General features: G+C 46.4%; 18 protein-coding genes and 5 long non-coding RNA genes across 46 annotated transcripts; 13 read left to right on the forward strand and 10 right to left on the reverse strand.

Annotated features, from left to right (window-relative positions):
- The first annotated feature begins 2,227 nt into the window (after positions 1-2,227).
- blk (BLK proto-oncogene, Src family tyrosine kinase) lies at positions 2,228-7,410 on the forward strand. Its single transcript, XM_029141752.3, has 14 exons — positions 2,228-2,321; positions 3,053-3,115; positions 3,215-3,311; positions 3,405-3,435; positions 3,832-3,925; positions 4,011-4,109; positions 4,185-4,288; positions 4,378-4,524; positions 4,842-4,994; positions 5,080-5,259; positions 5,429-5,505; positions 6,235-6,385; positions 6,495-6,626; positions 6,715-7,410. Exons 3-14 carry the CDS (start codon positions 3,216-3,218, stop codon positions 6,915-6,917), a joined length of 1,467 nt encoding a protein of 488 aa, XP_028997585.1. The 5' UTR covers positions 2,228-2,321; positions 3,053-3,115; position 3,215; the 3' UTR covers positions 6,918-7,410.
- Positions 7,411-12,665: 5,255 nt separating this feature from the next.
- fndc4a (fibronectin type III domain containing 4a) lies at positions 12,666-23,838 on the forward strand. The gene is made up of 6 exons (XM_029140672.3): positions 12,666-13,285; positions 17,006-17,121; positions 17,680-17,884; positions 20,883-20,972; positions 22,093-22,226; positions 22,955-23,838. The coding sequence occupies exons 1-6, from the start codon at positions 13,210-13,212 to the stop codon at positions 22,994-22,996; spliced, it is 663 nt and encodes a 220-aa protein (XP_028996505.1). The 5' UTR covers positions 12,666-13,209; the 3' UTR covers positions 22,997-23,838.
- Positions 23,839-26,290: 2,452 nt separating this feature from the next.
- si:dkey-71h2.2 (low density lipoprotein receptor adapter protein 1) lies at positions 26,291-59,092 on the reverse strand. 3 transcript variants are annotated; one of them, XM_029140670.3, is made up of 10 exons: positions 58,563-59,092; positions 36,151-36,293; positions 34,787-34,899; positions 31,397-31,511; positions 31,130-31,202; positions 30,967-31,050; positions 30,420-30,547; positions 29,836-29,870; positions 28,868-28,896; positions 26,291-28,690 (listed from the first exon to the last, which is right to left on the reverse strand). In XM_029140670.3, exons 1-10 carry the CDS (start codon positions 58,645-58,647, stop codon positions 28,644-28,646), a joined length of 852 nt encoding a protein of 283 aa, XP_028996503.1. In that variant the 5' UTR covers positions 58,648-59,092; the 3' UTR covers positions 26,291-28,643. The 3 variants fall into 3 exon arrangements, with proteins under 3 accessions (XP_028996503.1, XP_028996502.1, XP_040925395.1); XM_029140669.3 differs by lacking the exon at positions 28,868-28,896; XM_041069461.2 differs by lacking the exons at positions 28,868-28,896; positions 58,563-59,092 and adding an exon at positions 36,460-36,603.
- LOC121202005 (uncharacterized) lies at positions 30,439-32,469 on the forward strand. Its single transcript, XR_008693940.1, has 2 exons — positions 30,439-30,579; positions 31,416-32,469. It is a non-coding gene; the product is annotated as an uncharacterized LOC121202005 (long non-coding RNA).
- On the forward strand, positions 48,020-50,852 carry LOC114849344 (uncharacterized). 3 transcript variants are annotated; one of them, XR_003784608.3, is made up of 5 exons: positions 48,020-48,572; positions 48,984-49,045; positions 49,285-49,403; positions 49,906-50,097; positions 50,201-50,852. It is a non-coding gene; the product is annotated as an uncharacterized LOC114849344 (long non-coding RNA). The 3 variants fall into 3 exon arrangements; XR_003784607.3 differs by lacking the exon at positions 48,984-49,045 and having other exon boundaries at positions 48,021-48,572; XR_008693939.1 differs by lacking the exon at positions 48,020-48,572 and having other exon boundaries at positions 48,589-49,403.
- Positions 59,093-59,374: 282 nt separating the features above from the next.
- Positions 59,375-68,108, reverse strand: si:ch211-278j3.3 (E3 ubiquitin-protein ligase RNF19A). 3 transcript variants are annotated; one of them, XM_055506625.1, is made up of 11 exons: positions 67,974-68,042; positions 66,991-67,086; positions 64,851-65,556; positions 64,020-64,519; positions 62,604-62,809; positions 62,374-62,521; positions 62,088-62,250; positions 61,895-62,009; positions 61,118-61,249; positions 60,745-61,006; positions 59,375-60,660 (listed from the first exon to the last, which is right to left on the reverse strand). In XM_055506625.1, the coding sequence occupies exons 3-11, from the start codon at positions 65,001-65,003 to the stop codon at positions 60,408-60,410; spliced, it is 1,932 nt and encodes a 643-aa protein (XP_055362600.1). In that variant the 5' UTR covers positions 65,004-65,556; positions 66,991-67,086; positions 67,974-68,042; the 3' UTR covers positions 59,375-60,407. The 3 variants fall into 3 exon arrangements, with proteins under 3 accessions (XP_055362600.1, XP_028997421.1, XP_028997420.1); XM_029141588.3 differs by lacking the exon at positions 66,991-67,086 and having other exon boundaries at positions 60,745-60,985; positions 67,974-68,108; XM_029141587.3 differs by lacking the exon at positions 66,991-67,086 and having other exon boundaries at positions 67,974-68,108.
- A 1,304-nt stretch (positions 68,109-69,412) lies between these two features.
- znf513a (zinc finger protein 513a) lies at positions 69,413-76,508 on the forward strand. Of its 3 annotated transcripts, none has more exons than XM_029140856.3 (5): positions 69,413-69,559; positions 70,446-70,582; positions 71,446-71,580; positions 73,218-73,988; positions 74,144-76,508. In XM_029140856.3, the coding sequence occupies exons 2-5, from the start codon at positions 70,543-70,545 to the stop codon at positions 75,094-75,096; spliced, it is 1,899 nt and encodes a 632-aa protein (XP_028996689.1). In that variant the 5' UTR covers positions 69,413-69,559; positions 70,446-70,542; the 3' UTR covers positions 75,097-76,508. The 3 variants fall into 3 exon arrangements, with proteins under 3 accessions (XP_028996689.1, XP_028996688.1, XP_028996690.1); XM_029140855.3 differs by having other exon boundaries at positions 69,428-69,637; XM_029140857.3 differs by lacking the exons at positions 69,413-69,559; positions 70,446-70,582 and adding an exon at positions 72,719-72,807 and having other exon boundaries at positions 71,465-71,580.
- Positions 76,509-76,901: 393 nt separating this feature from the next.
- snx17 (sorting nexin 17) lies at positions 76,902-93,204 on the reverse strand. Its single transcript, XM_029140858.3, has 15 exons — positions 92,402-93,204; positions 89,333-89,407; positions 87,939-88,056; positions 86,640-86,704; positions 85,496-85,606; positions 84,389-84,479; positions 83,509-83,596; positions 82,180-82,249; positions 81,533-81,625; positions 81,092-81,295; positions 79,526-79,654; positions 79,338-79,415; positions 79,178-79,252; positions 79,052-79,090; positions 76,902-78,900 (listed from the first exon to the last, which is right to left on the reverse strand). Exons 1-15 carry the CDS (start codon positions 92,459-92,461, stop codon positions 78,781-78,783), a joined length of 1,416 nt encoding a protein of 471 aa, XP_028996691.1. The 5' UTR covers positions 92,462-93,204; the 3' UTR covers positions 76,902-78,780.
- Positions 93,205-93,835: 631 nt separating this feature from the next.
- On the forward strand, positions 93,836-95,862 carry atraid (all-trans retinoic acid-induced differentiation factor). Its single transcript, XM_029141519.3, has 7 exons — positions 93,836-93,991; positions 94,190-94,323; positions 94,449-94,517; positions 94,722-94,793; positions 94,890-95,011; positions 95,109-95,209; positions 95,333-95,862. Exons 1-7 carry the CDS (start codon positions 93,899-93,901, stop codon positions 95,435-95,437), a joined length of 696 nt encoding a protein of 231 aa, XP_028997352.1. The 5' UTR covers positions 93,836-93,898; the 3' UTR covers positions 95,438-95,862.
- Positions 95,863-96,572: 710 nt separating this feature from the next.
- On the reverse strand, positions 96,573-100,948 carry eif2b4 (eukaryotic translation initiation factor 2B, subunit 4 delta). 3 transcript variants are annotated; one of them, XM_055506626.1, is made up of 14 exons: positions 100,841-100,948; positions 100,398-100,435; positions 100,187-100,292; positions 99,805-100,020; positions 99,632-99,714; positions 99,271-99,303; positions 98,739-98,830; positions 98,406-98,520; positions 98,233-98,309; positions 97,998-98,100; positions 97,761-97,888; positions 97,348-97,525; positions 97,081-97,261; positions 96,573-96,921 (listed from the first exon to the last, which is right to left on the reverse strand). In XM_055506626.1, exons 1-14 carry the CDS (start codon positions 100,920-100,922, stop codon positions 96,722-96,724), a joined length of 1,632 nt encoding a protein of 543 aa, XP_055362601.1. In that variant the 5' UTR covers positions 100,923-100,948; the 3' UTR covers positions 96,573-96,721. The 3 variants fall into 3 exon arrangements, with proteins under 3 accessions (XP_055362601.1, XP_028997350.2, XP_028997351.2); XM_029141517.3 differs by having other exon boundaries at positions 100,112-100,292; XM_029141518.3 differs by lacking the exon at positions 99,271-99,303 and having other exon boundaries at positions 100,112-100,292; positions 100,841-100,947.
- Positions 100,949-101,884: 936 nt separating this feature from the next.
- LOC129603736 (uncharacterized) lies at positions 101,885-104,344 on the reverse strand. The gene is made up of 2 exons (XR_008693942.1): positions 103,043-104,344; positions 101,885-102,225 (listed from the first exon to the last, which is right to left on the reverse strand). It is a non-coding gene; the product is annotated as an uncharacterized LOC129603736 (long non-coding RNA).
- Positions 104,345-107,442: 3,098 nt separating this feature from the next.
- On the forward strand, positions 107,443-109,451 carry nme6 (NME/NM23 nucleoside diphosphate kinase 6). Of its 2 annotated transcripts, none has more exons than XM_055506369.1 (6): positions 107,443-107,714; positions 107,955-108,050; positions 108,208-108,310; positions 108,567-108,606; positions 108,801-108,961; positions 109,084-109,451. In XM_055506369.1, the coding sequence occupies exons 1-6, from the start codon at positions 107,640-107,642 to the stop codon at positions 109,233-109,235; spliced, it is 627 nt and encodes a 208-aa protein (XP_055362344.1). In that variant the 5' UTR covers positions 107,443-107,639; the 3' UTR covers positions 109,236-109,451. The 2 variants fall into 2 exon arrangements, with proteins under 2 accessions (XP_055362344.1, XP_028997595.1); XM_029141762.3 differs by having other exon boundaries at positions 107,443-107,710.
- A 143-nt stretch (positions 109,452-109,594) lies between these two features.
- baalcb (BAALC binder of MAP3K1 and KLF4 b) lies at positions 109,595-146,688 on the reverse strand. 2 transcript variants are annotated; one of them, XM_041069503.2, is made up of 5 exons: positions 146,552-146,688; positions 111,504-111,673; positions 111,117-111,340; positions 110,303-110,502; positions 109,595-110,225 (listed from the first exon to the last, which is right to left on the reverse strand). In XM_041069503.2, the coding sequence occupies exons 3-5, from the start codon at positions 111,295-111,297 to the stop codon at positions 110,061-110,063; spliced, it is 546 nt and encodes a 181-aa protein (XP_040925437.1). In that variant the 5' UTR covers positions 111,298-111,340; positions 111,504-111,673; positions 146,552-146,688; the 3' UTR covers positions 109,595-110,060. The 2 variants fall into 2 exon arrangements, with proteins under 2 accessions (XP_040925437.1, XP_028997596.1); XM_029141763.3 differs by lacking the exon at positions 146,552-146,688 and adding an exon at positions 112,015-112,266.
- Positions 146,571-147,772, forward strand: si:ch211-142k18.1 (uncharacterized). The gene is made up of 3 exons (XM_029141151.3): positions 146,571-147,100; positions 147,521-147,683; positions 147,731-147,772. Exons 1-2 carry the CDS (start codon positions 146,571-146,573, stop codon positions 147,657-147,659), a joined length of 669 nt encoding a protein of 222 aa, XP_028996984.1. The 3' UTR covers positions 147,660-147,683; positions 147,731-147,772.
- Positions 147,773-148,575: 803 nt separating this feature from the next.
- Positions 148,576-154,035, forward strand: chrna2b (cholinergic receptor, nicotinic, alpha 2b (neuronal)). 2 transcript variants are annotated; one of them, XM_029141149.3, is made up of 6 exons: positions 148,576-149,123; positions 150,649-150,800; positions 151,162-151,206; positions 151,302-151,411; positions 152,409-153,555; positions 153,663-154,035. In XM_029141149.3, the coding sequence occupies exons 1-6, from the start codon at positions 149,057-149,059 to the stop codon at positions 153,786-153,788; spliced, it is 1,647 nt and encodes a 548-aa protein (XP_028996982.1). In that variant the 5' UTR covers positions 148,576-149,056; the 3' UTR covers positions 153,789-154,035. The 2 variants fall into 2 exon arrangements, with proteins under 2 accessions (XP_028996982.1, XP_028996983.1); XM_029141150.3 differs by lacking the exons at positions 148,576-149,123; positions 150,649-150,800; positions 151,162-151,206 and having other exon boundaries at positions 151,332-151,411; positions 152,409-152,464; positions 152,545-153,555.
- Positions 154,036-154,498: 463 nt separating this feature from the next.
- On the reverse strand, positions 154,499-163,032 carry ptk2bb (protein tyrosine kinase 2 beta, b). Of its 2 annotated transcripts, none has more exons than XM_029141148.3 (31): positions 162,836-163,032; positions 160,659-160,879; positions 160,406-160,584; positions 160,250-160,337; positions 160,090-160,169; positions 159,952-160,014; positions 159,800-159,854; positions 159,578-159,718; positions 159,432-159,506; positions 159,235-159,336; positions 159,046-159,163; positions 158,928-158,967; positions 158,808-158,839; positions 158,681-158,725; positions 158,510-158,607; positions 158,354-158,435; positions 158,178-158,278; positions 157,977-158,092; positions 157,603-157,703; positions 157,416-157,505; positions 157,117-157,321; positions 156,930-157,038; positions 156,798-156,860; positions 156,598-156,720; positions 156,285-156,437; positions 156,168-156,203; positions 156,054-156,078; positions 155,934-155,968; positions 155,605-155,739; positions 155,417-155,497; positions 154,499-155,301 (listed from the first exon to the last, which is right to left on the reverse strand). In XM_029141148.3, the coding sequence occupies exons 2-31, from the start codon at positions 160,848-160,850 to the stop codon at positions 155,086-155,088; spliced, it is 2,979 nt and encodes a 992-aa protein (XP_028996981.1). In that variant the 5' UTR covers positions 160,851-160,879; positions 162,836-163,032; the 3' UTR covers positions 154,499-155,085. The 2 variants fall into 2 exon arrangements, with proteins under 2 accessions (XP_028996981.1, XP_028996980.1); XM_029141147.3 differs by having other exon boundaries at positions 162,825-163,030.
- A 12,469-nt stretch (positions 163,033-175,501) lies between these two features.
- Positions 175,502-177,955, reverse strand: LOC114849744 (uncharacterized). 3 transcript variants are annotated; one of them, XR_008693883.1, is made up of 4 exons: positions 177,500-177,955; positions 176,654-176,817; positions 175,994-176,094; positions 175,502-175,661 (listed from the first exon to the last, which is right to left on the reverse strand). It is a non-coding gene; the product is annotated as an uncharacterized LOC114849744 (long non-coding RNA). The 3 variants fall into 3 exon arrangements; XR_008693882.1 differs by having other exon boundaries at positions 177,479-177,955; XR_008693884.1 differs by having other exon boundaries at positions 175,994-176,255; positions 177,479-177,955.
- Positions 177,653-186,704, forward strand: LOC114849743 (bcl-2-modifying factor). 3 transcript variants are annotated; one of them, XM_029141460.3, is made up of 4 exons: positions 177,653-177,784; positions 180,469-180,705; positions 181,466-181,683; positions 183,326-186,704. In XM_029141460.3, exons 1-4 carry the CDS (start codon positions 177,697-177,699, stop codon positions 183,440-183,442), a joined length of 660 nt encoding a protein of 219 aa, XP_028997293.2. In that variant the 5' UTR covers positions 177,653-177,696; the 3' UTR covers positions 183,443-186,704. The 3 variants fall into 3 exon arrangements, with proteins under 3 accessions (XP_028997293.2, XP_028997291.1, XP_028997292.1); XM_029141458.3 differs by lacking the exon at positions 177,653-177,784 and adding an exon at positions 178,081-178,232; XM_029141459.3 differs by lacking the exon at positions 177,653-177,784 and adding an exon at positions 178,692-179,927.
- Positions 181,397-182,370, reverse strand: LOC129603712 (uncharacterized). The gene is made up of 2 exons (XR_008693881.1): positions 182,145-182,370; positions 181,397-181,786 (listed from the first exon to the last, which is right to left on the reverse strand). It is a non-coding gene; the product is annotated as an uncharacterized LOC129603712 (long non-coding RNA).
- A 16,765-nt stretch (positions 186,705-203,469) lies between the features above and the next one.
- Positions 203,470-207,742, forward strand: zc3h14 (zinc finger CCCH-type containing 14). Of its 2 annotated transcripts, none has more exons than XM_029141023.3 (17): positions 203,470-203,627; positions 204,000-204,042; positions 204,150-204,264; positions 204,427-204,467; positions 204,564-204,735; positions 204,826-205,138; positions 205,250-205,413; positions 205,556-205,656; positions 205,740-205,874; positions 206,015-206,095; positions 206,181-206,343; positions 206,453-206,658; positions 206,739-206,877; positions 206,966-207,105; positions 207,200-207,282; positions 207,369-207,475; positions 207,563-207,742. In XM_029141023.3, the coding sequence occupies exons 1-17, from the start codon at positions 203,592-203,594 to the stop codon at positions 207,564-207,566; spliced, it is 2,043 nt and encodes a 680-aa protein (XP_028996856.1). In that variant the 5' UTR covers positions 203,470-203,591; the 3' UTR covers positions 207,567-207,742. The 2 variants fall into 2 exon arrangements, with proteins under 2 accessions (XP_028996856.1, XP_028996857.1); XM_029141024.3 differs by having other exon boundaries at positions 205,253-205,413.
- A 2,766-nt stretch (positions 207,743-210,508) lies between these two features.
- batf (basic leucine zipper transcription factor, ATF-like) lies at positions 210,509-213,839 on the forward strand. The gene is made up of 3 exons (XM_029141029.3): positions 210,509-210,847; positions 211,570-211,674; positions 212,987-213,839. Exons 1-3 carry the CDS (start codon positions 210,785-210,787, stop codon positions 213,185-213,187), a joined length of 369 nt encoding a protein of 122 aa, XP_028996862.1. The 5' UTR covers positions 210,509-210,784; the 3' UTR covers positions 213,188-213,839.
- A 333-nt stretch (positions 213,840-214,172) lies between these two features.
- flvcr2b (FLVCR heme transporter 2b) lies at positions 214,173-223,395 on the forward strand. Of its 3 annotated transcripts, none has more exons than XM_029141027.3 (11): positions 214,173-215,173; positions 217,012-217,153; positions 218,551-218,691; positions 219,166-219,233; positions 219,615-219,718; positions 220,041-220,151; positions 220,408-220,513; positions 220,588-220,699; positions 221,384-221,439; positions 222,255-222,405; positions 222,868-223,395. In XM_029141027.3, exons 1-10 carry the CDS (start codon positions 214,610-214,612, stop codon positions 222,381-222,383), a joined length of 1,533 nt encoding a protein of 510 aa, XP_028996860.1. In that variant the 5' UTR covers positions 214,173-214,609; the 3' UTR covers positions 222,384-222,405; positions 222,868-223,395. The 3 variants fall into 3 exon arrangements, with proteins under 3 accessions (XP_028996860.1, XP_028996858.1, XP_028996861.1); XM_029141025.3 differs by lacking the exon at positions 214,173-215,173 and adding an exon at positions 215,180-216,933; XM_029141028.3 differs by lacking the exons at positions 214,173-215,173; positions 222,255-222,405 and adding an exon at positions 215,180-216,933.
- An 18,405-nt stretch (positions 223,396-241,800) lies between these two features.
- Positions 241,801-249,712, reverse strand: LOC114849930 (transforming growth factor beta-3 proprotein-like). Of its 3 annotated transcripts, none has more exons than XM_055506532.1 (8): positions 248,953-249,712; positions 245,889-246,052; positions 245,239-245,368; positions 244,974-245,081; positions 244,715-244,880; positions 244,460-244,613; positions 243,999-244,175; positions 241,801-243,525 (listed from the first exon to the last, which is right to left on the reverse strand). In XM_055506532.1, exons 1-7 carry the CDS (start codon positions 249,296-249,298, stop codon positions 244,017-244,019), a joined length of 1,227 nt encoding a protein of 408 aa, XP_055362507.1. In that variant the 5' UTR covers positions 249,299-249,712; the 3' UTR covers positions 241,801-243,525; positions 243,999-244,016. The 3 variants fall into 3 exon arrangements, with proteins under 3 accessions (XP_055362507.1, XP_028997581.1, XP_028997580.1); XM_029141748.3 differs by having other exon boundaries at positions 243,976-244,175; XM_029141747.3 differs by having other exon boundaries at positions 241,801-244,175.
- Between the last annotated feature and the right edge of the window lie 7,029 nt (positions 249,713-256,741).

Consider the following 256,741-nt stretch of genomic DNA (forward strand, 5'->3'; position numbering starts at 1 on the left):
AAATAAGAATGATTAGGTTAAGACACCTTTAAGTAGGAGCCAGAGTTTTGATGAGCCTTTAAATCATTTTTAAACTCTTGTCATAATGAGTGTGTTTGATGCAAATGACGGAAAAGTGAGCAGGTGAAGCTCTGCTAAAAGTCTGGAACATCCCAGAGGAGCAGCTGAGGTGCCTGTAAAACGCATCCTGGGGAGCGCAATTGTTCCCGGTTCATTGAAAAGCCACAAACGCATGAGGGAGGGACGTTCTCTCGCTGTGCGTGACGTGCGACAGAGGATAGAAGCGGTTCCCACACAGGCAGGAAGTCAAAGAGGGGCCTCGCGTGATGTTCGGGGGGGACCAGTGGCGTGTCTAAGCTTTAATTAACGATAGCGTCTGGACGATATCCGACGACTGATCTGAGCGTTTGATGCATCTCAGCCTTGCCACGCGTCCACGAGGCGCGCGCGCGTGCGCGTGCGCAGAGACGCGGTTCGCTCTTGGCACCGAGGCGGTCGGAGCCGCGGCTGCGCCGCGGCCGCTCGTTCCCACCGTTGTTCAGGTTATCCTGTGGGGCCACTTACGGGCCTTCTGCAGGCAGGATGCGGCGTCTGGGGACCCCGACGGAGCCGCGCACGAGCATCCGCCAAGGCCTGGGAAGAAAACAAGGGGGTGACGGAAAAGCAGAAGACGGGAGCAGAAAGAGAAACAGCAGCTAGTAACCAGGACGCACTCAATAACACTCCGCCGCGCACCTGCAGCCCGCGCGTGTGTGTGTGTGTGTGTGTGCGCGCGTGTGCGTGCGTGCGTGTGTGTGTGTGTGCAGCGACGTGGGCTTGTTGCTTCAGAGAACTACAGCAAAGCCCAGTCCCCACACACAGCACAGGTGGTCCAAACAAAAACCTGTGAAGTGTTGCCCAGAGAGTAATATCCCCACGCTGCGTGTTGTATAAAGCCCCCCATAGGAAACACACACTTCCGGTGCTGCAAGATTTATTGTTCCCCGCACTTATAGGGCACAACACAATCTAAACGATACCTTCCTCGCCGAGACCTTTGATTCCTTTTTAATAACGTTTAATAGTAACGTAGCATGCAAACCACCGCCAGATAACTCAAGGACATATTGTTTTGTGTTTATTGACATGGGGGTGAATTCCCTCTTCTGTGCATTGTGCGGTGAGAATAGGAAAGACCTGGTTAACTGTGTTGTATGGTGTGAAAAACCGACGCATTGTTACACTTTGATAGATTGACCGCGCATCAGCGACCCCCCCTCAATGTGACACGCTTTACATCTGCATTCACATCCGCACGCCGGCTACGTGTACACACAATAAAAATCCCCAGAGGGCAACGCTCTCTGCTGGAGGTCAACGCTGGTGTCTATTAATAGAAACGGATGAAAGCTCGTGCGTTGGTTCAAGAGGACCTGATGTAGGAGAATTCAGATTTAAAACGTGACCGTGCGCGCCCTCTAGTGTCGAAACAGGGGAACGTCAACCATAAACTCATCTGACATTCTTAAAGCTTATTAACATTTTTTGACTCAAAAGAATATTTAAATATATATATATATATAAATCTAATCGCAAGCTTTTTCACTGTATAAACTATGACCTACAAAAACAGTAAACACTGCCGGTCTCCCTTCATGATCAGTCCTCGAGTCCATCTTGTGGTTGCACTGTGCACTGTACCAGTCTACTGAGAGCTGAGCAGGCACCGCGGTGCTGCGCTGCAGAGACAGTAGCTCCAACCACCAGAGGAACTGAGAAATATGTCACAGAAACCGACCCGCTTCTCCACCAATGCACGCGTGCGTTACAGCACAGGGCGTTTTCCACCGCACAGCGCAACCAGATGTCGACAAAAATCATCCAAAACATTTCCAGCTTAAAACTTTGCATATTATTTGGTTAAAATCCATCCATTCCATGAACTTGACCTTGTTTGTTAGACATGTGTTTGTGTGAACTTGTTGCCGCTCTAATCACATTGTGAAAGTGCGGGTGGTCTTCGATTTTAATCTGCATAACTGTCCGTGTTGGGTGGGTGGGGGTTTGTGGGTCCCACTAAACATCATTTGATTAAGCGCTGTCAATTTACTGTAAACGCTGTCTAGTGTCACACGGGAGGGTCTGGTCTAGACCGTGTGAGAGAGAGAGAGAGAGAGAGAGAGAGAGAGAGAGAGACGCACAAGGAACTGAGAGAGAGAGAGAGAGAGAGAGACTTTTGAAACTAAAATGAGCGAGTGAGAGTGACAGTCACAGGCTCTTTCGTTGTAATAAGGAAACTGAAGGCAACTGGAGTGTTGTTGAGGTCTGGGGGCATGTTGAAGGTATGTACTGTCTCGGCTTAATTTAAAAGAAGCTCATGTTATAAAATTAATAATATTACGCAATAGTATGATTCTTGTTTCTTCAGTATTAGTATTTTAATAATCTTAATAGGACAAAATGACACTGACCAGTCTGAAGAGCAGCCATGACAGAACATCTGTGCATGTCCTGACTGTTTTAACCTTAAACCGTCGACATAATGCTGCTTTTAAAGCTAATAAAGTCTAATTAAAACTTCATTTTTCAGTATCCACAGTACAGTGCTGATATGTGACGTCATTTATTATAGCAAAATGGGAAATAACGAGGGATCTTAGGTTCGGTTTGTGCTGTTGCTCGGTTTAATGTGATCAACAGCAAAACACTTGGAGCTGACAAACATTCATATATTGTTAATGCTGAAATTTGCCGCCTAAGCACTTCCCGGGCAAAGCCATTTTAACGTAGGATTTTTAAAGCCTCATGGTGCTTTCTCACCCAGTAACACCAATAAAACCTAATCTATCTCTTGTCAGCGCTTCATTTTCCCCCTACTCTTAACTCTGACCTGCTAATTAGGCTGCTTCTAAAACTGTACATGCAAATCATATCTATAAAGCTTTAAAGCATTTTCCACTTCCTCTTATGAGGCGCATAGTGTGACCTGTTCCTTTATCACCAAGCGAACCAAACATGCAAACACCTCCGTCGATGATTTAGTCGCTTTGCTAAAGTTTGATTGACTCCTCAGCGGCGGGCATGAACTCTGGGAGCGGCTCCTGCAGGAGTGGAGACTGAAAGCAGCGTGAATCAGGTGAGAAGCGCACACGCGTGGCTTCACGAACGTGACCCATCCCTTTGTGTTTAAAAAAAGGTGTGTTGCTAGTCCTGTTCCATTGCGTGCTCTCTTCAGGATGGGCTGCACTTGCAGTGGTGAGAAACAAGAAAAGGGGGGAAACTTCTACAAAACCAAACACAACGTTCAAACCTCCAACCCCTCAAATCACATAGTAAGCATTTGCTGGCTTCTTAAACGCATCTAGATTCACTACTTTGCGATTTAAAAGTTAAAAACAGGCACTTTTTTCTCTTCTTCTCTTCAGGCACGAAGTGGAGTCAGCCAGTCAAGTAATGGTAATGATTAATCCTCGCATGTGCCGTTTGATACGCGCCCTCTGGTTGTAGCAGAGCTGCTTCACATATTCGAGCTTGGCCGCGTAGACAGACATTAGCAGCAGTAGAAGGCGGCTACGCTTGGCGATTAAGATCTCAGCTGAATTTCCTCTGTTCTCTTCAGGGACAAAGATAAGATTCTTCACAAAATAAGACGGACGGTTTAATAAGAATCGTCCGGCGTCCCAGAGAAGCTGTAATGCAGTATTAGTGCACACATAGACCCACAGCCCGGTTGGAACTCCACTAGCATGTTGAGAGATGAATACAGCCTAGCATAAAATATAAACAGACCACTTTAAAGTGCAAAATGCCTCTTGAACCCGGGCGTTGAAATATCTTTTTGCTCCACTCGAGATGATGACGTGTTCGTGGCACAGCATGACTTTAAGGCGACCAACGACCGTGATCTGCCGTTCAAAAAGGGAGACAAGCTAAAGGTTCTGCAGCAGTAAGTCTCGACCCAGCGGCGACGCTCAGCGCCAACGTGGACGCGCCTGGATGACGCCTGTGCTGTTTGTGGCTGTGTTTCGTAGGAGCGGGGAATGGTGGCTCGCGACATCGGTCCTGACCGGACAGGAGGGCTTCATCCCCAGTAACTATGTCGTGAGGGCGGATACGCTGGAGGTGGAAAGGTAAGCGGCGCTCTGACCAACCACTGTAAAGTTGATGGTCCAGTTAAAGGTGAGACGTGCGTTTTCTTCATGCAGATGGTTCTTCAAGGATGTCGGCAGGAGAGAGACGGAGCGACTGCTGTTGGCCCCTGGAAATAAACCCGGTGCCTTTCTGGTGCGAGAGAGCGAGACGAGTAAAGGTGACTACCATCATACATCTCACAATAATCATCGCTCAGCTCAAGGAAGGCTCAGGCGAGAGCGACCAAATGCCTTTTTTCCCTCCCAGGTTCCTTCTCACTGTCCGTCAGGGACTTCGCACCTGAGGGAGATGTGGTCAAACACTACAAGATCCGCTGTCTGGACAAAGGTGGCTACTACATCTCCCCCTCCAGCACGTTCCCCTCCCTCCAGGAGCTGGTGGGGTACTACAGCCGTAAGTAACGGCGGTACTCTCCAGGGACTAAATCATGTATGAAGGTGTGAACGCCGCTCCTAATCAGAAGTAAAGGAAGAGTGTGAATGTGCTTGGTGTGACGTGGAAGACAGCGACTCTTGTGATGCACTCTGCATTTCCTGTGTAGTCGCTCCACTCCTGTGACGAAACCACAACATAAGAAGGTCAAATCTCTATAATGGCTGCTGCGCTCAAGCACAGAGAAGAGCTCTATCAAACTGTTTGAGGAAGCACGAGTTGATGAGACCTGTAATGCCTCCGTCACCAAATAAAGCCTGTGTTATTTTTGGGTGCAGGTATAGCGGACGGGCTGTGCCAGCGGCTGCACGCTCCGTGTAAGGCCCAGGCGCCCCAGCAGCCGTGGGCCCACGACGAGTGGGAGATCCCCAGGGAGACGCTGAAGATGGCCAAGAAGCTGGGAGCCGGCCAGTTCGGAGAAGTGTGGATGGGTGAGCGAAACCGCCGATGCCGCCCCAAACGGGGAGGTCCTAAGGAACCCGAGGGTGAAAAGGTGTGTTTGTGTCGCCCCCGCAGGCTACTATAAGAGCACCCAGAAGGTGGCTATCAAGACGCTGAAGGAGGGGACCATGGAGCCCGCCGCCTTCCTCCAGGAGGCCAACCTCATGAAGCAGCTGCAGCATCCGCGGCTGGTGCGGCTCCATGCTGTGGTCACCAAGGAGCCCATTCTCATCGTCACCGAGTTCATGGTCAACGGTAAAGGCGCAGCTGGCGCACGCTAACGTTAGCGGTATTGGCTAATTCTGTGTATGTGCTCGTGACGCGCTAGGCCGGTTGCTTCCACTAAGAGATGAGACAGTACCGCGAATTGCCCTTCCTGAGTAGCCAGAAGCAGAAGTAAGGCCTTTCTCCCTTCCCTCTGCAGGGTGCCTTCTGGACTTTTTGAAGACGGACGAGGGGAAGAAGCTGAAGCTCATCAAGCTCATAGACATGTCTGCACAGGTGGGAGAGTTTCCTCATTGCGCTGCGTTTTCTTTTTTTTTTGTTTGTTTTTTATTCTGTAAAACGTCAGATGTGACATTTTAATCACTTCTCTAATCAACAGCTCTGTTCGCGGCTACTCTTTATCAGACGAACGAGGCGCTTCTTTCCATTTCACACATGAACAAGCGTTTCACTTGTCTTTTCCAAGATGACATTATAGAGCTTACCTCACAGATTTGCTGTCAAAAACAAACACGCTAGCCTTACGGCTGACCTCAAAGTCTATTTATACGCGCTGACTGTTCTACAGTAGCTGCTTTGACACAGCCCTCGTGAACACACGTGGAAACTGTCACCAGTCCCTGTGTGGTTTCTGCGGCGGCGCTCTTGCTCGTCTGGCTTAAAAGCCTCGCCCTACGTCAATTATTAACATCCGGACAGGAAGTGGTGCTATTTTCCATCCACACTGAGCTCCTCCAGATCTCTTGCCCCTCCAAAAAAAGCACTTTGACTTCCTGAAAGTTGGCACATCCTGTTAAACCTAATCGACTTTTATTCTTATGTACCAAGTGCTCATGTAGAAACGGCAGCATGTGCTCACAAAATGTCCCTGTTTAGTGATTATAATTAGTTGTAAATGTAGTCATTTAGCTCCTTGGCACCAAATAATGAATTCGTCTGTTATGACCTTGCATTTGACCTATTGACTCCTGCTATAAGACGCTCCCCACCGTCCTGTTGTGACAGATCGCTGAAGGCATGGCGTACATCGAGAAGAAGAACTACATCCACCGAGATCTGCGCGCAGCCAACATCCTGGTCAACGAGACGCTGCACTGCAAGATAGCAGACTTCGGCCTGGCCCGGATCATCGAGTCAGAGTACACGGCTCACGAAGGTGCAGTACAACGGAACAGCCGGTGGAGCTTTACTGTGTTGGATTTTATAGGCTTAAGCTCGTCAGGTTTTTATAGTGACATCATTTGCATCGTGTTTTCTTTAACTAGGTGCTAAATTTCCCATCAAATGGACGGCTCCAGAGGCCATCAACTACGGCACATTCAGCATCAAGTCAGACGTCTGGTCCTTTGGGATCCTCCTGACAGAAGTGGTCACCTATGGCAGGATACCGTACCCAGGTACAGTGTTGTGACGCTGTGTATTGTCCTGAAATTGCGTTTTTAGAATGTATTAGAATCTCAGAGTGGCTCCGTCTCTTCCAATCAGGGATGACCAATCCGGAGGTGATCAGGAACCTGGAGAGGTCGTACAGGATGCCGAGGCCGGAGGGCTGCCCGCAGGAACTCTATGACATTATGATGATGTGCTGGAAGCAGAAGTCTGAGGACCGGCCGACTTTTGAGTTTCTGCAGAACATGCTCAACGACTTTTTTATTGCCACGGAGGGACAATACGAGATGCAGCCGTGATTACAGAACGAAAAAAAAAAAAAACATTTCCAGCGAAAGAAAGTTCAGCAGAGGGAAATTGAATGGATGGAGGCCTACGCAAACACCTTCTTTGTGATCGATACGGTTCTTTCTTTTTTTTACACCTACCAGAGTGAATGTAAAAGCTATTTATGGCATTTTTTCTGCTTTTAGCAGAAGGACTGTACTTATTAAATTCAGAAAAGGAACTTCAGCTCACTCAACCTTGATCACAGAGGAGACTTATAAGCACTGGATAAATAAATGGAAATCCAAATATTGCAGATGATGTAAAAAAGGTCGTTGGAGCCAGAGAAGTCAATGCAGGTAAAGTCCTAGTCTGCATGATACAGATGTTACATGCAGTATTTTGCACATTTACAAAAATATATTTAGATATTCATGATGCAGCATTCTAAAAAAATGGGCTTTTTAAAAATTATTATATATTTGTAAAAATGTTTCTGTAAATAAAAATGCCATTTAATAAGCACTTGTATTTCATTCCAGTCATTTGAATTACAGTGTCAATCGACCGTAACCTTAAACTGGCTGCAAAACAACATCAAATCAACACCAACAAACTGAACTTGAACAACAAAGAAAGAACAGACCACTTTAATGAAGCGTTTGTGCACTGTGACATTTAGCTCAACAAAAATATCACGAGCGCAGGATGTGTCGTGCAAATTATCGCACCTATTTACATTCGTGCTGCGCGAACCGTATAAATGTCTCCGACTAACTTCAGTTTGAAGTCTTTGCACGCAAACTGTACGTAGACGAAATACGTTACAAGTAGTACAAGAGTGCAGGAAGCCTTTAAAGGTGCCTAATCTCACTAAATGACAGTGGCTCTGATCCTCTAACCACAGTAGACCCTCCCTGGGGGGGGTGACAGCATCTTGAAGATAAGGGGTTAAACCCCGCCATTTCCTGAATGGCCAGGAAACGGGAAGCGTGAGTCAGCATTCCTCAAATGCCACACAATTATTTTAATGCCTGATAGAAGCTGATTATTTGACTAATTGCTGTATGTAGCATTATGTTCAACAAACACCAATACTTATTAGTTAAATGTACACGCAAACGCTGAAGCTGTACAAAGTTCAGTGGGTTCAGAAAATGGCTAAACTGGAAGGAAACAGAGACTTTATTTAATTGTGCTGTTTAAGTCCTGTGGTGTTCAGCACAGCAGGGTGAGGTTTGTCTTGCTGGGCAGTGCAGAAAAAATAAAAAGTCACGACATATGACTGAAATAAAAACCGCTCTTATCTCCAGTCTAGTCTAATTGTCCTGCAGAGGTCAGTGTTGTAAAGTTTCATATTCTGAGCCGCCGGCAAAAACTAAACTACAAATGACAGGTTTAAAGTGTAGCACATTGTCTGATTGTGGCTTTAATCTTTATTTCTGTCACATCTCGTTCTATGTGCTGAAGAAGCTCAGTTAGACTGAGCTCTGTGTAATCTGACATTTGCTGATTCCGCGTGGGGATCGACACGACTGTGGGTTCAGACGACTGCGCTAAGAGCTTTAGTAACACTAAACAATCATTACTGTATAAAATATTCCTCCTTAGAACAATTGAACTGCTTTAGTTAATTAATAATTATGCTGAGTATCCACTTTATCAGCCTCATGCTTGAATATTATTGATAAGCAAATCATCTTGAGAGGAGCCTTGACGTTAACACGCGATGACAGGAAACGTGGGGTGAAGGCTGAGAGGCCTAATCACCCTCCACCCCCCCCGTTCATCACCGTTGCCTTAAAGGAATAACGACAGGAAACAGGGGCCCGTACACCGATTGATGCCTGATTCCTGCACAAGCACGAGCCCGTTGCCGTAAGGGATGAAAAGAGATGCGCTTTCATATTGCAATAACAGTCGCCGTCATTCTCATCGTGAGCATGTTTTCTCTCCGGGGCTTTGATGTCATTAAACTAACAGAGCCCATAAATCAAAAGAGCCGGGTCTAATAGATGTGAGGCCTCGTGACACGATGACAGAAGATGTCTACGTTAGATTTTGCTAAATAGACCCTGGAAGGTAGATCTGTTTTTAGGGAAAATCAGGTTACACTCATGTACATGATTCACAGATTCTGTTGACAAATCTTTACTGGTACATCAGGTGACTCACCTACAAATGAAGGCAATAGCCCAGTCTCAGTTCTTAACACTAAACACATCGCTCCATGTTGCTTGTCTTTATAGTTTGTTGTGTCTTTGTCTGTCTGCTCTGGTTTCTTCTGGGCCTCTGACTTCCTCACGCAGTCCACAGGAACGCAGTCGGGTTAATTGGTGTCTAGAAAGTGCACAAAGGTGTGAATGTGGGTGCGAATGGGTGTTTGTACAAGCGTGTCACCTCATGCCCCCTGCCCAGCGACTGGGCCCGGCTCCGATGGATGGATGGATGGATGGATGGATGGATGGATGGATGGATGGATGGATGGATGGATGGATGGATGGATGGATGGATGGATGGATGGATGGATGGATGGATGGACGGACGGACGGATGGCAGTTCTAATGTTTTAGCAGATAGCTTGTTTTAAAATTCTCACAAAGCCATTTGTTGATTGACCTGCAGCATCCAGACATGTGTAATGACTGACCACCGTGCTGTTGCCTGATGATAAGTCAAGGACACCGGCAACTGGGAGGAAATGTGATCATATGGGCCCCCGCCCTGGCAGCACAGTCTAGACATGGATGTGACCGTCCACTGAGTGTCCTCTTAGACTGTCTCCACTGTTCAACAATGAAGTCCACAATGATCTGATTAGATTGATAAGATGTGTCACTAATAAAGAACCAGACTACTTTCCAGAGTTTGGTAGAAGTGGGGAGCTCTATATATCAGATCAATGACCACATAAAGCTTTCACTGGACAGTAAAACACTCAGCTTCATTCCAGCTGCTGCAGACATAACACCTGACGTCTTTTGTTAGCTCGCCAGCCAGACAGCTCATCATCCCTGCTCCGTATGCAGCCCCGTGCACGTTTTAGGGTCCACGCTGTCACAGGCCGCTCCTCCTGGTGGAGGCTGCAACAAATGTTCATACAGCATGTGTGACTTTGGCTTTTGATGGCTGTTGCTTTTTTTCTGCTTTTGCTTCAAATGAACAATATTAATACAATAAACTATACAGTAATAATGTGTATTAATGGAGACTAATGGTTTCATTTTGTACTCAGGCCAGAATTTGGAACAGATCATTAAAAATAATGTTTCCAATCTTCCACAGTAAGTACTGGGAGCTGTCAGGACGTAGCACTCATCATCTTTATTAAATCCGTTCCCCGTCCTGTTATGGGCACTGAAGCCCAAGCAATTAACATTCGGAGTCTTGGTTAATGTCAGATGAAGCTATTTTTGGCATTTTTAACCCTGTGATTTCTGGATCTCATTTAAAACTTTTTGCACGCAGTTATAAAGAAGGAAACAGTAAAGTGAAGGGAACAGGAGTCATTTACTGTAATGTGCTGTGTTAAAGCTGCCACCGTGAAACTGCTGACAACCTGTGTCTGAAAAGACTTGTTCCCTCAGCACTTTCGTAATTCCAATCAACCTGTTGGCCTCATGTCTCCTATTAGTGTCATTCATCTGGGAATTTAATGGCTATAAGCTCTTCAAGAATTCACCAAGAGCAGCAACCAAACCTTAAGCTCTAAATAAACTGAACAAATCTACAACACATCTATGTTGTTGTTTTTAAGAGACTGTTTAAGAAAGGAAATCAGATCGTAGAAAAATCAGATCATCTGCTCTGGATTTCCACCTGAGACCTTATTTCAAACGTATAGATGGGCTCTTCATAATTTTTTTTTATATTAAAACAAAATAATAATAATTCTAGCAAAGCTGACTTTAATCCCTGCACAGCTGGGTGACAGTGCAGAGTCATTGCCACTCAGCCATAGAGGTCAGGGTTTAGTGCATTTTAATCAAAAAAAGAAGCTTCAACAACAACCGATGATGAAGTGATGAAGATGACACAAACTGGTGTTTCTTCTGTCCACACTGATAGAACCTCCTTCACATCTGACTTTCATAAAGCCAGCTAGCTTTTGTGTTTGATACGTTGGTAGTGAGTCTTTTTATTACAGTGACATAATGGAACCATTTGCATCTACGTACGTAAACCAGCTACTCGTCAGATGTCTGTGAATGGAAAGAAGTTGCTTCCTTTGGTGCGATAGTAATTTCAGATCATTTACTCATTCTCTTTTCATGCCATTATACAGCGTTTTAATCTCATTTTAATCGCTGATGAAATACTTTCTGATGTATAGTGTGGAAAAACTACCACAACACTTCTGATCACTTCAATAAAAGTGTGTGTTTATCGTGGATGCTCTGAAATGTCTGTCTCTACTTATAGACACATGAACCCTATTCTGGGCTGCACCTAAACATCTCCTAAACCTAACATGGTTATCTCTATAGACTAAACTGCTGACATTTGCAAATGTGTTCAGCTATGCATTCGTTGAGAAGACAAGAACCCAACCGTCATATTTAAAGTACAAAGGTCACATGGCTCCTCACCCCAGACGACACATGTTCAAGTGTGGAGGTGAACAGGAAACCTGAGCAGCACTGTCGCTCTGTCAAATGCAGAAAGCTGAAGGCTGGTGTGTTCCATCCATTGCTCAACCATAGGTTTGCACAAAAATGAATCATCGCAAATAAAGCTGAGTATATGAAAAAATTAATCCAAATGTAGAATATATAACATTTCCATTGCAATAGCTATATGAAGTGCATATTGATTAGTGATCATTATTATTAGAGAAATATTTTTAAGATACATTGACACAAAGGGACTAAGTCTTGTTACCTTGGTATAATTTTCATACATAGAGGAAACACGGACCTACATGAAAGAACACAGGGGAACAACACAGCAAAGCTGAACAGCTGATAGTGATCCCAACACCACAGGAATGTCAGCCGCTAACACACAGCTGTCATGGAAACACTAATATCTAATATCTGCCTTAATATCTGTCTTAAACTGCGTTTGTTCACCGCCGATTGGCGAGCACATGGAAACCATGGCAACACCCTTGGAGAGGTAAAAATCAATCCCGGCCACTGAAGGGCTTCGAGTACATAACGCAGTTAATAAAAGTTTTCCCTCAGTTATAAGCCCTTAATTGTGTGACGTCATCCACCACACGCGCACACGCCGGCTGGTTTCTTTGTAACTGCAGTGGGCTGCATACGCTCATAGGCGTCTCAGGTTCAGACACGCAATCGGACGTGAGGCGTTTACTGCCCGCGAGGCAGCGGCGCTCTCCGCTTATCGGCCGCATCCCTCTGCGGCCGATAACACGCCGCATCCTGTGGCTCCGCGCAGCGCGCGACGGGCGAGATGCACGTCGACCCGAGCTCGTCGTGTGCAGCCTGTGAGAATGAGACCCTCCCCATGAATTCGTATCGTGCACTTTATCTAAACACCAGTCTGGCTCCACTGCAGCGCCCGTTCCACGGGCGCGTCTCAATCTAAAAGACATTCCCTCCCTGTTGCTTCATATCTGACCATCCCCAGCAACAACACTCCTGATATTGCGGTAAATATATACTCAATAATAATGATGATAATATAACAGGTAAGGGGTGTGTTTATATGACTGAGGTTGGAGCCCAGGTAGGCGTATGCTGCGCGCGCCTCACGGCACGTGGACGATTATTCACGCACGAACCTGAGGGTCTTGCGGGCCAGCGGGGAGCCAGCCGGGAGCGGGAACGGACTGCGGGGAAAGACCACCCCCCCCCCTCGTGCGGGTCGCGGCCGCGTCAGACGAGCTGCGGAGCCGCGGCGCAGCGGGCGCGAACTTGAGGCGCTCTGTCCGTGGCGGCGGATCGCGTTCCCACCATCTGCGAGGAGGAGGAGGGGGGGGCGAGGAGGGGGGAGGTTGAACGGCGAGACCGACCCCCCGCGAGCGTCACCGCTGCGACCCGTTCATACCTGAGCTCGTTGATCCACGGTAGCGCGGACGATGTGACGGCTCGGGTTCAAACGCGCGTCTCTCGGGCTGAATGCGACCATGGGTCAAGGACTTGTGGATTTAAACGCTAAAGGAAGAACCGGAGGCATCGTCCGTTGCATACTTTAAGCCGTCATCTGTTCACTGACTGACCAGCTCCAGCCCCGTTCAGCCAGTACGCCGTGTATTCGGCCACCACGGGAAAATGAACTGCCACCGTTTATTTGCCCTTCAAGTATAGAAGAGCTGCGCTTTATTATTCTAAGAAGAGCAACGACATCCGCCGAGACATGGCTCGCCTGCTTGTTCTGGTCAACTCCGCGGTCCTGTTGCTTTTTGGCAGCGACATGTTCCTGGTGGGAGCGAGTAAGTATAAGTCCGAGCGGTGAATGCGTGCGTGCCACGAGCACAGGTCGTCAAATGCATGTGTTTTAATCTGCAGCTGCTTTATGTTTATTCTGATCATAACATGCACCACAGCTTCGTGTAATCATCATTACGGATGCCGCTCTTTACACTTTGCAAAAACAAAATAAGGTGTCGATTGTGTGTTTTAGGGCTCGTGCACGTAATAAAACATAGTTGCGGTGGGTTAATGGCAGGAAAACATCACATTAATACAGACACAATCACGACAATCACGTACTGGACAGGCTTCACCCGTTTGCAGGTGAGGGATTTTCAAACTAAAAGGTTGTGATTTGCGTTTTTAAGTTGTAATATTTCAAAATAATGTGCATCCACCTGAGGTCACATCATCTGTGGGTAAACTGGGGTAATTAAACCTTATGCGGCCTAAATATTGATAACAGTGGCATTTCTTCCAGTTGCAGACTGATGTATTTAAATCTTTCCCAATTGTGTAGGAGCTCTTTCTTCTCTTTCTGCCTCTCCTGCCACAGTGACTCTTTGTCTACCTGTCTCCCTCTATCTCCCCCCACTCAAGGGAACAGACTCCGACATGTGATAGCGCCCTGAGAGAATCAGATTGGCACTTCTCTGCGTCTGTGGCTGTGTGCAGTCAGTGTCTGTCAGGGTCTGAAAAAAGACGCAACTGTGACACTCAGAAATGTGAATATCATTTTTAGCTTTAGCTTTTAAATGTTAAATGGATTGCTGAGCGCTTCATGCTATGAGGCGGCTGTCTTCATCAGTAACCAGAGGACCCAAGAAAAGGTGAATTAATGGTAACCAGGAGGGAGTGAAAGCCTCTGTTATGCAATGCAATTAGTGTTTTTTTGGTAAATTATTCAAAAACATCATCAGTTATATAATGAAGGTTCTCTCAGTTAATCCTGAAATTCATTTTTATTTCATCAGGTAAAATAACAAAGGTCCCAGAATTCACCAGACTAAACCAAAGACGGTGTTTTGTTGCCATTAAACCCTCAATGGATTCATTTGGACGGTGGGGCTCATCGTTCCTCCAAATTGGCAATCTGCTGTTTGATAAACCCAGTGACACATTCTTGAGTAATAGATATGGTGCATTAGCAGAATCCATCAGAGCCCAGCGAGGCTTTGCTCAGCTTGTCATCATTGTATTTGCTCCCATGTAGCAAACAGACTAGTGTGAGGGGAAAGCGGGGTTTTATTCAGGCTTTTTCTTTCTATTAGCAGATTAAATGCAGAGACACTCAGGCTTCTTGCTACCGCTGTAGCTCGTGTAAGTTGATTTGGATAAAAGCATCTGGCAAGTGTAAATATCGCACTCGTTACTGTCTCGTCTAGACGTCCGTGAGTCCAAAGTAATGCTACAGAACGCCTCTATGAGTCCGATCCTGGTGGTCCTGACTGGGTCGGATGATGGAGTAATGTCAGCCTGCAGCTGAAACCCCTTAAGGTCTGGACGTTGATTTCATTAACCTTAGACTGGTACCTGCTCCGATCCAGTCAGTGAGAGGAGACAGAGTGTACAGTACAGTACCCAAAGGGGGGAGGGGGAGGGGGGGGGTGCTCTGCCAGTCGAGGACCTTGTCTCGCACGGCGAGTGGCAGCGAGTGCGGATGAGCTGTTTCAACTCTCTCCAGTTGAAACACGCTCAGACGAAGCGGTTTGAAGAATAACTGGGCAGCGCATAAACAGCCGAGGCCTCTGTTCTGAGCTCATGAGACGCTCACACAACAGGACGCCGCTCAAACTGTCACTGCTTTGGAGATCAAACTTAAATATCTGCCTTTTCCCATTTGAAGGTGCGTGGATCACATACAGTAGCGTTGCATGACTGACTGCTTTATTAATGAATGAAATGGAAAAAGCGAGCCAGCCATTCAAATTATAAAAGAATCAGGCAGAAGCAGCTTTTGTAAAACAAAGAAACAAAGGAAACGGCCGTTTATCACATTCAAACCTGTAAATGAGTCTCTCAGCTTTCAGAATATAATTACTTACTTAATTAGTGTACATTACTAACACCAACGTAGATTTACTACTTACACTCTAATATGCTCACGAATGCTGCTGTCAAAGAAAAGGAAAGAAAGAAAGAAGAAGAAATTAAAAAAAACAGCAGGTGCAGCAATAACACTAAACGCTAAATGCTATATTACAATTTGCAGGAGTGAAGATAACACCGTCAGATGAATTCATTAATTCATTGCAAACCCCTGTGTGATTCACCGTGGAGCGGTCCTTGTTCAGAGGACGCGACTGAGGCACAAAGACTATCAGTCAGGCCTAAATGCTGCAGCAGGAGACCGGACGGCCGCAGTTTGCGCCAGTTTGATATTTGCACTATAGTGAATCATCGAACGCCGCCTGTCAACCGCCACCCGAGAAGAATCGAGCTAATAGTCAACACCAGATCTGCTCCACTTGGCTTCATCTCATGTCTAAAGTCACCTTTCATGTTGCCCGACCTATACATTACAGTAGTGATGACTCACGGCCCGCATCAGCTCGACCGTCGCTTGCTCGATCACCACTTAATGACCCGCGGACCGTGCGTCACAGTGGCAGCGTCGGCCGCAACCCCCATCAGGCGAAGGACAACAAGCGCCGCCTTCAGGACCAACGCTAATCCTGAAGTTTAAGGTGGTGACAGCATACGAGAATGCAACTTATGGCATCGTTATCACAATCGTTAATTATTCATGATATGAAATTAGCCGTCACTGAGAGCCACAAGGACACAGGAGCCATTACTGTATAAATAATATATGTAAAAACCGACGCTTTCACCACATACTATACTACGTGTAGTAAGTTAACAAGGCAGCTACAGTGTATATGTGACTTAAAGCGCCTGCTTCTATAAAGGTGAGTTGAGTTTCTCATTAAATTGAAGAAATGAGCTACGCCACCAGCTGACCGAGGCCACCTTCGCCCCCGCGGACTCTACAGTCAGCATAAAGTCCAGTTATTCGCTTACCTGTACAAACCGACCCCCCCCTGTGAGTGGTTGACCTTGACCTAGCGTGGGTTCCAGCCACACACGTGCTGAAACAGGCGGACTCACCCCAAGGTCCTGGGAGCCACTTCAGTGTCACCTTCTGTGGGAACCGCTATTGATTGTCCCGGAGATAAAGCGGAAAGAAAGTGCAAACGGGAAAAAAAAAAGACGGGGAGCAAGAGAGATGGAGGCAGATAAAAGGGTCGACACAGGGAGATAAGAGCAAAGGGATGCGCGGGGGGCCCAAGCTGCAAGAGTGCAAATCATCTGAAATGGCTCCCAGTTTCATCATCTCGCCTTTCATCTCTCTGTTTTATGGGCTTTCTTTGGATGAAGCATTGCCCTCGTGCAGCGCGTAGCTGTCATCTCATGACAACTGTGTTAAGGATGATTTGCAGTATTCTGGGCCGGTGGTCTGTGCAGGGTGCACCCCCCCCCCCTCCTCTCGGACCCTGATGAGGTTAACGGATGTCCCCATTGGTTGCTTGTGATTTTTATGTGGATGTTCTGGGGTCGGAGCTCAGGTTGTGCATCGTGGCTAAGCTAAAACTCAATCTGTGTCTGGTGCTCGAAGCCGCTGACTGCAGACAGTCTCATTCAAACCTGTGGTAAGGACTCGGGATGCTCCAGGTGCAGCATTTTTCAGCGTCTACCGAGCGGATTAACGGACTGTGTTTGTCCTTTCCTTCCTTCAGACCGGCCACCGGCTCCCGTCAACGTCTCCGTCACCCACCTGCGCGCCGACTCGGCAAACGTATCCTGGGAGGTTCCGGAGGGAGACATAATAATTGGCTTCTCTATCTCACAACAGGTAGCTTCTAAGCTTTCTAAGCCCTTGATGTAATTTGAAGAGGCAGTGGATGAGTCAAACCCAAAAATAATGTACGTTACTGTGGATGATGTGTGCTTTTACTAACAAATGCCTAGCATGCTAATTATGCAGCCGCACGGGATTCTGGGTAAATACAGGTGCTGCAGGAGGAACACGTCTCACAGCTTTTGGGTCCTGATTGCTCCTTCTCTGAAAGGTCAAAGACAAACTCCCAAAGTTTGCGCGTCAAGCTGCTCGCAGCCTCACTTAATCAGAATATGGACTCCAGAACTTTTCAATTTCTCCCCAAGACACCAGATGGCGAAGACAAGGTGCCAACTGCTTATAATAAAGTGCCCAGCGTGTATATTGTCCGGTTGGTCACCTCTAGCTCACTGATGCAAAAGCCTCCTGTAAAGGATCGTTTCATAGAGTACGGCACTAACACAGCTTACATCGACTGCCCGGTGACCTCTGTGACCCCGTTCTCCATTGTAGGACTGATTATGGTGCCTACAATAGATCAATGTCGCTCCATTTCTCTCGTTCGCTCCCCAGCGACAGGACGGTCACATGCAGCGATTCATCCGGGAAGTCAACACCACCAGCCGCTCCTGCGTTCTCTGGGACCTTGAGGAGGAGACCGATTACATCATCCAGGTCCAGTCCATCGGCCTGTACGGGGAGAGCCAGGCCAGCAAGAAGGTCCACTTTCGCACGCTCAAGAAGTCCGACCGGATCTCGTCCAACAGCTCCAACCAAGGTAAGCTGCAAAAAAGGCGTCAGTGAGGTGTCACGGCTTCCTGAGCGCGTTCCCTCTCACTGTTACATAACACGACGCTCGGCTTTTAATCCCACGTGCTCCTCCACAGGCTCAGACCAAAGCAGCTCATTACGAGCGCTTCTCCTTCCTGTGGCGCTGAAGTCTCGCCTGGCTGTGAAATGCTCCTGAGCACCGTGAAAATGAGACCGACGCGAGCGCGGAGGAACCCGAAAGCCTCCCGTCGCGGCACCTCTCCGGGGTCTCGATGAACCGCTCCGAGGCTTATTTCCTCCGGGGAACCAATTCATTATTGGCAGCCGGCTGGAGCACATCTGCAGCCGAGCTCGTCTGAATTTATGCAACTCCCATATCACTGTGGGCGCCTCATCACGATTCTGACACACACTCGGAGACACTTCAGATTCGCAGTCTGGGCTTGGCTCATGGGCTGAGGAAATAGGAAGACCGTGACAGGCAGAGAGGAGCATTTCTTACAGAGAAATGAGAAGCAAAAGGCTGTTTGCTTTTATAATGAGCAGCTGGGAGGAAACTCCACAGCTAATCTCTTCTTCTTTATTATGCATATTAATTATAAAATGGACCAAATACACAAACACTCAGTATAATGGTGTAGTCAGGTTTGTGGATATACTGTAGGAGGTTAATCATAAAGGTCCTCCTTAAGCTGACTCAGGTCTAGTGTCGTTAATTAAGTTGGCAAGATGAGCTGAAGTAAAAGAGAAACAACAGCATCAGGCTTCTTCCCGGCGCCTTCATGTAAGATACTGGGGGTATTCCATCAATATTTGAACAAAGGCTTGAAAAGAAATGTGGCTTGTGCCTCCTCTCAGTATAATTTAAACTAATCAGGATTTGTCCAAGTGGGTCAGAGAAACCGGCCATTCCATGGACTCAGCATCATTTGTGAGTTTGTTTTTGTGTAGAGGCGATCAGTGTCAGCTTTCCATGAACCTAATCCAAGCACTGCCGACTCCCCGTGCCCCAGTTTCATCCAGTTAAGTCGAATCACGTCAGCTTTTTCTCTGTAACTTCGATGGCGTTTGTTTTCTCAGCTTCACTTTGTATATTGGGTTCTGGGCCCTGATAGGTTTTGACCCCAATGCAGTTCTGTTGGCAGATTTAGTGTGGTACAGTAGTCCTCCCTTAGGGCCACACATCCACCAGAAAAACTAATATATACTAGAGCTGTTGTGTCTGAAACTCATTTAGGAGCAAACAAAAAGAAGCTTCAAACTCTGTGAAACCTCAGCAATGCTTAGAACAAAACACGTTACTAAATATTTAAAGTAAAGATGAGTAAAGCTGCAGAAGACGTCTCAATAAAACACATGAAGCAGCATTAGGCTGCATTCACAGCACTCACTGAACAGGTGGGGAGTTTTGCTCAAGGACACTTGACAAACTGCTTCACAAATCGAACCGCAGCTGCCGAACTTATTTTCTAATAGCTCCGATTTAAACACTGAAGGCCTTGATTCAAAACTAAATGTTGATGCATAACATGTATTTACAGTACATCCCGTTCCTTCAGCGTCAGAGTATTTCTACTGGCTCTTAAGCAAAACAATCAGTTCCCATAAAGTGTCGACAGAATGTTTATGATGCTTTCTTCTAAAATTAAAACATTTGTTTTCAAAAACCTTAACGATCTTAATTCAAATTGATACTCTGGCTGCCGGCCACTGTTACTTAAAACCTGTTTAATCTACAGTAGCCGTCTATGAGAATACTATGTGCAATATGCCAATCACTCCTAAGAGGAACAGCTGTAATAACCTTAAATCAATAATTTGCCTAAGTGCTATTCTCTTTGTCCACTGAATGTACAGCTCACGCTGCCCGAGTCACAGTTCACTTAGGTTCTATATAAAACATTTCCAGGCAACCTACAGTGTAGAACACGTGCCGCGAGGTCATTTGAATTTAAATGGGATTTTTTTTTTCCTCTCAGGATCAATATTTCTTCCCAAGGTCCATTTAAATGTCGCAGGTTCAGTGGAGAGCATGTAATCAGAATATATGAATCTAAGTGCTTTAAACGAGGTACAGTATGTTTTTTGGTGGGTTCTGATCAGAAAATAAATAGTTTATTGGTATTGAAGAAGAGGAATTAGCAGCTCTAGTTATGTATATAGTTAATGCGATGTTAACACAGCCACAAACAACATCCTGGGATTTTAAGGTCAGCTAATTATCTCAACAGCGAGTCTTTGGTGAAACGGCAGCGCTCTCATTCTCCTTCGGCGCACATCACACAGCATACGGTATGTGAGCGCGGCGCAAGCATGAAATATGGATGAAACAACAGCGTGTGATTCAGGTCGTCTGCCAGTTGCGTTTCCTGGCGCCTTCGGTCGGCGGTTTTCCTGCGAATTCAAAGCAGAAGCAGTCGATGAATAGTTGATTGTGGAGTGGGTTGAGCTGAGATGGAGCAGACGTGGGAGCAATAAACTGGGAGGCACCTGACCTGGCATTTACGTGTAATGTCCAGGGTGGGATCCACTCTGCAGAGCTGCTCAGGAGAAGATGTGGGCCAGAGGAATCCGAGCTGTGCTGGGTTTATGAAATCAAAAATCAGCAGATATCACCTGATTTCTGATTCCTTCAGGCTCACGGGCCTAAATAACGCAGCGGGCCCGACTCTGTAATTGGCATCACGTGAAGAGAGCTGACAGCCCGGCGTTCGGGCCCAGTTTCCTGACAACCTGATTCACTAAAAGAGGCAATTGGGAAGAGTGCTCCTCTGGAAGAGTTCCATTCATGCGGAACGGGAGATAGTTGGGAGAGTGGAAGTATCAATCCACTTAAAGGAGGATGAATGCTGCGGGAGTGATACGTGATAATGCCCACCTCTGACTATTTTCAGTTTTGGGGAGATGAATGGAGTGACAACGCTTCTGCCATTTCTTAATGGCGCGGGGTGAGTTTCCGCCTTCAGGAAAATAGGCCACTGATGTTTTTGAATGGCTCTGTGCAGATGACCCCACCGTGCAGGGCCTGGACAAGTCCCGGCATCTACAGACGGGCGAGATGATCATAATCGTGGTGGTCCTGGTCATGTGGGCAGGTAGGTGGAAACGATGCAGAGTCATAAAGCAGGAAAGCTCATATTGTGCCTTTTATTGTTTAATGGAACCTGAGTGTCACATTAAAACATTCCTATTAGTCAAAGCGGGAAATGGAAACGTGACACATGAACAAACAAATGAGGGACATCAATACTTGACGCGTTAATCAGCAACAGATAAGATCAGCGTGGTTCCTTCGCGCAGGAAGCTGAAGCTAAAGAACCAGGATGACGAACTGTAACACTGAGCAAATGTGACAAATCCGAGCATCTTCTCTTTCCGGGGGCCTCTCGCAGCAGCGATGCCAACAGCAGCATCACACTTCGGAGCCTGAGCGCGAGCCCTTTGAAGCGTCGCGCTGATTAATGAAGTGTTGAGGGCCGACGCGACGCGATGCGGCGCGGATGACAGGCAGGCTGCCACGAGCGGGGCTCCCGCCCCCGGGCGCCCGAGTGAGATGTTAAATAATACTAATGAGAGGAGTGACACGGAGGCTGTGGAGTGGGAGAGAAAAATACGGCGTCCGCGACGGGCTGCTCCTTTGCAGCGGCTTTAAAGGCAGATTCAGCCTTTTTTCCCCTGCAAATCATAGTCTGTTTATTTGTATATATTTCTATTTATCGATCGTCCAACATGGCTGCTCTGCTCCAGACACTTACTGTAACAGATCTGAGCTGAGCACTCAAGGTGCACGCGTCATAATTTGGTCACAAAGTGAAATCTGACTCTCAGTCTCACTCTGCTTCTCATTAGCTGATCTCGCGGATCCTCCTCTGAATGGCTAATGACAGCCTTCACATAGAAAGTCAGGACCTTGGCGAAGCGAGGACGTTAATTGCGAGCGCGAGGTGCTTATCTAAACCGGAGGCACCTGGAAGGCTGCGGGACGCGACAAAGCAGCTCTCTGGGGCGAATCGGCGTCGTCCCGGCGCTCAGGCGCCGGCGCCGCCGTCACGCTCTCCAGGGAGCGGGATTCCATTATCCACACGGCCTTTCAGGGAGAGGAAGCGGGGACGCGTCTGTGACTGACAGCTGTCGCCTCACGACTGTGTGTGTGTGTGTGTGTGTGTGTGTGTGTGTGTGTGTGTGTGTGTGTGTGTGTGTGTGTGCCCCTCGCAGCTGTTATTGCCCTGTTCTGCCGGCAGTATGACATCATCAAGGACAACGACTCCAGCAACAATAAGGAGAAGGCCAAGCCGTCGTCGGAGAGGAGCACGCCGGAGCACCACAGTGGAGGGCTGCTGAGGAGCAAGGTGAGGCCCCAGTACGCTCCCAGTACTCCCAGTATCGGCTCTGTGTAGTTTTTCTGTCCTTGATACTAGTGCAAAATTAGTGATTTACATGCACCATCTTTCCTATAGATGTAGAGATGAAACACAGAAGGTGACTGCTGCATGGTCCATTATAAGCTTTTGCGTTTGCATTATGGCTCCTTGTGTGTATGGACGTGCGCTGATGCTCTGTAATGAGGCCCCAACCAGTCGATAAGCAAGGTCATTTGCATTGAGTGCTGAACCCAAGCAGCCGAGGGCCCTCTCGTTAAGGCTCCTGTCAGCGGGGCCGTAATGGGGGAGTTTAGACGTCTCTCCGTTTTTATTATCATCACAGCGCCGCGTGGTTATTTGAGCAGCTTTTATCAAGGTAAACAGGCTGGATGGTGGAGCGTAATGGTTCTTAACGTCCCACCTGCTCCACTTTCGCTGCCTGCACGCGCGCACAACGCGCTCGAGCGCATTTCAGCATCTTCAAACGGTGGGAGCGCTGGAATGTATAATTGGCCATTAAAGGCGCCGTCTGTCCCGATCGGCCTCACAACGTTCTCTCTATATCAACACACGAAGCCGCGAAGCACCAGAAGTCATGATAAAGATTTCATATTTTAGATAAGAACTGTGAGACACAATACGCCTAATGCCAAACTACTGCTTTAATGTTGTTTCAAAACGTCAAAAAAGCCTTTTGTCCTTCGTGTCTTTTACAGTTTCATCCTTCGGTGCCGTCCATCAACATCATTGAAGTGTGAGAGAAGCGAGGCCGCGTTCTTCTTCCATTAATGCATTTTTCGACCCTTCTCGCTGATGAAGACGTTAGAGCGGACGGTTGCGTAACAGAATCTGAGGTTTCCCGTGGGTCTCAATCAGCATGAAAGTCTAAGTCTGGCCAAGGCTGTCTTGCAAAACACACGTGCATGCATGCACACAGCATTCGTAGGGAGAGACTAAACCACACACACACACACACACACACACACACACACACACACACACACACACACACACACACACACACACACACTAGTAACTCACTCCTGCAGGTTATTCGTAGATAAACTGATGTTAACCCATGGTACAGTTAACATTGATGTCTTTGCCAGGTGCTTGATATGTTATCGCAATACAATCCCTAAATACAACCTATCATCTCTGGGAGGCGTCGTCGTGACTTTAAATACGCGGTGTATTTTTGATATTGGCTTGTGCGGTCACACCACTTCATCATCACACAACCTGTTTTCTCATTGCCCATTGTGTTATTAAACCACCTCAGCGGCTTCTTCATAACGACTCAAAGCAAAAATACTCAGCAGAAATAATCAATTTAAGCGGCATTTTTAGGATAAAGCTGTATTTTCACACATATGTGTAGATGTACCTCGTCGGGAAGCTGCATGCAGGTCATTTGCCTGTAGACTAGCCTTTGCTGTGCATCCAGAGTTAGAGAAATATGACGATTCTTCTATTCCACCCGCTTTCAGTCCAGGACCTCATCTTTTATCAGCCTGTGTTTCATTTTAGATCTTGTACATTTCCTGACAATTGTATTACCCGAAGTGTAAAATAAAGCTTCTTCCCACTACTAATGTAATTAACTGTCTCCCGCTGAATCACTTTCATCACCAAAAAAAAAATGCACATTTGCTCATGAAGTACTCGTCAGCCGGAGGCCAAGACTCAGTGGGAAAGTGCACGTCGTGCATAAAATGTTTGCCAAGTTGCATCACACATTAACTTAGAAATGATAGTAGTTAAAGTAAAAGGTACTTACTTCCATTTCAGGTACAAAATGCAGACAGTGCATAAAAGCTGTAATTTAAATCAAGCCATGTGTTTGGATTTTGCAGTTCTCAAACATGGTGCAGATATATACTGTAATATGTATATTATTCAGCTAATTGAAAAAACTGCTTTCATTGTGGAATGGTAGAGCCATTATCAACACAGTGTTAAACTATTAGGGCTGTGTGGGTCGTCTTATCAGTAGCTAATTAGCCATTTCAAAACTGTATCAAACAGACAATCAGGAGATAATTACATAATTTGTAACACAAAACAAGACCCCAGAATATGATCGACTTACGAGATATGATAGTAAAGAAGGTAAACCAGCCCTGAAGCCCAGAGAGGGGTGAGATATTGGCTCAGGAAGCCGAACACGGACAGGGCTGCATTTAACAGCTGAGTGTTTATAGCTGCCAAAGTAAAAAATGAGCGGCACCTCCTTCCTTGTTACACTTCTGGTGTTTATTTGGCTGCTGCAGGCTCCACTCGCACGACATGCAGTCATGGAAGCAAGAATCTATTTCATGTCACACTATGTGTGATGCAGCTTGGCAGACATTGTGCGCATAACATGCAGTCTTGGCCACTGGCCTTGTGAGTAAATGCTATGAATATACTAGACCATGACATTTTTTCCATCACACGCTATACAGGACTACAGTATGACCATTTTTTGACAACATACTAAACTATGACCCTTTTTTACATCATCAAGAAAGGAAAGAATCACAGAATGTTATGGAATGTATAACGTCTGAGCCACAGAAACAGTTACAAATCAGTCATAGTCAACATTGTCATTAAAGTGTCAGAGTACTGTATGGTATAAAATCTGAAAAAACACAAGGAATGGTGGCACCACATACTCTAAAAACAATCCAAGCTGGGATTCAAACCCAGGGCTCTAAAAGCTGAGAGTAACTGCCCAGTCACTGACCCTGAGGAACACCTACTGTACATTAGGCACTAGCTTTTATCCACTGCCGTGACTATTGTGGTGAAATCTAAGATTTAAAATTATGTATATTATGTAAAGAAAAAAGTGTCATATTATAGTATGACATGAAAAAAATGGTCATAGTAAAGCATGTCATCAAAAAGGGTTATAGTATCGTACAGTAAGATGTCAAAAAGGGTCATACAGTAGCAGCGAAGAGAGCATCTGTACTGTAGTTTAGCAGAGAAAAGCCGACATACACTGTACAGTACTTGTCATTGACTCAGCATCTTGAGTTAACCTTTCAGAAGCAGCATTACCTGTAGGGTAATGTGGTGTGGGGTGAACCTTTCTCTCCTTTGTGCCACCGCATAGCTTGATTATTTGACAGCCCACAGTTACAGTAGCGCAGACTCAAAAGCAACAAGTCAGCATGATCTTTAATCTTCAGCGTGACCTTTGGTGCTGCGAATGTATCCGACTCCAGAGAGTGATTTCTACAGCTGCTTTCAAAAACTACAACCTTTTAAACGCATTCCTTTTCACCGCCCGGTGTTATTCATGCTCACAGTCTGACAGCCAGACTGGATGCACCCTGCCATGATGCACAATCCACAGCTCCTGTTTGCACATTGCACCTCTGTCAACAGTGATCAGAGTGAATAAAGCCGGCTGATATTATGATTCTACTTCACAGAGCACATAAAAACAGAATGTGACTTATCAGCTTTTTATTTATGCTTTAAATCATGGTCCTATTAATTATTATTCTGAGAATGTTAATGTAATTTTCTAAAAAACATATCTAATATTTTAAATGTGTTAAAAATACTTTTGACTTGCATCAGAGTAAAGCAAGAAGACATGGTTCTGTACTGTACACCTGGTCTGCATCATCTAAGTTTTCAATCAGGGAGCTGAATGGACATATTGACGCGGCCATGTCAGTGTGACAGACAGACAAAGGAGAATGCCCTCGGCTTTGATTGATCGCAGCGAGCTGAAAAATGTTCAGTATGGATCCAATTTCAACTTTGAACCGAAACGCTCTGCAAAATTCTGCACAAAGAGAAAGATCACTGACATAAACTCACCAATTTAACGCCTAGTTTCGCCTGCTGTGTCAGTGCACCGGCCTGTGGTTGTTTATTTAACGATTTACTAAAAGTCGGTATTGATCGAGTTAGAGGTCAATTTTGGAATTAAATTCAGTCACAACTAAATGATACATCATAATTACATAGTCTGGCCCTGTTAAAGACCACATTGTAGCTGGATGGAAAATGCTGTTTTGATGTAAACAAACAGGTGAAAACAAGAATTCTGTGCAATATTTGTACAATGCTTTTATTATCAAGCATAAATATGTAACAAACCATAACAGTTTCCAAATTCTGTACAAATCTTTACACAGTTTAGGACAACTGCTTGTCGTTTATTCACAAATCGCTATCATCATAAAATCACAACACTGCTGGAATCCCACCAATTGCATAGATAGAAAATAAGCACCTTCTTTGAAGAGTAAAGTCATACTGTAAACGTAAAAAAATCCTGTTTTGCTGTTTCTAATTGCTCTTGGTGTGTTCCGTTCTCACGCGCTCGCCGGCTCATCTGTATTCAGTGCACCGCCGGCTCAAATTGGCAGCCGAACCCTCCCAGCGCGGGTCAGTTACCGCTCCTGCATGGAAAATTCCCATCTACCCGGCGTCGGCTGGGGATCTGTCCGTTACTGCTGCGTGGAATCCAACTCGCGGAGGCCTGGCTTTAATTTATACACAGCGTTTGTGCAGTTCTCAGTAAGAAAAAATCCAAAAGGGGCTGGGTACAAATCAATCGCATGCAAAAGCAAACACTGGTCAACATCTACATGTATAGCTACTATTGTTTATTTTGTCCTGTTGAGCAATTCCTCTTCACGTGTCCCCAACAAAGTCAATTAAATAATAAATTAAACTGGCTTCAAGACTCAAAAGTCTGTTGTTTGTTACGAGTATTGGGTCTGAAAAGCTCCTTGACAACGACTCATCACCAAATGTCATCCAACGGCATCCTGAATCAACTGGTCGCTCCACGATGGAGAGGAGGAGGTGGGGGAATATTTCACGCTCCCAAGGAATGATGCTTGAGAGGATAATAAAAAGGGACAACGCTGCGTTTTGACAGCGCGACCTTGAGTCCCGGGGGGGAAGCCGGAATGCAAACACGGCTCAATATTTAATCCTCAGACGGCGGTTGCTGTCTGCGATATCCAAACAACGGGGGGCTTTCTCGCACCGATGCAATGGAGTTCGTCCCTCAGCCACTCAGGAACAAAACATTGCAATTAAGCTTCATGGCGTAACCTGATAAGCCATCCAATTATTCTGCAGCGGGTGTCATGACAACAACTCGCCTCCCACCTCCTGCCATCACAATTATCCTCAGTCATGACGCCATGAATACAGAGAGAGAGAGAGAGAGAGGGTCCACTTCAGCCAGACCCAGGCACAATATAACAGCCTCTTGATTGTGGCCGGCATCTGAGCGGTGGGTAAAAATAATCTGCAAACAGAGCGCGAGCACAGCAACTATTTGTGTGTAATGAGATTTGGGATATAAAGTGTTTCGCTGCAGAGATTACAGGCGCGACAGGACGATATGAGGAGCGTCTCCCGGCGGAGCGGAGGATTGCTTTTTGTTACGTAACAGCCCTGAACCCGCACGTGAGTCGCCGGCGGCTGCTCTGCAGAAATGAAGCGACTCCTGCAGTGATCGAAGCGCGGTACTTTTAGACTTGGATCTGTACAAAGTGGGCTAAGCTAACGCAAAACATACAGGCATTAAACACCAACCTATTTATAATTATTGTGACACAGCTTTAATATTAAAAATACAGCAGTCTGGCCTCGCACTGTACGGCTGCTGTTCTGTACCAGTACCATCATCTTTATCTACAGCGAAGACGTGGCCCAGTGTAAATCAGCCATTTGGTTCAAATGGGGCGGCAGGAAATGCATAAACCACAAACAACATCAAGCTATTAATAAGAGTTTCGTTGTCGTGTGCTTGATGAATGTTCTTCACCCATATTCAAGATTTAAGAACTGTTATATAATAGTTATATGCTGCTTAATGTCTCATGTGTAGAAATACACTAAAATCTGAGTGGGATGTGTTTAACTTTTTATTGTGTGTAGGTCGGCTAATAACCCCCATCACACGCTCCACTTGCTTTCAGTCACATCTGATGGCCTTACTCACCAGCTCCTAGTGGAAGCGGTCCAGCTATGGATTCCAGTCCTCTCTGTCACCCATTGAGGACGTGCCACCGCCCTCTGTACAGCTACTACTTTGAATGGGAATGCTAATTTGTCGCTTGTGTGATGGCGTTTCCGCTGGCAGCTTGTGAACGTTGATTGGCAGCAATGGCTGTTTACACTGAGGGGCGTGTTTGCCGACAGGTAGGTACTGGCAGAGATTGCACTTTATGCATCAGAGCGTTGGCTTCTCTACATATCACACGCAGCCGCTCTGATTCCGGCTGCACAGCAGGGGGCGTGATGCGCGTTTCTGTCTGTTTGTGAATGATTTCTCTCTTCCTTTTTGTCCTGTCGCCGTTTGTCGGGGGAGCGTTATTCAGGCCCCTCGTTGGAGGCAGACAACAGACCCCCGCTGGAACCCCCCGCGGGGACTCAGAGCTGCATCGCCAGAGACGGGTTCGGAGCAGGACTCGGCCAGTCTGAAAGGGAAAAAGAGGAAAATAATTGAGCACCAGGGGCCTCAGATACGTATTCATCCAGTTTCCAGGAAACACAAATGTTAGGAATGTGTGATGCATGGATGATGAGCATGTGGGAGGGGAAATATCCAGAGAGGTGAACAACTCAACCGGCTGTTTGACACATTTATCACTTACCCGTGTCCATCTCCTCGACTTCCATGTTGCTGCATGTCAGGTAGTAAAGGAATCATAACAACGTGACTCAGAGGTTAGAATAGCACAACAAACGTGTAGTCGCACAGGGAGGTTCAATTACAGACAGATGAATCCTGTCACGTTCAGATGAGGTTTATGTTTTTGATCAAGCTAATGGTTTGTCATCAAAGTGTCCTCACTGGACCTTTCAAATTAAAGGAATTCACCACTCATTAATTCCATGGCAACCCCCCCGTCGCCCCCCGCTGACCTCCAGGGCGTCACATTTAAGCGCCCCTCGCTCTCGCTCGCCCGCCCCTCGTTCACCCGTTCGCTTTAACCCAGCGTCTCAAACACATCTATTGGCTGCAGGCCGCGGGCCTAACGAGCTGCAGTGGCTTTAATATGCGAGGCGCCGTCCCTCAGCTGGGCTTCGCTCTGCTTTTAGAGGCCAGCACAGCGCTACAGGGCACAAACACTCACACAGGAGGAAATAAAGAGCCACGCTGCGGGTTCAGACGCAGAGGGGGTCCCTCTGTTTGCACAAACACACATTCAAGGATTCATTGTCACACTACTTCAGTGATGAAGGGCCGATGCACAGTGGAGCAGCGCTGTCAGCAAAGGTGGACGCCGTGTTCGCATTCACAGGTCTGTTGTGGGTCAGTTGTGGCACAGTAGTTCAGACTTGTAATTATAATTTGTCTTACAGCATAACTCTGGATTCGCAGAAAGTACTTTATTACTTCACCCACAAATTAGAGCTGTGTCAGCACTTTCGTGCAGTTCCTCCTCCTCAGTTTCATAAGCTTTAGCCTGTGGCCTAACGAGACACCGGAGACTTTACAGCCCCACAGTAATTGCAGGCATTTGCTGGGTTAACGTGAAGGAAGTTCTGTCTATTCTGTCTACATTTATTAATATATCCTCTATGACATAAAACATTAGTGGTCACATGCAAAAATTACCTTGAAAAGACGTCATCCAGTCCATCATCCACCTCCTGTAGACACAGAACATCAATAAGAACACAGCCTGCAGCTGCTACACAGCTAAATATGTTATTCAAACAACACAAATAAGAAACTGCGACAATCCAGTCAAATAGAACACAATTTCAACATCCATAGACAAATTCACTTCATGCAAATCATAAGAAGACAATTAGACACTATGTCATGAACATCATTTAGTTAAAAAGAGATGACGTTTAAATCTCATAGCATCTTTTCAATTAAAAAACAGGTTAAGTTAAAACAGATTTCCCAACATGTAGAAAATCAGATAATGTATCAAGTGAATTTCACTGTGTGACATCAGCTCAATATTGTAAAGGAAACATTTCCACCTAGTGTTCAACATCTGCAAGTGAACAAATTTGTTGCAACAAGAATGAATCACACTGTCACAATGATTTCATTAGAAGAGATTCATCGGCAACACTGTATTGAACACTGCAATTCTTTACATCTCTTTTGATTTAGGATCAGATTGTGAGACTATATTTTGGCTATAAGCTTTTTTTTAAGCCCATTCAGAGACAGTGACTTACCCAAGAGTCGTGTTTGATGGGTCGCCTTCGAGTGGGGTTACTGCGGGGCGAGGGCGAGCTGAGCGAGGCGGAGAAGAACGGCCTCCGCAGCTTCTCCTCCATCTCCGCAGACTTCTGTGTGCCTGGATCTGAGGACGACATCAGACTGACTCATGAGAACGTGAGAATTGTTGAGAGACGCTGGAAAAGAAAATTATTGCGTCTGAAACTGACTTTTGACCTTCACAAGTCATGGAAAAATAACTGAATTCACATACAGTTGTCTGTGACTTGGGGGCAGAAGATCTAGTTAATTACTCAATCATGTTTAGTGGTCGGGGCCTGGTTTCTGGATGCAGGCGCCCACTTTGAGTCTCGTATAGCGGAGGAAATATAATAGAGTTTAAGCTCAAGCGCTTTATAATCACCAGCGGGACGTCCTGCTCTGTCCAGGTCTGCGGCCGGCCCTGTCGCTAATACAATCCAGGCTGCAGTCTCGAGACTCAATAGACCCAATAAGAGCCGCGGATTCAATGAAGCTCCGCGCAGCCGCGGACTGTGAACGCACCTGCTGGAATCCGCGGCGCGTCCGCCTCCGCCGGCCGGCCGTCGCCCGCGCAGGAGCAGCAGCTCCGGGCCTTCCTGCTTTTATCTGCGCGCACAGCAACCGGCGTCAGGGGCGATCCGTTCAAAGCGGGTTCCGCAGTGATGGACTGAGGGGGGGGACTCACCTTCCTGAGCGATCTCCCAGAGGTCCAGAGCCACTTTAAAGGCCTGGGCCACCGTCAGCGTCACAGCCTGAGCCTGGAGGGGAAATGAAACACAGCACATTTAATTCAATCAGGTTCGTGGAATGGATTTAGTCGAGTGGTCGATTTAAACGGGATTGCCACTAGATGGAGCCACACGCCGCCTGCAGCGATGCTGAGGCCACGCACCCGCTTCAATGGCGACGTGTGCAGGCAGTTGCAGTGAAATCACACGAGTTGCAAACTTACTATTTTCTTCTTTTGGCAGAGAAACGCGTGGCACTCCAGGGTCTCGTTGAACTGCCTCTGGGAGACGTACGCAAAGACCTTATCCTGAGTTTTATCTGCTGTGCAATAGGAGATTCTGGAAGAAAAGAAAAAGCATGTCATCATCATCATCATCATCATCATATAGAAATAAAATGACATTGATGAATTTATAACGATAAATAAGCTTGAACCTGAGACACAGCCCTTCTCTACTTTGACATGTTCAGCCAATACGTGTCTTGCAGAAGCCGCCTGCGTTTTGCATTATTCTGCAACACCCCGGTGGTTACGGAACATTCTGCAGCCTCTTTCACCAAGCACAGAAAAATTCCCCCCGCGTTGAAGGTACATTCTGAAATGTCAGAATTCCCGCTGTCAGAGGCAAAGCGGAAGGTTTCGCATTCTGAATCGATGGCCTCTGCGCGTGAGCACCTGAGACCTGGTTCCTGTCAGTCACGCCCAATCTCTCCTGGATCTTGTTTCCGGCGTTGTGTAAATCCAGTGGCCCTCGAGGGTCATCTGGAACCCATCGAGGCTGAGCCCACGCTGCCATTTTGTTATTTTGTGCTATAGATCTAAAGCCCCCGTGTGGGTTTGAGTGCACACAGCCTTTAAGTGCAGGCAGAACAAGGAAGGGACTGATTTTCTGCTCGCCATCGAGGTTTTCCTGATAATTTAACCTGAACCGAGCCGTACTTGGCCCCCTTTCACATCCTGGAGATTCCGATGCCCTCAGACAACGTCATCCGTCATCATTAGAAACACAACACAAAAAAAGGAGTTATTTATTTAATCCAATAGCAGGCGTGAAATCGGCAGGCCTCGCGTCTACCCGTCAGATTGTTTGCTGGCTTCCACCACAGATACATGACCCACATAGCAAAGCCCAGGACGCCCCGTCCCCCCTACACTCTGACTTATATTTGGGCCCTAATTGCAGAAATGATGAAAGGGTTGACCTATATACAGTTTGGAAAACAAGCGTGATGTATTTAAAGTACTTTAAAGTAGTACTATACTGTAACTTTATAAATAAAGGACTCAGATATTTGCTTCTTTCTTATTTCTTATATTATTAATCCATCATAACCCGCAGAACAGCCTGTTATATTATTGGCACCCATGTGAGAATAAAAGGGCGACACCTCGTTGGAGTTGACACAGATTTAAGAAGAAAGAAACACGTTTAATCATCATTTTCCCGCATTCGCTGCGGGAGCGCGCAGAAACGTTAAGCAGGCAGATTTGATTCAACGCCATCGCGATAAGTGGCACAAAGAAGAATGCTTTAATTACTGCAAACTGTGCGACAACGGCACCCGCTCACAGCGCGAGCCTTCAGCCTGAGACAAGAGAAATAAACAAATAAATAAATAAATAAATAAAAGACCTGACAGCATCAGAGAGTCTTCACTAAGCTCGAACAACAGACGCTGAGCTGTCAGTCGGCATCATATCTCCAAAGGGGCTCTGTGGACTGCAAGCCTTTGATCCCCTCCCCGAGTAGAGCACAGGAAGACGGGGAATATCAATGGATATATTTAAATATTTACAGTGCGACGCCTGAATAGGAGTTCACACATCAAAGCGCCGCGCGCGCCGCATACGCCCAATAAATCAAGGATGCTGTTCACTAACCTGCAACAATGGGCCACCTCTGCTCAACATGCAGCCGGATGTAAATGACTACAGCGAATTAGACAGGAAACGGCCTCGACGACGACTGTTTACAGGTGCTCGAACCCGGCGGCGCAGCGAGATTGATGTGTTGACAGAATATGACTCCGAATCAGCAGCTCGGATGGAAACCGATGCTCTGCTCGTGGGGGGATGTTGAATAAGGAAGGATTCAGACAGCCTGACTATTAGTATTCAATAGCTGGACCTGGACCAGGTTTCTACACATGAAGCCGTTCTAGCGCTGCCAGCGCTGGAAATCACTCAATAGAAAAACCCCAACTGCGCAGATCCTAGTTTAAATATTCATCTGTAGCATATTATATAAAAACTATTAACTGCTGCCAGGGGTCATGACTTGGAGGATCCCATTTCCACTGACATCCACAGCGCTTTGCTCCTTGTTCTACACCCCCTACTAAGCTTGCCCTGAGGGAAGCAGCCCGGCCTCCGCTGAATGTGCACACGCAATTAACTTTACACTGTGAGGTGCATTCTTAAGCGCTCACGTGTCCATCCATCCACGTGGACCACACATCACTAACTCTCCCCCTAATTATTCGTAATACACAATAAACACAGATTCGACTTTTATTCACCCTTCGCTTGCTTTCCTGGCCAGTAAATGGATTATGTGCGGTAAAAATAAGACTAGAAAGGAGGAGCATGAGAGGAATGGGTCATAGAGAGCTGAGCTTCAGAATGACTTTAAAAATCAATCCCCAGTCAATCTGAGCTCTGTATGTGGTCTGGTTTCTCCTGGATCATTACGTGGGCCTATTGGCAGAGACTGGCGAGAGGGAGTTTCAAAGTGGGCAATTAGTCCGGCGTTCAAAGTGCGGTTTAGATTAATGTGAGCAGAGAGGAGCGAGGGGCTCCTTTGTACGCGGGAGGAGACGGGGAAGGAGGGAAGGGAAGATAAAGAGGAGCAGATCAAAGACGGGGTTGATTCCCCTGCCCTGTGGTCTGTTGCTGTAGATAAGGTGGATCACACACACACACACACACACACACACACACACACACACACACACACACACACACACACACACACACACACACACACACACACACACACACACACACACACACACACACACACACACACACACACATCTGCTGTCTTTATCACGGCTGATTCTGTAATCGCAGTCCAGCTATATGATACTTAGAATGTAATCCTCAGTGACTCGACGTCCAATCTATGTTGTAGGATGCTCCAGAGAGGGAGGCGACCGGCCAAACATATCACAGTCCACACACACACACACACACACACACACACACACACACACACACACACACACACACACACACACACACACACACACACACACACACACACTCCTCACTGATTAGGTCCAATCAATCCTGGCGCGGTGCTGAACCCGCTAGCTTTCACGGCCGCGGTCCCTGCCGCCCTCCCATTATCTGCTCCCAAATGAATTGATTAAATATGAGACTCACAACAGCTTTGAGCGCCACACTGCTCGGTTTAATCCTGCAAAAGCAGCCTGAGCACTGGACAGAAGGGAACGTGACCCAGATAGATTACATCAATTTCTCTGGACCCAGATGACACTTTAATGAACCAACCAGCAACAAGGATTATAGTCATAAATAAAAGTCACGAGTTTGCTTATGAACCACCTGTTAATTTCTGCATAGAGAAGAAGACTGTCAATCACCTACCTGTATATGGAGACATTCTCTATGAGGTCCGTTGTCTCTGTGTCTGTGATGATGATGCCTTTCGGTGACACTGTCAATGTTACTTTACGAAATTTCTTGGCGCTGGCTCTGGCCTGTTTATTAAATGTAAGAGAGTAAAAGAACACACACACACAAACATAAACACAGACGAACACACACACACATACACAAACATAAAAGTAAGTACCTCGCCTCAGGTATAAACACATCTGCTCAGTCATTCGCATTTTTCTAAAATGGCTCAAACCTCCGATTAAACACGATGTTCTGAATGTGACAACTGGTGCTGGGCTGCAAGAACGGCCCCAAATTTGTGGAGATTTTTATGGAAAGTGACAGAACGAGGGGAGGAAAGCCGTCGTGCGCGGCCGCCGGTTCCCCCCGACCCCCCGCTCCCACCGCCTCCATCTGGAAGCGCAGCCACAGCACCCAGCTTGCAATCAAGGAGTAGACGAGCGTGATATCAGGTTAAGAACTAGCAGAGCAGAGGCGAAGGCGGTGATGTCGTCATTGACCTCATCATTTATACAGCACATCGACCGTCCAAGTTAAAATAAAAGACTGTGGCAGCTTCTCAAGGACAACGCCAACAGTGCCACAGCTTTCTGTAACAGCCTAAAGGTCCTGGAGATACAGCAGCAACACAACACATTCAGCTTCAACCTACAGCACTAAAACGAGAGGAAAGTGACATTAGGGAGAGGATTGTGTGTCTGACTCTGGCAGCTCATCCATGTATTGAGGCCTAACGAACCGGTGCCTAGCCGTCATGTCACCAGTCCCGTGCCACAAGGCAAAAACCTGTCAGCTCGAGATACGCCAAGTTAAGCCTTCCTCTATGTGTCGTCTCGTCTTATCGGGCCTGACGAAATGAAAGAAGCCACAAAGGGAGTGCCGTAATCCCATTCAGGCTGATTGGTTTCCACGGGAACCGACGGATGCGAGCGCATTTATTTTTCCGCCAAGGCGTAATTCAATTGAATCTTGATCCCGCCATTAGGCTCGGTGAAGTCTCTAATTGGTAAGTGGGGGGTTGAAAACCTACAGACTGAACACACATTTGAATATACGGTTCCGCTGTGTCTTAATTGGCAGGTTCCATATACAGTACATGTATATATGACCTCACTACATGCCAAGAAACTTCCCCTTTCCACACAATGGGCCTTAAGGTCTCCAGCTGCAATATCACAAATCCACTTGAGAGTTTCCAGAAAAAGCTTCACTGTAATTGAATCCTTGCCAATGTCACTCGCTCATCAAGGGTATGATGGTGTCTTTTGCTATAGTGATTCAAGTCACGGACGAAATATCAGGTCGTGCATCTGCGAGTCAAGACTCACCGTGGTGACGATCCTGCGAATGGCAGCCGAGGCCATGTCCTCTCCTTTGGGCTGTCCCACCAGAGTCATGCCCAGGTACTTCACGTTAAACACCATCCCCTCCAGGAGCGTCTCCTTGGTGTCTGTCCAGTTCTCTGGCAGCTCTTGTGAAACAAGTCGAAGGATAGGAAATGTCAGCATACACAGATGAGTGTCTAACATATTAATCCAATATTTAACCAAAGCTCCAAAGGTCTGTGTTTTTGTTCAAGGAAGTGCAGTACACAGAGTCAAACAGTGATGAAGTGAACCTTTTCATCGTTACTCTACCTCCACAGAGAATAAACAGAAAACCTCGTACAGGAAGCCCAAACCCACTAAGAGCCGGATTTGGGGGCTATTGTTCTGTTCTGGCTCTGATCTCCATCAGGTTAGCGCCGAGCTTTCCCTTCAACCGGCCTCTGCAGGTGCAGCACGGGGAGCAGGGCTGCCCCCATGCAGAGAGCTTCAAACCCCCCCCCCCCCCCCCCGCCGAGAGTGGATCCCCCGCAGAGGCATCAGGAGCACGCGAGGCATGGCCTTCGAGGGAGTGCGACGAACGGCTGGAAATGGAAGCCGCCACCGGGCTCCGCCGGGACACGCTGGCACCGGGCCGTCGGCACGGGCCGAGCCATCTGTCGCCGGCCGGCCCCATGCAGCTGTGAAGGCGAGCGGCAGAGAACGGCGTCCCCGCTGCGCCACTTCCAGCAACTCTGAATTATTAACGAGGCCTCACTCGCACCACGGGGCCGGCTTCAAAGCCAGAGAGAGCATGTGATGCCGGCAGATACGGTTGCTCAGGTTTACACCATTCACGCAAGCATGAAATGAACTAGAGCGGCTGAGAGGCAACACATCGCTGTAAGAGGGTTTTGGCAGCATCCAACAGGGAGACTGGAGGTCAGAGGTCAGGCTCACCTACAGTACAGATCCACTGTATTTCTTAGTCCACAACATCTGGAAGCGACAAACCGGTAAACCTGCTCCCACGGGCAACACAACGCTGTAGTTACTGCATTATGAATCAAAAATCACGGAGAGCTCAATTGGAACCAATCAAAACACACTTGCCCCTGCTCAGCTTTAATGTTGAACGCCGGCTCTGCCTCGAAGGATTTACTGCACGGCTGCGTCCCTTTAAATGTCACCGCGCCGCGGAGCTGGAGCGCCACAGTCCATGTTGTGCGCCCACCAGGCAACACGCATGAATTATTGAGCAGCCTCGTGTTGATGCTGCAGGGTTTCCAGTATTTTAGCCCCTAAACGAGGACGTCTTCCATTTTTAATGGTGACGGAGAGACAGGGCGAGAGTGACAGCAGGAAGTGGAGGGGAGGAAAAAAAAAGGGGGGGGGGGTCTTTATTAAAGCAACGCCTGGACAGACTTTCACACACAAAAGACACACACAAATGATCATGTTGGGCCTCGAGCGCTCAAATAAAAGTCGCCGCCGCCCCCGAGACGTGGGGTGTTGTACAATACTTAATGCTCCGTCGAAAGGACAAGTGACAACGGCGATGCTTCCCAGCGGCTGTGAACAGGAAGCCGCCATCCTCGGGTTTCGGGCCTCCATCCTCAGCATCCGCCTTCGTTTAACCGCTTTGTCTCACTGTTTCACTCGCCCGATGGAACTTTGAATCTAGGACACCACCTTGACAGGGAAAATAGGCTGAGCATTGAGGGAAGATGTGGGCTGGGATGGTGCCTGCGTGGGAGGGGGGTGGATCGGCTTCCTTTTATTATTTCTTTTTGCCTTGAGGGGCAACCCAGTAGAGCCTGTCTCTTAAGCTCGCGCTCGTCTGCTGTCTTTATAATTCCAAACCCGGGAATAAATAATTGAGGGAATAAAATACAATAAAGCTTATTATCCAGGCGTGCGATGGTACAGAGCTACTGGAGCTATAGCTCACGCCTAACTTCACTATAACGTTAACAGTAACAAAGACACGGTCACTGAATCAAACAGCCTATGTTGCTAGGCAACCACAGGCTCCTCGGCTAACAACCCGAGAGTGGCAGGAGGGTGGTATCAACAAATTACATTACTGGATCCACACGAAACGACTCTGCCCCCTTTAATTGCTACACTATACCAGCATATCTGCTGCTAATGATGATGTGAGTTGTGCTGCAGAAGGAATAAGGCAAACGGCAACACAAGCAAAGGAAAAGGTCCACTTCAAAGCGAACACTGGCCCGTAGCGTGAAAAGATGTGTAAAGGTGACTCCGGGCTTCGTTAATTAATAATTAGATGGATTAAACTGATGTTCTCACGCACTGTACAGAAGCTCGGCTTATCTGCTCTGCTCTAACCGGCGCCTTTTTGTCCTCAGAGGTGTCTGGAGAATTAAAGGCGATTAGAGCTGGGGTCGTTCCGTGAGCATCCATTTTTACAGGCGGCCCCCGTGTTTGGGTTTTTACCTCCTAACGACGTCCCCTGCTCTATTTATAGCAGCGGAAAGTGTGTTAATATTTATTCTGGGTGGAGGTGTGTCGGATGCGGTCCACACTGTGTGGTGGCATTGACTGGAATATAATGGGCAGCGATGGAAGCAGCTGGTGGCTGGTAAAATGTTCCATACAGATCTCGATCCACTTTCAATCCAGTGACCTGAATGCACATCGAGCCTATGTTCATTTTAGCGATGTACTGTAACGACGTGAATGTTAAAGCGTCATATCGTTAAGGATGAGGATTTAATGAGGCAGAGAAAAGTTCACTTGGGGGAAAAAAAAACCCAATCATCCCGAGATAACCCAACTGAGTTAACAATGCACACTCCTCCACAGTGAAGGCAATTTCTCCTCACAGCTATTTATTCATAAAGTATAATTGCTCAGCACCGAGGAAAGATTGTTTTCATTAGCATTGCAAACAGGGCGTGATTTTCCTCATTGCTAATACAGGGCTTCTCCCCCTGGAGTCTGCTGGCTCCCATCTCAACATCTTCATTAACTATAAATAGCCCCTTCAAAAGAAATCTCTTCATTAAATAATGGTTTTTAATGTTGATTTTGTTTGTTTTTCAAGGCGGAAGCGGTGACTCATGGGAGAAAAACAGAATCTCCAGGTTTCCCAGGTCGACGGCATCCTGCCCGAGCGTTCATTAGCGTCCACATCCATTATGGAAACAAGGGGCCTCTGAGAGCCGCTGGTCTCATTTAAGACAGTGCATGTCTGCGAGCCGTCGACAGGCGAGGGCTTCCCACAGGAATCTCCTTTAATGCAGTCGAGCACTTTAGGCGGCTACAGCTGAGTGATGGAGGCTACTTTGACACCGGAGGCTTCTCAGCTCTGGTGTCAGGATATTGAGGATGCACTAATCAGTGTGAGTGCCCAAGTTATACCAGTTATACCCCATAGTTCTGTAACCTATTTACACTGATTAGGCAACTGGGTTCAGGCATTTGTTCTATATTTTCAGGGTTGTCACTCATGTCTTGATAATTAACATTAAGACAATAAGAGGAATGAGTTCAATCCACTCTACAGCTGTTATTTTACAGTATATGACAAAACTTGAGTTTTCATACAGCACAGAGTTCTATATGTTTTTCCATTTTCACGTTTTCTGTGTAAGTTATTTTTAGAACCATGTTCCTTGGCTCTCGGTGCTGAGCTCAGACGTGTCAGAAATGGTGCGGGGAGTTTGGATTTTTTTTTTAAATAACAGAGATGGGATTTATTTCTCGAGTGGGGGAGCGGGTTCAAAATGACACGAAAGAAAATATATCAAGAAAAGATTCTTATATCAAAGCGAGCGTGGATCCCATTTCACAGAACAGTGTGTGTGTGTGTGTGTGTGTGTGTGTGTGTGTGTGTGTGTGTGTGTGTGTGTGTGTGTGTGTGTGTGTGTGTGTGTGTGTGTGGGTAGCAGCAGGAGAGTGAACAGGCTTCTCTCCCAAGATACGGTCTCTCACTCTCCTTGTGTTGCATAATTTACTTCACTCCAGGTCAGGGAAGCTCTAAAAACACTCCAGGGGAGAACCGCACAGGAAAGAGACTATATATAAACCACTAAACGTGGTTTGATTGCTTGTGTGAGTGTTTACAGAGGTGAAACGGTGCGTGAGGCTCATATTTAGCCACTGTGTTACAGGTGGAGCTACAACACATTCAGCTCAGGCTCCAAATACTGCAGGTGATGAGAAAATCTTCAACCGCCACCCAACTCTCCTGGGTCTCATACAAAATCAATGCAGAATATGATGTGGAGCAGTTTTTCAATAACAAGAGGGGGAGCTCTTAAAAAAATCGATACTAGTGGAATGGTTAAAATGCAACAAGCGCGTGAGCCAGTGTTTCTTTAGTTGAAGCTTCCTTAAACCGACGTGAATCTCCTGTGCACGGTTGGTATTTTAAGACAGGAGCGATAGTGGAGGAAGACGGGACAGACGGGCTCGCGCTAAGACCTATGACAGGGAAAGAATGGGATATTAGGAAATTCCAAAATACCCGTCGCAGGCGCGGGATTAACGCGCGCGAGACGACAAGTGTGACGAGAGGAGCCGCGAGCGCAGCGCGAGGCTGAATAGCGGCGTTCACACCTGCTCCGCCCCGGAGCGCGTGACGCCGTCCTAAATCCACTTAAACCGCCGCAAAGCTCCTCTCGACTGAGAGAAAAACAACGCGAAAAGTCACCCGAGCTGGATTCAGATGAGGATTATGAGAAACAGGCGTGAGTCGAGCCATTAGTTAGTTGAGATATACTTGCGGGCCCACGCGGCATCCTGACACGAAAGGCGCCACAAAAAGAGGAAAGAAACGTGCGGAAGAGGACTGATAAAACAAGTGACGTCACTTCGGGTGCTAATTCGGCTAATCGGGCTCGTCATGTACTGTCAGGTCAGGACTCGCTCAGCAGCTTTAGCTTAAAAATAAACAAGTCTTCAATATTATTTCCCCGAAGAGAAACAGACATCTGCAAAAAAACTTACTAAGCTGAAACCTCAGTTTGATAATATTTTGAGCCTTGTAAGTAATATAATAAAAAGAACCATGGCAGTTTCAAATAACGTCCGTCTCATCGCTATCGATACCTCCCAACTTTGACAAACTGCTGATCTAAATAAGAAAACCATGGAACGGCTCGGCTTCCTCCACGCGGGCCCCGTGAAAACTCATTAGCCCATGTTTTATCGTCTGGTCTCGTCTCGCCCCGCGACCGGCGAGACTGATGAGCTGGTGCTAACGGCGGGAAGTCAGCGCGGTTAAAGCATCGTCTGTTTACCCGAACGCTGGGCTCGCAGCGCGTATCGGCTTTCTGGTTTTATAAATGACTCCGTTTATACACTGATCCAGTCAGAGCAATGGGCAACGTGTGCGTCTGAGCAAAGCTATGCTGGAATTATGATGATTCATTTATAAGCGGGGCGCCGCGTTCTCTATGCAAAGTTGACCTTTCCTGCAGACGTCATGTTAAATAAACTGGGAAACTGAAGCAAACCGGTTCTGGTTCCACATTACACAAACTCCGCGTCTAATTCATCACGCAGAGCAAGCACAGGGAACCCCTGGATTTTCCTGCACACACACGAATCCCAGCTCCCATCCCTCAGTTTGACGCCTCCCCCCCCCCGTTCCCAGTTTCCCGCCCTCCGTTCTGCTCGTCCTCCTCCCGCCCGGTTCCGCGCGACGCTCACGTTTGCCGAGACCTAATGAGCCGCCGAGAAATAATTGCCCCTCGAGGGGACCGGCGCTGACTGACACCACCGCCGCGTCCTCCGCGTCGCTCAGCGGAGGCCCGTCTTTTTTTCAGGTTCAACGGAACCCCGTGCTGCGTTCACTGTCACGGTTTCCAACCGGTGAAAACAAACGACTGTGGAGTTTTAAACCGAACGCTTTTCAGGACTGCTGAGCTCAGCAACGCAGCCAGGGAGATAAACAGAGCCCTATAAGACTAACACACACACACACACACACACACACACACACATAAAATGCGTCCACAGAGGACACATCCACCGCCGCCCGTCCCAAAGCTGCAGTGCACGGCCTTAAACCGAGGCAGACGTTACAGCAGAGGACGTCCTTGGTGCCAAGGGCGACTTTGACTTCTGCGCTACGGAAAGGTCCCTTCTGCTTCTGTGTGACGTGATCCGAACAGAAGCCTCGGATTCCGGGCACACGCCGGGCCCTTCGCCCATCCTGCCGGCGGCTCTGACCTCGGCAGATGATGGGGGAGGGGGGGGGTCTCTGCTGGCTGGAGACGTGAAGCACATGTCCAGGAATAGAGCGTTTCATGCGGGGCGTCGGGCTTCAGCCGCGTCCGCGGCGCATAAAATGACTCGTCGCTTCCTTCGTCGCACCTAATTTGTGCGAAGGCGCCGAGCAGCTGCGCCGGGGCCTCATTTGCATTCCGACAGGCCGCTTTGACGCACCGCCACACGCTGGCGCGCGCGCACGCACGCCGTCCTCTCTCTCCAAATCGCCCGCTAAGTAGCTGTAGACATCAGCAGCCGCCCCGTCTGTCTCTCCGCCTGCCTGAACGCTGAAATCCATCTCTATTCGGCTCCGCCTGTATCATTCTGAGTTTTTTTTTTCTCATTTTTGACGCCAATAACAATAAGGGAAGAAAACGCACAATGCTGAGGCTCCTGAGAACAATGTGACACACACAATGCCTTGCCTGATGACATGTTGGTTGTTGGCTCGTCAGCTTTTGTCGCCGTGGAGACACCATGGGAATGATGGAGGATTGGGGGGGGGGATAATAACGCCTTCCTGTCAGCGCTGGGACAAGTACTGTAAAACTAAGTTTACAGAAAGCAGACATCACGAGAAAAAACGCAAAGCGGCTTGGACGAGCTGTCAGTTAACATTGTCATCTACTGTACTGTTGAATCCATCCCATAGACTCATCCATATTTTAATATCTGCAATTAATCACTGAACATTTCAAAGTCAGCGTGACAGGAAAAAAACAGCACGTGCTCCTGGGTGGGAGATGAGTCAGTCCTGTTTGGTTACCAAGGAAGCAGCGTGGCAGCGGGAGGCTCCACGAGCCGTGGAGCTGCGGGGAGGCTGCGTCGGCGACCGCGCCGCACGCGCCGCTGAGCGCCCCTCGCCTCCCACCCGCTCCCGGACGGCGCCTATGGCAAGCCAAGAGGGTCAAAAGAACGGCGTTTTTAAAACGCGTTTTGTCAGATTGTGACGCGTCTCGTAACGCGTTTTGTCATGTTGTGACGCGTCATGTCAGGTTGTGACGCGTCACGAGACGCGTCTTGGTTGTTTACGAGACGCGTCACAAGACGCGTCTTGTTGGGTCAATACGCGTCACGAGACGCGTCTCGTTTGGTCTATGCAAATTTTTCCCCGCCCATGTTTTCCCACCACCAATACATTCAAAGTGACTTGAGCCAATCACTGATGACTTGGAACAGTCAAAAGTAGTAGATGACTGATACTCACTGACAATGTGTAAACAGTAAAATAGAACTGAAAATAGCCCCTTCCTTGGCTATGTAAGAACATATTCACCAAGTGCTGTAGATAATAAAACAAGATAATAAAATAAAGCTAAAAGTTTTAAGCACATGCTTACAATATGAATTTATAATTTTTATTTTTATTTTAGAGCATTCTGTGATTAAAAATAACATTAAAATATAAAAATTTTGAAATTAAACGCAAAGATTAGTCTCTAATGTCAACAAAAAGAGCCTCATCAAAAAATTGTTCATCATTAGGGAAGAAGGAGTGACCATTAGGGAGTGACTCCTATTCTTCTGTTTTGTGTGGTACACCGCGAGTTAGGGGATTGTGTGTGGGAATGACCATCAATGAGCAGTGCTTTGTGGGGTGTGTGAAGAGTAAGTTGTGGTTGGTTTCTACAAAAGAAGTGCACCAAGAGGTGCTGTTATTTTGTGTGTCTTTACCTGCACAGTGTAATCTGAGCAGCAGACACATGAATGATATTGCCTGGATTTAATTGGGCATTCAGTTAATTGGACTTGCTTGCAAAAAGGACTCCTAAAATAATTTAATGTATGTTGTTATAAACTATAAAGTCTTCACCTTAGCCAAATGTGCATAGTTCATTAAAGAATGAAAATGCATTGGCTATCCTGTACGGTGTGGTCTGCTGGAGCAGCAGCATCACAGTGAGGGACAGGAAGAGACTGGAAAGGATCATCAACAAGTCCAGCTCTGTCCTGGGCTGCAGTCTGGACACGGTGCAGGAGGTGGGTGAGAGAAGGGTCCTGGCTAAACTGACATCCATCATGGACCAGGACTCTGACCCACTGGAAGACTCACTGTCTGCTCTGGAGAGCAGCTTCAGTAGCAGACTGATCCACCCTCGCTGTGTGAAGGAGAGATATCGTAGATCCTTCCTACCTGCTGCTGTCAGACTGTACAATTAGTACTGTATCAGTGGTTTATGTAGCAACCTGCTCTGCACAACATTTGTGTAAATCTGTAAACGATCATGTATATTGTTACCGGTACAAATCTTATACCCATTACTGTGCAATAACCCTGCAATGACCTCATTCTCACTCCAACTGTACTGCTTTGTACTGTGCCAACACAAACTGTTCTGTAGCTGTACTCTCGCTTATCTGTACTGCTGTTATGAGAAGTAATTTCCCAACTGCAGGACTATTAAAGGTTTTCTTATTCTTATTAAACTTTCGCCCCGGTGAAGTTACCTGCAAGTTCCCTCGTGGTAACTGGGCCAGATGTCAACCGTTCTGGACAGCAGCAGGTGACAGCAAAGGGCACAGGGACTTGAGTGGACCTACCTGAATCCATGGCTTGAACTTTCTTCACCGTTTTCATAAGTATCACTATGAATCTCTTAGTTTGTATCACATGCATGTCATAGCGCGCAAATAAAGTGACAATGACAGTATCATAAATTAGCTGTATGCTTTGATAATATAGAAAATGACAAGCGATTGCTTCGGAGCAGTAGATTGTGTCTTTTTTGCAACCATCAACCTCTCCTGAATTTTCAGACATGTAGCTTTTAACATAATAAATACACTGCACTAGAACAGTTGTGTGGCTTTACTAACAGGACCAAAATATTTCCTGGTGAACCATGTGTAATTCAAACCCACCAGATGTGCAAACCATCAAGAAGAAAAGCTTTAAAGTGAACTAAACTCTCTCATTAGTATTGACCTTAATGTCTGACCAAAAGTTGAATGATTTATCCACACACTCTTTGGTCCCTTACAGTAATAGGTCAACAAAATTACGACAAATGTTCTCAAAAGCAAATCTACAGGAAGGATCACAGTAGGAGCACAAAGCTGCAGTTGTAGCTGTTTAATGGAAGGGGCCGCAATCAGAACAAGACTCCTGTTGAATAGTCATCTGCCATGGCCAGTTGTGGTGAGTGGAGAGGTGGGGGGTTGGAAGAGGAGAACAGGTTGGAAACGTCCCGGTCCAGGAATTGAGTCATCTGCAGACAGGCAGAATTTAGGAAAAAAAAAATGCACAAGAGAAATCACAAAGTCATGACCCGAACAGCATCTATGTAATTGTGGTGGAAATTTCCCATAAAGAAGCAGATGAGAGAGTTGTCCTTTTGTGCGATTTATGGAAATAATAAAGAAAATAAAAATAATAGGGAAAGCAAACAAAAAGCATGGATGTTGATCGTGCACATCAACAAACCAAAAACCAGCTGGGGAGATCAGTGCACACACCACGAAGGTGTGATGCAAAGAGCCCACGATCCGCAAGTTGCTTCTGCCTTTTAACCCCTTTCTCTGGCTCTGGTGGAATGTCTCTCTGCAGCAATGGAATTGTTCGTGCCACTTTATCTCGCTGTGAGTGAGAATATTTGCTTTCTCACTTCTGCACCATCATGTCTTGTTATCCAAATGAAGGAACACCGAGCTTCCAAGACAAGATGCATTCGTTTTAACAGCCTTGGGTCTGGTGGGGAGTCAGATAGGATGGAGCCAGAGTCCGGGTGTAAAAGACAAACATATATCATTAATTATTAGTCAGTCAAATGGAACATCAGATGTTTAGACTTGATGTACGACAGGGCGCAAGAGATTAGTTGTTTGTTGTGTTTCAGTTCAGTATTGCACCTTACCAGCACAGGACGACTGTGTTGGATAAGAAATAGCACAAAGGCCAAAATTTTCCAGTACAGTAATATAAACATGTAGGGGAAGGTTTCACATGTGTGACATAAATCTGTTTTATTTCATTGCCCTTAATAAACAAACAAAAGAAGTTTATATACCAAAAACATACGATTTTCAAAAGGTTTTAAATTTTTAAACGGGTCAATTTGAGTGGTAACATAACAGTATGGTTAAGCAAAGCTCTGTGTATCAAGGTGTCCATTAAACCTATAGCAGCATACATAAGACAATGTTCAAAGCGATCTGTATTGCAGGAGATCTCACTATCCTTGCCACAGCTTGTTTAGTCTGCTACCATCAGGAAGGAGAATTAGGAATCCACTACAGACTATAACCGGCAGTCCAGCATCACATACATGCATACTTACCTATTCTTTGACGTTTTGACAATGCAGCAGCATCACTGAGAGGCTGGACAGGCTCATCATGAAGTCCAGCAGGGTCCTGGTTTATGCTCCGGATACTATGCATGCGGTGGGAGAGAGAAGGGTCCTCTTGCTGAAACAGACAACAAATGACAGTCACACGGTTAGAAAACAGGTTATGGGAGAAGATGAGCCATGAAAGAACAAGCAAATCCCTGTCATGAAATGTGCTGGACTTATTATATATTATATATATATATATATATATAAAATTGACTAAAGTGCTTTATATATGAGTAGTTAACAATGCAGTGAGAACCATATCTGCAACCATGTACTAATTAAAATATAGAGAGTAAACACAAAGAGTAAACACATTGTAAAATACAGAGTAATAGTGCAAAAGCAAATAAATCTTTGTCTGCTTAAAAGCCAGTGAAATAAAAATATCAACTGGTATGAGTGTAAAACCTCTAAAGACAAAACATACAGAAGATAAGCGCATAATTCATAATGCTATGGTTTATATAGGAGCATGGTTTACATGTTGCAAGTTAGCAATTACAATAATACAGCATAAATAGGAACCTCCTGCATGCCTCATGTATCCCTACCATTCACTATTATTTATTGCTGTTACGATCAACAGTATCAACATCCTTGTCACCGTTTTCCCTGTTATAGTGGCATTGTTTTGTGCATAATAATCATTACTACTATGACCGTCTAAAGTTTTGGATACTTTGCTGATATTGTGTTTCTAGGCTAAGAATTAACATCTCTACGTGTGTCAACCTAATGCATTTCGAAAAGGGCTGTTTTTAAAAAAAGCAACGCTGACGTGTTTGTTCTGGACCACACTGTTAATTAGCACAGGTGTGCTCACAGCAAGAGCCTGTGCAGCTAGACAGAAAGCAAACTAATAACACGAGGCTCCACGCAAGAGCCGCTTTTCGTACATTTATGTTGCATTCTCGTGTTTGTGTTCTGTGACTGAAACAAGCGCAACCACGAATAAATTAGCAAACAACACCGAACCAAGCTAAGCCCAACGAGTTAGCATAAACGCAGCTAACAGCATACACATACATGTCACACACAGGTAACAGTTCTGATATCGTTCCTGTTCGTAAACGTGTTCCTACCTACAAAGTCGAAAATTATCCAAAGCACAAACGTTCAGCGCACTTCCAGCACACACACGGAGCTTCTCCGAACTAATGTCGCAGCGAAAAAAGCAAACTTTACCGGGCCAAACATGCGGCAAAGATCCCTTATTAGACAAAAATGAGAGCGAGCGCTCACACTGACACGCAATCGCGCTTACAGTACAGAAAGCCCACTCCGACAAACTTTTGGAGCTTTAATTTAATTTTTACTATTATTACTTACCTCCATCGCATCATGTTAATATCCAGTGCGCATGTGTCGTTGTTTGAACTTTTATTGGTCCTCCTAAAGACTGTGGAGGACATTCGTCTTCTTTTTCTTCTTCTTTAACTCTGGTGTTTCTTCTTCTTCTTATCTTTGGAGCGTCGAGCACCCTTAAACTTCATTTACCGCCCTCTACCTTCTTCTACTCTCCTTCGATCCACTTAATATACTCAAATTCACGGAAGTGCTGTTAGTTTAGGATTTAGATTTTCGCTTTGTATTTTCTCTGATTAACACAAATAGTTAAATTATGAAGGTGTTTATCAACAGTCAATTGGATTTAATAATAGGAAAAAAAAAAGAATTAGTACAAGCAGAAGCAGCGAAGATTTGCATACATCAACAAGTAAATTTACCACATTTTGGTACGGGACAGAAGGTGGCGATGGTGCGCAATTTGTCTAACGCAAACTGCCCATAAAGAAAAGCAAAAAAGAAGAAGAAAGTTTTCGACAACGCTTCCAGGACAACAAAGGGCAAGTTCGTCTCAAGGTCTGTTGCGTTTTCCTTCTTAAAACACTGAATTAGGGCGTCATAGTCTGCACTTTACCCTGTGTATTACTCGCCATTGATGTGAGTCCCCTGTGTAACTTTGCTGCATTGTAAATAGTTTAATATCTAAAACTGAACTCGATACGAAGACTGCAATGCGGTGGCATTAAATAAATGCGTGCTTTATAGTTATTCCATAGTGCCGGTTAAAATGAAAGTCAGAACAGTAGTCAACAGTCTACAGCCGCAACAATCACTTGCCAGTTGGAATGTTTCAATGAAACTTAAGGTCCAGCCTGGTAACAAATGTAGTGTCTAAACATTGTCGGTTTCAACGAAAAGATGCGCAGTTAGAAAGAATTAAGTTGAGTTAGCTTGAATTTAACCAAGTACCATAATATGTCTTTACAGATTTCTTACACTGTGTTTAGACTGAAATGGGACCATGTCAGATTCTGAACACTGGGCACACAGTGAGCGCTTTTGTTCTTAAATTACATATGTGAAGTGATTCGAATACCTCCATTAATTTGTAATGAAATAAGTAGTAGTAGTAGTCAGTTACTGAGATTTTGTTTCTCCTCCTAAATAGAATTCTTTGTTTTTACAAAGATAAAGAGCGGGCAGTACTATTTATAGCTGACTAAATGTCTGGATTATTATATTTACTTGATATATATGTATGTGCTTCACTGTTTCTTAAATTATTAAGGTGGAACCCACAGATGAGGGAGGGTGAGAGAAATTGTGTGCCACAGATGTCTATTCAACCTGTTGATGGTGCTGAGGCTGTGTACCATGCATAACCCAACTGATGCTCCCACACACAAAGTACGTATTAGTAATTGTGTTGTCTTTTTTTGCTGTTTTTTTCATATTTTCTAGCTGTGTCCTTATAGGCAGCCCTCACTAGGAAGCAGAAGAAGTGGAGCGGTCAGGTAATTGTTATATAGACATATGTAGTGCTTACAAGCGCTCCAGGTTGGTAGACTGAGCATCTGAAACTTGTCCTTTCAACTGATCAAGGATTTCACCAAGCCTGTATACAGGTCTGTACACAGGTGTGTGACTGCTTTTCAGAAAAAAAATCTATGACAGAAATGTCAGGTTAGGTTGTAGTTGAGGTTAGTGGAGATTACAAATATTCTGTAGGTGCGGTAGTGAGTGGTTCTCTGTCTGGTCTAGGGTAAACCACTCTTTTTGCCACCTCCAGCATATCTGTGACTGGAATGTGAAGAAGTATTGGTAGATGAGTGAGTGAAGTTTTCAGTGATAAGTCTAACAACTCAACTTTTAACCTCCTCCCTTGTGTCACTCTTGTTTGTCGTTTTAGGAATAGGAGCAGTTAAGGATACCAAAATGTCCTGAAGCTGGCCTAGTCCCTCTTTAGAAATTACAAACCTGCAGAGGCTTCAGTACAAGAGTGTACACAAGCAGTTGCACTGTGTTCAGTCATCCCTCAGATTGCATTGCTATTAGAAAGGCAATGCTGAGCAGCCTTGAGACAGAGACCTGTGTCCCATTGGTGAGTACTGAAAAAAATAACACGTTTTGTTTACTGCACTGCAAGTCTTGTTTTAATGTAAGCTGAAGCGCCCAATAACAGTCTGTGTTTCTGTGTCTTGCAGTTTTCTCTCACAGGCAAGTGAAGAGTGCTCGAGTAGGGAAGTGGGCTGATATAATTTTTGGCTTTGAGGATCTGCTAACAGGGTCTGCCCCCTTTGCCACGTTTCCAGTGTCATCAACCAACTGTTTTCTTCCTTGACCAGCTACACCACTGGGTATTACAGTCCACCACTCCACTGCCGCACACCCATCTCCTCTTCCAGGACTGTGTGTATGCTCAGCACCACAACTTGTAGCAACATGAAGACAACTGTAGCTGCTGCTGCTGCGGGGGCTTTCCAGGAACAAACTTGGTCAGCAGCCGACACTATACAGCTGGATTAAGCATGGCCAGCCAAACACAATCGAGAATGGCTATACATGCATAGCCAGTAAGCCATCCTGTGATGATGTTAGTTAAACAAAGCCAAGGCAACCACAAGCAAATTAATGGACTGTATTATATTAAGTGGTATTTAATTACATTATAGTGTATGTCGTTTAATTTTTTGTATTGTGTTTTACTAGTCCTATGTCTAAAGCATTATACACATATGTGCCTTTGCTACTCAATATTTAGGCAATTAATGAAGTCTACTTTGTGATTTATTAACTGGTTTTATTAATCCTGTGAACTGTTTTTAAATAAATCATTTTTTTGGGCAATGAAAAAAATCTTAAGCAAAGTGTTTGTGTTTTAGAACATACAAGGGACTATCAATGGCACAACAAAAGTTTCTAAAACACATTTTTGTATGAGTATTAATGGTTTAAAGATATGAGGAGAATTATATGAAGAGATCTACTATAAAACTGAAAGTATGCAAAAGAAAATAATTTATCATTCTAGTTGTTATAACAGCTAAAATAAAAAATAAATAATAGCAAATATCAGTTGTTCTCTCTCACTAATTCACAGGGGTTGGGAGCATGCATGATCTTATATACGCTGACAATTAGATTAAAGGTTGGGAACACCCAGATTGCCAGTTTATCATAGTGTTACATATAGACAACAACTCACACCTATAGACAATTTTTACTCCCCAAGGGTAGTGTCTGGAAACACAGGAAGTATTTACAAACTCCACGGAGCAACTGTGAAACCCAAGACCTTCTCACTGTGGGGTAGCAGTAATAAACACCAACACAAATGTTAGGATTGCATCCCTGTGATGAGCAGATGTCCATAAATTTGCCACTAAAACGGATTTCAAAAGCAGATGGAGCTCAACACGCTCAAGACTGTGGAGATGACAGTGGACTTCAGGAAGAACCGCCTGCCCCCCTCCCCATCACAAATCCACAAAAACACACTGCCTACCGTGGACTCATTCAGGTTCCTAGGGTCCACATTCTCACAGGACCTGAATTGGGCCCCCTTACACTGTCCACAAAAAGGCCCAGCAGAGGTTGTACTTCTTGAGACAGCTCAGGAAGTTCAAACTGCCCCAGGAGCTGTTCTATACTTCTATACTGCCATCATCCAGCCTGTCCTCTGCTTTTCCATCACTGTGTGGTTTTGGTTCAGCCACCAAACAGGAAAGACACCGACTGCAGCGGGTGGTCTGGTCAGACTGAACTCCCTTCCATTGAGCATCTGTACCAGGCCAGAGTCAGAAAACGGGCAGCAAGCATCACTGCTGACCCCACACACCCCACACACAAACTGTTCAACTGTTCAACACACAAACTCCCTTCCTCTGGCAGGATTCACAGAGCTATACTCACCAGAACCACCAGACACAGAGTCAGTAATTTTTTATCTATCCTATTTTATTTTACTATTTCTATGCTAATAACTTATGTAAATAGGTGTTAACAATTAATGTTCGGTTTAAAAAGATGGAGTCAGACCGGAGGCATTTCCATGTTTTTCTTGTGCAGACCTGGAGAATAAAACCGATTCAGATTCTGATTCTAAAAGTCCAAACTGGGGATATTTTGTGTGTTAACATTTTTAGTGGGAGACGGTGCAGCTCAGTGTGTGCTGGGATGGAAGACCACCAGCTGAGTGGTTATTGTTTGCCTATCTAATGTACTCTGTTAAAGCAGGTGCCATGTCAGTGCCTTCTTTATGTGGTCGGCAAGTGACTTAGCAGAGCCTTTCATGTGGTACATATCTCCTTACACGGAGGTCTGGAGCTCCTGAGCTGATGCCATTCAGAGCCTTACCTAACCCCCTGAATTTTGTGAGCCTTTTCCATAATGAAGAATAGGCCGGTCAGCTGCTGTCCTCTCAGCACACAGAGAGGCAAAGTGTCATACTCCTCCAAAGGCACGTGGCTGTGGTTCTTTGTAGGTGCAATGTGATGCACTTCCAAACTCAAAGGAAGTGCTAACATGGCATAATAATAATAATAATAATAATAATAATAATAATAATAATAATAATAATAATAATAATAATAATAATAATAATAATAATTTTTACAGTAAATCAAAAGCACCTTATGACTTCTCAGGTCACAGGTAACATATATGACATATCAAATTAGTTATAAAAGCAAGGAGGTGAGCTATTAGGAACAGCCTTGCTAAAAAGAACTCCACTAAATGGCAATGCACAATATAACACAGCTTGTTGATTTATGTTAAACTGTATGGTTCACTATTCTTATACATGGGTGAATATTGCAAATATCACATGATAATCTACAGTGAAAGCCTATTTAGATTTAAGACTGAAAAAAATTAGTTATTTTGTTTAGGGAATTATGAAGTTACTGCCACAAGAGTGCAAAAACAAAGCAAACAACATCTGTATTATTGTATACAATAACAAAGGCTAATGTAAACTGGTTATCATACAGACCAAACACCAAAGCCTTCTATTGAATAAAGAAGAGATTTAAGTAAGTTTTAACAAACATGTATGCAGGCATTTATAGTAAATTTCATATTTAATTTGTGCAGCCAGAACGCCAGTGGCTGCACAAATTAAATATGAATCGAAAAAGAAGAATATTAAAAATAATACATGACTTTATCGTTATGTTTGTGTACTTCACAATCCATTGAACGTTGAAGTTGTTTACATGTTTTGGTGGATCGGGAAGTTAAAAAAGAAGAAGACGAATGTCCTCCGCAGTCCGTAGGAGGACCAATAAAAGTTCAAATAACGACACATGCGCACTGGATATAAACATGATGCGATGGAGGTAAGTAATAATAGTAAAAATTAAATTAAAGCTCCAAAGGTTTGTCGGAGTGGGCTTTCTGTACTGTAAGCGCGATTGCGTGTCAGTGTGAGCGCTCGCTCTCATCTTTGTCTAATAAGGGATCTTTGCCGCATGTTTGGCCCGGTAAAGTTTGCTTTTTTCGCTGCGACATTAGTTCGGAGAAGCTCCGTGTGTGTGCTGGAAGTGCGCTGAACGTTTGTGCTTTGGATAATTTTCGACTTTGTAGGTAGGAACACGTTTACGAACAGGAACGATATCAGAACTGTTACCTGTGTGTGACATGTATGTGTATGCTGTTAGCTGCGTTTATGCTAACTCGTTGGGCTTAGCTTGGTTCGGTGTTGTTTGCTAATTTATTCGTGGTTGCGCTTGTTTCAGTCACAGAACACAAACACGAGAATGCAACATAAATGTACGAAAAGCGGCTCTTGCGTGGAGCCTCGTGTTATTAGTTTGCTTTCTGTCTAGCTGCACAGGCTCTTGCTGTGAGCACACCTGTGCTAATTAACAGTGTGGTCCAGAACAAACACGTCAGCGTTGCTTTTTTTAAAAACAGCCCTTTTCGAAATGCATTAGGTTGACACACGTAGAGATGTTAATTCTTAGCCTAGAAACACAATATCAGCAAAGTATCCAAAACTTTAGACGGTCATAGTAGTAATGATTATTATGCACAAAACAATGCCACTATAACAGGGAAAACGGTGACAAGGATGTTGATACTGTTGATCGTAACAGCAATAAATAATAGTGAATGGTAGGGATACATGAGGCATGCAGGAGGTTCCTATTTATGCTGTATTATTGTAATTGCTAACTTGCAACATGTAAACCATGCTCCTATATAAACCATAGCATTATGAATTATGCGCTTATCTTCTGTATGTTTTGTCTTTAGAGGTTTTACACTCATACCAGTTGATATTTTTATTTCACTGGCTTTTAAGCAGACAAAGATTTATTTGCTTTTGCACTATTACTCTGTATTTTACAATGTGTTTACTCTTTGTGTTTACTCTCTATATTTTAATTAGTACATGGTTGCAGATATGGTTCTCACTGCATTGTTAACTACTCATATATAAAGCACTTTAGTCAATTTTATATATATATATATATATAATATATAATAAGTCCAGCACATTTCATGACAGGGATTTGCTTGTTCTTTCATGGCTCATCTTCTCCCATAACCTGTTTTCTAACCGTGTGACTGTCATTTGTTGTCTGTTTCAGCAAGAGGACCCTTCTCTCTCCCACCGCATGCATAGTATCCGGAGCATAAACCAGGACCCTGCTGGACTTCATGATGAGCCTGTCCAGCCTCTCAGTGATGCTGCTGCATTGTCAAAACGTCAAAGAATAGGTAAGTATGCATGTATGTGATGCTGGACTGCCGGTTATAGTCTGTAGTGGATTCCTAATTCTCCTTCCTGATGGTAGCAGACTAAACAAGCTGTGGCAAGGATAGTGAGATCTCCTGCAATACAGATCGCTTTGAACATTGTCTTATGTATGCTGCTATAGGTTTAATGGACACCTTGATACACAGAGCTTTGCTTAACCATACTGTTATGTTACCACTCAAATTGACCCGTTTAAAAATTTAAAACCTTTTGAAAATCGTATGTTTTTGGTATATAAACTTCTTTTGTTTGTTTATTAAGGGCAATGAAATAAAACAGATTTATGTCACACATGTGAAACCTTCCCCTACATGTTTATATTACTGTACTGGAAAATTTTGGCCTTTGTGCTATTTCTTATCCAACACAGTCGTCCTGTGCTGGTAAGGTGCAATACTGAACTGAAACACAACAAACAACTAATCTCTTGCGCCCTGTCGTACATCAAGTCTAAACATCTGATGTTCCATTTGACTGACTAATAATTAATGATATATGTTTGTCTTTTACACCCGGACTCTGGCTCCATCCTATCTGACTCCCCACCAGACCCAAGGCTGTTAAAACGAATGCATCTTGTCTTGGAAGCTCGGTGTTCCTTCATTTGGATAACAAGACATGATGGTGCAGAAGTGAGAAAGCAAATATTCTCACTCACAGCGAGATAAAGTGGCACGAACAATTCCATTGCTGCAGAGAGACATTCCACCAGAGCCAGAGAAAGGGGTTAAAAGGCAGAAGCAACTTGCGGATCGTGGGCTCTTTGCATCACACCTTCGTGGTGTGTGCACTGATCTCCCCAGCTGGTTTTTGGTTTGTTGATGTGCACGATCAACATCCATGCTTTTTGTTTGCTTTCCCTATTATTTTTATTTTCTTTATTATTTCCATAAATCGCACAAAAGGACAACTCTCTCATCTGCTTCTTTATGGGAAATTTCCACCACAATTACATAGATGCTGTTCGGGTCATGACTTTGTGATTTCTCTTGTGCATTTTTTTTTTCCTAAATTCTGCCTGTCTGCAGATGACTCAATTCCTGGACCGGGACGTTTCCAACCTGTTCTCCTCTTCCAACCCCCCACCTCTCCACTCACCACAACTGGCCATGGCAGATGACTATTCAACAGGAGTCTTGTTCTGATTGCGGCCCCTTCCATTAAACAGCTACAACTGCAGCTTTGTGCTCCTACTGTGATCCTTCCTGTAGATTTGCTTTTGAGAACATTTGTCGTAATTTTGTTGACCTATTACTGTAAGGGACCAAAGAGTGTGTGGATAAATCATTCAACTTTTGGTCAGACATTAAGGTCAATACTAATGAGAGAGTTTAGTTCACTTTAAAGCTTTTCTTCTTGATGGTTTGCACATCTGGTGGGTTTGAATTACACATGGTTCACCAGGAAATATTTTGGTCCTGTTAGTAAAGCCACACAACTGTTCTAGTGCAGTGTATTTATTATGTTAAAAGCTACATGTCTGAAAATTCAGGAGAGGTTGATGGTTGCAAAAAAGACACAATCTACTGCTCCGAAGCAATCGCTTGTCATTTTCTATATTATCAAAGCATACAGCTAATTTATGATACTGTCATTGTCACTTTATTTGCGCGCTATGACATGCATGTGATACAAACTAAGAGATTCATAGTGATACTTATGAAAACGGTGAAGAAAGTTCAAGCCATGGATTCAGGTAGGTCCACTCAAGTCCCTGTGCCCTTTGCTGTCACCTGCTGCTGTCCAGAACGGTTGACATCTGGCCCAGTTACCACGAGGGAACTTGCAGGTAACTTCACCGGGGCGAAAGTTTAATAAGAATAAGAAAACCTTTAATAGTCCTGCAGTTGGGAAATTACTTCTCATAACAGCAGTACAGATAAGCGAGAGTACAGCTACAGAACAGTTTGTGTTGGCACAGTACAAAGCAGTACAGTTGGAGTGAGAATGAGGTCATTGCAGGGTTATTGCACAGTAATGGGTATAAGATTTGTACCGGTAACAATATACATGATCGTTTACAGATTTACACAAATGTTGTGCAGAGCAGGTTGCTACATAAACCACTGATACAGTACTAATTGTACAGTCTGACAGCAGCAGGTAGGAAGGATCTACGATATCTCTCCTTCACACAGCGAGGGTGGATCAGTCTGCTACTGAAGCTGCTCTCCAGAGCAGACAGTGAGTCTTCCAGTGGGTCAGAGTCCTGGTCCATGATGGATGTCAGTTTAGCCAGGACCCTTCTCTCACCCACCTCCTGCACCGTGTCCAGACTGCAGCCCAGGACAGAGCTGGACTTGTTGATGATCCTTTCCAGTCTCTTCCTGTCCCTCACTGTGATGCTGCTGCTCCAGCAGACCACACCGTACAGGATAGCCAATGCATTTTCATTCTTTAATGAACTATGCACATTTGGCTAAGGTGAAGACTTTATAGTTTATAACAACATACATTAAATTATTTTAGGAGTCCTTTTTGCAAGCAAGTCCAATTAACTGAATGCCCAATTAAATCCAGGCAATATCATTCATGTGTCTGCTGCTCAGATTACACTGTGCAGGTAAAGACACACAAAATAACAGCACCTCTTGGTGCACTTCTTTTGTAGAAACCAACCACAACTTACTCTTCACACACCCCACAAAGCACTGCTCATTGATGGTCATTCCCACACACAATCCCCTAACTCGCGGTGTACCACACAAAACAGAAGAATAGGAGTGACCCCTAATGATGAACAATTTTTTGATGAGGCTCTTCTTGTTGACATTAGAGACTAATCTTTGCGTTTAATTACAAAATTTTTATATTTTAATGTTATTTTTAATCACCGAATGTTCTAAAATAAAAATAAAAATTATAAACTCATATTTTAAGCATGCATGTGCTTAATATAAGCATGTGCTTAAAACTTTTAGCTTTATTTTATTATCTTGTTTTATTATCTACAGCACTTGGTGAATATGTTCTTACATAGCCAAGGAAGGGGCTATTTTCAGTTCTATTTTACTGTTTACACATTGTCAGTGAGTATCAGTCATCTACTACTTTTGACTGTTCCAAGTCATCAGTGATTGGCTCAAGTCACTTTGAATGTATTGGTGGTGGGAAAACATGGGCGGGGAAAAATTTGCATAGACCAAACGAGACGCGTCTCGTGACGCGTCTCGACCCAACAAGACGCGTCTCGTGACGCGTCTCGAAAACAACCAAGACGCGTCTCGTGACGCGTCACAACCTGACATGACGCGTCACAACCTGACAAAACGCGTTTTAAAAACGCCGTTCTAGTGACCCTTGGGGCCCGCCATAGGCGCCTCGCTCTGCGGAAGCCACCGCCGCGCCGCTTAGCATCTCCATCAGACACAGGACGTGCCGTCAAAATCATCCCTGAACACTCACTGGGGCCAAAATGGATGGAGGGCATGCTGGGAAATCTCCCATTGGCAACTTAACATGTGAGAGCACGTAGTTGCGAGTTCTCATTATCGTGAGAATAAACAAGCAAACAAGGAGAATCTGCAAATTAAATTATAACTGTATAATAACAGAAACTACTTGTCACACATGGGGATCTGGAAGCAGGAAATAAGTCAAGCAATTATAACTGTAGAACACATCTGTGCGATCCGCGGCTCAGTCATTCAGCCACATCTGGCAACAAGGCCAACAAAAGCTGCCCAGCACTAAAACACAGCCCAGTCCCCCCCCCCCCCCCCCCCCCTCTCTGACAGATAACACCGTGGATAACAACCTTCGCTACGGCACCGGCCCGAACGCGTCGGCTCACTCACTTTCGTGCTTGGAAGTTCCCCATGTGTGTCGCGGGACTCCGGGGCTCTTGATGATCGCTCTGCCGGCGGATTTCAGGGCGTCCATCCCGACGTGCGTCCGCTCTCCGGGCAGGTGGACGGCGCCAGGCTGCGGAAGGCAGGCAGCGGGTCGGGTCGGCTCGGCTCGAGCGGCGGAGGCGCCGGAGGCAAAGCGGCCCGCGGTGAGATGATCCACGAAGGCAGGTCCCCGCTGCGACGCGCTCGCGCCGGTGACGGTGTGCGCAGCGGAGGGGACGCTCCCACTGCACCGGCTCCAAAGTTGAGGGCGTGTCCTTCTAACCTTCAGCAGCTGCGTGAAGCCACTTCCCAAAAGTGCTCGGGACGCGAATGCAGCGCGATTGTACGGATGTGTCCGCCAGGGTTTACCGCGGTCTACTGACCTGTGATCAGTTACACTGCTTCCAGCTTCTGTTTTAATATAAACCGCTATTCGCCTTATGGCGATTTTCTTTGTCCTGCACCAGAAGCAACACAGACGGGTTGTTTTCCACACACACAGACGCTGCAACGCCTAAGTAAATTAAAATATTTATATAAATGTGCTAAGAATCCAGGAAATATTTTACGTGAAGCTGGAGATTTCTTGTACGTTGGCGCCCTCTATTGCTTGAAGCTCATCATTGCACCAATTTGACTTTTTTTTGCTAAATACATACATTAAATAATTATTTCTACTTTAATGGTCATGACACACAACACATAAAAACTAAATAGCAAGAATAAAACACGCGTTTTCAAATTCATTCGCCACATTTGAAAAGAAAACACATCTGTGTGTTCGTCCTTCATGGTGAAATCTTTATTAAACTTCTCATCCGAGTCCATCTCCCACAAGTATTTCACACTCATGAATTTAGCAGTGAATGTACAGTCGCGTTTCACTTAATCAACTAGAACAGGTTATTAGAGTTTAGCCTGAGGTGGCATGCTGCTGCTGCTGCTGCTGCTGCTGATGTCGCCGCTTTGGTGCTCTGTGATCGTTTGAGAGGGTCTTCAGTTTCTACTTAATGCTTTCAGCGGTGCACGCTACTGCAGCCGCCTGCTGTGCATATGGCTGTGTGCATACGGCACGTGTGTGATCCTGGACACACACAGCGAAAGGAGTACAAAGAGTCATGCGGCTAGTTTCAAAAGGTGACAGGCTGCAGTGATGCCAATGTGAGCACAGCTCTGTCACGCTGCGGTGGAGTGTGTCTGCTTCCACGGAAGACTGAGAATCGGTGACTGATAGTTACGACTCGTGGTGTTCATGAGCCCTCGAGTCAGTTCCAACAACCGCCGCCACGGCGTCGCAGAGCATCCACGGCCGACAACAGCATCCAGGTGTTGCTTCATTTTACAATCGGGCTTCTTTGAAATAAAAAAAAAAATCACCCTGCGTCTTGCAGCGCGGATATTTAGCCCCTCATAAACCCAATCATGCTCGTGGGACTTTATTTGCCGAGGAGGAGTGAGGAAGTAAGGTCAGTAAATGTGGAAGTGGAGAAGAGCAGCCAGGCAATAGAGAGAGAGAGAGAGAGGGGGGGGGGCTTCATGGAAGAGGGGGAGTAGAACAGACTACAAAAGACTGAACTAGTCGCTAACATGCTCACAGTCACTTCTGGTTTCCATACGCTTACGGAGGCGCTCCGGCCGACTCCACTACATTCTCTCCACGGAGGCTGCAGCTAGAAGGCACGTGGTGCGAGGGCCCGCGTCCGAGGGGCTGCCCGGTCCGTCCGCTGACCCGTCAGCCCGTGGACTAGTTCGTTTCCATGGGATCTGACCGAATCGCCGTGCCGAGCACAAAGGCTGCGTTCAGTGACCTCAGACACTGTTGACGTGGAGGGCTGTTCCTGCTGCTGATGCCGCTCCTTCCCCTGGTTGCTCTCCCCCCTCCCGCTCCCCTCGCTCGCCCCCTCCCTCCCGCTCTGAGGCACACGGGTGGTCTTGGGGCTGCGGCTGTCCCAGCGACTCCGCCGACGGGCTTCGGTTGGACCGGATGCTACTGAGGCTGGACTGGCGGCCGCCTCTGGGGTGGGTCTCGATCTCCACGCGAACCTCGATGTTGGTTCCTTCCCTGCGGTGCCAAACATGAAGCTGAAGACGACCGAAGCCGGATGGGTTTTAAACACTTACAGTCTCTGTTGTATGTCACATTTACCTCACAGGAAGGGCCTGCGTGTCGTCAGTCTTGCTGTCAGGCACAATAACCCCCTCACAGTCGGATTGGCTGTCGGGGGCGTATCCATGGCGTTTTGCATCCAGTCCCTCGTAGCTATCGAGCTCTGGGGGCGTGGTGCTCGTGCTTGGGAGGACGCCCACCTCCTGCACACTGACTCTGACCTCCTGCACGCTGGTGTCGCTGAGCGCCGGGTTGTTCTGACCCGTCCAGTGGTCGCTGACTACATGAGAGAATAGAAGATCTATAAGAGAAGTTGAAACTCCATCAGATCGGGCTGCGCTTCGGAGGAGACAGTCACAACTCAGCGTGATTCCACCCGGAGGGGGGGCGATGGTGAAAGCGCTGCACTCACAGCTGGCCAGGTCCTCCAGTTGGATCTTGTGGGTTTCGGGGGGCTCGCTCTGCGGCCGGCACCAACCGTTCCTGCAGAGCGACATGGGGACGACTCCGTAGACATACGTCAGCATTAGTGGAACACCCACACCTGCAGCAAAAAGCAGATTAGAACGTATAGAGGCACTGCACCCAACAGTACATATTAGTTTTGCAGCCTGTTGTTGCAGTGACCAACCATCACCACCAGGGGGAGCATGACCAGCCTCACTGTGGACCATGGACTAAAGCGTGAATTCCAGTTACAGCTCCACACAGCTCCATAAGGTTTTTACTGGTTAGCAGAAGGAGCTAAGTGACATTTAAGTCTGTGATATGAATTTTAGCCTCCCTCCCCTTCATCCACAGTACTTTCAACAGATCCCTAGAGTTGACGAGCAGCAGCCTCCCTGCGCTGTGTGATTACGCAAGCTGCGACGGAGATAGGAATTTGCGAACACAAAGCAGAGTTTAGGCCAAACAAAGGGACATCGTGAACACGGGGGCACCATCGACCTGGCACGGGTGGGTGAAATGGGGGCACGAGGAAGAGCCTGCCAGCCAAGAGAGAGAGAGAGAGAGAGAGAGAGAGAGAGAGAGAGAGAGCGAGGAGCAGCACTGTGTGGACGTCTGCTTGAGTTGAAACGAGACACACAACGAGGCCGAATCAGAAGAAACTAGATAGCAAATGTGAAAAATAATATAAAATCGAAAACTAATTCAAGCAATTGGCATTATTAACAATTGTTGCACTTACCCACAGTGACGGCGGCTATGACCGGTGACACAAACACTGACATCATCACCCCGCTGGCCACGGTCAGGTAGTGCTTGCTTCCTGAGATATTGTTTTTCTTACACCGTCCATGAACCTGTGTGGCAACGGACACGTCAGCGTCTCGCCTGTTCGCTCCCCCCATTCACTCCTTCCACCCAGCGGGGAGCCGTACCTTGCGGCCCATGTAGATGGGGATGCCCACGATGATGACTGGGATGGCGATGCCCGCTATGAGGGAGATGACCACCGGCGCGCCGAGCAACATGCCCACCTGCCACAGGACCTTGCGGGTTTGCGACCATGGCTTTTTGCCCCAGAACGTGCATCCTGAGGGACTGAGGCAGAGGAGCAACGTTCATCCCGTTGCCACGGCAACGACAGCTTGGTCCCAACGGAGGCGCAGTTAGCCTGTAGGAGAGGCAGTGGGGATGTACGGACACAAATAGCGGGCCGGGTACCTGAGGTAGTGCACGTCGGTGATCTCCTGCATGCACAGCCAGCAGAACTGGCAGGCGCACACGGTGCAGTTCATGCGGTTGCAGCTGCCGTCGTTGGTCTTCATGATGTAGGCGCCGCAGCGGGGGCACGCCTTGATCTCCTCCGCGTCTGCACGGGAGCAAACGTGCGACAGAGTGAGAGGCGCGGCCGAGTGCCCCAGGCCGAGCGGCGGCGCCGGCGCCGGCCTCACCTCCCCCGGGCTCCTCGTTGAAGACGTACATGGTGGAGGCGTCGGCGCCGCCCGACGTGTGGCGGGCCCGCTGGCGCCGCGCCTGGTCGCACGTCTGGTTGGGGTGCCACAGCTGGCGGCAGTGGTAGCAGAACTCGGTGCCGCAGCCCTCGCGGCCGCAGCTCAGCTTGGGGCACTCGGCGCAGCCGTAGGCGATGACGGCGTAGCTGGGGAGAGACGAGGCCTCAGACGGAGGCGGTTCCATTTGGAGGCTGATGCTGAAGCTCAGTTCAGCCCCTCAGAGGGAGAACTGGGTTAACATGAATGTTTTATGTGCGTAATAATATATATATATATATATATATATATATATATATATATATATACAGAATTCCTACAAATCCTCTCCACTGCTCAGGTCAGTTCAAAGGCTACTTTATGTGGGAGCTTGTAGCCGTTTAAGCGTTTTAATACCACAAACCTTACACTCCTATTTCAGTGGATCTGTCGTAGCTGCAGATCTCTTGTTTCTCGGCGTTATATTTAATTCACCACAGCGTCAGACAGATTGGCGTATTGATTTTTGCCCCACTCATTCATCACGGCAGAGCTGTGAGCAGTTTTGGGAGACGGACCGGTCTGACACGGACGCCTGCGTCCTGGTGCATCTGTGCCTCTGACTGCGAATACGCACCCAACGCGTGTGCACACACACACACACAGAAACACACATACACACACACACACACACACACACAGAAACACATATACACACACACACACATAAAAACACACACACACACACACACAGAAACACACATACACACACACACACACACACACACAGAAACACATATACACACACACACACACACATAAAAACACACACACACACACACACACAAACACACACACACACACACACACACACACACACACACACACACACACACACACACACACACAAACACACACACACACACACACACACACAGAAACACACACACACACACAAACACACACACACTGATTTCCCAGCAGCCGTCCTATCTGGTTACCATGAGCATTAGGGTGATGCAGCGATGCATCAGTGCTCGTGCAGGTTGTTAACAACAGCAGGAGGACTTATGGTCAGCTCAGAACACACTTTGCGGTTGCAATGCATTGTGGTTATCTAGAGAATCTGCTCCACTTTCTGCCTGTATGATTTATGATAAGGTCTTGGATCGATCACAAATGAAATCATGTTCTAGCTTTGGAAAAAAAGAATCTCTACATAATGTGATACAACCATGCAAGAGAAAGAGCCTCAATAAAACCCGGTTCTTCTCTACCAAGTAACGTGATTAAAGAACGTGGACCTCATGTCATGGATGTCATCAAGCGGGACCGTTATTGCAGCTGGTTCTGCATTAACGCCCCCCTCGTGGTGGGTACCTGCAGTCGGGGGCGGGGCACCAGCGCGTGTCCGGGTCCGCCGCCAGGTAGCGCCTCAGCTGGTACTCCTCGAAGCGCTCCAGCAGCGCCCGGTCGTCCAGGATGGAGCGCACGTCCAGCGGCGCCAGGGCCTCGGAGCACTGCGGGCAGGCGATGCCCACCCGGCTCTCCGAGATCTCGATGCGCAGGTACTGGCGCAGGCAGTCGGAGCAGGCCCGGTGGGCGCAGGAGCTGAGGCGCGGGAAGTGGCAGCGCGGCTGGCTCAGCAGGCACAGCGGGCACTCCTCCAGGTGCCCGTCCAGCAGCTGCTCCTGGCTGGAGGCCGAGAGCGACAGGAGGCCGGTGGAGCCGCCGGTGGAGGCGCCGCCGACCCCGCCCGGGCCGGCGGCGCCCGTGGAGCCGGCTCCGCCCCCGTCGCCTGCTCTTCCTTCGGCCGCCGTGAGGCCGAGGTCCTGTTCAGAGTCACAGAGATGTCGGTTTTCCAGCGCCCGAGCGTCCTGCTGCAAATCAGAAATGTTTTCTGTTGAAAGACATTTGGACTGGAGTGCGTGTGGGTGGAGCTCTAGGCTCTTTGTCCACTCGGTTTCTTGGCAACATACGTAACGAGCGACCAATTAGTTAGATAAACACCTTAATGGGTTTGAGCTGTGACAGGAAGAAGGAGACAGCAGGCAGAGTTAATGATTAGCACAGGTTCATAAAGTGCCTCAAAACCTTTCATTAATCTTACTTTAGCCTCATTTTCTGACTTAATTGTAGATATTGAGGAATAATAGCATTATCTATTTAACATAGAGCGGGACCGACTGAGTGCAGTGGGAGAACGCTCACCGGCTCCGGGCGCTCGCTTGGAGTCAGGGTGATGGACACCTCCTCTCTGGGCCAGGCGTCCACCGGCCTCTCGGGCTTCGGCTCCGCTTTGGGCTTCCTGCTGAAGAAGTTGAGGAAGCTCAGAGGCCCCGTCTGCTGCTTGGGCCGCTTCATGGTCGACGACTGGAGCAGGGACGGCAGCTGAGGAGGGCGGGCCAACGAGCATCGGCAGAATGCAAGCTCGAGTGTGTGCGTGTGTGTGTGGGAGAGAGAGAGAGGGGTGTGTGTGTGTGTGTGTGTGTGTGTGTGTGTGTGTGTGTGTGTGTGTGTGTGTGTGTGTGTGTGGGAGGGTGTGTGTGTGTGTGTGTGTGTGTGGGAGGGTGTGTGTGTGTGTGTGTGTGTGTGTGTGGGAGGGTGTGTGTGTGTGTGTGTGTGTGGGAGGGTGTGTGTGTGTGTGTGTGTGTGTGTGTGTGTGGGAGGGTGAGGGAGTTTTCACAGTTCAGAGTCCTGGAGCTGCTCCGTCGTTCCGCTGCAGGAGGGAGGAGGAGTGGGTGAGATGGACAGGGGGACAACGGGGAGAGGGGGGAGGTGGTCCCACACCGAGGGGGACATCGCTGATTTGGAAACCATCCAAGGCCTGGTCATGAGGTTTACTTTTGTCTTCGCCTCAGCTAGTCCCGAACTGTCCGACTGCCCTCCGTCATCCTCTCCGCAGCAGCACCTTAACCTGAAATCAAACATTCAGGCTATTTAAAAGCACAGCATCAGTAAACAGGACTTTAACAGAAATACCGTGATGCTCCATTTGTTACTGTTTATCTCCATCGTCACTGGGAACTTATTGATAATGGATCAGTTCCACACAAAGCGCAGGACCCATTTCGCTTTAAAGAGCCTTGTGGTGTCGTCTCAGCAGCCGTGAGACGCTGCATGAGAGCGCTGTGGCTCGGACAGAAAGGATCTGGCGGCGGCTGAGGCCGAGCACAGGCCGCTCATTCTGTCCCCATTAGGCGGCCGGGGGCTTTCATAATCGGGCCCGGAGCGTAAAGGGAGCATGAGGGGATTCAGAGCAATTAAACAAGCTGCCTCCTCGTCGGCACCACGTCAGGTCAGAGCGGGAAGTACTGTTTATTTACACAGCTTGAACATTTCAATATGAACTGTGGTGAAGAGTTCACTTTTAAATAAAACTACCTCATCTCAACCCTAGGTTAGAGTTCTGTCAGCAGGTCCATTAAGGTGATTTGTTCATCTGTCCCCTACTGGATTTGAACAGCAGCTCCACGAGTCCTGCTACAGATCACCATCATTAGGTTAAAACCCACCACCGACTAATGCACACGGCCTCTGGATGCTAAGACACGCTGGCAGGAGGAAGAGGAGGAGGAGGAAGAGTCCAGGGCTGGTTAATGTCCAGCGGGCGGCGCGAGGAGACGTAATTAAGGACCTGAGGGACGGACGCAGATGCCGCTCGGCCTGAGAGCGAGCACGTCCCCACTTTGCAGCCTAATGGCCGCTTCCTGAATGCGTGAGAGCATGTGTCTGTGTACAGTGAGCTGTGACGTGCCCCGAGGCCTGAGACTGACTTCTGACCAGTTCTCGGCCGCGGAGAGCGAACAGGACGCTGAAACGGTGCAGGAATTCAAATTCTTGAGGCGTCTCGAGGGATTACAGGGATTTAAAGCGAAAAACTAAATCTTTCCTAGAACTTTTGACTTTATTCACATCACAGCAGATTTATGATGTAAAAGTTATTTGCAGGAGCCTCATTTTTACTTTTTTTTCCGGGAATATTATGGGATCAAACAACATTATAACGGCAAGTTGTATAAAAGTTGTCAAAGAACTCTGATGATGTCATTTTGGTCGTCTCACCCTGACTTTTAACTCAAAGCCTGTGTGAAACATGGACATTAACCAGGCAGGAAGGAGGATCGAAGGTAATCAGGCGATGCCGGTCGGATAATGGGAAACGCGGGGCCCAGCGTTCCTGCATGTTGACTCAGGAGCTGCAGGCTCCGCCGCTCTAATGTTGAGGGGGTGAAAATCGACCGTGACATTTAACCCGCACAGATGTTCGGTGTGAAGAGAACGCGAGATTAACGCTGACCCCTTTACGCCAGACACATGAACGATGGAAACGAGCTGCTGTGACACTCACGTTATTAAATCAGACTCTTGCGAATCACGACCCGTCTCTTAATCACATGTAGAAGTTGAAGCGGTGGCCGGATGGAGCCTATGCTATGGCTCACTCCTGGTGACAGATAAGATATCAATGACAGATGGGATTGTTACACAACCACAATCTGCCCCACAGCTGTCTAAAAAAGACAAACGGGGGAAAAAAGCACTTTGATTTATTTATTTATGTCCTGTGAGTGACGTGTAGCATCGCGGCTGTGCTACCTCCTCAGTCTGGTCACTTTTCCAGGGTCACATGTGTTAACAGGCTGTTGCTAAGCAATCACCGGGTAAAAAAACACAACCAGCTACCAGTGCGATGCCGTCTCCTCTTCTACGGGGGGAAACCTGATGATACGACCTTATTAAAATATCCGTCCGCTGGACACAAGCCCACAGCAGCAATGCGGGTCTGCAGAGTGTGACCTCAGCCTGACACACAGCATTCAGCATCACTCCATCCCTGACCGAAATACTCAGTTTGTGCATCAACACTGAGTTTAGCACCCTACTTTTGAATTAGAAATGATAATATAAAGGATGATATCAAATTATCTGTGCACTACTCGTCTTCTTAGTTTATTAACTCCTAATCCATGGAGAGTTATTCCACAGATTACCCCAGTACATAGGCCTTTTTATATATCAATATGCAGGAATAATTCAAGGTGCTGCAAAAGCTGTCAAATGAAAGCCGGGCGTCCCGTAATAATTCAAAAATACTTCCACATTCACACACACGTCCATTTTCATCATATCAGCATAGGTCTGCTCGGGGCATCAGTGTTGTTGCAGGGAGTGGCATGGTTAACGGGCTACGTATTCGCATTCACCTTCACCTCCGTGTATCCTCCACGAACACGACTCACGCCGACGCGGAAGGCGAGCGGGCGTTGCGCAAATGCGCCCGGGCTGCAGATACAACGCATAACAGCATCTATTACGTAAACGGCATCTTACCTCTCTGTGCGCCTTCTCCTTGCAGCGTGGAATCAACAACTGGCTCCTCCCCTCCCAGGATCAAGCAGTAGCACAGAAACACCCCCCCCCCCACCCCCTTCCTCGCTCCCCGCGACGCCGTCTCCTCCTCTTCACTGCTGCACAGAGAGCGCGTGTGAGCGACAAAAAGCTGCATAGAGGGTGGGTATCATGATGAGGTCCGGTGCGGGAGCGAGGCCAGGAGAGGAGATCCGCGTAGAGGAGAGTCCCCCCCCCCACCCCACCCGCGTTGAGCAGCGGACTGGCGGCCTGAGGGAAGGCACACTGCGGAGACGGGAACCAATGAGATGACGCAAAATCCCAGGATCTCCTATTCATAAATGCCCGAGTCCGTGGAAACACAGCGGGTCGCTGTCTTTCGGTGCCAAAAACACACAGATGGTGTAGAGTTCACAGTTTCTCATATAGATACTATACTCAATGGTATTTAAGACAACTATAGTACTATAACCAGATGAATGAATAAGACAATATATAACAAATTATTTTTGATTTAGAATGAAGAAAAGTACACAAAATAGAGGGAGCTTGGTATTAGCAGTAAAATAAATTTATTTAATGAGGTTTATTTCAGGGTTCTTGGGAAAAAATATAATAATGTTGTTGAAAGTTGTAAAAGCGCAAGATAACCTATAATTTAGATGAACAATTTAAAAGAGCAGTACGCATGTGTTTTTACGGTTTTAGTCTGTGTGTTGTTGAACAGTCAGCGCTGATTTAATCTTAAAGCCAAGCACAAGTCGACAGTCGACAGTTTGGGAACTACAACTACCATCATTCAGTAAGGGCCAGTAACCGGAAATTATTTTCGGAAACGGAAACACAACGGAGTCAATTGAATTAAGATGCATCTCATCGGCAACCACAAAACGTCCGGTAAACTTACCAGCCCTTCATAATAAAAGCATATACATTTACAGGCAACTATACAGATGATTGTGATGTGTTGTTTGTAACGTTTTAACGTTTTCACTTATTATTATTTTAGTATGTAAGCAGTTTATTGTAGGATATCAGACATAAAATACACTGGCAGAGGCAGATACTGTTAGTGCATTTACTACATATGACCTTCATACTGAATGCTGCTCTATTCTCTATATATCGTGCTCAGATGTTATCATTGTACAATATATAAATTAATACATATTCTTGCTTTTCCTTCTATTTATCAACTTGGCTTGCAGTTGTTTTCTTTATATTTAATCGTAATCGGCTCCTGTATTACTGACCAATATTACTCTTTTGCCAACTAATTTTGAAGTTACTTAATTCGTGTTGTTCCTGTTAAACTCATACAATAATACAATGGACTAAACTTTACGGTTTGTTTAGTTTTGTCTTAAATTCAGGTTTGAAAACATTATTAGTGTAGAGGTCTATGTTATTGTGAAGGAGCTTGGCCGGAAGTCTTCTTATTGTTGCTGGTGCTGGCTCACAGGCGAATCCAAAAATCAATTAAGTTATGAAAAATACCATTAATTGCCTTTCTTTGTCGCCGCAGCTCATGAAGAAATGGCGGATCTCCAGAGGTTGTTTGTTTGAAGGCAAGCGCTTCGGTCCTAATGGCGTGTATAGACAGGATAAAGCCCATCGCAGCCGACGGGAATATTTACGTTTAGTAGGTAAGTTAGCATGAAGGCTAACTGGTGAAGTTCACATTAGCTTCTCGGGCTAAACATGTTTAGCCACGGTTAACATGTCCTGAGCGGTGCGGTTGTATGAAGTAGTAACTACTTGCTGATGAAAGCCGCGCGTTCGGTTGCCCGTCGCCCCTTTGTGCACATTTTGCAGACTTACCCTGTTGTGCAGTGACAACATTAGCTGGACGCTATGTGGGAACATGTTCTTGCTAGCTGGCTTTATTACTCTCCGGCGTTCACCAGCGCTAATGTGTTAGCCATTATGCTAACGCCTATTAATATCGAGATACTACGTAGTGTGTTTTCGGGCTAAATACAGCAGATCATACATTCAGATCACACACGTGTCGTCTAATGTTAGAGCCTTTCAAAAGAAGTGATTTATGTCGGTGTTATGATCCACTATCAGCATGGAGGCTGTTATTTATACCAACAACTACCAGCTGGTTTCATTAGGACACAGTGAAGCCAACTGGTTGGTTGATGCCATTTATAGTCGAATGCAAATAGTAAGAGACGTGAAGCAGCTAGGAAATCGATCTTACAATAAAATAACGGCAGCTGTGTAATTTCATATAGTACTTAAGTTGTGAATGTTCCTGGATTTGTTCCAGATATGAAATTTTGTTGTCCACTGTCAGAAGCAACTTGATGAAAAACACACTTAAATTGCTCAGATATTTTGTGTTTCATGGTTGATTTAATTAAAAATTGAATTAGCATCTTTTTCTTTGAAATTAGTGGTGTGTTAATAATTAATGACGGTATGCCTTCGGTCCTGTCTCCATAGAGATACTGAAGACTGATGTCCAAAGGCGCAAGAATGAGCTGATGGTTGTGGAAGTCTGCAAGAAGACATTACAAAAAAGAGAGAGGCTGACTGGAAGATGCCCAGAAAAAAACAACAGAATCCACAGCCAGTCAAGTGTAAGTATTCACAGGTCTTGTCGTGGTGACAGAACAAAGCTTAGTTCATGTCTGCACCCCATCGATTGCATTGGATACTAAAAGTGCCTCATCTAATTCCTACTGACCTGCTGGGTTACCTGTTAATGTTGATGACTGGGCACCAACGCTTAAGCGGTTGCAGAAACAGTTCCACAGATACAAATATCTATTGTTTGTAAAATTCTGAAGCTTCTCACTAACCCAACATATTCAGGTCTCTAATGAGATGTGATCATAATAATAATGATAATGACTCAGGTTCACCGTGCTGTCAATGATATAGTTTGTTTAAAAATGGAAGTATTTTCATTATAGCACCCAAAAACGACAGAAGTGATGAAAATGAACACCATCTATTCTAAACTGTGTTGCAGCGCCTATCAAAAATATTCTTTTCCCCAATGATGCATCTTTATGTCGACAACTGAAATGGCCAGTAGATGGTAGCAAAAGTCTTGTAATCAGCCCAAATAAGGCTGCTGGCATGATGTCCTTGAAACAGCCTCAAAGTAGTTTTGCGAAGGGTGACAGCTGTGCGATGGCTGTTTAGATTCCATCAAGCTTGACAGACCAAGTTAGTATTTTGGGCTTCATTAGCTGTAACTGCAGTATAAGGACTCCATCTGTCAACTGTTGGCAGGGTTGTTTGTACTGTCTAAAGTTGTAAATTAAATTCTAATGGTTCTCATTTATCTGAACAGTCAACAAAAACATCCTTAACTTCATTTTAATTATGAATGTGCATATGTCATACAATTACTGGATATAGTTATTCCCAGATAGTATTTCCATCAAGTTGACAGCAGTTTTAGTTGTTGATTGGTTCTTTTCTATGACTTCAGTGGATTCTGAAGATGGTGTAGCTATTGAAGCTCCAGGAAACCTCAACTTAGACACAGACTTCCTTCTGGGACAAGACCTTGAGTTTGATGATCCAGATCATGACGACAGGATTCTAGGCTTGGAAAAGTTCTCAGGTTTGTAACATATTAACGTTATATTCAGATTTTCGAAATTGCACCTCTTAAGCATTCAGCACATGTTGATGTGGCATCATCTATTGTCACCACGGTAACAGCATGTGTAGTTCCAATCCTCGCAATGTACAACCAAGGTCAGTACTGATTTTGTGATACAATATGCTACATTGTGAACTGTGTGACTCACAGTAAAAAAAAACATCTGTGCTGTTCACATGAAGTGGCAGCAGTAGAATCTGGCATTATCAAGGATACAGACTCTGAAAGTCCCAGAGCAAATGGATGTGTAGGCTGGAAATCTGAAGCCAGCTTGGTAATCGTGGACCCCCCACTTACATCTTTACTGTAGGCTACATTGGCTTGGTCGGAGAGCAGAGTAGCATTGTTTTATTGAATACAAACTGTTGTCACTTCTTAATTACTGTGAAAATATGAAATGAAAAAGATACAGTAAGTTATTATAATGGCTTAACCTTTAAATAAATGTGGCAGTGCCTTATTTTGCTATACAGAGGACCTGTAGTTTTTTACTGTTTATTTCTCTTTGATGAAGTGCAGCCCCTCTGTGCAACAGTGGGACAAATTGAACTACCAGCTCCTATTTTCCAGTGTGGCTCTTTGTCAGAGAGATTGATTTAAAAAATGGAAAAGTAGAGAAAGGAGCTGAGACACCATTATTATATAAGGGTCATAAAAATAGGACCATTACCATCAAGGACACCATTATAAGAAGGCATTTATTCATCATCATCATCATCATCATCATCATCATCATCATCATCATCATCATCATCATCATCTGCTGCTGCTGCCTCTGCTCCCACTACCCCACTGCCATTATAGTTTCCTCCTCGCTGCCATCATCATCATCATCATCATCATCATCATCATCATCATCATCATCATCTAACCTCATCATCATTATCATCATCATCAGCTGCAGCCTCACCATTATAGTCATCATCATTATCATTAGGTTTGGTAATCATCCAGAAGGTTTCTACAGTCAGGATAAAAGGGCAGCTTTGGCTCTCTCCTTCCTCACATTCTGTCTCAGCACCTCTGAGGAAAGGTGGCTTTCTCTTGGCTTGTTCGCTTTCTGAAGCACTGAACTAGTGAATTCTGTGTCTTGAAGCTTTTCTTTCTGCCTTTTTGGATTTTTCCTTTGCCTGAAAACTCAAATGACGCAGCAGCAACTGAAATGCAGTTAACCTTGCTTCTAGTGTAAGTATCCGTTCACTTTATTCCTCTTTCTTGAAAAAGACAGATTCTCAGAGTGAAGTGACTCGATGTGATACATTCAGGGAATATTTTCTGAAGTGCTGGGTGTTGTTTTCCCTACAGCGAGCTTCTTCTTGAAACACTCAGTTGAGTGTCTGATTTTTTTATTTACTATCAAGACCATAGATGCACAACTGATTGTGTTTTGTTAGTTTTTGCTGAGTCATTCAATCATGTTACATTTCAGCACAGTAACATTCTCATCACCTCTCAGCAGCCGCTTTTAACTGCTTTTAGGTTTAGCTACTAAATTATATTCAAGTAGTAGCACTAATAAGTCCATTTGTTCTTAACAACAAAATATAATAGTAACATTATAGAATCACATTTTATCGTTTTTTGTCCCTGAACAGAGGTGGCTGCTGAGATTGGCTTCTCTGTGTATTCTCTGGGTGATGAGGAAAGTCCTACCTACAGCCAGCTCAGTATGGAAAGTGAAACTGACAACTCTCGCAGCACGACTGACAACGGGAGGGACGACGAGGGACGCGCAGCCCAGTCCGAGCCCAGCTTTCCTCCATACCTGTCCTGCAGGAGCTGCAGCCAGCTCCGTGACGAGCCGCTGGGGTCTGGCATAGACCTCGTCAGCCCATACTGCCTAAGGTGCTGCAAAGCCTCCAGGGAAGCCAAAAGCACAGACTTCTGTTCGTCTTTTGGAGGCATCAGTGGGATTCGCTCGGGCGCCCATTCACAGCTTGACGGGGAAGCGGTGGCCAACGGCATGGGCGACAAAGCGCTGACGGCTGAGGACAAGTCGCCGAAACTGCACTCTTGTCATCTCTGTGGCTTCTCCTCGCGCTACGCCAACCACGTGAAGCGTCACATGAAGACGCACAACGGGGAGAAGCCCTTTAACTGCCCCCTGTGCACTTACGCCTCGGCGCAGCTGGTGAACCTGCAGAGACACCTGCGTATTCACACTGGGGAAAAACCATACAAATGCGACAGCTGCACTTTTGCCTGCAGTTCCCTTGGTAACCTCAAGAGGCACCAGCGCATGCATGTGCCCTCCTCAGGGGCAGGACAGGATGTTCCACCAGGAGCTGCCAATGGCCAGAACAGTCTGAAGAGGCATATGACTGGGCAAAGAGCTGCTGGGGAGGAACCTGGTGCTTCTACCAAGGGTGTGTGAGCCTTTAGAAACTATTTAATTCTCCATAACTAGAATTTCAAATGATTTTATTTATATAATCAATCATCTACCATAGGGGATGATGTTGGAGTGGGGGGATGGAGATAGTACAAAGTAACACAGTACTTTTTTCCTTTTCCTTTTCAGAGCTTTCAAGGCCAACGTCAAACCTGAGTTTGGGAGTCCAGAACAATGACTACCTGTCGGCCTTTGATGGTTTAAAGGGGGCATCGCCGCCACCCATCCCACCTTCTAACCCAGCCTCTGGTCAGCATCCCCCACCTCTGCTGGAGACCACAGACAGTGGCAGCAGCAGGGCAACCAGGGGCAACATAGCAGAGAGTGCCGCCCTCCCTCCCCCCCTTTTCCCTTATACTTGTCGATTGTGTGGCATTGTGCTGGAGGATGAGGACGGCTCCTCAGCCCAGATCTGTGCCAAGTGTACCCTTGATATGTTGACCAAGGACTCCTCCTCGTCTCCTAACAGCCCCGGTGAACGCAGCGACAAGGTGTACACATGTGCCGCCTGCCCCTTCCTCACACACTACCCCAACCACTTGGCACGTCACATGAAAACTCACAGCGGAGAGAAACCCTACAAGTGCCCCCAGTGCGATTACGCCTCGGCGCACTTCGACAACCTCAAGCGCCATCACAGAGTACACACGGGCGAAAAACCGTACAAGTGCCATTTGTGCGACTACGCTTGCGGGAACCTGGCCAATCTGAAGCGCCACCAGCGGGTGCACTCGGGTGCCAAACCGTTCCAGTGCGCCGTGTGCAGCTACAGCTGCAACCAGAGCATGAACCTGAAGAGGCACATGCTTCGGCACACCGGAGAGAAGCCGTATAAGTGTCAGGAGTGCGGCTACACTACCGGCCACTGGGACAATTACAAGAGGCACCAGAAGAAACACGGCTTGGCCACGGACGGCTGGGTGAAAGTTCCAATGACTGGAAACGGTGAAGAGGAAGAAGTAAGGAAAGAGATGGGAGTTGGTGTTCAAACACACAGGAAAGAAACAGGCGTTGATATGCAGTATATGCCTCGGGAGGGAAATCAGACAATACACCCGTGCTACAAACTAGAGATTGTATAAAGTTTAACTCAGCAGAACTAAGCTACCAGCAACTTTTGTTTTTTTTTAATCTTCACAGAGCCTTTATATTATTTTTGTGTGTTGGTCTTTACTGTTTTGTCAGACGTCTTCAGAGGCTGCTAATTGTTCAATTATAGAATCTCGCACAATTAAAAAAAAAAGTTGTTAATGTTTTGATGCCTTTTGGATCGAGTGTCTGTTCAGTTTGACTTCTACTGTGTCAATGAATGGACTGTCTATACTGAAGTCAGTGTCTTATGTGTTATACCACACTAGTACTGTATGTTAACGTTTATTATAAAAACCGTTCCTGCTCTCATAGCAATGCATATTTAAATACCACATATCACAAAATACTAGGAAATTCCCCCAAGTGCATGGAACCCATGCTAATGGAGCTGATGTCCTAGTCTGGGTCTAACGTTAAATTTTGTGTTACAGGAATAATGTCCGTAATAGTAAACAGGGCAGCTTTATGTGAGTGTGGTTTCCTCTAAGGGACCCAGAATCACTGTCTTTGCACTGGAGCGCAAGCTCTGGTAATGACAAGCCTTCAGTGATGTATGTACTACTAGCAAAATGCTAGTTATTAGTACTTTGTTTATTGCTCTATATATATTTACATGTAGCTTAAAAACCTAAGTATCAGCGTCTTTACCCATACTGTAATTTCAACTAAACCCAGGTTTGTAAAACAACATTTCTAATAAATAAAACCACTGAATTTTAACACTAAAATCGCATGCACACATATCTTGGAAGCTGCCGTCAGTTTTGATTTGGTTGTATGGTTCAAGAAAAAGCACAATCGTACACACACACACACACACACAGTTGCATTTGGAAGGTTTATTCGACAGCGTCATTCGATGTTCGGTAGGGCGGGTTGATATTTTATGTGACCATTAAATGCAAACGAGCATGCTGAACAAAAGCAAACGTGACTATGATGCCTGCTATACATCACTAATGTCTGCCGTCAACGGGCCAACTGAGAAGCGCCTGAGGCAGAATGAACCATCTTCATTTTGATTACTGTGAAATTAGCCCATTCTTGCTTTCTACTTGAGAAAAAAAAGATTAGTAAGCATGTGAGTGTTGTTTGAGTTTCTAATGTGGCTGTAAGACACTGCTAGAAATGCATAATTTAATATATAGATGCGTTTATTATTTTAAATGTGTCATCTAGTTACCATGGGAAGAATAGGGACTGAAATTGCATCTTTTTGTTAATGATTATTATATGCAAGTGACATATTTTTCAGGTTGCCAGTTTGCTAGGACACAGTGGATTATTGAATCCATTGATTAGTACCGACATCGCCCAAGTGTCCGTTTTTTTCCTTATGCAGTGTCTCATAAATGCCTTAAAATGAGGATTTTGAAATAAACATGGAACTCATTACATTGAATATCAAACAAGGGTGGTTCTCATTCTTTACATCGTGTCAAATTCTAGTATTTTCTTTTATGATAAATAGACAATTTAAATTGCGCAGCACCATCCCATTTTGAGTCTAGAACAAAGAACTGAACTACATGAGCTAAAGTGGCTAAAGCAATCAGTAAACCAAAGTTGCTGAAAAAGCAGACACGTACACAGACATAGTGACATGGCCCTGTGGCCTGTGCTGAAGCAAACATGACTAAGGTGGTGTCACAGCTTCAATTAACTTTGAACAGTGGAAAAAGGGTTGAAGAGGAGGATGAGAGGCGCTCGATTTTTGTTGCAGATGGTTAAAGCTGTGCCTGTAAAGAAATGGTAGTAGGACAGTAGTAGAATTAACTGGCAACAAAACAGGGTCAACTGTTTCCATATTTATTTTTGCATGGTGAAAATAGACCAGAGGTCATCACTGACCTGAACACAAATCAATATGAAAAATTGTGGAATGAATTAATAGTCTTTAAGAAATAGACATTTTGTGTGAAAGTGACGCTGGAAAACATGCACTTTAGTTTGGCACCTACATATTTATTAACACCCAGGTGCTGCTGCTGGACAATGTTAGTTCATAGTGTCTGTAACTCTACTGAAAATGAGAGCAAAGACAGCGCAGAAGTACTGCAGTGAAAGAACAGGACACAGAGTGAAGACATTCTCTTTACAGTTGTCACCACCAGTAAGTAAAGAAGTTGCCCAGTTGGCACAGATGTTCATGAACAGGCTTCAGAAACTAGCAGTGGGATACGTTCATTTGTTGCATGCTCACCGTGAACTTTATTCGCTCCAGCAACCGGGGTCCCCAAAACGAAGCACCCTCTTCCACTCAACCCTCGGAGATGATTGGCACAAATGTACAAACAAATCAGGATGACATGTAGCCCACAGACCGGTCATAAGCCCAAAGAAGCAAACAATCAGATACAAAACCTGTAAACACATCGAACTAAAAGTCTCCTACATAATGTAAACATGATAAATGTTAGTCCGTCTACGTCTTTTGTTCTTTACATCTTAGATTACATTTGATCCATTCGATTAGAATAAGCAATGATGATAAAGGTATTAGGAAAAGTTCTGAATACTTAAATGCATGTACATAATATAAAAAAGTGACATTGTCATAATTTCTATGTTTATTTTGTGCAAAATGCTTAAGTAAACTATAATTTGGCATTTATGAGAAACCTTAAAAATTGGCTGAAGCAATCAGATGGATTTACAAGAGCCCCTTAGGAAAAACAAAAATTCCACACAATGTTTAAAGTCCCGTTCATGCATTCACTCGCACATTCATCTCCACCTGTAATACTGTGCAAAATGATGGGTTCAGCAAGTGCAAGCAGCTCAGCCGAATGACCCATCTGTCGAGTTCTGCAAGAGTCGGGGGCAACGCTGGCTCGCGCCAACTTCCGTGCGGAGCTTGAGCCAGTGTTGTGTGGCGCGGCAAGAAGTAACCCAGAAGGTGAGATGCAAAGCGAAGGCCTCAGACTGCAGAGTTTCTGACGGCCGCACGAAAACACACCTGGAGATCGAGGACCTCGATGACTTGGCACATGTACAGTATAGCGCGGCACGATGCTATGACAGTTTGGTTTAATAGCTGAGCCGCACGCCGGCCGCCTGTATGAGTGAGCGGTTGATCAACAGTCTACAGGTACGACACATTCACTGGTGAGTCTATCCATGGCCAGTCCTGCTGCTTTGTCACTAGTGCCTGGTTTAAACATTTGGCTCTGGGGCTGGAGAGACAAGCAGCCACTGGAGGACAAATTCAGGACCTACTGCCTCTTCTTCATGTCATTTATAGTGTGTGTGTGTGTGTGTGTGTGTGTGTGTGTGTGTGTATTTGTACCTTTAAGGATTTAACTGCATTATAGAACCCCGCATATACTGGTAATGAATCAGTATTTTATATGAATGAACAATGTCTGACAGTGAGACATAACGTACGTCCTTGTCCGAGTATCTGCAGCTTCACATGCTATTTAAGGTATGTCGCCACAAGTTAATAACACAGAGACAAAGGTTCCGTTCAATATGATCATGTTAATGCAAATTAAGTCGATAAGGAAGGACGCGATCTAAGATTAAACAAGAGCTTAAGGCAGCGATTTCTCACAGAAGCAGCTACAACCTTGCAGAGTCTGACGCGTATGTGATCCGCTCGTCTGGGTTCAGCTCGTCACTTTTGTTGTCCCAGTTGTTGATGTTGGAATGAAGAACAGAGGACCGGAGGATTACAAGTCATCGTCCCCGATTCCCTCGAAGGCATAGTTGCCATGGAAATCGTTGCCACTGATGTCGTTTGCCGAGTTGGAGGCGCTGATCCCTCTGAGGGAAACCGAGCTCAACTTGGTCTAGAAGCAACAATCAAAGGCTTAATTACACCGAACGGACTGTGGTTTGTTATAATATGGCAGACGTCCTGGAAACACATTATCCATCTACAATGGTTTTGTAAGCACTGACTACATCACAAGAATGGGATCTAAATAGAGCGGTACTCACGGAGAGCTTGACGACTTCACGGTTTGGGTCGGGGGAGTCCTGCAGCCAAACGCACGCATCAAGTTAAATCAACTTGTACCTGATAGAAGTGCAGACAAACCTACAGCACAGGCTTCATGTCCTCACCAGTAGAGGGGGAGATTTCACAGCTTGCTGACTGTCTGAGCGGTGGATGGAGCCGTTGTGTCGTTTCCGCAGCATCTGGAGCACACAAATTACCGTAGCGGCTTGTTTTTACATTTGCAAACACAAAGACGTCGGCACTTGGACTTTTCCAAACACAAACCTTTTTTATGCTTCCTCCTGACTTCTTCACCATTAATTCGTCCACCATAGACTGAAGGCAGATACTCATCATAATGGCCTATAATAAGAGTTGAAAGTGAGAAGAATTGAGAGATGAATTATTGTACATGGACTTCATCAAATGCGGCGTCCAAAATCAACACACTGCCGTGGGCTGCAGCCTCTCACCTGTTGACTCGTGATGGTGACCCACTGCAGACGGTCCTTGCTCATCAGATACTCGAAGGCCAGCTCCAGCTTCACCTCACACTTGGCTGAGCTGCAGGGATTGCTCGTACCGTTGGGTACAGGGACTTGCTGCATTGTCAGACAGAACAGTTAGAAGATTATAATTTGCTGCTTCACTACTACAACAACACTTCACATCTGTTGAACTAATTATAGTTGACCTGTTATGGTTTAGATTTAAGCTAGTCTGGGCTTTTTTCCCTTCTCTCTTTTTAAAGTTACATTTGTCTTCTGTTTAAATTGCAGTTTGCAAGTTTGTTATTCTAGTCCATGACTAAAGGCTGCGTAAGCTACTAAATCAATTTCTTTCCCTGCATCTCTTCTTTAAACCCTAAAGAAGACACATGCTAAAAGATTAACACCCGAGCAAAAGAAAAAACTAAATCTGTGTAAATCCAGAATATCAAATGCCTTTTGAAATGTGTGAAGCCAAGCGGCACTCGCACACAGAGCTCCCAGGAGATGAGCCCTCATTCCTCACTTACCAAGTCTATTTCCTGCGCAACCAAAACTTACTGAACCTCCCATGCTAATCACACACACACACACACACACACACACACACACACACACACACACACACACACACACACACACACACACACACACACACACACACACACACACACACACACACACACACACACACACACACACACACACACACACACACACACACACACACACACACACACACACACACACACACACACACACACACACACACACACACACACACACACACACACACACACACACACACACATCACATCACATCAATGGGCTGACACATACACAAACAAACTAAGTGCACGCTCTCCTCAGAGCCAAATCCCAAATTGCCTCCGGAGGAGCATTACGGCGCTGCAACAAATGAGATGTTTTGAAATTATTGTTTAAAAAGGAAACATCTCATTAAAATGACTTTGACCTCTGAGGCTGAGGAATTCTTCATCCTGCTGGACAGTGTGGGGGCTCAGCCTCTAATCAGATCAGAGCCGAGACCCATTTTAAACGTTGACGCCTTGCCATGTGTCCTATTATAGTACACAGGCCCTACATAAATACAGCCTTGCAATAGTTAATTATTTTATTGCGTCTCTGGACTTCATGCCATTATTCTCCCCTCGCACAAAGCTTTTAGCATTTCAAATAAAGACGTTGCTCTATACATGAGCCCAGGGAACAAATAGGCCTTGGGCTTTGTGTGGGCTGAGTTTGGGTAATTTGACTGCTGACATCCACACCATCTGTCTTCATCAGTCCGAGTAAAAACTAACGCTCGGCAGGAGTAAAATCACTTGCTTCTTGTGCAGTGGTGAGAGGACATCTATAAACAAGCAGCTCTGGAAGCAGAGGAGCTGCTGGTTTAAAGCAGACAACCGCTCTTTTCTAAGCTTACAGCATCAGAACAACAAGGATCGGCTTTTCTCAAAAGCTGAAACATACAGACACGTATCACCGTGAGCGCCATCCTCACATTGTGCGACACGCAAACCCACTTACCGAAGACGTAACCCGCCAACACCTCATGCGTGTGACCTTGAAGCTCCCCTCCTTCATCTGTTCGTTGGGCAACTTGACGTGGAAGTTGAGCTCATTGTTGCCGGCGCTGACGATGACTTGACAGCCTTTCTCAGGGAAGTCAGTGACGCACGGGTCAAACTTGATGTAGCCATAGTATTTGAGTGTTTGACCTAGATGAATAAACTGGAAAGACAACAAGAATGTTATTTTTTGCTTACTTATGTATATGTGTCTGTCTGGAGAAACCAGGTCTAAAATCTCAACTGGATTTATGTAGGCCAAGTGTATAAGAGAATGCACTGGAGGCTGTTTGATCTGGTCTACAGGTTTACCTTTCGACAAAGATGTCTCTTAACGTTAGTTGCATTCGAGTCACGTTTTGATGAAGGAGACTAATCTCAAAGCGATGCCCGGACTCACCTCTTTCTTGGAGCCTTTTTCCTGCAGGGATTTGAGCTGCCTGTGCTGGTCTTTGTTGACAAGAATCCAGCCTCGCTCGATGTCGGACACCGTCTGGTGGAGCAAAAACATGAAGTTCATCTCGTGCACAACACAGAGCAGGTATTTGTGTTTCAGTGCATCTGGGAGGAATTACACCCTAAGGGGCTTTTGTGTAAACAGTGCACATCAGCAAATAATAACAGAAACAGGCACACTAGTACATGCTTGCAAACACTATGTTTCCTTGACTTGCTTTTATTTTTTTGTTTTTTAAACTTCCTTTGTGGTGCACGCAAAGAGGCAACACTCAGCAGATTCTAATCAAACTAGCTGCTTCAAAACTGCTTAATACAACAGATCACAGTCGTTGCAGTGAGGGAAATCCGCTGTAATAGGATGAAAGAGGAACAAAATTCAAGGTGCTGCAGAGTCAAGCGAGGCTGAGGCTGCTATCAGATTATAGATGAACCCAGGGGGATACAGGAGAGAAACTCAACAATCAAACAGGGCTCATTTCATGCTGGCTTCAAAACAACAGAAGCCCACAAACAAAACCAATCATGTCTGATTTACATTTTCCGTACTGAAAACTAATGTTGGATGACTTCATAAATGATGGCTCTTACCTGGGCATATAGCAAATTTAGGCCAACCCGGTTTTCCATCACGTCACTATCGTAAGCCATGTCCCAGTAACTGCAGGAAAAGAAATGCAAAGTTTGTCATTTGAATGAAAATGTATAAAGAATAAATCAGGTGCAAGTTTTAGCATTAAAGAAAAATGTGTTAAACATTTGCATTCAAGTCTTTGGATGAGTGTAACATCTGGTGTTGTTCGTCTGCTCTGTGTGTAGAACACTCTAAGAGCCCGTTGGATTATTTTGACCCGATCTTCCTCTGGATCTCGTACACTGGGGGTCTGTTTTGTCTCCACACAGCGAAACTAGGTCAGGAGAACCTTTCTTCAGGCAGTTGGAAAGGAAACATCCTGTGTACCTCAGTCAGCAGAAGGCAGGGTGACAAACAGATCCATGAGGAAGTTAGCACTTAAGGCCCAAAAAGAAAAGAAGCATTAGTGTTGTTTTGTGTGGAATTTGTTTGTGTGGCCCTGGCAAGAAGTTTTATTTGTCTGGCATAACTCTGCTCCACTCCACAAAAGAAAAACTAACCATAAATCACAGACACTAGAACAAAAGGCAAAAATACTGTAGCTTTGAAAGTGGAACTTAGGTGGTTCATTCAATTCTGGCAATAAAACGAGAGACACTTCGATGAAAGCCTCATACAAAATCTGTTGCAGGTGCAAGGATGAAAGGAATGCGAGGCTAAAATCAAGACCCTGATCACTCACAGCATAAAGGCAGCTTATCATTACAAGAAAGTGAACCAAAGGTTTAAACTAAGTAAAACAAAAAAGACAGAAAACAACACAAACACTACTTAACACATTATACATCTCACTAAGTGACAGTATTGTGAAAGATGTGGTTGTTTTTAATGAAGCCTGTCTTAAGGAGGGGTCAATTCACTTCTGCTTTTGATCCTTTTTTTGCAATCACGATGGCGCCTACTGAAGTTACATGACTTAAGGCAACGTTATCAGGGTTTGTGTCCATTTCTCTTTACTAAACTTTTCCACATACATACTAGACTGATGCAGTTCCCAGTTCAAACAGTGAGCTAGAGTGCTGGTTTCTCTGCCCTGCTCCAACATTTGTTTGAAATTAGAACTTGTACTTGAGCCCAATCTTTGAGTATTTTGTAGTTATTGCAGCATTAATCTTATTTGTACGCTTCACAAAGATTTATGTATCTATAGCTTAACTAACCTATACAGTATATCAGACCCCTTTTCATAATATAAATAAAGATGCATGAATACAGAGATAAACACAATGGATGTTGAGCAAGACTGTAACAAACCCAAAAGCAGGATGTGAGCAGGTGCTTGGTACCTTTTTCGTAGAAGTATGTGATATTCAGAGTTCCGCAAGCTGTTAATGGACACATAAGGCAGTTCAAAGTCCTGCAGCTTCCGCACCACTGAGAGAAAGAGAGAGGAAATGAATAAAAAGGTAGATTGTAGATGTGCAGCTAAAGTCTCAGATATTGACAAGATCACGGCTGACAACGAGAATGTCTGTGTCTAGGCCTCATGATTAACACACAGACCACCTGTCAGTGATCCAATTCCTCTAATCATGTCAATACTCCCACTTTCAGAGCCTGCTACACCAGAGTCATTGTAGTAGTTAAAGGTTGAGTCATACACATGGCTGCTCTCTTTCATACCAATCAGACACTCAGATTTATTCGGTGCCAGAAATATACAACATTCCAGCAATATTTACAGATTCTTCCATGGTCACTTGGAACCATTTTCAGCCTGAAATGGATTTGGCATGAGTAACTGGGGGAGTGTTTGGCAGGTGAAAGACATGAGGATGGAGCCTCTGGGACTACAGGGCTGTGATGGAAGAAAGGGAATGGAAAACTGACACATTTTGGGCTGGGAAGCGATTTTACGTCTGATACTGTGGTTTCTTTTATAAACAAAAAGGGGAGTGAAAATATTTTTCCACTTTTATTCATTCACACAAACAGCTTTATGAGCACTAATACATTATTTATTGACTTGACAGTGATTCCTAATGGGGAAAAGATCCTTGAGTAGCTACTAACACAGCTGTTTGCCACGTTCTCTATATAACCTTTAAAATAACCATTAATTAACAGTTTGCTTAGCGATTAAACATAACTGTGTAAAACAAGAGATCAGATACTTTGTCAATCTTTGCATTCACTTGCTGGGAGGAAATTAATGTTGAAACTCACATGTCAAACCTCCGTCTGCACCCTCACGGACAAGGAAGAGACTAAAATAACCAACGAGGTCATCGGGAAGGTCAAGCTTTGTTGCAACGGCCTATAGAAAGATAAGGAGAGAGAGGGAGAGAGTTCATTTTCTCAAAAAGAAACAGTTCATTTATTCTTTAATGCGTGTTTCAAAAAGATAAGAGATCAAAAGATAAGAGTGGGGAGAAAGACATGACTGAAAACAGAAATCGGCATAAGATCAATAAAACTAAGCTTACACCACAGTCCTATTCCATATCTATCTGAAGACTTTTTACATTTTACAACAACAGTGACTTTTTTTGGCTTCTAATCACCATCTTCCCCAGCATGACTTCATCTGTGGCAAATGATATAAAAATCTATTTATGGTGTGAACATAGTGTGCTTTTCAACTTTGGCTTGGATTTCACATTGTTACGTTCTTCAACCAGAACTCGCTGCAACGACTGAAACACACACACACACACACACACACCCTCTCACTGACTTGTGGTTAAAAATTAATGAGAGCATTTTAAGTCTGATTCACAGCCAACGGTGACAAAGGACATCATGATGACACACCAGTGAAAGAATAGTTTTTTTTATGGCTAATAATGGTCAGAGGTAAATTATCTACCTATTAAAGCTAAACATGTCCTTTAGATTTTGGATGTTTTTATTACCTATACTGTCTACTGACTCCGACAAGCACTGCCTTTGGCCGACTGTACAAATATTCACATGATTTATGAGGCGTACGGTCTGCTGAGCTTACAGGAGACCCTGCCGCAACAGCGCGTGTCTGAAGGAAATCCCAGGTGTCACTGTTAAACAACAAATGCCTCTGGTTAAACAAGCAGAGGGAGTTGATAACATACAGTACTGAGATGATGTCAGTCTGATCCAGACCTCTGTCCTTTAGAGGAACTAATCAGCACTAAACCACTTAATTATCTGTAAAATAAAGATAAACACATGCTGTCCTACATGAACATTAAATAATAATAACACTATCTTTATATATTTCTTTATCAGACTGAGTTACAAGCCCACAAACACTGTGTGTTTATGCTGTTTGACACAGAACACTCCACCACTTACATCAAGGACATCCTCCGTCTGATCCGAGGTCAGAATGTTCACCGTAACCTTCTGACCGTTGGACAGGCAGATGTCTAGAACGACTTCTTCTATGGGAATCTGCTGTGTCTCCTGTGGGAAGGCAACAAAACAAACAATTATTTTCAGTGTCACTGATCAACAACAAAAGCAAGGGCCGGTCAAAGTCAAGGGGAAAATTCCACTGGAGATAAAAACAGCACAGCAAAGTATACAACTCAATTTATTTTGAATTCCATCGGGCAAGTGCAAACGTCGAATATAAACTTACTATAAAATTATAAAATAGAATAATACTACACTATCATGAACTTGTTTCAAAGCTCCTTCCAATATCATCTGAACTGATAAGGAACAGGAAATCTCAGAGCAATCTTTTGCCACCTCCCGCTTACTCACTGCTGTCTCAGCAGTGTCCCATGTCCCTCCCTGAACTACCGGTGCAGATGAAATGACTCCGCCGAGAGGCATTTCATCTTCCACTCTACAGCTGCCGTCTCTGCAGTACATAAAGCGACGGGGAAACGGGAAAGAGCCAAACACAGGCGCAAATCAATGAGAAAGACCGAGGTGGTGAAGCAGGACTGGTGGCGTGACTACAGGCCGATGAATCTATCCATAAAGCCTCCTGGCGACGCAAGTCACAGCTTGAATGATGACGAATCAACCCTGCCACTTGGTCAGAATAAGTCATAGCCACACTGTTATTACAGCATTGTCCACATCACTTAAGAACACACTTGCTTTTTAGTGCAGCAGGAAGAGCACAAATTATATACATCATTCACAAGTGGGTCAAGTTTCCTAGTTATAATAGAATTTTTTCACGGACCCAATTGCTTTGTTGTTGTCTGAGGCACAATCTCCTCCCTGTAAGTTTCTTTCTTACAGAATATATATTCACACATATTTTCCATGTAAACCCAGCACTAAAGGTGACACAGCCCAAGGTAAATGTATGCTCAGTCCCACAGAACTCACTTACTCTACCTCAACGGCAAAAGTAATTACTAGGCAGCCGGGTTCACTGAGCAGTCTGCCCACTCACAGGCCGGTTGGCTAACAGGAAACAGTCACACACACACACACACACACGCAGGTAGGAAAAAACACCACCACCACCAACCTGCTGAGATTTCCTTAAGAAACTGTTGAACAGCTCGCTGCCTCCAAGCAACGGATCCTGACGGACTGTGAAACAAGAACAGAGGAGAAAAAAAAAATTAAACCTGCAACAGAATTAGATTAGTTATTTCACAGTGGAGCAGCAGAAGACGAGACAAGATATGTTTGGGTTTGAATTGATAACTTAGCATCAGTTAAGGATCTTTAATAGAGGTTAAGTAAACATTTTCTCTTATCTTACACTTTGATTTTGTTCTAGGAAATGGGTTTGACCTTCCAAACAAGTGTCACAGTAGCTGAGTCAGTAAGATATCCAACTTGTGAGCCAACATACAACTACCGGTAAATTATTACAAACCCGTGTTAACATAATGGATTCCTGTAAAGATCAACTAAAATCTAATGATTAGCTCATGAACAAACCAACTATTTTTGTGTCATTTATGAAGTTTAAAAACATCTAATGTTAAGACATAAAATCAAACTATGATCACCTGATTTAATAAAAGGGGTTAATAATTTACACTAATTGTCTTTTACTTCCTCTTGGCCCCTGTGCAATGCACTGATTTAATTATCTACAAGTGAGAGCTGCTACACCAACATCCTCTTTATATATTGGTCAAAACCCTTTGATAAAATGTAAAAGAGCTACAAGCCATCTGCGTCACAGCAGATGTGTTTGTGGTAGTTCAGTTTCCATAACCATGTAAAAAGCCATGATGTAACCGAGTGAACTTGTAGCCAAGAACACCGTGTGTGTGTGTGTGCGCGTGGGTGCGTGCGTGCTCCCAGACTATGAGCAAATACACACTGAAACAACGCTTCCTTGTTCTGCTCAAACTGCCAGTGCTTGAGAGGATTAAAACAAACCCTCTGCATTACTGCTGTTTCCACTTATTCATTTTCATCTGCAGTAAGTCCACCTCCAACCTGCTCACAAAATATGGGCAATGTGCCCACATGTGTTTTGTCTGCAACAACAACAAGTGTCCCTCCTGAAGAACATCTTCATCAGAATCTAAACCCATAAACATTTAAAAAGCCAGTGGGGTCTAGAATCCTTAGTAGTGATTTTTTCCATCAGGTGTGTCAGCATTAGTACTGAGGCTTTGGCTGAGTGGCCCAGCTCAAATCATCAGCTCTGGCCATCAGTGGAAGGTCTACACTTGTGTGTCATGAAGGGAACAAGTGCCTATTCTGGAGCCACCCGACAGAGAAGCTGGAGTTTAAATTCACAAATGAAGTGAAACGCAGCACAGGCCATCTGTAAAAAGTCCATTCGGTATGAATAACTTACCAGCCTGCATGTACTTCTCCAGCTGTTCCCGTCTCTGTTCGACCTCCGCAGGAGTCAGAGTGAAGATTTTCTTTGGAGGGAACGCAGGCACCACATTGCTGCCATATTCCTTCTTTATCTGTTGGTGCAAAGCACATTTTGAGAGACTGTCCATAAAAAGATGCAGCTTTAGCCAGATGGCTACAACATGTGTGCGAACATACATACAAAACATATGAATATAGGGTCAAGTGGTGCGGGTTCATTTTTCTGAGTGGTACTGTACATTCACAATTCAAAATGAATGAAAGTTTATTTTAAACCGTGTTTCAGTACTAGCTGGTAGAGTTTCCATGCATAACAGAGAGAGAGAGAGAGAGTGAAAGAAAAAAGGAGAGAGACACACACACACACACACATCTGGAACCGCTGTCTTCCAGCTTCTTGACTCATTTCTTCCATTTATCATTAGAAAGCCTGTAGCTTCGAACCTTGAACATCTAAAACTTAAGCCATCTTAAATCTACACTTATGTATCAATTCTGACTCGTTCCGAACAAATCCGTAGATCACAGGCACATATTAATATAGGCAACATGTCAAAAGGTGATTTTCCACATGGTGCACATTTCTATCTTAAGTACATTAAGACGTACAATCAGCAATGAGACCAACACTGAGCACAGGACAGATACACTTTCTATTTCTCAAATATACCTTAGCTCATACAGTACAAACACAAGTGGTTGCTACCATAAACTCTTTGTAGTCGCAGAGTAAAGAGTGTGCAACCACCTGTGTTTTGGGGTCATGCCTACACTGCAGGAAGCTCCTCAGGTTGATGCTCGAAGATCTGAGCGCATCTTTGCCACAGGCTGTTGCCAGGCAACAGCAACTGTCAGACTGGATAACACAGGCTCAAGGATGGCAAAGTTTGCCTGTTGTTTGCTTATTTATTAACCTGTGAAAACAGAACTGGGCACATGTGCATAACTGTGGGGTATGTTTTTATAGCACAAGAGCTCACAGGTAATCACCAGATATCTAACAACTGAAACAACAAGCAATTTAAATCTATTTCCAACCACTGCACTAGAGGAAAACAAGAAGATGCAAACACAGGGATTGCCTAAAAATAAATATCTGAGGGACTTAAAACGGTTTCAACATTTCCTTTTCAGATAAAGTTCCTTTTCCCAGCAGGTGAAGCAAAAGAAAGGCCAACAGCATTCTTTCCACAGCACCCACCCCCGCCGACATACTTCACAATTCTGCCTCATGGTTGTGATTCAACATTGTGGGAGGCTGGCATATTAGCCATACAGCACAAAGGCAAAGGAAAGGTCATTCCAGATGGACGTGGTGGCAGTTAAAATGGGACAGTGCGCCGCACATGCAGGTGGTTGAGGCCTTACCTGCTCATGGAGGCTTAGAAGTTGGCTGTAGCGTACCCGACAGTGTAGCACCCCATTGACATGGATGTTGTAGGCCTGCAGGCAGAAAAGAGCAGATTCAGAAGTTAGGAAAGAAATGACAACACGCGTAAAATAGCATCACATGCATTGTGTGAAGAAATATCGCTATAATCAATAAAAGACAAGGAGGTAATAACTTTTCCTGCCTTGATCAAACCTTTCCCTGGGTTTTAGCTCAGAGTCTGTGTGTAATATAAAATCAAACCCCACTGTCTTCCAAAGACAAAAACAGACGCTGCTGGACGTTGTCCAGTCAGAACAGCAGCTTCTTGCATTATGCAGCAGAAAGCAAAATAAACACATGCATAAGTCACGGAGGGCATTGCTAATTCTTCCTCTGAGAGACCACTTGTTTGTTTTGACAGGAGTTATCAGTGGGCAGTCCTCTGTGAAACCACCATTTGGAACCAGCAAACCAAATATCAGCTTGCAGCCACGTCTGGAGCCAGACTGAAAAGTAAATCTAGTTGTAATGTCAGACGTCTGGCTACATTCTGGGAAGCAAAATAAACCATGTGAATAACAGAAATTCTTTAGTTCGCATTGATGAGGAGAACTGTGAATGGTTTAAGTTGACCTGAACACAGTTCAGGTTCGCCATTTAGTAGGTGGTACTAAGTCAACAATTTCAGTTATACGTCACCAACCAATCAGAACACAGTGAAAAGCGAAACATCTAGAGGGAAGTTTCCCAGCAGGAAGGAAGAGTGAGTATGCAGAATGGTACTGGCCCCAGTGTGATAAGGTCAAAAACATAGAACTTACTTTCTGTCAGTTCAGGGAGTTCAACTGAGGGACAAGAGGGTTCAACAAGTCTGTCCTTTAACACTGGAGCCCTAAAGAGCCGTCTGCCCTCTGCAGTATTAGATCAATATGTATTTGAAATTCTGACTGCAGGAACCATTTGGTAGAAGTCAATTTAAAATATATAGGGTGTATTACAAACAACACTAAACTATTCTGTCCACCTATGATCTGAGATTTACTGAGAGGCATTTTAACCTTTTAATTTACTGACATATTTCACAACAGCAGCCTCTACATTACTGTAGTTAAACAAAGTGGGATATTCTCTTCGGTCTCTCGTTGCGTTGGTGTTTTAATGGTTATAGGAGCCATCCATAACAACACCCACACTGAATAGCTCAACGATTATCAACTTGACATTATCATGGAGAGCTTTAGTCAAGTAAGACCGCTCCTTTTTTCCTCATTTTTAAAGAATGCTCTCGAAAATATTTGAATGATACGATGCTCGTAATTGCAAAACAAAAGCACACGACCTTATTTACACCCAAGTTCTAACCTGCTCCTCGGCCAGAACAGGACTTGCAATAACACGCAGTAGCACTAAAGTCTCTATGTTTTTATAACACCCACAACCACTATGTACCACTGCAAATACTTTCTGAACAAAGAGGAACTTATAGCGAGTCCACAAGAACACAGGAAGTGTGAGCTATGATGATGTGCTTGCATTGGAATAACCCTTTTTTTTGTTAACGACAGCCCTTGTTATTTTAAAAAACCCTGTGCAAACTCGGCAGACTCTGGTCCCATTGGATCCACCGTGCACAGCACATCACTCAGCATTATAATCAAGCAAAGTCCCTTCCTGTGGGCTCGTTACAGGAAGGTCACAATGACAGTCACAGGACTGCCAGCTGAGAGGCAAAGAGCCGGCGCTTTGAAGTGCCCACTGCAGCGCAGGCAGAAACCGCGAGCGGCCACGTAGGAACAAGCCAGACACAACACCTGAAATGCTCCATTTAGAACGGTTCCGATTTCCACGGGCAAAAAGGTCCACGTATGCAGAAACATTCCCGCATATAAACGTCAACCCGTGTCTGAAAAGTCAATGATCTCTAATGTCCAAAGTTAATTTTGAACACTTTGTGCTGCGGGGAGCTGGAACAATAAAATATTAACAGGCTTATTCCAGGATTTACCACTTTACAGCACGTAAAACATGAAAAATAGTCAACTGCAGGTGTGTGGCACTGAGCGACATGTCACATGGGACTCATATGTTGCCGATGTCATTCGAGAAGCATCTGGCAAATGCGAGAGCAACTAGAACCTCATATGAAGCATCTAATGAGAAATCCAAGACAGAGTAAGATGGTAATTTGTGTCTTAGTTCACATTATATCCCAACAGGAAATAAATGTGATCCCAAGCTGTTCCCTAGCAACATTATGACTTGCGTTCATGAACAAGTCTTGTTTACGGGCACGTTACCAGAAAAACATTTTCACCAATGCTGTCGATGAAGTCATTGTGGAAAATGTATTTTTAAGTTGACACTGGCTCTGTCACACATCAGCACAATGTAGCCTGTCACCGGGGTTCACGGTTTGAAAAGCGCGAAGGCGCTGGGACGCGAGGATGCTGCAACAACACAACGGGGCCCAAAACAATGCAGAAATGCAACAAGACGCTGAATTAAGTTACAAAAATAAACAACCATCTACCAGAGCTGTTATATTTCATAGCAATGCCTCAAACTTCTATGGAGGCGCTTCAAATCCCAGCAGCGCTGGCTGCGTTTTTCCTGCAGGAGCGGTGCAGTATGGTGGCGGCAAATCCCAGAGGGAGCTCAAGTGTTGACTCAAACCTCTAAAAAGCAACAAGGGCTCTGTTGTGCCTCAGGTGGCCGCCCTGACGTTTCCCCCCATGGCTGTGACAGCACCTGACAACAAGTGCCAAGTCAAGACACAGCAAAGGGATAGAAAACATTCTGGATGTAGTGGGTGAAGTCCAATGTCAAATAAATGATGAATCACCGGGAATGCAATGGGTTTCTTTGCTCCTGATGCCCTCATAGACTCGGTAGAGGTCAAACGCAGCTTCACTGCCCCCCCCCCACCGTGATCTGATCATTTAGCATTAAGCACTTATTTCCCGTCACGGATCAACAGTAAATAAAAACTCATGCTGCATCGACGTTAGCCCGACCTGCTGACGGCAGCGCTTCACGCAGGCGAACACACTCATTACGGCGCTCACCACATAGGTGGATCCGTTCTCCCCCGAGCGAACCTCCGTCTCGGGGATGGAGAAATGCATCTTAGCGCCGGAGCACCGCCTGCAGCCAAGCGACGGGGTCCGTCAACGCCAGCACGGCGTTGCGACGGAGAAGACGCCGGTTCCCCCCACGAAGTCCACTGCGGTGACTGTCGGTGGAGGAGGAGGAGGAGGCGGCTCTCGAACGGCTCATCCACTGGTTCGGAGTCCGGGGAGCGCGGTGCCAGGCCGGGGGAGTCCGCCGACCGCTCTATTAGCCGCACAGCAGCTCACGTAGCCGCTAGCATTCCGCAGGAAACTTCTCCCACGTCAAACTTTTCTCGCCGCTGTCCCCGCAGCAGCCATGTTGCAAATGTGAACTAATTACCCCACGTACGTTGCCGTTAAATGACCCGTTTTTCACCCCCCCCTCCCTCCTCACCCTCGCGCACTTTCACCAACTGGCGATAACGGGCGACCACTTGTTGTAGGAGCCGCGGGTTGTAGCGCGGAGCTGAATCAGTTCATTTGCGCGAGCGGGAGAAGTTTCGGGATAATTTGTGCAGTTGCTCCGTGCAAAACCCCACGGCGTCGCAGGCGCATTCTCCGGTCGAAATAAAAGAGAGATCTGTTGCACTTGTTGTGGCTTTGCTTGTTTTTGTGTTCTCCGGCCGTCTGCTGGTGAAAATCCTGCGCGTCGACGCAGCGTACGTTTCAGATAAAATAAGAAGGAAGCCGCGCAAAACCGTGAACGTATCACCCCCGCCGAGGCATCCTGTGGTCACCGCGTCTAGTGGCCCATCTAGAGGCATCGCAATGATCCTGCTGGAGCAAACCATCTCAGCGGGGGTGTACACATTTTTACAACTTATAGAAAGGACAACAACTTTATTGTATTAGTCAAATGCTTTTTAAATAATACTCACTCGTATAATATAGTTCGCAAAATTATTTAAACGCAATTTTCTACAGTTTCGTTTAAAATAATATCAATAATAAAATCGATTATCTTAAACTCCCCCTTTTGTTTAGTACAATCCAAAGTGACAGTGAAAGCGCAGTCAAAATTCATTGTGGTCAAAAAACTGCGTCTAGATTCTAGCTATATTAAAAAAATAGGATAGTTTAGAATTTATGGTAACTTCTTTTTACTATTATGCTAAATATGTTTAAATTTAAACGTAAATGGTGGGAATTAAAAGAAGGTTTCATTAGGGATTTTGATTATTTGTATTTGCATTATAACGTTAAATAAACCAAAAAAGCTTTTGGCTGCCAAATCGTAATTTTTAACATATTATTTCATTTTGAGCAAAAATAATAATTTCTTTGTATATTATTATATCACTTTGTCGTTATAAGAAAACCCATTACATTCGAGCTTTGTAAAATTAGCGGATGCGTAATTGCAGCGCAGAATTAGCAGGATTTTTTTTAGGGGTTGTGACAGCTTCCTGTCACATGTCCGCTACGTGATCACATGACCTCAGTCGATGAAAAATGAAAGCTGGGTGCAGCCAGCGAAAGCTTGAAGTGTTTGTTTTTATTTTTAATTTATGTTTTTACGCGAGCTGCCAAGTGAATAAGCTGCAGGTAAGATGGCGATTTACGAAGATAACAGGTTTAGCATTTACATTAGTAAATATTTGACACTGCATGAGGACAAACCTTTAATAAACACAGTGTTTTGGTGGACGTACAGTATCCAAAACGTTGGTTGCCTCCATGATACGATGTGGTAATATTATTGTTTTCAACTATATTTTCCTTGTTAATAATTTGTAATAACAGATATGTAGATTATGCAGCGGTACGGTCCCAAATGCCACAGAAGTGGGACATTTTTGTTTTAAATCGGCTGGAACGATAGACGGGCGCTGCTGTTTGAGCAATTACAACACAACTGATCCTGAACACATCATCGGGTAGGAGCTAAATGCTGCTTTCACGTCTATCGGAAAACCGAGATTAAATGTGTGCTTAAGCAAATGTGGAAACATGCAATTAATAGTTTTATATGTGATTGTATCATTCTCTCAACATGTTTCAGGTTGGATCTATCCAACTGTTCTCTTGTGCATGTCGAGGATCTCCAGGGTGCATCAACTGCAGTAATAATGTATGTACGGTGAACACTGTCTCATGATGGTTTTACGCCATTCATGTTATAGTATGTAGCAAAAAGTTCACTGATCTCTTGCCGCAGGCACAAGAAAAATTAGAAATTAGCTTATCATAGTTTTAATCAATGTTCAAACGGGCCTGTCTTGTTTCTGATTATTCCTTTTATGATTCATTTTCTATGTAAACCTTTATTTTGCAGAGACCTCTCACACAATCCAATCGTTAACATCAGTGACACAACTTTTCAAGGATTTATTGACTTGATTTACATGCAAGTAACCTTCTATTAAGTCAACACAATAACGAATTGTCCTAGTGAAACCAATAAATTAGTCATTTTTTTGTAATTCAAACTGTGCCTCTTTAGGATTTTGCCTGAAGATATAGTTTGTCCAGGAGGCAACACATCTTGGGATAAAGTGTCAGTCAAAGATGGAAATCGGGTTTGTCAAGGCCAGAAAAATATATGTAACCAGACTGGACAGCTGTGTAAGTTCTCATCTAATCATTTCGTGACACGGAAAATGTAAAACAGCAAAGATGCTCAGATAAAAATAAATATGTACCACATAATAACTATCCACAGCCACCAACTGTCCAGAGAACTCTCTGTGTGCCCCCTACGGCCCTGGCTTCTTCGAGTGCAGCTGTGCAGACTATTATCATGGATACAAGTGTCTTAGAAAGGTCAGTTCAGCAGACAGCTTTACCCCATTCATTTGAGTTACTATGTATTTCCTCTTTAACGCTGGTGCAGTAAAATCCTTTAGATAGTTTTTTTTTACTTGTGTCTGTTAAATTTGTCAATAGGGAGAGTTTCCTGCCCTTCAGGTGTTTGGGCCCCTTGGAGCATCCACAGTTGTGATCTCTTTCCTGCTGTGGGTCACCCAGAGGCGTAAGGCCAAGTCCCTCTGAAGCTGAAATGCGGCTGTGGGACTGAAACGGACTGTTAAGAAGCAAAATGCTGACCCCAAGGCTTCTGCTTTTACATTTAGTGGTTTTTTTTAGCTCTTCTTGAAGCTGTTGTGACATTTAACTTGTTTTTACCACTGTATAACTGTTTATTGCACAGCTGTTTAGTTTTAATGATTTTTTTTTTACCTACCCAAGTCTGACCAGTATTTATGCATACATTTTTAAACATTAACTGATACAAGATGTTAATGAAGAGGTTATTTTACAAGAGTCTGAATGTTGCTCATTAAAATATTAGTTAACAATGGCTGAACAAGTTTACACAAACTATACCCCCTTAATCATAGTTGAGGGAACTAATTGTAAATTGTTTATTGCATGTTGAACATGTGTTATTTAAAATAAACAAGCTGCATTTGATAAGAGTTATGTGTACCATCAACATTTTACATTTAGCTGAGTTATGCCTGAAGTGCTTTTTATTAGACGTAACACAACCGTGTGTCTAGAAGCAGATGAAACTGTGTCTTTGTGCTGTTTATCAGTCTCGTGTGAGTTAGAAAATGTCTTCCTGTTGGTCTTTAATTTCTCTTCAGCGAGGGGCTGGGTTCTAATAAAGACTGAAAAATAGTACTGCGGCCTTGAAAGCTTACATGTGTTTGGATCATAGTTACTGTGAATGAAGGATAGCCCTAGTTACTGCATGTTCAACAAATTCAAGGCCAGAGACAGTAAGCTGTTAATGTTCTCACACAGTGAAAGCCACAACTGAAAAACAATACAATGAATATAGTAAAAGACGGAGGAAAATGAGAGCACAAGTATTGTGACGTTTCTGAGCCCGACTAGTTTTATATCTTCCTTATTCAATTGAAATCCATTTAGTCAATAAAAAGCAGATTTTTTATAAGAGTCATAAAATCCAACATTGTTAAGCTCCAACTGTAATGAGGAAACTGTTGATGTGTAACTTTTTAAAAAGCATGCTCTGGCTGAGTGGGTTGAGTCACAGTGGAACTGTTTTGCTCCAATACTGACAATTAAAAATTCTGTTGGTAACAAGGGCCCATAATATGGACAGCTGTCATTTATACACTACACTGGCCATATTGGAGAAAAAAACACATGGACTCTGTTTAAAAAGCTTACTTCACTTCAGATATATATTTATTGCATGCTAAAAGCACGATATTTTGTAATGTGTGCGAGCACGTTTGCACACAAGCTCCTCCAAAACAATGAGTTGCAGCCTCTTGGCTCTGACTGATGTGAGCTGTAGGTCGTTTACTGGTCCACACTTTTGACTCGCAGCACCACAGGGACCGAGGTGCACGGGATCATCCCCAAATCTGTGATGACCAGGTCCACAAAATCAGGCGGCGTCACATCATACACCAGGTTGAGCAGGCCGAGAGAGTCCACCTGCTGCCAGTCCTCCAAGTGAGTCTTCCCTTTACGGGTCACAATGAGGTCATCAGGATCATCTGCGATAACAGAACATGATGAACTCAAGGCGGCTGGGAAAACCATTTGTGAGATGATGCTGATAAAATCATGTACATTAATGGCTGTGCCAGAAGAAGTCATGAAAAAAATGCAAAGAGCAAAATAAAATACTTCTCTACTATTTTCATCTCCCTTACCTAGTTCATTGGACACAAAGGAATCTGTCTGCACCCTCTCGCAAAACTTGTAGGTCTCACAACACACCAACACAGGCACGTTAAAGGCTTTGGCCACCAGAGCTATCTGTGATGTCCCCACACGGGACATGACGTAGCCGTTGGCCAACAGAGCGTGAGCACCAAGGAAAACCTTTGATACCTGGAAACAGAATGATATTTTTGCAATTAGAGATAATTCCATATATTGTTTGCACTGTGGTTAATTCTCCATGGCTTCAAGATTACTTCTGGAAGGATGTAGGGAACAGCTGAGATAAGGACATAGGTGCAGCTGATGCCTCTCTGAACCAGGCGCCTCAGGGCCTCCCTGCCCTCTAGCCGAGGTCTGCTGTCTACCACGATCACACGGAACTTCCTTCTTTTCTCCAAAGCTTCACACAGAATGTGATTGACCAGTGATGAGCTGAGGGAGGAAAGAGCAGAAATGAAAATGAGGTGTGGTAATGTCAAAAGAAAATGTAGAAGAAAGTCAGGATTTCAGGAAGCAGGACAAAAACAAGGAAGAGAAAGTGATGAAAGCGGTTTAACAATCATTGTCTGGACACGTATTTTTAGCAAGACAATTAGGCAACACTTAGTAAAAGGAAAACACAGATCAAACAGCTGAATGCATATGTAACTGTTTGTAAAAGGTTTACCATCCGTAAATTAAGATGACATCTCCATCGCTGATCTTCTCTATGGAGTACTTGGCAATAGCTTTAGCAGCAAGAATGATTTTCTCATTAATGTAGCACTCAATGCAGTTCACCAGTTTGCTCTTTGCCTGGATAGAGACAAAGGAAGATGAATATCAGAAATTATTATTGTCCTATTATGATCAACAGCAATTTGCAAGTTTTTGAATTAATGAGATTTAAAAAAGAGACACTAACCTCTTCTTCCTTGCAATGACTAGGAATATTAGAGATCTCTTTCTTGATGTATTTTATTGCGTTACCCATGCTGGCTGAGAGAGGGCGACACTGATTTAAGAAGCTGAAAGAAACACGGAAAAAACAATCATCAACTTCAAAATCTATACTTTAGATAAGTTAAATCAATTTATCAAACTGCATCTTGTGTCCTGATTAGGATCATGTAGATCTAAAGCAAAAACTTTAAATGTACCTGATATAAGGTTTCAGCTTGTTTACCAAGTCCCTAGAAAGCTCCTCATTTGGAGGTGTAGAATAATCCCTTATGACCTAAATAGTATAAAACATTGCTTTTATGTCACACTATTATTTGGATACAGCGATCTGCATTCCAGGCAGGTAAAGGACACTAATAGTGCACATCACCTGTTTGAAGGCATGGAGCAGAGCCACAGAGCGAGCGTTGGATCCTGCCACTATACCGTGTGAATACTGGAGGCCCAGTCGGACGATAGCAGGGTGAATTACTGTGGAGGGAATGCTGCAAACGGCAAGTAGTCAGTTATAATGCTAAAGCTTCAATTCAAGTACAAAAAGGGGTAAAACACAATTTTAATCAGACAATTCTTATGCTGCTATACCGGTAGTATGAAATTACATACTTAAACAAATATGTCCTCTTTGTTCAGTTATAAGAGAGGGAACATCTTCCTTTAATGCACCCAGACTGAGTGGCTGTACTGGAAGTGGTCAGCTTACCTGAGCTGCTGTGTTAGGGGAGCTTTCCGACTGTACTGGTGAAGATGGGAAAACAGGCTGACTTTACGGCCGTAGTCTGACCGGAGTGGAATCTGAAATGAAGCAGTTAATCAGAGCTCAAACATTCGGAAGTTAAAGCTGAGAGGATGAGGTTAATACACAGTCACAGCGCAGTCTAAAACAATAACCATGTATACAGTATGTGTAAGTAAAATCCAATGAACCACAGAGAAAAGCAATAAAAACAAAATACTACAAACAGCCTATGTTACAATATGGCACTACTATCAAGCACTAGTAAGAACAGAATAACTTTTTTAGAAACACTATCCAACAAAACATCTGCACAGCAAACAGCTGAGTGTTAAAGTTGAGCACAGAGATTGCACTTTTTGATGGTTGGTGCCTGTGGACCAAATCCTCAGGTTGCCCATTTATGTTTTTATGAATGAGAGGCGCTGGAGTACGATAATGGTGCCAGGTGAGCAAGCAAAGCAAAATGTGATTAGGCACACATGTAAGTAAACCAGACCTTGGCCTTTGTAGTAGCATTGTACCCTGGTGTCTGAAAGAAACGTTAGGTACAATCACATGCAGTTACCACTGACTGTTAGAAGAGGTTGCAGTGAACAACAACACATGACTGACACACCATTTTTAAACATTATGATTTTTAAACATGTGCACATATCGATTCTGACTGACATGTTTGTCCCACTAACCCACATCTATGAAGAATGCCAGAATGCCTAAAAGGCCAGGTGATGTGAAAACTGCACTAAGGCCTTATCAAAGTTTATCTAGTGAATAAAGGAGCACAAGTCCACAGTATTTTCTACACGCAGATCCAAGTAATAATTAGGATTTAAGTTTGTAGATACTCCGTATCTAACCTGCTGTCTTTCCAGCTTCTTGGCCAGTTTCTTCAAAACATCTGGGTTGTCCGCTTGGATATGTTCTGGTAGCCTCTTTACCACTGAAAACACACAAACAGTGTGACTGTCCTCACAGTGCAGCATGTGAATTGTTTGCTACCAATTATTTTGACAGGCTAATTTCACAGTACCTGGCTGCAGCTCACTCTGTGGGGCTTTGGTTTTGCCCGTGGCTACCTGCTGGCCCACTTCTCCCTTCTTGTTCTGCTTGGAGGCCCTCTCAGCCTCTTGCCGAGCTCTTCTCTCAGCCTTCAGCTCTGCTTTACTCTTTGCGGGCTTATCAGCTGGGACAGGTGATTCTGAGGCAGGCACGGGAAGTGGTGCAGGAGCAGGCACTGCTGAAGGAGCTGTGGAGACACATGCAAGGAAGAGCAACACGTGAGGAATCAGAAAGAAAGCATCTAGAAAGAAGGCTGCTAGCAGTCACAGCAAATGCACCTTTGTGTGTTGTATGTTGTGTTGTAGACTGAGGTGCTGGAGCAGCTGAGCTGACAGGCTTCTTTTCTTTCTCACTCTCTTGTGGAGCCTTCTCATCCTTTTTCTCTTTGCTTTTCTTCTGGTGTTTCTTCTCTTTTCTCAGCCGTTGCTTCTCCTCTTTGCTCAGATCTTTGCCTTCATTCTGTTACGCAGAAAGGTCAAAGACATTTTCTTTATAATTACTATCAGTCTAATGTGTTGCTTTATATGAGGCGGTAAGCAGAGAAAACGAGAGTTAAAGACAAACCTTTGCACGTTCAATGTCATTTTTCTTCTCAGGTCCATCTGTAAAGAATCCAGCCGATATCAGAACTGCAAAATACTAAACTCTATTCGATGATGAAGTTGTTAAATGACTGAACTGGCTCGTTTTGCATCACGCTACGGATTCCCCAGTAACATTGCTTACTACCAACATGTTCACGATACAGAGACATACCAGTTTTTTATATTTTTAATAAAACAGCGACGCCATAAAATGATGCAATAACATTACGACGTCTGCCGTAGAATAAACTATGCTAGCGTTAGCTAGCTCCGCTTTGTGAATTAACTTCGCTAGAAGCTTAATTCAACGCCCCAAAACTCGACTCACAAATACAAAGCGCTTCGTCGCTGCACCAGTGGCAACGCAATTAAAATAGTGAAAAACCGAGAGACAATCCAGTTGCTACACGTTCCCCAACTCACCTGTCACTCCACTGTCAGCCATGTTTACGATGCTGCTCCACTTCCTCTGTGCTGGAAAAACTAGCGCCGCAAAAATCCACATCGCCCCCTTGTGGTCAAACGGAGACTTGTTATCGACTCCGTTAAAAAAAGGGTTGGTTTGTGTTTGGTTAATTGCCTAGTTCTTTAATAAAATAAGACTTGATATAGTTGTTTTTTATCTATTAAGGTTCCTTCTTACAATATTTGAGTGTCTTACAGTATTTTCAACACCTTACAATTAATAAAGACAAATTTTATATGAAATATGGAGACAATAATTGCCCTCTAAAATTTATATCAATATTTCGAATTCCATCCCACTTACTGTACTATGTGATGTATTTTATAGTGGATTATATTGCTGTGTTGTCCCTTAAAAATTGGGTTACAGCACATTTTAATTGAGTTAAGCTGAAACACAACATCGTAACTGATCATCATTATTATTATTAAAGGGAAACACTGGTTCTCCCAAGGGTTCTAGGTCAAAAGATGTGCACCTGTGCTGCACAGTAAGATGCTGATATTGAATTTGTTAACATAAGTGAAGCGAATAGGATGAAAAGACGAAAATACAGTTAATTTTAAGGAAATAAAGTCACTGTGTTTAATCTGGTTGCAGTAGTGTATCTACTAAATTATTCTGCATAATGACAATTTCCTGTTTGTGATTAGAAATTCACTTAGCAGTTTATGAAGTTCAACCCAAGGTGAGCTTTAACACTGATCGTATTGGGTTTACTGATAATGATATTGCATTATCCCACCAGGAGTTTAGTTTACTTCATGTACTCAGTGATGCCGGACAAACAACAAGCATTCTCACATAAAATAAGAGACATAATGAGGCGTATTGTACCTGAAGCTGTTCGCTTTTTTATTATGCTCCATATGCTTACTTCCTATGTGTGACGTTGTCATTGTTCTTTATTATTAGAAACTCACTGTACCAACTAAATCAGATATTGGGGTTCATGTCTAGTTTCAAACGGAGGAAGGCAGAAATTTAAATTGACCACTCTGTTGTCAGTAATCATTTTTTATTTGCTTTTGGAGAAAAACACATGAGAAATAAACATTTACCAATCTAATAAGTCCTCACTAGAATACCACCTTTAACATGCGCGGCCTTATGGCAGTGTGCCTTCGTCCGCGCTGGAGTCTGCTGACTGAATTCACGACGCAGTAGCTGGTTGAAGGGGACCAAACCTCACAGTAACACCTGACTTGGTTCCGTTTGACCAGCCACAGCAAGGCGTGTTGCTTCAGCTGCGAGGGGAGGGAGCAGGACCGGGAGCACGCTGAGGATGAGGATGAGGGTGAGGATGAGGAGGGAGACGGGGCCGCCGTGTCTTCAGACGCACCTGATGAGACACAGAGAGGAGAGGAAACGATCTGTGAGTCATGCTGTAGAAGCAGGTGCCTCCATGTTACCAAGCAGAAAGTTCCTATTTGGAGGTCTGGGATCCCTGACAGCCGGTGACAAGGCTCCACTCCCCTGCAGCCCCAGCCTCCACCCTCAGTGACAGCACCACATCTCTGCCCCCCCCCTCCACCTCTTCCCTTTTAAGAGCCCTGCGGTGGCTATAATGGGTGACAGCTGTGCCCTGTCAATCCGGGTCTGTCGGCGGACAGGGCAGGGCAGGAATTTTTCAAGAAGTCCCCGAGACCGGATCAGCGAGGCTGAGCGTCCACGTGTCCGGGCCCGAGGAGAGGGACCGGGCCCTTCACCTGTCGCCCAGCGGCACACATGCTCGCACGCCCCCCTCTCCGAAGGGGTCGGAGCCGCCTCTTCGTCCCAGCGCGCGTCGCCGCTCACGGCCCCTCGAAACCACACACTTCCTTACATTCCATAAGTGGTGTATTAATATGGGGATATAAGGAAGCGTGTCCTCGCAAGGGGCAACAACTGGGTCCGCCGCTCCTCGGGCACAAAGCGCCCTTTCATAGTCACAGATGCAGAAGTCGCGGCCTAACAATGGCCGGCTGTGACAGGAAGAGCCACACATGACTCCAGCTCCCATCAGCCACTGGGGCCACACAGTCAGGAGAAATAGAACAGGAGGAATGTTTCTTGGAAAGTGTATGTTGTGTAATAATATTTCAAATGAATGGGTGATTTCAATCTAACGACACAAGTCATGCAGTAATGAAGCAGTCAGTTATATTTTCAACACTCACCTCATTCAGCGCGGCGGCGGCGGCGGCTCCTCGCGGGGCTTTTATTCTGGCGGAGCCAGGGTCGGTCTCGCCGAGCTACCGGACCGAGACCAAATGGCGGCGGCGACGGCGACGGGCCCACCTACGACTCCATCCCCTCAGCCTTTCCTGCCTCGCGCCTCACCTTCCCCTTCTAAAACGCCCTAAACCCGAGCAACGGCTGCCTCGACGCCCGGCTTTAATCTCGCGACGGAGGGTCTGACGATCTGAGCATGAATCTGACTAGAGGCACCAGCCGACCTCCGCCCCTGACGCTGCCCTTCCCAGTCGCCCCTCTCCCCTCATCCCCTGCTTCCTCCTCTGCTCCCCTCAGCTCGGCCGCACTCCGCCATCCTCCTCCGCATCTGACCGGCGCATTGTGACCACAACAGGCCTTGCGGATGGGCCTTTTCTATCCCAGCAGGCGCGCCCCCCTCCGGAGCGGCCTCCCACCTGTTGGTGTCCTTTAGAAGCCCGGGCCTCTCCTGCGCCTTCTGTCCGGCCCAATCAGGGCCCTGACAGGGGGGAGCCAGCCTGTGAAATCACACCTCTCAGCTGTTCACACTGGGCTCAGGACACCCTACACCCCACCGTTCCTCCGCTCGGCCCCCACCCTGCCTCCGTTTTACACCCAAAGTCAATGGCTCCTTTTTGGATGGGGGAAAAAAAAAAAGGAAAAGGGGCAAAAGAGACGGACGGAGAGGAACAAGGAGGCAACTGCGTGATGGGTGTGTTTTATGGGCTTTAGGCGTAGAGTGGGAGCAGCAGCTCCAGCGGCCACAGCTGAAGCCCAGGTTGAATTTCATCCAAGTCTGGGTCCTTCGGCCTCACTTAGGTTTCATTGTGTCACTGGGCGCTCAGCCTCAGCGGAGAGAAAAGCAACGTTCAGGGTCGTGTTTCAGACGCCAAAGTCAAATATTACATTAAAGACGTCATTTGAGACCAATAATGGTCACAGGATAAAATAAAAAAAACCTCTGAATTGGTTTAAAGAGCTGAAATGAAATACAGGCATGAACCTGGAGGAGCCATCATTTCTCCACCAGCCACTCCTGGTCCCATTGTTCACACTTAGACCCATATATGACCGTCTTCAAGCATCTGCGTGAGTCCCGGTGCGAGGCGGGCCGGCCTCGGGGGTTCATTTTCCTCTGCAGCAAGCACAAGCCGCTCCACTAAGGTCAACACCTGTGTTCTAAAATCAGCGCCAGGCCTGGGCGTGATCGGAACCCGGGCCTCATTCAAAGAAACCTCCAGCTCCGAGCGGGGGGCTTATATTGAAACCCAACGCGCTTCCTATTTTTGAGCCACTCGCCATCCACAAATAGCAACAGACCCCCCCCCCCTCACACACACACGCACGCACGCACACACACACACACACACACACACACACACACACACACACACACACACACACACACACCGGCGCATCTTTGCAGCTCCCGTTTAACTCCGCTACAGGATGTTGTCTAAAGTCGACAGTTGTTCAATATTTCCCATGGCCTCCAGCCAGGGTGTCCCACAAATGCAACATTTCCAGCTATGCGCCAAGGTCTGGACAGATTTATCCCAGCACTAAGAATATCAGCGGGCTTTTGTGGTGGGCCGGATTGTTGGATCCCGGCACCGGACGCGCGCGTGAAGACCCGAAACCCCGCCGCTGCTTCTGACGGGACAGCCCATCATTGTCACAGACGGATGCTGCGTCTGGTCCCGTTCCTCTCTCGTCATGCGAATACCCCCCGCTGCTCTGCGGCGCTTTTTGATGCGCGGGCGCCCGTGTTGTTCTGCCCGCCGGCGACTGTGGGGATGCGGGTACGGGCGCTCGGCAGTTGGGCCGCATGTGATCCACAAACGGGGCCAGCGGGTTATTTTTAGCCCGCGCTCACATAGCGGGGCCCCCGTTTGCTAATCACTTTGTTCCCCGCTGTCATGCTCATCTGCTCGGGTGCCGGTGTCGCGCTGCTTCTGGGGAGGTCACTACTTTCTTGGCAGGAGTCAGCGGTGTCTCTCAGCACAGACTTACTGACCTCAGAGCAGTTTCTCGGTGTCTCTGACCGGGAGGAAAACCTCACACAGTCACCTTGGAGAGATTAGATTCTAATTAGTTTCCTTTTTCTCACATTATAATAATCTTAATCAATGGAAAAGTCATTGTGAGCTGCTTGATCCTCACAAAGTCAAACTGGACCACTTTGTTCTGTGCTGCTGACTCATTACGCGCTATGACATTAATGCCACTCTGTCCTTCCCTGGGCACGCACCAGTTGCCAGGCCTGAGGTTGACACAGCTGTTGCGGGGAGCCTGGTCCCGTGTGGAGAAGCAATGGAGCGGGAAGGTCAAAGGTCACCGGCATTTAGGCTAAAAGAGCGAACAGGTGAGGGAGAGGTGAAAGCGACTCACCCCCCGAGTGTCACAAACGCTCAGCTCCAGGAATGAAGACGGCAACTAAGACAGCGCTGGGCTCCTTGTCCCTTCGCGTCATCTCTACAGAGTCACTAAAAGGTGTTAAAACAGGAAATACAGCCCTGGTTTTCTCACCAGCCGAACAATTAGGACATAAAAGGCCTCTGGGTGTCACACTGGGCCCGCGCCCCCCTAAATAACCCTGCTGTAATGGGTGGCCGCTGAGACACCGTGACAGGTGAGCTGCAGCGCGAAGGGGTCAGAGCGCACAGGTCAAGCCTGACTATATATTTCTACAGAAATTACAGCTGTTACCATGGAAACGCCACCAGGTTCCAATATTAAAACAATGTTTTTAGTTTATTTACTGTATATAGCACTTGAATACCCGTTATTAGTAGTTCATGTGTTTTGTTTTTTTATATTTTTGTGCATTGTTTGTATTTTCATTTATTTAAAGCATTACATTTCAACGTTTAACAAGTGAATGCTAGTGTTTCTAACAATTAGCTGTGAACTTACAGCTACAGGTGGGATAATTATACAACAGATCAGATGAATCTATACGTCAAACCTCATCAGCCATGAGACAAAATGCAGCTTTGGACCGAACCCCAAATGTCTGTATGTCATCACAATAAACCTTCGCTCTTAAAACCCTGTTGCTATGTGGGACACGTTTCCACGTGATCCTGTCCTGTGGCTCTGGGTGAAAGAATGAATGCGGAGCAGCCTATGGATATCCAAGAGCCCGCGGGGGTCGCCGCTCAGCTGCCCTGGTCACACCAAAAGGGAGTGACAACTGCAGGAGGGCCAGCAGCAGCAGCAGCAGCAGCAGCGGCAGCAGCAGCAGCAGCAGCAGCGGCGGCGGAGACACCGAGATAAAACAGACATGCAGTTTATGGGAGATCAGCTGAATCAGCCGCGCAGCTGAGGGGGTTCGAACCAGGGGCCAGTGGTGGCCTCCGTTCTGTCTGTGTTGTCTGCAGCTCTGCGTGAAAACCAAACAAACGTTTAATCCTGTATTATATACACATGGTTGTAGCATTTTGCTTTACACAGCTTGATTTGATCATCACCCAACACAATTCTCCACTATCCTTGACTGTGTGAACCATCCTATAAGATCAAGTATCATGCTGGTATTGATACACTGCTGCACTGCATGTACTGCATGATACGTGTAAGACGATTTAATCTTCCATCCACCCAGCAGCTCCTCCCTGCCTCCACATCCCCCTCATGGGAGGTAACAGCTGTGGTGTCACCCCTGAGTCACGTGACATTGGCAGGTGGGAGAAACCTAAGTGGGGCAGCCATCCTCACTTTCTTTCCTCCTATTCTCTCCAAACACACAACCGCTCTTTTCGAGGGCGCGGCTGCTTTGCAATGCTGGAATGTGCTCCATAGTTTGTAACTCATACTGTATGTCTGATCTCCCACATCCGTGAAATTCCACGGACAAAAATCTCTCTCGCTCCAGGGCCTGATTATAGCTGTTGTGTCACTGTGTTTCCCTGGGGACTGTCAGCTACCGGAGAGTCTGTCTATCCATCACCCTCCATTTCCAGCTTTACAAACTATAATTTCCTGGAAATTAATGGTGACAGCACAACTTTTCTATAGTAATTACCTTGTTCTATTTGATGTATATCTGATAAAACTGGCTAGTAGTGTGAGAGAAACCTTCACCAGATTTCCACTGTGATAATTGGGACGTTAACTGAATTATTATTTTTTTCTTAACTATTTTGGTGTACCCAAAGGAGCGACTTGAAAAGAGAACTGAACTATTATTAAGAATTACATTCAAATAATATAATTTATAGAAATATTAGTTTATATCACAAATTATATAAAATCATATATATTACACAAAATCAGAACAAATTATTTCGTTTTCAATTATTTTTTACGTATATACTTGAAGACCCCGTAGTCGGAACGTAATAAGCTGCTTTAGTTTCCGGGGGTTGTATTTATAAACGGACTGAGCGGTGCAATGAGTTATCTGTCATTAAACGGAAATATCACAGTTTTCCTTTAACCTTCACATTAATATTTCAAAAAAACTAGAGTTAGCTAAATCTAAACGACTCGTGCTTGTAGATCAGGGTGACAACACAAGCATTTACTAAGATTTAGTGACGGGCGTGTGTTCGCCGTAGGATGGTGGCGGAGGGAGCTGCGGTGTTTCCCTCGTTAAACCGTCTTTACTTGAGAAAACAGTCACAGCACAGGTTGGTATGTGTAACTAAATCAGCACTGACTAAATGGCTTTATAAAACCTATTATTAGTAATAGTTATATACATGTACGCATTAGCAGTGGTGAATGCATCAACTACGAAAGTAAAAAAGAGGTCGCGTCGTTCCTGCTCATATTATCTAATTAATTACTATAATTGTGAATATTCGTAGCAGCATATGAGCGGATAAATGCATTTCCACTGCTGACATTTTATAAAATCTGTGCCTTCTCTAGACAATGTTACCAACATCTGGTCGCCTGTCCAAAGTGCTGCAGCTCACCCTGGCGGTCATCAAACCCGATGCTGTAGCTCATCCGCTCATGTTACAGGTCCGTTCGTGTCCTCCTCACTCTTTCTTGTTTTTAAATACGCTTCTTACGTATATACACACAATACTATATACTGTCTAAATCACACTGACAGAATAACCACATTATTGTTATAGTAACAAAAAACGTTTATTCTGTGTCTATTATTCTTGTCCAGACTCTTCACCAAACAATCCTGGATAATCACTTTGTCATCGTTAGATGCAAAGACCTCGTGTGGAGAAGACAGGACTCTGAGAGATTCTATGCTGAGCATTCAGGTGTGACTGCAGCTCATCTTTGCTTGAATGTGTTTAAACAGTGTGGCTGGATTCTGGTGTAGTGAATTCATCTGACTCAGTTGATGAGTCAGAGGCTTGCTTTGGCACAATGGGTGGGTTTAAAATGATGGCTCATGGCTGAATATTACTCAGCTAGCTGTACATTTTGAGAGAAAACAATACAGACCCTTATCTGAATGGAACAAGTAAAAATGAGGCAAAATAAAAAATAAACACGTCTGCTTTTGCATTTTAGAGCGATTCTTCTATCAAAGACTTGTTGAGTTTATGTCAAGGTAAGCCTCAGCTCATACAGACTGTATAACTGTACATATCCCAGAACAAAAAAGCTAATCCTTGAGTTTCTACCTGAAAAAGTGATCATAACAGAAAAGCAGCAAATAATTACACTAATGTGTCTGTTTTAACAAGTGGAATGAGCAGCAATAATTCCAGACTACTCAAACTAGTATTTAATTCCTTCCCGCAGTGGTCCCATGCGTGCATACATTTTAGCCAGAGATGATGCCATACATCAATGGAGACAACTGATGGGACCCACTAAAGTGTTCAGGGCCAGATACACCTCCCCGCTCTCCATCAGGGGCCAGTTTGGCCTCACAGATACACGTAACACAACTCATGGCTCAGGTATGAAAGATGGAGAGAGATGTGTATTTACATTTACAAATAGAAATGAATCAATTCAGATCGAGTGAATAAAGAGGTGATAAGTGAAAATAAAAGAGCATTGTACTTCATCTTCTCTCCAGATTCGGTGGAATCGGCACAAAGAGAAATCAATTTCTTCTTCCCAGACTTCCGCGTGGAGGAGTGGATGGAGAAAGAGGAGCCATTGTTCAGATTAGGCCAAATATATTATGACCATCAGAAGCAGATCCACACACGTTCAGCACCCACCTGACCCCAGACGACCTGTCAGAGCTGCTGGCGAAAAACATATTGGCACGAATCATGACAAACACTTTCCAGAAGGACTCATCTGCTGTTTGTTCATATGTAAATACATTCTGCACAGGGATGGTGAGCTTTTATTGTTCACCTGACTCCTCACCGTGCCCACATCTTTGTTCCATGTTGGTGGTATTAAAACAGATCTGTGCTGTTTGAATTAATGAAATTACTCTCCTCCCCATCTATGAACTAAACCAATGCACCTTCACAGAGAAGCACAGAATCTACCTATACAGCATGTACTGTTACCTACATATACGAAAGGTAAACAACAAAATGATCTGAAAAATGTCTCAAACGGACGACAGATGAGAAATGACACTGTATTGTTCAAGACAACACAACGCAATAAGACCCTTTACATCTTCATTACACACTCTCATCCAGGCTTCACTGTACTTAGTGCAATCGTTACCTGAGCCGAACTGAACACATGTTTATCACTGGGACAGAAATGTTCAATGTCTTCTATGAATTCTCACTCATGAAATAATACCAGTAATAATTATAGTTTTTACACGCTTGTCCTCGTTCCGCTGTGAAACATGATGCATTCTTCATTTATTTTGGTCTGATACTGTTTGTATGACATTTTTCCACGTTTCTGCTAATAAACCTAGATGTGAGTACCACGGTATTACATCATACAGTGTTGACTACAATACTGTACAGCCTAGTTACACTATTTCATCATGACAATCAGATTGAGTCCCAGAGCAGACCAGCCATCCGTTCATTTATTCCGCGGTTCTTTGGCTTCCCGTCGACCCCGCGCTCAGGTGTTTGGTGTCGCCGCCTGTTTGACGCTCTCCACCGGCTTTATGACTTCGTACGTCGTGAGGGATTTCTTCACCTTCCCGTTCTTGTCCACCTGATGGATGCTCTGCGTCACCGTGATGGTCACCTGCTTGGTCGACATGCGATTGTCCTGCCATTTTGTCTGTGGACGGTCAGAAGTAAAGTTGTGGCACCGTGTAAAAATGCAAACAAACGTAATATTCTCACTTAAAGGCTTACAATCTCTTCGGTGTGTAAAACACTTCTGCGCTGCACGGTTGTGCCGGTCGAAGCCAGGCATTCGTCTTTGGCTGGAGAGGCCAGTAGCTTCGGGGGGCTGCTGGGTTTCACGTCGTTCAGGCTGGCTTCAGACACAGCGGAGCAGACCTTGAGGTACGCCTGCGCTGGAGGAGGAAGGCCGTCTTCAAAGAAGTCTGGAACTGGAACACACACCAACTGTGATTTGTTGTGCTTCTACCAAACCACTGGACTCTTCCTGCTGAACACGAGCCACAGATGTACAGTAGAAAACTCATTGCCATTATCAGAACGTTAAAAAATACACCAATACGGTATTTGTTGCTACAAGTTGATGATTGATTTGAATCTAGTTTTTAAACTCAAATTGGAGATTGACCAAATCTGTCTCCACAATTACACTGAGGCTCCTCTGCCTGGATTTACGAACAGCTGGATCTGTTGCCATGGCAGCCAAGTCCTATTTGAACAGCAGCTTTTGATGTAGCCTATTATGCCAATTTGCCGATTTGGCTTGTTGAGGCTTCAAAGAAACTGCACCTGCAGTTCGGCACATAAGGAAGTTCCGGTTTGTTGGGATAATAATTTAGTATTTAATGTTAATATTTGAATTTTGATGACCTTAATGAAGACCATCCTTTCACGACAAAAGGATATAAAGCAGAAGGCTGGTGGAAGAACGTTGTGTGGACAGATTTTAGCAATGTCAAAGTATGGTTTTGCTTAATTTCAACTGTGTCTGTTCATTTGGTATTTTTCATTGTTCGTGCATGCTTTAAGCATTATTCATTCTCACCAGGGCTCATTGTTTTCTCCGAAGTGAAGCCGGCCTCTGAGTTGTCAGAGGGGATGCTCTGGATGGACGACAGGGGGATATCGGTGTCGGTGCTGGTCAGCCACGTGGACTCTGTCTCCTTGGTCCAACTCTCCAGGTAGCGGGGCTCCAGGGCATCGGTCCTGCTCCCCCCACAGCCCATGGCTCTGCCTCAGGACTCCGTCACGTTCTCCCAAGATGGAATTCTTCAGAAAGCAAACAGAAAATCAAAAATTAATTTACCCAGGGCTGTTATAATGTATCTGTAGCTAAATTATCAAACAACACAGATCAATGGATTGAAACTATATTTTGTAACATCTGACTTTCATTATATAAAAGAAACCCGCCCAAATGCATCCAACTTACAGCACAGCACTCGGCTGTGGGAGAAGGCGGCTGCCCTCATCCGACTGATGACTGGTCTGTGTGCTGCCTGATGTGTGTTTACATTCGTCTGTGGGCGTCTGTGGGGAGCATCTTCCCACTGTGGATCCGCTCAAGGCCACACTGCAGGAGCCTAATAAGCGTTTAGTTACCTGTAGGAATGGAGGATAGGATTGAGCCTATTTGACTCAGATACGAGTGTGCTGCTGCATGAAGAAAATAAACTATATATATATATATATATATATATATATATATATATATATATATATATATATATATATATATATATATATATATATATATACACATACTAATACATAAATCTGATGAAAAAGATCTAAATGTACATGTATCAGTAAATGAGTAAACATCCTACTGTATCATCGTATCATCACCACAGGCCACATGAAAACACACACACACTCGAGCGCTGCGAGAGACGACGACAACGCGAACGAGCGGACAGAATCTACCGCAGCCAAAGACTCACCGATGACGGGAAGCCGCCGTTTCTACGCCGCCCTGAACCGTCTCCGCGTCGCCCGCATCACAGACCTGCAACATATTGCCGAGCGCGACACTCCCCCGCTCCGTAAGACGGTGCGCGTCCGCCCGCACCGTGCGCCTCACCGGCCGCGTATCGCGCAGCGCAGGGCGGCTGCTCGTCAGCGTTCGCTCCAGCCTCTAAAAGCGGTGACATGCAGCAGCGTGTGTGTCTGGAGACCCGTGTAGCTGTTGCCAGGTAGGCTGTGATACAGTCCAATCAGGGAATAATAATAATAATAATAATAATAATAATAACAATAATAACAGCAACATGTTCACCAATCCGGCCACCAGGGGGCAGTCACACCTCACTCCTGGTTCTGTTGATCTGTTCATGACTTTGTAAAAGCAGGATTCAGATACTGGGATGCTTGAAACAAACCCATTCACGTTGGTTTATTCCCCCCTCATTTCATTGATTACTCATGGAACTGCTCACTCGGCGCCGAGCTCCACATTCATCATCGCTATTGGCGATAGATGCTTGACGTCCACGGTGAACTGATGTAATGCTTCACGCAGCTGCTCCACAGCTGAGGGCCCCATGTGTAAATCAAGCTCATTGTGTGCTGATGAATCACGCTTCGAACCCTTCAGAAATACTACTTGGATGAAAAATCAATGCTCTGATCACTTTTTGTTTCTAACATAAGACAGACTAAATGTGTATCAGAGGATTTCCTACGAGTGAACGTGTGAATTTTCATGCATAAAACGCTTCTGTGACACTGTATAGGCAATTTGTGAGCAGTCAGGACGCTCTCTACAGAGACAGTGATGCAGAAACACATATTTAATCTACATGAGCATTAAAAACACTAAACTAACCTGTCTATTACACTTTAAATACATATTTAACATGGATGACGGGGGACGGAGCAAAGGGCTGAGCTCAGGAAGTCAGAGATGTGATGAGCTCGGCCCTGTCCTCACCCCCTTCACCCAGCTAATGAATCTCCCTTCCTGTGGACAGCCTGGTCAATATGAAGTCGGACAGCTTTGATTTGTATATCCTGCCCCTGCGTCCTATCGGACGACTGGTCAATAAGCCCGTCGTCCCATTACCCTGGCGATTAATGTGGCGCGCAGCCAAACGGTGCGCTGGAGCCAATCATGAGTGAAGCACGCTTCACTTTACATCATATTACATCATACATCACATGCAGTAGCCTTTTAATATTAGCAAGTACTGTACAGTATGTGATACATTTAGCACAGTTTCCTCACTAGTTTGTTCAATTATGTAGCATTTGTATTAATTAGGATCCACATTAAATTCACTGTCTCTCAATTGTGTATGAGGAATGTTTGAGACGTGCTCCCACATTAACATAAAGAGTGTATAGTGTGTGTTTGTGTGTGTGTGTGTGTGTGTGTGTGTGTGTGTGTGTGTGTGTGTGTGTGTTCATCCCTAGTCGCTCCAATTTTAACAGCTGGTCAAGGTTGATAGTGAATAATATGCACTCTCCATTGATTTGCTAAGTTTTGCGAGAGGGAGCAGAACTTCGTTTTCTGGCTGAAAATGAGCGAATGTGCAGCAGCAAAGCGGCCAAATCCAAACTTTCAGTCAGACAGCCAGCGAGTCGCAGCACTGGAAAACTAATTAGGACGCTTCGCGCTCGAAACGAGGAACAGCCCCCCCCCCCCATTAGCAAATGATGGGCGGCCACGTGCTGCATCCAGAAACTGAGAGTCCGCCTTATTGATGCTGCGCTACGAGCACGTCCTCCGGTCCAGACACCATCAGCACGCTGTTGATACTGGAGCTGCCAGTGGGACAATGAGCGGCTTAGCCAGATTAGCTCCGCTCGGAGGTTGTGCCTCCGTGGCATCAATCACATCCGTGGGCATTTTCTGGCAGGGACGCAGCGCCTCCCCTATGACGGGCAGCAGGCGATCTCCACTCGCGCGTGGACGCGTGCCAGCGATCTCTCCAAAGGTTGTGCTCCTCCAATCCATCACGGTCGGAGCGGACACCACTGCCTTTCATTAGAGTAAAGTGCTCTAGAGGAGAGGCCCAGCTACTGCATGTGGATGAGCTGTTAAGCCAAGTTTATTCACACCATATTAGTGGAGATCATTAGCTTTTATGTTGTTGCTTTTATACTGATATGTTTCTTATGAACACTTTATTTAATGCTGTAACCACTTAAATAAATATAAGTGCAATTACACAGATTAAAGTATGAAGCTATTCATGTATTTTATAGATGGATGCCACCTGGTCTCATTGCTAATGGGTGCTTAACTGCACAGCACAGCATCTTTCTCCATGCCTCCAGTTTAATATCCTTCATTTAAGAGCATCTCTATAATATATTTGTTTGATTTGTTGATAAAACACCCCTTTTCTTGACTTTTGATTTCATAACTCCAAGTGCCAACATCTGTGCAGCAACGATAATCACGCTTGACCTAAAAAAGATTCATTTTTTCACCATAACAAAGTCATTCACCGTGACGGATTTATTTAATTTTCCCTATTCATTTTCAGAGGAAGTGTTAAAATCGATGTTTAGCCGTTGCTCTGCTCTCAATTAATATCCTCGCCTTTAAATTCTGGTGAAGGCTGGTCCATAAATGCAGCCTTTGCACTTTATGTGCTTCACGCGCTTGATCCTGCTAAACACACAAGTCTAATCCCATCAAGAGCAAGGAATATTCCAGAAAAGGCATTAGCGGTGGCTCACGAAGCGAGAGACGAGCGCATTAGTATTCATGGAATTTCTTGGCTCAGACTCTTAGTTTAAGGGAAATGATCTTGGGAAGCTCTTACAGAGCCCACAGGACTATAACTATGAGCTACCATAGAAAGTTAGATGTTGGAGATTCAGCACAAATCTGAATCAAGAGGATAAAAATTCATAAAACAATAACATACTGTAATACAACTCAAAACGCTGCTTAGTGGTTTGATAAGTCGATTCTCAATAGTCTGTGAATAACATGGGGCTAATCATTCGCTGCTAGGAGATGCACATAGTAACACAGAACCAATGCTAATTAACCCACATAGTCCTCACGCTGGATGAGCATTAATTGCATTTACTGAGAAGTCGTCTCACTTCCACAGATATTTAACAGCAGCAGTGACATATTAAAGGTGTCATTTCAACCAGGAGTAAAAAGTGTCTTCACAGAGTCAACTATCGTCAGTAGCTAATGAACCAATGAGATAATTTGGGTAATTCATCATTCTGAGGGTTGCTAATGTCCCCTAAGGGATCAGTGAGACATTTATGAAGCCAGTGAATCAGTCAAAGCCTTCATTTGGATTCAATCTTCAATTTGAAGCCACGTCGTCGTTAACAGGGACATTTTACTTCTTCAAAACATGACATTGCTCCTGCAAAAATCTCAAATGCATTTTTTTCAATGATTGCATCCTTAATCCACATAAACCAGTGATCAGTGAACTGGATTACAAATTGTAAGCACATAAACTGGAAAACTAAGCAGCAACATCTGTGTTAAGTCACCTTAGGCCACTATTTATTATAATCCCAGTGCTTTTAACGCTCCCACTCAGATCACTGTCTCATCCAGAATCATGGGTTTCCAGCCTTTAGACTGGGCCGTCTCCTCAGTCTCAGCTATCGCCGCGTTATGGAGCGACTGTCAGTCGTCCTCTCAGCTACTTCTGCTGATTCATATCTGTCTGGGCTGAGCAGTTTGCACCTGCTGTGACATTGCACATCAACACCACTGTGTTGAATATTAATCTTTATAATAATCTTAATTGCAGGCGATGATAATCGACCTGATGCTGTTACATGATTGTGATGTGATTATTTGCACCTAATAATTACATTCTAACGATATTATGATTTTACGCCCTAACACAATATACAGTATGTTTACACATGCATGGATCAGCTGAATCAGCATAAAACAAGAGTCTAAGGTCACGGTAGCAGCTCTGTCAGGTTCTCCTTTGAAAGCAGACATGAAACAGCTTGTATTCATTTGAAGCGCCGACCTTCAGATCTCGCCCCAAACTCAGCTGTCCATCACATCAAGACCACTTCACTGGGGGCTCATCGGGCGGCTCAAGGCTCCAGCTGTTTGCGATGGAACCTGTGACCCAGTCCAGTTTCTCTAAACTTCAGTTTAGAGCATCACACAGTATTTTTCAGGACCACTTGGTGGCAACAGTGTGTCGTCTTCTCATAGGATGATTGAAACACACACACAAGCCCAGTTTCATTAGCTGTGTGTACTTTTCCTGCACTTCCTCTTATGTCACCTAGGATGAAATGGTTTAATTAAATCAACATTTTACTTTACTTGTTGCACTGATGATGGGTATTAGATTCGCTTCATGCAAAATTTACACCAAAGATGGAAGAGATTATAAATATAAAACTGTGAATGGTGATTTCAAAGGTTTCTACTACAAAATACTGTATTTAAACACACATCGCCCGAAACCTTTAATTTTTTACAAGTTTTGAACACATTGTAATTAAGCCTGTTCATTATTTGAGATTGAAACAAGACAGTGTCACAGCTGGAAAGTTAAGTACACAGTCAAAATATAACTTGTGGGCAAAAAGGGGGGCAAAGGCTGATGAAAAGAGCAAAACTGGAGGTTGGTGAGACTGTCTTAGCTACAGACAAAGATATTTTCCAAAAACAACACCATTAAGCCCAAAAAACCCTCAAGCTCGGAGTAATTAATAGTCATAAAAACAATGCCACGTTTTAATACTTTAAACTTTACTTTATTCAATACTTTAACTCTCAGAATCTGACTAAGTTTACAAAAACATTTATCCTTAGGGGGAAAACGCCTGAGAGGCTCTTTACCGCAGTCAGCTCTAGAGTTACTCTATGATATCCACATAAGTGGAGCATGTCCTCTGCTGCTCCCTGCTCATACAGTTACTGTACCAGCGATGACCACGACCCCCTTTTACATCTGGTGCCTTCAGAAGCGTCTTCCCTACTTCAGAGTGAACTGCGCTTCCTACAGTACAAGTCTTCAGAAGCTTCCACTCCCCTGTCGATCACCCAGCAGATGGTTTCCCTAAACCTCCTGGAGGCCCTTTGGAACCCATTCGTCACTCACTCAAGACGCTCTTATATTTAGTTGACATATATTAAATACGTGAATGTATCTTACAACAAAAGCAATTTAGAGCATTTATATAAAACTAGGTTTCTAAGTTTTAAAGCAACATGTTTGAAGATATGTGACACTTTGAGAGCACGTGTAGTGAAAGGTACACAGAGAAGAGGGAGAGGGTGTAGGCGGAGGGTTTAATAAAGAAGGCTGACATGGAGTAATTTAGCAAACCTCCACTGCAGCTGGCTCGGTCTCACTCACAGCTACCTCATACCTATAAACTATATATTGAAGATGGTTTCTTGGCATCAACACTATATACTGTATATATAGCTCCCACTCCTGTGTTTTCATGGTGGAGCAGCAGTCTTGGTCCTGCGGGGGATACGGATGCTTATCAGTATGTCCTGCGTGTTTAGTTAGGCAGATGAGAGAGGAGGAGCAGCTGATTACAAAAAAAGACCTCGATGCTTGGAAAAGTTCACTTGTCTTACAGGAGATTATAACGTCTGAACTTGTGAGGGGAGAAGTCTCTTGGTTATTCAGACCCCGTTGCGGGAGATTCTCTTCCTCGGTCGGAGTCATTGATTAAAACCTAAATCATGTCCCGATCAGTTTGACTAGAGAGGCAAAGGTGGCCGCACATTCACACGAGGACACTAATAACTGCTGGCAATGACAGGGGTGAAGGTATAGCACCACTTCTAGAAGCTATAAATATTACAGTACATTACATAGCCTGAGGTACAGTCATAGCTCATCATGTCATCATATTAATCACCAAATGATACAACAGGGTTGAAATGTTGCTAAATGAGAGAACAGGCAGATTTGAGTCGCTGGGAGGAATTTTAAAACCTGCTAATTTCTCCAGAGTGTAATAAATGTTTTATTTCTGCTTTAAAATCAGCAGATCTGATGTCACAAACTGGTTCTTCTACACTTTAATGAGGCTGCTTCAGATGCCCGAGAAGATAATTCACTTCAACACCTCGCTGCTATTGATTCTAATAGGGATGAATTACGTCCCAGACGTGCTGCACTGTTCCTTTTTGTCAGGCAAGTCAGCAGAGACGAAGCAGCGTCTGATAGAAACTCACGGTGGAACAGCAGCTGCGACGTCCAAAATCCTTCACGTCGCATTAAATCTGTTTGCCCAAAAAGGACATTACTCACTTCAAAGGCCAATTAGTGGAGAAAGTGTCACTTCCAATTGTCGTACAAAGGCGGATCATAAACGTTTGTGTCCAGAACTTTAAGAGCATCTAGGATGACGCGGCTACATGGCTTCCATGCTTCTACGTGACTATAAGGAAAAACAGCATAAATGCATAAATGACTTGTCTGCTTTATTGGTAAAGCGCAGGGAGCTGCACTGGCTGCCACGTCGTTCCTCGGCCCATCCTGTACAGTAAATGTGTTAGACACAGGATGTTCACCTTAACCATGTTAGGATTTCACAGTCCTCATGTTTTTGCTTTTAAAGGCAGATCGATGCAAATGAGCAGGTTAAGGACGAACACGAACAGAAAACACATGAACGACGTGGACTAGAATACTGATGTATAAAGATTTATGACATTTAATGCATTGGACCTGGTTATAGATTATAGATTAGGCTCATGTTTACCAGCCCATTCTTCTATGCCAGGAGAAACAGTAACATATATTCATATGTATCTGTAGCCAAGTAGCCTGTCTGTCAAACGTCAGCCATGAATTACACACTCATCAATACCACATATTTGCCCTGACAGTTGAATATTGCCTGTCTTACTCAAGTTGTCACTTGTGAGATTCATATGAGGAGGCAGAGCCGTTTTATCTTTAACGCGTGTGTTTACATTCAACACTGTGAATCACACCACAGACGCAACACTTGGAACATCACTGATCTGTAAAATGGGTTAAAGCACAAGATCGGGACCAAGATGACATTAATGAACACAGACAGGCACTATTGCTTCATTATTTCGCTGTAGCCATCAGAATGGTTGGAGATCAGAATTGTATTTTATAATAATATACATAATGACCTAGACGTCATTCTGAGTTTAACTGAGGCCGTTCATGCAAAGAGTCAAGTCCCTGATTCTGATCCAGTTATCAGCTCTTGTTGCACCACTGAATCAATAAAATGACCTTTTCTTCTCGTCATCAAACTAATGTCAGGATTGTGAGTAAAAAGGTGAGATACCAATAACCAACCATTTGTGGATCAGCAGCATACGACACACAGAGAAGTCTGTAGACTGTTGTCCATCAAACTGTATAACTGTAGAACCCTTCATTAAAAATGACCACTGAAACTGATCTCATTCAAGTAACCATCAGAAAACATTGGAACCTTTGAATCTCCCTAAAAAAGATTAAGTAAATGTTGAGAAAAGTAGAAGCATTACTCCTCTTACAGATATGCCTTTGACCTTTTCCAAGGATTACAGGCTTTACTGCAGACCAATTTCCCTTAGGTAAAAAACCCAGATTGTGGAAAGGTCAGTGGGGTAACGTTTCTAACTCTAGGAGCGAGCGCTTTAAACATTAGACAGAAGACTCTGTGATAATCTGCCAATATTAATTACTGAACAAAAACTATTCTTCCTGTTCCAGCCTGTGCTTGTATTTCTACCACTGTGCAGTGTTTGCTTGACCAAATACTCAGCCCTCGGTGGAGGAGAGCAGTATTCAGACCTGAAGGCTGCCGCTGCAGCTGCACTGTTTGAGGCCGTAGCCTAAAATGAGGCTGGGCAGAAGCTCTCTCTCTCCAGAGGAAACCAGAGGTTTCTCAGCCTTGTAATAAATACAGTAGCTCTGCTGGCCTGCTACTGTAAACACTGTAACTGTACCCTACTCAAAGCATGTTGTGCCTCATTTAGGGATTAGATATTTTCAGAGTCCTGCTCAAACAGTCTTATAATAGTCCTTTCTGCAGTCTATTCCACCCTGTCTCTTTAAGGCCTCCATCACTCTGAGCCACTGTGTTATGACTGGCCAGCTTGCAGAGGCCTGCCAGTGCCAAGCAGAAGGGTGGGAAGAACTTCCCTGCCACCCCGAGCAGACGGAAGCAGAGCCAAGATGGAGGTCTGTTCATGGTCTGATTGGTTGTGTAATATCTTCTACATGAAACAATACCACACTGTTTAACATAGACTTGCAACATTTTATTAAACGAGCTAGGGAGTTAACAAACGTGTCTGTCATTAGGGGATGGGATGGAAGCTAGAGTCTATTGCTATTGATGCTGTTAGATGTCTTAAACACACCAATGCGCCTGCTTGACGGTCACAACAAACTGTAGAGCACAGACAAATGTGTGACTTGTGGCAGTTTGTCATAGTCTGGTTTTTGTTGTCCACCAACTTTATACTGTGCAGACTCTTCTTTGTAATGGATTTCTAAAGCACGGGGCGAGAAGAAAAGGCCACACTTGGTCTTTAAACCTGAAATGAAAGTGTCCATAAATAAATCCAGCGGGTCTGGCTGGCGGCTTGGTGGAGATAGAAAAGCCAAGAGTGGCTGTTTCCAGTAATGAACAAAGGTGCGGCAGGTGCACGGTGCCAAGTTTTGTCGACACACTTCTAATGACGCCACCCAAAATAAATGCAGAGTCACTTCAGCCGGTGGAACCTGCAGTACATCAGCTCATAGAGGCCGAAGAAGGAGAGACTGTTTAATGTCCAACCCTTCGTTATTAGGCTGAATTTGATTCAGTTTTAATACAAAATGAGGAGATGGCAAATACTGATTAAACCAAAACACAGAAAGAAATTTCACCAAATACAAACAGGAACAGACAGAGAGAAACTCCTTCATTATACTGTAGATACATTTTAACTGTCAAGGGACGAATTCTACTTCATTCATCTTTGATGTGTGAAGAGGACCAACACCAATCATACACTGCCTCTTTGTATTACAATTGCTGCTCTTCTCTCAGGCCTCACTTTATTTTTCTTCAGTTCTTCCCTTTGATCATTCAGAAGAATATTGATATGACATAAGGGCTTCAACCCTCGCATGAGGGTTAAGAAGCATCTAGGACTTCAGTTCATTGTGTCCTTGTTCAGTAAAAGTTTGACCCTACTGCCGGGATCACGCAGTATTTCATCTGCTTTCTATTTTCCACCATATGTCATTTAATGGAACAAATGAGCATCAAACGGAATATTGCTCAGGACTCGATCGGACGTGACATTTTATTGACTTCCCGTGAGTCAGGCTGGAAGCCCTCTGAGTTACAAACAACAGCAAAGCCATTCCCATTATCTTGAAATGCCATGTGTCATCCAGCCTGCGAGCACAGCAATACTGTACGACTGGGTTTCCATTTACATCTTTATATAATTTATGGGGCTATGCTAATTGGGGTGCGAGATCTGTCTGCGTTGCCAATGTGTTTAGATCAAATTTCATCGAAGCACTCAACTTATCTACATTACTTTATCTTAAAGTCCAGTGTTGCTAAACACATGTGTGATATTTTAATATATAGAAGAAGAAAATGATTAAATACAACTGCCTGGTTAAGTATCCTATGATTAAGAAACTCTACTGGATATGAAACAGGCTGCATCTGTGACGTGACTCTTGGTATAAAGGTGTGACAGTGAAAAGTGAAATACAGCTCATTTATGTGCACGAGAAACGAGCCATTGGCCTGTGAGCTTCAATTAACCTACAGTATACGAGGTGTGGAAAGAGCCTGAGACGGAGCTGGATGAAGCCGCGTCTGCGTAGCTGGGCTGCGCCTGCCTTCCACATCATTCTCAAATTGTTGTGCTGAAGTCCTTTGTGGCCATGACTGATGCATTGCCAGTAGACTTCCAGTGTGTTTGCACTGTCTGTTGTTTTAATAAGTGAACTAATGGCCTAGAAGAATTCATGCACACATCTGTTTACTATAGCTTAGAAGACTATTGGAAACCAATCGTGTGTGATGACATCTTATTCATACGATGCTATAATATGTTAAACTTGGCATTTAGGACCCATTAATGGTGTTTTCATTAACAAGCGGATACAGTAGAGGTGAGACGTCGGCCAGTCACACGCTGCTTGAAAGTCTTTTTAGTTGTCCGTTAATTTCCTTTGGCCCAGGCTGCATTAAAAAGTGTTGTTGCTGAACTCCTGTTAAATCAGTGTGATGCAATCAGAAGCAAAATCAGGGAGATAGAAGCTAATTACGTGCATCTCTTCATTTAAAAGGAAAATTACAAAAGGCATCGGTGCCAAGATCAGGGTCAGGTCAGTCTTTCCAAGCCTGCAAGAAAAAGAGAAACTACAGCATGAACTGAAGTGATCCGACAAGAATAGTTCTGTGACTTTCTGTGTCTAACTGTAACTTTTACACTTCTGTCAATATTTGCCACAAGCCCCATAATCAACAGAGGTTTAAGCTTTCATTTTGAAGTCAGTCTGTGCTGGGAAACCAAACAGAACTGTAACTTGTTAATAAATAATTCATAGTAATCACATATAAAGATCATCAAAAAATAATTTACAGCTGAATAATTTAAAATTGCCACTTGATACCTCACACTGAGGTGCAGATAAATCAAATTACGCATTTGTAACAATCATGCAGGTGCTTTACTATTTTAGTGTGCTTTTCTATTTTTAGCCAGTTCAACAGTGTGAGCTTTGGTCTGTGCTAAGGCCAGTGCTCAAAGTCTCAGTCCAACACAAACACTTATGACATTTTACATAAAATTGATTATTGCACCCATGTTTCAAATAACCAAGATTAAAAAAAAAACATGTGCTGTAGAAGTGGCCCCATCTCTATTTCACATGTGCTTTTTAAATGCAAAGCTTCAGAAACGAATAGAAAGGATAGTGAGGAATGGAATAGCACAGGCAGGCAAGCACTTACACAAGCCTAGTGCTGAGGAAATTGTCCTTTGTTGGTGAATGGCCATAAATTGAATCTGTCCCCAGTGTTTGTTGTCAGATGTCAGACACTTTGTTCTCAATTTGAATGACTAACAATGTGGCAGAGCGGCGTTTTCCCCACTGTGGAAATGAACGTCCACACTCGAAGGACGGTAGTTGTGGCGAGGCTTTAAACGTGTAATTGCTTCCGAGGCCTGCTCAGCGGGAGCGTCTGCCAAACGACTGCATCTGCACACGGGCGTCTTTACGAGTCCACGCCGCCGCCCACGCAGCGAGACGCGCGGCTAAACTCTGTGACAGGCCAGAAATCCAGCGCCCCCCCGGGGGCAGGACCATGGGTTGCTGAGGCGATTAGCTGGGCGTCGGCGCCGCGTTCACCCTGCACGTTTAACGTCAAGGGGATTCAGCCAAAATTCAGTTCATTTCAACCATCAGTCAGGCGCGACCGGCTCTGCCCGTTCAACTTCTGCAGGACAGGACTCGGCCAAACTGATTAATGCTGCGTCTGGCCTTCTTTAAAGTCGCTATAGACAGGAATGAATCATTAACTCTGGTCTCTTTTCCTAATTGATCAATTTGCATAATACAGATAATTCGTTTTAAAAACCTGAACGGTCTCACTAACAGTGGCGGCCGTCGTATTCACCGACCTCAGCAGACGACGCTCCTCGTCCTTCAGGATCACACTGATCTGTGACACATCGCCTCCACCCCCACAGCATCCAACACTGTGTTACTCCAGGATTACTTGAACCATAATCCCCATTGTGGACAAGGGGAGCTTCATTCAGCGCTGCCGCTTATTTTACTGTTTGTACACAAAGCCTTAACTCGCCGAAGCCGATATTTCTCAGAGAGAGAATGACATGTAATTCCCCTCCATTGCCCAGTGGAGGAGAAATAAAGCTGCTTTGAAAGGGTACTGATCTAAAGAGGCTCGTGATAAACATTCTCCAGCTTATTTCCTGGTTTTGATCGATGTGTTGGTCACAGCGGGTCACTATGAGGGATTTTGTGCATTGTTGGGCCATCCTGGGTATTACAGTATAGCAAGCTGTGGTCCAGGCGGTACAGCAGACATTTTATCCATGGTTTGTCTGAAATACGTCTGTATGATTATACAATATGGCGTCACTGAAACAAAACAGTTGTTTGTGTCCAGCGCGGCAATATTTTGAACTCATTTCCACTCATTGTACTATTTTAAAATCTTTCCTCCTGAGAGACTATGACTGTAGCTAATGTAGAATGGCAAGTTTTTGTCACAACTCATTCATTAGTCATTATTTGTGCCATTTCCTGTTTTACTTTGTCATTTTTGGTCTCTGCTCCACCATGTTCAGTTTCAGCCTTACTTCCGGTCCCATGAGTCATCAGCTGCAATCAGTCATATGCTATGGTATTCAGTCTTTAGTATCATTACCTGTCTTTGCCTATTCCCTGTCGGTACCTCTGCCTGTGTTTTCTGGTGGGGACCTTTGGCCAAACAACAGCAGCTTTAATATTTTACATCTCTGCCTCTGCTAATGTAATGAATGGCCTGTATATGAGCCTGCCATACAACCATGACACCATGAATGATAAAACAATGCTCAACAATGAGGTGAAGAAAAAAAAACACAAACACAAAAAGTTGTGGTGGGCTTTTTGTTTGTTTGTTTGTTTTAAGGAAAAGTGGGCATTGAATCTGACAAGGCAATTTGTACCTGTGGACCACGGTTCCTTTCCAAGAAAGGTTTAGTCACAAACTTGGAGACGAGGGTTTGGAACAGCCTGTCAGAGTCGGAGCTTCGCTGAGGCTTGCTCCTTGATGAGATTCTGGCTCCAGGACAGTGTTTTCATAAAGACCAGGCTACACGGTGTGCTTCCTGACATTGTTTACCCTCTGCCTTGTATTCATGTATAAATTACACATATCTGTATTATGAATGTTGCTAATGTTGCTATAAATTCCTGTTCTGCAGTATAATCAACCTCTGAAGCATCCTTCACAATCAACGGCCATTGAAGACAAGAGGTGTGACGTCCCTCCACCCAGAACCATTTGATCAAGGCAGGAGCTCTCTACAAATCACCATTACCTTTAATAGTGGCCGACATGTCCAGCTTTTCTGTCTTCCAAGGTATGAATATACTAATGATGTGGCACTGGTGAGGTTAATTTTTTTTAAATATTGAGCTGCTCCTTTAGGATATGATCAAAGCTAAAGCCTATCAAAGACCAATTAGAGTGTCCAGTGCAAACACTGAGCAGAGATCAAAGACGAGACTGCATTACATGACAGCCACTGGGATAGAAAGTAACCAGATCCCATTATTAGTGCAAGCACATCCACTAATAGGGCTCTGCATAATAAAGTCCATTATTATTTCAAGGATGGTGCTGATGCCTGTTGAAGGGTCCACAGCCAATCTATTGGATCAGCCACGCAGTTAGCAGGCTTTTATTTGTGTAACGGTTCTAACAATGCTTTCAGATCTTGTGTTTTGGAACAGATGCCTCCTACATTGTAAAAGAAATGAAACACTATCACATATGTACCTGTAGCCCACAGGTTAGTTATTTTCTCTAATCAGGTGTTAATGTTACTGTGTAATTGTTCAGCTGTTATTGTTCCGTTGAGTTCACTTGTGTTGACATTTGTACAATCAATTGCTCAAAGTCATTTTTAGTGCAACATATGCATTTCTAATCTCCACAAATCCATTTCATTCTGACCAATCTGGTTTGCTATGGCAACACCATATGGATTTATCCAAGACCCGATGCGCCAGCGCGATCGCCGGCAGATGGTAATTACCGCTATACCTTCCGCTCAGTGGCTCTTCCAGCTCAGCAGCTGGCGCCATCGTTAAGTTGTACACAAACGTGACGGGGACGCCCACAACACGTCCGCTAACGTCAAGTGGCGTGCATCTTCACAGGTCCACGCTGACATAGAAAACAAAGCATCCTCCCAGTCAGACTAGCAGGAAGAACACTAGGTTGGGACACGGTGAGGTCAATCAGGGCAGCACAGGTCACATCATGAACAAAAACGTTTCATTTTTCAAATTTGCTAAAACAAGTCATAGGTGAGGAGTGAAAAATGACACAAGCTCATTAGCAGAAAAAGACTTTAACATTAGCAGTTGTTGGATCTGTGTCCAGGACCTTTATACATCCACGTCTTATCACCTGAATGGATGTCAAACACACAGGTGCAAATAAGATGGACCTAAAATTTTACTGAGCAGATTAACAAGTACATTTTCTCTTACTATAAAAAAAGTGATAAATGGCAGGTATCATCTTCAGGCCAGTGCCTTTCTCACATACATTTAGATTATTATCTGCATGAGCTGCTGCAAAACAGTGAGGTATAATTAGATTCTCGGTAGAAAACATCATGCTCATTTAATGGGGAGCCAGAGAGAGATGGGATCACTCTCAAATAACTGCTTATTAATTGGCTCGAAAATAATACCATAAACGCACTGATGCTGCACGTGTCCAAATATTATAGTACTCACATGGTTTGGAAGGAGTTTACAACCTCTGACATTTATTATACTATATGTAAAATGACACTGTTGTGCACAAAGTGACTGCTCACAGCCATGAGACGCAGCACAGGCTCCAGATAATGGTTCCTTAGTGCCTCAGCGCAGGTGAGAGCCTCCCTCAGCGTCTGTCCCCACTCGGAGCTCATCATCTGGCATGAAACACACCGGCCACACTTAACGCACCACAACAGCCGCTGTCAGACAGCCGCCAATCAGTCTGCCGGGTCACTGGAATCCGTAAAATCTGAACCCGGCCCTTCCCAGATAGGCGGCAATTAATAATTAGATCCCAGAGGAAATGGGCCCTTCAATCAACCACCAGTACTGTGCAGTGCTTGTGACGGTTGGGCTGATCATGCAAAGAGCAAAATTATCACCAAAGGAAAAAAATGCTTCTAACCCTCAATTTATCACAGATAATTAAGACAGACAAGTACATTGTTGATGCCTAGCTGAAAGATTATGGGAAAGGTTTGTATTTAAGACAACAACACGTGTGAGTTGTATTTAAAATCATCACATGCACAATAAAGTTTATGATGATTGAATACAGGTCTTATAAGATTATCAAGCTGTATGTTACTGTAGCCGTACAGACACCAAGAGGACAATAATTTGGAGCAATGGCTTCCTAAAAATAGCTGCAAAATGGGAAAAAGAGTGATTTCTGACTGCAGCGAATCCTTTTGTCACACGTTGATGACCGTGGAGGAGGGGATGGCTCAGCTGTGCAATGAAAGTGTTGAATTTAGTTAATCTACTCCTCATTGTACTTGCATCAAGGAGAGTCTGAGACAGTCAGCTCTCATGAATGCCGTGTCTATCAACAGGTGAGAGGGTGAGTCACGTTTAGACATCCTACCCTTCAGAAGTTGCATTGTTTCCCCCGTAAGGCGATAACAGAGTTTCTCTCCGCCTCTAATGACATATGAGTTAAAAGGATCATCCTGAACATGTTGAATGCAGAGGGTTCAGCATCCGCAGATGTCTCCTACAGCAAGTAATCAACTCTAACATTAACATACAGGAGCTGCTCAGAGACTCTAATTACTACACATGCTACAGTAAATTATACTCAATATATTCAGTTGGCAAAATATTGCCTAACAGTACAGCAGCGCAGCGGAATTAATTTCTTTAAGTGTATTTTATGAGGGTGCACTTCATGATTATTCACAGCTCAGCAGGCTTCGCGTTTGCATTGCAAAACAATTTACATTCATCAACAGCAAACGCTATATCATCCTCTGGGTAGCAATCTAATTCCATCACATGGTGTTATTACCTAATTCAGGGGAAGCCCGATATCACATACTGCAATTTGTTTGGAAAATTGGCAATATATTCATTCAACAGCTTAGTGGCTTTGAAGTGGGGAGAGTAATATGTTCTTTTAAGGCTGACAAATAATAAAAAAAAACTAAACTTGAACATAAGAAGAATGTCACTTCCCATTTGCCCCTTGAAATTAATTATTTATGAATGTTCATCGGCAAATGTTTTAGTTCACATTGCATTTAGTGAAGGTAGCTTAACGTAGAAAACAGATCAAGACTTACGAATGTCTTTTTCCAAGAGTCGTCTAGAATTCCTCACGGTTATTTCTCCCGTTATGATAAACTACAGTAGCTGTGATTCTTAACCTGCAGCACCGTTCACAGCTGTTACGGCGCAGAACGGGAACAAGGCCCATCAATTCTGCTCCAGTTTTTAACAAATGAACCAGAAGATAAATGTGAAGTCTGCGCCATTAAAGAGTCATTCAGTCAAATGTCGTTATTGACCTCCAACACACATGTATTAGCTTACAGCATTCATCAAGTAGCACAGAGATCAATGGATAGATTCACTTTAGAAACACTAAACTGAGTGAACTAATCCAAGGTCGGGCTATTTTTACTAGTATGTTGCACAGAACACAGGCTGCAAATGAATACATGAATATAAATGGCATATTACAATATGTCCTTCTAATTATGATCATAATGTGTTAAGGTTTTTGTTCTGTTTTTTTTTATTTTTGGTCTATTTAAATATATAATAGAAACGGGAGCAAACGGGAGGAGACGTGCTGATTCTCTGAGGCACCAGGTCGAGAAGTTAAGAAACCGCTTCAGTGGAAGAAGTGGGTGAAAAATAAGGCTTAGTTCCATCTGTCATCCAATCAGGGGCCTGTGCGGATCGAGCGCCAGTCTCATTTGCCAGTCGCCGATTCAATCGGAGCACAGGCGCCGCGCTCGCTGACGGGCGACCGGGTTGTCACTTTGAATACGTTTATTTATTCTCCTTTCAGGAAGTCTGCTGGAACGTAAAGACGGACGGTTCAAATTGTACAAACAAGTTGGGAAAGTGAATGGGAGTGAAGCCACCAACACAAGTGTGGAGGCTGCAAGTGCAACCCTGCATGTAAATGATGCGGCGAGCCAGATTTATCCCTCTCCCACTTACTGTGTGCATGTAGACACAAAGATGTGACGCTTGAGTAGCACATTGTTCTGTAGCTAGAAGAAAATGATTCATATATTGTTCCATTTCTCTCATCTTCTAGTCCAAGTATACATACACAAACACAATTAACAGACTTAATAAATTGCACAAATGGAATAATATTCTGTAACAGCTGCATTTTCCTTTGCCTCCTTCATCAAGTAGGCAACTAAATATCTGTCTTTAATCTACAAAGTTGTAAAATTACTTCACTGTTCATCACAAAGGTGCCATTAAAAGTTACTTTATGCTGGAACAGCGCTTAGAAATTCAGCACATCTTATTGACTGCGCTATTATTCTGCTTCTATTTCATTCTGACAGCTTACAAATGCCCTCACTCTAACCAGTCCATTTCATTTGCTTATACAGTATGTTAGACTGTGCGAATTAGACATAACTGCTGTATCTGCAAAATGCATTTATTCTGTACTAAAAATATGAGTGTTATTTATTATGAATGTATTTATGATAACAAACTACAGCATTAAAATACAGTTAAGTGATTATGGTGTGCAGATATACATAGATACAGTATGTTCAGGAGATGGGGGGTGGTAAATGCTGACGGATCCCCATGGTAGCGGTTCATTTCTACATGTAGCTCCTCTGTGTAAATGCAGACTTTTCATGAGCATCACCGCCACCGTCACTCTCCATTCATTAAACCAGTGCTTTATCTTCCCGTCACTGCTGCGGATGTCGGTATTGAACATCTGTCGGAGCAGAGAACCGAGAGGTTGTTTCTCCTGTGATGTACAGCATCGTTATGCAAACAGCAGGAGGGATTATTACTGACAAACGCTGCACATGTCCAGGAGCCTGTGCTTGTGTTTATACTGTAGCAGTGGAGGAAACAAAAGTCAGAATTCACACCTTCAGGTATAAAGATGATCAAGTGTTTAAACGACTGTTAAGCAACAGGCAGAAAGAGCGAACTGTAAACCCATTTGTAATATGACTGATGAAGTGCAACACTTGAGGAACTTCCTCTTCCCCGATTTGACACTGTCAGCTCGGCAGCTCTGATAGACTTCAAGAAAGATTGCCATGTCAAGTGACTCAGCATGGTGGCTGCCGCCTAAACACAGCGTCTGCCTGTGTGAGTGTGGGTTTCACGGTGGACTTATAAGAGAGGAGAGACGGGAAAAACAATAAATCAATAGCAGCTATCGATGGTGGAGGAACCAAGTAAACGGGGAGAAGAGGAGCGGGGAACTGGGACGTTTCACAGATTTTTACTTGGACAAAAATGAGACAAGGTCAACTGAAATATGTTGGCACATCACTGGGATAATTTAAAACAATGACCAACCCCACCCATTTAATGGGTGCCCATGCCCATCTGTGCCACACACACGCTGACCCCAGATTACTCAGATGCAACATGAATGCATGGAACCTAATTTATCCTGTAATTCTCCTGCAGGAATTGATCATCTGATCTCAGTTTAGTGTCTGTGAGGGTGAACCTATTTACGATGGCAATTATTTCCGTTGGCTGTAAATTTCGTCGGGGCACAGCCCTCGGAATAAGCGGCTGACATTCAGAGGAGCATTTCACGCAATCAAACAGATGTGAAGAGGGATGAGCCTCACGCTGGGAGATGACGACTGGCCGCTGTCAGCGGCTCAAGGCTGTTAATTTATCTCAGCGCATGTCCTCAGACGCACAGGTCACAGGACTCCAACTCTGACAGTGTTTTCTCTGAAAGCTCGGATTCCCATTCACGCAGCTGCGGGACAGGCTGCCTCACATGCATTATCTCAGCCTGGGTCGGCACTAAGTGCAGCGCCGCAGCACAACGGCGACGTTTGTTGTTTATTTGATGCACCAAAAATACGGGCAGCTCCACCGTGACCATCAGCATTCATGGCACTTTCCTGAAATATGACGACAGCTCGGTCTTCAATCTTGGCCCCTGGGTAAAGCATTAAGTGTTAACTTGGAGAGTTAGTGGTGGTGGGGGGGGGGGGGGGGGGGGGGGAGGGGGTTCAGGGGTGAGGCCTGACCTTGGGCATTAACAGCGGTTTTCTGTACATGTCACGTTGGCAATACTGATGTGATGGGTTGTTTGTGTGTTGTGTGGAGAGACGGGTCACGACTCCCACCTTTTCAGCCTGGAATCCTCTGTTCCATTTTCTGATGCCACTTACTACTGTATGTGTGTGAGTGTAAAGTGGAGGGATGTGCTACAACGTTTACTATAAAAAAAAGAATCAGAACATTCAAATGTTTTACAAGATGCTGCCTCGAAAATGATCCATTTCTCTGGCAAGGCTGCACATGTAGTGTCGGTGTATTAGACGCTGGATGGGATGATGGACAAAGCATTAGAGAATACAGACGACTCCTGCCTCCGACCTGAGCCTGCATTAATAATGACTATAGCTGCGCCTGGCTATTGATGATACTGGGCCGGACACTCTTTCATCTGTTCAGAGTGACAGCTGTGGAGCTAAGGAGCGTTACCTGTTGTCACTCAGGGGCCGTACAAACTTAAGTGTTTCTGAGGGGGAAAAGCTGAAAAATAAACACTAGGAAAGTTCCTGTAATTTAAAAGATAGAACCCTGTGAATGTTGTCTGTAGTATCTGTGTACGATGACTCAGGACTCATACTGTACTGTACATACTGACTGACTCAGGTTCAGCCATTGATTACTGTCTCAGCAGAAATGGGTCTGGGGATAAAATATTCAGTCATCAGCATATTTATTAAACTTCATCCACCTATTCAAGCATCAAGTCATATCACATCCACAGGACGTGCACAGTGTCACATCGGTGATCAATACTGTACCAACCAACAGCTGCACCTGGGGTGACAGATAAAGAAATGAACTCTTTGACACAGAAGTCAGGGGTTTCCTTTTGTCTCTAACAATAGATCTTGATTCAACAAGACAAGAAAGGAGCTTAAAATCCACAGCTTCTTGTCAGCAATCATTACGTTTATGTCATAACTGAGTGGCTAGCATGTCAATGTCACAAGCTTTGTTTGGCAAGGTTAAGCAGATAAAACATTAAGTCACAAAATTTGCACTTGGCTTCCATAAAATGACAGCCAAGCATCTCTCATAGCTGCTGCAAACTGCAGCAGAAGCAGTTTTGGAAACTGCTATTACTGCAGGTGGGGGCCGTTTTGATGAGGTGGGCTGCTCTGACACGAGTCACTACCGACTGACTGTGATGTTGCCTTGATGAGGCGGCGGCTTGCCAGTATTGACAGCCTCCTACACCCATGTTATAAAGATGCGATTACCTCTAATTGTGATTACAGCTGCCTGCGTGTCAGAGGGAAGCAGGAGATGAAAAGAGGTCAGAGCGACTCGAGGTCGTCTAATCCAACTGTGGCCCGAGCCTCAAAGTTAAAGTGATGAGGATTACAAACTGGTTTGATGAATAATTCAGATCAAGAGTAATCCTGGCCCCAGGTGATGGGGAAAGGTGGACTGTGCATCAATTATGTGTCTGTCTGCTGCCAAAAAATGCATTCAGACTTAGACTCAAGATGTCGGCGATAGCCGTTTACGTCTGGTGTTTATGGCAAGTAGCCACATAGAAGACGGGGGGAAGTGGGAGGGAGGAATAATTGACATGTCACTCATGAGATAGTGCCTCATCCTCCTCCTCGCCTCTGAAGTTCAGAGATTTATGATGCAGTGACTCAGACATTTACAGGTGTGGCATTATGCACTTATTTTGTAGAAGCTCTCTTAGTCTCTCTAAGAGAATAAAAAGAATGTGCTGCATGTTTTGATTGTATGACAAAAAGGAACATGTGTTGCTGATGTCATGGACACAAAGAAGACACACAAAGTCTGGTCATCATACACTAATTACACAAAGCAACAAGAATGACTCAACGTTTCCGCCGCTCGACCTCTCGCTGTGTCCGGCGGTGCTCACAGATGGCCTTTATTATAGGAGCATACAGTATAAGCGCACGTGTCCTTTGCGATCACAACAGTGCGGTGATTTTAATTTGACGGATGGTTTTTGGCAAGTAAACATCTGCTGACATCTCGTCCTTGTTCGAGAAGCAAAACAAATCAGTTATTGATCAGGGCTGGAGATGTATGCGCGCACGCTAGCGTCCGGTCATTTAAGAGAGAAGGCCGGTTGGTAAAAGCTATTAGAACCTTCATGTCTGACAAATGGCGCTGCAGAATAGGGCCTGAAGAGTTGACTAGAGCCACAAACATTAAACGCAGACAAGAGAACACACTTCCCAGTTTTAAACCATCTCTGTTTCACTGAGACGACTTTGATAATTAATAACTGCAATAAAAGATCCGGCGCAGAAAGAAGTAGTTATAGATGTTGGTCATTTGTACCAATGGTTTTAAGCCAAATGAAAGTGTGATTGTTGGCAGACAGATGTGAACACACTGAACATAAAGTTTTTCATTTCATTTGAGGGCTTTATAATAATAAATATCACAGTGAAATATAAGACGCACTAACATAAACTACTTACAAAGCCAAGTTTGGTTTTAAAATGTCACTGAGCTCACACCAACAGTTTCCCTGTGTTTAATATACGCTAATGACTCACTAAACAGACCTATACACACATCCAACACATAATTAATGTCACTCCTGTGACAGCACCTCGCCAGAGTCATGCTTTGCAGAAGATCCAATCACTATAAATTTCATTCACCACATGGTCGCTTGTCATATGGGGTTAATTATAACTGCTACTTTTTCCTTCCACTGATCTCTGCCTATTGATCAGCCCAGAACCGGCGACCTAATGTCTTCAAAGGGCACGGAGGCGGCACACTAATCGAAAGGCTCCCGTTTGTACGTATATCGGAAATCAAGATGGACGAACTCTATGTTTTAGTATCATCGCCTGTTCTGTGTGGCTACTTAGTAAAATTAATTACCGGTACACACATTTATGTCCTAGTTTTTAGTCCACATTTTTTCCAAGTATTTAAGATGCAGAATAATACAATCTTGTTAATATGCAGCTGATGAGATTGTGACCCTTGGCAGCCCTTAAGCATTTTTCATTTGCGTTCGGGCACATTACACCATGGTGCAGTGGCAAACTGAAACATGACACCAAAATAAATGCTGATTGTTATTATTTCCCCCAAAACTCCATTTGTTATTTACATATCTGGCGACCGTGAAAAAGACACCTACTAATGAGAAACGCAGCTCGCCGTTCTCCTCCTCCGCGGCTTGAGGCCAGTTTGAGATTGACTATTATAAGAAACATGGACACATTAGGTGTTTTTAAATTAATTTTAAACTTTTTTTCACCACATCATTACCTCCTTATCACTAACTGCACTCTGCTGCATCACATCCTGGATTTTTAAGATTGACTTTTTGTAGCTAGCAAAGTTATTCCAGTGTTTCTTAAGCCTTCATTCCCCCAGACGCGTGTGGCGTTAACACATTTTCTGCATCAGCTGAAGATAAATCAGCTGCAAACTAATAAAAAAAACAGTCAAGGGAACATTTACATCTATTGCACCATCCCACAAAACAAACCCTGCTGGTGTACAAGGTGCAACACACAGACTTTCTAATGATGTTTGTGTAAACGAGACAGTATAAATAATGCATCTTATCAGAACTGAAATTGGATCCCCATTCATAATAAGCCATGTGAGCTGGAACGGATCGTCCTTTAATCTCTTCCTTGAAGGCCAGCATCGAGAGTGTTTATCACAACTGATTAAAACAATCACTCTGCTGCGCCACTGTAAACAATGGAACGGAGCAGTGTTGAGGCTTTGGCGGCGGCAGCTTCACATCAGAGAGAAGACTGTGTGCGTATTTGTACAACAGCTTATGAAAGGAACTCAGGGAAGGAAAAAGCAGTGGCTTGAAAGATGGAGACGTCACATTTATCCCAAAGGGGCCGTTTAGTGGCTAGTGGACTAGTCTGTCCCTCTGCACTGGTTGCTGTTCAAGTGTACAGTACGACCAACTACTGTGTTTGTCAGTGTTCTCAGAACTTTGTATAACTGACCAAGGCTGTGTCAGGCATCAGGTTCCTGTCTGAGAGGACAGACAGACCAGTGCGGCACACTTCACAGCTCCTCATTTAATCAGGTGGCCATCAACGCCGGCTCATTTCACATATACTGACAGTTGGACAGGTTGCACCAGTGTGCTCCTCCACTACAGAAGGGTAATACAAAGTGGCGTATTCACTCATAGGGCACAGGAGAAATGTGAAATTACCCACACCACCTGGCCATGGTCTTTGCCACGCTTGCTTTCAATATAATGAATTCCTGCAGGCAGATTCATTGAGGGAACACCACTCTGCCACACAGCACAGCTGCAGCACCTCAGCAGCAGGAATATTTCTAAATAGGCTCATTTGGCAGAGGGACTGTAACAGGAAGGATCCTTTTGAGAGTTCAGAGTCATGTTGTTAGAGCAAAACCAAATGTGAAGTAAAAAGGTCAAATAAATGTCTCAGAAAAATGTTTCAACTATAAAGCCTTTATAGCTATTATCTATGGACTTGTTGAGTGTGGCGTGATGTGAGCAGCTTTGTGCTTTGTGCCAACGCTGGCCAACATGGCAACACTGACCTTGAAGCATTGATGTCTAACACTATGTATTCTGTGTTTACCATCTAAACAAAGCTCAGCTGAAATTTGGAGGAGTTCAATTAGTACATAAACATAAACCAGAGGTTTAAACTTGGTATAGATAATGAATTAGCAAAATTTGTTGACTGGACACTGAACTCCTTTTTGCCTGAGTGAGTTACACTTGCCGATGGTGCATCAGTGGCGTTTTAAATGGAGCTGTCTGGATAAATCGTCACTAAAAAAGTGGATTAAACCAATAAATTGTGATTTGAGAGCCGACAAGTCCAAATGTCTGTAGGGAACGGAAAGAAAAGCAGTATGAGTGCTTTGGTTTGCCATTGTAACTGATCTCTTGGGCTTGTCAACACGATGATGTTAGGAAACAAACTCTATAGATGCTGAACACTTCAGAGTATCAGAACTCTCAGTTGAAAGCAAGACATAAAGGCTAAAAACATGATTAGTCCGTCTGCTGTTTCTCCTCACAGTGGAACAATACGTCACTGCTTCCTATCACCTCAATCTAGGTCTCATTAGCACCTAATAGGTCAATTTGTCACGCTACAGGAGCATGGAAACACGTGACAGCTTGAAATTAATCAGGTTTAAAATAACTGCCGTTTGTTATTTGGAGTCTGAGGTCTAATAGAATATTTAATTATTTAGCAAGCAATAATTTCTCTATAAGTAATATCTGTGTGATTCTGTACAGGTGCTGTGTAAACTACGGTACAGTAGAGACTGGGGTTTGGTTCAGTGGGAATTAAACAAGCCTCAACCATCTTAAGCATACTGCACATCGACTTTACAACGGTCCATGAATTTTAACTAATTGTCACCAAATGCGTTTGTTCTGCTTTGTAATCTTTAAGGTTTAAGTAGCGCTGGCGTCACAGGACTTTGGCCAAGAGGTTAATGTAATGAAAATAAAACTTGTTACCTGAAGCACATTTAATTGTTGCCAAGATTATTTCTTTGCCAGAATTGAATAGATTCAAAGGTTTTCTATTCTGATTAACGTTGGCATTATAAATCTGTGTTTGTGGTGTCATGGGCTGGTTTCAGTGAGGGCTGGGACTAGAATGCTGCATGAGCACTAATAAAACCTCTGGACTTAATTAAAACACGCTGTAACATTGGTGTCAATGGGGAAGCAGAAAATGTTTTGTAGCAAACAATAAATCACCCTTGATTCCTTAATTGACTTTCCCTTTAAGAGACTCACTTTCACTTACTGTGATGAGAATGAATTAGGCAATTGCACAGTGCTCCAGAGTGAACCCCCAACGACATTAAGCTGTTTTCTGTTTGAGCTCATATTCACTGTGAAAACATTAATAATACAACTGTGGCACTAAACTTTTCAGTTTTAATCTCTCATCTCCTAAAAGGGGTAAAATGTAAAATTTGTCTTTTCAGCAGAGAGCTTCACTCGCCTGTTTACCTGCTGTCATTATCAGCCATGTGCATTTGACTGCGCTAAAAATGAGTGGAATGAGCAGAGATTAAGGGAGAACAGGAAGATGCGTGTTCCTCAGATTAATCCATCACAAATTAAAAAACAGGTTGTTTTCAAACTGCCAACAGGCTTACGGTCCTCCTACCCGTATACCGTCCTTGGACTTGACAATCTAGAAACAACCACGGTTTATACCCTTTAAAATTAATAAGCTTGAGACGTATTTGCATAATTGGATCGTTTTTCTGTGAGCTGGGGCTCAAAGCAAAGAGAAAATATTTGCAAAGCGAAAATGACACTGGAACAAAGAACGGCCACTTTGCCAGGTTTCATGCCATTCAGCCGTGACTTTAAGCAACTGCTGCCAGAAATATGGACAAATTTACCTATCAATGGTTTACAATAGAGCATCTACATACAGTATGCTGCCTTGTTCCCATATTTGAAAGTATTATCATTTCACAACCAATCAATTATTGATTTATCAATAATTTAGAAATGATTTATTAATGTAATGCATCTACTGTACTGTAGGTGTCAACTCTTAAAAAGGACTGATGTGTGGAGTTTAAGACAATGGAAATCATTTCCATAGTGGTAAACTTTAGCAAATTGTGCCATTTACCACATTAAAGCCTGTGAGAAGCCTCGGTCCCAATAATCAGTGCAATACAGGAGCGGATACCAGGCGCAAAGCACAGAGCAGGAGCTATAGTGGCTATAATCATTTAGTTTGGGGAACGTAAACAGGAGGTGCAGGCAATAACCAAAACTCTGCTTATTATCTCTCAGCTGCTATACAAAGGGAAACACAGAGGCCTTATACAATGACTTGCCTCTTATTGGCCCTTATTATCCATGAAAACGGAGCTCAGCAGTTCCACAACCTCCATCTTCCTGGTATTAGAAGTCGAGCCGCAATTTGCGACACACAATATCACACAAAGTACGGTCCACCAGCTCTGAGCCATAAAGAGGACTAAATCATACATCTCTGCAGGCAACTAGGGAATTTGATCTATAGAGATGGACGGCAGTGTTTGACCCTGACTAAAGCCATGCCATCAGCTTGTTTTGAAGCTAGGATCAGTAATATGAGAGGAACGAGACAGCATTGTCCCGGACTGAGCCCTTGACCCAGGACAGATGGGATGTTTGTGAAACGCCTTGTGTAACCGTGATCAGCAGATAAGGGTGTGAAGGAGAAACACGCGGCTACTGCAAGTCAGGAGCTGTTAAATCTTGGATATGCACTTGTAAAAAGCTTCTTCTGACACTTATTTCTCAGTGAAGACTGACAGACACAAAGACAAATCTTCAGTATTGGCTGTCAGATTGAAATCCCTTGAAGAGGCTGCTCCTGTCTGCTGTCATTAGGCAGGTTTATACTTTGATATCCTTCTCACAAAGTTAGCTTGTTTACGTATAGCAGCAGAGGACATGGGTTTTAACGATGTATTATTATGATAATACTGTATACACACAGAAGCTTATGGCTGCTGGGACTTAAAATGCAAAACAAGCCTAAAGTTTGAAGGTAACCTTGAGATTATAAAGACTGGTGAAGGTGGCGGTGTGATGCTGCTCATTCAAACAGAAGCTATTAAAAATAAATTAAACACTGTATTTCACTCTTCTTGCTCATTAATTTATGGTACGTTTACTGCAACAAATGGTGCAGACGTGACTTGTACTGATGGTGGCAGTGATGTCCAGAAATACTGTAGGCTGTAAAGTGGCCAAAGGTTACATCATCTAGATTACATTTATCTCTGTGTCTATAAACCAACTATAGGCTGATAAACGTGAGGTCTGTTTTTCACCTTTAAACTCCTATTAAACAACATAATAACTCGACTGTTTTCCACCCAAACAAAGAGCCGGTGGACGTGTTTACTATTAGTCCATCTGCACAGTTTACAACATTTATGATTCTAAGCATAAAAAATGCAAGACAACTAAATATTGTATTAAAAGTTAAAGCATAAAAAATACTGTGCTTTTTGCACTTTTTTTATTCAACAATATTATGTATGTTGATTCATTTCACATTCACCAATTATGGAATCGCCTCCTTTTACCTTTAGAGATCGACTGTCCCATTAAAATGCAATGCATAATTGTACACAACACAGTTGTGTGATGGTTGAGAGAGAGCTTTGTGGACAGGTAATGTCCATGTGCTAATGTGATCGCTGAACAAATTCAAACAGTGTCAAATGTGGTGAAATATTCTATCAGTAATGAGTGTGTGTGGAGAAGACGATGATGCGACAACAAGAAGCCAAAACGTGAGAATATCGGGAGCTCCTGGATGTTAATGCAGCTCCTGAAGTGTCCATCCACTGCACAGCTCCGCTAAGACGTGTGTAACCTCTAGTAACACCAGCAGTTTATGGTAAACCCAGAGCAGCACCTCGTTTAATCCCCTGCCTGGTCCTTGGCTGCTCAGTCAAGCAGACTATTATTTCCTGGCCATTACACGTGCCACAGCTCCCTTTTTAAACCCAATGTAACGTTGTAAATTCAATTTGGGACTCGAGTGCCCCCTTTTTTCCGGAAATATTATTCTCCCACATTAATACTCAGTGAGTGTGTATGTTATGTGTGGAAAACCCATTATTAAGGCAGGCTAGATGAGAGCCTGAAGGACAGCCTGATTCCCTTAGAGCCATCGTGAGTGCATTTGGCATTGGCATGCGGTGTGATCTGAATGCCAATGGCAGGTAGCACAGCCATGTACCTGCATGACAAGCATCCGGAGGAGATTATTTACGTTAGGTCTGTTTAGATCTGCGCCACTTGTGACTTTTGGATGTTGATAGAAAAGAGAACAAAATAAATGTGAGATTTCTTCATGCTATAGCAATATCAGACTAAGATAGATTCCTTCTAGCCGTCCTGTGATAGGTCAGCACCCAAAGACCCTCCGAGCCATAGGATTCAATTTGGCACATAAGAGTGGCCTGATATTTGTGACCCTGACCCTCTCTGCTCCTGACATGCCTCTTTTGGCTGGCTAGTATTGATTAAGAGTTCGTGCTTGGATGGGGACCCAGCTGGGGTCCTAATTTTCACTTTCCCCCTGCTGACCTCCTTCCATCACCTCCCAGAGAGGCACAGAGGGACAGGTGATGCAGTGGATACAGACGAGATGGAGCAGATGAGAAGTTATGACCAAAAGATTATGAACACACATTATGTTAATCTTCTTTTTAGTTACCTATGTTTGGTCTTCACTTCTTCTCTTCTAAGCATATTTGAGATATATTCTACTTTTTTTTTCCCTAGATCAAATTCACGTGTCCACTACACAGTGCAGCTTTTCAACTCCTATGTATTAACATTAAACTGCAGCAGACGCATGAAAAAGATTAAAAGGTACAATCCCACAAAAGATCATTATCTCTGACCTTGATCAAACAGCCTATAACAGGCTTAGCTTTATTTGCTATATTAAGTACGTTTTTGCCTAAAGGCTTCTTATCATTTAACAGCAATCTTAACTTCACAGGTATTTGCAAGAAAAGGCAAAGAAGTAAAAAAGGAGGTTGAGCAATTCTAGTCAGAAACAGGGATCAGTTTGTACAAGATGGCAGGAAACTTTAAAAAAAGAGGAAAAGATGTGGAAAAACTTTAAAGATTGCTGTGGCGGTTTGAAAATTGTTCGGTCTGACCGTAGCAAATGAACACAGAGGCTTTCAAAATATTGTTCTTTATAGTTATTTCCAGCCCCGCTTTGACACCTGCTTTCTTTAAAAGTTGCCAGGGGCCATAATTACATCAAACAAATGAAGGACTCAGGACATCAGACACTGAGTGTGAACTAAACAGCAATACAAAGTGATACTGATATCTCAGGCTTGTGTTTCTTTATTTCACTGGTTTCAGAACATCCTGTCACACGGAGACGGTTAATTAATGTGCAATGCATGATCGGCCTTAGACGTGGAAGTGGGAGGATAATGTCAGACGGCTGTTTGGGTGCTTCAGTCACAGGAAGCCTCGTTGCACTGCATGGGATAATGAAGCAACATTATGCAGGGCTTTAGGTTTCTGCTGGGTCTGCAGCATGACAATCACCTGAAGCATGTGTCCAAGTTGGTTCACAACTTGTCAGGACAAAACCCACGGACAGTCAAGGTGACGCTAGTAACTTTTACATGTCAGAGGACTATGAACAAAACACTGAAATGGATTAAATTAGATATATATAATTACTACAGATCAAAGCTTCTTGAAGATTTTTCTTCTGCTAATGCCACGAAAATAAAAAAAACCACAAACCGAGACTGGGGACTGAAAGTGCAGTGACAGGAATCTGATGAGGAACACTGGAGACCACAGAGACCACTTAAATAGTCTCTCATGAAAAAATGTGAAAACTCAAACAAAAGGACATGAACAAATGTTCTAACTATGGATTTCCCCACATGGTGTATTTGGGGCGTGTTACCGTCATGTGATGTTTGGATCCATCGTTCCATTTGTTTTGGAGCCTTTCTGAGAAGTGAGGTTGTGAGAGGATGCAGCCAAGCAGTGACAGCCATTATGTCGTCCTCTATTCTGACCTCATGGTCTCCAGGAAACACACAAACCAAATTACATTTGGCTGATTGAATTCTGACTAACCACGTATCTTACATTTGTCTACGGATATTTAATTACACTAAACATGAGCTGATAAAACTGGGATGTGAAACACAACTTTTGGGCAGTACGTGCAGGACAGTGCGCTTGTGTTTCCATTGGTCCAAATCAGTGTGAGTCTAATTGATCAGTTCAAAATGTCCTGAGGCTGTTACATATCCTGCTGGTTGATTTATATAATGAGGCCTGGATGGAGGTCTGGGTTTCTAATATATTAGAAGGGTGGCATTTGTTTTAAAACACACAACATATCCCAGACATGAGACATGAGTGCCCACTCACTGCACCGTCACTAAAGGTTGGGTTCAGTACAGTACACTCAGAGTCCTTCTGATTTAAGCAGTGATCTACATTTGTCCGATAATTACAAAACATCTCAGCGATACTGTCAATGCAGAAGTTTTGTTTATTCATATGTGCCTCAGGTCTGTGTGCTTATTTTATGACTTCCTGGTGAGTGCCCTGCAAAATTTAATCGAAGCGAGGCAGTCAAAACTGAAATGTACTGTATAATTAGATTTTTAATATGTGAAGCATCCACATTAAAACCACACAGCGTCGGGGCCTGGACAGAGTCTGTCTAACAAAGGTCTGACAAGAAGGACGACAAGAGGCAAAACAAAAAAAGGAACAACAATCCTCGGAGAAAGAGGACACAGTTGCTCGCTGTCCACATCTAGGCTGGATTCAATTACTATTTACAGTACTGAGCTACTGTAAAACAATGAATGCATGTACATTTGGACTTATTGCTGCTGATTCAGGACACGGCCCACTGTACTGTGCTGTGTGTGTCTGCTGACTTGTACAGCACAACGTTGCTAGTGAATCTGTAGTTTTGTTTTTTTTTAGCTCGTCCTGCAGTCTCAGACTTCTAAGAAAGACAGTTTGTCCACCAGCAACATTTTACAGCGTCTTTAACTGTTGTGCGCAGTTTGTCGCGTTATGGAGTTTAAACGTTATCGCAAATCCCTGCTTGTAACTCCCTAAGCTCCCGAATCTGCGCCGTTAAAAGCAGCATGAATAAAGTGGCAGAGCAAGCTGGTTCTGAGCACCAAGAAAAGCCCGGACTGTAGTCGGGTCCCAGAGTGGATTAGCAAAGTTTATCAGCTCCAGCACACTGTGGCACTCGCTGCTTGTGCACTGCGGTGGATAAGTGGCTGCAGAGAGCACCGGGTCCTTGGCCTCGCTCAATAACGAGGTGTTGGTCAATTAGGAAGCGCCGAAATAGTTTTTTGGTCAATATATTCGTGGTCATGGTCTAATTTGTGTATTTATTAAGATGCGTTCAGTGATTACAGTGAAACTCATTGAGCTGAATTTATTTGGGATGACTTTAACAGCTATTGAACCTGTAAGCACAGATAAACAGTATTATTACTAGCTACATATGTAACTAGCATAAAAGTCATCATAAAAGTTACGGAATGTTTGGTTGGGATTATTTTGTTATCACATCAAGGTTTTCATAATAACTATTCACTTCCTGCTTATTTATTTATGTAAAACACTACATTTGCCACAATGTGTCAAGCACATCAGCACAGTTGTACAGCCGAGATCATTATCTACAGGAATTCAAGGCCCAAGCCATGAAAACTAAATAAAAATATGCTACTTAAGCACATCACTGACACTGCATTGGATCCTCCCTGCATCAAATATCTGATCATTCGTGACACAAAATGTGCACAATCCTCCCCCTAAATGAGATAAACTGTGCACATGGTTTGTCAATGTGACGTCTTGGTTACCAATTATAGGTCGATAAAGTCATAAATCTTATCCATACACTTTTAAAATGCAGCTCCCACTCATTAATCACTCCGACCACAAGCCATCAGAATTACTGGTTGCTGTTCTGGGTTTGATTAAGAGCAGATTTGTTTCCCTGACGGTAAACCCACCTGCCTGTTATCTGCACCTGGTGTTGGAATACTCTCTGTGGAGGTGGCGCTGCCTATAAAGCGCATTTAGCCAAGACAGAAACGGGGAGAGAACTCCACGTTGTGTGTTTTAATTACATTAGAGCGTTGATAACCCTGCAAGTCATCCAACAGATTCATCCTAGTTCTTTGATAATCCTTGATAATCTGTCTGGGTGTTAAAGCCTTGATAGCACATATAGGGCCTACAACGCAAGTCAGTAGCACATTTCCAATATACTAAGGAAAGCAAAAGACACTTCCCCCTATATAAAGGAAACCTAGTTTCCCCTGTCCCCCACCAGAGCCTGCAGATGTGAAGTAGATTACACCCCCCTTCCCCTTCCTTTCCCAGCCCCTCTTTCCATTGCAAAGAAAGAAATCATTCAGTTTCTGCTTTTTTTACAAACATCCCCTCCCCTTCCATCCCCTCCCAGCAGCAGACAGGGGCATACTGACGACCACACTCTCCAGCCAAACCCTAATTGTGTGTGCATGTGTCTGCATTTTTTCCCCTGACATGAAGAAGGAAACCGAGCATTTGTCCTCGGCGCTTGCGAACAGTAGCCCTGAAGCTTTGGAGTCGAAGCAGCAGAATCCAACTGGGAAGGTTTTTGAAGCTAGGTAAGTTCGGTTTGGGAACTGGATTGATAAACTTGGTGGCCTTACATTGTGCAGAACTTGGGAAGTCCCACTGGTAAAAGTAGAAAAGTTAATTAGGAATGTATGAAATGACTTCACAGAATTTATATTTTCCTTACATAGCCAGTCATTACATCACTATAAATGTAACCAAATATTAAATGTAACCATGACATGTTTCATTAATTACATGTAAAGTCAAGTATTTTTTGTCCCTGAATATACTTGTACTCCAGCTTCTGAATGGATTATTTGAATGCTTGTAGATTACATATTTTTTAGGTTTGAACTACTTAAGGTCTGGATGTTAAAGACATTTACGAATTGTATCAGTTCTATGAGTTTAAACCACTTCACAATGAAACTATTGTCAGACTGAAGGCAAAAGAAGTCGCTCCAGGCCACAAAAAGCCTCACACAAACACGGTTTCTACTTAACTGTAAGATGCCAGTGTGGAAATTGCCCAGTTCACTCCAATGACAAAGGCAACTGCTCCTGCCAATCTGTGCCGTGCAACCCTGCTTCTTTAAGAGAACGGGCTTTAAGAGAATGAATTAACGGCAACAGCCTTCGCTTGTGACTTTTACTGCTGCTGTAATGAAACAGTGAGACAATAAAGTTATATTTCAAGATGAACTGCATTTCCATTCGGCTGTTTTCTGTCATTAGTCTGGAGATTTTATCGCACATTAAGTGTTTGATTTACTAAAATCCATACAAGGGCAGTAAAAGTACAGAGTAATGGACAAGTTCTGGACAAGCTGTGTTGCATCTCTAAGACTGAGATGTTAAGATAATGCACATTACTATATAATACTGTGTAGTATACAGCGTTTGTTCCCCAGTATTTTATAAACTGCCTGAATATTAAACCCTATTCATAAAGTATGAGATGTTTACAGATACAAATCTAATGCAAATTCTCATAACGACACGCCTCGCCTCAGATGAAACTCATTAAATGTCTTTTATTTCGCTGGGTGATATCAGCTCATCCGTTACAATGCACACGTCAATTAAAAGAACCGAGCGCTTTATTACCCCGGTGTCGTGAGGCAAGGGCTGCGTCTCTGCTGGTTTCTGTTTACTACTCGTCTTACAGCTGCTGGAACATATGTGAGGTCACCATCTAAGGGTCCAGGAACGGGGGGAGGGAGGTAGAACAGTTGAGGCTTTTATGGGTTCGGGCCACACAACAACATTATATAATAAACAGACAATTTTACGGTGTTCATTTAAGCAGCACGCGTAACTTGGTGTTCAGACGGTTTCTCAACAAAAAGTTCAACTCAATCAACTGGTTTCACTTTAGGGTGACGGGTGAACAAATGAAAGACCCCCGGAGAAGTTAACAAAGCAAAGTAAACACCGCTGCAGAGGGTCTGACACAACTCGTGCATCCACTGAGCTGTGGCCCAACCACGGAGCATTAGGTGTTCACTAGTCTGTACAGTAGCATCAGCGCAGTGGTACCAATACAGTAGGCTCATGGTAAGTGTCATGTAGAAGCTCTGGTAGTAAATAATCAATGTAATATTTAGTCTAACCTTTTATTTTAAAATGTTATGTGGTATCAGTGGTGCATTATTAAGGCTTCCAAAACATATAAGAAAACACAAGTAAAGTGAAATGTGCGTGTTGGTGTGATGCGCCTGCTGCTAACATATGCAGCCTGACATTCAGGGTGTCACATTTGTGAACCTCTACACTATTAAAGATTAAATAGAAGCCGTTTCTATTACTGAAATGTGCAGCACGAGGACAAATGACAACTAGAAAATGCATAGAATAAATGTCTAAAGGTCACGAGTTTAGCCTTTTAAACCAACAGGATACTTCATGGCATAATAACATCCATGCTGTTTGTGTGAACTATCGAAATGGAGAAAAGTATTTTCACTAAGCAAATTTATATTAATACATTTAATAAACAATCTAGGCTACGGTTGTTTGGATTTACAGCTGAATCTGGGATGAAAATTTAAGCGATTTACTGATGAGAGAGGAAACAGGGGATGATCTGCAGAGAAATACATTTAGAGATGTTTTTAAATATAGATTTCTATAATTTGAGCATAGCCTTTTTACCTTTTATACTGTGCTTCCAATACATACAAACAGGTAACAATAAACATTTAATGTTTCTAGTTTCATGCATCTTTTACATACGGCACTAAATAGACTGCAGCTGGTGTGATGATTAAATGCTGACTGAAGTTAAACCCAGCCACTCACCTTTTGTTTTCAGGTTACCATGTGGCGCTGGTGGTGGATGGCCTTCATCTTGGTGTGGGTATCTATAGCAACCCCGACGCTGTGCCAAAGTGGAGACGGGGACTGGGGCTCTGGATTTGGCATTTCCCCCGAGATCGCGGCCAACAATGACACAACGACCCAGGCGATTGGCGATGAACCTGAAAGGATGAGAAACAACCGTGACTGGATCGCATCGCCGGCCGCTGTGCTGCACTATGAAAACCATCCAGACAAGTGCTCCGTCCACTTCAGCACTAACAGCGCCTTAGCTCGCCGGCTAAAGGCCCAGAGAGAGGAGCTGGCCTATCTGCACACCATCCATCATGGAAACAAGGCAGTGATGGAGAACCTGGAGCAGTTTGTGGGGGCAGAGCTGGAGGATCTGAGCTATAAAGACGTGATTAAGGAAAATCTAATTGGAATTCAAGATGAACTCAAGAGCTGCAGTGAGGTGGTGCAGAAAGCTGAGGAAGATCTAGAGAAGCAGCTGGAGGGAGACGTGTCAGACGCACTTGTTGGGAAACAGAAGTGAGTACATAATTGATGAAAAACAAGCCGACTAAAGGACTCCCATTGGTCTCTGGGAAACTGTAAAAGTCACGTTTACAGCTCTCGCTGACATTTCGGCTGCGCAGATTAATAAATCTGGATCTTTTTTTTTTTCATTTGTGATATGCAGCGTGCCCTTTAAAAATGTCTGATACATCCAAAGCAGACAAATTCATTTGCAGATGTTACACATATTAGAGTTCAGGTTTTAGCTGAACGGCATGTTTACTGGACACAGAGTAAATATGCTTTAAAAATCATAACCCTTTATCATTCTATCACTTATACAGTGTTTCCTGCCTTAATAATGTAGTTCAGCTGTTATTTTACTTACTCTCCACGTGTTTCCTTTCTCCTCCACTCCACCTGGTGACCTGCACCGCTTGTCTTCCGGAGCAGAATCAGAGAGGAGTCCCTGGCTTTTGAAGACATGCTTCGTGCAGCAGCAGACATCGCCAACAGGCTGGAAAGCTCGTCACAGGCGCTGCATGCCTCACTCACAAAGCAGCTGAAAGACATTGTTACAATGCATCATTAGGGACGTGCTGAAAACCAGTTTAATAAGTTCACACCATTCTCTGACTGGGGACTAGTGTGTGGGACATCCTGTGTGACATAAACAGAAATAAACCTCTCTAAGCTGCCCCCCCCCCCAAAAAAAAGCAATATAGATTTGTCTTTTTTCCACCCAGACATGACTCGCGGAATCTGCTGAGGTCAAACATGGCAACAGCGTGTGGTGCAGGTTTGAGCCAAGCTGTGTGTTTATGGATCCAAGACGACTGGCCTTCAGAGGCCAAACATAATGGCTGTGTAAGTCTCCCCCAGGGGAAGCAACGCGCTGGCCATCTGGTTCCAGGGTGAGGACGGAGGCCAGTGGGTTTCAGTGGAGAGTTTGGTTTTTGCAATAGAAAAGCAAAAGGCTGCACAAGAAGGCGTTTACAGCGGGAGACAGGACATCAACCGTAACCTGTGGATGAAACAATTCGTCTTTATCCTTTCCATGATTATTTTGATATTCGTAACCATGAAATGCATTTAAACATCAAACATCAACATCAAACATCAACAACTCCAACATGGCCTTTTTAATTAATTTATATAATACCGCCTTCTCTGGATTGTTGCCATGCCTACATAACATTTATGCTCATGTCCATATTTTAAGGGGAAACACCTCCACCATCCATATTCATCCACCTCGTCTGCTCTCTAGCTGTTTTCCACAGCAGCATCCAGTCAGACACCATTCATATTTACATTCTCACTCATTAAACGTGACAACAACCAACGTTAACTTTTTTTGGACCAGACAGGGTGTCATTTGGCTTATTTGAGTTGGTCACTGTTGCTCCCGCAACTTCCCCCGGTGCGAGCGGGCGCGCGCGCCTGTGTGCGTGTGTGCGCGCGCGCGCAGAAAGAGAGAAAGAGAGGGCGAGTGGGAGACAGGAGGAGGAGACGCTGTTACGGGTATAAGAAGCCAAGTGGACAGATGTGCGCTGCCTTCTGTGCGCGTGAAGCAGCTTGGGCCACGCATTTGTTGGCCGAACGCGCAAAATTATTGGCACCGTGCGTAAAAATATGGAATTCGGCTAATACAGCGTAAAGGGCGTAGTGATTGGGGCGGTGGTGCTAAAGCACTAAGGTGTGTGAGTTAATCTGAGTGATGATTCAGCGAGTGATGGACAGTTCGCGGGAACTTCGGGTCCCACGTCTCATCCAGCGCAGGTTGGGATGAGACGAGCGGCGTTTGGAGGGAAAAGTTAATCGGGCCGCGTCTCGTCACGCCCACGCGTATAAAAGCAGCCGTAACAGTAGCGGAGTCGTCCTGACATGCCTCCCGGCTGCGAAGATGACACGTTTGGCGCGCGCGTCACGCTTCCAACACAACGGACACACCTCCATGCTCCCCGCTGAACTTGGACCGAGGACGAGATGGGACACGATCACCTGCTCTCCGGGAGGACGGCGGTTCTGTGCTGGCTGCTCGTGAGCCCGTCAGGTAATTAGCGTCCCTCTTCCCGCTTTCTCTCCGTTAACTACTAACCGAAACAGAGAAATGTCTGGTATAAACCGACATGTTACTATTTCTATGAGCTTCAAAAGTCTGGGGGCTTTTTCTTTTGTTAATTGTAACCCTCCAATTGAGTAAACGCCACTTACCTTTCAATTCCAACACCTGCTTTTTTTGAACCAAAACTCCCACAATCCCTTTCTCTGAACTAGACTCGTGCGGAACTTAAATTGGGCTTTTCAAATTAATAGTCTCATTATTATAAACATGGCAAGTAAGAATAAAGCCAGGGTTGATTTTATTGACTAGAACAAATCCAAAAACTATCAAAAAGAGACACCCTGAGAAAATGTTCCAACAACGTGTGACTGAACTGACACCAGTGCTGTAAATGTAAATAAACCTGTAAAAGTCTCCTCATATTTTATATATGGTAATAAAAGCTACTTCACTTAATAATCTGAATATATTCCCGTGTAAGATGAATATTTTCAGTCTGAGATTCTATTGCAGTGGAGGTTTCTTTATTTTTGATGATCAGCACAAACAGGTGTTCAGACTTGTGTTAAAAACATCCTGTACCTCCTCCTCCTCCCTCAAGGTCTGCCTCGCATCCCTTTCTAGTGCGACGGGGGCAAAACAAATTCAACTGTCCTGCTTGAGTCTCACCTTAATTAGGAGACGTTGTTTCTGCATATGTTTCAAACTTAGTAAACGGGTTATAATTTAATATGTGTTTTACTGTTACGTACATCTGTGATATGTCACCTATGTTTGATGTCAGTCATTGATGCCATTAGATTCATCCCAAGTGAGTGGAAACGCACACGCTATCATCACCCTCTGCTTCAAGCGGATACTGTCCCTTAATTGTTTTATGCATCAGTTGCAACGCACAGTGACACACAGCGCAACAATAAACGCCCTCTGCTGCTGAGAAATTATTTCACCTCCACTTAACACCGGCAAGTAATGATGTGTGTAATTGAGTCCGACTACACTGACGAAGGCGGGGATGATCCACGAGGGACGGGACTCCAGTCCTGTGAAACGACTCGGCCGGTCTACACGGCAACAGTCAAACCGGATCCGACCGAGCCGCTTCTCATTGTGAACGCTAGCAACTGAAGAGGCATCACAGCGGAAGCTGCTTTGGGAGGAGAGACGTCTCTGCCGGTTCACCTTGAGAGATTTTAGCTGGCAACGCGTACGGGGAGTTTAGATCAAGAGATCAAAGGATTTGTGAAGATGTGGAAAAGTCTATAAGGCTTTATAGACAGTCTTAGATGTTTACACTGGGCAGAAACAAGAGATGTTCACCAATAGTCTGATTTACTACTGTTTGTTAAGTGAGGATTTAAACAATATATGCTTTAAATGTCTCTCCTCTGATCCTGGTACTTTTTCACTTATACCATATAAATATTAACTAAATCTGCAAAAGCTGTTCAAATGATCAGCGGTGTGTGTTTTACCATAAGGTTAAATTAAAAGAAGACCATGTCACCCGCAGTTCTCTGTCACGACCAGACCCACTCGCACGCAGAGGACGAGCTCTTCAACACGCTGTTTGATGGATACAACAAGTTGTCGAGGCCCGTGCCGAACATCTCCGACGTGGTGATCGTCAAGTTTGGCCTGTCCATAGCGCAGCTCATCGACGTGGTGAGTCGTTCACGTGGGGGTTCACGTGTGCTTGATCGAGGTCAAAACCTCCAAACTACAGTTTCTCAATGCAAAAGCCTGTTTTTGGTGTAATGTGATTATTAGGCACCGTCTGACACCGACACTGACTATTTGGTATTTTTACATGCAGTCGCAAAAACAAACTTTGATGAACTAGCTCATGTTTCCGTTCTCGCAGCAAAAAACGCCCGTGCACAACACTCCCAGTTGCTGTGAGCTATATTTGTCTGCTTTGACAAACCTCCAGGAGCCATATACAGTAGTTTTCTGGCCTGAACCCAGAGCTGACAGCCTTGACTCGCTCCCTGTGTCTCTGTGTCTCTGTCTGCGTGTCTGATAGGATGAGAAGAACCAAATGATGACAACCAACGTGTGGCTTAAACAGGTCAGGATTGATTTATTATTAAGTTTCGTAAAGATGTGTGAGGGAATGATTGACGTAAAGGATCCCAGAACTTCTCTGCTCTTTGTATCTGACAGGAGTGGAACGACTACAAGCTTCGCTGGAGGCCGTCTGACTATGACAATGTGACATCTATAAGAGTCCCGTCAGAGCTCATCTGGGTGCCAGACATCGTTCTCTACAACAAGTGAGTCTGAGATGGAGCAAACACACAACCAAGAACTTAACAGGACCAGAAGCAACACAAGTCATTACATTCAAGGAAATGATGAATATTTACACTTAAATTAATTTGCTGCTTCAAACTGTGTGCTATTTAGAAAGCTTGTTGAAAAGCCTCCAAATCCACATTAAAAATTTCTTTTATTCACTTTGTTTCATTTGTTTTGAAATTTTAAATCTATAAATTAAAAAAAGTAAAAGAAGCTACAAAACAATCAAGCTGAAATAAATGTCCACCTCTGATTGATTAGAAGGGTGAGTCTCACTCCAAAAAGGAATACAGTTTGATGCAGTTTGATGTTTAGGTCGCAGTCCTTCGATTAATATATTACAAGAATAGCTTTAATGTAGGCTTATTGAAAAGAGTTGCAGAAAAACTAATGATTAAAGTCTGTCAGATATATATAATAATAATAATATTAAACCACTCATAACAGGCTCTGTGGTGTGAAGGTGGCGCCATCTTGTGGACTCACGAGTATATTATTTCTGTGTTTCTACACATGATCCATTCACTTGGTGGTTCTTCTGTATACACGTAAAACTGTGATCTTTGTCAAACATTAATAACTGCTTAATGCCAGTTAATATATATATATATATGGAGTTTTTTGTGTATGGCCCTAATGGACATCATCTCCATCAGTTAAGCCTCCTCTTCTCCTCTGTTTGCCCTGTCATAAAACGTGGGAAGGCTGATGATGGAATTCTGTGTAATCACAGTCTGTTAGTGAATTTAAAGACAGCTGAAACTAATGAAACGATGAGGACTCATCTGTGCGTCTCCACCAGAAGCTGTCATCGTCATTAAAGCGATGAATGGCAGCAAGATTAAAGGAGATGGAAAATCACTTATTCACTGCGTGGATTTGAAAAGTGAAAAACTACTTTTACTCAAGAAATTATGTTAATTTCTGGCTAACTCGAAGCTGAACGCCGTGACGTGTGCCCTGTTTCCCCAGCGCCGATGGTGAGTTCGCCGTGACTCACATGACGAAGGCTCACCTCTTCCACACGGGTAAAATCCGCTGGGTGCCGCCGGCCATTTACAAGAGCTCCTGCAGCATCGACGTCACCTTCTTCCCGTTCGACCAGCAGAACTGCAAGATGAAGTTCGGCTCGTGGACCTACGACAAGGCCAAGATCGACCTGGAGCGCATTGAAAACACGGTGGATCTGAACAACTACTGGGAGAGCGGCGAGTGGGCCATCATCAACGCTGTGGGGACGTACAATACAAAGAAGTACGACTGCTGCCATGAGATCTACCCAGACATCACCTACTTCTTCATCATCCGCCGGCTCCCTCTGTTCTACACCATCAATCTCATCATCCCGTGTTTGCTGATCTCCTGCCTCACCGTCCTGGTGTTCTACCTGCCCTCAGACTGCGGCGAGAAGATCACTCTGTGCATCTCTGTGCTGCTGTCCCTCACCGTCTTCCTCCTCCTCATCACAGAGATCATACCGTCCACGTCCCTCGTCATCCCGCTCATCGGCGAGTACCTCCTCTTCACCATGATCTTCGTCACCCTCTCCATCGTCATCACCGTCTTCGTGCTCAACGTGCACCATCGCTCGCCCAGCACGCACAAGATGCCCCGCTGGGTCCACTCCGTGTTCCTGGACCTGATCCCGCGCTGGCTCTTCATGCGGCGGCCCGCCCCGGACGGCCGGCGCCGGCGCCTGCTGCTCCTCCAGCACGGCCACGGCCGGATCGCCGGGTTCAGACCCGGCGCCTGCCTCAGCACCTCAGCCAACTGGCTGCGAGAGGGGTCCTGGGAGGTCCCGGAGAGGAGCTGCTACGAGGACCTGGAGCTGGGGACTCTGACCTCGTACTTCTCCTTCCGCCCCCCCTCGCCCAGACCCCCGGGGTCTACTCCTCCCCCGCAGCAGAAGACCACGCCCAACAGCCTGAACCGGCAGGAGGTGCCCGGGGGGGCGGAGAGGCAGCTAGCAGGAAGCAGACTCAACCCCGCGCCTCGGCAGACAAACGCTGACAGTACTGTGTCCGAGCCAACGTTCCTGCTGTCGCCCAGCGTCATACGGGCTTTAGAAGGTGTGCACTACATCGCAGATCACCTGAGGGCTGAGGATGCAGACTTCAGCGTGAGTATCCGTGAAGTACAATATACAGTATGATCACAGCAGCATTTTTTTTTAAACCTTGAACGGTTATTCGTCAACATAAACTTCGACATTCCTGTTCTACACAGGTGAAAGAAGACTGGAAGTACGTTGCCATGGTGATCGACCGCATCTTCCTGTGGATGTTCATCATCGTGTGCCTGCTCGGGACCATCGGCCTCTTCCTGCCCCCGTGGCTCGCGGGCATGATCTAGCGCTCACACAGACACAGCTGTGACCACGCCCACTTGGGTGATGTCACAACTCGAAGTGTAGCTGGACTCGTGGAGCCACGCGGCCTCAAATGGCTATTTACACACCATCAAACCCAAACTGATCAGATGATTTCCACTAATGAGGGGACAAATGCAAGAGTCTGTTATTTGTTGTTAACATCTGTGTATGTTGGGCTCCTGTATCCACTAACTGTAGCAAATGAACAAGGCCGTCACTAAATGCTCAGTGTTGATCTGATGTTTAACCATTTCATCATCATAACATTTGTCATGTTAGTTGATCATTTGCATGCAGGGAATGCCTCAGACTGGGAGCAGGTGACTTCCACCCTTTAGACCAGCAGTGGCACGATACAGGGTACTGTGGAATTAGGACTTGGAGGAAAAAGTAGCCAATCGAACTTATGTAAATTAAAAGTAAAAATTTTTATGGACATGCATTATTGAAAACAAGTTTTTATCCCTTTGTGTGGAAACTTTCTAACATATTGACTCATTTGTACAAATCTAGAGGAGGGAGAAGAGAACGTGTGCTGGTTTGGACCGACCCAGATTAAACATTCACTTCTATGTGGAAAAACCTTCCCTCTTTATTGTAAGACTTCTCCACCTCGAACCGAAATACAGTAGATCGGGTGTGAAGTACAACCTTCTCATTCTACCTGCCACTTAAGAGTCTTTCAGAAACATCAGCTCTCAGATGTTTAATTTGTCCAAGTGCGTACATACAGATGATGATCGATACTGAACAGAGGTAATATTTTAAAAGGGAGTGGACTTTAAAACTCTAAAATACTAAGGATTACCGACATAATCAAGGTACGCACCTAGTTTACACTGTCATAATAGTAATCCTATACTACTATAATAATATATGGTGAGCCATAATAATACCTAAATTGAAGTTTGAATTCTAATATATAAACATTTTAACCACGAGCTAACTTTTGTTCCTCTTCTTGGTATTTCTCATGTCAGTACAGTTCATTATTTTCCCATTTCTGAATTAGTCGTTTCATATTTACAAGGATAATTCATTTACTAAGTCAGTACCTCACCTATCATCACACATGATGCCTGTAGGCCACCCTATACACTAATCATCGCTTTCACTACACCTTGATAAAACCTTCCCTGACTTTTCCAACTAAAAGTCCAGTTTTCCACAAGCTTCGCTCAACTGGTCCCATCACAACTGAAACGCTGCTTTCTCGACGGACGCTCGGCTCCGGCGTGAACCACGAATCACGCGGACTCGAAGTGAAGCTGCGCAGCGCTAGACGGGCGCGGGCTTGGCCAGGTTGGCCCGGACCCTGGCCTGGTCCACGGCGTCCAGCATGTTCTTGCTGTCCACGGCCAGGGTGTGCGCCGCGGCCAGCATCTGCTTCTTGCACTCCTCCTTCAGGGAGGTGATGGTGTTCTGCTGGGCCAGCTTCATCTTGCTGATCAGCTCCGCCATGTCTTTGTTGAGCAGCTTCTGGGTGCCCTCGATCTGTAGCGGCGGTAAAAACAATTTTTTCAATTAAGCAGGCGGGATATTAAAAACAGCAACCAAAATGCAATCAAAAATTACAGGGAGATACGAGATCCAACAAAGGGTCCTGTACCTCGGTTTTGACAGACGTGTGTAAGGAGGGCAGAACGTCATCCACGCTGCAGATCAGATCTCGTAAAGCCTTCCCCACAACCTGTGGGCGATCAATAGAAAACAGTCATTTGCACGTAATTACCTGCTCATTAAAGCAGCATCGGGTTAAAGACCCGGAGCTAAATACAGGATTCTGTCCAACTCCACCTTGATAATGTTGATATATTGCTCTGGCTCCAAGGTGGTGATGTCGTTTTTGAGCTGGACAACAACTCGGACCAGCTCCATGACACACGTGTACACCTTGTCGTCGGAGCGGTCCAGCTCGGCTGTAGGTGCAGGCTGAGGAAGAAGAATGATTGCGTGCTCAAAATCACCCAGACACATTAAGACTCTTTCGCTTCGGGGATAATTTCACTTGTGACTGACTATAGCAAATGCATTTTATCTGAAAAAAATCAAGTCTAATGAAATTAATTGGCCTTTTGAGTCAGATGAAAAAGATTTTAAAATCCAGACTGAACCGGGGTAATTACCTGTGCTGTGAGCCGGGGCGGCTTCTCTGGCGGAGCTGAGGAACAGAGAGACAAACGTTACCAGAGACAAAGGGACGTGAAGATTAAGATTAAGGAGATAAGTGAGCGCGTGCTTCTCACCGTGCTCCGGTTCAGGCTCAGGCGGCTGAAAAGAATCAAGATACACAGAGCTCAGGACTGGATTCAGGACTCAACTGAAACCGCTGAGAACCATTCAGTCTGAACTGTTCTTACCTCTGGGACGATGATGTTCACTGCTACCATGGGATCCTGCATGAGAACAATTTAAAGAATTTTGGCAATTAGGTCACAAAAACAGGTTTGACAAATAGAAATAGTCCGTTTACACACCAGAAGTTTCTTCTCGGTCTTCAGCCACTTCTCATCCTCCATCATGTCAACTTTCTGCTGACGGAGAGTCTCCTGCAAGGTCTGTTTCTCCCTCCTCCAAAGGAGCTGGGCGTCCTCCCAACTGTTCGGCTCCACCAGAGGAAACTCCTTCTCCTGCGAGACAAGCAGTTGGGCCACGTGAGCCCATAAAACGTGCTCAGTGCTCCTAGTGCACTAGTCCTAGTCTTAGTGCACTAGTCCTAGTCCTAGTCCTAGTCCTAGTGCACTAGTCCTAGTCCTAGTGCACTAGTCCTAGTCCTAGTGCGGTCCTTACCCCCATGCTGCGGGGCCGAGGGGACTTGAGCGGCACGGTGAGCATGCTCATGGAGTCCACGGGGGACTGGTACTCGGACGGGCTGGCCAGGTTGGGCGAGCTGGCACACAGAGCCTCGTTCAGCTGCACAGACACGTCAGGCAAATACATCAGGCCTTTGAGCAACCACCTTTGGCGTGACCACATGAAGGTGAGGTTACCTGCATGTGCAGGCCAACACTGAGCGCGTTCCCAAACCGGGGCCCAGGTAACAACCTGGAAGGCTGAAATGAAGGACATTTGAATTGGTACGTGCCCGTTTTAACATGTGCGACGTATGGCGCGCCACAAACCTTGGGAGGAGGCTCGCTCACTGTGAACTTGGGGTCGAAGAACTTTGTGGAGCGCGTTCTTTCCCGCTCCCGCTCCACTTCCTGCTCCTTCTCCATCTTGTGGACGTCACTGGCGGTCAGAGAACAGCGGTCGGTGTTGGCTGCTGCGCGTCAAGGCGCCGTGCCCGAGGCGAAAAGCCCCTCGTACCTGATCTTGACCACCAGGTCGGTGAAGGACGGCCTCTCTTTGGGGTCGTAGGCCCAGCAGCGCGTCATCAGGGAGTAGAGGGCGGGGGGGCAGTTTTCTGGTTTGGGCAGACGGATGCCCTGCTCTAGTTGGTTGATGACGTCCCTGTTCTCCAGCCAGTGGAACGGCTGGTTCCCTCGGCTCATTATCTCCCACACACACACAGCTACGCACCCACGGGCACAAAAAGCAGCTCAAACCTGTGTCTTTTTTACTAAACATCATTCATTGGGACCCAATCGCCTAGCGTCTGCGCTCACCGAACATCCAGACATCACTGGCGGTGGTGAAGCGTCTGAAGTTGATGGATTCGGGGGCCATCCACTTGATGGGCATCCGAGTCACAGACGCTGCAGACAGAACAGAGGCGGCGCTCGTTAGCGTCTGAGCACAGCCGGCGCCCGTTTTCAAACCCGCTGCCCCCCCCCCCCGCGACGAGGCGCTTACCTTTGTAGTATTCTTCATTTTCGATGTACCTCGACAGGCCAAAGTCCCCGAGCTTCACACAGTCGGCGCTGGCGACGAGCACGTTCCTCACGGCGATGTCCCTGCGAAAAAAAAAACCCGGGCTGAAGGTTTGGAGGACGCTGATGTGTGTGACGGGAACAGAGCAAATTCGTTCCTCGCTGACTGACGCGAATGCCTCCGATTCCTCCACAACACAAAAGGAATGCTCAAATATTCCACACAGGCAAAAACTCATTTCCTTTCCTGGAATCCCTTCGCTGCCTGAAGCTCGCTGATAAGTTCTAAAACCAACGGCGCTGCTCCTCTTAAATCCTCCTCACCGTGAATGAATCCTCGTGGAGGCGGCCTCCTACCTGTGCACCACGCTGACCCCTCCGAGGTAGACCAGGGCCTTGCATATCTGCAGGCTGAACAGCACCAGGGTCGTGTTCGTCAGCTTGTTCTTGTTCTGAGTCAGGTAGTTCCCGAGCTGCACAAACAGACAGGAAGTCGCTCCGTCATATCGTCCGCTAGTACTATACGACCGGGTAAACAGAGAAGTAGCAGTCACCGACCTCTCCATAAGGATACAGCTCCATGACGATCCACACAGGATTCTCCTCTATGATCCCAATCAGCTTGACGATGTGGGGGTGGTTGAGGGTCTTCATAATTACTGCACAATACAAGTTTGGCACAAGTTGCTAGATATGAAGGTTGGTCAGCTGCTCGTTGGGTTTGTTCCAAATACCTGCTTCACTCATGAACTTCTCCATCACGTCGGGCGAGCAGTCTTTGCAGGTTTTCACCGCCACGTTCGTCCGCTCCCCGTTCTGTTCCACGAGAACACAACCTGACGACGCCGCGCGCGACACCGAGAGAGGCTAAAGCTGAGAGACATACTCACGGGGTTCTTGTAGACGCCGTCGTAGACTTCCCCGAAAAATCCCTCGCCGAGGATTCGCCCGAGCACGATGTCGTGTCGGCTGATCCCGTACTTCACCACTGGAGGACGACAAACTTATCACACCTCGACATCGAGTTTCCACAAATCTACGAGTGTGACCTTTCATCAAACCTGGCTTTGGCCTTTCATCAGGAATCTCACAGTAGATGTCTGACCCTGATACATCAAAAAAAGGTTCATCACTATTTGTGATATAATTATAAGCACGTTAGCTTGGTAAAAGAACATGTGAGCTCACCCATACTCTGTCTGTACGAGCTGCGGTCTCTGCTGCAGATCAGATGGGAGACAGCGTTTAACAGAGGATCCAGTAAAACAGCCTCTCATCAGTAGAATGTACAAGTTGTAAAATCTTTACCTTGTAGGAATCTCGGGGAGGGAACAGCGCAGACTCACATCTGGAATTCAAAACAACACGTTAACCCGCTCGCGCTCGCCTCCGACCACAGGGAGGCGGGCAAAACGAGCGCTCCCACCTTTGTTGGGCCTGTAGATGACCGTGCCCTCGGTGTTGCTCTCCAGGCGGCAGTAGCCGTCGATGAGGTCCATCAGGTTCTCCGCGGCGGAGTCCGAGGCCACGCTGATGGACAGGCACTGCGGTCGAGGGGGAGGAGGCGTGAGCTGGGGCGAGCGAACCCCGCGGCGCCGGCGCCGGCGCTGCTTACCTGTCGCGCTCCCTCCACGTCGATTTTGAGGAGCGCCTTGCCGTCGCCCTGCGACAAGCACTGCACTTTCTTGATCTGTTTGAAGTCGGCGAGAAACGAAGCCTGAGGGCGAAGCGGAGTGGAAGCAGAAACTTATCACAGCTTGTCCAAATATAAATATGTGACATAACGTTGTGTATGTTAAAAGGGGAACCAACCGCCGCGTTCTTCTGCGTCCGCTGCCGAATGCCCCTCCCACCGATCACCAGCTCCACCGACAAACTCCAGCCTTGCTGTTGGCAAACGCGGGCGATTAGGCCATGCGTGACCTTTGACCTTCTGAGGCATCGGAGCCGCCACGTACCACGAGCTCGCACGGGAACACCTCTTCGTCGTAGCTGACGAAGTCCTTGAGGGTCTCGAAGAACTTGACCATGCAGTCGTCCTCGCGGAGCGCGGCGTACTGCTGGAACGTCTGCAGCATCATCTTCCGCAGCTGCTTCGGCTGAAACCCGACCGAACCCGAGGCATCAGCGCGACCCAGGTACGAAGGGAAAATGGTGCGTTTGCATTGAAAACGCCTTACCTTCATGCTGTTAATCAGCTGCTGGGGGAAAAACAATTCCAGACCCACTTCTTTTCTTCATGTGTCGGGAAGAATAGAAGGAAACGCGGGGGGTGATTATTCGATGCCTTTTGCTTCCGACGCCATCAAAAGGACACAAAACAGAAACCTACTCGAGCAGATCAAGGTTGGACTTCTTCTCTAGTCCCTTTGCATTCATGTCCTTATAGAACCTCCTGTGAACAGAGCGTAGCAGCAACAACAGGATGTGCTCCGACGTCGGCTCTGCCCGTGTGACCGTGGGAACTCACCTGAGCTCCAAGCATCCGAGCTGCAGCGCCATCCCGTCGCTGACCTTGCTGGCGTGAAACTGCATGTAATCGCTCCGGACCTGTCGCGTCCAAAACGGAGAGACCGCCGCTTTTTACGCCACGCTACACAAACGCAACCGAGCGCCCGGCGGCCCGTTACCTGCTGGTAGAAGTACAGCAGCGTGGACCTGTCGTCTTTGAACGTCTCCAGGAAGTTGACGGGGATGTACCGGATGCGAAGGTCGTACCTGCGCGCGCGGGGAGCGGAGAGGTCGTCAAAAGCACTCAACTAAAACCGGACCCGCTCCACCTTTACCTCCACTCGGCCTCCACGTGGTGGCTCTCGTAGCGCTGCTCCACCTCCCCCACCGTCAGATCTGGATGCAGCCAGTGGAGCTCGGCAGACTTCAGGTGCTTCAGCAGGAGGCCGTAGGAGCCCACGTGCTCCACGTTGGGCCCCAGGCGCCCGCTGACCAGAATGGAGCGGATGATGGCCTGGAGGAGCACAACAGGGCATGTTCATCCGCTCCACTTTGGGTGCAAAAGGGAGCACCTGGGGCTGGACTCACCCTGACTTGCCAGGTGCTGTCGCATTTGACCAGCTTGAAGTTCTTGCCCAGGTTGTTGTTGGTGCAGAAGCACACTTTGATGATCTTCATCAGTCCGCCGTCGACGCTGGGCTGCGGCTCGGGGGGACTGGGCTCCGTTTTTGGACACGGACCCTTCCAGGAGAGGGTCTCGCCGGACATCACCTCATACATGGTCAAGGTTGGGTCATACGCGCATCATCCTATGACAGTACGAGTACAAAGTCACTGCATCCGACGAAGTTCTACTAGAAATCCCTCTCTGCTGATGTGTCATAAGGCATCTGTGACTCACATCATTTCATTTGACATTTGCTGATTACATTCCTTCCGAACCGCGGCTTCAAGTGAGAGCCTGTGATTCATGGAGCAAACTTGTGGCAACAAGGAGAAGCCCTAACGCCTGCTCTCTGAGTAACAACCACCTTGGATGTGAAGCGGAGCTTTACAGGTGCTCGTAGGCGCGTTCGTCCTTGAATCGAACTGTAAGTGCGTCTGCTCACACCCAATTATCAAAAAGGCCTTCAATCCGTCGTTTGGGCTTGAACTGGACTTTCAGGCTCTATCTGACACTGAGCATCTACTCCTCGCATTAATTCACCGGCCTGTCAATCACGGCTCTCCGGGGAGCGAGTACAACCTCGACGCGGGCCGAGGCCGGCGCAGCCTACCCACCTCGCAGCCGGGTCCGTCAGCAAAAAGCCTTTCCTGGGAGTCATAACACGTTTCCTCATAAACGAAGCTCCAAGCTGTTTGTCCGCGGCGAGCGAGCCGAGTTGTGTCAGTGTCTGTCAGGGCTTTCCTCCGCCGCCGGACTGGGTTGTGTTTGCTTTGCCTGAGGCCATGAATTCCCCAGCAGGCCTCTGTGTGTGTGTGTGTGTGTGTGTGTGTGTGTGTGTGTGTGTGTGTGTGTGTGTGTGTGTGTGTGTGTGTGTGTGTGTGTGTGTGTGTGTGTGTGTGTGTTGCACCATCACCTGGGCGGGTGAGGCCCACGGAGCTGGAGGGTGATGTGTAGAGTGACGCTGATTAATGTGAGTGACGATTTAGTTTACACACATTCCTCAGCACGCATCACACTCTCACAACACCACAACAACAGAGAAAGGTTAATGAGGAAACGTTGGTAAGCTGCCAGGTGAAACAAGCAATGGGAAGATGTGGCCTTGACCTTTACCAGATGCGCCGAAAGTTTTATATATTGATATTTTAAAGCTGAAAGCATGAAAACCCCCAATTAAAGTAAATACATGCTTTTTCGACACACGCTCACACTGTTGTTACTATAACAACGATTCCCAAGGCAGATTTTTATCAGAAACTAAAAGCCGAGGTAGAAGGAAACCTTTGTGCAGGTTTCAATGGCGAGGCGTCAGAGGGCGAGTGAAGACGCCGGAGAGTGAAATCCCCCCGGGCGCTTTTACAGAAGCAGGATCCCACAGTTTACAGGAAACACCACCGAACGAAACAAGAGTCTCTGTTTCAGTTTAAACAATGAAAACCCGAAAACTGCGCCACTTCTATCGTTCTAATAAAGTGGAGGTCCCGGGCCAAAGCTTGCTTGTTTATGACTATCAGCAGACGCATCAATGACATTATCGCCCTCCGTCATCCAGCCTCCTCCCCTGGGCTTCAGCTCAAACTGCACAGTGGCGCAACCAAAACACACTGTCTGCAAGAATCTGTTGCGACACGTCGTCCTCCAAGTGTCAACACACAAAGTCTCTGAGCAACAACACTTTCCGAACCCCCAGAAGCCTCTAAGTTCTGAGCCGGGCTCGGCCCCCGGCAGCTGCTGGGCCGGGCCGGGCCGGGCCGGGCCGGGCCGGGCCGGGCCGAGGGTCCGCAGGCTGCGACGTCATGACCCCCCGGGCGCTGGAATGCGGCCTCGCCTGCACAGACACGCTCCAGCAACCAGCGAGGCGCCCTCGTTCTCGCTCGCTCTGGGAGGAATGAGCAGCGAGCGGGCCGGATCCGAGTCCGTCCAGCCTCAATCTCGGCTTTCCCACTGTTTGCTTTAAATGAACCAGCACTTTTCTGCTCGAACGCAGGCGTTTGCTCCATAGGCTGTGCTGTCAGTGTGAGAGAGGCCATGGCACCTTCACAAACACCTGGACAGGCTGGAATAAACACATCTGGACACGGACCTACCTGATACTCACTGGATTCCCCCCAAATCGAGCTGGAAGCAGACTCTAATCCCCTGGGAGAGTCCGGGCCTGACAGCTGCCGTCTCACACTGAGGCGCGCAGCAGGTGGCCACTCCCTCACCTCTGGGATCCTGCTGGAAGGTGGGCCCACTTCCTCATTGCTGCAGCCTCGTGCACCGCGAACATGGCGGCTCGCGCGTGCGCTCGCCCAGACACGGGGGACTCCGTCCGATGTCTGGAGCTTGTGTCACATATGTGAATGGTTATGAAACGGCACGGCGCGTTTCTCAAGCCCGCTGGTTGCAAAACCCGTCGTGCTTACTTGAAGGACCGTGATAATAAACGGAGCAGCACGTGATTGTTTTGCGCCAGTCCTGCCAGACCAGCGTCTGTTTCTACGATTGATGTGCGTGTTCTCTCAACCGCATCGCACCGACTTCCTCGTTAAAAGTTTACCGAGAACCGTTAATGGAGCTGGACGGTGTAGTTGCACCACGTGGTCAGCAGAGGGCGCTGCAGGCTAAAGATAACGGTCCGTTTGAAGGCAACGTTACACGTGTTTACAAACAAGATGTGTTATAAATATCAAACTTTATATAAATGATATTGACTTGATTCGAGTAATATAGCAGAATTTGTATATATCCCTAGATTTTAATTGCAATTAATAGACATTTCTCACTATAAAGTGAGTGAATTTGTGTTTACTTGTCGTGACAGAAATCCTTGAATGTCTTCCATACGAACCCGCAATGACAGAAGTTCCAGGACAGTGAGTTGCGTTAATGTGAGGACGCACTCTGGAGGAGCGTGGCCCCGGCGCCTCCCACGCCTCAGGGAGCGCTGGCGCAGCTCCCTCCGCGCTGGGAGGAGGGGGGGGGGGGCGCTCGGCGCTAAGGATCACACAGAGCCACCGTTGTAAGCGTTCACGGCCCGACGGGGGTCGGTTCGGCTGGTTCTCCCTGCCCCAGACTCGAACTCCGCCACAGCTGTTCCTCCTGGCTCGGAAAACCTGAACACAGATGAATGAGAGCAGCCCTCATTTAAAAGCATGTAGGACTTCACAGCTTTGCGGGTCCCGCCGGTGTCAACACAGACTTTATGTATACTGACAACGCATGTTAGCATGGATGGTTTACTGAAGGGCTTCCTGGCCACAGTCCACCGAACGACTACAAAGAGGCTGGAAGCGACTTCAAAGAGACTCACAACAAGCCCAAAGAGACACAAAACAACCACAGGGACTCAAACAGTCACTCAATATGTGAATATGATAGAACCATAACCACCACCACGCGCACGCAGACCAGATTAAACAATCACCGAGCGACGCAACTCGACCGTGAGCGCGTGACACACATGAAACAATAAACAATAAGAGTCACATCGAGAGATTTATTGCCGTCGCTTCTTCACTTTCAGCAGCCGAGGTTCCGCCTCCGGCCGCGCGAGGCTGCAGAGCGCGCGTTCGAAGGTGAGAGGCTCCTCCGCCAACGCGACGCTTCGGCCCGGGACGCGTGAGGGCGTCGGCTTCCCCCCCCGAGAGGAAATGTTTTCGCTCAACCTGCCACGCTCACTTTTAGGCCCAGCGTTTGGACTCGGGCCCTGGTTTGGTAGCTGCTCTTTTCTGGGGGGGTGAAGCTGTGATACCTCCGCTGACCCCACCCTCAAACTCACCGAGGAATGCTTTGATCTCAGCTCTGCTACTTTTTTAGAAAACCCCCAACGTTCGTCCCCTTCATAACGTCTGGAATATTTATCTTTCCCCTGATGGTCATTAAGCTCACATTCTTCCACCATTGACCTGTGAGGTCACGGCGTTGTTGACATCACTCCTCTGAGTAATGGTCACGCTATGACTTCTCCAGTGTTTCTCTATTTGCTCACCTTTTGACTCGGAGAATGGACACCTGCAAGACAAAGGGAGCAGGCACCGGAGCGCCAAAGGAGGGGGGGGGGGTGTTTGGTCTGGGTAGCAGGTGTGTGTGTGTGTGTGTGTGTGTGTGTGTGTGTGTGTGTGTGTGTGTGTGTGTGTGTGTGTGTGTGTCGTGAAGGGGTGGTCATTGAATCCCGTCCAGGCTCAGCGGGGGTCCGTGGTGCTCAGTGAGGTGTGAAGTGGTTCGGGCAAGGAGTGGATTATAAACCTGGCCTGCATTACAATAGAGGTGAGAAACAGCGGGGGTCCACATTACAGCTCAGCAAACAACTTAAAAAAAGTCCCCGACATCCCGCGCGGGTGCCGAATAACGACCTGTTGTTTGAAATGAGATACAATGAAACCTGTGAAGGTCGCGCCGCTGCTGAAATGGGCCATTAAATGCGGGTTAGACTGAGCTGATGGTGGAACTAAAACACCGCACCATCAGATACTCTGTGTTTCATGTTGAGCCTCTACGTGACTAAAGTAAAGCCACAACCTTGATAGACGTGATTAGTGAGATGAAATCAGATTTAACACTTGGACTCGGCCTAAGATGAACGCTGGAACATGACACCAGTTGTAGTTCGGTTACTTGAAACTTTTCTGCCCGAATTCGGTGTCGGTGGTTTGTCTCTGATTTGACGAAGAGCGATTGATTCCAGGTCACAGACTGTGACGGAGCTTCAGCCACTGGTTTATTTGAGCATCGTTATCGTGATGCTTCGGACACGGTCGCCGATGGCGACGCTTTTACCTGTTTCACCTGCGCTTCAGCGCATTTTATGAGCCTCAGCTGCTCAGGGCGCAGCGTGACAGAGGTCAACTACGATCTGCTGACACAGGGCTAATGGGGGGGGGTCCATCAGCACACAGCTAGAAACAGTGTAAATGAGTTTTATGGGATTATTTGCTGAGGGCGTAGTCCTGAAAGCCGTCGGACCTCATCTGAAGACATTCGAGCCTCGTTCCACTGGAGTGAATGCGGGGATGGAAACGAGAGCGGATGAAAACAAACCCTGAGCGTCGGCCTTTTAGGAGGAGAAGCAGCAAACACCTCCACACGCCGGCGCACGGCGCTGCACGCGCTCCAGTGTCCATTACAGTCCGCCCGACGTCCTCGCGTTCCGACGGCCTCACAGGCAGTAATTTATTCTGTTTGCGCGGTTAGCGGCCCGTGGAGATCGTGGGTTTTTAAAACGTCGTTGCGATAGCGTCCAGCTCCTGAAGTGGGTTTAACTGTCGGCACGAAGCGCAGATAAACATCCACATCCTGCACACACGCACACACACACACACACACACACACACACACACACACACACACACACACACACACACACACACACAGACGCACACACAACCTTGGAGAGAACAGATGGGGGAGGGGCCTGAACAGGATGATGTCACCTCTGTAGACAGCTAAGCTGAGGCTTGAGATAATGGTGACATTTCAGGGAAGGTGATGTCATTCTTCTAATGCTACCTCCTCCTCCCCCCCGTTCTTTCCCCTCCTCTCCTCCCCCTCCCTCCCTCCCTCATCCTCGGTGCAGGTGGCTGGACAGGCTCTTTGAATCCCAGCGCAGGAGAATTAGCTTTTGAATAGGGGCCGAGCACGCAGGCAGCGTGAACCCACCCACCCCCACGCTGGGCTCATATCTGGGATGTGTGAGACTCTTAATGTGTGTGTGGGTGTGATGTAGGTGTCATGGATGTGGGCGTTGTGAGTGCGTGCGTGTGTGTGTGTGTGTGTGTGTGTGCGTGTGTGTGTGTGTGTGTGTGTGTGTGTGTGTGTGTGTGTGTGTATGCGCTGTGCTTTCTCCTTTCCACTCAACCATCGGACGCCGCTGCGTGTTGTGCACATCAACGTGCACGCGTATGCAGATGTAGGGGGGGGGTTGTGCACCCTCCACCCTCCACTCCGGTCGCCCGCTGAGACCAATCAGGACCCTCAGCCTGCTCATTTAAGGATTCCCCGACTTCACAGCCTCGGCTTCTGTGACCGCGCCACGCTTTGCAGACAGCAGCCGAGGCTCAAGTGGCTCCATCCGCAGCCGCAAGGCTCGAACCTGGCGCTAACAAAGCGGAGCGACTGTGGGGATGTGGAGATTTCAAATGCTTTAGAAACAAGACACGTGCACAGCAAATGTTAATGTCACTTCTGTGCTTTCCAGAAACAGGTATTTGCATATTGTGGAGGTTTAGTTGAACCTACTTGAGCACAGCGGGCTCATTGCCGCAGATACAGTGCTTCAAAGCCTAAAGGCTGCTACCTCCAGTGTCAGCGCTGAGCTCCAGGCGGCTCACAGGCAGTATTTTTATCCCTGAAAACTCACCGCTAGTGCCGCTGCACTTTCACTTCGCCGAGTTCTGCTACGTTGTCTTTCTTCCCCTGTCGAGAGGACTCAAAGCAGCGTGTGTGAGCTGTAAACAAGTTCCCACCCCCCACCCACATCGCCGCACGCACACACACACACACACACTCACACACACACACACACACGCACATGCATGCACACACGGGCTGTATCTGGGCAAAAAGAGCTTTCTGAAACCATAAGCGTCTGTCTCATCATATGATCGCTTTTCATATGTCACACACTTGAATCACGGGGCAGCGACTTCCCATCGCGCCCCCGGGGGAAGTCGGCCGTGAACCAGAGCACATGTTACAGCTGCAGCAAGAAGTGTGTGGAAACACGGCGAAAATGTGACACGTGACGCTTCGGGTTCAAAAACCCCAAAAAAGGGTTGTTGTGAAAACTCATGATGTAACAGTGAATTTAACGTTACTGTACGTCCGCATTGCGTCCTTCTAGCGCCACAGATGATGATTCTCATCAGATTGTTTTACAGTGTTAATATTCACAGGATGCCTCAGACGTATAATGGAAATGCTGTGAGACGTTGTGATTACAGCAGCTGTCAAGGAGCCCAACAGTAAATCATGTTTGCTGAATCAAACACGCCCACTCCATCGACTTTGACCTGCTTCTTTTCCATTCTGCGCCTCCATGGAGGGAGCTGCACCTGTACGCAGCGTGTGAGATAAAAGCAAATTACCCAGCGATGACTTGTAATGCGATGTTTGCACGCTTGCACTTGTGTCAAGTGATGAAGAGCGTGGCCCCCTTTTTCTTTTTCTTCACGCCGGGAAACGCGTTTACTGAACTTTGCGCGGAGGAGAAATTGGATTTTCGCAGGCGTTGGCAAAATGAGACGGTTGCGACTCCTCGGCGCGACGTGAGGAGTTTGCTGATGTGGAGCCTTTGACTGGAACGCAGCGTCGGGCTGCTATTATTAGTGTGACCGCACACCACTGGCGTTATTATGGGATGCAGCATCAGCGACGTCTGCATGGTTGATCATTCACATATCATCCTTATGTTACACACCGCGACTCTTACCTAACACACAAACAAACACGAGAGCGGTGACATGTGATGGGAGCTTCTTTTAATTTGCCTGAACACCAAATAGGTGCGTTTGCACATGAATTACCTCAAAGCGCTGCTTGGTAAACATAGCAGCGCATGAAGCGACAGATGGCTTCCTCGTCTGCGATGCAGTAGACGGCGCTGAATGGAGGATCCCTGCAGGAAGCCTGATGGACTCATTAGACACGTATCAGAAACGCTCATTCAGGCCCGACGCGCTGCTGAGCGTTCAAAGCTTCTGGATCCGAGACACAAAGTTCATAAAGGCCAACACGGACTGGTGGTTAAACATTAATAACACATGTTTTCTTACGGGCTCATTAGAAAGTGTGAAACCAACTCTCAGAAATGACTCACGGGCTTTATTGGCTCATGAGCAAACAAGAAGTAGAGGTCACGGCCGTCGGAGGCGGCTTGTTTGTACTCTTAATAGAAATTGATTTTTGTTTGGACTCTTTGCAACTGGGCAAGTGCTTAAAAAGTCACTTCATTAATGCTACAGGTACGAGGAATTAAAGAGCTAAAGAGACGAGTCAGTGTGAGACACTACAAAATGCTGAATGATCCACTAATGATAAAATAAATAATGGCAACTTTGCAGACTGGTAACGAGCCATATTAACTTGCCGTGAGGCAAGAACAGGTGTAAGTAAAGTACAGAAAGAACAAGTCTGGGTTCGTTGGCCGGAAATGATGCCATGGACCAAGTGTGGTGTCCCTAGTTTGGTGCCTGGATCAATTTAAATGTGTTTAAAAGATGAATGACGAACTGAACCGAGCCACCGTGTTATCACAGCATCAGTCTTCAGGCATCTTAATCTGCCAGCTGTCTGGTTTCTACCAACGGCGTCCAACATTCCTGAGGTGGATTTCCCCTGTTCTGACTGGAGGAATGCTGTGATGATGCACTTGTTTGTTTCCTGTGCATCGAGCTTGGCGGCGGCCTTTCCTCCAAATCCCCCCGATGTGTTCACACGGGCGTTGTTTATGAAGTGCAGGTGGCTCCTGAGGGGTCAGTGGGGTCCCGAAGGTGGGGGGTGGGGGTGGGGGGGCACCATACAAGAGCTGCTTAGGGGATGACATCACTTAATCCTAAAGGGTCCACACCCACGACCCGAGGCTGTGTGTGTGTGTGTGTGCGTGTGTGCGTGTGTGTGTGTGTGTGTGTGTGTGTGTGTGTGTGTGTGTGTGTGTGTGTGTGTGTGTGTGTGTGTGTGTGTGTGTGTGTGTGCGTGTGTGCGTGTGGTCCTGATGTCACCGTTCACCCCTGTCCGGCCACCTGAAAGAGAGGCAAATGTTTAAACAGCTATTTCTGTCTGTGCCTCTCCCTCGACTTTGCACTTCCTCCACAAATCAGGGCGAGGGCTTCAAAGCCAAAAAAAAAAAAAAAAACCCGTCTGACAAGCAGAGGGGACTTTCAGGAAAAAGATGTCAACTTATGGATGTTGTCTTTTATGTCCAGTCTTGGCAGATGAGGTTTACACTCAGGAATGTAGCTGCCCTGTAAGACTTTCCAAACTAATTTGGATGGAAAGCTAAAAATAACCAGTTCTAAATATATGGAAACGAGGATTAAACGCGGAGGAGCAGCTGCTTTTTGTATGTAGTATTCAGTGTAGTGTTCAAATAAAGACTACTAGAAAGTGTTACTTACTAGAAAAGGCCCGGTGGTTAAGATGATGATGAGATGATCACTGAGATGAGTCAAGTCAGTAAAACAAACATCTTTTAGTTTTTAACGAGGTATCAGCACAAGATGATCAGAATATTCTCACAGATTATTCTCAGAAACAGACTGATGTTGATGTGCTTAGAAACAAAAGGTGCAATATTCAATTTAATGCATCCCTTTGGTTGTTTACACGTTTCCAGGCAGGAGAATTCCCCCATTCACAGACACTCACCTGAACAGTGGAGAGTCATGAAGGCTGTCATGGAACGCATGTTTCTACGGCTTGACGAGATGTCACAACAGCTGCGCGCCGTCTCTCCGCTCGGCGTGTAATTGCTTCAGCTCGGTCATCAACGCGTGACCTGATGTTGGGCCTCGTGTGCGGTACGTTTTAATGACGGCTTGGAGGCCGCCCGGAGAAAAGTCCCCCGAAGCCCCGCGCAGGAAATGAGGTCACCTCGTCTGCCGAGTCACCGCCGCCATTACGCACATGACATCATGCTGGGTTTGGTTACACTCGGCATGTGTGTGGAGATAATCAGGTCCGTGTCCTGCCACTAAGGTCATGGACAGAAAGAAGACATCGAGAACAAAACCCGTCTCCATCATGATTCCACTTCCCATTCCCCCCCGTTCCGCTGCCAGATCTGCGCCTGCTGCAAAGCGGAGGCAGTGGCGCTGACAGTCGCCGCGCTTCAAAGCCCCCGTTAATGGCACGTCAACTCCTGCTTCCCTCCCCTGGGACGCCGACTGCAGGAAGACGAGGAGACTGGCGGTGGCTGCGGGCTGTGGAGGACCAGCCAGTCATCAGCAGCTCGCCTTTGTGAACCCGTGCACGATGGCTGTTTGATCTGCACCAAAACGCTGGGAGCAGGAGACGATGTCTGCAGCCATTACTGCTTAGTTAGGTGCCTACCTGGTATATTTTATTATTAACAAGGCAGCGGAGGAGCCTCTGATGGAAACATCCTCATAAATATTTGATTTATTTTCTACAAATCCCCGTCACAGCGCCGTAATGCACAGCTGCAGCTTCTCGCGGCTCCTTCGCTTGACTTATGTTCAGCTTCTACTCCCTTTGCAGTTCTCATATAGGTCAGAACCGGAGCTGAAACCAAATGGACCACTCAGGTACTACCTGACACGTGTCAGCAGCTTCCAGGATTCCAGCAGCTCCAGCGTTTGTGGGAATAAATCGTGGCGACTTTGGCCACAGATGAAACACTGGGTCCATCAACTGCACATAATAAGGATGAATTACAACACATTCAGCTGCTTCATTCAAAACACAGCGACGCGCTCGCTGTGTTAATGTATGAGAGAGTTGTGCAAACATTTGTCAGGTCCACATTTGGAGCGGGGTACCATTCCTCCAGCACACGCCGTGAATCCAGAACAGCCCATTAATTCCACTGACAGCGAGCTGGTCGTGGAAAGCAGGTGGTCCTGGCCACAGGTATGTTTGTCAGACTCTCTCCTAGAACAGAGGCACATCTGTCGCCATGGTAAAAGGGCGGAGGGGGGGGGGGGGGGGGGGGGGGGGGGGCGTCATGATACCAGTAGCATCCTGGCACACGGGCTGCCAACATCTGCTGCCCATGTGCCGCGTGTACTGGGAAGCTGCGTAAGGCTCAGTCACCCAAAGAGCCAATCCCCCGGGAGCCGGGGAAGGGAGCCAGCGGAGAGACAGGCACAATTAATTTGCAGCTCGGTCATGCAGCCGCCGCGCATTTTCCCGCAATTGACCAGAAAATAGAATTCCTCGAGCGTAACGTTGCTCCGTGGTGACGGGATCATTTCCTAACGCCGGCTGAAGGGTACGAAATTGCATTTAGGAGATCCAGTGCAGCATTTAAGGTGTGAAGCATGGTGGGTGTTAGTTAAAACGCTTTGCACTGCCTCCACTGTGCGCTGACTGAGCTGCTGGGTAATGGCTGTCTAATTAAGACAGCCTGAAAGAACCCGAGACCCGCCTCGCTCGGGTGCCACTGGCTTTTTTTTTTTTTTTTTTTTTTTTTTTTTTTTTTTTGTGCCACTGGCTTTAATGCAAGGAGAGGTTGCGTCCGGCGAGCCTCAGGTCCTGGCGAGCGCCCAACCCCCCCATGCCCCCCCATTACCCCCTGGGGGGACAATGGGGGCTGCCCAGGTAGCTGCACCAGTGCGAGGTCTCAAAGAAGGAGCCACTGCCCAATTGATTTTGGTTGATGGTGGTGTGGACTTCTGATGTTTGCTAATCCAGGATGAGATCATCGATAAATGATTTTACAGCCGCTAACTGGGTCAGCGCTGCATACATAATCCAGAAGTACTTAGAACAACTTTGGTTGTGTGCTTTTTTATTTCAGCACATTTATGTAATTGGGAGTGTGCGTTCTGTTGTTAATTAGACCACAATAGCAGCCGTATCAAGTATCTTTTACTGTGAACGGTTATTATATATGATAATCCGGTTCATTCACAGGATAATAAAACATCCTGTGGAATAACTATGAGGATATGGGTGTCATTGTTCACGGCGGAGACAGGATTTTGCTGTCTATTCACAAACCAGTCCAACACTCGCTGTGTTTTGAATTCTGCTTTTATGGAGACGACACTTTTGTGTTGTACTTCCTGGAATTATTCCAACTAGCGGCGGATCCAGGTTTGGCGCAGCGCTGTGACTAATTAGCTTCGAGCGCGCAACAAAAGTTGAATGGGTCACTTCACGGATGAGCTCTGCATACGGATGATTCCTCGCAGAAACCCAAAGAGATGTAAATCCCCAACGCTTGGTGGGGTGACGTAACGCAAGACATCAGACCGCCGCTGTCATGACACACGCTGCTACGGAGTGGTGAAAGGTGGAGCCAGGGAGGATTTACGGCCCCTTAGGGTGCCATTTTAAGTTAGGTGAGTCATCACATGCTTGGAACCCTCAACGGTTGAAACTGGGAATTTAGCCCCAACCTGGTTATAGCTACGTCCTGTACATGTGGCCTTGAGGACCCAAAGGTCAACCCTCGGGTTCTCATACATCTGCAGGTCCAGTCACATGTTGACTTCACACTTCCTGTAACATTCACCTCACTGTTTAAAAAGCCCTATCAGCTCCAGTTTGGGGCAGAGTTAATAACACAGCTCGGCATTTACTGTTACAAATACAATAAATCCACCAGTTTATCTTCCGACCTGAGTGAACTCGTTTGTTTGGGAGCTGTGAGCCATTTCTGTCCGCGATGCTGATGTTGTTTTTGCTAATCATAGCAGTATAATGTTCCTGCCTGAGTGAGTTCTTTGCCTGCAGTTATGTTAAATTAGGCAGTATGCGTGGCACGCTTGATTCGCAGAATTATTCGAGTCCCCCCCCCCCCCCCAGCTCATTAACTATTCAATGTGAACTCCTGATCCTGCAGGGTATTGACATTAATTCCCCACACTATCAGAGCAAGCAGTTTGGGGGAGTTTCAGAAGCCTGCGAACCTCAGCCCAGCCCGTCTTCAAAAGCAGCCCTTTTTCAAAACAAACTAACCATTTGCTAATTTGCGTCTCGCAAGCCGGCCTGCAGAACAGCCCCGGCGAACGCTGCATTATTTAGCGGGAGGCTAATTACGCCTTTCACTGGCCCGTGTCCATTGCGAGCAAGACAATAACAAGCTCATCAGCGCCGACGACGGGACGAGCACTCGTTGCGTCGTTTAACAAGTTGTTAATCACAGGCGCTAATCTGGAGCGCGCTTGTTACTAGGATCATGTTTTGCTCCTGCTTGTCTGAACCAATCCCATCACAGCGGCCCAGCCGCTGCCTTGACCTTGGGCACCGGGTTTCCTTGAGGGCAGGGTGGCCACGCTGGATGCTGGACAAACGGGCTGAGGGTGAAAGAAACAGGGTCGCTAGTGCTGAGGCAGGCAGAGAAAAATATGAATGACTGCAGAGAGGGGAGCGGCGAGCCAATCGGAACAAAGAGGAAACGTGGGAGCCAATCACAGCGAGCTTTTTTTCTCTCCCTTCTGAGTCTCCCTGACTTCTTCTCCTGACTGTTACCAGGTCACTGTGCCTGCCCGCTCCTCTGCATAATCTGTCTCATTGGGTCAGTGTGCCTCTCACAACGCGCCTGACTGGCTGGCCGGGTATACGCGGTTGCTAGGGAGCTCGGCCAATCAGAGCAAGGCGGAAGTTTCCGCTCGGTTTCTAGGCAGGTTTCACGTGCCGTGGATGTTTTGGCGGGAGAGCGGCAACGCGGCAGCGGGAGGGGGGGGGGGGGGGGCTTGCGGGGTGAAGTGGAGCGTGTGATTGTGCGCGCGGCGGCGAGTGGGTGTGCGCACGTGCGAGTCGGGCGTGCGCGTTTGCGAGCGCGTGTTCATTTTGCCCTGCCTCTTGCTTTCTGATGCAACATCGAACTGTTTCTCCTGGGCTACTAGGGGACCTTGTTATGGTTTTTTTTTTCTTCCTGTCCTCGCAGGAAACGAGAACCAATTGCTGTGCTGTTGCCATCGGAGCAGGGAGGTTTGTTTTCCCTCCACTTTCATTCCTGGTACCTCCCCATCGACAGTTACCGTAGAAACAAGAGCAACTCCAACTCTATTTCCATCCATGTCTCCTTCCTTTAATGATTTATCATTGCCTTCTTTTCTAATACACAGCACAGCACCTGCCGAGGCTCTGGCAGCCAATGAAGTAGTTGGAATATTTTGTGGCATGAAGGGAAACTGTATAAATGTAGAGATGAAAAACTGCACAGGCACATGCTGCTGTACACCGTGCACGGCACCATCTGAACCTTTGAGCCCTGTCAAGATTTTCAAGCGCGCGAAGTACCAGGATTAGCTGTCAGATGGAGCAGAGAAGTTCGACGTCCCCACCCGGAGAACAACAGACCCAGAATATCTATCTTATCTCCCCACCCCCAACTTAAAACCCTCTGTCAGCAGAAGGAAGCAGCTCATCACATCAGACACAGGGCTCTAAAAATCTTATTATTGCCACTTGAGTGCACTGAGTTTCAAGAACTTAATGGGAAAGTGGACAGAAACCCGCTGAAAGGTCACGCAACTTCAAAATGGATGCTAAAACATCTGTCTTTTATCAAATAATTCTCTCTCTCTCTCTCCCTCCCTCTCTGTATAATAGGAGTAAATTTCTCGACAAGGTGGTTAAACTTGGGGGGAAATTGTAGTTCTGGCTCCTGGTTTCACCTCCACAACTCCTTAAAGCTACAATGTGCAATTTAAGATAACGCTAGCATGAAATTCAAATTCCCCCCGCGCTGCGCTGTCCAGCCCTCCCTCTCGTCGCTCCGCTGTGCTCTTTGCCCTTCAGGCAGCCGTCATTAAGAAATTGCAAGAATTAAAAATGCTGCAAAATGTACCGGTTGGGCAAAAATCGGTGAAATACTCAGATGTGGTTGAGAGGGCTGTCGTAAATGGTACATGATAGTTATATACAGTTATATGTGAGGCCTGCAAATTGGAGCCAGGGGCTGTTTTGGGTGTTGCACAGGTGTCATTGTGCTGTTTGTTTACCAGCAGGGTTCCTGCTACTAAGTCGCCATTAAGCGTTCATTACTTCAACTTGCCATCGCAGCTGGAAACGCGGGGACAAACCCGAAAAAACAGCAGTGAAATCGATTCATTGTCATGCAGCACTTCAGCCCGAAACATCAACAGTCTGATTTCTGTATAATGTTACGTTTAATTCCTGGCAAAAGGAGCAGTGTCAAAATACACGTGATGGTGGTGAAGTGTTTCCCTCGGGTGCTTCTGGGCTTCAAATGTGTTACCTTTGGATGAACTCGGGGAGAGCTGTGTTCATTGGCTGGGCCCCTGCTGTACCTGTGGTTGAAATCAAGAGGTGTTGACAGAATATGATGGGGGGGCGGACACAGGGTTCCAACAACCTGAAAACTTGACATCTCCGTCACGCGCTTTAACGAGGGACGTTTCTGTGGAAATCAATCTCCTTCAGAGATTTGGGCAGATGATTAATGGGCGAGAATTGGGATGCTGAGGTGGTACGAGCACCAACAAACAAGCGAACGAACGCCGGTGTTTTGGGCGGGGAGCGGGTGGAGCGTGGAGGGCGACGCGTCTGGACGTCAGACACCATTAGGAGAAAAGCCACAAAGCAAATAGTGTCATTATGCGGCGGACTGAAAATAACTCACTGTGGAGGAGCATTTGAATGGCTCGCTGCACGCGGAGAGTGGCTCAGATGAAAAGGGGCCGGGACGCGTCGTCTGCCGCCGCATCTGACACATTAGAGCCTCTGGAAGTTTCAGATTAGATGACAAGTTCTCAGTTCAGCGCTCGCTACAAAGGCTGTGGAGGCGGCGCGCTGCGACAGCAAAAGACTTAGAGCAGCGGATGAGGCTGCACAATGCGCCGCCGCTGTGAACCTCGTGCATTGACGAGGCATCGTGTTGTGCTCTGAAAATTAAAGATAAGCGTGATTTACAGCAAAAATGTGATCTCTGTTAAAATAGATTGGTTAAAAAACGATTTGTGAAATCAAAAAACTCCAATGTCAACTGACTGATTGAAACACACTATTCATGGAGAGTGTCAACCTCTAAAAATGTATATATATATTATCATATATTATATATTACAACTAAACATCAGCGGACAACTTATAAAGTAATACATGATATTTCCTGTATACTGCAAAAGGTGTTTTTATTAATATAATATGTTTATTTGTGTGGCTGATGTCAAACTGCTGCAAAGTGGCTGGAACTTAAAAGAACAACAATAAGAAATGAACACACACACACACACACACACACACACACACACACACACACACGGTGAACAATAGCAACTACCTTCTCAACTCTACTTCCAGATTCGGGGTGGGGTCCCCTCCGCTGCAGGATCGGAGCCGGTGGGGGTTGGTGTGGATGGGGGGTGGGGAGCCACGGAGCAGCAGCCTAAACAAGGCTGAGCAGGCGTTGTTTGCTCCTCTGCCAGTAAAGCGCGCCCAGGAATCCTGTGCAAAGTTGAGAAAATCACACTTCGCACATTAGCAGATTGGGACGGCGTGAACGCGCAGCATCCTGCGCCGACTGACCGGCGCTTCCACACGAACGCAGTTGCATCTGCTTTCATCCAGAAACATGTCTCCTGGGAACAATCGGACTCACGTGATGAATCCAGCATCCTGATTGTTTTGGACTCGGTCACCTCTTTTTACAGTTCTGGTTTAGAATCACTGTCTCACCTTCTTTATGCATGCAACACTACAGGGCGGGTCACTGTCCACGGCTGCTGTTTATTCTAGCAGACAACAACAATGGCCGCCCTGAGGGTCTATATGGCATTAAAGTCTGTTATTTAGCATTTACATCCCAAGTATATAAACTCTTGTGTTATTACAAATGTTGCATTATTATAAGTGACACCATAGCAAATAAACATGAAAATGGGATATAGAGCTTCTTTTATATGTTGAGTAACATGCAGAGCTGTACATGCATTGATGACTTTTTCCTAATGTTTGCATAACACGTGTTTAGACGTTTAAACATAGAATGCCGGGCTATATAATGGATAAGTGGCATGCATTTGACAGCTAAATTAGCCCGCTCACTGCTCTATTTCACTGGCATGTGTGACAAAGACGTTTGTGAGTCTTGTTGCCTTGACAGTACCGCACTCATCATCCCACCGACCCCGGCAATTGGGCGGATGCGTTCTCTCCATCTAGCCGCAGCTCCCAATCAGCTGAGCTGGGCGCTGGAAGCGGCCACACGCCCGCTACGCGTTCGGGTTTTTTCTCCCCTCCACGTGTCAAGATGCACAATCGGAGGGCGGGACCAAAACAAACCATGTGATTGGTCCGCCCCCGTGTCACCAGCTCTCGGTCGAGATGAGGACTGGACCAGGCACATTGTTATTTTTTTCCTCCGTCTCAATAACATCACAGCATGAGCGCATCTTAACCAGCACACGATCAGGTATCAGGTTTAAATTGTTGGATTTTTAAGTATAAAGCAAAATCTGCCAATAAACAAATCATAATTTAAATGAATCGTCAATTTTAAAAAATAACCTAATGCCATAGAATAATAGTGTAATTTACGTTTCAAAAACAAATGTTTGGGTTTTTAAAGCAGCTGATTTCGTGTTTAATTTCAATGTATTCTATTTGCATAACAACTGCTCTCTTACTATGGGGCAGGGGGGTGGGACAGCAACCGGGGGGCGGGCGGTGTCGCACCAGAGGGGCGGGTCATTTGACAGAGAAGGGGGGGAAAAAAACAAGCCCACACTAGTCAGCAAACATCCACGAGAGGTTGTAATGCAGAGAGGGCGACGAGTCCGACCACCGCAGTCCGCAGGAAACGAGCTGACACCAGGTTACCAACATACCGCCGACAAGCACGAGAGGCGCGTTTGCTGGCGGTGAGTTCCAACGCTCGGCTGCGCTCGCGGCGAGCTCGCGCCGCGAGGAGGAGCCGTGTCGCGGGAAAACTCGGGGCATGTCCGGGCAGAAACGGGACGAGAGGGCGAGCGGCTGCCCGGCGGCCGGCGGCTTTCCACGCGACGCGGGCCGTTACATCACCACGAACGTCCACGGCGGCTGACGTCCGCTCTGCGTCTTTGTCCCGGACGCCGAGGCGCGTCTCGTCCCGTTTACCTCGGGATTTTATGAGTCGGGAGCATCGAGCGTTTATCGGCTCTCTTCGTCCCGCTGGTGTTTGTTTTCGAGAGGAGGGTCGGGGCTTAGTGAGGAGAAAGTGTCAGCGATGCCTCCCTTTGAGCCACAACCCACGGCGACGTTACTTGGAGCTATGAAGAATCTATTAGAGAGGTTTCGTCTCCGGAACGTCCGAGCGTTCGCTGCTGTTGAGCGTGTATCCGCCCGCCCGGAGCGCGGCTCTCCCGCTGCGGCGTCCCGCGACCCTCAGCCCCGAGGAGCCGCTCCACGCGACCCGCGGTTCGCCGTCATACGCGCGCATCCCCACCCAAGATCCGCTGCGAAAAGTACGAAACGTCCCTTGTTACTCGGTGAAGCAGGGGGCGCCTCTGTTGCACCGAGATACGGGCGGCTCCGGTGGGTCGGGGGGCAGCGGGACTCACCCCCTGCGCTCCCCGGGTCGGAGGTTCGCGTGGAGGCGAGCCCAGTGCGCAGATGGTGCAGCAGAGGGAGCCTCTGACCGGGACCGTGTCGGCTGCCAGGCCTCCGTGCAGCCGCAGGCGGTGTGTGTGTGTGTGTGTGTGTGTGTGTGTGTGTGTGTGTGTGTGTGTGTGAGAGAGAGAGAGAGAGAGTCTCCCTGTCTGTGTTTGTTTTTTATGCGCCTGACACGATGGTAATCTCGCTGGTCGCCTCTTGACTGCCAGTAAAATTCAAGCCGGGGCTCGCGCTGCCCACGTGATTCCACGTGCGAAGTCCTTAAGGTTTACACGGCCCCAATTAACGTAGTAATTAACCTGCCTGCAGGAGGAGTCGATATATTAGGTGCGGTTTTAATTGACTTTTAAGTGCAACTAATTAGTGCTCATTTAAAGGCTGGACATTATGTGGGTCAGTAAAATGTCTGTCCTCGTGTATTTATGTTAATCACGTGATGTTTTTCTACACTTGTTGCAAATGTCACTTCCTCCTTCGGATACTATGATATGACATCATGCAGGCGGACAGTTTCACAAAGAGCGGCCGGCCGCTCTGTAAACACAATACCTGTGTGTCCAGTTTCGGCTTTTTTTTTTTTTTTTGCATTTGCCAGTCAGCCCGGCCCATTTTTCTTCCACTTGCGTAACAAAGGGACGAGACAGTAATAAATGTAATAGTAGTTAGGATGGTGGCATGGGGCCAACGGGGACGACAGCATAAGTGCTGGTGTGTCTGGGCACGAGGCAGGATAGAGTGAAACTCATTATCTCCCTCATGAAACGGTTGCTGAGCCTGAACTTTGGTTTCGCACACACCAACTTGTGTGCGTGTGTGTGTGTGTGTGTGTAGAGTACACAGGCAGCCATCCCAGTGTTTAGACTGGAAGAGCGGGCGCCTCGGTCTTAATGTTGAGCACAGGACCGCGTAGGAGGACCGTAATCCCTGACTGCGCTCTGCTTTGTGCGGCGCTGTTCCAGATTAAGGTAATTCCGACAGGGAAGAAAGCCTTTTCCTGCGAATCCTTTACCACTCAATTACTATTTGGCGCTTTCTCCACAACAGCCTGGCAAACGTGCCGTGGGAGTGTGGCGGATCTGGCGTGGCAGTTTTAGCCGCCCACGGGGTCCCCCTACACGGGGTGGTTTCCATACATTTGGCTCCTGTTAGTCAGTGAAGCAGAGATTATCGCCGTAGCTTCATCTTCCACGCTTGCTGCCGTTCTGTGCGTGTGAACTGACATGTGCCAGACCCATTTGAGCGTCTGAGACGAATCTCTCCGCGTTTGTTTTCAATATTACCCCACACAGCATAAGCTTCTTAGGGGGTATTATGATGACTAATGATTTGTTTCCATTTATCGTTCACGGGGTGAGGTAATTTTCCATCTGCCAAAGGGCAAAGTTTCCATCAATGACATGATAATATTTCTTTGGTTTCGAATCCTCATCGGTAAAACACTGTCCCCTGCAGATGCGTCCCGTAGTTGCACTTCCACTAAACGTCCGTCCCGTCTGGTCTCCGCAGGGACTTCACCGCTGAGGCGTCGCATGGATGATGAGGAGGAGGACATGTCACGGCCTATCTCGCAGCACTGGGGAACGCCCTTCATGGACGTCAAGTACGAGGACCGAGCCACGCAGATCGCAGCCGGACAGGCGCCCGCCGGCACCACCGCCGCCTCGCGGAGCCACGACAACAACAACAGCGGCGTCAACGCGCTGCCCTGCGGCCTGCTCCGGCAGCCCCACGTACCGTTTCACGGTGAGGAGGGCGGCCCCAGATCACGATCGGTCCTTTCTCGCATTTCCAAATTGGGTCAAATGAGCCTTTATTAAGATGGTTTTCCTGCTAGATTTGATTCATTGTCATCACATTCAAGTCAAGTTCTTCTAAAAACCAAACGATACTGTCCCACACATGAAGGCACGTGGCCACGCTGACACATCTATTGATTTTAGTCCAGTAGTGCGTTCCCATGTCTAATTAAATCAATGTGACATCACCCTAATTGAATTGAGCAAATGTTGAAGTGAATGTTGTTTGTTGCCTCAGTGACAGTGTGTGAGAGCCTCGCATTGTTCTGCATCCATATACCTTCGCTCCTCACTGTAATTACGTTGTCTTTCTTTGTAATCCATGTCATGCACTTGGCTCCCTGACATTTCGCCTTCCAAACAGCGAGGCCTGAATAGCAGGCCACTCTGCAAACATGACATCACGAAAAAACTGTTTTCCCTCTGCGTGGCATGACACTGAGCAAACGAGTGACACAGCCCACAGAGCGGCAGCGGTTCAGCGAGGTCGCTGTTGATTTAACGAGCCGCTGACACGCTCCGTCTCTCTTGTTTCTGGACTCGGTCCCTAACTTGAAACACGTCAACTTGAAACACGTCAACTTCAGAGCAGTTCTTATTACGGCACCAGTGTAAATTAGATACTGTATGAATCAGAACAGTAGAACAGAATCATGGTTTTATTAGTTCATAACTGCGTTTCTAATGAACTTTAATGTCTCTCTTAGGCAACGCTGGATTACGCTCACATTTCCCAGCTCAGTTCGAGCCGATGGAGGACCGGGGAGGGAGGCGGGTCCGAGTGGAGGAGGGAGAGGGCAGAGGGCAGGACGATCACCGGGCGGCGCCGAGGCCCGAGGAGCAGGCAGGGCTGAGCGTGGAGGTGCAAATCGGCCGCAAACTCCGGGAGATCGGCGACAGGTTCCAGCAGGACCACCTGGAGCTGGTGAGCCCCACCCCGCACTGGACACCTCACATAACACTGGAGCCGCCCTCTGGGCCCGTCTGGGGCAGCCTCACTTTTGAGAGAAGTTCTGCCACAACCCACACTGGATAAAAACATCACGTGCAAGGATTCAACCACTTTCTTGGCCACACTAAGGGCAGAAGCCTAAAACAACAATATGTCGTGATTCATAAATTCAGATGGGACACTGAAACTAAAACATGCACGCTTTTACAGCTGGTTTCACTGCCTAGTGTGATGGTCAAGGTCGTCTAAGTGTTCTATAAACACTATGTCACGGTTGGAGTGTCATGTTGCCAATTCTGTGTCCGAGTAGAACCAATACCTTGTCATTACAGTCAATAGTAACATACGGGCTGCATTTCCTTGGTTATAGACACTAGGAGACGGAAACAAATGGTTTTTGAGAGCAGGTTAAGTAACACTAACTCATTTCTTACCGCCATCTCTTTGTTTGGCGTATGTGAGGGGTTTCCAGTTCTTATCTCTTCTTATCTGCGGCCGTCTGCGAAATATCTATCTGTTCACCTATAACCGAGCAGGAGGCAGAAAGGAAAGTAAATACGGCGACGGTGAGAGATCAGGACAAAGTCTGCGCAAGCGTTGAGGAAGCAGGTGAGATGGAACAGGGAGCGAGCGGCGCGCCTGTGTCTGGGTAGACTTTGCCGGCTGTTTATGCGCTCGTCTAAAAATAGAGTCTGACTCACACGCTTATAGACGCAGCCAGTAACGTGACGGCTACCCACAATACCTCAGTTGTCCCGCCGCCGCCTCGGCGTGTGCATTTTGGTTTGTCAGTGTAATTCTGTGACGACGAGATAAGGGGGGGGGGGTGAAAAACGGTCCTTTTTGTCTGTCGTCTGCAGGATCTGATATCACTGCTGTAGGAATAATCCAAAGGGGAGATAATCACACGTCCACTCGCGGCTCCGTTGCTATTGTTAGACTTTTCTTCTCCAGGCAAACGTTTCCGGTGTGGGCTCAGGCACGTGTAGTCCCGGTTCGAGGCTTATCTGTGACTCTCGGAGAGAAACGTGCACATTGTCTTTTGGGGCGAAAACCCCTAAACGAGGGCAAATAGAATCCACACCGTTCTCCTCGACCCACACAAACAAGGAGAGGAAAGATGAGCCTCATATGGAACAAGCCGTGGTGCTAAATAAGCTTAGCAGTGTAGAATTAAGGCAATTAAGGACAATTAGGGTTACGTTTAGCAGGGCTGGCGCTATTCTGTTCAGCCTGCTAGTTCTGCGTCAAATAGCCTGTGGCTGACTCTGATTGCTGGGCTGGTAGAGGCCTTGACGGAGGGAGAGGGGGAGAGAGAGAGAACAAGAATGCTTATGCAACAGGCTGCAATATGTGAGCAGGGCTGTTCAGAGAGACCTATGGGACCTATGCAGGATCAGCGATGAGGGGGGGCTGCAGGGCGCCCTTCATCTGTCCAAGTCCACGAGAGAACACGAAGACCCCAAAAGAAAATGACGGCAGCTTCATCAGGAGGAGCAGCTCCAGTTCCCTTCTTATCCAGCTGACTGTGCTGCGATCGTAGATCTGTGACATGTAGATTCTGCTGACGGGTCCTTCTAATGACGCCACGCCCCTTTTATTTGTGTCTCTCCAGGTTGTAAGGCACCAGAGGGACAACCTGCCCCTGTGGATGCGCCTCACCATGGCCGTGTTCGGCTTCCTGTTCCCCAGAGAGGTCTTCATCCCCCGCCTGAGAGGGGAGCAGAGGTGAAGGGACTTCCTGCTGGACCTGGCCTTGCCCCCCCCCCCCTTTCACACGGGGTGCCAGGGAAGCAGACTTTTAGAGATGGCACTGTTTGGTGGAACACGGGTTTGGATTTTGTTTTCTTACTGAATATGAAGACAAAGTGAAGAAAACACTGGTCACCGCTGGACGGAGACTGAATACAGTTGTTTTTTTTTGGTTCATTTGTTTGTTTTGGCTTATCTTTTTTTTGTTTATCTTTTCTTCTGGTTATGTTTTTCACCGTTTCAAGAAGAAGCCATTGCGTTTGAAGAGATATTTTCGAAATATTTGTAAGATTGCCTATTTTGTACAGTAAACTGCTCTTTTTATTTGGTAACTCAAGTCTTGAAGGACCTCCATCAGTCCGGGGAATGCCTTATTCTCTCCTGCCACAGTGCATCTACGTTGCATCGAGGAAGTCATATGGAAGAGATCCGTTTTGAGAAAACTGTGGACATTTCTGTGCTGAAGTTACTGGCTTCAAATGTTGAGGACACATCTCTCCTTTATTCTGAGAAAAAAAAACAAGCCCTGTACTTACCCCCCGCTGGTCCACACTGGCCATGTCATACGCCGGTGCGTGTTTGACCAGCTTCCACACTTTATCAGCCTGTGTCATCCATCAGCATCCTCTCCAGCGCCTCTCTCATAGAAGTAACCACCTAACGTGCAGCTTTCAGATCCTGCTGATTTGATCGCATACTTGAATTTCAGTGTGCCACAGACTGACTTGGTAGTCGTCATTGCTTTTTCAGTTTGGGGTCATTTGTTTATGGGGGAGGGGGTGCTTGGTGTTTCCAACATGTGCAGTATTTGTGAAACCAAATAAGCACAAAGTCAAGACAATTCTCCTCAGTGAGATCCTGATCAGGGAACGGGGAACAATCAGACATGAGGAGCTTCGGGGGCGTTTCACCATCGCCCGGAGCCTTTCAGGGTTTCTTTCTCGGGCCGGTTTGACAATCGCCGTCTTTCAATCAGCGGGTCGAGGCGCGAGCAATACCGAAGCCAGTGGCGGCAGTTCCACCTTAGGGAGGCCGCGCAGTCGGGTATCAAACCGACGCGCTTTGCAGAGATTTGAGGTTTCGCTCTAGATACAAAGTGCTTTCGTTCGCTAACTTCTGTACAGCTCAAACGCAGTACGTTTATACATCCAGCCACTGTTTCTCTGTGAGGTTTATCAAGGAAAAAGTCTATTGATGCAACGTTAACAAATTCTTTACTTGATTTCTGATTTGAGTTTGTTGCAGACTGACGATACAAACCTTTTGAAGACACTGATGGTTTTGTTTTATTTGTTCTTTTTCGGGGTTATCGTTTCTTCAGGGAGTAGTTAATAACTGTATAAAACGCCCCAAAGTTGACTGGGGATTCTCCTCCCTTCTTTTACTCCAGCATCTCCGCTATTAGACGACATTCGCTGAACGAGACGTTTGGTTCGGCTTCGCACGCAAACACGGACGTGTGTTACAGAAGGTTGCCCCGAAGGTCTGTTGTCTTCAGCCGCACGAGTAGCTGAAGCAAACGTTTGTTTCCTGCAAACACTGAACGCTGAGCCAATGCAGACAGTTGTGACACACTCCCTGCCTCACCCTCCTCCGCCCCCCCACGCTACGTTAACTACTCCCCTCCTACCGGGAACATTTGCTTTGGTATCCTTGAGATAATTTATTCTAATTTATTTTATGTATATTTGCTCAGTGCTACTGTATAGATGCTATCTCAGTGTGTACAGTCGATTTCTTCTCATTCTTGATGTGCACCCAGTTAAGTGTTTGATGCCTGTGTGTGGGGAGGTTGGACGAAAGCCATGTGCCTCGTGCGTTCTCACACGGTCGTGTGAGCGGTTACGAATCACGCAAACAACAGACAATCAAATGTACAAAATGTGCCTTGTGAGTAACAGACCTACCACATCATCATCACCACTGAGACTCGGCACGTAAAAAAAAAACAAAAACGACCCAAAGTCGCCGATCACCGCCCCCGTCTTCGTTTGGGCCCCGTGTGATCGAGGCGGCGCAAGCGAAGGGGGGGGGGCGCGTCCGTCGTGCCTTGATACGAAGCGAGAACCCGCCCGACTCCTTGCATCGGCTCACGAGGCACAGGCTCAACCTTCGGCATCTCTCGGCACGAACGGCGACTTGCACCGCGCGGAACCTTCTCGATCTTAGAAATGACTGTTCGCGATCAATGTGCACTGTAAAAAGAAAAGCAACGATTTTTTAAGATCCTATATACTGTATTTTGCGCCTCGCTCTTTTTACTCCTGTGCTGAACTTCCCCTCTAGGTTCTTGACACTTCTTAAGATCTGTGATATGCTGGATGGGCCCAGGTGAGGCCTCCGTGCTTTATTTTCTACAATCGAGTAGGGCTGTGGGTTTCCGGTTGAAGGAGGATTGAGCCACCGTGGTGCCCAGTATTATTAGAACAGCCACTTGGTGTGGTGTCGACCTCAGCCTGTCGGTACCAACCACTGTTGTGACCCAGACTCAAGCGAAACATTTCTTATCTGACCTTCAGTGTCTTTAATATCAAATTTGTTATGTTTTTTTATATTGAAGTAGTACATCTGTACTGTTCAGTGCTATGATTTGGTGTTTTTATACATTACACATGAATTTGACGCAGCTGTTGTCGCCGTCTTTATAATGAACATTTCTAATGATCCTTTTCCATAACGTTTTGTAAGAGGACGAGACACTTTTGCTTTTCTATGACTGCTTTTTTCATTTTACGAAATAGCCATGTCTGCTGTGTCACTCTCAGCTCAAGGGCTTCTTCAACAATATGTAAATGGAGTAAAAATGCATGTCCAACATTCCTAAAAAAAATCAGTATCTTAAGGGTTTGAATGTAATTTACTCTTTGAATACATGAACTGAGGAGTGGAGGTGATTTCAGACCGCTCCAGTTCCTGTCGTCTTCACGTCGCTTTTCTTTTTCGTTCAGAGTGGTCTCAAGGATTTCACACTCATGTGTCCTATGAAGTGAGACCCAGTCCAGATGTAGCAGTTTCTTTGTTCGAGCATTGGCTGTGTTCTCTTTGGGACTGCTCTGTGTCCACCGCACAGGTTTCAAGCAGCGCAGGACGGATCGGAGGAGGGTGGGGGGATGTTTGTTCATTTTCTAGTGCAATATGCTGTACATAAGAGCTTGGCTCTCAAAATCTTACTATTTCGCTTTGATTTTGTTGTTAAATGGGTACAATGCTGTTTTTTTTTCATTAAATCTTTATGAACAGTTGCCGTGGTGTCTTGCTTTGATTTTATCCCACTCAAAAAGGCACATTTCACACAAAGAGGTGATTCACAGACGAGCAGCAGCGCCACAAACAGCCACAGCTGCTGCATCTGGGTTGAGCCCGTGTGGACCGAAATTTCCCCCACGGTCCTCCTGCAATAGTAGGACACCAGTGAGGTAGTTTGACCTCCATCCAAATCCAATCACTTCTCTTTGAGTCACACTAGAAACATTTTTAGTTTTAAGAAGAAGAAATAAACAATCACTTTACCAACTGCAGCATATGAAGACCTCACCACAGGCTCTAAAGTTCATTTTTAAACTGACATTCATGTGACTGTCTTATTTAACGTGATCAGCTTCTGTGGCCACCAGTGATTAACTCCCTCTGAAACTCCCTCAAAGTTCACTTATCTCAAACAATAGCGGCGTTTCATGCAGTTCGAGCCCCCGAGGCAACGACGTGGCTCCGCTCGACCTTTTCTTATTAAGCCCTTCCCTCCGGGGGGGAGAGGTGCAAACTTACATAAACAGTGACTCACCTTTCTCTCACCGTGTGTCTGGTGCAGCCCCCCCCCCAGGCAGCTGCATTGTAAATGCATACTGTACGTGTGAATGGGCCTGGGAAGAGCAGGGACACACGGGGGTCGTGCTGCAGGGCCCGTTTTCAGGTTGTGCTTAAACACAAGCCAGTCACACACAGGCCGCTCGACAGCACGAAAACCAGCGGCTTCAAAGAATAATGCAACGCTGTTCGGATTCCCAGAAGTCCTCAGAGAACCCCACGCTGTACACGGACCTAATGAAACCCTGCCATGTTACACTCGTCACAATGATTAGATCGCTCGAACGCTGTCAGGCGTTTTGAGATTCGCTGAGAATGAAGCCGAGCAGAGCGCGACGCCGCTTTATTTCTGTTGCCGCTGCTTCACAATGCTCATTGTGCGTAAACACGCGCCGCCGTGCACGAGACGCCAGTTATTTTAATCCCCGTAATGGCTGAGTGATGAAGAACAGACATGTTGCCAGGCAGGAGGATGTTCCTGCGCAGCCAGCCTTTAAAACGCAATCCCACAATGCAACGCTGACATTTCCATAGTGGAGGATTTTAGCACATAACGGGCTCTGTGTTCGGTTTCTTAACCCTCCAGCAGCTGGAGTGAAAGCCCTGTCCCCTGGGACGGCTGGTAAACACAGACAAGTGTGTGTGTGTGTGTGTGTGTGTGTGTGTGTGTGTGTGTGTGTGTGTGTGTGTGTGTGTGTGTGTGTGTGTGTGTGTGTGTCTTTAGGGAGAAAGAAGAAAAAAAAAGTGTAAGGATGAGGGGGAGGAGGGGTGACGGGGGGACGTGAGGGGCTGCTTGGCTCAGCAGTTTTTCGCACACACTCCTGACAAAGAGCTCTCTGTTCTCCTGGCCGGTCGCTCAGGGAGACGCCCTCATGATAGCCCGGTGCCTATCTCAAGGGTCACGCCTGAACCTCTGCAGCAGCCCGGCTTCTTCTGTTCTGTTGTGTTTACTCCTGCCTCTCCGTCTGCCCGGGAGCTCCACGTCTGGTTTAACCCTTCGCCGCCCGCCTCGCGCAAACTTGGGATTCTCTCCTCTGCAGTGTGTGTGTGTGTGTGTGTGTGTGTGTGTGTGTGTGTGTGTGTGAGAGAGAGAGACTCTCCTCCCTACGTGACAGACACATTTCTCATTCGAGCGTCTCGGTTTTTCCATGACGCCGCCGCCCCGGCCGCGTTTCTTTGTCCTGCGTGGCCCCCCCCCCCCCCCCCCCGTGTGTGCTCTGCGCGGACGGAGGCGAGCCTCGGTGCGTGCCTGCTTTATTAAACCCACAGAGCGAGCTCGTGTGATCTATCACGGAGCGATGACATTTGAATTATCACCTTCGGAGCGCACTCGCTCGCCGCTGGCAGCGAAACAGGTCCAGGGAGGGCGTTCGCTTCTCGCTGCATGTGTCAGTTGCAGCGAGAAGCCGTTGATCTTCAAACCAGCGTCAACACCTATGAGAGTGTTTGTCTTAAGGTAAATTGACCGGACTCAACAAAATGCATGCAAAACAGAACCCGGCAGCATTTGCTGGGGTAATACTCCTGTACTCGTACTGCATGCAGGGCTGTAGGTGTGGCTCCATAAACTGTCTAACAGGGCACGTGTCAGGTGCAGCACACAAGCAACATGTGCTGCAGCTGCAGCTTGAGTGGAGGCTCTGGGGAGCAGCACCACTTCCCTCACGGCCGGGCCTCTGCTTTGCTGTTCCACCACGCGAGCGCGTGGCAGTAACCGACTCGCATCCAGAGGCCAGAGGGCTCCAGGATCGTACCGCAAGTTGATGCGGTGAAGATAATTCCAGGGAAAACGCGCGCGGAGATGAGGTGGGCATGAGCCACACGCGAGTGGAGAGCAGCCAATCCATCTCCTGGGTAATAAAACTTAAACGCAGCCTGTGAGTTGAGACGTGCCTCCTGGGGGACTCGGCGCAATGACCGTCCGCTATTGTCTCTGTCGTCTCAGGCCTCTATCAGGGAGGGATAAACTAGCGAGATGATAAGTGGGTATTTATATGGCAGTGGCTGCTGTGTAACTCAAGACAGAGGAGTCGTAGACAAAGCGTCTCCGAGAGTGAAAATATCACGATGAGGATATAATGAAATGATAAAACGCGGGCAGGACAGGTTGCTGAGGTGCATCCTCTGGGGACCAAGGTAAAAATGTCAGCTGATGTTACAGGATGAAATGTTCCCCTGCTGGTGGCGTTGCGTCAAAGCCAGGGGTCAGTGGAAGGTCCTTCATGGATTTCACGGCGCTATCACTTTCCCTGAGTGCTCCGATGTTATTGCCCTCCTTTATAACCTCCGCACTATTTGCCCTGTCTGAAATCAAATTTGCATCTGCAGTCTCTGCTCCCTGATGTTATCTGCCCAGGCGTTTCCCTCTGATGTCTGCCTCTGGTGCGTCCCGTCGCCGGACCGGCTTTGATGCGGGTCGAACGCGCCTGTTGACTCGGCAAACAAGCGAGGCTGGCGGTTGAAACAGTGGCACAATGGAGCGGCGATGCGGCATGAAGCTAACCGTGCGCTGTAATCACAGGGTTCAGATAAATATCTGGGTTTGAATAGCACATGCGATCGGTTAGCGTAGCTTTGCAAAACGGGGAAACGGCTGCGCTCATAGGTAGCAGAGGCACGATAGTACAAACTGATACAAACTGCACCACAATCAAAATACACTGTATATGCACAATATTATCAGGTTGTATTAGTATTTGGGCTCCACGAGAGACATATCTTCTATTTCTACCCATATGGTTCCACTTTATTGCCATCTGGATGACAAGTGGCCTGTTAATAGCGTAATATGATGTGAAGGACAAACAGCGAGAGCAGTCATTATGTCTTCCCTCCCAGTGTTGTTGTTACAATTACCCAGCCCGAGCACAATTTCCTTCTGAGTGCCCTGAAACATCTAAGGTCTCTGCATTAACTGTGGCCTTAAGAAGCCCATTGTGGAGTTCAAAGGAAACGAATTGGACGCTCTCCTCATTTAGAGCAATAAACGGATATGAAACATGCCTTCGGGCCTCGCGGGGACGTGTGGAAAGGAGAGCTAAAGAGTCTGGGAGGAGGAACTGGGGAGCGCTGGATCCTCCGGCCAAGTTATTGTGTTTTATCAGTGTTTATAAAGGAGGAGGACTGAATGAGTGGTGACAGAGCACATTAGCAGAGCAAGAGTTTAATTCATTCTACATGTGTTTATCAAATATCTAGGAAACCTCTGCAAGGGAAGTGTGTGAAAGAATAATAGCTGCTTTATATACTGACTATCCCAAATAAACATATTAAAATGAAATTAAATTCAACCCTGCTGATTTTATTATATTCACATAAAAGTTAGTCAGATTGTAGCATTTGAGGATTAAACTCAAACATGGCTCAGATTATTGCTACGTCACAACCACCGACGAGGTTAAAGGGCGGCGCGCAGTCATTATGACTTACTGGCTGCTCCGCAGCTGGAGGGCCGGGGCCGAGCAGCATTGTTTTCTCTGTTAACACAGTCGATCCCGAGGTAAAAATAGTTCCCGGCTCTATTCTCCCGCGGCAGAGCCGGCGATGCCTCGGCCAAGAACAATATTTGGACATGGCAGCAGATGTCCCCTCGCGGGCCCGTCCTACTGGGCCCGCGAGGGGAGAGGGGCGAGCGAGCACCGCCGCATGTGTTCAGGAGGACGGACGAGTGTCCCAGCGTCACGGGTGACGCCTCTGCAGCTGGAGCGGGGGACAGTTCAGTGGGTTTGCCGGGAGAGAAGCCTGTAGTCCTTGTACAGACCTCCACGTTGAAAGCAGTTAATTTGTGCATTAATGAACATTTAAATGGGAGCAGAATGGCCCGGCGAGACCCAGAGAGACCCAACTCATGCGACGGCGCCCTTTGTTTTTCTAGCCTCCTCCATCTGACGCGTCTCCTCCTCACGCCGTTAAGAGCCGCGGCCATTTTACACGTCAATCAGCGGCATTAGCGAGAGAGGAGAACCCTACACCGCCTCCAGAGACCCTCAGACAATGGTCCTCACAGCGCTGCCCCCCCCCCCCTCCTCAGCCCAGCCGTCGAACTGTGACCTGGACCTGGCACTCTGACACGGCAGCGATTCACATGGACAAGCGCGCAGACTGTGCTACAGGATCCCGCTCTATTATGGCAGCCTTCAAATCTCTCAACGGGGACTGTGGCCCTCTTTGTCGGGGGCCATTAAGGACGCGCAGCGTATCTGATAACTTCTTTCACTGAGCAGCATGCAGTCAGGCAGACTGATTCGCCAGAAGCCGTCCGAGGAGTCGTGAAATCTGCCAGGACAAAACCTTCACAAATGATAAACCATGGAGCGCTTAGATTACAGTAATTTGGGTGAATATTACCTTTTTCCCTTTGGAGTCGCACTGGATCTGTCCAGCGCTCTCCCCCCGGGGCCGCGTCTGCACGACAACCGATTAGACCAGCTGCTCTTTGATTGGCTGGAAGCGAGGAGGCATCTGAAGCTCGCCTTACCTGCAAATATCGGATGAACTGCTAGACATGGAGCAGACAATGGGTGACGGCCCGTGTGCTGACAGTGCAGGCTGTCAGGGCCTCAACAATTGGCCTCAGACTTTATGGCTCTGAACGGGCGTGTGCTGCACATTCAGGAGGTTAAACATTTGCCAAATCCTGCGCGGGCGCTGCAGCAGACTCCCCTGCACTTGACAGCAGCTAGAAATAATTGCACGCGGCAGGGCAACAGGAGCGGGAACAGTGTAGTCCGGTCGCACAGCTGTGTCCTACGGCGCTGTCGGCAGAAAACGGGGGAAGGAAAGGAGGCGAGGAGCCGCGCTCATTGTCGCCGCGGCGGCTCATTGTTCGCGCTCCTCCACTTCCAACCCGCGGCGGCGGCGCGCGAGCTGCGGTGCAGGAGTCCTTTCTCTAAAAAGGGTGAGGGAGGACTTCCGCTGATAGACCCAGCGGAGGATCTGGACGCCCAAGGAAGGGACTCAAATAGGAAAAGTGTGTCAGAGAGTGGTCGGACACACGCTCATCACCTCGCAGCCTCCAGCGCAGAAAGCCCATATCTGTTTTCTAGAGGCTCTTCCTCTGTAAAGGGCTAAAGGCTGCAATAAACCCAGTCGTTGTTGTAGACGCTACACAGCAACATCTGGATTTTAACATCTGTATGTTACGTGGCCCTCCATCACGTCTTTTCTCCATTCGCCTGTTGCAAATATCACTCTCGGGTCTCCTCTCGGCGGCCAGATGGCCTCTTTAAGTGGCGAGTATCCGTCCCGGCGAGATGAAAGGCCCTCCGTTCGAAGCAGGCTCCGCTCGTTATTCACGCCGCCGGTGTCGGAATGCAGCCGCCGATTGTGCCCATTAGCGCAGGAACGAGGGCACTCAGGCGAGAGGTGGCGGTGGGGACCAGCGAACACAGACGTCAGAATACAGTGGGAGAAAATAGGTCAACAGACCTTCACCGCGTGCAACTTCATCACCGTGTAATTTCTGCGTGATGCAACCTAATCCATGTCCTACATAATACGGAGACTGCAGCCCTTCGTAATGAGCCGTGAAAACTCATTTCAAGTCACACCAGCACTTATTAGAGACGGCGGCGATAGAGCAGCTCACGTGATGATGCAAACGGAGCCGCTTCACCTGCGTCTGCGATTCCCCCTCGTCTCCACGTAACACGTGACCCGCCGCGATGGGGATGCGGGTTTTTTACCGGTTTTGCGCAAAGATATGATTCGGAGTCGAACGCCGCACAAAGGATTACGGCTGGAGATTTACTGGAGCGGCCTGCGTGCGTGATGGGGAGCCGGAGGAGAGACGGAAAAGCTCTGGAGCACGATGTATAACATAATACAAGTTCCTGGATTAAGGAGGTCCGGCGTTTCCTATAAGAAGCCTAAAGCTGCGCTGTTTACAGCTTGCAGGACTCCCACCTGCTGCGAGAGCGTCACCGCACGTTTCCAACAGCTCGACAGGCGAGCACCGGGCGCTGTTGATAATGCCGCGGCTGCAGACATTTGAATTTAAAGAGAGATACGTATTCAGATTGGGGCGATAAAGGCCCGCGTGCACGGCACAACATGTTCTGGACAGTGTGTCACACCAAGGCAAACAAAGCTTCTGCTGGGAGCGGTGTGGGAGTAGTGGGAGGCTCCACGCAGCTGGCTGACACTGACCCCTGGGATTCAAACCGCACTCTTATCAAGGCCAAGTTGCATTTTTCGTAGGTAGGTCTTGTTTTTTTTTTTTTTTTTTTTAACTGCACTGACTGTGGACAGGCTGAGTGATGGGACGTGGAGCTCGTCCATGTCGGCGCAGCACAACATTAAACTCCTGGTTGCTCAGCGCGGGGAAACAGCTCCTGGCTCCGCAGACACTTGAAAAGGCCAAAGGGAGAGCTGAGCGGAGCACACGCAAACATGAGTAATGACATCCAGCTGCTGGCCGGCTGACACACACACACACACACACACACACACACACACACACACACACACACACACACACACACACACACACACACACACACAGTTCAGTAGCCTGTAGATTCAAGAAGAGATAAGCGACGTGTGTCTCATGTCTTCCCTCAATTGTGTGTTGAGGTCTGTAGGTTTGTGTTTGAACGCTGCGGCCGCTCCGTCGCCACACTTGTTCGTGACACGAGGACACGCGTCACGCCGCCGCCGCCGCGCTGCTGCTGCTGTGCGACTTCTGCTTTGCGCTGCAGCTCAGGGAGGTGTGAAACGCAGGCCCACGCGCTGCCAATCTGACTTTGTAGGAAGCGAACGGGAACCGGTCGACCTCTGTGCACGGCAGTGACGCGCCGGGGAGTTTCCAGGCAGCTCTTATCTAACACGCGAGAGGGGACGTCACCTTCCAGAGAGCTGTTTGACACAAGAGCAGCATTTGGAGACTTTCATTTCTTACGATGAGCTCAATGAAAGCTGAAGTAGCAGCATGTTTATTCATGCTAGTCCCTATTTACTATGTTTCCTCCCTGTAGAGTCCATGCACATCTTCAGAAACCCAAGACACGCTGTGACGTGTGTTCAGGTTATCTATTCCTTCTGAGCTGCTGGTTTCTGTAAATCTACAACACAGCTGCAGAGAAAAGGCTCTAATGCAAACAGGCATTGTGACAAACATCATCGCCGCAGGCTGGGGCTTCCCCCCCATGCACATTTGTTGAAATGCAAAGGTGTCCCATCATCCTTTCTCTGTGTTACAGAATTATCTCATCAGAATGCAGGTTTGGAATGAGCTGGGAGGACGGGGTCGCAGTAAAACACATCCGCGAAGCTCTTGGATGATGCTGAAGCTCAAATAAAGACGCTGCAGCAGGTTTGGATTTCACTGTCAGCTGAGGGAAACGGCGGGGAAGCCCTTTGGGATGTGGAGGCACCAGCTGTGTCCCCTGTGTGGGTCAAAACCTCAGCTGGGAACTATTTAGTGTGAGAGCTGAGGTGGGGTGGTAGAACTCGCTTCCAGCTCCTTTTCAAGCTCGTCGTCTTGTTTTGGTGAGTCTCAAGAGCAAGTATTTCAAAGTATTATTTGAGCTACTACAGCTAGAACCACATAAATACAGACATAAATCAATGAAATGGGAGACACCTCAAACTAAATGGAACACACAACATCAATAAACCCACTGTAACATAGAAAAACAAATTCCTCCAATGCTGCCAAATAGTTTAAGCCAGGAGAGGAGGCTGCTGCATCCCTCCACCCTTTGTGACACATAGCTGCATATTTGTAGACGCATTTTTTGGAGACGCACAAGATGAAAGGAGGTGACTTTTGGAGAGGCAGAGCGTGAAGATGTGGGAAATCAAGAGGAACATGCTGCCGTGGAGGTGATGTGCGTCGGAGGACATTTCAGCGGCGTCAGGCCTCAGTGAGCACAAGGAGAGTCGGTATCGCTAAACATGGAGGGCACCAGCTGTAGCCACATGCTTGACCCCCGTGACCTTCTGACCCCTCGGCCCAACCTGCAGAGAAGACAGAACAGCCACTGTGCGACGCAGCCCATCAACATCCCGTCGACGTCCCAACGGACCGCAACCGTGTTCTGCCTGTGCCACACGCGAAACAATTAACACCAGTGAAAACAAAGGGGGATATCCTGTTTTTCCAAAGCCCCCTTCTTCCTCCCAGAATAGCCCGGAGTTGCTTACCGCTCTTATCACGGGCCACATTATAAAGAGAAACATGCCTGGTTGTTTCCTCGCAGGCTTCCGCCCGGCGTCCTGCTTGATACGACTCATTAAGAGGGCCGCGTCTCCACCTCCCAACTCCATCAGAATGGAAAGTGGAGCCGGCGCGCTGCCACGCTCCTGGTGCACTTGCAGCACATATATTAGCAGGAATGTCAAGCATTTACTGCACGCTCCTGCGTCATGGACCCGCGTTCGCAGCCAGTGTCACTCCCCTCGTACGTCCACAAAAGTGCGAAAGTGTCCCGGGCTCGTAACGCGGAGCTTTACGCGGCAGCTGCCGCGCGGCCGGCGCTCCTCGCTAGCTAAGCAAACCCACACGGCGGGTATGCGCGGCACTCGATCCGGCCCCGGGCCGGGACGCATGCGAAACCTCGGCGGGGGTTAAAGGTCAGCAATGTGAACAGCGAGGTCAAGGTTGGGATGAAGGTTTGGGATGGCGCGGCAGCTAGCAGCTAGCAGCTTCGCGGTGCCTTCCTGCAGCCTCAGCAGTTTGTAACGACGCGTTCAGGAGCTTGTTGTGTTGTAAGTTCTTGTACTAATCCTTCTTATATTTACATAAGATCCAGACAAAACACACAATGAAGCCTCTGTCCAAATACACTGTCACTAGAGTTGGACGCCCGTCATCCTAAAGGTAAACGTTAGCTTCCCGGCTTCTGACTCAAGGTCATTGTGGTGGAGCAACGCTAACGCCAAATGTTAGCGCAGTGAAATATGTGCACCTGTCCCGCTGACGCTCGGGGGCCAACTGTCGAGGACAGACGGTCATGGGAACGCCGCGCCGCGATGCTTCGTTAGTTCGCCTCAGCTGAGTGAAGAGATGATCCGCCAGCTGAGGGACGGGCTAAAATTAAAAGTCCAGCGGAGCGTCTGACCAAATATACCAGAGATCAATTTATGGTCTACGAACCAACACAAGTACTTTTAGAATAAATGATATAAAAAACACTTACTTAGAATCACAGAATTATATTCTATTGTATTTTGCTGGTTGGCAGCATTAAACCATTAAATTTGATTCGGTGTTTTACAAGGCAAATCTGAAAACACTATTATAAGAAGTTATTAGACAAACTGCTGATCTTGCAGATTATTGTGTTCCCTGTGGTTCGTGAGAGCACAGCTGACAGGGCCTGGCACCCGTCTCACACATTACCCACATTGTCTGAGCGCAGGCGACAAAGAAGACGCCGTTCTCCAGTTTTGGTGCATGTGGTTTACCACAGCTCACTACGTCACTATGACGACCTGGGTTCAAGGCGGCCTGTGTGGAGTCTGCATGTTCCTCTTGTCTCTTTGGACTCATGTGAATGGTTGCAGGTTGCAACGGGCCCTCGCTTTGGCCGTAGTAGTTGCCAGCAGAGGGAAAGTTGCCTCTCTTTGTTCAAAAAGCAAAACCAGGAAATTAATTGCACCAACACAAAACAAACCCCTAAAGATCCAAACCAATGCAGCAGGTCCAACCGGAGGCCGAGATTTGCATCTAACATGCTTTAACCGTGATCCCTGCACTGTGTGACCATGAGGAACCGCTTTGAACCCAAACCACAAACTTTGTACCAACTATAACCATGTGGTTTCGGTGTCTTAATCTTGGTTTTATAGTTGGGAATGATGACCAACATCCGTGGCGGTGCTACTTTAGTCAGTAGATGGTGCGAAAGTACTAGAAACCATCAGATGATGGGAGTCATCAGCAATCTTTACCATTAACTAGATATAAGATAGATCATCATCAAACAGACAGAGGTTTAATTGTCAGGATCAAAGGTTTTTTAGAAGTGGTTGCGGATTCTGACGGCGTCTCTTAATTGGTCAAAGTTTGTGCCAAGACTCATTGTGAGAGCGAAGTAGCGAAGCGGCGCCAACAGAACGTCCAGGCCACGGGAAGAAGCGGTATTGTTCTTGGCACGGGCCGCGGCGGCCCGATCCAAGCACCCAGATGGACTCCGACAGGCTCCAGCAATAATACGCGCTCACCGGGAGAGGGAATGGAGGTCACCTCGGGACACGGCGCACAATAAATCCATTGTGACTGGATGTCTCTCTTCACAGACAGTTCGCTGCTCGCAAACCTTATCTACCTCAGCACGCAGAGGAGACCTCATGTGCACAATTAATCTCCAATCCAAACAGAGACTAGACGCTCTGAAAACAGCCGGAGGAGCTTAAACATCAGCTGCACGCGGTAACTTTCGCATGCAGGAATTCTGGGAGCCTCTTTTCCTGTGTGGACGTATCGCACAGATAAGCTGTTCACGATTTTATTTTTATTTATGGGCTGCGGTTCAGATTCATTGCACCGGTTTTGGGCCTAGCTTTAATAAGGTGGGTCATGAAGTGACGGTTTAACATGCAAATGTCCGCGGCGTTTGTCTTAGTTAATTGGCGTCAGACGCGTATCTGCACCAGGAGTCACTTTGTTCCGGCGGTGTTTGTGTCGACATGGCAGCGGACGAGCGCGATACCGATTACGCGGCTGAATTTATCACATCCCACAATATCTACATGTGGTATTTGTGTCTAGACGAACGCCGACGGGCAGACAGACGCCGCACGTGCGAACGCTGAGAGGCTTCTGAACGTGCGAACCGCGAAACGAGGAAGGTGGCGGCCGAGTAGTAGCGGTGCCACCCACAGAATCACACGTTCCTGCACGCGTCATCCTCTGTAACTTTCACACACATGTTGACTGTTTACATTACAGGAGCCGTAAAGGACTCGCTGGATGAGTCCGACGTCACTCGGCCCCTCCATCTCCATCACTCTCTCTCGCTCTCTCTCTCTCTCTCTAGGTTTTCCTCTCAGGAAAACAAAAAAAAAAAACACGCAGCAGCCATAGCGACAGAGAGCAAAAGGAAGACCTGGCTCGGGCCTGCCACCTTCCGAGCGTCCTGATTGGTCGAGGCTCGCCGCGTGCGCTTTGTTGCCGTGTGGACGCGGAGGCAGGCAGCTCTCGGAGCGTTGCCGTGGACGCGGAGCCATCTCAGCAGTCCTGTCAGGGCGGATTTACGCCGCAGGCTCAGAGCTGCAGAGACAGGCCAGAGTCAAAAACTGACTCATCCGGCTTCGTTCGGCAGGAATTAATAGCAAAACGTCCTTGTACACAGTCTCGTAGAAAAGCGATGATCGTTTCATTCGGACTCATGAAAAGATAAATATTGAATAAGAATCCATCTTCTAATTTTCACTCTGTCTACTTTTCATACATACATTTCCTGTTCAGGGTCACTGAGGCTGTTGGGACATGTCCCAGCATGCACCGGGGTCATCGACCCCTCACAGTGCTCTCCTTTATACTTTCACTAGCACAGAGTTCAGGTAGGAAACCGCGCAGACATGAATCTGCCTTCGATGCCATTGTTAGTCATCCTACCCTCATTTGTTGTTGCCCCGTGGCTCCGTGTTGATAGATGGGGTTAAAATACAGTGAATAACCACTGACAGTTGTTTCCTCAGTAGGAAGAAGACATACAATGAGACCTCTGATGCTGTTGTTCCCAGACTGGGCCCAGATCATGGTGATGACTTCCTATGACTCCTCTCACTCCCTTTTGTCCGACATGGAGTATGTTGATACAGACCCTGAGCTTGGACGACCTGCCTGATTTCAACCCTGCGCGTGTGAATGTCGGGGGTTTCGAGCCCCGCTCCACGATCGACATTCGTCGTAGCCTTAAAACACGTGTGATGAGGCAGGTAGTTTCCCCAGAGAGCGGCCTGAGGCATTCTCACGCCGCATTCAGGTTCAACCGCGGACGTAGACGTCGCGGCAGCGTGACTTCCAGCCACAACACAGACAGACTGTGGTTTCTCATCACCAGTCCCCCTCTGCGTTCCCGTCTCCTTGCTCCTGCTTGACAACGTGATTCAAATACAACACTTTTAAGTTCAGTATGAGGCTCTTTAACAGTCCCCATGCTCTCGTCAGAGCAGGTACTGTACATGTACAGTATTCAGCTGTGACTTATGTTGTTATTCCCGCTGAAGTCATTAAAAATCCATTACGATGAGGAGCAGCTTGTCCTCGAGGGAACATGAGGCGGGGATAAAATAATAACGCGACATCACAGATATCATGATTTAATTACAGATTTAAAGCTGTGACTGATTCGATTGTGTCTTTTCATTTGGCGCCATAAAAAGTGAAACATCGCTTCAGCGTGAGCCCGTGTTTGTGGAGATCATTTTAAATTATCACGCCGCTGAAGCGGAGCTCAAGTCCAGCGAAGCAGCACGTTGTTACGCGTGCGTTATTTACGTGGCGGCGGACTGATCCGCCGCCATCGGACTCGGTTCTTCGTCTCTTTACGCGACCTTGCAGCCGCCCGTGCGACCCCTCATCCACGCGGTAACACAAGCGGCGAAGTTCACGCAGTAGGTAATTAATCTGGAGACCCGAGGCTACCCGCCATTCACAGCTCACCAGATGGGTAATTACAGCTACGGGCCTTTTTGGGGGGTGGGGGGTGGGGGGCGAGGGCAACCAAATCGCTGAAAGACAGGCGAGAATGAGGACGTGGAATGATTTGCTTCATTTTTTAACATGTAACAGGGAAAAGCTCATAGGTTTTACTGTAGCTGTGGATGTGTGGTACGTTGGATCTGATGACAAAGTGCTATCGCTCTTTAAAAATACCAGAAAGCTGGGCCTTCTATTAGCGGGTTTAGAAGTTAGAGGAAATGTTGTTGTTGTGAGTCACAGTGAGAAGCTCCCACCCACAGCCTGTTGAAATGAATATATCCTGTGGCAGGGAAGCGTCCTCCACGTGGGTGGAGGTGCATCTTCAGTGTACAGCGTGCAATAACAGGTCGGGACGATCAGGAGCGGCTGCAAAGCACGCGAACGAGACCGCTGGAGCGTGTTGGAGCCAGGAGGAACACCTGCAGGTCACGGCCGCGAGGTGTTCAGGAGCTTCTTACGGGGATCAGTCCTGGATGCGATGAGGGGGACAAAGTCACATGTTTATTTCAGGGCGTCCAGAGCAGATGTGAGCGCTAGTTCACCTGATATGTAAAACTGTAGCTGGTGACTAGTTTCCTGTCAGGCCTCGTTAACACGCATCTTACCAGAAAGCTCACGCTCGATTCCGCGTAAACACAACAATGCACCTGATGCTTGGTTCACGTGGTTTTTAACACAACTGCTGCTTTAAATTTGTACCCACACACACAAACTAATAACTTCACAGCACAGCTTAAAACCATCCACTGTTTTGTTTCATATTGATTTAAAGGAGTTGAGTGCATATGACCAAGTTTGACTTTGTTTTCTGGGTTTTTTTTTCGTTTTAACACACAATCTGAGCCTCCGCTCTCCTGTTCCTCTTCCGTTCTGTGCATCCATGTGCTGACACACAGCTGCAGCCGCGGCGTCCGTGCAGGTGTCATCTTGTCCAGGAAATCTGGTGTTCGGTTGCTTCACTTTGTCAGAGCAGGTGCAATGACTAATCTTTCATTCGTGTCTTTTCCTTTTTTTTTTTCCTTCTCTGTAACCTTCTACCGTTCCATTATTTCCTTTCTCATTCCCACCCTGAGGAAACTTATCACTCACCCAAACGGTAACTGGACCCTGAAGGAGCGGAGCTCCACGGGATGGCGGACGTGACACCGCGCCTCAGGAAGCGACGACAGGCCTCGCTCGCAGCTATCGTCATCACAACACGTGTGGTCGGCGACTTCGTGGAAGCTTATCAGCTGATTCACAAACCAAAGCCTCTTAGTTTATAACAACGTTTCAGCAGAAAAGGGAAGCAGACTTACCACGGGCCTGTTTGTAGGTGTGGGGGGGGGGGCGCGATGCCAGCCACACAAGATTTGTGGTCACGTATGTACAGTGCAGATGCACTTGCTGTTTAAATGCAGGTTTCTCGGAAATGTTTGCGACTTTTCAGTTGTCAGATGTCCAGGCAAATGTGACACGTGTTGCCTGGAAGTTTGCAAGTAAACCTGAGACACCGAAAGGAAAGTACGGGGGGGAAGTCACATTCAAATATCAAACATGCAAATCCAGATTATGATCTGTCTTTACGCAACAGCTGTAATGAAACAATCAAAACAAAACAATATCTCAGGTACATGTTTTAATTAGGCTCAGCCGGACCAGCACTCCTCAGCAACAACCTAGCAAATCTCCTGTTGCATTGTGGGACATGTAGTCAACACAAGTCTGAAATCATTGTTCAAACAATGTCACTGACTCTTAGTTGTGTCCATCATTATTTTATAGATATCAATAATAAAGCAAGGAGGTTTTCCTTATTCTTTTTTTAAAGTAAGACATACCATGAATAAAGCTGGAAACTCTCTACTTTTAAGAGTAGGGACTTTGATGGATTGACCATGTGCAGCGGAGGAAAGATAAGAACCTTAGTCAGAGGAAGTAATATGAACAACAACAGCACATACTGAGTGATGAACACACCACCGGCACGCTGCACACTTTCTTGTGTCAGCTGCTTTGGCTCCGCTGATGAATGTTGTTACAGGAGTCCACGCTGAGGTCCCGACTCTGCCATGATCCAATTAACCAAGAAAGACTCACAGATTATTCTACTCCGGGGTGAATTTATTTCAGGGTCTATTCAATAGTTTCTCATTCACACTGAAAACAGAAAATGTCATTGTTACGCCCTGATTCACCCCAGCATAATATCTGTGTGAACTACAGGAAATAAGAGAAATTATTCATCCAGTGACCACTAAACATGTTGGAGTTGTGCTCATTGAATTCAATAGAAACATTCCATTTAAGTTGCTCAGATTGTTTTCCTTGAACATCTCAGATAATGAGTGGGTTTTATTGGGTCAACCTTGAACTGACTCTGATACTTGTCCCCAGTTTGTATTATGCTTCCTCACACAAGCCTGAAATGCATGGATTCCCTTTCATCCTCTCGAGTGCAATTCCCCTCAAGTCTGCATTAGAGAAAATGGATGGTGGATGGTGTAAAATGTGAATGTCAAGGTTCTGATCAAGAAAAGCTCTCATGTGACACCTGTTTTGATTTCTTTTCATAGATCATAGTAACCATAGGCTTACTTTAGGTTCTTAAGGACGTTTTATCCAAAGGGCTTCTTCCAAATAACAGGCTCATAGAAGCCAGCAGCACATTGGAGTTGTTAAGGCATCACCTTATCGCCTGTTAGAACTCTAAAACTGCCTACCAGAAGTTTGAATACAGATGTAATTTTGTAGATAAGAATCAGGAGTAATATTGTTAATATATCAATAAAGTCAAGTTGATATCTTAGCATGGGAGAAACTCGGCATCTGACAATGTGAACAAAGCAGCAGAGCAGAGCAGACGGTCATGCTGAAGAGTGCGCTAGACGCTTGTCTAGACAGCAAGCGAGATCCTTCCCGTCATTGTTGGTTGGCATTGAAGGGCTGCAAAACAGGAAATAATCTCTGGTGGAAAACATACAGCTATAAACATTAGAAAGTCCAACATACACAATGCACATTAGGAGTATGTTGTAGTTTTTAGGCTGTAAAGCTGTATTAAAGCTTTTTTTTCTTAAATGCAAATAAAACAAACTAAACACATTGGTGCAAAAATAAAGGAGCACACTCTTAGTCATTAAGGTTTCTATTTAAATTGCTTATCTGTCATCTGCTTTACCTTTTTGAATTTAGAGCACTGATTACTGAAACGTCCCTGTAACAGAAATAGAATCACACCGGTGTGATTTGATGGTCTATTGCGCCATCGTGTGGATTCTCTCTTTTTTTTTAATACATGAAGACACTAAAGGCACTGGAAAACCATGATTGAAGTGTTTTTGCGCAACATATCCAACCAAGTTATTGCTGACGTTATGTATTGGCTCAATTTTCTGTAGAATTCAAAAGACTTTAAAGAATGTGCAAACTTCAGTTTATTCAGTTTGAAATAACAGGCTTGAAAAAAAGCTTGACGATTCTAAGTGGATTGCATTTCTTTGTTTAATACAATTTAGTTTCAGGCATTTTGTATGTTTGTTTTTGAGAAATAGCGAGTGGAATCTTTTTGTGCGCGCCCGGCTTCCGTCGTCGGTCACGTGATGGCATCTCATATTTCTCCCCGGTGGGTTTAGCAGTGCAGCTCGAAAAACTACCGTTTGTTTTATCTGTAGAGTTGCCTTAAACTATCAGCATGGAGATCGGAGCAGAAATCAGCAAGAAAATACGCGTGAGTAATAATAAAGATAAGTTAAGAAGGATTAGTTAGCTGTGAACTTTAGGATTAGTGTAACGTTTGCGTAGCGTAGACACTGCTTGCTAACATTAGCCTGCTAGCTTAGTTTGTCATTTAAGCAAAGTGGTGGAAGGTATTAATAGGCAAAGGGGGGTATTATGCATCACAATAAACGAATCTACATGTACCTACTGATCTACATGCTTAACCTATGCAGTGGGGCATAAAATATACTGGTATAATTTCTTAATCACACTTGTCTGGTGTGTTTAGCGTGCTGTCGTAGGTAAGTAAAGTCAGGTACAGCCTGTTCTTGTGTAAAATAATAAAATATCCCATTTATGATTATTTTAATATCTGTTTCAGGCTGCTATTAAAAGTAAGCTCCAGGAACTTGGTGCATATATTGGTAAGTTTTTATAAAGTGTAACTTTTGCGATCAAACTAAAGCAAACAAAAAAAAAAACATTATCAACATGATGTGTTTGTATGTGTTTACCGTAATATCGCCAACAGATGAAGAGCTGCCTGACTACATTATGGTGATGGTGGCAAACAAGAAGACTTCCCAGCAGATGGCTGATGATCTGTCCCTTTTTCTTGGAAACAACACCATCAAGTTCACAGCCTGGTATGATTAAAACAATGCTCAATGTATGTTCCTTTTCACATTGCATGGTCTACATGAGTACTTGAATCATGTACCCGCTTTTTAAACTTTTTGGTTAAAGCTATTCCCAGTTTTTATGTGTGTCTCTGTCTTTAATTATATGAACTTGTGTGTTGTGCTTAGGCTCCATGGTGTCCTGGAAAAATTAAGATCTGTTGCTGTTGGTAAGTTGGTCTCCACATACATTTGCCCACCTCTTAATCAGCGACGGAGGAACTGTCTTTTTCACATGCATGCATGTTTGTTTTTCTCAATTCCAGAGCCTGCGTCCTCAAAACATCAGCTCCAGTCCGATAGCAGTACTGTGGGTGGGAAAAGTCGATCATTAGTGACTGAAGACAGCAGGACAGAAGAGGCAAAGGTTTTGACAGTATCCAGCTCTGGCTTTGATAGGGCTGAAGCCCGTGTGTCTAGTTCTGCTTATGATGCCAGGTACCTCATTCACTGTGTGGCCTATGAAGTCATTAATGCCTGATACTGGAAATAAATAACACAATTGTGTTCATAACTGTGTGTTATCAGGAGGAGAACCTTGGAGAACAATTCTTCTCGACTTACCTCTACTGTTAAACCCCTTATGGAGCCATTCCCCTCAGAGGCTGTCATCGACATCAAACCAGAATTGGACGATGACCTCATTGCTGAGGATCATTTAGAAGTAAACGCCAATCACAGTCGTGCACGGAACAGACCCACAGCTGAAATCTACAGACCGGGTCAGAGCAAATTTACATCAGCTAGCTTGGTGGACGTAGGTCGAACCACAGCAGAATCCTCCCACACCAGGCAACAGGACAACAGAAGCAGCAGACTATCCAGAACCGGGTCCAGTAAGGTACTGTGATTCTAGGCCAGCATCGTTTCAGCAGTTTAGTGTCTATTAACTACAACAGGTCTCAGTTGTAGGTAAACATAACCTGATGCTAATGATATTTTTCATTTTTAGCAGGAGGAGTTGTCACGTAAGCGTAAGGCGCCAGTAGCGAGTTCCGTTGTGAGAGTGAACCGAGCCTCGGATGAAGACAGCGATGATGTGGAAGGGGAGGACTCAAACTATGGAGGCAGAGGCCTATCCAGTAGAGTGTCCCTGCCCTCCAGACCAGAACGCAAGTGAGTTTTAAAACCGCGTGTGACATTTGAGCTCTCATATAATATCTGTACTCCAAGCACAGGCCTGTTTTTCTTGCCATTTTAAAGGAAAAAAAGTTAAACACAGACAGTTGACATTCTTTGGGCTGCTGTATCTTTTCAGACCTAGCCTCCCTCCAGCCAAACAAGCCAACAGGAACCTGATACTGAAGGCCATCTCTGAGGCACAAGACTCGATCACTAAGACTACAGCCTATCCCACAAGTATGCTTTCCCCTGCTACACTGCGTTATGTAAATGGCCATTCAACCTTTTCATCACCACCTACTTCTGCCTTTTTGCCACAGTGCCACTGCGGCAGACGGTTCCTGTCGCACCCTGTACGAGGTTAAGTAGCAGCGAGGAGATGACGGCGGCAATCCAGCTGGTCCAGGAGCACCTCCACAGCCTGCATTCTGCTGAACTGCCTCCTTCAAGAGCTGGTGTGTAAAGAGTGTTTGTATTATTACACTCTCTTATAGAAGTTATAGTTTGTTTTTGTTTTTTTTGTTTGTTTTTTTTTTGTTGTTTTTTACCTTTCCATTTTATGCAACATAAATAATTGTATTTGCTTTTCGACCAGCTCCCAGCCCCAGATCTTTAGCCTCACGGCTCCAGTTGGACTATGCAGAAAGCAGAGAGGAAAGAGAGCAAAGTGAACTTGGTGAACATTTTTTACCTTTTATGTTACTTTTTTTTCTGTTACTTTAGGAAAGGGCTACAACTAAAGTGTTTTCTTTGTCGTGTAGCTCTGGCTGCTGAGGGCAGTGGAGGCAGTGACACCAAGGCATTCGATACCCGCTCCTTCATAATGAGCCGGCCTCAGCTAGAAGAAGCTTACACCAGAGCTCCGCAGCGTCTTCAGGTCAAAGGGGAAATCCAGGCTGCTGTACCACGCACTGTCCAGAGCAGGTGCAGACATTGGCAGTAAAAACAGTGCTGCTTGCATTTTCTGCCTTCTTTTTCAAACACAGATTGCATTTTGTCATGTTGTCTTTGTCTATCTCTCCTCTGCCTCTAGTAAGGAGAAAGTTGACTATGCCAGCCCCAAGTTCATAGTGACATTAGATGGGGTACCGAGCCCACTGGGGAACCTTGCAGACTGTGAAATGGAGCTTGACGATGTGAGACCACCCACAAAGGGGACTGACGCGAGTGTCGGCCTCAACAAGGCGCCTAAAGTGGGCGTTCTCCACAGGCTACAAGGAGTGGTTACATCATCTGAAGGTGAAAAGTCTTTACTGTATTTTGTTTATGTCACACGCTCCTCTCCTACAAACCAACTCCGGCCTGTTCTTTTTCATCAGAGAACGCAATGGACGTTGACGTGGAGGATGAGGATGCTGCGCCCATGAAGAAGCAGAAGGGCACAGAGCGCTGCAAGTTCTGGCCTGTCTGTAAAAGTGGAGATGCATGTCTGTACCATCACCCTACATCTAAGTGCAAGTGAGAGACAAATCCTTTAGTTCACGCTCACAGATTCTGTGACTCTCAGCAGTCGCCTGATGATGATTTCTTTCCTTGTTTTTATTAGGACTTTTCCCAACTGCAAGTTTGGGGATAAATGCCTTTTTATCCATCCTAACTGTAAATATGACGCCAGATGTACCAAGCCAGACTGTCCCTTCACTCACGTCAACCGCAGAGGCACGGCTGCCCCTCCACCCAAACCAGGTGCTCCCAGGCTCCTTCTAGTAAACCTCCTAAAGCGCCCGGCTGTAGAGATCCGCCGTTACTCAACTCTAACCGCCCTCACTGTCGTCCACAGCACCGCCGCTCGTCCAGACCACCAGCGTGTGCCGCTTTTTCCCGGAGTGCAAGAAGATGGACTGTCCCTTTTACCATCCCAAGGTACGACACAGTGACGTGTTTCCGCAGAGCTTGAATTGGGATTTTAAATTCTGACCGGTTGCGAACTGTGGTTCTCCCTCCTACAGCCGTGCCGCTTCGCCGCACTCTGCAAACGAGCTGGGTGCACCTTCTACCACCCGACGACAGCGTTGCCTCCGAGACACGCCCTGAAGTGGACCAAAACGCAGAGCAGGTGAACAGTCACATAAGTTGAGCTCAACTGGTTCATATGATGCTTGGTCCTTTACCCAGCTAACCCTTGGTTTTTCCTCTGTTACAGCTAATAACGTCCAGAAACTGATGTTAAGCTATGGGAGAAGTTCTGTATCTCTTTGGATTTTTCTTTATACATTTAACCGTTATTTCATTTCATTTAGACTGATTTTTAGGACATATCGTATATGAAAAATGCTCACGCTTTTGCTGATGCTCTCATAAACAATAAACTCAGTGAACTTGACATTTATTTCAATGTTTGCTGTTTTTCCATGGAGCTTCACTCACGCGTGACTCACGTTTAGAGTCCCACACCGCCTCCACCTGGAGGACACCATCGACTACAGCAATGCCTCGCTGTACGTCATCATGTCCTGCAGGTGGCGCTCTTTTAAAACCAGACTAAGTGCACTCGCTCACCCGTGCACCTGCGCAGTAAGACCCAATCCAATTTAGAACCACTGCGGTCACTTCTACCTTGTTTGAATTCCAGTCTGACTAACAAAGTGGCCAATTAGACTCATTAGTATGGATTGTGAATGCATGAGTGTGTTTCTGATACATGATGCTGAGGTAGTATAGTTTACTGCAAGTATTGTTGCATTGACATGCTACATGATACTAGACATGTGTCCGGTCAGAGTATCAGCACACCTATGTTTTGTGGTCAGCTCGTTATCAACCAATGCCCTTTTTCCCCACATTGAACCTTTGTAAAAACAATAGCTGACTCTTCAGCTTCCTTGTTTGTGACGAAGTCACACTGATACTCGAGAGTCAGTTCCTAGAAACCGGTTCTATTAAATACTGATAATTTTAAAAGTATTGTTTCCCACGATAGAGAAAGAATAATTGTTCTGAATTCTGAAGAGTTTTTTAATGTTTAAAGTGATGTACTCTAAGATAATATAGATCACAAACCTTCCTTATTTAAATCGTTTCCAAACAGCCTATGTTTATACAAACATAACAAAAACCTTGTTGTTTCTCACACTTACAGGACAATATTCAGAAGATTAATGAAAACTGCAAAAAGTAAAATAAATACACCTGAGTCATTGTTCAAATATCTTAACACTTGGCATTTCCAATGATCACAATCTGCCTTGTTTTGAAGTGGGTATTTCTGTGTTCAGTGTCATTAAACTCAACGTCAGCAGGTCAGTGCTGGTATTTTTGCAGTCGACAATGTTTACAACAGACTTTTTTTTTTTTTTCCCTCAATAATTTGTTGCTTATTAGAAACCTCCCACGGTTGTTTCCAGGGAAGAGCGTCTACAAATGAGGGCACATCAGTTAACTACCTAAACAAATGGCTCAGTGGGGGGTTTTCCAGCTAAGTGAGGCCTGAAGACGAGTAGTTAGGTAGTAGTAGTGAGGCAGCGGCGGTTGAAAAGCTGCAATAATCATCTGCTCTTTCTATATCGTTCACTTTAGAGTGAGGGTCCTTGAACTGAGCTGCATTCAGGCCTCTCGTGAACATTTCCGCGCCGCTCTGTCTCACCTCGTTTCTGATGAGACGGACTCAGGCGTGTGACGTGCAGTCAGAGGTGGACTGAGCATGCTCAATTGCCAGCGTGCGCTGGGTTGTGTGTATTTATAACCGACCAACCCTCCTGTCGGCGGCTCCTCCGCTGTCCAGGGCTTCATGCGGATCGTGATCCTCTATCTCCTGAGGAGACGAGCCCAAAGAAATAGAATTCTTGTTCTATTTTTCCATCTTATTCATGAATGTGAGGTTAACAGCCTCTTTTTAAATGTAGACCTGGACACACACACACACACATACATTAATAAGATAATTAATAAGCCTGTAATTATTCCTTTAAGATATGGTCATTTAATTTTCAAATATAAACACACTTCAAGCCAACCTTTGATTTGTTTTTCTTGTATTGTGTCGTGTGTGTCAGAATCAGAATCCGTCCTCACCAGCGTCACCCTCTCCATTCTCTCTCCTCGTCTTCGTACCGTCTCAACAATTTTGGACGGCGCTAAATGCCAAGTATTAGAAATGTCTGCCCTTGCCCAAGCTCTTCAAAATTCCTGTGATGGGAGAACATGTTTTTGTGTGGGTGGACTGTTCTGCCAAGCAAATCTGTTTTGGTCCTGATTCTCTTTTCTTTTTTTTTTTCTTTTTTTCTTTTCCTCACAAGAAAATCTTGTTCTTGCACCAGCAAATGTTACCTCGTGATGGGGCGAGCAGGAGAATAATAGAGAGACTTCACCGTTGTCACCTTTTAGATTGTGGAGTGGACGTGAAGACGCACAAAGGAAGAAACATCTATTTCCAGTATGTTCTCCACCACTACTGTATGTACAGTCAGGGGACATTTAAAGATTCCCCTCACCTCACCATTTACACAAAAACTCATTAAGAGTGAAAGACAATGGGGGATTTGTCCTGCCGGTGGGTTTTTGGGGAGCCCCTCGGGCATTTCTCAGTGGCCTCGGCGTTGCCACGCACAGCTGGCGGCGGCGGCGGCGAGCAGCAGAGCACGGAGCCACTCTGGAAACTACCACAGGGCCCGTGCACATGTGCAGACGCCAGGCATCCACGTGGAGGTCAGGGATGCGTCCCTGGAGGACGCTGTCGAAACGCGAAATCATATGTGACAGCTAGAAAAAAAAAAAAGAGGAAGAGGGAATGCCCACGATGCCCACAGACACACATGCACCCACACGTTTTTATTAGGATTGTTTACTTTCTGGTTGAGGAACTCATAAAAAAATTGTTAACATGAAAAGTACTTTTAAAGGTTGGTAGATGGGCAAGTAATTGAAGTACTAGTACCTGAGATCAGTAATATTCTCTCAGAAGTATTCATTACTGAGCCCCAATATGTTATTTCTGTGGGGTTTTGAAGATGACCTGTGCGCTGCAACTTTCCATCAGACATGTGACTTCCAGTCTAATGCAACTTACCCAGATTCTTACCAGAAGCCACATCAGATACAGCTAATGAGGTAGACGGCTAGTCACACGCAGTGTATGTGTGTCAGGGAGGGCGCGAGAGAGAGAGCGAGCGAGCGAGCGAGCGAGAGAGAGAGAGAGACATAAAGGAAGAGAGACAGTGAAAGAGAAGGAGGAGTGACAGAAAGGGACAGAAAAGAAGGAGGAAAGTTGTTCATTACTCATTAAGCGGTGAGCCAAGTCGTTCTCAACTCGTTCTGCTTCGCAGTCTCTCTCTCTCTCTCACACACAACACGCACATACATACGTACGCGGCACCCACCGAAAAAGAAACGCAAAGCAGAAGTGGACCAGGACGCACGGGTTCAGGCTATGGCTCAGGGCTCCGACAGCAATGACGCAAGCTACAAGTCCCCGTCACCTGGAAGCAGGCCGGTAAGTGCTCCTCCATTCCGCCGCTCGCGTCCCGCTCAGCGCGCGCTCCAACGCCGACTTTGGCTCGACTCTGCGGCCGCGGCGCCCCGTGCGCACTTGGCGCGCGCCGCGGCAGCTCGAGCATCTCTGCCTCCGCCTCTGCCTCCCTTTCACACGTCCTCCGGGTGCTTCACGCGCACACACGGGCCGGAGGCATGACTTCGCCTCGAGTGTGGGCACGATTCATCACCGCTGGGAATCCTTTGTCTTTGCACGTCCCGCGAGCTGCGAACGCGTCGGGCCGAGCTGTTGGGAACAGGCGGCGCGTCGGGCACAGCGTGTGCTCGCGGGTCCGCGCGCGCGCGAGTCAGACTCGCGCGTCAACCCATCGACCGCTGGCCGCTCTCACGTGCGCCGGCTCTCGTGCCTTGCTCGGGAGCATGCTGGAAATAAAACTTTCTGTAAAGCCCTGCCGCGTTTGCACGGAGCGCGCTTCCTGCAGCATCACTTGCCTCGGTCGAAATTGAACGTTAGATGGTGCGTTATCTCTTTGATGTACAACTGACTCAGCGTTTTCTAGCGGATTAGTTATTACGATACTAAGAAAGCTGAATGTTCAGGACGTGAAACAGGGTGTGTGCGCGCGTGCTGCCCAGCCTAACCGATGAATCAGCCCCTCCCCGGCCCGGCCCCTCGCTTTCACGCCGGAGGCTCACCCGGATCCCCCTTTTGTGTCTCGCCAGAGCTCCTCAGACGACGCCAAGAAGGTGATGCGGCGCGAGAAGAACCGGATCGCGGCCCAGAAGAGCCGCATGAGGCAGACGCAGAAGGCGGACAGCCTGCACCTGGTGAGGAGAACCCAGCACCACCCACCACAGTCACACCTCCACGCAGCCCGTCCACGGGCTGTGTCTGCAGCCCGGGCGTCATCTGCGGCCAACGCCACGAGGCCCGTGTGCTCGTGCCGAGCGTGCAGCGGCCTCTACCTGCACCGTATTCACCCAGCGCCGCCGGACCATGTGGCGCTGTGTCATGGCTTCTGCCGGGCTGCACACCGGGAGGCCGCTCTGCGTGTGTCGCCGAAGCCTCGGGAATAAATTAGCACGTGTGGGCAGTCCCTCCCTCCGGAGTGCAGGACGAGTGGCTGCAGCACCGAGAGGTGACGACGGACCGTCGTCGCGCGCGTTCGCTCGCTGTGCGCGACTTTAAACCGGCGTGCAGTCGCCTGCATTCGTGCAGTCAGGTGATGTAGTGAGCGCTATTTCAGCCCGTTCTGACCCGAACCCCGCCGCCCGTGCGACTCCCTCCCCGCCCTGGCGTCCCCACGGCACCTCCTGCCGGCCCACTTTATCACACGAACCACCAAAACCGGCTCCGATTGCAGCCGAACCCCGTGGAAGTGCGTTTTATCAGCCGTCAGAGTCGCAGAGCGGCCCGACGCAGCCTGTGGTTTTGCTTTCATCGTCTCGCTAGATAAACAGGAAGGTGAATTTTCCCTCAGTGTGACACCGTAGCTTGTTTCCTGTTTCTTCAGTAGTAGTTTTTTTTTCTTCTGTGTAAATGAGCATGAATCGCACGCCGTGGGCAGGAGGGGAGAAAAAGGCAGTCACTTCTTGTAAAGCGCCGACGGCAGTGGGCTGTGTTTTGGCTAAGTGACGCAAGCGCCGGGGTTTGCCCAGAGCTTCAGTGACAGTAAGGACCCGCAGCTCGGGGCTGCGCAGCTTTGGACCACGGTGCGATGACCTTTTCGTTACCAAAGTGGAAGATTTCTCCTCTGCTATTCCCACACAGTGACAAAAAAAAAAAAAAAACACGCGCGAGCGAGCTGGTTTGCTCTATAAAGTGCATCTTGAAGGTGAATGGGGGGGAAACCTGGTTGTGCAAAATGAACTCTTTTCATGTCAGAAAAGAGAGTTTCCACATTGTGTGTAAGTTAACACAGCTGAGTGTCATGTGATCAAATGTTGGGGCTTATTTTAAATAATTTATTCTTTATTTATGTGATTCAGCTAATACTAACGATACCATTTTCCACACTCCCACTGAACTGCATGGAAACTCTTGATGGAGCTGGAAACAATACCGAGAGGCTTTTATTTTATACATTTTTTTTTTTTTTTCGGTTTCGCCTGCTCACTTCTTGCGCTTCTCGTCCCCCAGGAGAGCGAGAACCTGGAGAAGGAGAACGCGGCCCTGCGGAAGGAGGTGAAGCAGCTGACGGAGGAGGCCAAGTACCTGTCGTCGGTGCTGAGCAGCCACGAGCCCCTGTGCACCGGCCTGGCCCCCCAGACGCCCGACCTCCTCTACCCCCCCCACCACAGCAGCTACCACCACCAGCACATCGCACACTACCAGCACTGACCTGACCCCCGACCCCCACCCGCCACCGCCGCCACCGCCACCACCGGCCGAAAGACGCGCCGCACAACAGAAGACTGACCTCAACGGGCAAAGACTGACTGGACGTGTGACTGTAAATGTTGGTCATTGTTGGAAACCGATCCAGGACTCTCCACCAAAGTGACAGCGTGGAACATACTGTGACATCCCGACGTTTGAAACTATTTATTTCGCTTCTCGTCACTCCATTCTCCTCGTGTTTCATTTACACCGGTGATCTGTTTGTGAACTTGAAGTGTCGAATATCAACCAGTCTGTGTTTACAAAAAAGAAAACAGTCTATTGTATGTTCAGGTGACGACCATGTTTTTGTAAATTGCTTATTTCTTAGTGTGATGAGGAGCATCTCCTGCCACATCGATGGTCTCTTGTGGTGTTTTACGTTCAGGTGTGAACTCGCGCATCAACAATGCTCAGGAGCTCTCGACAGATTTGATTGTGGACAAGCAGAATGTAAAGTACTCAAGATCCTTAAACGGCTCACAAGCACCAAACGGAAGGAGCTCGGCGCGAGGAGCGCCGCGCTCAGACGGGTCTTGTTTTGATGGTGATGCTCAAATGTGAGAAGACTGACCAGCAAAAATATTTATTAAATGTAAAGCCTTTAAGGTGATCGTCTGGCTTCCAGGGAGTTGTTATTCATTCTTTCACAGCTGGTGTTGTCTTTGGTTGGACTTTGATAAAATGGGGGGGGGTCTGGTGTTTTTTCCCCACAGCCAGTAGAGGGCGCTGTTCACCAGTATGACACATTAGCGCGCGGGATCTCTGTGGTTTATGGCTGTAAAGGAAGCAGCAGAGTGGCCTCATCTGACAACTTTGCGCAATGTTAATATCAGCAATATTATATTGGGGAGGAAATCCTCTTTACTGGACACGTGACAGCGTGACACGTCCGACAGGATCCACCACGAAACGCGCCGCGAAGAACAAACTCCGCCCCCTCCCCCGACGTGGCCCACTGCTTTCAATATCCCTGAGGGCTTTTAGGTCCGGGTAGAGGGTCACAGCAGGCGCCGCGAGCACGTGTCCGCAGTCGGGACAGTCGCGCAAAGAGGATCAGACTCATTCGCGGAATCATCCGCACATGGTTCCGGGTTCCGTGCGCCGGTCCGACAGCGACTAACTGCGCGGCGGGGAGGAAGTGAATAAATGGACCCGAGAGTGCCGCACGTCGCGCCGCCTTCACGTCCACTAAGTGCTCAGACCTGTTGGAAAGCAGCCTCTGATCAACACTGACGCTCCGAGCCGCAACTATGACGCTGTAGTTTGGCGTTTGCCCGCGAGGGAAGGCGAGACGCGGACGCTGTGATCCGGCGCTGCCGTGAACTTTGTGCGCGCGCTCTCCCTCTCTCTCTCTCTCTCTCTCTCTCTTTCTCGTTTAATATGAGCGGGAAACAGTCGTCGGGGAACCCTGCGCCCGGCGAGGGGCAAACTGCGGCGGACGCGGGGAACCACGTGAAGCCGGACGACGACGGGAGTCCGACGCGCGCTCCCGAGGCGCCGCGACCCACCCGCCTGTACTGGCGCCGCTGGCTGATCGTCCTCCTGTTCAGCGCGTATTCTCTGTGCAACTCCTACCAATGGATACAGTACGGCATCATCAACAACATCTTCGCGAAGTTCTACGGCGTGGACGAGTCCACCATAGACTGGCTGTCCATGATCTACATGCTGACGTACATCCCCTTCATCTTCCCGGTGACCTGGCTGCTGGACAGGAAGGGGCTGCGGGTCATCGCGCTGGTGGCCACCGCGTTCAACTGCGCGGGCACGTGGATCAAGGTCGCGAGCGTCCGGCCGAACCTGTTCGCCGTCACGCTACTCGGACAGTTCTCCTCCTCGTTCGCGCAGGTGTTCATCCTCGGGATGCCGTCGAGGATCGCGTCGGTGTGGTTCGGGTCCAGGGAGGTGTCCTCCGCCTGCTCCATCGGCGTCTTCGGGAATCAGGTAGGCTGTTGGACAGAGACGACGAACCGAGGGCTCATCGTCACCTCCTTGATTGGTGTTCAATGTAACCGGTTAACAAAAAACACTGCTGGACATCTGTTTGGCGCGTGCGCGTAATTACGCACGCTCAGGCGACCCCTGTGCACCCAAACCACAACACTAGATGAACGTGAACACAAACAGTCTCCAGTAAGAAGACACAACCTTCCTTTCCCAAGCCTTCCTGTCCATACATGATTTGACTTATATTTATTTATATATACATACATACATATACACACACATGGAACTGATATTTACACATACAGTAACTCAAAAACATAGAAGACAGATAGACAGATTAAGATCAGTGAAAAAACACTATGTTGCAGATTTATTCCTCAGGAAACATCTGCTTGCTATTATGGGTTGTGTGTAGTTCCTCATTGTTCTCTAACAGATGACACACTGCTGCTCATTTTGTGCGGCTTTAAAATTGTCATTTGAGAAGTACAGGAATGCGAAATATGAGCATGAATCCAACTCAAAGGCCTCAGATTTTAGAATTAAAAGTACTGGAAAACCACAGATGACTGAACAAACTCCAAGTAAACGTCCAAGTAATCCTGCCTGGATTATCTTTATCACAACAAATGTCTTTTAAGCAGACTTGGAATAGAGATTTAGCTCAGAGGAGCAGATCCTTTGGAAGGTGTTTCATTTGCTTTCATACTTTGAATGTTATGACCGATGGCGCCTCAGTTTGTTTTATTTTACAGCCTCACAACTGGTTTAATCTTCACGTTCAGGTATCGAAGTCTCACATTCATGTCCTAAATCACGGTGTGTTTAAAGTCTGGGCTGAAGTTCAGTAAAGTAACACTGGCACTATAACAGTTTAATATGAATGAACGAAACCAACTGTACATAAACTGTCGTCAAACAATGCCTTGGGAAGGAGTGAATTGGCTACAATTGGAAGATTCCATTCATTATCATCACGTGACTGAGGCTATAACATTTTGGCATGTGATTAAGGCCGTCACGAGCTCTGGGTTGTGAATGGACTGGAGATGCTGGTCAAGGCTTGAGTGCGCTCATTCGCCGGCATCTCCGACGTTCATTCAGCCCTTTGGACGCGAGGACGGAGCTCTGAACCCTCTCCCGGTCCAGGGGCCCTGCTTTAGGACCCACCATTGGCTCAGATGCCTCGAAACAATACCCTGAAGGGCAGCCGTGCAAATTTGGAGCTCTGTGGCGAAGAATGGCCGGCGCCCGAGGCGGCGAAGGACCCACGCGGCTCCACTGGTTCCCAGTGGCCCGTTGGGGCTCCTCCGCCCGGGACCGGGCTTCACCCCAGCCGCTGGTCGATGCTGTTCCTCTTCGGCGCCGTCTCCGCCAGCAACGCCTCCATGTGGCTGCAGTACGGCGCCATCGGCGGCACATTCGCGCGTTTCTACGGCGTGGACCCGCCGGCCGTCGACTGGCTGGCGCTCGTCCACCTGCTCACGTACGCGCCGCTGGTTCTGCCCGTGCTGTGGCTCCTGGACACCAGGGGCGTTCGGGACGTCCTCCTGGTCGGTTCGGCCTTCAACTGCATGGGCGCGTGGATCAAAACCAGTAGCGCCAGTCCCAGTATGTTCCCACTTGCCTTCCTGGGCCAGTTCGTGTGCTCGGTCGCCACCGTGTTTGTGCTGGGTATTCCTTCCTACCTCGCCTCGGTGTGGTTCGGAGAGGAGGAGGTTTCCACTGCTTGTTCCATAGGCGTTCTGGGAAACCAGGTTTGTTTAAACATCGTATAGAGTCACACATTGTTGTTCTGCACTCACAGCTCGCTTTGTGTCCGCTCTCTTTTGCAGTTGGGCATCGCCATCGGCTTCCTGGTGCCTCCCATCCTGGTGCCGGACGGGGACGACATGGACGAGCTGGCTCATCGCATCAGGATCATGTTCTACATCACAGCGGGCGTGGCCACCGTGCTCTTCATCCTCGTCATCCTCTGTAAGAGTCCCTTCTCTGAGGCTCCTCTGTCTGGCTTCTATTCTTGTTATTTTTCACCCGAAATACTTTCAAAATAGTTTCCATTGATGGAGAAAGAGCAACCCTGTTTGAGCGTCAGCAGCTGCAGGAGGGAGGAGGGCGAGTTATATGGAACCGTGCAACTGAAACCTGACTGCGTGACTGCACAGCGAAAGAGATTGAAAGATTTCTGTTTTAAATTTGCATGAAGTGCAGATAAAATCAAAAGCAGAATTTCTGTGAATGGATGAGAGCGAAGTGTTTCGCGAGCAACCTCCGTCACAGCGCTTTTCACCTCAAACGGCCCACAATCGGCCTCTTCTCTCATATCCCCCGGATTCAACAAATGCTGCGTTCGCGTCCACCGCGACAAGAAGCACCATTCACCAAAAGTGCTGACCCGTGTCTTTGTGTCAAGACAAAAACCCTTATTCTGAAAGGGAGACGGACACAGAACGACCCGGCCTGAGTGAACGGGCCACGGGTTTAGAAAAGCGCCGGCGCACACTTTGTCTGGCGTGTGATCGGATAGAGTCAATTAATGAAGAACGCCGCGTCTCGGAGCTGACGCGCAGAGAGGATGTGACTTATCGGCGAGAACGTCCTGCTCGTCCGCTCCACAGCGGTTCCCCGTGAACTCTCTGGGTGCTTATCTGTTCCTATCGCCGAGAAACCGCGTCGCGTTCTGTGTCATTGGCGAAGGAGGGGGGATTAATGTTGGCGGCGGCGGCGGTTAGTCACAGAGCAGCAGATAGGAAACCGCTGCAGCGCTGTTCTATGGGGAGCTCTGGGCCGCATGAAAGGGCTGTTGTCAGGTCGGTGCTGGAGGGGGGGGGGGGGAGGGGGCCCCCAAGTGTTCAGCAACAAAAGGATGCTTGTGAAGGCTGCGTTTAAACGGACCGCGCTGCATTTGGACTGTGTGTGTGTGTGTGTGTGTGTGTGTGTGTGTGTGTGTGTGTGTGTGTGTGTGTGTGTGTGTGTGTGTGTGTGTGTGTGTGTGTGTGTGTGTGTGTGTGTGTGTGTGTGTCCAAACACCAGCTGGCCGCGGTAGTTTCATGATGTGTCACGTATCACACGCACCCCCCTCACACAAACATGCGAGACTCCATGTGTGAGGGCCGTCCTGCTGGCCGGGCCATCTGCGGCCTCCGCGTGGGCGGGCCGAACCCGGGAGTGCCGGGAGCGGCTGGAGCGCCGGGAGCGGGTTCTAGCGCGAGTCCCTGCGGCGCCACGCGCGCGCTCCACATAAAGCGCGGCAGCCGGCCTACTCAAAAACACGGCGCGCGTGATCTACTCGTGCTGGACGCGAAAGCTGTGCTGCGGCACATGGTTCCGTTTGGGTTTGGGCCGTGTTTGATGTCCCTGCTCTCTTGTCTCAGTCTTCCAGGAGCGCCCTGAGCTCCCCCCGACGCAGGCGCAGGCCACGGCGCGCAGCATCCCGCCCGAGGACTACTCCTACGTGGCCTCCATCCGCAGGCTGCTCCGCAACGGGCCCTTCATCCTCCTCATCGTCACTTACGGTCAGCCACCGCCATCACCATCATGACTTCAGCAGGGTTTGTCCTGTCCTTAAATGTCCCAGAGTGGATGTTTCCTCCACGGGTCCAAAGTTTGCTCCACTCTGGCAATGAGTAGCTAATTGATTGTAGCCGTTTGATTGATCCGACTCAAAGAGCGCGTTATGAAGTGATAAGAGTCCGACCGGCGCGCGTTTGCCCGTTCTGCTCGTCGGGTTAGTTGACATTCATTCATTCGCAGCGGATCAATCCAACAGCTGTGAGCAGGTGCATTGAAGTAATGGTGAAACGTGTCAATAACTCGGGACGAAATGTTCTTAGCGGCTGGTTGCGTTAACAGCCCCGCGGTGGAAGCCCGACTCGGCTCATTGGCCGGAGGTCGCCGCCGTGGCGACGCCTTAACCTTGTCACAGGGTTCTCGGTCAGTGCTGTTGTCCCCTTGTTTGTGATGTAAAGACTGTGTTTCCCAACCACCAGGACTGAATGTTGGCTGTTTCTACGCTGTGAGCACCCTCCTGAACCGCATGATCCTCGAACACTACCCTGTAGGTGCTGCCTAGTGTGTCTCTAGACACAATTAAAGCCCAGTTTGCCACACACACACACATACACACACACACACACACAGTATTGACATCCAAGTTCTCGCTGCTCATGCTTCAGTTTGTAGCTACACTTAAGAGCTCCACTTCCACGTATTTGCAGCCAAAACTGTAACTTTTAATACACACAAGTTATGTAAATGAAGTGTACTTACGCACACACGCACACACACACACACACACACACACACACACACTAATAGCAGAACTGCACTCTCTGGTGATATTAACAAAAACCTGCTGCATGAACAGATTTAAACGTCTGTCTTCCCTTTCCTCTGTCTGTGAGGCCACTGACCCATGCATTCTCTTCCTCTCGAAAAGGGAGAAGAGGTGAATGCTGGGAAAATCGGCCTGACCATCGTCGTCGCCGGCATGGTCGGCTCCCTGATCTGCGGCCTCTGGCTGGACTGGACCAAAACTTACAAGTAAGACGGAGGAGGAGACGCACGACGCACGAGCAGCGGCGACCGCCTGACTGCACCTTTAGTCGCTGTTTATTGTCCTTCCTTTTGACCCTTTCACGCAGCTGTGCGTTTGTCCAGCTGCATCCTGCTGATGTTAACGGTGAACCCTCTGACCCCCCACCCCCCACGCCCGCTGCCTTGCTCACATTCACGTCCCGCAGTGTTGGCGTCTTTCACACGTGTGCACCTTTTTCACCACTTCCTGTCGTGGGCGTGGCCTCCAGACTGTGTAAAGCTCCGCAGGGCGTGTGCTAACGCTGCCCGTGTGCCTCGTGTCCACCAGGCAGACCACGCTGGCCGTCTACTTCATGTCTCTGGTGGGGATGGTCGTCTACGCCGCCACGCTCAACCTGGGACGCCTCTGGGTGGTCTTCATCACCGCCGGAGCCCTCGGGTACTCTTTGTCATTAAAGCCGGTTTTAAACTAGCGGCACATGCGTCATTGGAACCACATATGAACAAACATCACATAATTATATGTCAGTGAATAGCTTTGAAACCTGTTGGTCCTGTGTTACATCCACAGAACCAGTAAAGCGTTGCGTCAGACAAATTCCTTGACACACACACAACGTTGACTTAAGTAAATGATGCATTTACCATGGGTTCTTGTGTTCACCGTGGGTTTCACTGCTCCTTTGTGCGTCCAGGTTCTTCATGACCGGCTACCTGCCACTAGGCTTTGAGTTTGCGGTGGAGCTGACGTATCCCGAGTCGGAGGGAACTTCCTCTGGACTCCTCAACTGTTCGGCACAAGTACGTGTCCCCCCCCGACAGGTGTCAAATCCCACTGGTTTCCACCATAACCACGGCCATGATGCTCTGTGCAGGTGTTTGGGATCTTATTCACCATCTGCCAGCGGAAGATCATGGAAGCGTACGGCACGCTGGCGGGAAACATCTTCCTCTGCGTCTTCCTCCTGATCGGCACGGTGCTCACAGGTGAGAGCTTTGGTTCAGCGTCGCCTCCTCGCTGGTCGCTAGACGGTCCTCGATTTCCTCAACGAGGTCAATGAACCTCGGGTTAAATTTAAGCATTAGCAAACGGCCAGTGTCGCCGCAGCATTTGCATCACAGCTATTATATAATTGGAAATGTTGCCCAGGAACTTTATCGAATGTATTAGTCACTGAAGCGCCAAACTTTGTGCACAAAAGAAACCCGCTCACAGTTTTGGAGCTGACAAAGGTCAGAAGACTGACTCACCGCCTTTGTAACTTACTCAGCAGTCAGACATATGACTGGACTTCTCGTTGTGGCCTTGGTGCCAGTTTTTAACAGAAAATGCTTTTTTCTTTTTTTTTTTTTTTAAACCGCTGAACTCCCACTTCTTTTATTGCCATGAGTGTGTGTTATATTCAGTTACAAAGGTGATAATCTGTTCTGAAATTCTTGGAACCAAGGTTGATGCAGTTGGAGTTGTTGCTTGTTTTTGAAAAACTTCACAGAAATTTTCACCGTTCGACCGCTATTTAGTTCGTGGCATAGTTTTTAGCTACCACATGCTCCGCATTTCTTAATAATTGACTGTAACGCGTGGAGGCGCCATCTACTGGTTACTCTCCGCTACTACATCTACAACGCTTTCTTACTATGGCCTTGTCCTGCTTTTCTGCGTCCCTGCAGGCTTCATAAAGTCTGACCTGAGAAGACAGAACGCCAACCTGTCGGCTAAAGCGCTGGTGAGTGTCGCAGCGAGGGAGCCAGCGAAGGGCCCGGTGCTTCCATGGGAGCGTGGGTGGTAGTGAAACGTAGGGTCGAAGTAGCAGCGGCATGAAAGTGTGGGACGTGACGAAACCCGTAGCGCTGCGTTAACATGCATGCTGGCGCTAGCACGTCCACGCATTGGCTGCGAACGGCTCGGTCGACGCCTGCATGCCAGACGTGCACCGGCGTGTGCCGGCTCTGCATCCGCTGGCCGTGCTTCCTGCCCAGGCGTCCGTCGGCGCCCCCTGGTGTCTGCACGCGAGGGCTGACGGCCGTTCCTGGATGTTCCAACCAGTCGCTGTGATCCCTCCCCCCCTCCGTCTGATCGCATCCTGTTTTAATCACGTTGCACTGCAATCATTTATTATTTTATCGCTGATTAGGTGGAATGAAAGAAAGAAATGCACGTCAAACTAAACAGTATCTGACATAATCACAGCATAATCATTCTTGATAACGCGGTGGGTCTCCAAGCATTGAGATGAAGTTACCAATTGATGCTGACAGCAGCTTGAATCCCTCATCTAGTACAAATGAACTGAATCTAAATCCAGTTTGCAGCCTCCTACATATTCATGATTTTAGTGTTTGTTATTCTGCTCCACTGTTTGGGTGAATTGGGCCAGTACAGTCCTGATCCAATATGGCAGCGGGACGGGCTTGATCGATGTTATACAAACCCTAAACTGGGAACGCTGGGAGGGTGCTGTCAGGGCAAACTTCATCCCAGGCCGGAGACTCGCACGCCACTGAGCGCTGAACCACCTGTGATCAGTAGCTGTCCTTCTAGGCCGCGGGGCAGAAGCCGGAGCAGGACTACGGAGCCACGGCGCTCATCCCCCCACCCGCAGACCCCCCTGCCCCGACAATGATCAATAAACCCTTTCCACTTCCACAAACAAATCTCCTCAAATCTTAGCTCGACTCGCGGACGCACAAAGGTAGGAGCACTGAGCAATCGGCACACACTGGACAATCACTCACAGCTGTCGCGCACCCTTTTCACCTGCCACCTTCTACTCTGCCGTTTCTCACAATCTTGATTACTAAATAACAGAAACACAATCATTTTGAATATGAATCCCTTGCTTTTATTCTAAATCATCTACCTCAGTAGATGCTCCAGCTGACACAGTATTTTTTTAAATCATCTTAGGTAATAATTAATCCAATCATGACCCATGGACCTCGTATACATGTACAATGTACCGTGTGTAGTAAAGGATTAAGATTATCTGAATAGGAATGAAGATGTAACAGTGCCCGAGTTTGACCTGTTGCTCTTTATATGTTCGGAATAGTTGGGTTGACTGTTTTCATGCAACCTTAAAATCTAACAAAAGACACCGCCTGCGCTGAGTCTGTGCAACCGTTGGATTAAAATGCCTCTCTTTGATTGATAGGAGCCTTCCGACTGCCAGGATGGAAGCCAAACTGCGCCTTCTGTCGTTAAAGAGGCCCGTTTGTAGACGATCACGCACACTAACGCACAACACCAGCCTCCTTATTGTTACAGTGTAACCTACTGAGAGAACAGCACAGTCAGGAAGACCCACCCCCTTCTAAGAAGAGCTACGTGTACAATCGTCTTAATTATTTTTATATATATGTAAGAGAAAAAAGCTGACTTATCTCTGACAAATTTTATGCACAATTTTGATCCTAAATTCAAAATTTTGAAATGTTTTTTTATGTTTTTGTGTAAATGAAATCTTTGCACTATATTCACACAAAGAAGTATTTGAAAAGTCAGTATTTTGTTCCATTGACTATGTACCGAACAACTGCATATATTTGTATAATGCGTTGACACATTGGCATGGTGATTTTTGTAGAATAATTTTTGAAAAAGATGAAACCTGGAGGACAAATAGTGTGTAACAAACTTTCATGATTTACATGAAATAAATTAGTTTTGTAAAAAACTCAAATTCTCTGTGACATGTTTTACCTCGCTGTATATCTGATGGGGACATGATCCAGGTGCACTGTGTCCTGAACAAGTCAGGTCACTATCACTGCGTGACTGTTTCACTGGCATTTCTGATTACACCATGGAGATAAAGAGGAGACGTTAAAAGATAAACGCGCTGCAGTTTCCTGCAGGTAAAACCAGACCACACCTGTGCACACAGCAGATTTATCTGTTAACCACGGGGCGAAGGCGGGATCAGATCAGGTGATCGCGTTTCTGATGAAGCTCCTCTTCGAATGTTGATCGGACGATTACGTTACTGGGTTTTCAGGAGTCACAGATGTTCATGTCTGTTCAAAGCTAAACCAAGAAATTGTCCAGGAGAGAGTCAACATCTTCTCAAATGAAGCAGATGCTATACTTCTCTTGGCCACAAGGGGGCAGCGTTGTTACACACAAAGCAGAAGGTTCAAAGGGATTCAAATAGAGGGCACAAGAGAGAAAAGGAAAAGTGCATGTGGTTTGTGTAAGTTTTAAGTTGAACTAAATCAGGTTGGGATAATCCCTGGTTAACGTTAAAAGCAGATCTGGAGCTCGGGTCGAGTAGAAGCAGCCGTCGACCGTCTCGTTGGCATAAATAGATAAATTTGCCTGTGAGCAGCTCCGCTATGAGGTCATCCTGACTTAAGGCCAGTGCTCAAAGAGCAGTTTTCATTTGACTGATTCTCTGATGATCTCATCGTTCTCCACTTGGCCAGCGACCGATCTCTGGCACGCGGCGGTTGTTTTCCTGGTACTACAAGTTCATCAGCATATATATCTGTGGAAATACTATTTAGAGGTAATTTCACTCCCCGTGAATGCGAAAAGCATCGCTCCGCTGCAGCAAATTGGATTTGCATCTGCTGCTACTCGTCCAAAAAGCTACATTTAAACCCTTTCTATAAAGAACAAAGGACGTGTCCATTGTGTTATACTGTCTTTTTATTGATGTGTAATGTTGAAGCCGCAGGCAGAAAGGTCACGAAAGGACAAGGACGAGCTGGGTGTTACCTCAGGTTGCTTGAACACACACAGAAAACCTGCATGTTGGACAACAGGTGTAGTTTGGAGTACGAGCATACTTTACTGGAAGTAATGACTCACCCACCCCCATCCTTGACATCCCCCGACTTGGAAAAACCAACAGTGTTCTCTCAGAATGAATCCTGAAACCAGCAACTGCATAAAAGTCACGTTTGGCCTTTTTCAGTGGGAAACGAGCTCTGAAGGTCCGTTATTGGTCGGCCCCGGGTCCCACATGAGCCCGTAGCAGAACCAGCAGCTCCTAAAGCACTCCACGAGCAGGCTGTGCTCAGTTGGTGCACGGCTGCTTTAATTGCATGTTGTTTTATGGTTCCATACGTGCAGCTATGAGGCTGGTGACAGAACCTCACACCCGGAGCCTGAGAACGGCACAGTGATTTACTCCCCAGCGCCGCTGCATCATGAAGTGCGTCATAGCCCAGAGTGCGGCCGATCCGATCTGCCTGCTGGCGCTTCACAGATATTATCAACTATCCACACCACGATCTTTCCTGCGCCCGCAAACCCCCGAAGCGCAAACGCACAACTAAAATTACACACACTATATTTAGTTTGTCTAGAGAGGTGGGAGGAAAACAGCATTCTGTAATCAGCTGCACGCTGCTTCACATGAGGTCTGCAGAACAGATTGTAGGCTTTCGCACTGCTAGTTAGAAACTGGGCTTAAACCCTGTGTTTGCCGGTGAGATGGGAGATAGTGGGTTGGGAAGGCGTGAAGGCTGCACGCGCCAGAGTCGTGCACGCGGAGACGGGGAGGCAAACGGTTTGAGAGATGGGAAAAACAGGGATAGAAGCAGTAAAAAGGGAGAAGGCCTCGCTGACGAGGTGGATCTCAAAACAACTGCGCAGAGCAGGAGATGGAAGTAGAACCGGGCCGAGAGTGAAACGCGAGTAAGTGTGTTTGGGAGCGTGTCGCGCGCAGATGGCCGCCGTGTGTTTCTTGGAGCGGCTGCCGAGCGCGCACCTCATCTGTGCGCATTCTGGAGAAGCGGCGCTCGTGAAATCGAGCCGCAAAAGCGAGTCCTGAATATTGAAGGCTGGCGCCGGTCCAGACGGGCTGCGCCCGGTACCGGCGGTTCTCCCGTCCTCGCTTCGCGGAGGAGATAGAAAGTGGCGTTTTTCATAGCTCGATCCCTGTGTGTGTGTGTGTGTGTGTGTGTGTGTGTGTGTGTGTGTGTGTGTGTGTGCGTGTGGCCTCCTTAAACCGTTAGACAATGACTGCTTGAAACAGCAAACACATCATTTCTGTTTTGTTTTCAGTTCTAGGTCAGACAGAAATACACACATTCATCCAGGATGGGTGTTGGTTAATCATCTGAACGGGCCTGGACTTTTTAATTAAGCTGCCAGAAAGGTTTTAATTCTACTATATGTTTATTGTCGAGGTCACAGCAGGCGATGGTTCTAATGTTGAGGCCCAGTTGAGTAGAATGAATGGCAGCATTAGGTTGAATCCCACAGTACAGGCGTCCCTAATAAAGTGGCCACTGTGGTTCATTATAGAGTTTTTCAGGAAAACCAGCAGCGTTTGAACAGTCCCATTAAAACAACCCTTTTCTTTGGTCACCTAAAAAAAAAAACAAAAGTAATCCACTCACTTTAATCCGGTCGTTTCATGTGGTGCCGCTCGAGCATCTGCTTCACATCCCGCCACACAAACAGGGCGTCGCAAGGCGTGTTGTGGCTGCGTTGATTAGCTGCTGCAGGCAGCGGCTAATTTCTCCCCCCCCACACACACACACACACACACACACACACACACACACACCCCTCCCCCCGGGGGGCCTGGTGCGTCGTTCTCGCACATGGGAACATGCCGCTGCAGCGCTACCGTTCTGGCTCCACCCACGCGACCCGCTCTGGGACCGGGCCTCGGGTTCGACGGCTCGGCTCCGCGGGCGCGTGGAGGTGAAAGTGCCGCCCCCTCGTCAGCGACACGTCCTAACGAGCGACACGTCGAACATTATTCCACTGTGCGGCTCGGACTTCTATTCGTCGCCCACTGAGCGCTGCATTCATGCAACGAGCCCACTTCGTGTTTACCTTGGGTTCCTTTTTCTGGCCGGGCCGCGGACGCCGTTCCGAGGAGGGTTCTCCGGGCCTCGGGTTTCAACGCTGGCGCGCGGATCACAGGCTTTATGGGCCTTGGCGCTAACGCACAGCAGCAGGCATTGAGGGCGCAGGTTGCCCCGCGCGCTAGTTAAATAAACACACATCCGCGCATGGCCGCATGAATGGACCTCTCAGCACCGCCGGGCTCACGCCCCCGCGTGCCCCATGATGCAAGGAAAAATAATAGTGAAAAGGCGGAAGCCGGCCGTTAAATGACTAATATACTCACATTTTCTTGAAAGTGTGTTTAGACGGGTGCTGGAGCTGAGTAGCCACTCATTGACCCCTGTGTTTGTGTGTCCAAGCCTGAAGGATTAGGCCCCAATGCCCCCCCCCAGGTGGAGGGGGCCGTGTTTGTAAACAGGGACCCCCCCCCCCCGGGCAGCGCCCTCAGTAGGAGCGTTGTTATTTAGGGCCCTGCCAAGCGGAGATCGGGGTGGAAAACACACAGGATCTGCGGCGCCAAGTCCCTCGCTCCCCTCGGAAAATCCGCCCTGGATGCTTCCAAGCGCGGGGCCTGGATTTAATCACCCCGGCGCAGCGTTTGTCCTCAGCCTGAGGAGAGAAAACACAATGGGTCCGCATCAACGTGACCTTCAGCCCCTCCTCCAGCAACTCCGCTATGCTAGGCCCTCACTTGGTGTCATCTCGTAATCTTACCCATAATGCTTCGCTTCCTTTCGGTACGTTCCTCGACCCAGTGAACCGGAGGGATGTGACGCTGAAAACGGGCCCGTGCACTCATGCACTCAGCTGCCGTGGACCGGGGCCCATCTGCTCCTGGACAAATCCAATAGAGGAGCATTTACTCGGAGCCAAAGTGCTCCTCGGGGCTCCGGACTCCGCGGTGCTAATATCACAGGGCTCAATGTGAGCGCTGATGGCATATCAGACACATGGTGAATGGATAAATGGCACCGGGCCACATGTGACGCAGCAGCACATGCAGTTTGACAGCTTTGCCACGAGCACATCTGTAAACACGATAGTGGCGTTGGGACAAGACGCTGTCGCTGAGTTTAGTCTCAGAGGATGCGTCTATTAATCAGAGGTCATTTTTCTACTCATTAGACACAGATGCGTCTGAGGTGGACAGCTGGACACCGACGCCCACCACGTGTTCACGTCTCCCCGCAGATGTGTTTGGATCCATCGCCTTCCACAAAGAGGGGAAATATTCCGCCCATCATCCGAACCAGTTCTGATCATAGGGAAAAATTCCCCCAAGTGACAATCGCTTGGACGGAGATGTTAAAAAGTGGGAGAACGCGCTGTGAAACACGCCCTGTTTGTGATTCATCGAGCAAACACAGCCGCCGCCGGACGACAACGCGGGCGTCCAGGAGCGCCGCGAGCGCCCCGCAGAGACGTTTGCTCCTCTCACGCGTTCCCGAGTCGCCTCCTCGGCCTTGAGTGGCAGAGCGGAGCGATCGGGACCCGATGGAAACCGAGATCGAGCTAAAAATAACCCCAAGCGGACGCTGGCGAGATCCTCCAATGGTTCCCAACAAACGCGGGTGTTGTGTTGCTGCTGGGTGTGTAACTAGGCAATAGTTTGCTATTTTGCCAACGCGCTCACCTTGGTAATTTAATCAGCTGACAATGCGTCAACATCGCGTTTACAACTCGTAAAGTGGCCACACGTTTCAAAGTTGGAATGATATTAATGACAGATTCTCAACATGGAGCCAATAACACTGAAAATAAACCGCTGATGTGTTTAACAAATATTGCATTGACAATATCGATAACAAAAATGGAGTTAATGCAATAATTTTATTTAACGTGGCTCTCAGCACGTCATGTGCTTCCACAAACCCTCGGATCAACACAAACACGCACAGTGTGAACAGTTTAACAACTCTTTGTTTCAGTTCACAGCTGACTTCACCATAGAAGAAGTCACTGAAGCTATTATCCTAATCCTGTGCAGCACTAGTCCCCGCTCCTAGCTTGAAATTTAATTATTCGGTCATCCCACAAAAATGTAAAGTGATGCAACAGATCCTGGACACACACGTCACCTATAGGCCGTTGTTGCGGTTTTACCTCCTCTCGCTGATGATTTTCACTGGAAGCAGAACTAAACTTAGTCATGCGATAAAATTAAGCTTAAACAGTCCATGAGGGTGTGTGTGTGGGGGGGGGGCTTCACTGGCAAAGAGCAGCAGGATGTGAGTCGAGAGGGGAATCACAGCTTCTCATTCACCCCCCCCCCCCCACACCCCCCCATGCTGAACTGGCCACCACTGCTCCCAGTTCACCGTCACAGAGATATCGACGTGCAGCCTCTGGGAGTCAGGAACCCAACCGTGAAATACACTATATATAATACACTATATATAAAAATAAAGCCTGACACCAAATACGAGCTTTGCGTGACCGTGTAAACATTCTAACCGCAGAACGGCCCCGTCTTAATGCATGAACCACAGACGTGCGTTCACCCACTCTGACCCACCGCCGCTCGCTTCAGATGACGTAAAATGCTTTTCTGGCTTAACTCTAATATTGTTTATGGGATTTGCGGGGAAATTGGGGTTTTGCTCGAAGCCTATGGGGCCCTTGAGCACAGTGTTCCCAGTGAAAGGTGATCTGATGGAGCCCCCGGTCGCGTTCACGTCCGTTATTCAGGGCGGCAGTTTGTTTTCTCAGAGGAGAGAAAGGTGGTATGTAAATAAAGTAAAATACGGTCTGGATCAGGAAATGATTGCAGCAGATATGAAACACGCGGTGTATCATTAATGCGGGGTCTCAGAGGTCAGCCACGGTCCCGCTCCTTAAATCCACGCACCGCTGAGCGGCCGCTACTTGCACCGGGTCCCGGTGTCTGTTTTCCCAACGGCACAATGAAAACACTGTGCTGCCGCGATCCCCAAATGCGCAGCGCTGGTGCCTTTTCTCTTTCCACATGACTGTTATTGGACTGATATGAACCCCCCGGCCTCGGTTTTTCCTCTCAAGGTCGATTTTCAACCCTCCCGTCTGTAGTCTCCGCTTCCGCAAACGGGCTTATTTGTTTTGGGCGCGCGGCCGTAGCGCGGCTGCAGCTTTGAGAGCTGCAGCGCGACACCTGGATGCGATTCGTGCCTGTAACAACGGCGGCGAGCGGAGACTCTGGAGGTGGTTCGTGCGCGAATTCCTGCGCCTGCGAGGGTTCCAGCCGCCGACGAAAGAGCGGCGCCGCGCGCGCGCGTTTGAAGCCTTTGTTGCGCCGGGACGGGAGCCGCTGGAGGGGCCACGAGGAGGGAGCGCTCGGGATAAGGTGTCCCCGCACTGTCAACACTTCGACATATCAAAGCCTCCTCCTTCCTTCCCGTGCGACGACGCCCTCGTGTTTTTAATTTCCCACTGAGAGACGGACCTCTGACTCCGTTTCACACTAATGCAGGAGGATCGCGTGGCGCGTTAGAGCCTCCCGAGCGGCTGACAGTGCTTTCGTAGCTATCATCATTGGACCATTGCTGATTTCCTTTTCAGTAGCGGGAGTGAGAGGCCGTTGCGCGTCTCTGGAGAGATATGTGTAATCTCTCCGCTCCTCCCGAGCCTTTAAAGACGAGCGCTGCCGCGCCGACGGATCCAGAATGAGCCCTTGTTTCGCTCCTTTGGAAAAATCCTAGTTGATGTAAGGGAACATTTTTTTTCCCTACCTTCAAGTTCCACTGAATCAACGCTGGGAATTACTCCGCATGACATCACGTCATCTGTATTTGTCCAGCGTTCTGCAGGAATACAAACAGCACCACCGAGCCACAAACGGGCCCAGGAATAGAAAGTGTGTCACAGTTTGTTGGTTTGTTTGGTCATTTCTTCAAAAATCCACAGTATTTCTCCTGTAAATGATTAATACATGTTGGTAGCACGCGTCACACGTTTGTGTTCTTTTCCCATGAACACACACATCTTGCGGTTCATCCAAAGCCTCAAATCATTCGCAGCCGTGGGTCCTCCTGGAGAGGACTTCAACGTGTCCGATCCCGGGATGAGGTTTTTCCTCGGCGCAGAACGTGCGATCCGCCCACATCTTTCGTCCGCCGCGTTTTCACGAGGACCACGTGGCCGCGGGACGGGCCGAGTCTGATGGAGGATCGTCCACCTTTGGGCTCGTATTGATACTAACACTGAGCAGACAAGGTGAAAGGCTGCCTCCTCGTGTGTGGCCTCCCTATATCAGCGCCCTATGGGGAGGCGCGCACGCACCACGTTGATATTCAAAAGCCTTGGGTGTTTGTTTAAAGTGAGTAATTGATACTTGCCACTGGAAGAATTTCCCCCAATTTGGCACAGTGTGTGAGAACAAGGGGAGTCCAGTTCGCCATGTCTGCCTGCTGTCGGCATGTGTTATGCTAGCGAGAAGCGCTGGCCCTGGATCAGCCAGTGGCAGCACCGGACCACACATGCTGCCACTTTTACAGCCGTTCGACTGAGGATTCCTACTGTCCCGGCCAAATTGCCTATTATTGAAACTTTCAATAAACAAGACAAGCGATGTAAGGCCTCTGTTTGGTTTGGAACTGCAGCTGAAACACTTAAGGGCCATTTTTTTTTTTGGGGGGGGGGGGTATTAAAGAATGAGCGGTTCTAGGGGAGCGCAGACATCTCAAATTGAAAATATGAGCTCTTACTGGAAGGTCCTGGAAGATTAGCAGCATTCCCATGAAACGCTCCCTATCTGAGTCACCCGCTGCGCTTTCATCGTACAGTATCTTTGCGGCCTTTTGAGAATCTGGTGACCTCTGACCCCTTTGAAAGAAACCTTAAATTAGCTACAGGTTCTCCGATCTCAGCCTCGCTGACACATTAGCCGCCGCCGCGGGATTCCGCCTCATTTGCGATCTTTGCTAGCCTTAGCCGCGGCGCTAGCCCTCGGGAGCGCTGCTTTTGTTGACGCCAGCATCTCCGCTCATGCGCAAAACGCCGCTTGAATATCGTTTGGGACTCCTCCTTCTTCGCCTTTCAGCGGCGCCTCGTTCAAAGCTAATCCTTTAATGAATGTCCTCTCCTGGAGTTTCACAGGGCAGCACATTCCAGCTCCGGGACAGTGAACAGCTGGACGACCTGCACTGTCACATGCTCACGTTTGTGAGGTGCAGGTTATCTTCATACGACGACAGAAAATGCATGTAAATCGATACGGCTGAAAAGAACCCAAAGACAGCATTCACACCAGCAAAACGCGGAGCCACTGTCGTCTGCGATCTCTCCTCTGCGGCACCGAAACAAGATTTTTGTGTTCCTTCCTGACACACAGGTGCACAAACAAACACGACACGGCTGCCATGACTATCAGGGAGGGTGCACGTTCCACATTCTTCTCGTTCCTCCCGAACGCAGCGACTCTGAAATTAGTGGTCCCCGACGTGTGTGAACCAGCTATTACGCTTCTTTTTGCAAGCTGACTTTTCCAACCGTCCTCTGTCTCCATCATCCGTACGGTGTGTGTGTGTGTGTGTGTGTGTGTGTCCGTGACCTTAAACCATTGCCGCCGCATGAAAACACAGACTTCTGCACAACTGGACACTGAATTAAACTTCAATTAGTTACGTCATCCTCGCCGGCTAAAAAAGCCAGATAATTGTCCTTTACCCGCGAGCCCTCGGCCAAGTAACAGCTCCCTGTAGTGCGAGTGATGCCAAATAACACAATCACAGACTCATGTAGCCTGAAGGGGCACATTTCTTTGTGTTTCTTCGGTTTCAGCCGAAGATAAGCCGGTGGGAAATTCACGGAGCATGGACGACGTTAGAAACACAGCAAATTGCTCGTGGCAGACGAAAGTGGAAAAGGCGAGGGAATCGGGCTCCGAATGACACCGAACAGACGCGCGTGCAACACGTGAAGGGAACATCACCGGGAGGAGCGATCGGATCGGAGATTTTTCCACCTGCACAATTTAGTCTGTGAAAAACGCCAATATTGGGCATGGGAGCAGTAAATAGTGCTCACGGTTGCCAGTTTGAGTGGTCCGCGGGTTCAGACGTACAGTACTACAGCGTGTGTTTGCAGTGAAGTTATAATGGAGAGAGCAGAGGTACATGCTCCATCTCTTTCATTATCAATCTGTCATCTGCCCCTCATTGTCCTGCGCTCCAACCACGCTGGCCCCCAACTCATTTTTTCCCCCACTGAATAATCACTTTACATTTACGGTGCGGTTTCGCCGGGGCTCTTGGGAGCGAGGAAGGCACGGCGGTCCCATGGAATCTCCGCGGCGACGCCAACAGGGATGGCAGCGTTGGCGAGCGAGTAATGTAAAGGCAATTTCATGGTCGGTCAGAGGCGTCTTCTTATCTCTTCCACTCAGTCAATGACCAGCAGTTCCTAGATAGCGTTTTCAAAATGTCCGCTCGGACGTGAAGATGGATGAACCAGCTGCTGTTCTACAGGAAGTAATAAGATCATTTTCTGGCCTCATTGATGTGATCAGAGGACAAACCAACCTCTGATGGGAGTGAAATTAAAAGGTCGACACCCAGGACAACATATGATTGAACCCACTGGCACAAGGCCCCTAGTGATGCAAGGCGACTAAAAATACATCTTCCCGTCTCCTTGAGCCAAGCGCAGCTCATCGCCAGAGCCAGTGTTTGCTTTGCCTTTCGGGCTCGCGGCCAACGTAATGGGGCCCGGTGCCAGTGCGTTGCTAGGCCGGCATCTTAATGACCCTCAGATAGTGCTATTCATTCTTGAGAAAAAACAGACTCGGGATCAAAGCAGAAAGGCCCCGCTGTCTCTCTGTTATATCTGCTCCATGTGGAATCCAGCTCAGCCCGTGTGTTTTGGTGTGTTACAGGCCGTAATCCCGGAGCTTCCTGGACCGTAACCGTATCTTTGCAGGCTGAGCCCCAGTGAGGACGTCTCCAGGTGCTTTTACTGGGCTCTTCAAACCAGTGCCCGCACATTGACAATGGGGCGATTTCACTGTCAAGTTCAGTGACATTTTTTTTTATGGACACCATTACACTGTTGTACCCACTCTTGTGTAGTGGGTTGGTGGGTGTAAGTCTATGACTTAGTTAATAAAAAAAAAAAACAATAAGATACCATCATCCCCCTCTTTCTCTTGTAATTTTTCTTATTTATTTCTTATTATTTTGAGTTGATAAATGTTGTTGATGACTTTATTGTGAACATTGTGTCATCAACAACACAAGTAAATAAACAAGATGTGAGCATTTAATTAGAATTCCTAAATTATGAAAAACTTTCCTAGACTGTTAATTTATCCTTTTACGTGATGTTTAGTTTTGTTTTGTTAGTTTATCTACAGAGCGGGTCGACTCACCGCCCGCTCGAGCCAAGCGTTACCAAAAACAAACGCACTGTGTGTGTTGACGCGCCTTCAAACTAGACGGGGTGTAAACAAGCCAACAACACAGAGAGATTTCACAGCAACATGTCAAAAGAAAGACTAGATAGTAAGTATTAATCCGAGCCGTTTAGTTTGCCCATTTCTATTATTTCTATGTAACTTTGTTTTGTATTTCTGGGCCGCGGAGCTGCTTTTAGCTGAAGCTAGCTTGAAAGTCACGTGTACTCGCTGTATGAACTTGCACATAGTTCAACCTGATGCGCGGCCAGGCTTTTAAAACGGAGGATGTTTGTCTTTAATACGTTTGAATGAAGAAAAGGCAAACGTAGAGGAGGTGAAACTGGATTTACAAAGACACAAACTCGCATTCAGAACCAACCCAGGAGACACGTAGGCTACAAACTGCGGCCTTCACGCCTAACTTACAGCCAGATTCAAAACACAAGGCTGGAACTAGCTATAAAATAGCTGGCAAATGTTTTACTGTAACATTACAGCATTAGTAAGGTCTGGAGACAAGCTGTAAAATGGTCTTTTAACATAAATGTACAGTTCATAGTATTATTGAAAAGTCATAAAATGATTATTTCCTCAAACTTTACATCTCCACATAAATTCAGCCAGTTTTGCTCCAGTCCAGTCCACTTGATTAATTCCCTTAAAACCTCCACAGTCTTTCCTCTGAATGTAAATAAATGATCAGATATTGTGTATTTGGTGTCACTGCAGCAGCATCAGGCGAGTTTGGCTGAAGTAGAAAGATCTGAAGGTGTTCCCCAGAGCAGCAGAGGCCACGTGGTGAGTAGAGGAAGCCCTGTAACAAGCGGTGTCTACATGTTTGACTTGGCCCATTCACCATTTATTAAATGCCAAGTTAATAAACACAGACTCTGGAATATGAAATGTAACACTACTGTGAGGAAAGGCGTTTGTTATACTTACGTTGAGTAGATGATATAGTACAGATGCAACTTTCATTTGTCCGGTTCTGCTGTTCCAGGACGACCGTCCAGGGGCCGTATTGTGTTTATGCGCTGGTGTAGGAATAATTCGGAAGCTTTCCATGGCCATTTAAGCTCTATTCCCATTTTAGACTTAAATTTATTAGATTCATAATTTGATTTCACAATAACATTTTCTAAAAAGCACCCACTGTGTTCCCTGGTATTGGCTGTGGGTTTAAGATTAACATCTGATCTGATTTTGGCCAAAGAATCCTAGCTCAAGTCTGCTATAAATCTGTTCTCCAGCCACATCTGTAGATATAGTTGATCATAACAGAGAGGCTTCAATGCATCTACCAGATGAGGCTAACCAACAACATACCTGAACAATCTCCAAATTTCCCTGGTGTCTATTTTTAACTTTAGCTCCTGCTGAATATGCTTTCGAAAAAAAAAAAGTAATTTTTTGGAACATATGGTACGATTTAGGATTGGGATCATAGAGCACTTTCAAAATGGAAGTTGAAACAGGAAATATTGTCTGTAGTTACCGTGCCACAATGAAGGCTTTTGTTAAATGTAAGCTTTTTTTCAGATGGAGACTCACTAAAATGTAAGATTCCAAGTGAGATAACTCAATTATGTTGAAAGATATCTTCTTATGGCAAAACATAAATAATATAAATCATGTGTGTCCTTTTGTTTGTTGTGAATTCTTCGGATAAAGTTGTTGTAACGTCCTAAAGGTGAGAGCATCCAAACATATGACAATCCCAGAAGGTTGATAGACAATGAAAAGGAGTGCTGTAATGAAAAAATATTGACCTTCGGTAAATTATAATTGATAAAAAAAAGCCCTCCACCTTCAGCATTGTAGATGGGAACCAGACGAGGGGCCGGCACCTCCGGGCTCCTGAGGTAAAGCAGCTCTGCTCACGGTGAGCGACTACATGCTAATGAGCGCTCTGTGACACGGTGAGACAGACCCCAGGGGGGCGTTCTCCTGGGTAGAGGTAAATTTGCACCGGTGCTTTTTCTGCCTCTCTGGCAAAGCGGAGCCACAGCTTTCCCAGATTATGTTCTTGATCCAATTTTTTTCCAGCAGCTCTGGCACCGTGCGCCGTGGCTGTCAGTGTCTCAGTCTGAAGTTGGGATCTTTATACGGGATACACTCCCAGTCGCGTTCGAATAGCTGTGAGTGATCAGTGCTGAGGGGCTGCGATTATGTAACACAGTGGTTTTATTTGCTTTGATATTTTAGCTTGTATTAGGGAGATGACACATTTTTGACTCGAATGTATCAGTGAAACCGCAGCATGTTTGTATTTGATCACCTCCAAGGACAGCAGGCTTTGTGTGAGGCCTAGAATTTGAGAGAGAACTTTTACTCTGTGGTGCATTCATGAAATAAATCTGATAAATGTTGTTTGATAGGAACAGTAAAGTATAAAGTAAACGATGGAGCATGTGAAGACGCCTGAATGTCCCATACATGCCACCCACAATGTATGGGACAACTACCTCTGCTGGGAAATGTAATACAGATACTGTTTATGTTCTGATTTATGCTTTGCAGTGTGTGTGTGTGTGCTGGGGCGTGGTGCGCAGTCTGGATTTCATGACACTATTTAGTTGCCTCTGTGTCTAGTTTAAAGAGTTAAAATAAATCTCGGCTGTGTTTCTTTAAGCTGGGTCATGAAATAACAGTGATTTAAGTTCACCAGTCAGCGGAAAAAAAAGTAAATTTTAAAACGAGGCACGACTGTATTTTACTCCACAAACAATAAAATGTAATGTTGTTGGGTTTTGATGGTTGACCTGCTGCCTCAATTGTTCTTTTAAGAGCTGCTGGTGAATCAGTCCAGCCTGAACCTCGCATTTAAACATTATGCCATTAAAGTAAAAACTGACAACAGATGTTCTTACAACCCCCATCATGCACTGAACACTGGTCTCACAGATTTGAGCTGGTACAACGTTCCAAACTCAGACCAACACTTACTTCAGTGGCAAGATGTACTCGATTAATGCTTTTTAAAATAATATATGACAATCTTATCTTGAAGCATTTCTTGGCAAAGAGCAGCTGATTATGGGATAATCAGGAGAGCGGGGGGGATTCTTCTCGGGAAATTCCCAGATAAAGTCATTTCGTTCAAGTGTCTCTGGACCGTTAATTTTCCTGAAAATAGGGAGAGATTTCTCACACCTTTATCTTTTGTTTAGTATCGTTATTCTAATTCTTATCAGGATGTAATGTAGGGACTAACATCGTAGCCAAAATCAGAAATTCTTGCTGTCCTGGGACTTTTAAAATGGTCCGACCCCAGCATTTACAACACTGAAGAAATGACTGTACAGTAGATCCGAATGAGGGAGACAAAGTGAAGTTGTCCCCAAAAAACAATAAACAATATTAAAATCTTCTCCAGGAGATTGTAAATAATTTTACCAAAGTCATTCAAATATTGCATGTTCCCCAGCAGCTCCAGCAATTCATGAAAAGGCTTCCTGGTGGTGGTTATAGTTTCCAAACACCAAAACATGGAAGCTAATTGCAAGCGCACGTCAAACCACATATAATAGTGACAAGTACAAAAGCAGAGTCCATGTGAAACTGCGGTGAGTAATGAGAGGTTATGCACCGTGATTACAGGGGATTAGGTGTCATCTTAGCCTTCTGGAAACATCGTTAAATTGACTCATCATAATACATAGACCTCCAAATATGTTACACGTTAAGCAAATTGATTCGATTGATCATGTTTAATTAGTGAAAATCAACTGTGTGGTGTCCACCTTGTATGTGTCGCCTCTAAACTGTCTGCCAGTGGTCACAATGGAGTCCTCAACGTAAATTCATTGCAGGCAAACTCGCTGTGTTGTCTGTAAGTGCTGCTTATCTTTCCTGGTGTATGTGGTGAGATGTATTTTCTGCTTGACGCCTCAAATTAGCTGTGCTACGGCCATAAATATAGTGCAGCGAGACGCTGGAGTGTAACCTGAAAGCGTCCGGGAAACATGGACTCCACTGCTGCTCCTCGGACCATCAGCGCAGACCTATTGCCTGGTGTTAAGAGTTTAAAAGTGTGTAAAAATCAAAATTGCTTTAAGTTTGAAATAGCGAGTAGTGCTATATATAAATGTTATATACATGTACGTGTGCAGACACAGCGAAGCCACGAGGGGGGTCGTGAGCCTGCTGTACGACGCGTGAGACGTAGAGCAGCCAGTTGTGCATGGAGCGCAGCCAGCTGCGGGAGTCATGGGGTCTCATGCAGATTAATGGGGAGGCACAAACCAAACATGTTTTTCATTGACTCTGTGGACGAACAGTGTGTCTTTGCTTCTGCTGGTTCCCTGGCAACGCGCAGGCTGCGATATCTTGTTACTAATAGCGGAGTAATTACAGTGCCATTAGAGATGTACAAAATTGACTTTTTCCACTTTTGTTGAGTAACGCTGGCGTGAGGTTGTGCAACATTGCACAAGTTTGTGGGGAGGAGTGCAATAGTGCAAGTGTCCACAAACAGAAGGTAATCTTATCATAGCGTTTAGTGGATCATCATCATCATCACTGTTATCGCCGTTGAATGCATCGTGCAGCAGCTTCTGTAAAACCCATCTGTTGCATAGATGCGGCTCATGCAAGCGAGTTCGAATTTAAACCTGGACTGTGCTAATTGGGCTGGAAAGGACACTTACGACCAGCGTGAACTGCAGCTGGGGTATATTGTTCATAGAATCCTCTATAGGCACCTGGGTTTAAATATGTAAAACCTGGTTTTCATCTCTTTTTAGCTGTATTCCAGTTTCTACAGCATATGAAACACCTGCATTATGTGCAATCATTTTTAATGAGCCTGAACACAGCCTGTACCTGTGTTGGTAGTTCCAGTATTCTGCTAGAAAAGCAGGAGACCTTATTTTTAGACTGTTTCTACATCTCCCGTGGCCCCTCACAGATCATTGCCTTGGGTCTATAAACGTTGTGTTCCTTAGCCTTGATCCAACTAGTATAAATCTCCTCCTCCTTTGATTCCAAGGAACCGTGAGAACGAAGGGTGGCGTGTGCCCGGACTGGCAGAAAGATAACAAACTTAGCAGAAGCACTTAACGCCTCGTTGTGGAGCTTTTGCAGGGGGAGGCGCTCGGCTCGTGCTCTCGCCGTTACCTGTTTGAGTGGAAGCAGCTCTATACGAGGCTGTCAGGGATTTAATTTCCCCCATTAGTCTGGTTTGCACCTATGGGACAAGCGTGGGGGAGAAGGTTGGTGTTACAGTTGCCTGGAGGGTCATCTGAGGGGTATCCGGTCTCAGGTATCTGCGTGATTTAAGCTTCTCCTGCTCTCAGAGAGTGGGGGCATGTTTGTACGGTAACACAGCACAGCAGCTGAATGTACAGGATGCTTTGAATGCCACACAGACGCTTTATCCTCAGAGCTGAGAGCAGACAATGGAGCATGAGGGCCTATTACCAGAAAAGAATAATAAACTGAGGACAAGGCTTTATTGTCAGTTTAGATTTGTGACATTAGCTTCCCTTTTTTTGCATTATTCTACTTATTAAACTTTTCATCCACAAATAGTTTGGCCAAACAGCTACGGCTTAATTCTTAAAACCACTGTAATCTCATCCACCTGTTGAATGTGGCCTTCATGTTACAGTGTCGCCTCCTCCGTTATTATTCACCAGGTTGAAGCCTGGTTCACCTCTCCTGGCAGGACGGAGCCGTGCGTTGGCAGCCGCTGTGTTGACAGACTGCCTTCAGTCAAACGGATGAGAGGGCTGCGTTTATGTAGAACACAGATGTGGGGAATTAATGCTGCCGTAAAGCCTAGAAATTGAACTTTTCATTTGTACAGTAGAAGAAGAATTAGGCTTTTATTCTTTCAAACGCTGCAGTTGTTCTTTTATGAGCCATAATTTCAACTTTCATGTTTTTTTTTACTGTCTCTATCACTAAACCAGCAGTTGCTTATATAATTCAAACTTGGCTTGATTCTTCCCTATATAATACATTTTACATATTGTTGAATCCTGATTTAAAGAGTGTGCAACTTCTAATCTCTCTCTCTCTCTCTCGCTCTCCATGTTTTTCCTCCATCTCGCCCCGTCTCTCATGGACACACCATCCCTGTACTATTGGAATACTGTCACGGAAATACACACACACACACACACACACACACACACACACACACACACACACACACACACACACACACACACACACACACACACACACACACACTGCTGTAATATATTGGTGCAGTTTGATCCAGACCTCCCATTCATTTGTTTAGCTATGAAGGTCTATGAAGTTGATATGTGTTTACATATTTGTTCACCCTTTCACTCCTTTCCAGTAACTTTGGCCGCTGGCTCCACATACATACTGTACGTGTGCTTGTGTACACGTGTGTGTGTGCTTCTCATTGCTGAATTGCACAACTCTTTCCACCCTGGGGCCTGAGAACTATTCTGATGTGACCTGATGATTTTATTGCAGCTACAGTCCACCTCTCTCGCTCTCTTCCTCTCTCTCTCTTTTTCTCTCTCTCTCTGCCTCTCAAACACATATGCACACACTCACTCTCTGTCTCTCACTTCCCCCTCTCATTTTTTTTCTCACTCCACATCTGCTAATCTGCTCAGGGAATAGCAGCAGACAGAGTTTTCCAAACCTCTGTGCATTTACGTGTCATGCAATTCATCATTGGTGAGTCTTGGAAGAGCACAAGTTCTGAGAAAGTCAGACTCCAACCCAGAAATGGACCCTGGACTCAAGTCTGATTATGGCCCGCTCATCCAGTAGCCGGGAGCTGGAAATAAGTTTATTGCAGGTTTGAGGTTGAGGTGCTCATCTTCACCCCAAAACACAATAAACAGTGGTTTAATTTGTGTCTTTATTCTTTAGAAATAAAAGTCAAGTTTGTTAGACTTGTGAGAAGTGAGAGACAAAATGAATGTTTGCTGATCTTTTAGCAATTGGTTTCATTCTTTGTACAGTATGAAAGATTCAGCATCTCAGCTGCTGCTTCTGTACTTCACCTTATGTGATTTGACAGCAACAAATGCAGAATAGCATGACAAGTGATTTGATGAGTGCGTCCCATGGCCGCATCGTAAACTCTCACTGTGTGTGTGTGGGGTTTTCGAAAACAATGCAGCCAACTGCTGTGTTAACCAAAATGACTCGTTGCTTGAATATAAAGGCCCGAGCCAGCTACTGCCTCGCCATCACTAAGCCCTCTGCCTGCTTCCATTACAGTGACATGGGAAAACTACTCTATTATTTACTCTCGCAGGGATCGAACAAGCTTCCAGATTTGGTTGAATTTGCTGACTTGAAGAAAGAAACCGGGAGGTGCAGACCATTTGATTTGCGATACTAAGCTAGCGGGAGCCGACAGGATTTGGATTTGACTCTAACAGGAACAAATGGATAAGAGCAAGTGATTTTGGCGAAGGTTAAAAGTCAGTCATGCACAGCTGCTCTCTACCAGTAACGTGCTTGTTAGTACAGGGCTGTTTGCAAAGCCATTAAATCCCAGGCTCCTGTGTTTTGGCCCTGATCGTGCCCTCTGGTCTTTGTGTCTCCATCATGGTTCATCTCTGATTGGTTGTGACATGGAACAATACCGGGCACACACAGAAAGAGAATTCTCTCTGACTACTTGTCAGTCCGCATTAAGTCAGTCCGGTACACTCCCCTCCCCAACTGATTGCAACCCTTCATTATTTGTCATTAGTATTGTCCCCAACAAAGGCCGTTAATGGGCCAGATAAACAGAAGATCAAACATGACATTGAATTTGTCGCCTCTCTGATCTAAAAGGACAAGAAAGATGTACATCTGACCAACTAATGTGTGATTATGAAAAATATGAAAATAAAGACACAAATATGCTGTAGAACTAGGAGTCATTGCTTTTTGTCTGGGAAAGCTGTTAAGGAACAATCCTTGAGAAAGAGAAGGTACATTTATTACTCGGGTAGAGGAAAAATGGCTGCAGGAAACAGGTGGGACCCGTGAGATTCAAGTAAGAAAAATTGTGTTCGTATGGAACCACAACATTATGGGAAAATAGCATTTTAAACGGCCTTTCAATGTGGCAGCCAGGACCAGTGGGTAAATCCATCGCTCCCTAATTTGGAGAGTTAAATACTTTAACAGATCTGTTACATTTGATTGGTTTAAGAGACGCTCATGAAGGGTTTGCATGTTGTGATTTTAATAACAATCATAATCATCAAGACAAAAAAACAGTATTGCTCCCAAGAAACCTCACCTAAATGTCGCTTGGAGCCCAGATGACTCAACTGGTTGACTGTCAAACAGTAACAGGAATTCAGAATCGTTTCCCGACTCTGAGAGGAATGATGTATTTCTGTATCCGTCCAGCTGCTGTCATGTTTAGACTTTTTCGTTCCATTAGGCTACACACTGTAAGGTAGCACCAAAACAAACAGAGGATTTAAAAGGCTGCAGTGTTTGGGGAGTCCTGACTGCACATGCGGCTCCGTGTCAGCTGGATAGAGTGAAGGGCGAAGGGAGGGATCGTAAGATAGTGTGGTTTAAAAAAGAAAAACAGCTGCATTTTAAATTACATTGCATTTGCTGGAGAAAACGCTCAGATTGCACTTTCTTTTAACCCGTCAGACATACTTGCCTTTAACTGCATGCTTGCGTGTGCATCGCCACCAGAGCTTCCTTGTTTACCTTGTTTTCCTTTGTGTGGTTTCTACAGCGGTGACATGTAATTCAACCCACAACCAACAGGGGGCTCGGAATACAGGCAGCATCACAAAACAACAGCTAACACAGCATGTGTACAATGCTTACTGCCATTTGCATTGCTGTAATTTCAATATTAATATTATTGTAGCTGTCAATTGCTGCCATTGTTTCTCTTTATGTTGTTCAAAAGCAGAAGTTCACAAGGAAGATATTTTGTTTTCATCTGGGAATTGTTAGGCCCCCTATAGGACTTGATGTTTTAATTATCCCGATAGCCTTGAATTACATAACGAAGAATATGGACAGTACAGCTTTTGAGTGCGAACAAATGTTGGTAAAAGCAAGTATATAGCATCCAAACTTACTGCATCACATTCAGTAGATCAAACTAGTTTGACATTCTTCCTAAACTACAACAAACTATAACAGTACTACTAGGAATTTACTAATTTACTAGAAAAGTGGTTCCATCGTTAAAGATACGTGTCAGTTTTGTTCCCAGTTAGTGAAACATTCACTATATGACAAGTTGCGTAACAGACCAAATGTGCTACTAATGTAAAAGAAATCTCGTAAAAACCTGTTGCGTAACACTTGTTCTCTTCCAGCATATTCTTTGATGTCCCAGAAATAATTTGAACCTGCTCGGGATGAAAGCCTCCAGTGAATGGCAGTGTTCTCGTGGCTAGTTTCCATCACAGTTCTTCCCTTCCATGCACATCCCCTCTTCTTTTTATTCCTCCGTCCCATCTAATACACAGCAAAAAAAGGCCATTGCTGCTGGCTGGCCCAAAAAAAAAAGTTTGGCTCAACTTCTTTGTTCATTTACTTTCCATTGCAAATCCAACAGCATTCTCTCTCAGCTCTCCTTTCCCCTGACCACAGCTATGGCTTTGGATACAGCAGCACGTCTGTCCTTTCTCCTTTTGTGTCTGAAGATAATGCCCACTGTTTGAAGGGAGGAGAATTTAAGGCAAGTTCAAGGAAAAATACAGCCGGAAAGGACATCCATCAGAGCACCGTCTATATTTGTGGCTATTAACAATATCATCGCAAGGCTAGAAACAGAGATCTGCTCTACTGACTAGGTCGATCCTCTTTCATTTATAGTTCAATCTGTGTATTGCACCTACGATTGTACAGTACTCTCTGATCCAGCCTCAGGTGGAAATCTTCTATATCGTACCTCTAATAATTCAGATTTGTTTTGGAGGTTTTTCGATTAAAATAATCAAGATGAACAAATTGTGACCTCAGGTTTTTAAGAACTTCTGCATCCATGAACGACGTTTGATCACCAGAGTGGTGTTCAGGTCTAACCCACGAGGCCACAGGGTCACTTTAAGTATTTGTCACAGCTAAGAGTCCACAAGTCAAGAGTATGGGGTTGGTCAGTACCTAGTAACATCCTGCCACGCTACCTCTCGTTTCTTGTCCTCTCAGCTACACTTGCAAGACTTGACGATCATGTTGGAAAGCTGCTCCACTTTAGGGGTCCGTCCAGAATAGTAGAGTATAGTGAGGGGCTCCAGATCTTGAGGGACGCAGCAGGGCGCGGCCGATGCCTCTGGATTCAGAGTGTTGTACAGGCTCAGCAGCTGTTGGAGAGCACAGGGATGTGGTCATTATGTAACAAGTTAAACACATTCAGTCTCATGGCACTTGATCAAGTGTAATTATCCTTAAAACTGGTGTTTAAGTTATACTTAACAACCCCTGGTAGCATTTAATTTATCTGGTAACATAACACCTTCTAGCTGGAGGCAGATGTGTATCGTCCAAGGCCTGGGCCAAAATAACAAGACTAACTAACTAAATGAATAACATGTTTTATGTTGATGTTGTAAAATAGGCAATTATTAATATCCAAACTGCCTCCTACCGAGCTGTGTGTCGTATCTGAGCTCCTCAGATAGGGACAAGGCCCCGAGCAATAATTGGCATCATAACCACTGGGCTCATGGATCCACTTCCAGTCCAGGTCACGTCGGAAGTCAATGTGAAGCTTGCGAACACAGCAGCTCTCCTCCGTGTTTCTGTCATAAGACAACGATGACACGGCATTTATTGTATTTAGGCTTTTTATAGGTGATATACTGTACATAAAGTATGAGCAGCTGCTACGCATGGTTCTTACGAGAAACAGTAGTTTGTGTCCAGTCCTCTCTTGCGTCGGCGTGTGGTCTGGGTGTCCAGGCGGTGGGGTGGGATCATCATGAGGATGAGGTGTGGGAGGGGTTGTTCCTTTTTCTTCTTCAAGTTGTCCAAGTCCAAGTGACTCTGCTCATCGTATCCGTCTGCACCTTAATCATTAATTACAGCCAGGATTTAGGAGAACGACAGTCAGAAGATCTTAGATGAGCAACTAATGCCGACAAAAAAATGCTGCAGCCCACCTTTAAACTTGACTTCCAACACCTCGTTCTCGTTGTCAATGATTTCACCATTTGGACTGAACGTGTGGCAGGGACAGTGCACGCTGATTTCCAAACCAAGATTACTTCCTGATTGCCAACAATTATGGAGAAAGAGGATTGTCAGAACAGAATTCAACAGTGTCCCTTTTAAAACCCAGAACTTCAAAGAGAAGTCAAGGTTTTTTTGTGAAAGGATCGTTAGGACTAATGCGTTGGAATCGAATGACGGTGATCTCAGCCCCACCTCTGTTCATCAGCCACTCCCGCACAGTTTCCGTCACATCAAAGGAGACCCATTCCTGAGTACCCCTTGTCAGCACATTCTTGGCTCCGATGTAGCGTTGCTTCCTAATGTGATCGTTTGGCCGTACAATCTGCAAAGCAGGAACACGGCTTGTGATCAGTCAAGATTCTCGTTCAATAATGAAAAATCATAAAGAAACGCCAGTGCCATTACAGCGTAGATTCAGGTACCACTGACTCCAAATCTGTAGTGTTTTAGGCTACTCCACAAACCAGATTCTGTTTCAAACAACCTAATAAACTTTGAATGTGGTTGAAGAGTCAATGTTAGTCTTCTGCATAACCATAACTAGATCTGAGCTGCCGCCACTGAACCGACCATAGCCCTGTCCCGGTTCTGCAAACATTTTGCAGGCCTGTTGAGCTCTTGGCTTTTGGTCTGGCTGTTGCCACTCGGCTGCAACACAATCCAGTTGTTGTTGGCTCAATTTGTGAATTAGGGTTGAAGAACAAGCAGCCAGCTTATGCAAGAGATGTTCCTGACAGGCTAGAATTAAATGTCCAGTAGTGTTGTTGAGTTCAGCAATTATACCAGATTCTTAATCTCCTTGTGTCTTTGACTGTCAGTCATGTCTCTGATTCCGCACACACCTGGTAGAGCTCAATCCGCTGTTCATTCCTCTTGGCAGTGGGGTTTGGCACCCGCAGAGCTCGAAACTCCGCTCTGAAGAGGTTGGTTGAGTTCCTTTCCATGGCAGAGACATTGAAGCGGAAAACCTTCGATGTAGAACCTTTTGTACAGTAGGGCAGATCGTCTAGAAGGGAGAGGAAAAATCTCTTTAATGGGCTTCAGGTCAGGAGCAGGAAACCGCAAACACAGACCTCTACTACTATTGGAGATGTTACTAAAACCATTAAGATTATTACGTTACATTCTTTAATTATCTGAATTCTAAATGCTAACCCTGCTCACAGTAAGTTTCAATGTTTATATTTTAGTATTTACTAAGTATTTACTGGAGTACAACTCCAGTTTATTATCACTAAGTTCATGCTCTGCAATTAGCTAGTGTTGATAGTGTTGCTCCCATAAATCAAAAAATGTCACTTTTTTATGTTGTCTGTGTCTAAAATTATTTAATGATACTATAATAAGCTGATGGTTGTTTACATTCTTGATTATTGTAGTGATTATTTCCTCTGTTAATTTACTTGTTGTTTAGTCTATTAGGAAATTATGAAGCAATGTCTTTTCAAATTTTCTAAAGTCACGAAGATTTCATCAGATTATTTGTTTTGTCTGACCCACAGCCCAAAGCCAAACATATTAATGTTTGAATGAATGATGAGTCAGACGAAGAAAAGAAAATTGTAAATGATTGCTAATTTCGGTGACCTTCACTGTTTCATTGTGTGTGAGTTGTGCTGCATGTCTGTGTGACTCAGACTGTCGGTCTTGTTGCCAGTTATGGTCCAAATCACTGTTAACTGGGACCGTACCACAACCTGCTGGCGAGGTTAGCACCTCCATTATTTGTAATTCTTTTTGAAATACCATAGTGTCAATCATGTTGAGCTAAAAATAACATGCAGAGAAATTTGAATCACTTACGTTCAGTCTTTTTATTTATAGTAAGATCTGAAATATGAACTTGAGTGTTTAGAAACTGGGCACTGGGTTTATCAGCTTATCAAGACTCCTTCGAGTTTTGTAACACATTTTGTCTATATTTGGTGGAAATGAAAATGTTGTAATTAAAATAACAGTAGTGTTTAGCTTAGCATGACTGTGTCTCTGTGGTATTCACATATCAAACGTCCTCCTGCCCTCAGTCCCTCTGACAACTTCTTGGACCCTAACCCCTCCCGACCACACAGCCCAACCTCGGTCACTGACATATGCCAGATTGAGGTCTGTGCACCATGCTATAAAAGGAAATCTTTCCTACGTTTGCTGGCCAGATCTCAATGATTCTCAATGAAGTCAACTGCAGGTTCAACCTGCCCACTAATAGTTTACCATGAAAACTGATGGCTGATGCCACATTTTTAAACTGATTCAACAAACAAATAATACTGTCCCCCCAATGAGTTGAATGTTTATTAGACTGGCAAAACTACAAAAGAAGTCAGTATTCTAATGTAACAACTTATTAGTTTAAGTATAAGTAAAAGTAGCTCTGTATATAAAATGAATATATGATATAAGAATTAGTTGATTAAACCCCCTTTATCAGCAGTTACCTCACCTGTACCTGTGGTACAATGAATTGAACACTATACAAATGTTTGTGGAAGCTATTGCTGGATTCTGCTGTGGAAGATGCACCGTATCGGTGGACGACCGTTCTGGACTGCAGACATGCAGAATGAGGCCTGGTAGTGTCTCAATACAGTATCAAGAGTTTTCCTGGGGCGACGCCTGCACGATAGCAGCATCCACTGTATGTCCGAATCATCACTTTAGCACTTTGACACGTCGTGAAGGAACCTGAAACATGAACTCATCTGACCACACCATGTTTCCACTGTCTTTTTCATCCATCTGACATGGGCTCAAGCCCTGAGAACTTGCTATTTTGTGATCTCTCCATATCCAAAATTAAAACCAGTGCTTTTTTTTTTGTCAAAACCACTTTGTCAGATTCAAAGCAGAACGTTGCTGGGAGAAAACAGGTCTTTTGAGAAACACCTGTTGACTTGAAAGACCCTGATGCAACAGCCTTGGCTTTGCTCTGGACCGTGAGGCCGCCTCAGACACATGCAGCATTTGTGCTATTCTGCTTTGTCACGCTGCATGAACCTGTCCCTCTCAGCCCCAGCTTCACAAACAAACTAAAGCCCATCATCAACCAAGCAGTGAAACCCGGCTTTATATCACCCAGCGGCAATAAAACGACAGCATACTGGAGTTAATCAGGCTGAAGTAGGAGGATGTGAACCGGTGTCACACCTGATTATTCAGAGTAACTGGGAGGTCCTTTCATTCTCTAACTTTCCCTTCCCACCTCTCTCTTTTCCTGGTCTTTCTCCTGAAGGCAGCCCCCCCCCCCCCCTCAGACTTGATACTGAGAGAGAGGGGGGGGGGGGGGGCACAAGAGGAGGAATAGTGAAGCGCAGTGACTTTCCTGGAACACTGGTGCAAGTTTAAACAGGTTGGTGACCACAAGAACAAGGTTCAGTGTTCACTTTTACCAGACCAGGAGCTCTGTCTCTCCATCTAAAGGTTCTAGTAACATTGGAAGTGTTTTGCTCATAGTTATTTCACTTAGATGTCCGTGTTTCAATGTGCAAAATGAGGTTTGTGCAAAGTTTGGCATATTTAGAGATGCAGTAATTTTCATCCAAACGGTGATTCTGTGTTAAACATATCCCCAATGTCTGACACATCCGGCAGATAAACACACGTAGTAACCTAAGAGCTGCTGAGCTACAGCTTCTAAATACTGTCACCATCAGTTAAAGCGAAACTTAACAGCTCTGCGCTGAGCGCGTTCGGCTGCTGGCACCTAATTTGGTGCGTAATTGCGCACTCTGCGCGCCGTGATTGCAGGTTCCTCGCTTACAGCGTTTGCCAAAAGCTAATTTTCCGACCTCAACTCGCCCCGCTCCCTCACCCCACGCACCTCCCGTGGGCGCCGGCGTCTCTGACACGACGCCGACGTGCGCGAGGGGGAAGCGACTGAGACGTCGCGCGCCCGGAGCTCGTACTCACTGTTTTCGTGCGATGCGTAAACCATGTTGAACCTGTGGATTTCTTTGGCGTAGTATTCAGTTTCTGTGTTGTCCTGGCCGCAGCTTTGCTGCCGATCCCTCCGAAGCTCCTCCAGTAGTTCTTTAGTGCTGTTGTACAATGCTTGGATCTGATAAGGGATTTTGCTCGGTCCGAGTGACTGAGGGGGGCTCGTGAGCCGGAGTTTGCTCAGGATCTGACCTCGTATCGCCTCGACCCGCTTCCTCTTCACGTGGTCAATATCCACGGTGGCGCAGGTTGACAGGCACGAGCTCAGAGTGGCGCAGTTGAGGAGGAGGACGAACAGCAAAGCCTTTCCCACATGCATCTTCTTCTGTGCATTGGGGTCGCTCCGTGGATGAAACGTGCGGATTGAGCGGCCAACGTCGGGGACAGTTAGACTGGAAATAAAACCAATGAGACGCGCTGAACTTTATTCTGACTCCCCTCGGCCTTAATCATAGAAAAGACGCCTTTTCGTGTGCCAGCCCCCTTAATATAAACTTATGTCCAGCTTCGCGTTCGCCCATTAGACCTTACTCAAAGTCCAGTCAGAACCTCTCCCAGTTCAATAAAACCTCTCGCGCTCCTGTTCGCAGCTCGGCTCAGCAGATCAAAGTCATGTCGCCGCTCAGCGCATCCCTCCTCCCTCCAGTCTCACTGAAGCGTGGAGCCTCTGTGTTGTCTCCGAGGACGCACGGCTCGGGCTGCGGGGACCAGGGCGGCTCTGAGCGCTCGCGCCGGCCTCAAGCGCTTTATACCGCTGCGGCGTGACGTCACGTAGAGGACGGACCGCGGGAGAGCCCAAATCGTAGCAGGGCTCACTGCGCCGCACCAGACATCAGATGTGACTAATGCGCGTGCAAAGGAGCCTTTTGTCTGCTCTGACCACGTCAATCAGATCAGCTCGAGGGCAGCTGGAGCAAAGATGTTGGCGCGTGCTGCTTGTTGGGGTTTGTCTGTATTTATGGTCCGCGGTGGTTTAAGAAGGATACATAGTTGATGTTGGTGCAGGTCGTTTAAAGCGCTGGAGGTATTATATGGCCCGATTTGACGCCCCCTAGTGGCAGGTTATAGCAGTCACAGTGGTCTTTTGAGTATCTGAGTATGAGATTTTATCCTCTTCTGTTTTTTATATGTTAAGATATATGAAATAATAAAGGCATTAACTTGTTATTGTCCTCCTACAAGTTGTTTTAAAGATGGCTGACATGCAGATGTAGACTGCTGTCAAATGTAAATCCAGCATGTGTATTTGTTTTGTTTAGCTTAAATATTGGCAAATAAAACAACTGCAGCTTTTCTTATTTTCAACTAAATTCATTTTTACTCAACATCTAGTTAGTTATTTTATGTTTTAGATTTGACTTTATCTCTATTCTTGGAGTGCATCCACATTTCCAGGGCCTATTTTGGGACCAGCCTCCCTCAACCTCCGGAAGCCCTGCAGCCAAACATGGGGTCTGGTATTTTACTATGTTGCTTTTGCCTACCAGTTTGCATAGTGGGAATGATTTGATAAAATGCCCTAAAAAGGTAAACATGTGGCGTTCAAACATATACTGTACCCACTGTATACTGTAGGTTTATTTAGAGTAATACTGAACTTAGAGGATTAAAGGAATGTATGTTTGCTTTTGTTAGATCTCTATTTATAATGACTGACATGCTGTCTGTCAAAAAAGTGTAATGTCTGATCATTTCTAGTGTAGAAATAAAATCAGATGGCTTATAATCTTCAGTTGGAGGGATTTTCAGTGCCAGACTGATTTTGGATTTTGCTTTCCAGTAAAGTCACTCTAGGGCCTGACTGAAATATCTTCATTCATAAGTTTAACTCTGGGAATTTGAAACAGTCCAAACCTGATAGGATATTTGGGCTATTTGTATAATCAAAGAATGATCAGAGATTTGTATGAGCCATTGTCCCTTATGTCCCCAATCAGAACTAACTATATTTTTCAATAATCTGACTTTGGGGAAGATTTCTCATGTTTTTTTTCTCAGCATATTGTTTTTGCTTTTGTTCATTTTAGTTTCTGTTTGATTCAACTTAATATTGGTTTACCCAACAAGTTATTTTTATGCCATAAAAGCTTTTTCATCCTCTGTATCTCTGTTTCTTCTATATTTGTCTCATCCTTAGGTGCTTACCGTAACCTTGGCAGTTCTCCATTAAGCCAGCAGGTGATGCTGCCTGACAAACAATGTGCTTCCTTCTCTGCAGTATGTCACTATACACCTGGGGACAGTGTAAGTTAGATATATTGTATACGATGTATGTTTATCACCTAGTAAAACTTAGTAATCTTTTAGTTTTTTTAGTTGAAATAACACTAAACTGAACAACTACTGAACAATGAACATGCCTCTGCCTCTTTAACACTTTTACTGTATTTTTCAATCTCTTCCTCAGCTTTTAGTTAGAATAATAAGCACAATATGTAGATTCAGAAAATCTGCCTTCGTCCCAACCACCAGCTTCACTTGACCGTGTATTTCCGTCCATCTTATCAAAGCCGAGTGGAGCGATCCTGTAATGGGTTTCCTCCGGAGGCCATCCGCCTCATGGAATCTGTCTAGTGCGTCGAAATTATGTCATAGCACACATACACATTTGTAGAGCTGTAGTCCAGATTGTCTGGGGCTTCCTAGACATGGTCCCAGACATCCTCATCAAAGTTCACTTTTACTCCAAGCTTCCTCCAATGATTAGCTCACTTCTAGGTCAGGTTTTAGTGAGTCATTCCCCGGCAATCTCCCCGTCTAGCCCTCCGCTTGGAAAAGGAATGTAGTAGAGGCTGGAGGATGAAAACAAAAACACATGCTGGTAGCCCCGTGGAGGAATAGCTTCTCTTTCTCTCTAATCTACCTTAGAGTCTTACAATAACTTTTAGCGTGGTTTTGAGGTCATACTCCACCATCTGACCGAACCCGCACAGCTCTGACAGTCATACTGTTTAATTCTGGCTAGACCGAGTCAGACGAACCCCAAATACTAAGCAGCGTCTTGCCAGACTTCCCTACTACAGCCCACTGACAAGCCAGCCCACTAAAGTCTGCCCCGTCTGGGGCTAACGAGTCTATGAGTCATACTCTGGGAGTCAGTTCGGCAGGAATGCTAACAGGAGACCCCTAAAACCTTCACCATTGGAGACAATGACGCGCATATGTCATAGCCATACAACTGGAATGACTCGTGATCCGTCCGCCACCTGTGAGTCATCGTTTGTCTTGTGCACTGCGGAGGGGAAAGGGAGACCACGCAGGCTAGACGATGACTTCAGGTGAGGTCACGTGGAGCCGCTGAAAGCTCGTCTGACGCCCCGCTATTTTTGGGCCTGTCACATTGTGCCGCAGGCGTCCAGGTATAAAATACAAGCGCTGAGGTCATCACCTGGCAGGCGTGCGGCCGAGCTGCTGTTCTCAGTGTTTTCTCAGGTTATTCTACCTCAGCAGTCCGTTTTTGCCACTTCATGCCGTACTTCTGGCCACGGTCGATGCCGTCCAGCCGAAGCAACATGGTCTCACTTTAAGTGATTGTACCGAAACACATAAAATGTTCGATGACATCTGGTTCTTGTTTGTGCGGAGGATCGATGCGCATTTTGTGAATCACTTCTAAATCTTCTGAATCAAATTTAAAAGGTAATGCGATTGCTTTTATTTTTGTGTTCAATCTTCTCTACGTTTGTTTTGATGCTCACCATGATGACAAATTCACATCAAAATTGCTCCTGACCACCAGACGTGCCCGCCGGTCTATCAACCGAGCATTCATGGAAAAATTAAAGGAAGCAATTGATTTAAAAATTAAAGTTAAATTGATTAAAACTGATGATTGGGGAGCATTTGACAAATATATAAAATCACCGGGTTATTAACAAGAAGGGGGCCATTAACAGGCATACAGGTTTATCATGCTGGCACTGGAAATGAGAAATGAGTTTTGTTATGCGACGTCTTTATTTCCTTCTTTTAGCTCTGTCCCTCGCTGGTCCCGGCTCCTTGGCTGCCACCGGCGTGGCTGTGGGGCTTGGCAGGCCTGCGTGACGGCTCGCTCCCATAAGACGGCGCATTGTGGTGTCTGATGTCGCGGAGGTGAGGACCGTTCACTTTACATCTGGGTCTAAAGGGGTGGCGATCTGCTGAGTTAAGGGCTTTTGTTTGAACGCAGAGGACAAGGTGTCATTGGGCCTCTGCATGAATATGAAATAGCGACGCCCGTGATGTTGATTCACACTCCAGACAAATACTGTCGAAGCTCAGGCTAAACACGCTTAGCATTCTTTGATTAGCACTCGGTGCGAGCGCGGCAGCATAAAGTTGCTGCGCTCGGGGATGTTTGTTGTGATTACTAATGGCAGGATTTGCTGGACTGATTGATGGCAGGACTCCGTCAGTGATTCCAGTTATGATTCATGTTACTAAACCATGAGGGATTCTTTTTCAGTGACTTAAACCATTTTTATTTCCAGGTTTCTTTTCAACTGTTTGAGCTTAAATTTAAGGCTCTCACTCCCACATTTGCTGTTAGGAAGCAGAATAGAGGCCAGACTTTTTTTTGCTCATCCTTGTGCCTCGTATGGAATTTTAGAGAAAACCACATCAGGGCCTGTTTTCCACTTCCCTCCAACTTTTAACCCCCCCCCCCCACCTTTGGATTCCCGTAAGTGCTGCAAGTTGGCTAATGAGGAAATTGGCTTTTGGAATTGCCACAGTCACAGTATGCTGGACTAGACTAGAACTTAATGTCTGATCTTTGCCAGTAGTCTAAGACACAAGCTTGTGTTCATACACTAGATACTAGCTCACACACAGATACTGTGGCAATGTGCTTGTATGCACACACACACACACACACACACACACACACACACACACACACACACACACACACACACACACACACACACACACACACACACACACACACACACACCAGTACGGCCAGGTTAGAGCTGGCCTCCTCGTGCAGAGTCTAGACAGGAAGCAGGTTCATGCCAGATTAGAGATTTTCACCCTCACATCATTGCACACACACAACACGTGCGCGCACACAGCTGACAGTCGTCTCCTTATGTATGTGTGTTTGTATCGCGTGTCTGAGAGAGGAGGTTGAGGTGAAGCAGAGGCTTGTTGACGCCCGCCCTGTGAGCATGTGCTGTAGGTTGATCGGTCTGTTTGTTTGTCTCGTCTGCCTTTGCAACTCTTGCAGAAAAATAAAAACAGCTCAGCTGTGAAGAAGTAGTTGTCATGTCAGAAGCTTTTTTTTATTCTATTACTCATTTTCCCTCAACTTTCCACCCATTGAAATGAGTCTGAGGCGCAGTGTGAAAAGTTCAACTCGTCCTTCTCAGGCACAGGAGCTCACCACATCCTGTAGTGCTTAGCTAAATTAAACCGGGCCCCCACTGTTCTCATCTGCTCACCTGTAGCCCCTGCCAGGCCCGGCCGTGACCTTTGACCCCACACAGATGGGTCTGCATAATAAGACATGGGCGCACACAGCTAAGTGCCATCTTGGACATGTTTGATGGGTAGATCTACGGGACAGGGAAAGTCTGAATGCTGTATATTGTGGAATGCTAATGTGTTGACCTTGAGGGCGTCTGTGATTGTGTGTTTCTTGTGGATTTGACTGAGCCTTTAGTTATTCATATAGAAACCAGTAGTGTGCTCTTCCTGCACAGTCTTTGTCTCTTTGTGTTGTTGGCCTGAGGCCAATGCCCCGTGACCTGTGTGCAGCATGATGGGCTCTACTCTTCACTCCATCTGTATGAATATGCATGGCCTCCTGGCTTATAGACACGAGTAATAAAGAGCTGAAACTTTATGTTTAGTTTGTATAGCAGGAATTTCTCTCTCAGTCATTTATACTTGAGGAGTGGTTCAGTTGAGGGTGATGTTATTGTTGCTCTCAGATACCTTTATATGACCCAGTGTTCAGTTTGAAGGTATGTGGAACAGCTACTTTGAGAGTTCTGTTCTTTTTTCATCCCATAGACTTCTCTGACTTGAAATAAAAAAATTAGGGAAAAAAGTCTCAAGCAGACACAAGGACATTGGGGAGTGAATCAGGATGGCCCCTGCTGTGAATTTGTTTATTGCACCTCGCCTTCATTCAAGTCCTGTACATTTCTCATTCTATAAGGTAACTTTTACATAGCAGTCATCTCCCCCTGTTCAACGCTGCTTGCATATTTATGCCTTGTCTTAGAGAGTGTATGACATACAGTATGTGCACTGGCCACTGCTGCTTTAAGTGCATATTTCATCCACTTCTTGGTTCTGTCTGTGAAATGGTCCCCTTCATTTCCCACATGAGTGGTTTTCTTATCACCCAGACCCCCTCTCACCTGCCCCGGCGGCTGAGTTAAAGCCGATAAAACACCCAAATATTCTGTTGAACATGGATGGCCTCTGACATGTGGCGTCTCCCAGCGATGCCTCCTGGGTAATTATGGTAATAACTCAGCCGTCAGGGGCGAGGCCACCGGCCCCGGGACGGCGAGGTCAGACCGCCGAGCTTGAAACGAGAGGAGTGGCGCCGCTGGAAGTGGGGTGGCGGGGGTCAAGGTAAAGCGGGCGGGGCCCACGCGACGCGGGCACATAAACCCTCGCTGTCACGTCAGAGGCCGGTGGATGTATGTGGACATTCTCTCTGATCTGTCCTCCTCGACAATCAAGATGCTGATGAGGGATGATGACAAGTGTTCGAGAAGCCCGGGTATTTGTACAGCCTGGACAGACAGACAGACAGACAGACAGACAGACAGACAGACAGACAGACAGACAGACAGACAGACAGACAGACAGACAGACAGACAGACAGACAGACAGACAGACAGACATCTGGCCAGGTAGTTGACAGGAAGGACAGGCTGAGAAACTAAAGCCTGCTAATTGCTGTGAGTCATTTCACCCCAAAACTGGAAAAGCAGATCGAACATGTATTATGTCTTTTATTTATCGTGAGATTCAGAAAATTGAGAAAGACACAGGACAAAATGTTCTGGTGGAATCTGATCCAGACAGAGGTGAACAACATTACTTTCAGATATTGGAACAGACTCCTCCTCTGTCACTTATGTGGTGAATAACTGAGGAAGGAACAGACAGAACTTACAGTTAATTAGAAAGAGTTGTCTAATTAACTAACACAATTTATGCATTAGTTGAAACTATTTAAGCACATTTTTGTTATCTAAAATGTTTTTAAATGCAGAAAGATTTAAATGAAAGCATCAAAGCAAACAGGGATTGAGTTGCTGTGTACATGTCTCTGTGTACAGTATGTTTGAATGCGAGTCCTGAGTCTTTATTACATAATTTCTACAGTATTTAGACCCAGAGTTACGCGAGGGGAACAATGACAAAAACACAATATTCTTCCATATTCTGTCTAAATTCTGCTCAGAGAGGGAGACCACAGGAAAATGTTACTGTTCAATCACCATTCTGGCTTCTTCAGCATTTCTTAATTTCCCTGAATCTTCCATTCTCCCCTTCTCGCGCTGCTCCTTCATTGCCCGAGCCAAGGCTTTGTCTAGGTCATTCCAGGCCCTTTGCATAGAAATACCCCCTCAAAAGTATAAATTTGATAGGAAGTGGAGGGAAGTGACAAGTGTAATCATTTCCAGTGACACACATCTCCATTCAGACCGAGGCTTAATGTAAAAGTGATCAGCGCCAGGGCTATTATCACAGGCATCCAGATGTCAGGGAAAATGAGGAAGCAGGGAAAGTGTGAGTAAAACCTAACACCACT

The sequence above is a fragment of the Betta splendens genome, chromosome 24 (assembly GCF_900634795.4).
Source record: "Betta splendens chromosome 24, fBetSpl5.4, whole genome shotgun sequence".
NCBI classification, from domain to species: domain Eukaryota; kingdom Metazoa; phylum Chordata; class Actinopteri; order Anabantiformes; family Osphronemidae; genus Betta; species Betta splendens.

What these genes read in the sequence shown, in the direction of transcription:
- blk (XM_029141752.3), top strand. Translation starts at nt 3,216, where the DNA reads ATGGGCTGCACTTGCAGTGGTGAGAAACAAGAAAAGGGGGGAAACTTC. An exon ending in CCAACCCCTCAAATCACATA is followed by an intron (nt 3,312 to 3,404) that starts GTAAGCATTTGC and finishes TCTTCTCTTCAG; the next exon opens with GCACGAAGTGGAGTCAGCCA. An exon ending in TGGCAGGATACCGTACCCAG is followed by an intron (nt 6,627 to 6,714) that starts GTACAGTGTTGT and finishes TCTTCCAATCAG; the next exon opens with GGATGACCAATCCGGAGGTG.
- fndc4a (XM_029140672.3), top strand. Translation starts at nt 13,210, where the DNA reads ATGGCTCGCCTGCTTGTTCTGGTCAACTCCGCGGTCCTGTTGCTTTTT. An exon ending in CATGTTCCTGGTGGGAGCGA is followed by an intron (nt 13,286 to 17,005) that starts GTAAGTATAAGT and finishes TCCTTCCTTCAG; the next exon opens with ACCGGCCACCGGCTCCCGTC. An exon ending in GAGGGCTGCTGAGGAGCAAG is followed by an intron (nt 22,227 to 22,954) that starts GTGAGGCCCCAG and finishes TGTCTTTTACAG; the next exon opens with TTTCATCCTTCGGTGCCGTC.
- si:dkey-71h2.2 (XM_029140669.3), bottom strand. Translation starts at nt 58,647, where the DNA reads ATGGACGCCCTGAAATCCGCCGGCAGAGCGATCATCAAGAGCCCCGGA. An exon ending in TCTGCCAAAAGAAGAAAATA is followed by an intron (nt 31,203 to 31,396) that starts GTAAGTTTGCAA and finishes TTTCCCCTCCAG; the next exon opens with GCTCAGGCTGTGACGCTGAC. An exon ending in CTGGGAGATCGCTCAGGAAG is followed by an intron (nt 31,051 to 31,129) that starts GTGAGTCCCCCC and finishes CTGTGCGCGCAG; the next exon opens with ATAAAAGCAGGAAGGCCCGG.
- si:ch211-278j3.3 (XM_029141587.3), bottom strand. Translation starts at nt 65,003, where the DNA reads ATGAAGCGGCCCAAGCAGCAGACGGGGCCTCTGAGCTTCCTCAACTTC. An exon ending in CATAGCCGCCGTCACTGTGG is followed by an intron (nt 61,250 to 61,894) that starts GTAAGTGCAACA and finishes TTTTTGCTGCAG; the next exon opens with GTGTGGGTGTTCCACTAATG. An exon ending in ACGCAGGCCCTTCCTGTGAG is followed by an intron (nt 60,661 to 60,744) that starts GTAAATGTGACA and finishes TTGGCACCGCAG; the next exon opens with GGAAGGAACCAACATCGAGG.
- znf513a (XM_029140856.3), top strand. Translation starts at nt 70,543, where the DNA reads ATGCCCAGAAAAAAACAACAGAATCCACAGCCAGTCAAGT. An exon ending in GAATCCACAGCCAGTCAAGT is followed by an intron (nt 70,583 to 71,445) that starts GTAAGTATTCAC and finishes CTATGACTTCAG; the next exon opens with TGGATTCTGAAGATGGTGTA. An exon ending in AGGCTTGGAAAAGTTCTCAG is followed by an intron (nt 71,581 to 73,217) that starts GTTTGTAACATA and finishes GTCCCTGAACAG; the next exon opens with AGGTGGCTGCTGAGATTGGC.
- snx17 (XM_029140858.3), bottom strand. Translation starts at nt 92,461, where the DNA reads ATGCATTTCTCCATCCCCGAGACGGAGGTTCGCTCGGGGGAGAACGGA. An exon ending in TCTTAAGGAAATCTCAGCAG is followed by an intron (nt 85,607 to 86,639) that starts GTTGGTGGTGGT and finishes GCCTTCCCACAG; the next exon opens with GAGACACAGCAGATTCCCAT. An exon ending in AAAAAGGCTCCAAGAAAGAG is followed by an intron (nt 81,296 to 81,532) that starts GTGAGTCCGGGC and finishes TTGTCTTTCCAG; the next exon opens with TTTATTCATCTAGGTCAAAC.
- atraid (XM_029141519.3), top strand. Translation starts at nt 93,899, where the DNA reads ATGAAAGCTGGGTGCAGCCAGCGAAAGCTTGAAGTGTTTGTTTTTATT. An exon ending in GCATCAACTGCAGTAATAAT is followed by an intron (nt 94,518 to 94,721) that starts GTATGTACGGTG and finishes TTTATTTTGCAG; the next exon opens with AGACCTCTCACACAATCCAA. An exon ending in GATACAAGTGTCTTAGAAAG is followed by an intron (nt 95,210 to 95,332) that starts GTCAGTTCAGCA and finishes ATTTGTCAATAG; the next exon opens with GGAGAGTTTCCTGCCCTTCA.
- eif2b4 (XM_029141517.3), bottom strand. Translation starts at nt 100,922, where the DNA reads ATGTGGATTTTTGCGGCGCTAGTTTTTCCAGCACAGAGGAAGTGGAGC. An exon ending in ATGACATTGAACGTGCAAAG is followed by an intron (nt 100,293 to 100,397) that starts GTTTGTCTTTAA and finishes TCTGCGTAACAG; the next exon opens with AATGAAGGCAAAGATCTGAG. An exon ending in AGAAGCTGGAAAGACAGCAG is followed by an intron (nt 99,304 to 99,631) that starts GTTAGATACGGA and finishes CGTTTCTTTCAG; the next exon opens with ACACCAGGGTACAATGCTAC.
- nme6 (XM_055506369.1), top strand. Translation starts at nt 107,640, where the DNA reads ATGGTGGCGGAGGGAGCTGCGGTGTTTCCCTCGTTAAACCGTCTTTAC. An exon ending in AACAGTCACAGCACAGGTTG is followed by an intron (nt 107,715 to 107,954) that starts GTATGTGTAACT and finishes TGCCTTCTCTAG; the next exon opens with ACAATGTTACCAACATCTGG. An exon ending in CTCATCCGCTCATGTTACAG is followed by an intron (nt 108,051 to 108,207) that starts GTCCGTTCGTGT and finishes ATTCTTGTCCAG; the next exon opens with ACTCTTCACCAAACAATCCT.
- baalcb (XM_041069503.2), bottom strand. Translation starts at nt 111,297, where the DNA reads ATGGGCTGTGGGGGGAGCAGGACCGATGCCCTGGAGCCCCGCTACCTG. An exon ending in GGAGAAAACAATGAGCCCTG is followed by an intron (nt 110,503 to 111,116) that starts GTGAGAATGAAT and finishes TGTGTGTTCCAG; the next exon opens with TTCCAGACTTCTTTGAAGAC. An exon ending in TTTTACACACCGAAGAGATT is followed by an intron (nt 110,226 to 110,302) that starts GTAAGCCTTTAA and finishes GACCGTCCACAG; the next exon opens with ACAAAATGGCAGGACAATCG.
- si:ch211-142k18.1 (XM_029141151.3), top strand. Translation starts at nt 146,571, where the DNA reads ATGTGGCGCTGGTGGTGGATGGCCTTCATCTTGGTGTGGGTATCTATA. An exon ending in GCACTTGTTGGGAAACAGAA is followed by an intron (nt 147,101 to 147,520) that starts GTGAGTACATAA and finishes CTTCCGGAGCAG; the next exon opens with AATCAGAGAGGAGTCCCTGG.
- chrna2b (XM_029141149.3), top strand. Translation starts at nt 149,057, where the DNA reads ATGGGACACGATCACCTGCTCTCCGGGAGGACGGCGGTTCTGTGCTGG. An exon ending in GCTGCTCGTGAGCCCGTCAG is followed by an intron (nt 149,124 to 150,648) that starts GTAATTAGCGTC and finishes TGTCACCCGCAG; the next exon opens with TTCTCTGTCACGACCAGACC. An exon ending in CTGAGGATGCAGACTTCAGC is followed by an intron (nt 153,556 to 153,662) that starts GTGAGTATCCGT and finishes TGTTCTACACAG; the next exon opens with GTGAAAGAAGACTGGAAGTA.
- ptk2bb (XM_029141148.3), bottom strand. Translation starts at nt 160,850, where the DNA reads ATGTATGAGGTGATGTCCGGCGAGACCCTCTCCTGGAAGGGTCCGTGT. An exon ending in ACGTGGAGGGAGCGCGACAG is followed by an intron (nt 159,164 to 159,234) that starts GTAAGCAGCGCC and finishes CCTCGACCGCAG; the next exon opens with TGCCTGTCCATCAGCGTGGC. An exon ending in CATCTACAGGCCCAACAAAG is followed by an intron (nt 158,968 to 159,045) that starts GTGGGAGCGCTC and finishes TTTGAATTCCAG; the next exon opens with ATGTGAGTCTGCGCTGTTCC.
- LOC114849743 (XM_029141460.3), top strand. Translation starts at nt 177,697, where the DNA reads ATGAGGACTGGACCAGGCACATTGTTATTTTTTTCCTCCGTCTCAATA. An exon ending in CTTAACCAGCACACGATCAG is followed by an intron (nt 177,785 to 180,468) that starts GTATCAGGTTTA and finishes TGGTCTCCGCAG; the next exon opens with GGACTTCACCGCTGAGGCGT. An exon ending in GCCCCACGTACCGTTTCACG is followed by an intron (nt 180,706 to 181,465) that starts GTGAGGAGGGCG and finishes TGTCTCTCTTAG; the next exon opens with GCAACGCTGGATTACGCTCA.
- zc3h14 (XM_029141023.3), top strand. Translation starts at nt 203,592, where the DNA reads ATGGAGATCGGAGCAGAAATCAGCAAGAAAATACGC. An exon ending in CCACGCACTGTCCAGAGCAG is followed by an intron (nt 206,344 to 206,452) that starts GTGCAGACATTG and finishes CTCTGCCTCTAG; the next exon opens with TAAGGAGAAAGTTGACTATG. An exon ending in GTCCCTTTTACCATCCCAAG is followed by an intron (nt 207,283 to 207,368) that starts GTACGACACAGT and finishes TCCCTCCTACAG; the next exon opens with CCGTGCCGCTTCGCCGCACT.
- batf (XM_029141029.3), top strand. Translation starts at nt 210,785, where the DNA reads ATGGCTCAGGGCTCCGACAGCAATGACGCAAGCTACAAGTCCCCGTCA. An exon ending in CGTCACCTGGAAGCAGGCCG is followed by an intron (nt 210,848 to 211,569) that starts GTAAGTGCTCCT and finishes GTGTCTCGCCAG; the next exon opens with AGCTCCTCAGACGACGCCAA. An exon ending in AGGCGGACAGCCTGCACCTG is followed by an intron (nt 211,675 to 212,986) that starts GTGAGGAGAACC and finishes CTCGTCCCCCAG; the next exon opens with GAGAGCGAGAACCTGGAGAA.
- flvcr2b (XM_029141025.3), top strand. Translation starts at nt 216,358, where the DNA reads ATGCCTCGAAACAATACCCTGAAGGGCAGCCGTGCAAATTTGGAGCTC. An exon ending in ATCACCGCCGGAGCCCTCGG is followed by an intron (nt 220,152 to 220,407) that starts GTACTCTTTGTC and finishes TTGTGCGTCCAG; the next exon opens with GTTCTTCATGACCGGCTACC. An exon ending in TCCTCAACTGTTCGGCACAA is followed by an intron (nt 220,514 to 220,587) that starts GTACGTGTCCCC and finishes TGCTCTGTGCAG; the next exon opens with GTGTTTGGGATCTTATTCAC.
- LOC114849930 (XM_055506532.1), bottom strand. Translation starts at nt 249,298, where the DNA reads ATGCATGTGGGAAAGGCTTTGCTGTTCGTCCTCCTCCTCAACTGCGCC. An exon ending in GACACAAACTACTGTTTCTC is followed by an intron (nt 244,614 to 244,714) that starts GTAAGAACCATG and finishes GTCTTATGACAG; the next exon opens with AAACACGGAGGAGAGCTGCT. An exon ending in CAGATACGACACACAGCTCG is followed by an intron (nt 244,176 to 244,459) that starts GTAGGAGGCAGT and finishes GCTCTCCAACAG; the next exon opens with CTGCTGAGCCTGTACAACAC.